Below are 288358 nucleotides of genomic sequence, written 5' to 3' on the forward strand. Positions count from 1 at the left end.
AGGGCAAATGTGCTTATGTCCCAAATTTCAAACTTTTAAGGAAAGATACTTCTACTTCTAAATACTAACAAGTATTAGCAAGTAATTTTACTCTCAAAGAAGCGTACCCTGTAGTGTGTCAGCCTCACTTTAAAGGACTGTTTAAGGACTTCCCTGGTGGCGCAGTGGTTGAGAATCCGCCTGCCAATGCAGGGGACACGGGTTTGAGCCCTGGTCCGGGAAGATCCCACATGCCGCGGAGCAACTAAGCCTGTGCACCACAACTACTTAGTCTGTGCTCTAGAGCCCGTGAGCCACAACTACTGAAGCCCGCATGCCGTAACTAGTGAAGCCCTTGCGCCTAGAGCCTGTGCTCTGCAACAAGAGAAGCCACCGCAGTGAGAAGCCCACGCACCGCAATGAAGAGTAGCCCCACTCGCCGCAACTGGTGAAAGCCCACGCGCAGCAATGAAGACCCAATGCGGCCAAGAATAAATAAATTAATTAAAAAAAAGAATATAATCTCAAAAATAAAATAAGATAAAAGACTGTTTAAATTCAGCTCGTATTCCCAGCATTGAAAGATAGACTGCCTCATGTAACCATAGAAATATGTTGATTCTGGGCTTTTCCTCAGACCTATAGTCTGTGAAGGGAGGACAAGTCCTCTGCATGTTTAAGGTGCCCCATGGGTGCTGATCCAGCCACCTATGGAGAATCTTTTTTTAAAAAAATTTTTTGGCCACACCACGCGGCATGTGGGATCTTAGTTCCCCAACCAGGGATCAAACCCACGCCCCCTGCATTGGAAGCGCGGAGTCTTAACCACTGGACCGCCAGGGAAGTCCTGGAGACTCTTTTTTTTAATGCTGATGATGGATCCACTCACGGAGTTGCCGATCAAGGTGCGGCAGGACATGTGTTTCTATAAAGAATCCCACAGGTTACATGAATGAACACAGAGGGTTGAGAACTTCTGCCCAACATTGTAAAGCAACTATACCCCAATAAAAATTAATTAAAAGAAAAAAGAGTTGATCAGAGAAAGGACAAAAATAGAAAGATCTGTTTCGATTTGCCAATGAATAACAATTGTGTGGAGAAGGAGAGGCAAGCGTATTAACCAGGTTTAGAGTAATTATTAGTGAAGGATAGAGGAAATCAGGTGAACAGAAGATCCTAGAAAAGGTTCACAGTGGTGTTTCAGTGACCTTAATTCTTAACCCTGGCTGCTCTTTAGAACCTTCCAGAAATAAGCTTTTGAAAATTACCAAAGCCTGGGCCCTACTCCAGGCCAAGTAAATCAGAATCTACGGGCTGGGGTGCTGATTTTCCCAGCTCCTGGGGCGACTTCTGCATGCTGCCAGTTTCAGCATCATTGCTGTGTGACACGCAAGAAGCCGTTTGAGTCACCTGCTATCGTTGACATCACAAGAGGGGCACGTTTGCCTCCAGACCCTTGGAGGCCAGTCTTTAGAGGAAATGAATGCTTGGCACTGTCCTCTTGTTCCACCGTGATTAGGACTCACTCTTTTATTTATAAAAGCAGTGGCCACCTGCTTTCTTGCCATAATTTGTAGCAGTATATCGCTTAGAGCAAAAGCCAGAAAGTTATATAACTTCTAATTTTGCTAGTTGAAATTTGGGGGGATGGAAGGTGGTATTCGTGGAATTGTGTGACCTGTTGCTTGGCAACTTTAAGAGAGTTCAGCTTCTGCATTCTGTGAACTGTCGGAGTCACAGAGTTTGGTGAGGCGGTTCAATTAGTTCTTGCTACAAAAAGGAAATTAATTCTTCCTTACGCAGAGGGCTTGAAAAGTCGTCCTTCCGAGCAGGCCATGCCACACTTCTTCTACTTGACTCCACAAATTCTTCTGCCCTTTAGCCCTCTTACTTCTCAAGAGTTTGATCTGATCCGACTGAAGGTTGGAGCATCTGGGCAGAATGAAACAAGGTGGTCAGATTCGTCTGTAACAACATATGCGGGCAGTTACCGGAAAAAGCAGCTGGATGATTCCACGTGCGGCCGACTTCAAGCAGGACAGCACTGGCCTGAGTGTAACCAGTAAGATTCCTTTGTGATTCACCCCTGGCGATGTCACTGTAACTGGATGAGAATGCTGTTAGAAGGAGGAGGGTATTGTCAACCCTGAGACACTTTGTAGACTTCCGCGCTGTATATTTTCCTGGGTAAATGTCAGGGGGAGGAAGAGCTAAATGTCAGTTACCAGCTGAAATTATGTTTGTATTCTCTATTTAGTACTCCTAAAATTATGCACAACTACCTTTACTCTTGAAAAGTTAAAATATGAGTATTCAGTTAAGATGTAGATATTTTGTCTTCTCTGCTCAGCAAAGAGGTGCTTTTGAGAATTTCACTTTGTTTCTTGTCTGGTTTTTCCACTTTGGGGAATTGAGAAATTCCCTGGGAGCAGGAGGAACGTCGACTAAATCCTCCTCTGCCCTCCACCATGAATTGTCTCTGGATGAATTCAAGTGTTGGGGGCCCGAAAGACATATTCTGAGTGTTTACTATAAACCAAGCCCTATGACAGGCCCACAGAAAACATTAATTTCAGTTTCATATGGTAACTGAAACCACAGAAATAAGTAACCAGCACAGGGGAAGGAGATTTTATCAGTGTCTGTGGCGGGGGGTGGGGGTGGGGGTGGGGCGGGGAGGGGTATTGTGTTTCTGGAAAGAGCTCAGTAAAGCAGCTTTCCTCTGAGCTGGTTTAGGAGGTGGGGAGAGAAGGGAGGGCTGCCTGGAGGAGAGAGTGCACAAAGGCAGCGAGCACTTAATCCCAGGTGTTATCTGAGAGCTGTGAGCAACTCAGTGAGTTTGAGACAGAAAGCATTAAGTGAGGATGTGGAAAAGATGAGGATTCGTAATGCAATATTTCCCTCTGTAGGTTGTCAAATATCTTGTCCAAATTCTGGAAATCTATTTGAAAATCAATTGGATTACTGGCTCCAACTTGAGATGTGAGGAATAATTCAAATAATACCCTAACAAATACTAGTTATTTTGCCTTCCAGGGCTTTCCAAATTATCACAACAATGCCTAAAGCCAAAATGTCTCAGAAGTACTTTGCAATTGGATGCCTCGTCTGGTGTATTCCAGTGAACTACACAGTCGCTGCATTTTTAATAGCTCTCGAGTATGTTGACACCTCAGTTAACTTTGGAAATCCCTTTGCTAATTCTGTGAATTTTGAGGCACCTCTAGGCCAGCAGGGGAATCTTCAAGGCAATGCTTGCTTCCCTATCTCAACCTTGGACTCTCTGAGGTATACAAACCCAGAAAATATGAAAACTGGGAGAGTTCTGACTGGGCCTTTCAGAAGAGTCCCAAATTCTTTGAAAAGCAATGATTTTCCCTTCTGCATTGGTACTTATAGAACAAATCCCTGAATGAAAAAGCAGCAGCATGTTGGATCATGCTTCTGAAATGAAGAGGCGCTGTGCCAGGGCTTACTAAAAGGCCACGGGACAAATAGGGAGCATTAGTTTGTTACAGCAGCAATAGAAAAGTACAGGCGGATCTTGGAGATATTGCAGTTTGGTCTAATAAAGTGAGTAACCCAATAAAGCAAGTCACACAAATTTTTTGGTTTCCCAGTACATATAAAAGTTATGTATACACTATATTGTTAAGTGGGCAATAGCATTATGTCTAAAAAACAATGTTCATGCCTTAATTTAAAAATACTTGGTTGCTAAAACCAATGCTAACCATCATCTGAGAACACAGGGTTGTCACAAACCTTCAATTTGTAAAACACACAGTATCTGCAAATCACAATAAAGCCAAGTCCAATAAAACAAGGTATGCCTATAACACAGGTAGAATGGAGAGCAGAAACATTTTTATAATAAAGGAAAGTAAAAATTTTTATGATGAAGGAGCACGATACAAAATTTTCATCAATGTTTAAAAACAGGAAATATAAAAGAAAATTAGTACTTACCAGACCAAATTTTCACTTAACCAGTGAAAACACTCAGAACAGTGGAGAAAGGTTGGTTTGCAATCCCAGGTAGATTAATTAATTTGAGCCAGATGCAATTTTTAAAATGAAATTTTAAAAGAATGCCACTTTGCTAAAATATGTCAAGTTTTTAAGAATAAAGACAATCAAAGATGTGTAAGATCTCCACACAGAAAACTATAAGACATTAGTGAGAGAAAATAAAGATCTAAGTCAATGGAGAGATAAACCATGTTCATGAATTAGAAGACTAAATATTATAAAAATATTATTTCTCCCCAAATTGATTTATGCAATTCCAATAGGTGTTTTTGTGGAACTTGACAAGATGATTCAAGGCCAGGGAATAGCCAGGACACTCTCAAAAAAGAACAAAGTAAGAGGGTTTGTTCTACAGATAACAAAATTTACTATAAAGCCGCAGTAATTAAGGCAGGATGGCATTGTGGCACAAAGATAACAAATAGACCAATGGAACGGAATAAAGAGCCCAGAAACAGAACCATGCATATATGGGCACTTATTTATGAGAAAGGTAGCAGAACAGTGGAGAAAGGTCGTGTTTGCAATCCCAGGTAGATTAATTCCAGATGAATTAGAGGCCTAAGTGTGAAAGGCAAAACAGCAAATCCATTAGATGACGACATAGAGAATATCTTGTTGATCTTGAGGTTGGCAAAGATTTCTTAAACAGACACGAAAAGCACTAACCACAAAGAAAAAGTGAAGTAAATGGGACTATCTTAAAATTAAGTAGTTCTCTTTAACAAAACACACCCTTACAAGTATGAAAAGGCGAGCTAAGGAGAGGAAGACAAGATTTTCAATTCAGTGACTGACCAAGGGCTCATAACTATGATACATATAAAAAACTCCTACAAATTAGTAGGAAAAAGACAATCCACTAGAAAAATGGAACAGAGACTTTGAAATGAAGTTCATAAACCAAGATATCCAAGTGACCAATAAACTTATCAAAAGGTCCTTAACCACATTAGTAATCAGGAAATGTAAATTAAAACCACAATGAGCTTACTCATGTCATCTTCCAGAAAGGTTAAAATTAAAAACACCATTAATACTAAGTGCTGGGGAGGGTGTAGAACAATGAGGTCTCTCATGTACATCTGGTGGGAATGTGCATTGAATTGTTTTCTTTAGAAAAACAGTTTGGTCTTGTTTTCTAAAGTTGATGCTATAAATTTCCTAGGACTTAGCAGTTCTAAGTATATACGCAGCTGAAATGCATTGTCACACGTGCACCAAGAGACATGTACAAGTATGTTCATAGCAGCATTTTTCGTAATAGCCAAAAAACTGAAAACAAGCCAAATGTACAATATGTACTATTCATCAGAATGCACAGAATGCATCAGAATGCACAGACAGTGCTGTGATCATACAATGCCAGTGTAAATGAACAAACTATGGTTACACCTTGTAATGACACAAACATTATATTGAGCATTTTGAGCCAGATGCAATACATATTGTATTATTCCATTTACGTAAAATTAAAAAAAAAAAAAACAGTCTAAGCCAAACTATAGTGTTGGGTATATCTGCCTGGGTAATAAAAAATATAAGGAGAAGCAAAGAAATTATTCCCATAGAAGTCAGGAAACTGGCCCACTGATTACCTGCCTCAGACCTTCTGCCCCAAACCTATTGGAAAAATAATTACTGGGGTTGGGCTTAGAAATGTACATTTAAAAATTAATACCCTGTAGTGATTCAAATGCTGCTGTAGGTTATGAGAAGAAAGATACAGGGTGGGCCACCAGCTGTCATCTCAGGAGTTATTAGGGCTAGTCTGTGGGCTGAATACATGTCCAGGAGCATTTTAGGACTCTTTAGGCTGAGATAATTCCCCTCTATCCTTACCTCACACACACATTCCAGGTCCCCGGAGCTCGGAGACCCTCCTCCCCCCAATCGGAGGCCCTGAAACAATGGCCACCATGTGTTGCCCTCTAGAAATTGATGACTGTGCTTCCCGCCAAGCCAACTGCTTGACTAAAACGAGTGTCATATCTGGATTCAGGGAAACTGAACTACAGATATGTTTTGAAAGATAGACACAGCATCTGTGAATCCCCAAGTTACCCCATTGCTACTAAGTTTTCCTGGGAAACCAACATAATTACCGTAATATTTCCTATTCCATTCATAGCACTTATCTTATTTTGAAAACAACTCTCTAGCGAAGGTCTCAGAAATCCTGTGAAAACAATTTTGAACTTAATGTTTGAGATTTTCATGTACAAAAGTTGAACATTTTACCCTTTTATGACAAATCAGGGACCAAACAAATTACTAAAGACAATGAGAAAGTCCAACTTGGGTTGATTTAATGAGATTTTACGGTTGGGAGAGTGGAAAGAGAGGAAGAGAAGAAGCATCGAAGTTTAAGAGATCAAATGAAAGGGTGAGTGAAAAGCCCTGTTAAGTCCATAGTCTGTGACTTATAAACCCATAAGCTTATAACTTGTACTTGCTCTCTTTAGGATGTCATTGCCAAACTGCTTTGCCCGCAGGGCTGGTCTCCAAGAGACCACAGATGTTAAAGCTAAGTGCAACGTGATCAGTTCTGAGCACAGCCCTTTGGCCAAGTTTGCTGTCTTGATAACTTTTATGTTCTTGATTGTCATCCAGATGGTTTTCATTTGCCTACTAAAGGCAAGGCGTCTCTAGCAAGCAAATGAGCATGTTCCACTCTGGATCTGTCGCTCTTAAAAATAACAGTTATTCCAGGGCAAAAAAACTTCCTCCTCCATGTTAGTCCCAGAATGTACCTTTTGCCAGAGCTTGGAGCTCTAGGTAATGGAATCTGAGCTTTACTGGGTACATCAAAGAACTGGGAAGAAAAACCAAACCATTATAAACCACCAGCTAGGAAACTCCATTTACTAATCCAAACCCACCTTCACCCCGTTTTAGTTAAATCAGGATAACACTAGCTGCTATAATAGATAAACCTCCACATTCCAGTTGCTTAACACATTAAAACACAGTTTTTTTCTTCATCTAAAGGCCCAGGAAGGTGTTTTGCAGACAGACATTCCACAGGGTGATCTAAGGACACAGACTTCCTTCATCTTGGGGTTCCACATCCCCTGGGGCCCCAGAGTCCTTTCTCTCCATCTGGCGGGAGGGGATAAAGGGTAGGGAAGGCACCCCTGCTTTTTCACCATTTCAGCCTGGACATGACTCGCATCTCATATGCTCACATTCCAGTGGGAGAAGCGGTCACAAGGCCCCACCTACATGCCAGAGAGTTTAGATTCCTGGGCTGGGTAGACTCTTCCCAGTAACAACTGCACACTGTGGAAGGGGACAGCTGGCCCTCCTGCCACACACTCTGATTTTGGGGGAAGAAACACAATAGGTTTTTCTCATATAATTTCCACCTCTCAGGGTTCAATCTTTGAAGGTTTAATAAGACTAAAAATTATCTCAAATTAGGATTTTTAAAGCACCTTATAAAATATTCTGTTAATACTTTTTGTTGTATTTGTTGTTCAATATGTACCCATGTGTTGTGGGAGGAGGGTGGATGGTGTCAGGACCATCCTGCAGCCTCATGGGGTTCTCCTAAATAATGGACCACCACTGTTCTGCTGGCTTTCCTCATAAAATTGAACTTTATGGGAATAGTGCATTTGAAATGGGTTTTATGTGTCCCTCTATGGTTTGTTGAGGCAAGAGACAGGACAGCTAACCATCTGTGCTATTGTTAAAGTCAGGAAAGACTTTCTTTCCCCGTTTGCAGTAATAAACATGAAACTGAAACACACTAAATAGCCCGGAGACAAGTCTGAACTAGGGTAGGGGAAATTAAATTACTTACCACTGTACCATAGGTATTGCTTTGTTTTCCTATATCTCCTCTCCTGTCTTTATGGTAAAATATTGGTAGAGGAAAGGTAGAAAGGACATAAACGTTGTATTCCTAATGATGACTTACTAATGGACCTCGCCCATGTTGCCTTTTTCACTTTCCTCAAAAGGTCATTTTAATCTAACTGATGACTACACTCTTCATTAAGAGGTGACAGTATGTCAGAGTAGAATTATTTAATTTGGCCAGAGGATAACTTCCCTTTGTGCTTCTTTTCAATGTCCATGTCTAATTTTTGGATGATCAACTTTGTGCTAGAAGCTTCTAATGAAGGGAATTAAAACGCGAAGCCAAGGATCAGATTGTCAGTACAAGCCCACTGGATAAATTTGCTCACCACTAGGGGACATTGGTCTGTTGACTGTCTCTTTGTAGAAATGTGTCCATTGGGACTTCCCTGGTGGCACAGTGGTTAAGAATCGCCTGCCAATGCAGGGGACACGGGTTCGAGCCCTGGTCCGGGAAGATCCCACATGCCGCGGAGCAACTAAGCCCATGCGCCACAACTACTGAGCCTGCGCTCTAGAGCCCGCGAGCCACGACTACTGAAGCCCGTGCACCTAGAGCCCGTGCTCCGCAACAAGAGAAGCAACCGCAATGAGAAGCCCGTGCACGGCAACCAAGAGTAGCCCCCGCTCGCCGCAACTGGAGAAAGCCCGCGTGCAGCAATGAAGACTCAACGCAGCCAAAAATAAATAAATAAATAAAATAAATAAATTTTTTAAAGAAAGAACGAAGAAGAATTGATAGCAGATGAGAGATGTCATTAAAATTTTTTTTAAAAAGTGTCCATTCGTAGATATGCAAATCAGACAGGCTGTTCTTAAGTGTGATTCACATCATCGGAGGAAAAACATTCTCAAATTCTTTTTCACTACTGTCTTTCAAAGAGTTCCGTCTCATTTGTTCTGCCTACGCTAAGGCGGGTTTTCCTTTTGCGTCACTGTTAATTTTCTTTCCAAATGATATGGTTGTGGCTTTTCCCTTCTTTGGCGCCTCATATGCTCATCTCTCATGTTCAAAGAACAAAGCAATCGCTAATAAAAACTAAAATCAAGGATCCTAAAACTGCAATACCACAGACAGAAACTGTTCAACAATTCAACTTTCTAAGACAGATTCTAGCAAGTTTTGTTTAATTAAAAAGCTTCTCTCCAGCAGAAGCAATTTATGAAGAGCAAGGTGGGATGCGGGGCAGCTGGGGTAGCTCTCACGGGCTGTTCCTTTCCCTCTTCTTGTTCTCTTAAGGCCAAGCCTGTGTCCCTCCAGGATGAGCCCAACTTACCCTTGCAAAAGGGTACACTGGGCTCTTTGATTCTTGTTCTTCCAGGAGACGTAGTATGTACTAGGGAAGAGGTTATCTATAGAATGACCACATCAAAGCCCAGATGTGACAGCATGTGTAAGATCTTCTTGGGATAGTCCGTAGCCACTCATAACAAATTCCAAGTCCCTAAAGCAGCTACCTGGAACTCTCTTTATGGTATATGGCCTTTTACAAGGATGACAGAATCCAGGAAAATATTTACAAGAACCAAATAATATTCTGAGAGGGCAACATGAATATGGATTGTCATGTTACTTCAAGAGTGTGTGTGTCCATTTTTAACATCTTCTTTTTCTCCTATTCTTTCACTCTCACTTTTATTCTCCTGCCAAGCCTTCTCCAAACCTCAAGAGACTTATAAACGTAAAAAGAACTCACCAGACCACCCATAAGTCATGTCTTTACACGGGGAGATCTTAAAGCATAAACAAGATGATGTCACTTCTCTGTTTCCTGTCACACTTGCAATAAAATCCTAATTCCTTACCAAGGCTGTAAGGTCTTGCACAAATGGGACCCTGCCTATCTGTCCAGTCTGATCACTCTGTTCCAGTTACATTGGCTTCTTTCACAAACTTGAAACTGCTAAGCCATTTCCCACTTCAGGACCTTTGCACATACATTCTCTTTGCTGGAATGCAATGATCTCAGCTCTGCTGAGCTGTATCCTTCAAGTTTGAATTTGAATGTCACCTCTTCAGAGAGGTTTTCCCCAGCCACTACATTTAAAGTCAGTTCTTCACACTCTTTCCATTTTTAATTTCCATCTTAGTTCCTAATTTGCCATGTATTATTGTATTCGTTTACTTGTTATCTCTTTCCTCTTCTAGAACATAAGCTTCATGAGTGAAGGAGCTTGTCTGTCTTGTTCATCTCTGTATCTCCAGCACCCAGGACAGGGCTCAGTACAAACCAGATGTCCTTCAACTGTATATTGAACAGTGGTTTTTATGGACCTTCCATGGTTGACTTTTTCTTTCCCACAATATATTTCCTTATAGAGGCAGTTTGTTACATAGAATTTGTCTTCCCAAAGGGAATTCATAAAGTACTTTCAAAAATTAGAATGTAGTTTTTACTGAAGCAACCTTTCAAAAACTTGTGTTTCCATGGCCCAGCAATCCCACTACTGGGCATATACCCTGAGAAAACCGTAATTCAAAAAGAGTCATGTACCAAAATGTTCATTGCAGCTCTATTTACAACAGCCAGAACATGGAAGCAACCTAAGTGTCCATCGACAGATGAATGGATAAAGAAGATGTGGCACATATATACAATGGAATATTACTCAGCCATAAAAAGAAACGAAATTGAGTTATTTGTAGTGAGGTGGATGGACCTAGAGTCTGTCATACAGAGTGAAGTAAGTCAGAAAGAGAAAAACAAATACCGTATGCTAACACATATACATGGAATCTAAAAAAAAAAAAAAAAAAAAAATTGGTTATGAAGAACCTAGGGGCAAGACCGGAATAAAGACACAGACCTACTAGAGAATGGACTTGAGGATACGGGGAGGGGGAAGGGTAAGCTGGGACAAAGTGAGGGGGTGGCATGGACATATATACACTACCAAATGTAAAATAGCTAGCTAGTGGGAAGCAGCCGCATAGCACAGGGAGATCAGCTTGGTGCTTTGTGACCACCTAGAGGGGTGGGATAGGGAGGGTCTGAGGGAGGGAGACGCAAGAGGGAAGAGATATGGGGATATACGTATATGTATAGCTGATTCACTTTGTTATAAAGCAGAAACTAACACACCATTGTAAAGCAATTATACTCCAATAAAGATGTTAAAAACAAAAACTTGTGTTTCCAATGGCAGGCTTTAAAATCCTGTGTAGTAGCACATAAAATTGTAATACTTTAAAAATTGAATGAGGGAATTCCCTGGTGCTCCAGCGGTTAGGACTCCGTGCTTTCACTGTCGAGGGCCCAGGTTCAATCCCTGGTCGGGGAGCTAGGATCCCGTAAGCCAAGCGTGGCTTAGCCAAAAAAAAACCCAAAAAATTGAATGGAAACTAGCATATGGCACTACGCTCCTCTACCCCCCACCCAGGCTCTGTAACAGGCTGAAGAAGGCACAAATCTGAAACACACACACGCAGTCGTGTAGACCAGTGACGGGGAACAGGATCTGGCATGAGTGGGAGAGAGGAAAGAGAGCGGGAGAAGAGCTGGTGCCTGCAGCGCCCGAGGCAGGGGAGTACCTTCCTCTTCTTCGTGCTGTGGGTGTCCTGTGGCTTCCAGGCTTTGTTCACCTTGTTTCCATAACGTCTCAGGGATGTGCCCCCTTGTGCTGCTCTGGGAGCATTTCCAAAGCTTTCTGCTTCTGGAGGCTGGGGCCCCAGAGTGAAGGTGGGGGCAGATGGGGTAGGGCATGCTTGAAGAGAGGGACTCTTCCTGCAGGTTTGCTGGTCGGCCTGGGGAAGGAGCAACAGGCCAGCCCCGGGACGGAACAGTGAAGGGGTAGATGGCCACCACACCAGGCAATCTGCCCCAGCTGTCCTGGGAGAGACTCGCAGCTCGTCATCCGGGCTCCTCCACACCCAGGCCAGCATCTCCCAGGCAGAGGCATCAGGAGGGCCGCCCCTCTCCAAGGCATCCTCTTTTCCAAAGGCCAGAATTGGGGCCAACAGGAAAGACTCACCTCCTCCGCCTCAGCTACCAGGAGAAACCCCCAAATGAAACGCCGCCAAACAGAAACCTTAATTCCTACCTATCTCCTCCTGCGTGTGAATTCACGCCATCTTGTGCCTGTCACCTGAGATGTTTATCCCTGAGGTTCCACACTTTGCACTCCTACCACCTGCACTGAGAATGTTCTAGCACTTTCTCCACCCATCCCATCCTCCCACACACACACCTGTTGTCTGATGGAGACTGATATGGCTTGTACCTGGACTCCTGGTGCAAGCCGTTCAGGTCCATTCTGCTGGGGGAGAAGAGGACTCCTCAGGCTTCGACATGAATATCCTCCCTGGCTGCTCCTAGGGCCACTCTTGTGTGCCTTCCATTGTTAACAAAGGCGAGCTGCCCCTGCAGGAGAGCAGAGGACCAGCAGGGCCGCCGGGCAGGCTGCTCCCTCACCTAATCCTTGCCCTCCTCCTCTTCTTCCCACTCCCACTGTGGAGCTCGACAGCACGGCTGCCCGAGGAAGGGAGCAAAGTGGCTTAGGACAAGCCTCACCCACCACGGGGCTCCCGAATTCACTCCTGGTGTGGGCTGTCACAGCAGAGGGACCTTCTAATGCCGGGATTTAGCTTGTTTTCTGGCTAATTTGTATGCCTGGGTGTGGGAAGCGCAGACATTTCTTTTAAACAACAGAAAGAGAAAAGCTTAGGTTGGCCACCCATAAATCTAGGCAGCCTGGGAAGCGGTTTGCCTGGGACTGAGGTCCTCACCACACTCAAAATGACAGATACGCCAGATGATGGCCAGCACACCCCAGAGATTCCCAGGATGGGCCCCCAGACCCAGGGAATACCAACGCCCCTTTCAGGAGTTGGGAATTTTGTTTTCCTCTATTTGAAATCAGGAAACAGTCTAATAAATGGTTAAATGTGTTTGTCAGAAAATATTCAAGTGTAAGGCAAGAGTTTCCAAATTCTCTGCAGAGACTGGACACAAGGGAACATTGGCAGCCGAGCCTGTTATTAAGAAGGTCACAAGATGCCATCTGTTACTGCGCATACTTTGCTGTTCAAGCAAAACATCGACTAGGAAGTGGCTGCGATTGCTTTTGCCCTTGAACTTAAAAGATAGCACGACAGTGGGCACTACAGTGATTTCAGGGGCTTGTGTGAACAAGCCATGGGTCTGCCTGCGGGACGGGCTGGAGCTATGTGGGGAGAAGATGGGAAGAAGACGTTGGTTTTAGGTCTGTCCTTGGTTACGGCTCCAATGTAATTTGGGACGCTGCTGCTTGGTTTTCTTAATCTTTTTCTGCTTGTTTTTTGCCATCTATAAAATATGATAATAGCACTTCCTTGCCTATAATTATGAAATTAAGGCAGATAAGTGAATGCCTTATTATACACAAAGGTTTTTAAAAATATTTATTTATTTATTCGGCTGCGCCAGGTCTTAGTTGTGGAGTGCAGGATCTTTAGTTGTGGCATGTGGGAACTAGTTCCCCGACCAGGGATCGAACTGGGCCCCCTGCATTGGGAGCGTGGAGTCCTAACAGCTGGACCACCAGGGAAGTCCTAATTTTTTTTTTTTTTTAATTTATAGAAAAGTTGAAGGAATTGTACAACCAATATTTGCCTACTCTCTGCCCAGATTCACCAATTGTTAAGATTTTGCCACATTTGTTAACGTAGAGCTTTATCTCAGTCTCTCCCTATTGATACTTGTATATAGTACTTCTTTGCTGAACTACTGAGAGTAAATTACAGGTGTAATAACAGTAGATCCTTAAATACTTCAGCATGTACTCCTAGGAATTAAGAATGTTCTTTTAGCAAAAAAAAAAAAATGTTCTCTTACATAACTGTAATACTATTATCACACGTAAGAAACTTAATACTGATAGAATAATTTTTACCTAATATACAGACCATTAAATACCTTATTCTTAAAAATCTGTCAGGAAAAGATTCACTCTGTCATCTATCCCAATGGTTAGCAATTCTCTCTTTGAAATACCTTATATTTTTGAGGCGCTTTGAAAAGCCTGATGAAAGCTCTGGGCCCTATCTTCAGAAAAACATCCATTGAGACACTTCTACAAGCCAACAATGCATACCTCTTGGGTCCCTCCAGGGTGTCCATGGACTCTTGGTTAAGTGTTGTTAATCTTTGATCTAAATTCTCCTCTTTTGTGTACATACAATTTAAGACCACAGTACTCCAAAAAGGTTAAAAACTATTTTTCTTCACTTTCCAACATTATGTTTTGTGTTCATGAAGCTTCATTTCAAGGAACTCAAAGTTTCAAGGACCTCAGGGATGGGTAGGTAGGAGATCATATGATCCCCTAATCTAAGATAAGAAAACGGAATCACAAATACAGCTGAGAGCGGTACAATGACAGATACCCAGTAGGTGGACTACATGATTAGAAGACCAAGAATATTTCCAAACTTGAGCTTCTCTGATTCTGAAAGAGTGGTGCTCGCAAACCCACACTTGCTTTTTTGATAATTCACTTTTAAAACCAAATACCTGTGGCATTCCATCAGGGTTGGCGCAAGATTTATGGACCTAATATGTAAGGCAGAATTTGTTGGCCGTTACTGACATTGTTAGTTTCATCAACAAAATTGCCCAATTTGGTTGCAATTCTAGGAGGAGGAAGTGGAAGCAGGGAGGTGGATACACAGTAGCAAATTAGGGTAATGTTAAATGTCCTTAATTAAAAGGCCAGCTGAAACTGCCAAGGTCAAGTTGCACTGTGGGCTCTATTTTGTCAATTGTTAACTTGCAAAGAAAAAAATCGTCAGCTGACCGAACTCCAACATATGGGAGCTTGCTGGTGTTCTTCTCCATAAACAGACTGAAGAAAATGAGAGATGTTTCTACCTCAGTTAGAAAAATGACCAAGTTTGTTAAGTGTGTATATCCCTCATGCAGTGGTCTAGCACAAATTCTAATGCCTGTTTTCCCCCTGTAATCCATCAAACGCCTCAAAATTACTTTCTATAAAACTTCTATATTATAAAATCATATAATTTAGTAATTAATGATTATCTCATATAATTCTTGAAAGGAAGGGTGACAAAAAACTGCTTAAAGCCTCTGGCAGGCCTATGGGATTTATAAAAGTCTTATAGAGCTTTGAAAGGCTAAGGATTTACAGCCAATGGAATAATCAGAGCTAATTATGCAGGGTAAACTTCTTATCCACATGCTTTAACTGCAGCTGTGAAAAAGTGAGTTTTTCTTGAATTCAGCTAAATAATTATTGAACTCTTTATTTGACTTTAGCTTAAGATAGCCTGTTTTATTTAAAGTTTATCAGCATAAAATAACACAAATAATGAGTATCTGCCAAATGGCTATTCCTCTCCCTTGACTCATCCCTGTTGACCAGGCCCCATCATTTTATGCCAAACCAGACCCTCTTTACCTTTTTAAATCAATTTTTATTTACTTTTAATCAAATTTAATTTTTTCATCTTATAGGAAATGTATAACTTATAATTTTTTCCTCATAACAATGGCTATAATCACAAAGACAAATGTTGGTAAGGATGTGGAGAAACCAGAACCCTCATTCATTGCTGGTGGGAATGTAAAGTAGCACAGCTGCCTTGGAAAACACCTTGACAGTTTCTTTAAAAGTTAAACATAAATTTACAATAGGATCTAACAATTCCACACCTAGGTACCCACTCAAGAGAAATGAAACAAATGTCTACACAAAGATTTGCATGTGAATGTTCACTGCAGTATTATCTATAGTAGCGAAAATCGGAAAGAACCCTTACATTCATTAGTTGGTGAACGGATAACAAAATCTGATATATTCATACAATGGAATACTACCCACCAATAAAAAGAACGAAATATGGAATGTGGATGAACCTCAATAAAGTTGTTAAAAAATACACTAGAGCTTCTTCAGACCTTGAGAAAAATGTATAGCTTTAGAATTTCAGCATAGTCTTGGTTCCCTCCGTTTCTAAGAGTATAAGCTGTGTATCATAGAAGAATGTTCCAGGCATAAATTTACCTTGACTTCTGGCTTCCAGTTCTGCATGTAAGGGGCTTGAAAGAGTCCACTCCATCCTAACAACGGGTAAAAAGCTGAAGAGAGTGAAAAATCAACAACTCTTCTTAGATCCATAAGAGAGGTGAGGACACAGGGCAAACCGACACCCCCAAGATTGAAGAGACAGGCAGGTGAATTCAGAGAGTCACAACTTACCAGAGCAGAGTCTCACAAGTGGAAGCCACTACAGGAACCAGTGCCAGGGTTGGAATACCTGAACAGTAATTGCTGACAAATTGCTGGAGGCTCAATGTAGACAAGTCTGAGAGTGAAAAATTCTAAAAGGACCCAGGCATAGGGCAACCCCTACAGTATTGTGAGATTTACCCCCAGGAACTTGACCAGGTACCCACAGTAAATATCAGAGAAAAATCCCCTTGTGCTTCCGGCAGGGGGAGGGGAAAAAGGAACCATTTTGAAATACTCCAGAGCACTATATTCTTCTTAACAAGGTCTACCCTCATGAGAAGCTAGTTAACCAGAGCCTAATCTGCCAGGGTATTATCATAGCCTAACTGACCTGGGAGAAGGGAAGTACCCAACTCCAGCTTACCCTAGCTTTCCATGTGGGAAAAGAAATACCCAACTCCAGTCCACTTTAGCCATTCTGTTCCACCTAAGCGGGGAGAAAAAAACTTGGAAAAACTTGTGAAGTTCACAGTCCAGAGGCACAGGCTCACTAAATGGCTGAGACCTAATCATAGGACTATAGAATGCTTCCCCTCCCCCTAGAACTTACTGCCACATTATTTAAGGTCCTATTTACAGCAATTCCTTTTACCTGGTACAACACATTCTGCTATCAAGAAAAAATTACAAGGCATGCTAAAAGGCAAAAACACATTTGATGTAACAGAGCAAGCATCAGAGCCAGACATGGCAGGATGTTGGAATTATCAGACCAGGAATTTAAAACAACTATGGTTAATATTCTAAGGGCTCTAATGGATAAAATAGATAGTATGCATGAACAGATGGGCAATATAAGCCTACGTGGAAATCCTAAGAAAGAACCAAAAAGAAATGCTGAGATCAAAAACAGTGTAACAGAAAGAAAGAATGCTTTTGTTGGGCTTATTAGAAAACTGGTCACAGCTGAGGAAAATATCTCTGTGCTTGAGGTTACCTCAATAGAAACCTCCAAAACGGAAAGGCAAGGAGAACAAAGACAGAACAGACAGAACAGACTGTGGGACAACTATAGAAGGTGTAATGGGCACACCAGAAAAAGAAATAGAAAAAATATATAAAACAATAATGACTGAGAATTTTCACAAATTAATGTTGGACACCAAACCACAGATCCAGGAAGCTCAGAGAACATCAAGAAGGATAAATGTAAAACAAACAAACAAACAAACTCTACATAGGCATATCATTTTCAAACTACAGAAAGTAAAAGTTAAAGAAAAAAATCCTGAAAGAAGCCACAGGGGAGAAACACCTTACCTATAAAGAAACAAGATAAGAATCATATCCAACTTCTTCTCAGAAACCATGCAAGCAAGAAGAGAGTAGAGTGAAATATTTAAAATGTTGACAGAAAAACCCCACTAACCTGGAATTCTATATCCTGTGAAAGTATCTTTGAAAAGTGAAGGAGAAAGAAATACTATCTCAGACAAACAAAAACTGAGGGAATTTTTTGCCAGTAGAACCACCTTGCAAGAAATGTTAAGTTCTTTAGAGAGAAGGAAATAATATAGGTCAGAAACTTGGATCTGCATTAAAAAAAGGAAAAGCATCGAAGAAGGAGTAAGTGAAGGTAAAATAAAAACTTTAATTTTTCTTATTAATTGATCTAACAGATAAGTTTGTTCAAAGATAATAGTAGTAACAATGTATCGAACAGATAAGTTTGTTCAACGATAATAGTAGTAACAATGTATTCAATTATGTATGCTTATGTATATGTATATGTCTTATGTATATCCTTATATATGTATGCTTATATATAAGTGAGGTGAATGACAGAAATAATACAGGAAACAGGAGGGAGGAAATAGGAATATTTTATTATTATAAGGTATACTCATGAAGTGCTATAGTGTTATTTGAAACTACACTTGGATTAGCTGTAAATGTATATTGAAAACTCTAGGGCAACCGCTAAAAAAGTAAAAAAAAAGAAGTAGAATTATTATACTAAGAAAGGAGCAAAATACAATCATATAAATGCTCATATAAAATGACAGAAGGCAGAAAAAGTGGAAGACAAAAATAGGAGTAAGGGCAACAAGTAGAAAACAATAACAAACATGGTAGATGTTAATCCAACTGTATCAATAGTCATTTTGAACATCAATGGTCTAAATACACTAATTGAAAGACAAGAGGTTATCAGTAGATCAAAAAACAAGACCCAATTATATGTTATCCACAAGAAACCCCCTTTAACTATAAAGACACATATAGATTGAAAGTAAATGGATGGATTACTTGATTTTCATCATATGTAAGTTTTAGAAATACCATACAAAGTTAAATGAAAATAAATGCTTACAAAAAAAGAAAATAAATGCTTACAATGCAAACTAAGTAACTGAGAAAGCTTTGAGATGCTTGGTAGTTTGAAAAATAAAAAAAAACACTTCAAATCATAATAATTGCTATAAAAAAAGTAAATAGATGGAGAAAAATATACTATGTTAATACCAATGAAACATAAAGCAGGAATAGCTCTATTAATTTCAGACACAGCAGACTCTGAAGCAAGGAAAATTATCAGGGATAAAGAAGGGCATTAAATAATAATAATGATAAAGGTGTCAATTCTCCAAGAAGACATAATAATCCTTAACATGTACGTACCGAACAACAGAGTATCAAACTATGTGAGGTGAAAACTGATAGAAAGGAGAAATAGATGAATCCACTATCATAGTTGGAGATTTCAACACCTCTCTATCAGAAATGGACAGATCTAGAAGGAGGAAAATGAGTAAGGACATAGTTGAACTCAACAACATATCAATCAATTGGATATAATCAACATCTATTAAATAACTTCATCCAACAACAGCAGAAAATACATTCTTCTCAAGCTCACATGGAACAGTCACCAAGATAGACCACATTCTGGGTCATAAAATACACCTTAACAAATTTAAAAGGATAGCAATCATAGAATGTCTGCTTTCAGACCACAGTAGAATTAAATTAGAAATCAATAGCATAAAGATAACTGGAAAATCCCCAAATACATGGAGATTAAACAATACATTTCTAAATAACACATGGGTCAAAGAGGAAAGGTCAAGAGAAATTTTAAAATATTTTGAACTAAACGAAAATGAAAACACAACTTATCAAAATTGGTGGAATGCAGTAAAAGCAGTGCTTCGAGGGAAATTTATAGCATTGAATGCATATATTAGAAAAGAACAAAGATCTAAAATCAATTTAGTTTCCACCTTAGGAATCTAGAAAAGGAAGAGCAAATTAAATCCATAGTAAGCAATAGAAAAGAAACAATACGTAGTAGAGTAGAAATCAATGAAATTGAAAACAGGAAATCAAGAGACAAAATAAAGGAAACAAAAAGCTGTTTCTTTGAAAAGATCAAGAAAATCAATAAGCCTCTAGCTGGGCTAACTAAGAAAAATGTAGAGAAAGGACATAAATTACTATCAGAAATAAATGAAAGAAGGGAAATCACTACAGAGTCCAAGGACATTAAAAGTATACTAAAGGAATACTATGACCAATTCCATGCTGGCAAATTTGATAACCAAGATGAAACGGACCAATTCCTTGAAGATAGAAGCTGCCAAAACTCACACAAGAAAAAAATACACAATCTGAATAGGCCTATATCTATTAAAGAAATTGAATTAGTAATTAATAACATTCCCAAGCAGAAAGCAATAGGCCCAGATGGGTTCACCAGTTAATTTTACCAAACACTTAAGGAAGAAATTATACTAATTCTCTACAATTTCTTTCAGAGGTTAAGAGGTTAGGGAATACTTCCTAATTCATTCTATGAGGCCAGCATTACCCTAATACCAAAGCCAGACAAAGATATTACAAGAGATATATAGATAAACATATCTCATGAACACAGATGCAAAAATCCTCAACTAAATATTAGCAAATAAAATCCAACAATGTATAAAAAGAATTATAACCACAACCAAGAGGTATTTATTCCAGGTATGCAAGGCTGGTTCAACATTCGCAAATCAATTAATATATCCATCACATCAATAAGCAAAAAACAAAAACAAAAACAAAAAAAACCCCACATGATCATGTCAATAGATGCAGAAAAAGCATTTGACAAAATTCAACACCCATTCATGATAGTAAACTAGGAAAAGTCTCAGTAAACTAGGAAAAGACGAGAACTTCCTCAACTTGATAAAGAAAATCTACAAAAAAAACCTATAGGTAACATCATATTTAACGACAAACTCAAAGCTTTCCCACTAAGATCAGGTACAAGGCAGGGATTCTCCTCTCACCACTCCTTTCAACATAATATTGAAAGTACTAGCTAATGCAATAAGACAAAAAAAGGAAATAAAAGGTATAGAGATTGAGAAGGAAGAAATAAAACTGTCTTTGTTCACATATGACACAATTTTCTATGTAGGAAATCCAAAAGAATTGACAAAAAAAGTCCTGGAAGTAACAAGTGATTATAGCAAGGTTGCAAAATACAAGGTTAATACACAAAAGTTGATTGCTTTCCTATATACCAGCAATGAACAAGTGAAATTTGAAATTAGATTCAGTGCAACCCCAATCAAAATCCCAGCAAGTTATTTTGTGGGTATCAACAAAGTGATTCTAAAATTTGTATAGGGAGGGATAGATAGGCAGAGCACAGAGGATTTTTAGGTCAGTGAAAATACTCTGTATGATACTATAACGATGGGTACATGCCATTATACATTTGTCCAAACCTATAGAATGTACAACATCAACAGTGAACTGTAATGGAAACTGTGAACTTTAGGTGATTATGATGTTACAATGTAGGTGTGTCAATTGTAACAATGGTTAACACTCTGGTGGGGGAATGTTGATAATGGGGAGGCTATGCATATGTGGGTGCAGGTGGTATATGGGAACTCTGTGTAACTTTCTCTCAATTTTTCTGTGGACCTAAGACTGCTCTAAAAAATTAAAATCTTTAAAAAAGTAGAGCATTTGAAAGGTTAACTTTTCTTTTTTATGGGGGAGAGGGGATATAAAGAATTATTTTGTAGCTGAATTAAAATTTAAGAAAATTAATGAAGACTGACACACAGTCCCTATTTTAGACTTACTTCAGGAAAACCTCATAGAGAAAGCCAAAGGACATATAAAACTGAATTATTCTGATAACACTTTTTTTATAGACTCAAATAATTTCAATGTCTTCTTAGCTATTATCAGTATGGTTTTCTTTTTAAAATAATATTGAAATATGTACCATAAAAAACAAACATTTTTACCCAGCCACCCCAGAAGCTCCAGAATGTTTACTATGACTTAACTTTTAGTTATAGCTTTGTCTTACCGCTTCTTTTCTGTTGGTCAAATTCTAAAGGGAAATAAGTGATGTGTATACAATTTGTTGGTATAGCCTAATTGGGAATGTAAGAAATTTTATTCTAGCACTGGGCTTGATCCTGGTTTTCCTTCTTCATTTGCACGCAGGACTATTCCTTCATATAACCAGTTCCTTTAAAAATTCATTTGATGTCAAGCATGGAGTGGTAAGTCCAACATTTCTCAGTGATCATTTACATGTAGAGCTTAAATGATTGCATACTGTATATTATTTATTAAAAAAAAAAAACTGGAGGGAGTTGGAGTTATTGTTTAATATATTCATTCATTAAACATTTATTCCTGAGTGCTTATTATGTGTGTAGCTTTCCTCTAGATGATGGAGAAACAGAGATAACCAATATTATAATTGTGAACTGATGATACTGTACTTCTTTTAATAGTCACCAACTTTTCCTCTTTCCCATGTGTGACAATAACGATACATACATTGACAGTTAAAAACAAAAACAGCTTTTCTCTGATTGAAAACTTTCAAATAATACGGAGAAATAGAGACAAAAGTAAAAGTCACCTGAAATCCTTCCCCTCTCCCCAGGGATAATCACCATTAACATTTTAGTGAACTTCCTTAGAAACGTCCCTCTATACTTATGCATACATAAAGATGCGCACAGGCATACACTTAGAATACATTGATGGGATCCGTTGTCCTCTGTAATCTGCTTTAACCACTTAATGTTTTCATGGACATCTTTAATGTTAACACAATCATTATTTTAATGGATACATAATATTCCATTGACTGGATGTATCAATTTAAAAATATGCCTTGTTGCTGGGCATTTAGGTTTTTTAAATTTGTAACTATTATAAATAATGCTGGGATCAGTAAATTTGAATGTAAATTTTTGCAATTGTACAATCATCATCTCAGAGTCCTTTCCCATAAGTAGAATTCTTAGGTTAGAAGGGATGCTTATCTTAAATTTTGATGTACAGCCAAATTGCCTTCCAGAAAATTGGGCTTATGAACTAGCAATCCACAAGAGTGCCTGTTTTCCTATATTTTCACTAACACTGGCTCTAAAAAATAATTTTGATATTTTCTAATTTGATAAAGATATTTCAATCTCCTTTTAACTTTCATTTCTTTGATTATCGGTGAGGTTGAGCATCTTCTGTTTACTAGTTATTCGTAGCTCTTTTGTGACTTATAGTCAATTCTCATTATTCAACGTAGTTATCTTTTCTAAAGTCTCCACTAACACTGAATTACTGAATACTGAACTATTATTGCTCCTAAGGGAAATGGAGGGTCAGGTTCCTGTGAGCCTCTGGTCATACGGTTTTCACCAACTGATCAATATGTAAATTTGTTTTATGCGTGTTTCTGTTTAACCATACCTTATTTAATATATATTGTTTTTTTTAAAATTAATTAATTAATTTATTTATGGCTGTGTTGTGTCTTCGTTTCTGTGCGAGGGCTTTCTCTAGTTGTGGCAAGCGGGGGCCACTCTTCATCGCGGTGCGCGGGCCTCTCACTGTCGCGGCCTCTCTTGTTGCGGAGCACAGGCTCCAGACGCGCAGGCTCAGTAATTGTGGCTCACGGGCCCAGTTGCTCCGCGGCATGTGGGATCTTCCCAGACCAGGGCTCGAACCCGTGTCCCAAGCATTGGCAGGCAGATTCTCAACCACTGCGCCACCAGGGAAGCCCTAATATATATTGTTGATCCATTAACGTTGAACTTAACAGCACTATAACTTGTACCTAAACAAAGCTTATCTAACAAACGTATTTTCTCTGTAAGGCACATGACAACCTTCCTGCACTTAGGAACCCTAGACAGCACATCAGCACTGCACCTGGGGGCCATTTTAAACAGTGAAGTCATTAACAAAAACCATGAGAATGCAGAACATGTGGCAGTAAATGGGCTGCAAAAAGGACACTTTGTTTACTGTGTGAGAGCTGAAGCAAGAAAGAGTGTGCTCTTGTTGTACCTCCATCGACACTGTGCAGGTCAGGTGACTCAAACTGTTTGCCACTTTGGGCATGTCCTTGAACAATCTCAAAAGTGCTGCGAGTATTGACTTTGGGGTTACATAAATATTTTAGCAAGCAGGCAAATTCTCAAATACGGAATCTATGAGCAACGAGAAGTGATTGTATTCACCTCCTTTGCCCATTTTTCTACCAGGGTGTTTAGCTTTTCTTATTGGCTTGTGTAAGCTATTTGCATATAAGGATAGCAATTTTATAAATATTTTCTCCAATTTTGTCTTTCTATCCTATTGCTAGTATCTGTTAGTATAGTGGCTGCTGACAGCAGTATCAAACGCCTTTTGAATGGGGAGGACAACACAGTGGAAACACAACAGTGGAAAAGGAATTTTATTAAGTTTCGATTGTGAAAGTGGTTGGTTTTATTTTTAATCTCTCTTTTTCACAGGCGCACCAAATTCTGTCTGGGGATTTTCCTCTAGCACCTCCAAGTTATGAAAGAACATGTAAGTCCAATCCAAAACTACCACTTTACATTCATGTTCTGCTTTTATTGTAATTATGATCTTTATCCGATATCTTCATCCACTCCAGAGTCTGAAGTCATTTAAGGCCTTTTGCATTTCTGCCTCCTTCCTCCCATCATGCACTGTGTTACGTCATTGCACGTACCTCTCCGAACCTAACTGTAAGGATGGTAGGATAAGAATCTTTTCACTCGTCACCCAACAGTGGATCCCTGGGAGAGTCAGTAATTTTGCACAGTGTAGCCGTGAGGGTGGAGGTGTGTGTATGTTTAGAATTGGTGTGAAGGTAATCCACAGTTTACAATAATGTGATAAACAGAAAAGACTATAGAAATAGACTATTCTGATAAGCAGTCTTCCCAAAAGCATCACGAACATTTCTTGTCTAGATCTCTACAGTTATTTTGGAAACAAGCCTCAAAGAGGCTTTTAGGGACTGGAATTTCTCTCATATGGTCCAAATTCTCCTCAGTGACATCAGGGATTTGCTGGATTCCATCTCTTGAGAAAAAGGCAATAAGTTCTCAGATTGTCCTCCCCTTCCGGGGACCCACCGTGGGTGCCCAGGGTCCTGGGCTCAGCTTTCTCATGTGCCCGTTCTGCTACCCAACACCTCCTGTTCCTGGTCCCCGTGACATGGCCCTCCAGAGCAGGGGCTTTGTCTTGCCTACTCAGACGTTCTCAAAACCCAGTAATTTTTAACAGGATGTGAAAATGGGATTCTTATATCTTAAGAGTTCTGGCAGAGACTTCTAGAGAAAGAAAGAATAAAAACTGGTTTCTACAAGCACCCTACTGACTTCACCTCATTTAATATAAAATTAACAACGATTTCTGCTATCCTATTACTTTTGCTTATTAAGATTTCTCTTTAAATTGACTTAAAACATGTGGCCTCACCCTAAGTAATTATATTTACAATACCATGGGCTTGGTATGCTAGTTATGTGCATTAGACAAAAAAACCTGGACTTCCCTGGTGGTCCAGTGGTTAAGACTCCAAGCTTCCACTGCAGGGGGCACGGGTTCGATCCCTGGTGGGGGAACTAAGATCCCGCTTGCTGCACCACGGTGAGGCCAAAAAAAAAAAACAAAAACAAAACCTGACCATTAAAATAAAAAATGTTACTCAAGCACCACCTAACATTATCATAAGAACCACCAGTATATATACATATCACTTTGGAAAACCCTAGTCTGTGGCACCAACTAGCTTATCTGATAAATTTAGTTAATGGGACAGGGTTGAACGGCCCACCTCCGTTCCCAGGTAGCTTATCTGTTTAATGGTGGCCTTCCAGAAAGTTACCAGATAACACTCCTAGCACGGGAGGGCAGGGCTGTGGCAGGCTGTGGAGGGAGTTATTCGGGGGCATTTGAAGCTGGGCAGTCCACTGAATGTTGTATTATGCGGGCAGCCAGGGACCTCTCTTCCCTGTAGGGTTGATGCCTGCTTCTAGGAAGGGTAGCTGATTTCCTGGAAGTATATTTACTGCTAGCTGGCCTCCTGGGAGTTGCCCGGGAGAATCATGAACTATTGTTAAATAAATAAATCCCTCTTGCTGCACAGAGTTGTACTGATGCCAAGCAATTCCGCTGCCAGTGTCCGCAGCTGTTCCGGGGAACAGTTGCCTGTCTCTTCGAGGTGCTTCCCCGACCCCCTCCCCTAAAGTGAATTTTCTATACTCACACTAGCTTCTTTTTAGTCAACAATTCCCGACAAATTAATGACATTACATCCTGCTCTTGTTTATATGGTGCAACAGGCTAAAAGTACAACACACACACACACACACACACACACACACAGGTACACCCCACGCAATTAATATGGGGTACTTGTTTGGGAAGCCTTGGGCCTAGAGTTCTGAGTAAAGAATAAATCACAACTTGTAATTTATAGGACAAGGCAAAAATCTTAATTAAAAAAAAATAGGCATTATATTTGGGGGAATGGGAACAAGCACTGAGATGTAAAATGTACACGTTCCTGCATCGGCAGCAAGTAGGGACTGAATGAGATTTTCAGCAATGAGTAAGGACTGAATGAAAATTTCAACCATCATTAACAGTATTCTCACTTTAAAAAGTATTTGCTTGGTGTCTAATGCTTTTGGTAACCATCTTCTGCATATTTATATTTCTGGGTCCTGTCTTCAAGAAGTTCATGATGTTAACACTGGAAAGCAGAGACATCCACTCCCAGGAATGTCTGGACTAAAGGGATGGTAGGGAAGACAGGGGAAAAAAATCTTACCGCTAAAGGATGATTTAAGGGGCAGTAGCGAAGCAGTGAATGGTTCGGTTATTGATTCCAAGAGTTCTTGCCTCTTTTTCCTCTCCTGCTTATTGATCTGGGCTTCCTGACACAGGCACGATACATGAAATAGGAAGGTTAAAGGAGGTGGAAGAAAATGCAGGAACAATCCCAATTCCTGCTCGTTACCGATGTCTTGGCAATTTAATTCCCAATTCTGTGCAAAAAAGTAACCTTAGCGGATGGGCGAGTGCTGACAACCAGGCCATTTTTTTTTCCAGCTTCGGGGACCATGTAATTCTACAAGCAAGACTAGCTCATCTGAAGACTCAGAAGCTGATCAATACTCCGTTTACAGTCTGGGAGGACCGTTCTCATCATTTAGCTGAGTCGGAAAACGAAGCCACAAAGCTGGAGGCCCCGAGCTTGCTTAATTAACGCCTTTGAGGTATGAGAGGGCCCGGGAAGACCCGGACCTGGGCAGGTTAGCTTTCTTGGGCACTTGCCGGGGCTTCAAACGCCTTCATCCCTCAGTTTGTTTTTTCTCTTAAATTGGAAGAGGGGACAAAAGTCATCGTTATAATCATTATTAAAATTTCCTTTAAAATAAATACTTGGAACCACACTTCTCTGCAAGAACCACAGAAATGGTGGTGTGGCCCCGACAGCTGTCGGCTCCAGCGTCCAACGAGCCAGTCCCTTCCGTCCGGGGGTCCCGGGCCGGGAAGGGCGCAGGGGCGTGAGAAAGACTCTTTTGTATTCAGAGCAATAGCCGGCAGAGCTGCAGCCTTGCACCGCCAGTTCTTCCTCCGCGCGAGGCGCCGCCGGGAAGCAAGCTGGAGAGGAGGGGCGGCCGGCGTCGCGGCGGGGGCGGAGCCTGGGGGCGGGGCGAGTCGCGGCCTTTCTCGCCTCGGCTCCCTTCGGAGGGGCCTCGAGCCTCCATAAGCCCCGCCCACGGCCCGCCCCGCCCACGGCCCGGCCCCTCCCCGCCGCCGTCTTCGTCTCCCGGCTCCTCCCGTCCGCTCCCCTCTGCCTCTCCGCAGGTCCTCCTCCTCCCTCCAAGATCCTCCTCCCCCCGCCGGATCTAGTGTCCGCCGCCTTCTCCTGCTCTTTCTCCTCCGGCTCTGCGACCCTCCTCCCCCTGCATTCCCACCGCCATCCTCCCACCCGCTGCCCCCGCCCGCGCCGAGCGCGCTGGAGGGAGGGCGCGGAGACCCTGCGTGCGGGAAGGCAACGCCGCTGTCCCGGCGCGAAGGGCCTCCGCGGCTGCTGTCCCACCGGGGGACGCCGAACCACGTGTGGTTACGGAAGTAGCTGCCTCCTGCTACACCTCTTCCTTCGCGCCCGCGCCCGGCTCTCTGCCCGGTGCCCCGTTTACTCCCATTTATCAAGCCGTCCTTCTCGGTATGATTTCTGTTAAATAGAAAAGGTAATTAAAAGTCGCACCACCACCCCTACATACCCGCCCCCTTCCCAAACCTCCTAGTGGTTATTCTTGTTCTTTAGCCCAAGTTAGGCTAAATACCTTCCCGGGAAACCATCTGGTCTGATACCCGGGATCCCTTCGTATGGTTTTTTTAAGGTCTCCAAACCGTGCTTTGGAATGCTGCCTTGGAGCCACTCAGAAACCTTCAGGGTTTTGCCCTGGCCAGCCTCGTGGAGAGGATCTCGGGCAGAGGGAGGTGACGGCCTCTGTTGAAGGTCTAAATACCTAACGGTCCTGGTCTTGTGCTGTAATTAATACGTTTTACTACTCCAAGAAAGCACGGTTCTCTATGTTAATAGGTATTATTCATTCTTTCTTTCAGTGTTTGTGTTTGGTTTTTTTTTTTCCGGAATGCAAAGCATAGCTTAATAGAATACTCTTTAAATTCTAAACCCCAGTGTGAACAGCTTTACAGATGCTTTTACAAAATAACCTGGCCACAGAAATTCAGTTTGGCCAGAAACATTTATACAGTTGGGTCTACACCTTCTCCCTTGCTGTCCCCCATTCCTCTGCCCCCTAAAGACAAAAAACAAATGTTAGCCTCTGGAAAAATATTCCCATACACATGGGTTGGGGTTTGTGGTCTAAGAAAAAAGGGAACAGATAGGTTCGTAGAATCATAGTGTTATAACTGGAAAGTTCCTTAGAATTCGTCAAAAAGAAGTCTGTCAGTTTATTGAGGAGACTCAGAAAGTGTAGGGGTTTACGGAAGTTCCCATGGTTTATGAGTAAAGGACTAACTGAGACCTGGGGCCTAATTTGGGGAGGAGAGTGACATCATGTGCTTTATCACATACAGAAAAATGATCAAATTCAGTTCAATTCTAGCACATTCCCTGTCTCTCTCTCTCTCTCCCTTGCCTTTTACTCTGCCCCTCACTCTCTGTCCTGCTCTGGGTCTTGCCTATTTGGGGAGTTACAGCCTCCTCTTCCTTCCCCTAACCTAGGCTTCACTCCCTTCTTTTTTTCTTTCCTTCCTATCCCCCCCACCCCACCCGAGCCCCGACCATGAGATTTTATTTGAATTTTTAAAATGAAACCAGGTGCTGCATAAAACAAAAGCAAAGTAATAGCAAGGAAAGACTATCCAACGCTTAAGGAATGTGCTGAGTTTTATGACTCAGGCTGTCCTGGCAAAGAGCTGCGACTTACACGGAGAGGTGGGTGGCACAGTGCGAGGACCATACATGGCAGCCCCAGCCTCCCCAGATAGGCATGGTCGAGGCGGCCTGTGACTCATCGCACAAAACCAAACACTCTTGTTCCTTGTGAAACAAGATTTCCCGAGACTAGAACCAAACGATCATCAAATTTTCCCAGAGAGGCCAGTTCAGGCTGACATAGCAGGGGCCACCCTGAGGTTTGGAGGGGAAGGGAGCCCGGGCAGAAGGCCAGCCCTGGGAAAGCAACTGGCTTGGTGGACTTGGGCTAGGGTTTTGGTACATTGAAGAGATGAGTAAACTGCAAAGTGACATGAAAATTAGCATGAACTGTTGTGGAGACAATGGCTCCGGAGCTCCAGGTGGCAGGATTGCCACAGTGCCTTGGAGGAGGGGAGAATGACAGCACTGCTGGGAGTCCAAGGGGGGTTTGCTCTTGGCGGTGGGTGTGAGGTGAAGAGAGCAGGAAAAGCGGGTCAGATGCTGGCAGGGTTTCTGGGGTGCCCTGCTTCATGCAATCAGGAGCAGATAAAAGCAGGAGTGGTGGACTTTACATGAACACTCCCAGACACCCAGACGCACATCCTCACGTTCTGAGAATGCTTCTCCAGTGAGCAGAGTAATGGGGTGAGGTGTACATTGTTTCTGTTACTAAGGCAGGCAGAGAGAGCTGAGAGCAATAAGGAGACGGTCTCACCTGGCAGAGGTGGTGGGAGGGGTCTGAACTTGGGTGACAAGTATCTTCTTGTGCTCCCTTCATTACACAGGCCTGGCCTGAAGGAGACCCATAGAGCTTCTTCTGGTTTCTGCCACCCTGTTGACGGCGGTCACTTTCTGAATGAGAATGAACCTTGGCTGGCATAAATGAGATCCCCAAGCAGCAGCCTCCTGGGAAGGAGCCTTATTTTTTTCCTTTTCTCCTTTCTTCTTTTTCTTTTCCTTTCCGTGGAATACCCGTTGAAAAGCTGCAGCGACTATTCCGTAATGGCAGGAAAAGCTCTGCTTAACTTTTTCATTAAAGTCTACTTACCTGGAAAAATAAAGTCTTTTAAGGACCATGACTACATAAATATTTATAGTGTGAACAGGCGTCACTCTGGTTCCGCAGGAGAATGGGCTCATTCAGTTTTATTTATGATATGACACTTGGGTGAGTGACATCCGTCATCTGGGTGGGCCCTACACTCTGTTCCACTGAAGCATGTTTCTGGAGTGATTATGTCTGCAAATATTTGCTGTATTTAGTCCCTCTCTTCCCCTAACCCACTCTTAGCCCTTTTAACTCCCCAAACCAGCAAAAAGCCAAGCTTATGGTCTAGGGAAGATTTGAACCCTAATGACAAGGCACAGGGGCTGTAGAAGCATTTGACGAGTTGGGAGGGAATTAGAGTGGGAAGGATGAGTTATTATAGCATCTCCACGCTAAGGTGGTTTATGGGGCCTGTGCCTAGCAGGTGAGGGCTGTCAGCTGGGCATGATGGGTTTTGACGGGGGATGGCCACAGCCCTGAGTGATGTATGCAGATAGATCCTTATGAAACTTTCCTTCGTAGGGAACTTTCTCTGGACGGGATCTCACAGGCCCTCAGATCCGTCACCGTGCACCCCAGGGCTGTGAGGGCAGGGGTTGGTGGGAGTTCTATGACCTCAGCTGCGTCAAGGTTTCTGGTGTAACCCAAGTCTGCTGCAGCTGGTCCCTGGCTGGGGGGCTGGAGCTGCCCTCCATCAGCTGTGGAGAAGGGAGGGCCCCCTCGGGCTTCTAGCTTTACAGCTGCACATGGCCGCACCTAGGCATTCCAGGCTGGACCTAGGGCTCAGTGCCTGCCTCTGATCAGCTTAGCCACCTATTGTTTATCCTGGGAAGGGCCAGATCTTGGCACAGGGGTCTGAAGTGTTGCCAGCATTTTATTTTTAGAGACAGGAAAATGTTTGCTTTTCGACAGCTGCTCTTTTTCTGGCACACACCAGGATGGCGTCAAAAAGTTCAAGCGAGAGATTCCAAGCCCTAAATTCATCGTGTGTGTCATCATAGGCAATAGCACCATAGACCTCTCAACAGAAGACTTTGTGGAGCCTAAGATCTTTTATTAGCCGGCCTCTTGCACAGAGTGGGTCCCTTTGGCTACATCCTGGCAGCGAGAGGTTTCCAGTCCCCAGCCCTCATAGCCTGAGCGTCTAACGAGTCCCTTTTCAGTGCATCAGCTGGTCTGAAATTTTATAGTTCTTAACTTCTGTTGAGCTCCTTCCCTACCAATTCATAATCTAGTCCAACTTGGTAGGCAGAGTAAGAAAAACAGTCTACTAAACCTGACATTCATCGCCCCTCCTCAGAGCCACTGTCATTGTCATCATGATGATTGGTGCAAGGCAGTCAGCTTCCATGGCAAGAAGAGAATTACCACCCTCAGGAAGGGCAATTCCAGGTTTTATTGGAATTATTATTTGTTCCAACATGGTCCCTCTTAAAACATATCTTTGTAGGTCCTGTGATTATGGCTACTGACAGTTTATCTGAAAGCATTTTGTAAACTGTAATGACATATTATACAAAGGTAAAATGGAATGGATATAAAAGTCAAGAATTAAGTTGTATTTCCTATTTTTCTTTCTCCCCAATCTTTTCAAAAGTTACTTTTTAATTACAAAAATAAAAAACAAATATATTCTCCTTTACCCCTTCATTATCATTTGGATTCATTTTTCTTCTGGCTGGAGTACATTCTCTGGTAGGTTTTCCTTTGTTCTTCTCCTTTCTCCACCAGAGAGTGTCTGTGGATAATAAATTTTCCTGAGAGTTTATTTTCATCTCTCTCCAGTGTTAGTTTGGCTTGTTACGGAACTCTAAGTCCAAATTCATTTTTCCTGAGCATTTCTAAGCTATTGTTCCATTATTTTCTAGAAACTTCTGTGGTTGATCTGACTCTCACTCCTTTGTAGACTCTTTTAGCACTGTCTTTTTCACCTTGATGTTCTGGAGTTTTATTATGATGTTTCTATGTGTAAGTTTATTTTTTTATTTTATTTTTTTTTTAAGATTTATTTATTGATTGATTGATTACTATGTTGGGTCTTCGTTTCTGTGCTAGGGCTTTCTCTAGTTGCGGCAAGCGGGGGCCACTCTTCATCGCAGTGCGCGGGCCTCTCACTATCGTGGCCTCTCTTGTTGCGGAGCACAGGCTCCAGACGCGCAGGCTCAGTAGTTGTGGCTCACGGGCCTAGTAGCTCCGTGGCATGTGGGATCTTCCCAGACCAGGGCTCGAACCCGTGTCCCCTGCATTAGCAGGCAGATTCTCAACCACTGCGCCACCAGGGAAGCCCTGTAAGTTTATTTTTTAAGTTTATCCTCCTTGATACTGATAGGCTCTTTCAATCTGAAGGCCCAAACCTTTAGTTCTAGGATGTGGGGTGGTGCGGAATAAACCGGGAAGGTTAAATTGATCTATATAAAAGTTCTGAGGAGGAGAGAGAAGTGACTGTGTGGCCTGAACTTTGGGCAGAACTTTAAGGGGTTCTAGAGAGAGTGAGAAGAGTAGGTTTGGAGGAGTTCATTGTCAGTGAGGTGAAGAAAATGTCCTAAGAAGATCTTTAAGATCTTTGGATATACATCAAGAATGTACTCCCTTCCTTGGTGTTTTATGGAGAGGCTAAGACTTGAATTGCTGTTAATTATATTTTTTTCTGTGGGACTGTTTTTCTGGGATTTGATGCTGAAACTGAACCATAAGACCACCTTGGGTTAATATGACTTATAGAAAAAATTATTATTTTTATAAATTTTTAAGCAAATATCTTTGTTTCATTCTGTCTCTCTCTCCCCTCTCTGACCTTCCCCCACCCCGTACATGCCACAGTTTCTTCTTTTATATAATGAGGAAATGAAATTAGATGCTCCAAATTCCTGCCATTTCTCTGTAACTCTCATTCTCTCTCTCTTACTCATGCTTCATCTACCTACCTAAATATTCCTTTTTATGACTAATAGCTTATAAGAAGCATAGGCAAATAGTTTGTTCTCTCATTCCTGTAATCTAATTTGTCACTATATGAGCTGTCCTGAATAGATCATAAATTTGGACAAAGATGGCAGAACAGTGACCAAACTTATAGCAGGTCAGGACCCTTGGCTTAAGTTCTGGTGTATGAAGCTCTGCCATCCCCCGCCTCACCCCCCCACCCCCAGAAGCTTACTATTCTAGCCTGAGGAATTCATTCTATAAATTCTCTCAGTCCACCCATTGGAGTTTGTATGTGGCATACAGGAGAGAGATTTAGGAAAGGCTCAACCCAGAGTATCTTTGAGCAAAGGAAAAGCAGAAGATGCAAACACAATTATTCTTCCTGAAACATAATCATTGGGTTGGTTTTTATTTATCATGTGCGTGTCTTACCTTTTGAAAAGGACTAAAGATGGTTATTAAACGTTTAAAAATATGAGGAATACAGGTGTTAACATTGAGGTTCCAAATTCTCCTAGGAGATTTGGATTGGATGGGGGCCATTTCTCCGACTTCTAATATACACACTAAAGTGTTTGATATGAAGAGACAGTAAGAGAAGAGAGTGTAGTCTGAATTACTCACTCTCCTAACTAAAGGGTAATTAGGGCTTGAGTAACCCCAACTACCATGTAGCCTCAAAACCCCTGACAGATACGGAGCTCCTCGTTGATAGATGCTGGCATTCTCACTAGCATTTGAGACAGGCCTAAGTAAGTAGGAATGGAGTATATCCTATTAATATCGTTTTGATGTGTCATGTGGCCCTTTTCAGATGACTCCATATGTAGCGATTGAACTTTGGTAGGTGGATGCCTGGTGTTCTTGGGTTAGGGCCAAGATGGGAATAAACTCTCAAGTACTGAAAGCCCATCAGGGTCGGCTCTGCTGACCCCCGTTATTCTAGACTGAGGAATTGTTCTTCAGAGATTCTCTAGGACTACCCATTGGACTTGATTTGTGACATAGAGGAGAGAGATTTGGGAAAGGTCCCAACACAGCACTGATATTCAACCAACAGTAGCACCTTGGAGCAAGTGAAGGCAGAAGATGTGAGCAAAATTAAGCTCAGAGTCTTCTGAGAATGTAGGGCAGGCAGATGAAAACGGTCCACGTGGATCCTCAAGGGAATCAGGCATTTCTTCAAGCTGCCATCAGCATTTCTTCTTTTCTGGAGTGCAGGGTTTCCTCCACTTTGTGTGTAAGCAGTTCTCCATCTGTCTCCAGAGAGGGGGATGTTTTCCAAATTATAGATATCCCCCTGCCTTCCTGCAAAAAAGTGACAGGGTTTTCCCTGGTGGCGCAGTGGTTGAGAATCTGCCTGCCGATGCAGGGGACACGGGTTCGAGCCCTGGTCTGGGAGGATCCCACATGCCACGGAGCAACTGGGCCCGTGAGCCACAACTACTGAGCCTGAGCGTCTGGAGCCCGTGCTCCGCAACAAGAGAGGCCGCGATAGTGAGAGGCCCGCGCACCGCGATGAAGAGTGGCCCCCGCTTGCCGCAACTAGAGGAAGCCCTCGCACAGAAACGAAGACCCAACACAACCAAAAGTAAAAAAAAAAAAAAAAAAAAAAGTGACAGTGTGAGGTTTTTAAAACTGTATTTTACCAAAAAGAACCATGCATTTACTTCGTATTTTCAGGATTCTGTATTTTCAATTTTTGGTTAATCTATAATTGTGTCTTCTCTTTCCTACATTTTCCTTCATCTTCCCTCCTACATTTATGTTAAACAATGAATGCTCTATACATTTGCAGGTATATACTCTTCTGGAATTTGGTACCCAAGAAGAGAATCCAATTTTAAGGGGAGAGATTCTGAAATAATCACTACCCCTTGTTTTGAACATTTAAGTTTTCATATAATAACATTTGTACAAGCTGGCCCACCTCTAGAGAAACATGTGATAAGTATCTAGCAGATGTCATTACTGCAAAGTACTCCCCTTTAAAAACCCTTCCATCTTCACTTCCTCTGGATTCACTGCTTTAATGGAAGAGCCCGCCAGGGTGACACATACACTCTGCTTGTCAAAGTGTGGTCTGAGAGGCATTGCCAGATGGTCTCCTTCAGAATAAACGCTTTCAATATGATAATATTTATATTTGTGTTTCTGGCATGAATTAATAATTTTCTCATGCTATTTAATAAGAAACAGATTATTTCACTTCCAGCTCATAAAACCCTGTACCCTTCTTTCCATTATGTCTGATGAGGGTTATTTTTTTCCTGTTGGCGAGTTGGCAGCAGGCACGGGGAGGATCGCTGAGTTGTAGCTCTTTTACCCCAGCTGAGTGGTGTGCATCCTAGAAGGGCTGGAGACCCACTGCTCTCCACAAAGGTGGGGTTTGCAACGCATCAGGAAATGACAGTCAGGGTAGCATGAGACAAGGGCTCCAACATAAACAATCACTTTTAAGCTTCAGGATTTACCCCTGAGGTCTAATCTTCTGGAATTTGGTGGCTGAGTCTGTCCTTTCTGGCCATATCCATCATGTGTTTTCTTTTCTTTTTTTTTTTTTTTTTAGCCGGGCTGCACTGCGTGTGGGATCTTAGTTCCCCGACCAGGATCAAACCTGTGCCCCCTGCAGTGGAAGCATGGAGTCTTAACCACTGGACCACCAGGGAAGTCCCTCCATCATGTCGTTTAAGAGACCTATCATATTCCTTTCTAAGCCTTCATCTTTTCACACTGGAATCCTTATTATTTTATCATTCTGGCCACAGTAGTGGCGGGGGTGGCTTTCCATCCCTTGACCATTTTTCTTTTTTTGCAATTCTCCAGACTCTTGTATTTAGGAGAAGTACTACTAAATTTTACCCATGCAGCCCGTTTCCTGCAGATGTCTTTGACTGACAGAAACTGGTCCAGGCCGATAGCAAGAGCTGGGATGGTATGAAGACAGACCACATGCACTTCACAGGATGAATTGTACCAAAAATGATGAGGAAAATTGGTTTGGAGCATGGCTGGGATTGTAAGGTTAGCAGCTTTCTCTTCTCTTCGAAGGACTGTGAAGTAGGGAATGGGACAGGTTAGATCTCCCTGAGAGGGAAGGGATGATTTGACATCTGTGGGCAAGTACGAGGCACGCATGATTTTTTTTTTTCTTTCACTACCAAACTTAATACAAGAGTAGACTTTTCTCCATGTCACCAGCTGCTCACCATCAATTCATTCTTTAACCTGTTGGAATTTGGCTCCCACCCCCAACCTGTCACTGACACTGCATCCTGAAAGATCACCAAGGACCAGCAAATCGGTAAAGGCTGTGCAATTCAACCTCAGCCTCCTCATCCTTCTGTGCAATTTCATGTAAGTGACCCTCTTCCCGCGGCTCCTACTAAGCGCTGTGCTCGGCCGTGACTTCTCTGATCGTTGCTCCTCAGTCTCCTGTGTGGCCTCCTCCTCCTGTAAAGTTGGTGTCTCCCAGGGTTCTGTCTTTGGTGCCTTTGTTGTTGTTGCTCTTGCCGCCATCGTGTTGTCACCCTTGCCGCTGGCTCCAAATACCACCTTTGTGTCTACAAGTCTGATCACGAACTTTCTTCTGATCTCTAGAATACTTTCTTCACAGGCTTTTCTACCCAAGACTGGTCCTATTCAGAGAGGAAATTATTGTGCAAGGATGCCGAGGACCTGCGCCAAGATGTGAAGAGGGGAAAAGACAGGAGAGATTCAGACAAGTCTTGGCAGATAAAATGAGCAGGAATTTGATGGATTAGCGTCCAAAGCAAGGGAGGAAGAGAAAGGCAGAGGAGAGACAGAAGGAGGCAAAGTTGACCCCAAGTTTTGGAGCTCAAGTAACTTGGAGGGTGGGTGTGCCCTTATTGGTCTAAAGAACACATGCTTAAGGGGCAGATTTAAGGGAGAACATGATGCCTTCAGTTCAGGATATTTGAACCTACCACGTCTCTCGGGTTCTTTTTTGTCTTTCGAGTCCTCCTTTTGCAGCGCTGCTAGAATTATCTTCCTAACACACAGGTCAGATCCTGCCATTCTCCTCCTCAAAATTTTTTCTTAGCTCTTATTAACTAGAGAGTCGTTTAGATGTTCAGGCTCCTTAACAAGGGATTCGAAGCCCTGCACAAGCTGGCTTTGTTTGGTTTCATTATAATCTTCTAGCACAACAGAACCCACCATGCAATTTCTCACCTTCTTGCTTTTCCTCAAGCTGTTCTCTCAATCTGGAATGCCCTCCCCACTTTTCCCGCCTCTGAGAATCCTACTCAGCCTTTAGATTACAGTTGGCATGCTCTGTCCCCCACAAAGCCTCCTGTCACCCTGGTTGGAAGTAGTCACTCTTTATTCAATATTTCTATAGCAATTTATGCGTATTTTTTCCTGGTATTATAATGCATTTGCTCAAAAGTGCATTTCTTCTATGCGTTGGTAAATGCCTCAAAGCTAGGGAATGCATCTTACTTACCTCTGTTTCTTACCAGCTGCCAGCACATGACTTTCCGCATATTGGTTGCTCACTAAATAATGAATGCAAAGGAGAGAAATTGGTCAAGGTTAGAGTGGAAGTGGAGTCTGGGGTTTGCAGGGAGAAGTGATTGGTTGGATAGGCTTGGGCTTGCTTTAGAACATGGCAACTGGGATGGAAACTCTGGGTTATGGAGAACAGGTGCAGAGAATAATAATGAGCGAGGCAGTGGATTATGGGTCATGTGAGGAACTCATATTTAAAGGCAGGATCCTGTGACACAAAATCACGCATAAACACAATTTAGCCTTCCTCACAGGCAGACACGCCAAATTGTAAAGTCCTTCATCAACGGGAAATTATTATTCTGCCCATTTAAAAAGACACATTGGCCTCTTTGCATAACCAAGACTCCTGCATATTCAGTGATTGCTGCCATGTCTATTGCCTGATGCCATAAAGAGATGGGACCTTGACCAATAGCATGGTGAGGACCCATTGCTATGCCCATTTATTTAATTGTAGAAAAGATGGGCAAGGGGATATTCTGATTAATGAGATTTCTTTGACCCTTAATTATTCTTTTCATATGTTACTCTTTCCTCAACCTGTATTTATTTTCAGCAGTACAAAGGAAAAATGAAAAATACTATCTTTTAATATTGTGAATTCCAGAATAATAAAATTCATGGTCTTCCTTCTGGATGCTCTCACACAAATGCAAATCTATAATGTTTATATCTGTATTGTGTATGTTCCCTATGCAGTCTGTCTATGTTCTACGTAAGCATGCTTAGCCCAATCTTCCATTAGTGAAAGGACTGCCAGTTGTGGGTTAGAGATGGAAAGAAACAGGTGAAATATCTGAACATTTCAATTTTCAGTCGGTTGTTTTCCATGAGGACAGATACCTCGTTGTTCAGCCCCAGGTTCCCGTGGGAGATACAAGTGCAAAGAAAATGCCAGGCAAATGTAACTTTTTTATTCCTAAATGAGTTCTGGCTGCCAACCCCTTTGCTGGACCTGCATTCACGAGAAGTTAGGACCTAGGAGAGCCACCAGGGTGCCTTTTGCTTGGGCTTAAGGTGGCCACCGAGTCTGGGGGATGGCCCCTCGCCGCTGGCCTCATTTTGGGCTCTCATGGGGCTTTCCCAGGTCAAGGAGGCTCGCTGAGGTGGGAGACAGCCCATGTCCCTGTCAAGTGATTTCCCCTTAATCAAGTCCTAGAAGGGCTCAATCTCGTTAGAGAAATCAAAAAGCAAACGCCAAAGGAGGGAGGACTCTAAACTGAGCCATACAGGTGAGAGGGCCTTTACCTGCTTCTCATGTGCCACCTCTTCCCTTCCATTGCACCATGACCCAACACTGCCTTGGCTCTGCCCAGCTCCCAGTGGAGGAAAGGAGAAGAGCTTCAAGCTAACCTAATAGGTTGGATGTGTAGCCAACGTTGGTTTAGAGGCTAAAGTGATGCCAACATTTAAGCCAAATATGACCATTTTACCAGATGCCTATTGTTCGGCATCTCACAAACTCACCTTATTACTCCAGCCTTTGCTGTAGCAACCGGCTACGGTCGGGTGTGATTGACAGCACCTTCCATCAGCTTCACCAAGCAGCTCTTGCTTTCTGCACCACTGGCTTCTTTGCCACCTCTGTGGCTGTCTGTGGGGACTTACTCAGCCACTCCAAATCATGGGCAAAGCTGGAAGTGCAAGGGAGTTAACACTCGCTGCGGCTACTCCGGCCCCTTCTCCCTTCTCTCCCCTGGGCTGTCAATTCTGAAATACATTTATTTACAAAGCTCCTCCTGAGGTTTCCCAGACGGACTGCATCCCAGTTGTTCACAATGGTGACTAACTCACCGATGTGCCCTGGGATTGGCTTTCCCCTCTTACTTGCTTGAATCTAGTTTCCCACCTTTATTTCTGGAATTTCTTTCCAAAATAAATGTCAGGGTTCAGCTTTTTAGTAGAACCCAGAAAAGAGAGAGAGAGGCTACAAATGCTGATTAAACTCATTGCATGGGGAATGTTCTAACAGGCATTCTATTTGAAGTGGGACATAAGGGGACAGGGGACTTGATGGTCTTTATTTTTTTTAAGATTTTTTTGATGTGGACCATTTTTAAAGTCTTTATTGAATTTGCTACAATATTGTTTCTGTTTTATGTTTTGGTTTTTTGGCCGCGAGGCATGTGAGATCTTAGCTCGAACCCGCACCCCCTGCATTGGAAAACTAAGACTTAACTACTGGACCGCCAGGGAAGTCCCTGATGGTCCTTTATAATACACACTGAGAAGTCTGTAGACCGCTAATTAGGAATTGCAGTTAAATAAAAATAAGAGAACACTGAAGCCAAGTGATGGCATCTCTTATCTAGAAATCTTTCAGACTGGAGAGACATCATTCTAGAATTCAGGCTGGAGGATGCCTAGATAAATTTCTCAGGCCCTAGCCCAGTGTTTACTCTTTTAGTTTTGCTTGTCTGATGATGGGGACAGATCGGATATTTCCTGTGTCTCTGTAAAACACATGGAGCCTTTCTATCCAATGGAAGAGCCTGGGAGCTTTGATAATGTGCTTAGAGTTCTTGGGCTGAGAGTCTTCCTCAAAAAGTGGCAAAATGAGAATAGTATCAATATATTCTTTCATTATGTTAAAACTAAAATGTCTTTCACTACCTGTTAAAAGAAACCATTTGCTCTTCCCCAGAAAACCATCTGAAACATGGTCGGCAGAGAGCTTAGCAGTCACAGCTGTACTGTGAGGAGGTTGGAAGCAGGTGATGGGAGAGGGAGGGGGCAGAGTTAGAGAGATGAAGATGGGCAGGGCAAAACCTTTCCATCCCCACCTGGCTACTCCCAACTCATCTCACCAGATTAAGTACCCATAGTTTGGTAAAATACGTTTAAGCCACCCTCAAGATGACTGTAGGCAATCCAAGCATGATGACTTAGTGTTTAATCAGAAGAGACACATTTTAGGCCTCCCAAACTCTGAAGTGGGCAAAAAAATATTTTTAGTCATTGTTTTCTCCCTTAAGTCTGTTGTGGCTTGAAAATGTTGAGGTGCCATTTTTTGCTCTAACTGCCCTGCGAGGATTCTGCTTTGTGACCACTTTTGCTTCAAAAGACTACTGACTTTTGCTTGTTTAGAAAGAGCAATGGAATCTTCGTATATTATGTGTCATCTGTTAGGGTGGAAGGGGTCTTAGAGACCATCTAGTTCAATCTTTCTTTTTATAAGGTGCGTTCGAGTCAGACTTCAAACTCAGGCGATCTAACTCCACAGGAATGTCTTTTGTGGTTGGATAAACATTATCTGTAATCCAGATCGTCTCACTAAATAGGGTAGAAAGCCACCTGTAGGGGCTGGTGTAGGGGAAAATAATTTAGAAGTATGAACTGAGATAGATTCTGTGTTCTAGTTCCATAATTCTATTGAAAACTGACAACGAATTAACTATACTTACCTTAACTCCATCAAAAAAGGAATTCTAAGGGGATACAGCAATTGATTTTCCTTTTCTCCTTTGCAGCTCCTACCAACATGAGCAGGATTGACATTTTCCTGTTTCACAGCTCCAACTATCAAGAAAGAATTATGAGTGGGAGAACTACTACCTCATAAAGAAGAGACCCTGATTGATAACCTCATATAATTCAGACCTTGGACGGGAGAAGAATGGGCCCCTAGGTCCCCAGAGCCACATTTTATTTACCCCAGGGCCTGCATTATGGACATTTGCTTTCTTAGTGAATTGTAATTACTTGCAAAATAAAGCTCACTTTGCGTGAGATTCTTGTTTTGAGACAGTTCTATAAGCAAAAGATTGTTGGCTGGGGTCTCTTGAACATCTCTGGTTGATGGCTCCTTGGAATGGAGTCCGAATCCCAAGCGTATTCTCAGATCCTGCGATTTTGCACACAGGTTCTAAGTCACCGTTGGGAAAGATTCCAGTTTTACATTCTCTGAGTGAGAAACTGATGAGGTTTTGTTTATTTTGCACGAGCCCCCTGACCGCTTATGTCCCACTTCAAACGGTTGAGATCACTCAGCTGCTGTCCCTTTCCATCCCTCCCTCCCCTTTTGTATGAGCTCCTCCCCAAGGACTGAAAGCTCCGAGGTGACTTGATTCTGTGTTTCGGCCACTAAGGAGACATGCCTTCCCCTGCAAATCCTTCATGAGCCCCACGTGACCTTTGGCAAGCGAGGGTTCTAATGTGACGCCCTGACTGTGGGTATGGAGGTACCGGTGCTCATCAAGCCTTGACATTTCTCCTTGTTCCCCCGTGACCAGCACTGCGGCTCTATGAAACGGTCAAGGATGGTTTCTGGTGTCCACCAAATGGGGCCAATCAGCCGTAGAGACGTTATAGAAAACATGGCCTTGAGTCTTCGCTTACAGTCTATTTATTTAACACGACAGTAGGAAAAGTATAGATGATCTGGTATTAAATTCAAACAGGGGCCGCATGACTGGCTTGGAGTCCACATGCAGCGCTCTCTGGGTGAGTGAAGGAGAGGAAGGATGAGGTGGGTCCTGCCATGCATGGGGCTCCCACCCCAGCCACTCCTCAACGTCACTGGGAGCCCATTAACAGAGGAAACAATTGCCAAACTGATGATTATTTTCTTTCTACTTCTGGCTTTTTTCAACCAAAGGGAAAACGTGAGGTAGGTGTGGAATCTAAGGGAAAAAAATACGTACACAAAATGAGATGCCATGCCTGCTGTAGTGCTAGCAAAAAGCCAAGAAGTCTGACTTACTTTAATATTTTCAATAAATACCAGCCATCCCCAAACAAACTGAGTATTTGAATCAAGTGAGAGAACTTGATTCAATCACTTAAACACAGTTCCTGGATGAACAAATGAAGGGGAGAATAGTGTCTGGCCATTTTCAAAGTGGGTTCTCCTACATTATCTCATTTTATAAAAGGTAAATTTGATCTTTTTAAATGTTAGAGTGAAGCAGTTCAAAATTTCTTCCAACAAGCCAAGGACGTTATACTTAGAAGCATGCAAATTGTGAACCAGGCAAAATATTCTCTTTTGCTGCTTTATATTTTTCATCAACCATCAAGGATTCATGGGGGAGTTCTCTAATGGACAGAACTTAAAAATGGATTTTTAAAAAAATTGTTTCAACGTATCAGTGTGCTTTCTCACTCTCTCTCTCTCTTTCTCTCTTTTGGGCTCAGTTTCTTTCTCTGGCACCTTCCTTTGAATGGGGAACCCTTACTTGCATTTGGATAGATTATTATTTAGCTTGCAAAGCATATCATTTCCCCCCTCATTACAGTCTCATAGTTGCCAGACTTCATTAAGACAAATGGAATTACTCATCTGCTTCTCCCCCCTATGGCTATGGGGTCAATAAAATGCTGTTAAGCAGGAGAGGGTAAGGCTGGTGAACACTTTTAAATGTCACTAAGTATTTTCAGGAAGGAGCCGGCCTGCAGCTGTACTGATTGATGGATACACTCTTGATCCTAATGGCCATGAATGATTTACATAGTAACAGTTTGCATTAGAACCATGGTTGTTCAAAACTTGCATTTTGCAGTAGTTATAACTAGTAGTGGACACTTCCTTAACTTATCTAAAATACACTGAAATGTGAAAATCAGAACAAAGCAAGACAAAACCGTGAGATTAACAAGTAGCCAAGGATGGCACCCAAGAAAGAAAAAGAAACAAGAGTATAGCCAACCTTTTTTTTTTTTTTAATTAGAGTATATTATACTTCCAAACTGGATACACTAGAAATTGGCAATGCAACATAAGATGCAAAGGAATATACCAGTTACTGTCAAAATGACCCTGTACAGCCTTGTAATGCAAAAAGCTTTATACAATACAAATTTTCAGTAATGTACATAAACCTTGACAGTATGATCATCTGAACATAGTATGAGGAGTTAAAAAAAGGAGAGAAGAAAGTGCTGAGAGCTCTAACTGCATTACTATATGGAAAAATAAGCTAGCTTTCATTGAAGAATGCATAGTGAAAACAGAATTGAAGTTAGTTGGCAGGTGACTATCTCAAAGACATTAGTGTTCTACACGGAAAGGATATCTATGGAATACATCCTTCCCTGAGTATCAAACTGCAAACCAAATTCAGGGGTACATATTACTTCGGTGGAGTCTGAAAAATGCTGTAGATTTTTCTTTATTAATAACAATAATAATAATATAAAAAGTCAAACAAACTCCAAACACACCTTTTCTCACTCAGAAAACTTTTATAATTTACCAGAAAGATGGATGACTCTTTCCAAAGTGCTAAAAAAGTTGCCCAATTACATTAAGCATGACTAAGTCATTCAAATACAAGTTCAGTGGCAAGCATCTGAGCGGTAATTGTCTCCTTCCAAAACCCTTCTTGATCTTGAAAGTTTCACCCTAGGACCTCGTATTGCACAAGTGGCATGCTGTAAAATCCGCAGTTTAAATTGTCAGGGCCACCCTTCAGGTTTTTAACCTGCTGGTGCTCACGTGGGATTCGCCCTTCTGCCAGCCTCTGTGGGATCACCATGGCCCTCTTTCCTGACATCACTGAACTTGTAGTTGTGAAAGCACATGATTAGCCAAGTGGCACATTCTCCATTATATGGGGAAAAAGACGTGACTTTAAAAAAACCAATCCACCCATAAGCCCAGTATTCTTGGAGTGTATTGTCCATAACTGTCTATAGTGTCTTTTACTGAGACATTGATATGGCGACGTTGAATGACGTTTCAAACGTGGCCAAGAACAGATGTCTCTGCTGGAAGATGACCCAGGGTGCGGGAGCTTCCTGCCCTAGCTGGCTCAGCTTCCCTGCCCCTGGAGACATCTCCTTAGTGTAAACAGGTTTGCCAGGGCTGGATGACTGGCAAGGGAAGTGTAGCACACCTGCTAGGTCTGGGGGAGGAAGGGTGGGTACAGGGGACGACCATGGTGTGGACAGAAGGTACAGACTTCTGGACTCCTGTAGAACGGTACCAATTTCAAGGGGAGCTTTCAGTGAAGCAAACTGACTAGAGGAAGAAAATTAGGGATGCTTTTATTTTCCCCCGGTGGAGTAGATGAAAAAAAAAATCCCAACCCTAGGATAACACATGATGGAAAACAGCAACGCAGTAAGAAAGCATTCCTCCTGTACACCAGTTCTTCAATAGATAAATAATATATAAACTTTTATATTCCAAACTTCTCATTATTATACAAAGCACATTTCTTTCTGCTCTTCAGCCTGTTTCATACTGGAAATTCTGTTGTCTTAAAAAATACAAGCCATTAACATGTTTAGCCAAAGATTCTTTTCCTTTTCTTCTTTTTAAATCACCCATTACTTTTTAAGAATAGCAAAGGGCTGTACAACAAATCCATATCTGCTTCTTGCTGCAATAAAGTGCTGCACATAAGTTGCCATTTTAATGACCACAAAATAAGAGCTTTAAATAAGTATAAAGTTAGCTTCCTAGCAGGTTATATCTACCAGGTGTTAACAAAATGGAATACAGAATTATTAATAACATGGAGAATACTGCTATAGCCTGACGACCTGCAAACACAATGGAAATGTCTCAGGGGCATAAACTGAACGGTAGGACTAAACAGCACCTTTCTGTTGGGTCGTTATATGTCAAAGAGGTTATGACAAATGTTTCAAACATACAGTCTACTCTTTCCATAAAAAAGGTACATTTTCTTCCTTTTATTTTACTTTTCTTTTTTGCAGATGAGAAACAAAAACTAGTGCAAGACCAAAAGCACTGTGCAAAACTGCCATTTCTTTTTTAGTCTGAGCATTTATACCCAGAATTTATCCAAACCCCTTTTAATCTCCTTGGCTGGATTTATCAACCATAAAATTTTTCACTCATACAATTTTTCTTTTCCTGCAAACAAATGGTAACCACTGACTTAATACATCACATACATATATATATATAATCTGCCCTTAAAAAAATGATGCACTGTGTGTGTGTACCATACACACTGCATACGTATGGACACACACACAAAACACACTTAAGTGTTGTGATGTTGGCTGCAGCGCTGCAAGCTATTTCTTCCAGATGGGGCTCTCAACTGCTCGCATCTTCATAACCAGAGATGCGAGCAAAAGGTCTCCAGGACTCCGTCGGAAATCTCAGGCAGCACTGAGATGTCTACCATTCCTTCATCGCCTAAGCACCAGGCCCTACCACTCTGTAGCCACAAAATAGAGAGGGAAAGGTAATGAAGGAGCTCGGGGAGCGACTGCCGTGGATGAACAACCCAGGAGGGCAAAGAACGTTCATCCCTGTGAAAGAAGCCAGTACGAAGAATGTGCAAATGTTATGGCACACGACACACGGCTGTCTCTTTCCAAATCCACAAACGCCCACACGCCCCATTCACCCAACAGAAAACAAAATGCACCGGTACAGAAGCTTACGAGTGCTGATTGCTATTAAGGACACTCTCTTTAGGGTTTAACAAGACGAATTTCCTTTCAAAGGACGGAGAAGGGCTGAGGGTGGGAGTGTGTGGCTGGGGAGGCATGCCTCTGAAGGTAGACGGATGCAGTAGGTCACCTCTCTGAAGATCGGATAAAGCAGCTTTCAGGTCAATGCAATAGGTATACACACAGAGCCAATTCTCTATTCCTCACTAAAGATATACAGTACACGTGGTCAGACCTGGGCGGGTCTGTAGGTTTTGCAGCAACGTACACCTGCTGGGGTTGTGTTTAAGTTCTGTGAGTTTTGTGTTTTTGTCTCTGTCTCTTGGTTTTTGGTACAGAGCCCGGCTGCCCTCAGACAGTCTCCGCTCTCTCTCTCAGTCCGAGATAGGCGAGGAAGGAGTGTTTGGGGGACGGGATGCTGGGCGGCGCAGTCTGAGGTCGGGGAGGGTGGAATGTGAGATCCAACTGGTTCTTGGGATATAACATGGTCAAGGGAATGAGATGGGCGAAATCCGAGTTCCGGTACTTGTCAAAGCGCAAAGGGGAGCCATTCAAGGGCAAGGCCTTGAGTGCCAGGTTGGGCTCGGAGCCGCCGCCGCCGCTGCCGCCGCCGACACCGCCGTGGGCGGCCGACAGGGCCACGGTCTGCAGAGCCTGGGAGGCGGACATGACCGACAGGGGAGACAGGAGGTGGCGGGCGCTGCCGACCACAAGGAGCGGGGCCCCGGGGCCGGCGGCTTCCTTGGGGGCCGGAGCCGGGCCCTTCTTGTCCTCCTCGGGGCTGTCCGCGCTCTGGTGCTTCTTGACGTGGCGGCTGAAGACGAAGGGGTGAGTGGTCTTGAACAGGCACTCTTCGCAGCTGAAGGTCTGGCGCGGGGCGTGCTTCAGCTTCTTGTGCAGGTTGAGATTGTCCTTGCGTTTGCAGCTGTAGCTGCACTGGTCACAGTGGAAGGGCCGCTCCCCGGTGTGCACGCGCACGTGCTCGATGAGCTTGTTGGCGGTCTTGGACAGGTAGCCGCACTGGTCGCACTTGTAGTGGTTGCCGAGGCGATGCTCGCGGGTGTGCGTCTCCAGCTCCAGCTGGTTGGCCTTCACCGTCTGGCAGATCCGGCACTTGTACTCCATCTTGTAGTGGGTCTTGAGGTGGCACTCCATGGCGGCGGGGCGGTTGGTGGAATAAATGCAGAATGGGCACCTGCGGGCGGGGAGCGGGGGGAGGGGGGGAAAGCAAGGACAGGGGCGGGTCAGCCACGCGGGCTCGGCGGCCGCCCGGCTGCTCCCCGCCTCACCAGCCTGCCCTCGGCCGCCCGCCCAGCTCCGAGGCCCGGCCTGCCCCCTGCCCAGCCCGGCCCTGCCGCCTCCTGCGGGGGGGGTGGGGTGGGGTGGGGAACGAGGACCCTCTTCTGGCTCTGCGGCGGACGGAGCCGTCCCTCGGCCTGCTCGGGGTCTCCTGGCTGCACCCGCGGACGCCGGCCCCCAGGAAGGGGAGCAGAGCCAGTGCGGGAGGGGGCGCCCGGCTAAGCGGTTCTCCCCTCCGTCCTCCCCGCCCGGCCCCTCGGAGCCCTCCCCGGCCCCCCCAGTGGCCTCGGCCGAGGGCTAACCCTCACGACCTCCCCTCGAGATGGGAGCAACACAAAGAATCGACTTTTCATGCACCACACCAAGCACACGCAGAAAGGCTAAGAGTTTTGAAGAACAGCTTATAGGGGGAGAGCTACCTCCAGCAAACAGAAAGTCGTAGGGGTCAGAATCGTGCTGATTAAAGGGTGGTTAGGACGAGAAGGCCTGGGTGTGTGTCTGCGTGTGGGAGTGTGTGTGTAGATGCAGAGACCTGTGCTCCTAAAACCTGTCTCCTACAGCCCTGGGGTCCCCATCAGGGAAGGGGGGGGGGAGGACCAGCAACGGGCTCGTCAGAAGGAAGCCCACCCACCAGCCCATCTAGGAATGAGGGAGGGGGGGAGGGAGGCGACTGCTCTCTGGAGCTTGAAGACATTATTAATGCATTATTAATGATTAGTGTTATTACGTCATGGAACTAATAATCATCCAAAGGGATCATAAATCCTCAGCGGGCAGGACCGTATCCCCCTTTTCTTCTGCATTCTCTGCAGAGCTCGGTAGAGTACTCAGCACATGGTGGGCACTGATTCATTACTGGACTGGTCTCTACAGGTAATTTAGGCAGAGTCTATCCAGAAGGGCCGGTTTCAGTCCCAGCTCTGCCGCCTTATCGGGCCGGCTGTGCCCTGGGACAAAGCCTGGGTCTCTCCATCCTAGGCAGTGAGGCTACGCTACCCCCAAGCCTCCCGGCTCTCCGGAGGGGCGAGGAGGACGGGGAGGGCAGGTTTACGGATTCTGCTGAGCTTCGCTCTGTAGAAGCTGCCGGGCTCGAGTCGGTGGCTGATATGATAGCTGTAGCGTGTGTGCTCTCTTTACCAAAAGAATGCAAATGCAAAAGTGGCTGCCTCGGCTCTGGCCTGGCACCTGCAGGGCAGGGCCTGGGAGTGAATCGTCCTCGGAGGGTTTGGAGAGGTTTTCAGCAGAGCCCAACACACCCAGTGCCCGTGCACTGCTCCTCAGCACCAAGCCCGCCGTTAGCCTCGGAACCTCAGCTCACAGAAGAGTGCACACGAGAGAAATATAAAGCCCATTCCCAGGTCAGGTGCACACACAACCCCTACGCCAAGCTGGGCCTTACCTAGAGGAGTCTGAAACTCACCACTGTCCTGAGCTACGGCAAAAGAAAAATAATAGTATAATCTTATTTGATCTGCATTATGAACAGGATATAGAGTACAAGCAGTCCCATCACAGAAAAGCAATTTAGACATCGGCAGTCTGTTTCACGTTAAGGACATTTCTGTGACCCACGGCTCAATCTTTCTTTCGCTGCTCAGGCAGAGTGCTAAGGGTTTTCCGTGCTCCCGTTATTTATCGTAAAGACACTCTCTCAGGCAAATTAATGCTCTGATACGGCAAAGGGAAAACAAAACAAAACAAAACAAAGATGCACTGTACAGCCAGAAGGCTTTAGCAATTTTTTCAAAGTATTCTTCTACTTGGTCATCCTAGAACATAAACTATTACATAGGGGACCATTAGCGCTGTACGGGAAGTGGGCTTTTACACCCACAAAAGCAACAGCGTTCACTCTGCATCCTCCCCAGTGGGTCGGAGGCTCGGGACTCCTTAGGTCCCCGAAGAAAGGGGGCCTGACTGGCAAAGCCACAACTGGCTGGGGCCGCAGGTAATGGGTGTGACTGGGCGTCTGGGCAGGGCAATGAGTGCTACTCCAACCACGGAAATACATGGCTTTTTTTTTTTTTTTTTTTTTTTTTAAACATGAGTACACAAATATCTAGAAAGGGACAGTGGGAATAAACCAAATCAAATTCCCAAATAAGCTCGTGCTAGGCATTTCCCATTTACTGGTGGTCGGGAATGATAATCGCCCCTCCCTCCATTCCATTTACCCACCCCTCCCCCTCCCCCCTAATCACCCCCAAGGGTGAAACAAAATGGGATCCAACGGTAGGTGTTGCTCCTCTGGGCAAGTTCTTGAGGAGGGTCCCCCTGACCAGGCAGGAGCCCGGGGAGTCCATCCTGCACGGAGCCCCCGACTCGACTCCCAGGCTCCTTCTGGGTCTCTCCACCCCTCACCCATTCAGGACAGTCATGCCACTTCTCTGGCAAGTTGTGAGTTTCAAAGATAAAAAAGGTTTACAAACAAAAGGTTTTTTTGTTCTTCTATTAAGTACAATGTCATTTTTCATTCTTTTAATAACATGATCATTTCAGCCAAACATGAATAATTATGCTTTGAAAGTGGTATGTCTTTCTGTGCCCAGTGACAGATGCTTTTTTCTCTTTACTAGACCGTGAGTGCCTCATGAACAGGGACTCTGATTTCAGAAGCACTGGGAAGATTAAACTCTGCTTGTGCTCGGACGTACGTTTCCCGAGGGTGGAAATTATGTTTTATTCCTTGTTTGCCCTTTAGCACCTATTATCAAGCCAGACACACAGTGCATTTGATAATAACGGATGGGTCTCTCTTCAGACCAGAGGGCTTGTTGCAAATATTGGTTAATGATGATGCTCATTGTCTAGGTCTCTGGGGATCTGTGAAGAACATGTGACCGGAAATGTCAGATCTCACGAAGGCTACACCAGGGAGATCCCAATTCCAGCTCCTGGGAAGGCATAAGGCATCTGTGCAGGAAGACACGAGGCACATGATCTTTGCATGAAAAATGGTGCCTCTTGCCTGTTCACACTGGCAAGGATCCGATATTTGGGGGTGGGTGTGTGTATGGGGTAGCTGTGGTGCTTATTTAAAAGACTTGCGGCAAATCATCTAAAAAATAGAGGGTGAAGTGCAGTGTCAGTGTAATGATTTACACCTGGGGACACTAACCCCCAAGTCCCTTAAAATCAAGTCTGAGCAAAACTCAAGCAGTGTAGGATGGGTCTACCCTTGCAGGCCTGTGCCGAGCTGCTTCAGCAAGTCGCCTCGTGAAATGTATTCTCCTGCTGATATCTGCCAACCTCTTGGGGGGCAGATCTAATTCCTATCCAGCTAAAGGCAGCAGAGGTGCCTAACGCCCCCCATGACAAGCCCCCCTTCTCCATGACCCCAAAACCTTCAGGGGAGGGGATGGGGTAGGGATGGGGAAAGGGTGTTTAATAAACAACACAGTAAAAGGTTCTGTACTTGCTTTCCTTACTTGAGCCCACCGGTGGGGACAGTGTGGCATTTCTTATGCTCCAGCAGCTGTTCGGGGGTCTTCATGAACTTGTGGCACACGTCACACTCAAACATCCGGGTGATGAGGTGGATCTGCAGATGGCGCTCAAACATGTTCTTCGTCTTGCAGACAAAGTTGCAAAAAACGCATTCGAACCCTGAAAGGACCGAGGCTGGGTGTACGGGTGCATGGGGCAGAGGGACAGGAGGGCAGGAGTAGGACAGAGACCCCCCACCCTCCAGCTGTACCCTTCCAGGCACTGTTCCCTGCATCTCCGGGCTAAAAGGAGTTAAACATACAGCTTCGGAATCAATGTCACACTCCCCATCTTTCCACCCCATATACAGATGCAAATCAAGCCAAAAAGCACACGTAAATTTTAGATGATACGTACTATACTGTTCCCAGGCCTAATATCTGTTTTCCAACATCACTTCTGTCAAGGGCTTATTCTCAAGACTGGGTCATCCCCGCCAGAGTGGGCAGGGTTGAGTAGATCAGCCCACCTCCTCCCTTACCTTTCTCTGGCTTTTCCTCACTATTCAGTGAGGACTGGCTCCCAGGCACGACAGAGATGACCAGCAGGTTGTTTCCGCTCTTGTTTTTCTGGGAGCTGTCTGAATCGTCTTTGCTGTTGGCTGAATCACTCAGAGCTGAGAGGGAGGATGAAGAGGGGCTGTTTGATTCACTGGGGGTCTTCCTGTCTTCCCCTGAAACATTAAAAAAACAAACAAACCCAGGTCTGTTATTTAGGAGATGAAAACCCTAGAATAATAGCAATTATGGGTGGGGGATTTGGGGCCTCATGTCTACATCATCATTCAGGGAGCACAAGCTGAGGTTTCCAGCTCTCCCAGCGCTGGATCCCAGGTCCCAGTCACCTATGGTGATGACACTAGTGGTTCTCGGGCCAAAAGTAGATATTCAATTGGCAAGTGTGTATTGGCGTCTCATAAGAATTAAAATAAAATGACAACAATAGCTAAGATGAATGTGTTACCAAGTTCTAGAAACTTTAGATGCGTTAAATGGGTTATCATGCTTTAAATGCGCTATCTCATTTTATCCTCTCAAAAATCCAACGAGGCATGACTATTATCACCCCCATTTTACAGACTAGGGAAGGGAGGCACAGCCAGGTTAACATGGCCTTGGTCACGTGGCTAGGAAGTGGTGGAGCAGAGATTTCACTTGATCAGGCTCTAATGTCCATACTCTTCATCAGGGCACAGGACTCTCCCTCAAAACCAGGAGTAAACAAGTCAAGAGGCCACTGAAATCTAGTGTCAGGAGACTTCTGCTACCATTCAAGATGGAGTGTCAGAGACGGGATTTACCATTGCTATTTATCAACTGACAAAAAGCAGACAAAATTTATCAAACAACAGTTTTCACAACATTGGACATGAGGCAATAAAGAGGAGTGACCCCTGAGAGAGAGGAAAGAAAACAGGCAGGCTCTAGGTTTGCCCTGCTTCCTGCCTTGAGAGACTTTCCTTTCCAGGCTGCAGTGCAGGGTTGGGGAATGGCCTGGCAGACTCACTGAGTTGAGGAGATAGAGCTGAGGGTCTGAGGAGATTAACATGGCTGGACTTTGCAGGACAGAACACCAGAGAGGAAAGAGCAGCACAGGAGAGGAACCTGGAGACCTGCAGAGGGTCCCTGAAGGACATTCAGCAGAGTAGGGGTCAGAGCATGTGTGTGAGGAAACCACCCAAAGTTAGAGGGAAAAAACCCATCTGAAAGGCTTAGAGAACAGCATCTGTTTCCACTGGCCAAATTAGAAAAACTCATAATTCCCAAGGCATTGAGTAGAAAACTGAGGAAGATCTTTGAGTAGTGGGTAATGATTAGCCCTCGATGGAGCACTGCTCCAGACCTGCCTAACAAATCATAAAAGCAAGACCCCAAAAAGATCAAAGTTGCCAAGTAATTAACTGAATTCTAAGACAAAGGTCAAGAATATTTATAGGAATATAAAATATATAGTGCCCAACAAGGTAACGACCACAATGTCTGATATGCAAACAAAGATTATCAGCATGCCAAGAAACAAGAAAACACAACCCAAAACGAAAAGAATAATCAGCCAATCAAAACTGACCCAGAACTGACAAAGCTGTTAGAATTTGCAGGCAAAGACATAAGAGCAGTTATTGTAACTGTATTCCACATGTTTGGAAAGTTAAGTAGAGACATGAAAGATATAAAAAGATCCAATCCAAATTTCTAGAGATGAAAGTTACAATGTCTGAGATGAAAAATGCACTGGGTGGGATTACCAGCAATTTAGACATGGCAGAAGAAAAGATTAGTGAACCTGAAGAAATAGCAATAGAAATGATCTGAAATGAAACACAGAGGAAAAAGAATCACAAAAATGAAAAGGGCATCAGTGAGCTATGGGACGCCTGCAGGTAGCTTGATAGAAGTTCAGTTGAAGTCCCTAATGGGGTAGGGAGGGCAGAAAAAATATGTGAAAAGGCCAAAATTTTCCCAAATTTGAGGAAAACCACAGACCCACAGATCCAAGAGACACAATGAACCCCAAAGGTAAAGAAATCTATACCAAGGGACATCATAATCAAAATGCTCAAAATGAGTGATAAAGAAAAATATCCTAAAAGCAGCCGGAGGGAAAAAGCTACATTACGTGCAGAGGAACAAAAGTAAGCATGACAGCAGATTTCTCACTGCGAGCAATGCAAGTGAGAAGTAGTGGAGTGACATCTTTATAAAGTACTGAAAGAAACAACTGTCAACCTGCAACTTTATACACAATGAAAATATATTTCAAAAATGAAGGCAAAAAAAAGTCAAAAGAATTCATCACCAGCAGACCCAAATTATAAGAAATGTTAAAAAAAAAATCTTCAGGCAGAAGGAAAACGACACCAAATATAAAAAAATGATCTACACAAAAAGAATGAAGAACACTGGAAATGATAACTGCATGGGTAGATAGATGAATTTTTCTTTCGATTTAAAATCTCTTTAAAATATAATAAAAGTAATTTTGTTTAAAAAATAATAACAAAGTATTATAAGGTTTATAATAGGTAAATGTATGACGACAATAACATAAAGGCTGGGAGAGAAGAAGTTATTGTGAGGTTCTTATACTACATATGAAGAGGTATAATATCACTTGAAGGTAAACTGTAATAAATAAAAATGGACATTATAAACCCTAAATAACTGGAGAGCTATCCATTGTAAATGTTCAAGAGACTCAATATTGTTAAGACATCAATTCTCCCCAAGCCAATTTAATGCAACCCCATAGTTTTAGGCTAGGGTTGAAAATATAGGGAGACTGTGCTTCCCTTCCCTTCAAATCAGCCAATTAAGTAATCTAGTGATTTTAAACTCTAGAAACAAAGTTCCTTTATTAGGAGATTAAAAATATAAATCATATTTTATATATAGGCATAAAAAAATCCAGAAGTAAACAAAGCTGTAATGGTGGCTACATCTAGCGTATGAAATGATCAGCCTTATGCTTGTTTTCTTTTATTTGGGTTTTCAACATTTTCTGGAGTGACCATAAATTACTTGTCTAATTAAAAAAAGTTTGTAAAATGAGGAAGGGAAAATATTTACTGGCTTACAATGTTTTCAAGTCCTGTTCCTGTCAGAGCTGCACTTATGCCCAGAGTACCCAACCCTTACTTCAGTTGACAATTTTAATTTTCCTTTTAATTTTACTTTTTGGGCATGCCCCACGGCATGGCATGCAGGATCCTAGCTCCCCAACCAGGGATTGAACCCACGCCCCCTGCATTGAAGCTCGGAGTCCCAACCACTGGACCGCCAGGGAAGTCCCAAGTTGACAATTTTTAAAATCTTGTTCCTTAGCAGAAGTGAACTTGGTTCCTGGACAGACAGTAGGTGACCTCACTTACTGACCCACGAGAACGGATGGAACATGCCTTTAGAATACATTCCTCCCTTGGTACAAGGAAAGCCAGCACCATGATTGCCAGTCTCTTATCTAAATATTGAACCAGTTCAGTCACATTTTGTAGACAAATAGAATATTTTCAGTGGGGGCCCTGAGTCCCTGACATTGCTTCAGCAAATCCATCCTCTAAGACTAGTCTTATCAACAGAATATTATGAGTGATTATTTTAAACTAGTTTTTAGAATTAAAACAGATAATTTTAATTACCATCTTTAAGAATAGCTTCAAGTACCCTCAGGCTTACGGCACTGGGGAGAGCTCCCTAAATTAATAAATGTATAAACATAGAGGTGCCACGGCAAACGCTCTGGGCTACAGCATGGGGAACAGCCCAGCCCACGCGCTCTGTAATCCCTCATCTACACAGCTTCCTCTCCCCTCAGTTCACATCTCCCCTCGCTGTGTCTGTAGGGAGTGAGCCAGGGCGCCCTTGTCAACCCAATCCAAGGCTCACTGCAATCCAAGCCATCACTGATCTTCAGCATCGCAAAGATTTTTGGTGAAGGACACCTGTGCACAGGTAATGCAACCTCAAACACTGGGACAGCCAACGGAAGAGAACGTGAACAACCTAAGTATTTCGTAATTTAAAATGACACAGATTGAGAGACTGAGACCAGAAAACAGTACCCACCCTCTTGCTGCCTCAATACGAACAACATTACATTTTTGGTATTCTTTTTTTTATTTTTGAAAAAGTAAGCATCTTTATTTTTAAATTGTTGTTGTTAACTGCATAGTGGTTAAGAATAAGCATTTAAGACAAATATCACGGGCTTCCCTGGTGGCGCAGTGGTTGAGAATCTGCCTGCCGATGCAGGGGACACGGGTTCGAGCCCTGGTCTGGGAAGATCCCACATGCCGCGAAGCAACTAGGCCCGTGAGCCACAACTACTGAGCCTGCGCGTCTGGAGCCTGCGCTCCGCAGCAAGAGAGGCCGCGATAGTGAGAGGCCCGCGCACCGCGATGAAGAGTGGCCCCCACTTGCTGCAACTAGAGAAAGCCCTCGCACAGAAACGAAGACCCAACACAGCCAAAAAAAAAAAAAAAAAAAAAATTAATTAATTAATTAAAAAAGAAAGACAAATATCACATGATATCACTTATATGTGGAATTTAAGAAAAAGGGTACAAATGAACTTCTTTACAAAACAGAAGTAGAGTCGAGTCACAGATGTAGAAAACAAACCTATGGTTACCAGGGGATAAGTCGGGCGAGGGATAAATTGGGAGATTGGGACTGACATATACACACTACTATATATAAAATAGATAACTAATAAAAACCTGCTGTATAGCACAGGGAACTCTACTCAATACTCTGTAATGACCTATATGGGAAAAGAATCTAAAAAAAGAGTGGATATATGTATATGTATAACTGATTCACTTTGCTGTACACCTGAAACTAACACAACATTGTAAATCAACTATACTCCGATAAAAAAATAAAGAAAAAAATAAAGAATAAGGACTTAAGATCCAGAATACCTGAGTTTGAATGCCATCTGTTCCACTCAGCAGCTGTATGAGCTGGGACAAGGTATGTACTTTGTGCCTCAATTACCTCATCTGAAAAATGGGAATAATATCAGCACCTGCCTCATATGTTTGTGGTGAGGCTCAGATGGGTTTTTATATGCAAAGCACTAAGAACAATGCCTGGCTCATGGTAAGCATTATTGAAGAATATATTATTATATTATAAAATATAACATATAATATTTACAAAATATAATAATAACGATAACGAACACTTTGTATTTTCCCATGCTGTTTTATATACCTGGCACACAGTTGGTGCTCAAAAAATTTATGAAAATAATTATGAATTAATAGTTTTAAATGATATTATTATATCCATGGGGTAAACTTATCCTACTCTACTTAAATATTTCCTTAAAACTGAATTTTAAGTTAAAATTAATATTCCACTGGCTGGTTTTTTTTTTTTTTTTTTTTTTCCTACAGATAAATTCCCAGAAGCAGGATTACTGGGTCACAGCGCATTACATTTTCAAGGCTCTTGGTATATACTAATTAGTTTTCAAAAGTTCTACCACTTTGCAAGGCCATGGCCACAGGAGGATCGGCAGCTTCTGGCAACAGTGGGTAACATTGCAAGACGTGCTCCTAACTTAATAGGTGAAAGATAAGCCACTTGTGAGTTTTAGTTTGACGGCTAGCGAGGTTGAACATTTTTCCTGATGTTAAGTCCTTAGCTTTTATTTCTTTTATTGTGAATTGACTGTTCATGTCCTTTGTGAATCCTTTAATTGGAGACCTAAAGTGTTTCTTACCAGTTTATATGAATTTTCCGTGTTGTAAATAGATAAGCATTTTGTCATTTTTACAGACACATTTTTTCAGACTGTGGGTTTTTCTTTTCCTTTTCCTTCTCTTTTGCTTTGCTTTTGCAAACAGGAGAAATTTTCCTGTGTCAAATCTCCTGATTCTTCTCCTTCGTGATTTCTTCTGTCACTTAAGCTTTTACAAATCCTTCTCACTCTGGAAGTTTGAAAAATATTCTATTTTCTTCAAGCCTTTCTAGGGGTGATTTGTTAACAGGGATTGGGTAAGTCATGTGGCACTTATTTTGGTGTCAATGTGACGTGACATACAGATGGTTGTATTTTCCAAATAGCTATTCAAATTCCTCAATGCCATTATTGCAACATTTAAAGACTGCAGCAAAATTTGCATTAAGGAAGCACCAGAGGGAATATTTTATCTTGCTGATGTTCACTGCAGGGACAAGGAGCCGTGGAGGAAGAGGGTAAGGGAGAGTCACTGAAGAAACACTAAACAGAGGAGAGTTCCTCAGATACCCGCTCAGCACGTCATTCACAAGGGTGCCTTGGGTAAGAGTAGCCAGTAACGGAGTATGAAGAAGGATGTGGATTCTGAGAGAGACTGAGTAAAAATCTGCTATTCATTAAAGCTCATCCCGTAGATCACAACTTTACTAGGTAACAAGAAAGCACTTCAGATCTCCTAGGGTACTGAAATAAAAGATGCCCATTCCTATGACAGGTAAATCAAATGAGGGAACAAGGCTCACAGAATTAGAGAATCTCAGGCCTGTCTGGCATCTCCTACTCATTAAAAAAACTCAGGGAACAGATGGAGGCCCAGAGAAGTTAAATGAGTCCTTATATTCCCAGAGCTATTTACAGTAACATGGGGTCTAGAGCCAGGATCTAGAATTCAACGTGTGCTCTCCTCCATCCCAAGTAACTTCTTCCACATAGAGTACAGGCAAACCTCGGAGACATTGATGGTTCGGTTCCAGACCACACCAATAGAGCAAATATTGCAATAATACAAGTCACATAATTTTTTTGGTGTCCCAGTGCATATAAAAGTTATGTTTACAGTATACTGTAGTGTATTAAGTGTGCAACAGAACTATGTCTAAAAAGACAATGTACATAACCTTAATTTCAAAAGACTTTATTGCTAAAAAATGCTAACCATCATTTGAGACTTCAGCAAGCCTTGATCTCTTTGCAATAGTAAAATCAAAGATCACTGATCAGAGACCACCATTAACAAATATAATAATAATGAAAAAGCTGGCAATATCGCAAGAATTGCCAAAATGGGACACAGAGACATGAAGTGTGCAAATGCTGTTGGAAAAATGGCACCATTAGACTTGCTCGACGCAGAGTTACCACAAACCTTCAATTTGTTAAAAAAAAAAAACCCCAAAAACCTGCGAAGCTAAATAAGGCAAAGTGCAGTAAAACGAGGTATGCCTGTATATACATAAGTTAGTAGACTCTAAGGTCAGGCAAGGGCCACGTTTCAGTAGTTTTCTTACTTGGCGTGCACATGTGTGTGTAGATGTGCTTGCACACTTATATTCATTCACTGGATGAAGGCTTACTCCCCACCTACACTGTGCAGCCACTGCTCCAGGTGCTGGAGACACAGCAGTGCCTTACATAAGCTCCTTATTCTCAGGAATATATATTGTTATCTATATTATACAGCATACATACTGCTTTATATCATAACTTTGCAATTACACAGCTTACTGATTACAGATGTAGACTGACATATTTTGGGTTAAATTCAAACACCTCAAAGCAGCAGCTAAATAAGAGAAACCCAAACTGTGGGGCCATAAGCTTATAACTGGGGGTCAGCAAACTATAACCCTTGGGCCAAACCTAGCCTTGAGTTTTTGTAAAGCAAGTTTTAGTGGAACACTGCCACGCCCACTCATTCGCACATCGCCTACGGCTACTTTCCATCCAATGGCAGAGTTGAATAGCAGTGACAGAATCTGTTGGCCTGAAAGCCTAAGACAGTTACTGCCTGGCCCTTACAAAAACCTTGCTAGCGCCCCTGGCTTATAAAATAGGATAGAACCTTATTGCCTAATAGCAGCAGCACTAAAGGCTTCTACTGCGTTACAAAAGAAACTTCTTTAATGCATTTCACTCTGGGCTCTCTGTGCTAACAAGCAAGAATGTTCTTCCCAGCTAGAACAAGGGTCCCACCATCTCAGAGGGAACAAGATCTTCACCGTGTTCCCTGTGGCAATTAGGAGGTCAGTGACCTTGCGTCAGTTGCTTGTGAATGTGAAGTTTCCAGTGATGACAATTAAGTGGTTCTAAGTCCAACATCTTTCCAGCCATTATGGTTTCTATAGTTTCCTTGAGGTGGGGTGGAGAGAGCTGTGGATAGGGGAGGGAGGAGAGAAGTTCTCAACTGGGTTTAGGCATACTTTGGGGTGGAGAGGGTTAGAAGAAAGGAAGTGTAACAGACAAGAGAAAAAAAAAAATCTGAAAGCCAGTGGAAATGGAAGAGAGGCTGGCCTTTCCCTCCACTGGCCACTCCAGAAATGCTGAATTTCATTTGTCTCAATGCGGGTTTCCCAGCTCACCCGCTGCCCACAGTACTAATATGGTTATGGTCAGACAACTGACTGTAAAAACGGCACCACCTCACTCAGCATAACGGTTCTCTGCAGACCTCCGAGTCATAGCTGCTCCGCTTACTGACAAAAGCAAGCTTTTATTGCTGCTGGCACCACGGAGCCAAAGCGGCCAGTAAAGCACAGAGAGATACTTCTCGGCCGTGCACATTGTCAGCTCAGCTGTCAGGGAAATTCCCCTTCCCGAATCCTTCAAGGGCCGAGGATGCAAGGGGCTGATCCACCGCCCAGGGCTGGCAGTCAGCAACATGAGCTCATGACTTGTAAGCAAAATGCAGGGGGAGCTCCTCTTTGTTGTCATTTAATGACGCCACGCTGGTGTCATTTGTAACCATTACTTGGGAGAGGACGATTGCGTGGTGAAGTCCAAATGTTAACATCATTAAATGGATGAAGTTAACCAGTATGGCCAGAGCTTTATAGGAGAGGAAAGTGCTGGCAAAGTCTTGGCCGCAGGCTAGAGAGCCACTGAGTTGTTTCAGGAGAAGCTGGCTTTCTTTGCCCCTGAACAGAGCTGCCATGCATCATTCTGGAGGGGGTCAGGGCTGCAGTTTCAGCGAAGAGGGGCAGAGCCTGCAGAACTAGGTGCACAGGGCTCTGGCCCCGCAAAACAGAAAGGGGCAGCCCTCTGCCAGGGTTGCCTGGGGCTGTCAGAACAGCAGGGTCACAGAGAGTGGGCTCTAGCATGAAAGTGTTCTGGTCTGAGTATCTGCAGTCACTTCCTGGTTGTAGACCTTGGAGAGAAGACCTGACCTCTGTTAAGCCTCAGTTTCTCACCTATATGGTATGCCCACGATGGTACTGACCCCAGAGGGTTGTTCTAAGACTTAAATGAGATCTGGGGCACAAAGGTGCAAGTCTGGGACGTCATAAAAGCTTCATGACTGTTACCTACGATGGTGATGACCAGGATGAGGAACAAGCAAACAGCCCTCGCCTCTCCACCGCACCTGAGCCGGTGAATCTGTCAGATTGGCGAGGCATAAGCCAGGCCAGGCAATGGCCTTGTGGATACAGAGGGATGCGGCTCTGCTACCCTGAGGAAGTCCCTCCTTCGGGAAGGAAGTGTCAGTGTCTCACGGCGATGAGGACGCCCATGCCAGGTGGGGCGGTGGGGGATGGAGGAGAGGCGGGTGAGAAGGGCAGACGGGGAGGGTCACCTGTGTGCTTGGTGCCGATGTGCGCCTTTATCTCCGTCTCCTCCATGGTGACGAAGTCGCAGGCCGTACAGCAGATGGAAAACATCCACTGCTCCTTGTCGACGTGGAGTGACATGTGGCTGACAAACTGGACGTTGAGCTCCGTCTCAAATCCGCACACGTGACAGCTGTACGGGACGAGAGAAGGGTGAGCTTCTCAAGGGAGGCTACCCGGTTGCACGCGGTACACTCCGAAATCTGGACCTTGACACGTGTTTTCCTCCCACCAAAAGGCTTTGCATTAGAAAATTCCTCCACTTTCTGGGACACCTCTGAAGTGGTCACTGTGCCAGACAGACTCAGAGCCAGCGTAATGTAACCATCCCATTCATGCTATAACTATGCTAAATAATCATAAAGTTAATTAAACATTACAGATTCCAGATGCTATACATTAACCTAACTGATTCCTTCTGGCAAAGAGATGGGGGGCAGCCTTGCCAAGATATCAGCAGAGCCGGTGCGCTGATAAACTCGGGCAGGATTCGACAGCAAGCCTGAAAACTCGGGATTTTATAGCAAACAAACCGAATATTGATTCACGGTTGAATGTGGAAGAGAAACATACCATTCCAGGTACTAAAGGATAGCACAGCCAGGGGAAAGTATGCAATACTTCCAGGGCTATTCCTTCAGGGTTCTCAGATTCATTTCTCCTTAGGATAATTCTCAGGAAGCAGCGAGGTGCTCAGTGACAAAGGTGGGAGCTTCCCAGCTGCCCAGACCTCACAGCTAATCACCCCTGAGCCCTGCCACTCTCCGGACTCCGCCCCACAAAGCCACCTCTAAGACCTCCTCCCTTTTAATTAACTCTCCCAGGGCCACCCAAGCCAGGAAGGAGTCAGTGCAACACAGGGTTCAATCCAAGCAAAGTCAATATTAAAAGGAAGCTCAGCCCTGTGACTGAGAAAAGACACTTTGTCGTGTGTGCCCTAGCAGATGGGCAGGGAGTGTTCAAGAAAGTCTGGGCAGCCTGGACCAGCAGGTTCCACGGGCGGCTCACCTGTAATAATAAGGGTGCTTCTTCCCATCACTGCCTTCAGAGGTGACGGCGCTGACGATGTCCTCGGTGTCCGTACTCACCAGCTTCACCGAATGGACGGTCAGGTGCTGGTTCAGGTTTGCACGGCACTTAGCAGCATAGGGGCACAAGTGGCATTTGTATTTTCTTTCCTCTGGGGGAGAAGGGACAGGAAAAAACCCAAACCACTCTCAGAAATGAAATCCCAACACCTTGCAAAAGACCACTTAAGGGTATCAAGGAAAGGAGGGTGGATTCAAATCTCATTTCCAATGGGGACAAAGGGAACACTTTGGAATTTTAAATATCTAAGAAGTCTTCACATGGCAGGTCGCTTCTGCTTTCAGACTTTCAAAGGTGAAAGAAAGTTCCGGGGCAACTGGACCATCTGCTTTTTCCTGGATACCTACAGGCCCCTCTTCCTGATAACATGAGCTCCATGCAGGCTACAAGAATATTTTGTGTGTGTGTGTGTGTGTGTCCAAGCCCCGACATGTGTCAGTCCAGGGTGGGTGCTGAGCTGAGGAAGGGGTTGTGGAACAGCCTTCCCAGGACTGGTGTGTAAGAGAAGCCCCATCATTTTTCCTAAGCTCCAGGCCTGAGTTAGCCAAGAAACAGACACTAATGAAATTAAAGGGACTCAGATGAAATAACTTAATTGGACATTTTCATGCTACATAAATAAAATAAAAAACTTTAGTTGATTTCTTAATAGAAACCCTTTCATAAAACTGACGATGTTTCAGGGCTGTTTCCAGAGTGGCGTTCTGAATTCATTTGATTAATTAAGGAAATTAAAGGAGCAGGCTTTGCTTTTAGGTACAGATCAAGGTAACAGATGGTAGCAGAGGAAGGAAAGAACAACTTCCTTTTCCGTCCTTAGTTCTGAATTTGTAACAGTGGGCTCGCCTTAAAGAAAATACCTGTCTTATCTACTTCACGGGAAAGAGCGTGGAAAAAAATTTGTCTGCAACAAAATGTTGCATCATTATTATAGGTGGTCCCCAGCATCTGAGGTGCTGGTGGCCCGGGCTTCGCGGGGCTGGGGAGGAGCCCTGCAGTACAGATAGAAGAGAGTCTTTTCTTTAGAATTTGTGCATTTGTATTAATAAGTGAGGTTGCTAAGTTTTGGTACTAAGCTTATGATTTCTTCATAAAGTGAACTGTTGAGCTTTCTATCATTTTTTATCATTTGCAAAAGTTTAATAATATCAGAATTTCCTAGTCTCAACCAGTTAAAAAGAACCCAGCTGGGAAAGTTTCTGGACCTGATGCTTTTATTAATAGTATCTCCACCATCTTTCCAAATTCCCCTTTGGTAACTGATTTACTTAAGTACCACCATCTCCCCCCGACCCAGCTTGGGTCAATTTTGGAAATTTTGCGTAAATTATCTATGTCTTCTAAAGTTTTCAGTTGTTTTTTTTTGCCATAGAGTTGCCTTTATTTTCCAATAATTCTTTAACAGCATCTGTATTAAGAATAAGGCTTCCCAACCTAAATGTCCATCAACAGGTGAATGGATAAAGAAGATGTGATACATATATACAATGGAATACTACTCAGCCATAAAAAAGAATGAAATCTTGCCATTTGCAGCCACATGGGTGGACTTGGAGGGCGTTATGATAAGTGAAATAAGTCAGACAGAGAAACACAAATACTGTATGATATCACTTATATGTGGACTCTAAAAAACACAACAAACTAGTGAATATATCAGAAAAGAAGCAGGCTCACAGATATCGAGAACAAACTAGTGGTTACCAGTGTGGGCGGGGAGGGGCAATATGGGGGGGAGGGGGAGGTGCAAGCTGCTGGGTGTAAGATGGGCTCAGGGATGTACTGTACAACATGGGAAATAGAGCCAATATTTGGTAATAACTGTAAATGGAAAGTAATCTTTAAACATTGTATAAAAAAAGAATTAGGCTTCCTTTTTCATTGCTAATTTTGAATATTTCTGCCTCCTTTTCCTTTCTTAATCAGACTTAAGGGATTTATCTATTTTATGGTCTTCTTCCTAGATTTTGTTCTTCTACTAATTCTTTAAGATGAGTGCTAAGTTCCTTTATTTTTGTTTTTCTTCCCTTCCAATTAAAATGTGTAAGTCTATAAATGTCCCGTGGACCAGAGCTGTAGCTATTCGTTCCAGGTTAAGGATGAATGTTCCCCTTTCATTCCTCCTAGATGTCTGGAATTTGTGATCCTTTCCTTTGGTCCAATTAGGTAGGACATTTTATGGATCCTTGGTTATTTTAAATTTCATTTAAGTATGCTCAGAGAATGTGGCTTATAGAACCTCTACTTTTTTTTAACATGTGAAAGTTTTCCTTGTGGTTAAGTATATGACTAAATTTTGTCTTTAGTGGTTTAATCGTTAAGATTAAAAATATTAAAAAAAAATATATATATATAAAGAGAAATTAATCTTGCCATACTACTACTGTCTTGCCTTTTTAAATTTTGTGTGAGATACAAAACTTTTATTTTCTTTGCCATTTTGTTTTGTGTTTCCTGTAAATAAGACACATTTGAACTTTTAACAAGGCTGATCTACAGTGTAAAGATTGAAATAGTTCATTTTTTTATTTTCCATCTTGCTTTTTGTTTGCTATTGATTTTACCTCACTTCTTATTGCCCTTGCTTATTATTGCTGCATTGATTAAGTTACTATTTATTCGGGTTTCCGCTTCCCAACACTCAGAATCAACCATATTTCTCCATTATTATATGTAAATAAAGACAGAGACTGTTTCTCCACCAAGGTGCTCTTTTCCCCTCCGCTTCCACCTACCGCAATGAGATGAATCCAATAAGATGGGGTGCAGCCCCATGCCCTGCACCCTCAAGGTGACAGCAATAAACTCCTTAGAGCTGAGAAATTTTACCTGAACACACCTAAAAATGTGTATCTTTTCTCATCAATCCTCCTTGAACTCAATGGATCCTTTCAATACAAATAAAAAACCCTTTCCAGAGCCTTATTTGAACATGCCAGGTAAAATGGCTTGAAAAGGTCCGGATAAAAACATTTCTACCACTTCCTGGTTTAATTCTCTTAGAGACACAGCTTCCTGATCATGGAGAAGCTGGTGGTCCAGGGAGGGAAGGCCTGGCAGGGAGACCCTGACTCACCTGTGTGCAGAGACAGATGTCGGGACAATGTCTGCTGTCGGCCAAATACTTTCCCACACACGTCACAGGGAAAAAGCTGGTCGTTGAATTTCCAAGAGGGCAACCCATTTCCTGCCTCGAGGACTATCTTTTCTGTTTCTGGGCCAAAAGAACAAAGCAGCATGAGGAATAAACAAGGCAACGTGAACACATTTCAGTTTAGTCAACATTCAGGACTTAAGCAAAGACTTCCTTCTGAAGAATGTGCTGGTAAACTGCAAGTATTGATAAGTCCAAGTAACCTCTGGTCTTCATGCTCAGCTCCTGTCTCTAAGAAGGCCATTCTTGAAAGCTGTGGTGGCACATGGATTCCAATTTTAGTCAAGTCTCCCGTGGTTTCTCTCCTTCCTCACTAAAGGTTAGTGGACCTAACCCTCCAGCAGGTTGACAGCTTGGTTTAGCACTGTGCTCGGTATACAGTTGGCACTCCATAAATAGGTGCTGAATGAGTGAATGGTTGAGTTGCATGTTAAAATTCCAGAAATGCAGACCCTCGCCACCAGACAGTAAATCAAGAAGGCCGAAGCTCAGATTCTGATGTAAAAATAGATGGTTCCATCTCTTGAAAAGAAATACACTTTCACTGCCCTTTATGAAAACAGGCTTTGCCCTGTATTCTGGGTTGTGCAGAATCCTTAATGAGGAACTTAATGTTACACAGACTCAGGGATGGCAACTGCGTACTGCTGGCTATGGTCTGAATGTGTGTATCCCCCCTGAATTCATGTATCGAGACCCTAGTGCTCAAGGCTGTGGTTTTTAGAGGTCGGATCTCTGCGAGGTGCTTAGGTCATGAGGGTGGATCCTCATGAGTGGAATTAGTGCCCTTAAAAAAGAGGCCTCACGGGGCTCCCTAGCCCCTTTGCCACCTGAGGACACAGCAAGACGTAGGCAGTTTGTGTCCTGGAAGAGGGCCCTCACCCGACCATGCTGGCACCCTGATCTGGGGCTTCCAGCCTCTAGAACTGTGGGCAATACATTTTTGTTGTTTACAAGCTACCCAGTCTGTGGTATTTTGTTACAGCAGCCTGAACGGACTCAGACACTACTCCACATAAAACTCCCTAATGCAAGAGTACACAACCAGAATTTCCCCAAAAGTCTCATCATATTAGGGAAAATGACGAGAACCACAAGGTCTTCTGTACCTAATTCGCAGCCATGAATGACCTAAGTGGGCGTTAATACCTTCTCCTGTCATCTTAAAAAGTTTTTATTTTCTTGTCATCATTCATTGAGTTACCTTTAATTTTCTCATCCGTATTTCTTCTCACTGAACTGTAATGGATTCTACAAACATTCCTTCTACAGTAAGGTAAGGAGAGAGATGACAGAGTAGCAAAAAGAGGGAAGGGGACACTTCCACGAGGACACTTGTCTGGACCACTAATAGGGCTTTTGGCCTCAACCCTGAAGAGCAAGACAAATAATTTACTGAGTCAATATCTTGTCCTTTACCTCAGTAAATTCTTGTGAATGTTCCTACAGCACGGTAGTGCTTTATAGAACCGGATACCACATGGAAAGAACTTTTCATAAAAACCAAGTAGATGAAAACATTCAGACCACTGGGCAGAGACAGCATCAGAACAAAGAACTTGATTTCACACAATTCGGTTAAAACTGCTTCCCATTTACAAATACAGGCTTCCACCTGGATCTGGGTGAGTCAACTGGATCAATTTTCATTTGAATTCAGACTTGCCAGATAGTGTGATCTCAGGAAAGAAGTAAATACGAATGTGTGTTTGGAATGGGGCGGGGGATTGATGGTGAAATTGCAAAAATGTTTGCTGTGAGGCACCTGCCAGCCATCCTAACACTGATAAGGCACATTTATTGATTTACCTGTGTTTGTTAAACGTAGCTTTTTGGGCCTCAGAGAGAAGAGCTAGTCTTCTTATTAGAGTAGGAATGCGTGACTACGAACCTCTTCAGGGGAAGGGGCGGAATTTTGGGGGAAGGAAGGTGAAAAGGGAGGTACAGGGCTCTGAGATGTGCGGACAGGAACCCCTCTCAGACGACCGCCCTTGAGTCCAAGCCATGGGCATTTCCACCGCATGGCGCGAGAGGGTATTTTAGCAGCTCCTTTGAAGTGTGTAATCAAAACAGTGCTTCAAAGGAGGATGATAGTAGTAATCATAAGGAGAGATCGAGAGGGTACAGGGTCTTCCAATACATTCACCACAAGAATGAACTAATTGGGTCACAGACTGAACAAGTAGTTGCAATTAAAAAGAAAGACGTCTCTTAATAATATTAGTCACACGCTTGAGACGTTGAAGCATCATGAAAAGTCCAATTCCCTCCACTGGCCTAGAAAATGGTTAGAACCATGAAGGCTGTGCTGCGGGCAAGCAGAAAGCCCACCTGCAGCCGTGGAGGCAGGAGAGGCACCACGGGGGCGGCCAGGCTTGGTCAGCCACACCCCTGGGGCCTGGACCCCAAGCCCTGTCCAAGGACCGGCTCCTTGCCCCGCTTGCTGTCTGCATTTGCTACGGCCGCCCGTTGTCATTTCACACGCAGGAGCAAGGCAACCTGGCCGTAGGAGCCTCTTCCCAGAACACGACCTTGAAATCACAGCGGGGTGAGGCTGCAGGTGGAGGTGCAGGGGCGAGAGGGGAATTATCACTTTGCCTAAACAAGTACTAAAGTAAAAGGCCTGCTCTCCTTTTCCCAGAGCTGAAATTGGAGCTCAGCAGATGCTACGTCCTCCCACATTTCCTGGAGATGGTGTCAGCCACATGCCATGGGAGAAAAACACAGAATTTTTTGATTCTTCCTGTCTCTGTGTATGTACCACCAAAAGCTGTCCATCTGGTTCCAGAGTGATATCTGAATGTGATGGACACCCAGCAAGGCCAGGCTTTAGAACCACCACAGCCTGCCTTCTGGAAGCCGGACTGGCCCCATCACCGTGGAGAGCTGCCAGCTGGGACACCGGCTCTCCAGGAAGCATTCTGGAAGACAGCAGCGCACTCTGTCTGCAGCTCTTGAGGATCGAAAGTTGCCAGAAACATTGAAAACTATTTAAATTGTGAACCTATTGATAAATGTTTATAAAAGCGGATGCGTAGGCCTGTACTGATCTCTACGCGTTAGCAATACAGACTAACCCTACATTAAGCAGATCACTGCATGGACAGTGGCGAGTGTCCCCAGGGTGTGCGTCTTAAAGCTCAATTCACAGTCACAGGTAATGTGCTCCATCGCCTTCTCGGAGGAACCAAACGAATTGGCCTGGTTACCTCTGCGGTCACATGCTACAGGTTTAACAAAAAGATATCACGATTTGATTTGTGTGCGTGTGGACACTGTGAAAGCTAAAATTGCCATATTTTAATGTAAAGTTTTCCTGTTCTTTGACTTTTGATAAACTTTGGAAACCAAAAAAAAAAAAAAAAAAAAAAAAAAAACCACAAAGACCTCAAAGATCTTTCTGGAATCCCACTGCCTTAACTGAGTCATCATCACTCACCAGGATTGTTGCAAAAGCCTCCTAAAGAGCCTCATGGGTACCATTCCAACAGCCCCTCTCTCCATTCCAACAGCCCCTCCTCATGGGTTCCAGAATGATCTTTCTGAGGCCCAGATCAGGTTATGTCTCGTCCTGTGTTCCAATGGCTTCCCCAGACCAAACTCCTGCGCATGGATCCTGAGGTCCTTCATACTCCGGCTCCAACCATCTCCCCCCTTCAGCTCCCCACTTCACCTCCCACCATCCAAGGGCTCCGTGGAGTGAGCGACTCACCTTTCCGGGAACAAGCTAGTGCCTTTGGAGACATCAGTGCTTTTGAACCAACTATGCCCCCCCCACAGCAGCTACTCCCCACCTTGGCACCTCTTTCTGCACCAAACTCCAGCTCATTTTCAAGCGCTATCTCAGACTGCATCTCCTCGGTAAAGCCTTCTCCACTTCCCCAGGTAACGAGTCATTTCCCCTTCTCTGTCCCAAAGCACTTTTATGAATACTCTATTGCGCCACTTTACCTGATATATTATTTGTTTACAAATCTTCTATATTATATGCATCTTTTTAATACAGAGTACCCAGCAAGTCCAACACGCGGCGGTGCTCAGTAACTATGTTCGCTGGCCTCCTCTCCCTGTTCGAAGGTGCGTCACTGAAGGAGGGGGTTCTGCAGGATTTATCTGTGCATCCTCGGCATGGGCACAGTGCCTGATACACAGCAGGTGGGTAGTAGATAGTTGTTGAAGAAATGAATGACTGAATGAAAGGATCCAAGTGGGGCAGGGAATAAACATTATTCTTATTTTATAGTGGGAAAGACTGAGCCCTGGAAATATCATTAGTTAAGGCTAATGGCCAATTCAGGGTGAAAAATAAGGCTACTTGCCTTCTGAATGGTGTCTTAACTCAACCCAAGAACCGTGATTGAATGATTTTATTAGTGGAAATGTTTGCAGTCCTGAGCCATATCCCCAAAGGTGCTCTGTCCTTACTTCTTCCCAATAACAAGCCACAGGACTATTCTCTTCAAGACAAATTCTCTGGCAGATGCTGTTTTTTGGTTAATCCAATAGTTATTCTCAACTTTCCTTCTCCCTTGTCTATTCCCACTGTACAGGCAGCTGGGGTGGTCATGTGCTAAAATTCTGGCCAATGAGAAGGCTTTTGCTTTCCTGACAAAGAGAAAGGTAGGCTTGGTGTTGGCCCTCTTCTCTCTTTTCCTTGCCTTGATCACAGAGGAAATGCCTGGGATTATGGAAACCATTTTGTGCATATGAGACCTGAGGATGAAAAGCAACCTGCCAAGGATGGAGGAAGGGAAAGATGGGAAAAGTCTGGGTCCTTGATGGCATCTTCCAGTAGCTGAAAAAATGGCAGAAACTACCGCTCTGGACTTACTTCTTATGTGAGGAAAATAAACCCCTGTTTGTTTCAGCCACTGTTAGTTGGGTTTTCTCTAACTTACGACGTTCTTAATTGAAACCCCTCCTATGGTTACTCTTGGTCTTGGGCCTTTGGAAGTTAGGTCTGGCCTTTGACAAGCTTTATTCCAAAACTCCTGCATCCTGTGAAGAACTCTCCATGTCCACTGTCAACAGCAATAAGTTTACAGCCATCTGAGCCCATTTCCATCTTAATTGTCTTCTTTTGTTCTGCTCAAAAAACTTTTTAAAAGTTTCTTTTAAATTATTAAGGAATATGCTTTTTAAAAACTTTTTATTGAAGCATAACACATCACAGAAAAATTCACATAACACTAACTGCTTTTCAATCAGTCCAAAGTCACGAAAAATTTTGGAATATAGGTATTATTTTTTAAAATTTGCTCTTCTTCATCTTTATTCCCATATCCTTTAATATTTGTTTCATTATCTTAAAAAGATGCAAATGATTTTCTTCATTTCTTTTATAGCAAATACTTATTATATATTTTTTATACAGTGTCTCAGAGGATTCTCTCTCCTACAAAGCATGTTATTTCCCTTTATCCTCTTATACTCTGATGCCTGAGATATCCATAAATTGTTCCCATAAATTCCTGGCTACTTGGTACTATTTCATTAGATGTTTTTCTCTCTACTTTTCCACTCACGGTCTTTGCTTTGACTGCCATTTGGGTCTTTGCCTCTTCCTTAAATACATTTTTGTTTTAAATGAAGTAAATAGGTGTGCAGGAGCAAGCACTTTTATCCCCTACAGTACAGTTGGGAATATGGGAACAGGGCATTTGGAGAGTCACCTCATCTTAGTGGTCCCAATGCAAGGCTCTTAGCTCCTCCCCTTTATGGTGAACTGAGGCCCCTCATTCATAATGGTGAGGCCCAATAGCCAAGAGACAGGATGCCAAACTCCTCCTCTTGTGACCTAGTCATCCAAGGGGAAAGGTCTCATTTCATGCACAGATCCTGGGAAGATGAAGCCCATCCATCAAGTATTTCTCCAAAAACTTCCATGAAAGAAACCCATCTGGTACATTTGCGGAGGGAGCTCCATCAAACTCTACGTGACAGAACACTGGATCCAGTAGAGGACTCAGCTTTTTTTGAATCCAACTCCTTCATTTCCATAAGGATGAAACCAAGGCATAAAATTCCAGGACCTCTTCCACCTCAGTGCACCCCACAACCTGTACAGGGTTGAATAATAGAATCAAGGTTTCCAGAGTCACTAAGGCTCCCTCCTTCCCCAAACCTTAGTTCAGGGAGGAACCTGAAGGATCGTCTTGTTCAATGTTCTCTTCCTACATATAAGGAAACCGAGACCCAGAGGACTGAATTGATTGCCCAGGTAACCTGGCTAGTGACGCTGGGAGAGGAGACAGCAGACCATGGGTCTCACTGAAGCTCCTCCAAGCCATATGGAATCACTGCCAAAGGTGACCACAAACAAGGAAGGGACTTTTCTTTCTTCTCTTGTGTTTTGGCCCTGAGTTTAATTTCTTGGTTACAAGTGGACATGTGTAGATTTAGCAACAGTTCACAGACACTAGGATTTCTTTCCGTCTCTCTTCTTGAAGGTGTCAGCCTAGAGTATTTCCAGCCACAGAGAAATTAGAAACTGTAATATGTCATGAAGTAGAATAAAGAAGGAACAAGAGGAAGGTCAAATGGGAAAATCCTAAAAGCCAAGCCCCTCTGAGGTAAACTAGTTATTACTATAGAAAGTTCCCTTGGGCCTTTCATTGACATTTGGGGAACATTTTTGTTAAACAAACAAACAAACAAACAAACAGAACCCCTCAAAGAACAAGAGGGGCAAAGGAAAGGACTTTACTTTGCTTCTTCCAGTTTTAACATCTTTTAGCTCCCTGACTGGTGTATCATCTGGCTTTGTCGCTGTGTTTTGCTGTGTGAGAAGATCCCTGTATCTCCTGCCAAAATAATCCTCTCAAAGAATCATCTCTCAACCTGACTTTGGCAAGAGAAATGTGGAGAGAGAAGGCTTTATTTGGTTAAAGCCATAAGCAAAAGATTGGCCAAAATGTGACCTCAACACATAAATAACTGTCCAGATTGACTAAATCTGCATCAGCTGCTCAATGAGGAAGAGGCTGTGGGGCCACATGGGTTTTCCATTATGACAGATGGTATTTTGAGTCTTTCTTTCTTTCATCATCAAGCCTGGAGAGTTTCGAGGCATATCGCAAATGAACTTCTGAAACCCTCAGCATTTAGAGTCAGTACTCTTCTATAGGGTTAAAACCTATCCAATCATTTCCAGGCAGGGCATGTGATTTTTCTGGTTAGTCCTTTCCCTGCTGGCTCTGTCCTTTGATTTCAGGGGCTTAAGACAAGCTGCCGCCCTCTGAGGGCTGCTTGTGAATTAAGGAGTCAGCTGTGGTTTAGGACTCTTTGGGGGTTAATATCTTTGCTCTAGTGTTTGCGGTTCTATATCTTTTACAAATTCCTTTTCTTTTTAAGGGTCACTTCAACTGAGGGTAATACGGCAGGTCCTAACACAGCTATTAGGTTCCCTATGACCACCTCTCTGCAGGTCTTAGTGCAACCAAATTCCCCTTTAAAGACCATTCCAAACACTCTCCCAAAATATGGGATTTTCTGCTGGTCAAGATGTCAGATCAAGGAACAGCTAAGATAGCAGAATTTAGTAAGAGTCAATCTGTGCTCAATTAAAAATAGTGGGTGAAGATTTTTAGTCATAAAAGAGTTCACAGCCTTGATCTTTTTTGGCCTCATTTCAGACTTTAATGCCTAACAAACTTAAGCATTAAAGTCCATGCATAGGCCCAAGAAGTATTTCTCCAAAAATTTTCATGAAATAAATCCATCTGGCAGAATTTGGGAGGAAACTCTATTAAACTCTACTTGACAGAACATTGGATCCAGGAGAGGACTCATCTTTCTTTAACCCTAACTGCTTCCCTTCCATGAAGATGAAACCAAGGCATAAAGTTCGAGGATCTCTCTCACCGCAATGCACCCCACAATTGAAAACTTACACAGGGTTGAGTAACAGAATCAGGGTCTCCAGAGTAACTGCATCTCCATCCGGCCCCAAATCTCACTTCAGGGAGGAACCTTAACAATTATCTTGTTCAATGTTCTCTTCTTATTCAATACATATAAGGAAACCAAGGTCCAGAGAATGGAAGTAACTGCCCCACAGTCTCACTCAAGCTCCTCTCAACCATAAGACTTATGCCAACATCTACAACCAACATGGGTTTGTGGAATTGGTTATTAGCAAACATCCTGGGATCAACTTAGAAAAGTCTTATGGCATTTTTTGCATAATTCTGGGCAAGAGTTAGCCTCAACAAATCCTTACTAACAGAGTTTTAATTTGGTAAAGAACCATAAGTGTTTTCTACACCTGCTTTTTTTCATTTAAAATCAATAGAAGAAAACAGAACCTGGATTCCTCTGGTAATGGAAAATGGCTAGGACTTGGTAGCCCTAATTCCAGTGAGGCTGATCACATGAGCATCTTAGGGAACTTCTCTAAGCATCCAAACAGAGAGAGTCACTGGCAGAATTTAGCCAGTAGATGTCTGTCATCTCTGTATAACTTCAACTTAACAAGAAATCCATTGGGAATTTGGATGTTGCTTCTATATTTTCCCTCTACTTGTATTTCCAAGATCAGTGGACCTTCAATAAATGCTTACTAAATAAATGAGACAGTCACATCACCAAGATCATGACTGGTGAACTAAATGGCAACCCAATTTTACATTGCAACAGGGAAGCAAACTGACAATACTGATTCAGGAGTGACATCTACGAGGCTTTGGTTATTATCTTGCCACTTACATAGACCAGTAACCACTTCTCTTCTTAATGATGATGGTAAGATTTAAAGTCTTAGCAAATGCCCTCAGAATGTCCCAATGTTGAGAACATTTATAAATCTTTGTTAGAAAATCATTAGGCCTGGGAGCTGTGTCATTCTTATGTCTTTGTGGCAGACACTGCTGATTACTTACTCAATATCCAACAGAGCGACAACTTTTTTCTTTAGGGTAGCACTGTGCCTTGTTAAAAATCATGCACTTCCCTTCCCAACTTCCACTGTGGAAGTTTAGGGCCTTGCCTTGAAACATAGTTCTGGCCAATGAGATTCACCCCATTTGGGCAGCATATCTCCATTATGCAAAACAATATCAGAGTTTCTTAAAGGTATATTAAGGATTTAAGTTTAATTAGGTCCCATTTGTTTATTTTTGTTTTAATTTTCATTATTTTAGGAGGTGGGTCAAAAAAGATGTTGCTATGATTTATGTCAAAGAGTGTTCAGCCTATGTTTTCCTCTAAGAGTTTTATAGTGTCTGGTCTTACATTTAGGTCTTTAATCCATTTTGAATTTATTTTTGTGTATGGTGTTAGGGAGTGTTCTAATTTCATTCTTTTACATGTAGCTGTCCAGTTTTCCCCAGCGCCACTTATTGAAGAGGCTGTCTTTGCTCCATTGTATATTCTGGCCTCCTTTGTCATACATTAGGTGACCATAGGTGTGTGGGTTTATCTCTGGGCTTTCTATCCTGTTCCACTGATCTATATTTATGTTTTTGTGCCAGTACCATACTGTCTGGATTACTGTAGCTTTGTAGTATAGTCTGAAGTCAGGGAGGCCTGATTCCTCCAGCTCCTTTTTTTTTTTTTTCTTTCTCAAGATTGCTTTTGCTATTCGAGGTCTTTTGTGTTTCCATACAAACTGTAAAATTTTTTGTTCTAGTTTTGTGAAAAATGCCACTGGTAATTTGATACAGATTGCACTGAATCTGTAGATTGCTTTGGGTAGTATAGTCATTTTCACAATATTGATTCTTCCAATCCAAGTACATAGTGTATCTCTCCACCTGTTTGTGTCATCTTTGATTTCTTTCGTCAGTATCTTATAGTCTTCTGCATACAGGTCTTTTGCCTCCTTAGGTAGGTTTATTCCTAGGTATTTTATTCTTTTTGTTGCAATGGTAAATGGGATTGTTTCCTTAATTTCTCTTTCTGATCTTTCATTGTTAGTGTATAGGAATGCAAGAGATTTCTGTGTATTAATTTTGTATCCTGCAAGTTTACCAAATTCATAAATTAGCTCTAGTAGTTTTCTGGTGGCATCTTTAGGATTTTCTATGTATAGCATCATGTCATCTGCAAACAGTGACAGTTTTACTTCTTCTTTGCCAATTTGGATTCCATTTAGACAATCCTCAGAATGGGAGAAAATATTTGCAAACGAAGCAACTGACAAAGGATTAATCTCCAAAATATACAAGCAGCTCATACAGCTCAATATCAAAACAACAAACAATCCAATCAAAAAATGGGCAGAAGACCTAAATAGACATTTCTCCAAAGAAGACATACAGATGGCCAACAAACACATGAAAAGATGCTCAACCTCACTAATTATTAAAGAAATGCAAATCAAAACTACAATGAGGTACCACCTCACACCAGTCAGAATGGCCATCATCAAAAAATCTACAAACAATAAATGCTGGAGAGGGTGTGGAGAAAAGGGAACCCTCTTGCACTGTTGGTGGGAATGTAAATTGATACAGCCACTATGGAGAACAGTATGGAGGTTCCTTAAAAAACTAAAAATAGAACTACCATATGACCCAGCAATCCCACTACTGGTCATATACCCTGAGAAAACCATAATTCAAAAAAACACATGCACCCCAATGTTCATTGCAGCACTATTTACAATAGCCAGGACATGGAAGCAACCTAAATGTCCATCAACAGAGGAACGGATAAAGAAGATGTGGTACATATATACAATGGAATATTACTCAGCCATAAAAAGGAATGAAATTATGTCATTTGTAGAGACATGGATGGACCTAGGGAGTGTCATACAGACTGAACTAAGTCAGAAAGAGAAAAGCAAGTATCGTATAATAACGTATATATGTGGAATCTAGAAAAATGGTATAGATGATTTTATTTGCAAAGCAGAAATAGAGACAAAGACATAGAGGACAAATGTATGGATACCAAGGGGGAAAGGGCTGGGGAGGGAGGAATTGGGTGACTGGGATTGACACATATACATTATTGATACTATATATAAAATAGACAACTGATGGGAACATACTGTATAGCACAGGGAACTCTACCTAATGCACTGTGGTAACCTAAATGGGAGGGACGTTCAGAAGGGAGGGGATATCTGTATATGCATGGCTGATTCATTTTGTTGTGCAGTGGAGGCTAACACAACATTGTAAAGCAACCATACTCCAATAAAAATTAATTTTAAAAAGTATATTAAGGAGATAATGCATAATTAAAACCATACGCTACAGATACAGAGGATTTACCATTGTGCCAGGCACTCTATTATTCATGTACACATATTATATTGAGACGTATAACGGCACTGTGGTTAGGTACTATTGTTACCATTCCCATTTTACAAAAAAAGACGTATCAGGCTCAGGGAGGCTGAACAATGAATTCAAGGTCATGCAACTGGTAAGTGACAGTCTATCCCAAACCCAAGTCTGACTTCAAAGCCCAAACACTTAACCATTCGTTACATGATACTACTGTACAAGATTAAAGAAGAAAATCCAAGGGTTCTGATTTATCTCACCAAAGACAAATTTATCTGCTACAATCTCGATTTGTTCCAATTTAAATTTTCCTATATTCACCAGCCATGAAGAAGAAGCATCCGTGATTGCATAAATTTAAAGGAGGCTTTACTAGGGCAACCCAAATTCTTACCCCAGGACCTAGATGGAGAGAGAATGGTGGAATTCGGAGCCCGCCGACTCCCTTTTCTTGCCTGATTCCTCTCGGGTCTCCTCCCAGGTCTTTACTGCTGATGGGTTGCTGGATATCAAAAATCTGAGCACCAATTATGTAAATTTTAATTAAATCCTTTCAGGTCAGCTTTCATTGGTCCCAGAATAAGCCCCTCTAATGACTTTTCTTTCAACTTTTCCCAGCAAAGTAAAAGAACAGGCATTCAAGTGTGGAGCTACCCCATGACTGTAATTAGGTGATGATGAATCTTTAAATCAAAAAAATTTTCTTCTATAAATTATTATAAAGTATGGGCACATATGAAAACACCTTGAGGGAAAACACTACCACTGCTTGGGCAAATGGGAGAATTCTCTCTTTTTCCTCTTGTAAATTGCTGAACTCGGTGCTCCATATTTATTTATTGAATAGAGGAGGGAATGAATAAACTAAAAGCAAATCACCATTGTTAAAAAATTTAAACTTTATAAAATATTCTAGACTGTGAAAATTCAGACTTTCTAAACTAACTTCTAAAATACTAAAAATTTTAATGTTCATTTACTTCTAATATTATATGATGTGCTATGCACCACACCTATAGAGTATTTTTAAAATATTTAATATGTTTCTTTTTAAATTCAAGTCACAGTCATTTCCAAATATTATTCAAGTAAGCCCCTAGGGATTCTGTAGTTCCCTTCACTGCATTGGAATCCACTGGTATTCTCAATTATTCTAGTTCTCTTTTCTTATGGACAAGCCTTGATCATATCATCCATTCCTTTAAAGATTTCTAAATTTCCTTAAAGCCCTTATCAGCTCCCAGACACTGCAGTATTCTTGACTGACTACATCCAGTTTCAAATTTTCAGTCTTCTCTCTCTGCTTCCTAATCTATTGAATTCTGTATTAACAGAAAATATAACTCTTCCAGTTTGCCTTTCTCTTGACCTTGGGTTTTAGCACATTATAAAATTTGCAATAGTTGATGGTAGATTTAACATTTGAAGGCAACATTCATCACAAATATTTTTCTCCTGGACCCAGAAATACTATCTATTTGATTAAGCAGAGCTGTATGTTTTTATATGATGAAGATTTCTGCTTGTTGGTTTCTTTAATTATTTTTCCCCAGGTAGGGCACACCAACATGGGTTTGGGACATACCTTGTTAATATTTTCCTGTGAAAGTGTGTCTGAATGATTGGCAACACTGATAATTTGTTAACAACAATAATAAGTAACACAGCTGGCAAACATTTTATTTTTTAAATAAATAAAACAGGCCATCTCCACAATAATATTATTGTCAATTATTTGAATATCCATGTACTTTCTTTAACGGGGGAGAAAACTGTGGATTTAGATGTAGCTGAAAGAGGAATTATACATACAACTAGTTAAGATTTACTTAGCACTTATGTTGTTCCAGGCACTGTGGCTAAATCCTTTACTTATATTATATCATTTAATCCTCAAAGCAACACATTAAGGTTGGTCTCATTGTTATCCTCATTGTACCGATGAGAAAAATCAGTGCTCGAGACGCTTAAGGAATCAGTCTGTTCTCACACAGCTGGTAAGAGGTGGAGCTGAGATCTGAACCCAGGATCCCCAACCTGGAAGAATATGCACCCTGGCTTTCCTCATACTGCACGTAACACTTGGTGTGTCCATGGGATGCGTCACCCCTTTTTTGTGAAGGATCTTTAATCTCTGTGTCGAAGTAGAAAAAGGCTGATAGCGGATTTTGGACTGGGTCCTAAGGAGACCAAAGTTGTGTGTTTAATTTTTTTCTTTCCTAGGTGGCAAGTGTCGCTACATTTTATAGTTTCAGATGAAAGTACAACCTTATCAGCTGCCTTAAACACACATGTCCCTGTTAAAGAACAGAATGTAGCTACAGCATGGAAGGTTTAATATAAGTTTAATCCTACTCCAAACACATATCCTATGGACAAGGAGTCTGAAGAATTGAACTTGAATATGAAAGTTAAGGCATTACTATTATCAATATAACTAAATGAAAACTCGAAACCACTTCTATTTAATCATTTAAGGTTAGAGCAAGAAGAGGATTTTCAGCTTACAAACCAAAAATGCAAATATCCAGTAGCCTAAGGATATGGTAAGGAACAGAAAATACTCAGTGATACAACTCCAAAGTAGCTGAGCGAGAGGAGAAATCTAAAAAAAAAAAAAAGATGTTTTCCTTCCATTTCAATTTTCAAACTGAAAAGGAAATCAAATAAATTAAATACAAAAATATCAATGCAATATTTTGGTTACAAATCAAAATAGAGAAAGATCAAATAATAAATTTGGAAGTGTGGAGGCACAACCTTAGTCCATAGTGGAAATGCAATATATTTTAACTATATGTCCTGTATTACTGTAGGCTGTATGTATGTATCTTTCTCATATATTCTGACTTGGTCATCTGTTTTTTTATTCTTTAATTTTATTTTTTTTTATTTGGCCGTGCCACATGACATGTGGGATCTTAGTTCCCCGACCAGGGCTTGAACCTGCGCCCCCTGCATTGGAAGCGTGGAGTCTTAATCACTGGACCTCCGGGGAAGTCCCTGACTTGGTCATCTTTGAAAGCATCTCTTCCTAGCGTCTCGTTTTACATAGATCTTAAATGTAATAGACAATCAATAAATATTGGTTGATTTGATTAAAATTTCACTAATTATAGGCAAAGGAGAGAAAAGCATTGATGCACGATATATGTAAATTAATGTAAACCACTTGCAAATAGATAAGGCTGAGAAGTCCTAGCCTGTCCCATGTTGCACCACTTCCTACCCCATAACAGAAAGTTACTACCTCAAACTATGATGATGGAGGTTCAACATTCTTTGGAAACTTCGCCTCAGAATAATCTTGGCCTCACCTTCTGTGAACCAGGGAGAACTGGGAGAAGGCTTCTATTACTGCTTCTAATTTATAGAGAACCTGAGGTGTGGGCCAGCTAATTGCCTGCCTCGAGTCATACAGTAAAATCCAGATTGGGAGTGAACCAGTCTTGGCTCAGTGCCCTCCTTACCTCCTCCCCCTGCCTCCCCACAGGCTGAAGTTCAGGTTCTTAATCACACTACCTACCAATGGCTTTGCATAACTAATCAGTCTTCAACCCGTACACTGTCCTATAGAACACGTACTACAGTGGAGAACAGATGTCACCATGATAATCTCATTTTCTATTTCCCAGTTTTGGCATACGCACATTTGTAACGTTCATGTTGCATGAACAAAGATTCTTGCATTTAATCTTAATATGGGAACTCACAAATGCTCCTCCTATCGGAATGCCGCCATATTCTGATTTCAACAGTGTACGAGCATATGATTTGCCGCAAGGTCCTGTCGGTGTTGTCTGAGATGAAAATGTGGTCACAGTCTAATCTCACAGGAGATAATGTCAGGTGAAACTCCTAGAGATCTACATTTCTCATTTAAAAAGCGTACACATACCCAAAACCCGTACAGGCCAATGGGAAAGCTCTTTACCTGTCAAGAGCCAATTCACAGAACTATTTCTACTGTTAAGGAAACCAGTAATATCTCCAGGAGAACAGAGCACTGAAAAACATCAAATCCCAAATACTGGTCTGGCAGGTAACCATGGGTAAAAAGCGAGTTTCCAAAGGCTTTCAAATGGAATGGCACACCTCTTTCCTCTTCCAAAGTGAAGGTTTAGCCAAAATGGCAAACTCTGATACCTACACTAAGCCTACTAACCATCCGTGCCTGACAAATGATGTCAGAATCACTGCTTATGGGGAGTGACTGCATCTGCTTCCCTCTCTGTGTTATTTATAGATAACATAACCATATTACTTAGGCACCAGGATAATCAGAAGTATGCCCTTTTAACCCAATAATTTTTGCCCTAATTGATGGAATGTGGAAGAGCTAAATCTGATTTGACTAGGTTCACGTGTGGGGGGGCAATGGGAACGATTGAAAGAAGGGAAGTGGAAGCAACTGTCATTCTTCTGAAATTCTTTGCTCTATCTGCTCAGCTAGAGTAGGGTGTCTTACACCACTGACTCCTCAACTAAGGCTTCTAATTCCCCTTCAGTTTAATTTGGAGCCAGTCAGCTAACAAAGCATATACAAATATGTAAAAGAGAGTTGGTTGTTGATTCTGGGCACCCACATATTGGGCCCACATGCTTAAATGATCATGTCTCTATGTGGAGATAAAATGGCCTGCTGAATGCAGTAATAAACTCCAGTGTGAACCACCCTTTGGGGCCTCAGTGTCTACCCTGTCAAAAGGATCCTCTATATCCAATGTCCTCTTTATCTTGTTAAATCAAGAAGGATGTAACCGTTTGATTCCACAGGGTAGAAAATCTTGCCATTTGCAACCATGCAGGGAAGAGACTCTTACTTCATTTCCCTACTTCAATTATCAGCTTGAAAGGAGGTTCTTTATCCTTTCAAGTGGAGGGCTGTTCAAGAATAAACGTTCCAAAAATAAATATGGATACACGCAGATATACAGATACATTTTCACTTGTCTGTGCATACAGTATCTCTGGAGGGATGCCCGTGGAACTGGTAACACTGGTTGAGTGGCAGAGAAGGGGGAAGGAGGGGGAGGAGAGGGAGAGGGGCAGGATCAGGGAGTAGTGAAGTGGTGGTGGGGAGAAGGGTGGGGGGAATACCTTATTTCATCACTTGCAAATCGAATTTCTAACCAACTATGAACATTTAATATCATGTCTCCGTTTACCCTCTTAGCACCTGTGCAGGAAATATGGCGGCAGCACCAATAATAAAATTTACTACTGAGAGCTAACAATGCATCAGGCGCTCTGTAAAGTACCTGAAGTAAATTATATCATTGGCTCCTCCCAACAGCCTCTGTGGTAGGTTCTGTCCCCTTTTCACAGATACTGAACCAAACCACGCATACTGGGGGTGTCCTCCCAAGTCAGAGCAAGGTCAAAAGGCAGGAAACGTGTAATGTTTTATCAAGAATTTTGGTCTCTTAGGGGCAGTGGCCCTGAGTCACACAATTCTGGGACCACATTTGCAATAATTATTAATCAATGGAATCCTTGTATAATATCTCAAAACAAAAACCAAAGGTCTTGAAGAGTCTCCCGCAAACAAACCATATCTGGCTCAAGCCACGGTGTGCTGGATACGATCTCTGTACTGGATAACAGAGACCCTAGAGAACAAAGTACAGATCTTGCTCTTAAAGGTAAACTCTTTGCCTTTAGGTAAAATTATTGTGGAAAGCTTCACATTTGACCTTTACAGACACTCCGTCTACTGCTTTGATATAATAATAGCCAGAGGATTATCTTTTTATCAAGTTACAACTGTTCACCTGGTGACTCACATGAGTCTTATGCTTCGTTCAAGTTGGCCAAGGAGAGGTTTGTGAAGTCCTTGAACTTTAAGAGATTCACAACGGCTACCGCCGCCCCAAAATGCTGCATCACAGGAAAAGTTCTTTGTCCCCTTTTTCTCTGGAGCTTGTTCACCAGTAAGGCTATTAGCCCTCATTCTCACAAGTTCCTTCTATGCCTTTCTGTTTCCTGTATTCATTTATTTTAAAAAGAAAGAGAAAAAGAGTGGAATCCTTCTGTTTGGAGGAACCCGCACTCTAGGGCTCGCTTCCTTAAGTCCTGAATAGTTTTTTAAAGCATTATACTGTAATATGCTGAGTTTTAAGAGACCAAAACTTCTATGGCAGAAATGGAAATGATTTATTCTGGAAATCGTCGTTGTATTTTATTTTTAGGGTTGGACATCATTAGCTGTTGTATATTCACATTGTTAAACCCACATGCCCTCTGAGTGCTTAAAGTTGTAGCCTTCCTAGTAAATATTTTGATACAGGTCAGTCTAAATAACTTCCATTTCAGACTTCCCTGGTGGCGCAGTGGGTAAGAATCCACCTGCCAATGCAGGGGACACGGGTTTGAGCCCAGGTCCGGGAAAATCCCACATGCCGCAGAGCAACTAAGCCCGTGCGCCACAGCTACTGAGCCTGTGCTCTAGAGCCCACGAACCACAACTACTGAGCCCAAGCACCTAGAGCCCGTGCTCTGCAACAAGAGAAGCCACCGCAATGAAAAGCCCGTGCACCGCAACGAAGGGCAGCTCCTGCTCGCTGCAACTAGAGAAAGCCCGCGCACAGCAACGAAGACCCAACTCAGCCAGAAAACAAACAAAAAAACTGAAAAACCGTAAAAAATAAATAACTTCCATTTCCATGTGATTGGGTGAAATTGTTTTCTTTACCATTTTCTGTTGATAAAATAATAAGAATTGCTATAATGAGTCACCATCATTCTTCCTCACTGAATTTAAGAGTAAATGGATGTAGAATCATCCATTAAATTTTATGTTGTAAGGACCAAAGGGACTTTGAGAAGAAAATCAAGACAAATGTTTGTGTACTGGAGTATGGCTGCCCCCACTAACTTTATATTCACATCAGAGTATGTTATAGCCTACAGAAAATACACCCTGCATTCCATAAACAATATACATGATTTGCATTTCTATTACTTCATATAGAGGTAAAATACTAATCTGCTTTCAAAATTTATACTAGTAAAAAGTAGGAAATGACCTAACAAAGAACATGTGTGTTTTAGGGGCCAAACTATATTATCACCTGCAGAGGATTTTCTCTAATACACACACAGATATGTATGTACATTCATCAGCTTTAAAAATGTTCTAACCTTAATTTTAGTGATCTGCTCAGAATTCAGGGATGGATATCTGCTATACGATGTTGAAATATGAAATAGTGTAGAAAGCATGATAATTACTGCCATTTGTAGATCTTCTGAATTGCAATGTTTTTGCTGTGAGTTCTGAAATTCCTTTACTGAAGAGCAAAGAATTATCTCGAGTTTAATGAAATTGATTGGATCAGAGCAGAAATCTCTGACATCTGCAGAGAAATCAACAGGTAGTTGACAAAGCAGCCAGAACATTAGTTGTCTACTCTGAATTTCTAGCTTGTCCACCAATGTGACTCTGATGTAAAGTGCTGGCAATCCACTAGTTCATGAGTTGGCTCAAGCCCACATCAATCCTGGTTGAGCTTTATTTTCATTCCAAATCAAATCCCACATTTTGATAACTTTATTGGGGGTGGGAGCTACGACTCAAAATTAGGTCAAGGCAACAAATCTCTATTAGGATTTTAAAACCAAATGAAATTGACAGACACGTATGTGTTTACTAAGTTAAGGTTCAAGTCGGCAGATAGGAAATCAGCTAGTCGGGCGCAGGAATCCACCACAATGATAACAATGTGTAGAACTCTTAGTAGGTCACTCTGATGGGCACTGGTCTGAGTGCCTTATGTGTATGACTTCACTAAACCTCACCCCAAGCCTATGAGTTAGGTATTATTACCATCAACAATTTACAAAGGAGGAAATCCAGGCACAAAGAGTGGAAGGAAGCTTGCTAAAATCGACTCAGCTGGCAAGTGGCGGAGCTAAGATTTGAACCGTGGCAGTTCAGCTCCTGAGCTCGTACTGCCCTACATGTGATTGAGGATTAATGTAACAGAGTGAAATAACAAGCCATTGTAGACATCATCACAGTCTGTGCCCTCTACCCTCACCAAAGGCCAACTGGAATCATTAAGCAGTCTTTGGGTTCCTTGACCTTGAATTAACCGAAGACAAGATATCTGAAGCAGAGGTTGCAAGCTGTCTTCCCACATGCATGCTTTTCTTCTTCCTTTAATAAAGGAAGCCCTGAGGTTTTGCTGGGCACATGTCTGCCCAACAAAAAACTTTGTCAGTCTCCCTAACAGCTACATGTAGCCATGTGACTAAGTTCTAGACAGTGAGATGAGCAGAAGTGACGTGCACAACCTCTAAGTCATGCCCTTAAAAGGAGGGCCATGCCCTTGACTTTCTTCTTGCCTTCCTGCTGTTTAGGATGTGGGCATGATGGTGGGAGATGGAGCAGCCATCCTAGGCGGTGAAATGGGAGCTATATACCAAGGTTGGCAGAACAAGATAGAAGGAACCTGGCCACCCTGGGACCACCACAGCAGCCCCAGATTGCTCACACTCTGGCTGACATATCAGAGAGAAATAAACTTCTACCTTATTTAAGCCACTGTTACTTTGGCCTTTTTTACAGCCATCAAAACTTTATCCTAACTGATACATGTAATTTTTTTTATCATTTAAAGTAGGCTCAGGTACTTCATAGGGAATAGGACTCCCGCTCCATAATGCATATCCTCCATTTCCTGAGATTTTAAGAATTCGTGAGCAAGGTTCTGTTCACGTTTGATGGTTGTTCCTGGCCACTGTTATAATGAAAGAGTGTCACCGTTGCCCAATTGTCTATTATGAAACAAGTGCAAGTGTTAATAGAGCTATTAAACAACGAAACCTTAGCTTAGAAACTTGAAAAATTTCCAGAAGTCTGTGTTTATACACAGTTGAAGCAATACCACTTAATTTGTATATCCGGTCTATGACTTTTAGTTTTCAACAGGCCCTTTAGGTACACCTGCCGACACCTAAGGTGGGGTTTCTCAACCTCAGCACTACTGACATCTGGCCCAGATAATACTTCGTTGATGGGCCTGTTCTGTGCATTGCAGGATATTTGCTGGCATCCCTGGCTTCTAGCTAATAGGTGCCAATAGTACCTGCCCCCTGGTCATGGCAATTAAAAATATCACCAGACACTGCTAAATGTCTCCTGGGGGGACAAATCAACCCCAGTTGAGAACAGTAGATCTCATCCAGCCTAGGTTGCAGATTTTGAGAAAGCAGACTATGACTTTAAATTCTAGCTGGGACACAGACAGGTAGGTCCTTAATATACCTTCAATGATAGTGGTACCCTGGTGATTACCAGGGGCAAGAAGCATGAGCTGATTCTTAATTTTTGAATTAAGAAGTTCACTGAGCTTTCGATAAGAAAATTCACAAGGCAGTAAAAAAAAGTCATAGGCATAATTCCAATCACATTTAACTATTAGTCCAACTTCCTCTCTCCAAGGTTAAGATGGAAATAATTGCCTATGTGAAGTAAAAAAAAAAAAAAAATCCTCCATGTCTGAATGGGATTCTTTTGTAGAAACTCTAATGACAGAAGAAAATTTGACCCTTTCAGAATGGAGAACATTGTCCTATTAAACTTCCAATTCCTTGAGCCTTTCTATGTTGCTGGCACCATATTTTTCAGACATTTGGACACTGTATATGTGTAATAAGTGAGAATTATTTGCAGGTATCTTCAAATACGTAAGCTTTTTTAGCCCTACCAGTCAAGTTCTTCTACCTTGATAGCCTTCGCAATACTTCACATACATATGGATCTATTTTTTATTTTATTTTATTTTTCATTGAAGTAGAGTTGATTTACAATGTTGTATTAGTTTCAGGTGTACAGCAAAGTGATTCAGTTATACATATTTGTATCTATTCTTTTTCAGATTTTTTTCCCTAATAGGTTATTACAAAATATTGAGTATAGTTCCCTGTGCTATACAGTAGGTGACAAATAGAAACTTTTCTATGTTCCACAGAATCAGCTCATTCCAAGCAAATAATATCTTCAAAATCTCTTTCCTATTAGAGAGAGTGAGGAAGAAGTATACTGTAAAAAGATACATCAGGCCCGTCACCTGTCCTGAGATGGGGTTTCGGGGGTGAGGTGAGGAAAAGGCTGTCACCTTACATTTCTTTCAGATCACCGCACTCATTAGGAAGATCCCCAGCACCTTTGGCATAACTAATGATTGTCAGGGCGTGGGAAGCCAATCAACTTGATGTTCATTATCATCAACAGAGCAGAAGTAATACCCCAAGGGTGGGATGAAATTTCATTGTTTTAATTGAGAGAATTCTCTCTTTGCTGATTCCTGGAGTGGGTGGAATCCAAGACATATCTTTTTCTCCGTTTCAAAACTCATGCTTTAAAAAGCTTAGCTGATTACTGTAATCCATTATTTCCAGCAACCGGAAAAACTCCATTATTTCAATCTGAGCCTTTTACCATTCATGGGGGAGGCGGAGGAGTGGGGGAAGGCAGGAAGGGTGATCTGCTATTCATAGGAAATTATTTTTAAAAATGGGAACTAAAGGCAACATACTGCGGAGAGGGGGTCATTCAGCCCCTGTCTAACACACTGAATAAGAATCAAGGGTGGACACTGTCATAGCTACTTACATGCAAGAAGGTGCAAAACCAAAGACTGGTTTCAGATACTAAGGACTCAATTCAATTAATGGCTAAATGCAGAATTCAAATTTTTTCTTCTATCCTTTTCCTCCCACTTAAGTTCACTTTGCCATTATTTTAAAATTTTGAAAAGCAATCTAGAGACATTTGTTCTTCAATGAGATTCACTCACATGCAAAACATCATTACTTTCCCGTTCCTACTGAGATACAAAGACCAATAGTACCAGACCACTCTGGGAAAGGTTTGGTTCCTCTTCTGTTTTGTTTATTTTTAGTACAGTGGGGCACAGCTTCAAAGGTCTGGTTCAGGAGTGATCCAATCATCTCAATAGGATGGGAGTTTGGATCTGCAAACTGTTTGGCACAAACCAGCTTGTTGAGTCAAGACTGAAGGAGTTGGGACTTCCCTGGTGGTCCAGTGGTTAAGAGTCAGTCTTGCAATGCAGAGGACGCCGGTTCGATCCCTGGTCGGGGAACTAAGATCCCACGTGCCACGGGGCAGCTGAGCCCATGTGCCACAACTAGAGAGAAGCCTGAGCACGGCAACAAAGAGCCCCATGTGCCACAACTAGAGAGAAGCCTGAGCACGGCAACAAAGAGCCCGCGTGCCTCAACTAAGACCCAAGGCAGCCAAAAAAAAACAAGACCAAAGGAGGTGGCACCTAGTTGGTCCTTCTTGAGTTTGCCAGAAGGGAACTCAAAGGAGGAGAACACTCCTTATCGGTTAGCCCAGTGATGATAAAATTGCTGGGTGTGACCCACCAGCAGATCATGAAATGAACTGGGCTCAAGCAGCCCTTTTTTTAAAAAAAAAAGGTGAAATAAAGTAGGATAGACTAGAAAATACCAGACATGGTACATAGTGAAGATTGTGTCGTTTACCTATCTTAATCGATCAACCAACCTATCTCTATATATTTTACACTGTCATTTAACACACACATATACATACACATTTATAAACACATGAAACTTACTCTGGGTTTTTGTCCAAAAGTTTGAAGGCCACCAACTCAGTACATGTTTCCACCTATTTTGTTATGATCAAGCATTTTACGAGCCTAAGTCTATTAAAAGCAATACATAACATAGCCGCACGTATCTTTTTCCTTGTGCATATTCAAAATTCTTTCTTTAAAAATCTCTTTAATCCCATCAACCTGAGCAATGGGAAAACAAAACAAAAAAGAGTCCAAGCTGGTTACCACCTTCAAGAGGGTAAGATAATCACTTCTTTGCTAGCGGTGTATTGGGATCACTCTCGTTCTTCAATTGCACAAATAAAGGTAGTCCTGTAGGAATTCAGCTGTTTGCAAAAGGATTTAGAAAGCGTCATGGATCTAATCTGAGAGGAGTTGATAGCATCGTCTTGAGAATGTCAACCTCACAATCTGACCTATGAGACTTCTCTGTCCTCCTTCCGAGTAGAGAGAAGTTTTTCCAGTTGATCAAAGGAATCCTTATGAATCAGTGTATATGACTCCCCAAGACTCCAAGACTGTAATAGAGACAGCAATATCATTTAGCTTGAGCCAGTAATGATTTCCCAAAGGTCGAACTGCAGGTTTATCCCAGCTCCCCAGTAAAATGAAAATGACTTAAATGTATTCAGTGTGCTAAACACACAGGAACATCCTGGTTGGGTTACTGATGCACACACACAAAAAATCCAGTTTCTCAAAATGGATGCAGTTTTTCTCAAATTCATTTCCCTTTGTTATTACTTGTTCTAACATATGGTGTGCTACCCTGAAAAGGGGCCGCCATCGCTAGGGAACAATGAGTCAATTAAGAACTTCCTAACTATGAAATCTCTTAAGTGGACATTTCTATTTAAAATAGCAAAGCCCTTAAGTCAGATGGAGAAAGACAAATACGGTATGATATCACTTATATGTAGAATCTAAAGAATACAACAAACAGTGAATATAACAAAAAAGAAGCAGACTCACAGACATAGAGAACAAACTAGTGGTTGCCAGTGTGTGTGTGGAGGGGCAACATAGGAGTGGAAATTAAGAGGTACAAACTACTAAGTATAAAATAAGCTATAAGGATGTACTGTACAACATGGGGAATATAGCCAATATTTTATGATAACTATAAATGGAGTATAATCTTTAAAGATTGTGGATCACTGTATTGTACACCTGTAACTTACATAATATTGTACAGCAACTATACTTCAATAAAAAAACAATGTTTTAAAAAAGTAAAATAGCAAAGCCCTTTTAGAGATTTTGGCCAGTTTCTTCCCACATGCCAAAAGAAAATGAACACACACACATTCATGCGTGTAAACAGATGTAAACGGACCGCTTGTAAAGGTTTCTCTTGTCTCCACCCTCAACCCTTCCCCCAGTGAATTTTGAAGCCTGCATCACCGTGGAGGAAACTGTAATTCAGTCTCACCCTCCAGCTCAGTATTAAGTAGTCAACCTCACAGCTTGCCAGCAAGAAGTGGACTGCTTTTTTTTTATCACTGAATCTTATTACCTCATTCCCTATCCCAGCAAACTGCCTCTGAACGACTTGGCTGAAAAATTGTATGGTAACAGGTCTAGTCTAGAGAATCATCTACTCTATTCTGGTGGTTGGAAAGCACTTAAAACAAAACTTTAGCCAAACAATGTATTTGTATGACGCAAGTCTCAAAAAGTCCAGCAAGAATCTCCATTTCCTCAGATATTACAGATGACAAATAACATATTGTTAAAAAGGGATTTCAACATCTGAGGATTGCTGGAGAGAGGTGGGAAGAGGCACATATTTAACTCGAACCTGAGTTTTTGATGGTTTAGTACTTGGTAGTGTTTCTGAGAAATTTCCTTATTATGTGCTGTTTCCTTGAATGGGGAAAGGCACCCTCCCCGCTCCACACACACACCAAAAGAGTCATATTACGTACTAGCAAATATGAGCTCTTCTGCTTGTCAGTAATGTATGTAGGTAACAAACATTTAGGATTTCTGTTGTAAATAACGGATGTTATTGTCTTACACAATATAATTTGGTATAACGTTTGTAAAGAGCCATCATTAGTGGTTTTATGACTGTAAATCACCTCTCCAATGGCAGAACTGGCAAGACACACATATACAATAGCCTCTAGGCATGCTTTGTGAGCATCTGTTTGAGTAATTTGCAGTTTTTATTGGTGACTTCACAGTTCCCTGCCATAGCTCTTTAGAAATAATGCTGGAGCAATTCTTGGTGAAGCTAAATTCCCCTTACTTATGAAGGCATTCTCTTTTCTACAATGAATTCTAAATAATGGATTTGTCTTGTCATTTTTAAAAATAATTCTGATTTCAAATTCTGTGAGTTTCCAAGCGTTTTTTTATTGAGTTTTGTAGACTTTTTTCCATAAATATTCAGTTAACTATCTAGAGAGTCATTTTAACTGATTAAGAAAAAACCCAAAACATTCAACTAAACATAATAAAATAAAAATATTTTGGGCTTCCCTGGTGGCGCAGTGGTTGAGAATCTGCCTGCCAATGCAGGGGACACGGGCTCGAGCCCTGGTCTGGGAAGATCCCACATGCCGCGGAGCAACTGGGCCCGTGAGCCACAACTACTGAGCCTGTGCGTCTGGAGCCTGTGCTCCGCAACAAGAGAGGCCGCGACAGTGAGAGGCCCGTGCACCGCGATGAAGAGGGACCCCCGCTCGCCGCAACTAGAGAAAGCCTTCGCACAGAAACGAAGACCCAACACAGCCAAAAATAAATAAATAAATTTATAAAAAATATATACATATATTTTTTGATTTTTTAATTAAAAATTTTTTTTAGTTTTAACAAATTTTATTTTTTATTGCAGTATAGTTGATTTACCATATCATGTTAGTTTCAGGTGAACAGCACAGTGATTCAGTTTTATACACACACACACACACACACACACACAAATATATATTCTTTTTCAGATTCTTTTCCTTTATAGGTTATTGCAAAATACTGAGTATAGTTCCCTGTGCCATACAATCCCTCTTTCATAGCTTAATAGTAAGAAAAATGAAATGAGATAAACATTGGGCAATACTCACGACCAATAATTAATTATGACAGGGATTGCACAAATTCCATCCACTATAAAAAGAATACCCAGCAAATTAAATTAACTTTCTCTGCCTCTCTTATCTTTATTCAGGGCCTCTCTGTTTCCATTAAGCCTTTCAGGGGACCTTATTAAGGCTTTAAAGATTAAACAAGAAGTCAGATTAACTTTTTAAAATGGAAGTGAGATTCTGTCATTTCTCTGCTCCAAACATTCCAGTGGTTCCTTGGATACTTGCAGGAAAGCCCAAGCCCTTGCTAGTCTCCTCGAGCCTCTGTAAGTGCTTCTCCCTCCCTCTCCTCCAGCCAGCCACTCTTCCTGCTGCCACTTCCCCAAGCCAAGCCCATCCTCCCCTCTGGGCCTTGTAGTAACTGCTCCCTTTACCCAGAACTGCACCTTCTCAGGGAGAACTTTCTCTGACCGTCCTACCTTCGATGGTCCCTTTCCAACCCCCCTTACATAGCTTAGTTTTTTCATGTTATTAAATAATATAGAAATAAAATTATATATTCCATAAAAATATATATTATATACTTCCACAATGTTATTATATATGTGTGTGTATATATTATATACACACTGTATAATTATTTGTATATTATGTGTCTCTATCGCTAGCACGTAAGCCCCATAAGGACAAGGACTTTGTTCTGTTCACTGTTGTTCCCCAGACCTAAAAGGTACTCAGTGTATCATAGCTGCTTCATAAGTGTTTGTTGAATGAATACATAAACTTTCTTTTTACCCCAGGGGTACATACACCTCATAATAGCTTCTCAGACTGCTCATCAAATACTTAATGCTACTCAGATCCTTTTATATTTAATCCCCATTTCATAGCATCTCAATGTCCTCTGACGCTAATGGAGAAGAATGAAAATTATCTAAGGGGCAGTGAATCTGTAGCCACGAAGATCGTTTTTCTAATTGACCTCCTCTGTTAGGAAACTAAACAGATGCAACAAAAATGTGAATGCTCATTTTACTTCTTGATAAAACTACTGAAAACATTCTCCATCAGCAGCTATTATTTTGTTAATTATACCTAAGTGAATGATATTTATGAGACCAATAGTGCAATGCAACAGTACAAAGGGCTGTTCCATTAAACACCGTTTTCAACAACCCAGTTAAATAAGATGGTGTGCACTTCTTCTCCAACAGCTGGTGCCCTAAGATAAATTTAATTCATTAATCTCCCTTGTAAGGTTGAAAATAAGGAACCATCCTCAAACTTCAATCATTCCTCAAGTGAACTTAGTAAGTAGCCAAACTGAAATATGTACTTAAAAGACTACTGTCACATTTGTATCTCATATGAGGATTTCACAGCTCTTTGTTAATAACTTACAGGATACGTAACTTAAAATTTTTGAAACAACTCTACCAATATTTATTCATTGTAACACAAGATGTTTGGGAGCCTTGGACAAAGGCCCATCTTGTGCGTGACCATGAGAATGACTATAGTGCAACTCACAGCATCATGACTCTTATCTTTCTCCCTTAACAAACTTACTCCCTCTAATATATTTGATTTTTTCTTTATAAGTGTTCCATGCTCATTATAGAAAACTAGAAGAACACAGACAAGTGGGGGGAAAAAAAACCCCCAAACCACAACGACAGTTCCCATCGTTACCCAAAGACAACTGCTATGAACATTTTGGTGAACTTTCATTTTATTCCTTTTTCATGTCCAAATGCCTTTAAAAAAAGACATTAATTACTATGAAAGGCTTGTAATCCAAGGCAAGTCTTAGTATGACACCAGTGATGATATTTTTAAAATACCACATTTTCGAGTGATAAAAGTAACAGTTGGGAGATAGACCGGAGTGCTTTAAAAATTAACATTTTTCATAAAAATGAAAAACAATTTGGCCAAAAATAGTGTCAAAAATAACTTTCACATACCGAAAGCATGCCTACATGTTAAAAGCATTTGCAAGAGTACGCATTTTTTTTTTTTCCTGAGTAAAATTTTCCCCTGCTTTTCTTTTGGCAAGTACGTACACAGTACATACAAAATTAGTGAGCAAAAAAAGTAATTTGTATGAGTCATCTTGCCTTTAAGACAAAATAGTTACCTAAAATCCGCATAACCCATTAATTCCTGCCTCCATACTCTAGCAAAGATTGACAGCCAGAGTTTGGACCTAATCTTATTTATTTATTTATTTATTTGTATATCATTCTACCTCTGGGTTATCTGACTCCCTAATTATTCTGTTTCCCGTTCCTATAATAGAGCTGATTTCCCTGATAACCTCACCACTGCCTTTCCTGGGACCTACCCATTCACGAATCTTTCAACTGAACATCCCAGAGTCTAATTCTATTCAAGTTAAAAGAGAAGCAACTGATCTGAGTGACTCATTCCTGGATACTTAAGGCAGGGACCTAGAATTTGCAGATGGATGAGTCATTTTGACTGGAAAGCCCTGCATGGGAAGAAGGTACCCAAGGGTGAATGTAACAGAGGATGAGGAAATTGTGAAGGCAGTAGTTGCCAATCAGCGCAAGACATGTGAATGGTTGGTATCCCTTAGTCTGAAGTGCTTTGATACCTTAAGATAGGTTCTACGTTCCAAACATCCCTTACAAGACTTTTTCCAACATTTTCATCTCTTGCAGCTGAAAATATCTCCATTCACTTTTGTAGGTCTACCATTTTTTCTGGGGTCACATCTGGACATGGTTCTGTTGAAGTTGATCTCCTTGTCCAAAGCTCCAGGCATTAACCTCATGATAAAAACTTCCAAGTGGTGTCAAGCATTCAGTACCAGAACAAACAAGATAGCTTCACCTTTGTTCAAATGATGTGTCTGATGATAAAAATAATGCATGTTTATGGTAAAAATGGAAGTCCATAAAATATAAGTAAAAGTCACTTGAAATCCTAATTACCCTGAGATAACAGTTAACATTTCTATCCTTCCTGATTTTCCCCCTGTATGCACACATTTTTACAAACCATGGCGTCACACCATTCATGCAGATTTGTAACCTGATTTATATTCTCATGAACTGTATGAAACACTCATTTAACTCTGGCATCTAGCTGGGGGAGTTCACCAAGGGAAGATGGCTAAGAATCATTGCTTTATCCATATTTTTAGTAGTTCACTTAATTTAGAGATTATTCATTAGGGCTCCAAGTCATCATATGTGTAAATGATGGATTCTAAAAAAAAAAAAAATTGATTTGAACACATAGGGATCTCACTTTACTTTTGCTAACTTTAAAAAATTATAAAAGTGTAATAGAGAATTCAATGTGTGTTTGACAGTGTATTTAGTACTTCCTATAAATTAGATAGTGGAGAATTCTACAATAAGTTAGTACTGCAGTTGTTGCCGCTAATTTTTTCAAAGCTAACTAGCTTGGTTATGCTTAATTTGTTTTATTCTTTAGTCTATGGGTATAGTGAATTATATTAATTGATCTTCAAATGTTAAACCAACCTTGCATTCCTGGAATAAATCCCACTTGGTCATTATATATTGTCCTTTTTATGTATCACTAGATTTGATTTGTTAATATTTTATTAAATATTTTTCATCTATTTTCATGAGAAAAAAAAACCCTTCAGTTAGCTGGATAAATATATCAGTTTTTCTGGAAATGTTGATATTTCTTTTTCCTTAATAAAGAATTCATAGTTAAAAAAAAATTATAAAAGTGTAAATTAATGGTAAAAAAATAGAACAAAGGATATAAACTGAAAAATGAAAGAATGCCTCTCACTTACTATCCCTCTTCTCTCAATCCCAGTCTTTTTCACTTCTCGTGCTAATCACTGTTCAGAGTTTATCTGTGGGGAAATTACCTCCACACATGCAAGCATTTTGTGCACACATAAAACGTACCACCTCTTTAAAAATATATAAGTGGGATCATGTCACACATATTGTCTGTAGCCAGCTTTTTGTCTTTTAAAAATCTAACAATATATCTTAGACATCTTTTCATATAAATTCTAAAAGATCTCCTTTATCCTTTTTTAATAGCTCTGGAATTTTCCATCGAATGTCCTATGGTTCATTTCGCCAGTTCCCTACCTATGAACATTTCATTTGTTTTCATATATTTATGCGGAGAGCACAGCCTTGTCCATACACCTTAGTGTTACTTGCTCAAGTTTATTGGTAGATTAAATTCCTAGAATGGGACATGAAGGTTAAAGTTCACAAAATAACAGGGAGCACTGTGTTTCTCTGTAACTTAGAGAATTCATTTCTTATTGACATCTTTAGTAGAATATTTAACGTAGGTCTTGCCTCATGTAAACCCCACAATGGCTCACAATAGAAAAAGAGAAGGAAAAGATGGGGATGAGATAGAGTGCCCTGGAGAAGACAGGTAGCTGAGGGCAGAAATGGCTGTGTATGTGTGGGAATCTCCAACTCCAGGGGGCTCATCTCAGTTGATTCTTGCAGAGGTGAGGAGAAAGGTGTAAGAGTAGGGAGGGGTGTAGCCTGACAGCTGTAGAAAACGTTTCTCTCTTCAGGTGTAAGAAACAATTGAGGAAGTGTCAGAAAATCTGGGGGACATTTCCCAAGCAAGAGGAAAAAGCCATGTATCATTTTTTAATAATTTGCAAGAAAAAAAAATTCCCTTTCATGGGCTGCCCAAATTCCAGAGAGCTTCAGGCCTGAATTCAAATCTTTCTCACACAGTTTCCCCTTAGTATGAATGAGAGACTCTTATGTGAACTTTTGCCCTATTTGGATCAAAATATAACACTGTCTCTCAATAAAATAATTTACTTTAAAAGAGAAGCTCATCTCATAAAGCGGTTGGCTCACGGATGGGAAAACAATTCTATCTGAAATAATTCCAAACTTTTTAATATGAGACTAATGACACAGGGAATTTTATGCCTGGGAAGTTTTATTATTATGCATGAAAATCAGTATTGGGTTTTCACATTAATTCCAGTGTTAACCTTTTACCTCAAACCATCTAGTCTTCTTGGACCTCCATCTTCCACTCTCTGCCCTCAGAAATGCTGCTCTAGACTTTCTTTTGTGGCAGTTAGATCTATATCTAAGGTGAAAAAAATGAACACAATAGCCCTGCAATCTTTCTCCTGTCAAGCTTAACCGTTTAATTCTAAAAGAGAATTATGTCATGGCAGTTACCCACATTAGCTAGGGAGACCAACTATATTTGAAAAAAGCTTTATTGCACACCTTACATTTATAAAGAGGTCCATTTTAACCTACAGTCAAAATCGGATCTGTGTCATAATCAAAGTCTCATCAGATCTCTCTTAGAACATTTAACACTAGCTCTACAAACAACATAGTTTTTCAACAATATGCTTTCATCCAAGATTGATGAGCGATTACACTTGGTGGTGGCTTCTGGGAGATACCATGGTCAACAAGTCAGCTTATGCCCACCAAGGAGTTTACAGCTAAGGGAGAAGGCTGATGCTTAAATAAACAGGAAATTCTAAATACCCAAGGAGATCAAAGGAAGCGGCACCTAATCCAGTTTTGGAGTGGAAGGGGAATGCAGAGGCTATTAAAAAAACAAACAAACAAACCTATAGGGAGAGACTGCAGGTGTCAGTTAAACTTTATCCTGAGGGCAATGGGAAGCCACTAGGGCTGAGACTGAAATGAGGAGATATGCCTTCTAGAAAGATTATGGCTGCAGGATGGGAAGACGGGACCATCAGGGGTGACACTGGAGACAGGAGGACCTGAGAGAGACCACTGTTGTAACCCAGAGGACTAATGATGGAGACTCGAACAAGCTTATTGGCAGCTGGGAAAGAAAGGAAAACATGCATTTAGGAGAGAGGTAGGAGGAAAAATCATGCAGGGTAACTGGTTGGAAGTGGAAGGTGGGAAAGAGGCAGTAACGGAAAACGATGCAGCAAATACTGTCATTCCTGCCCCCTCTCCCGCCATCACCTTGCCTTTATCACTTCAGCACCTGCCTTCCCACTGCCAGCACGTGCCTACATTTGCCAAGGGCTTCCTCTGGCCCCGGGAGTCTGCTTTGACCACCTGTGTAGGAAGACCAGGGTGTTGGGGAATTGACTCTCCTGGGAGCAGCTTGAATCTCGCCTCTCTCAGTCCCTCCGGTAGAAAACTCTGAGGTGTGTGTCCTCCATGGCTTCCCAGAGTCCCCCAGTGACATTAATCTCCAATTGTCTACACAGGTAACCTGTTTGAGAAGGAACCTTCTGTTGGCTGCCTGCCTTTCCCTGGCCCGCTTTCCCGTCCCTCTCCCAAGCTTTCCTGGTCTTGCTTCCTACAAAGCTCCTTGCACAAATCCTTGTCTTGGGATCTGTTTGTGGAGGGACGCAAACAAGTGGTATTGAACCTTATGATTTGTGCCATGGGAGGTGATGATGTTACTCAACAAGCTAGGAAAAAAAGATAGAGCAGAGGGTTTTCATCAGTTTTCATTATTTGGGGAGGGGAGGGATGGAGACAGCAGGGGTGGGGCGTGGGGTGGGGAATACGTTTAGTTTGGGACCTGTTGAATTCAGAGGACTTGCGAGACCCCCGTGCGGGACGTCTCAGTAGAACTCCAGAGGAGGACGTGGGGAACCAGGGATCTCATGAAGCCAGTGCAAAGACTGCCCATACTTTTGCACTTCTAGTTCACACCTTCCTTTTCTGGATGATAGACGGAGAAGAGAAATGGTAAGGACTTTGCTACAGGAAACACACTGCATGAGGGAGAACAGCCCCCAACTGAAGCCCCTGACCGTCATTCCAACAACCACATGGAGGAAGGGCTGTGGTGTGACGTGGGCCAGGGGTGTCTCTCTCACCGCAGAGAGGTCCCCGTTTGGCCTATATATGGGAATACAGAATGGATCCGTTTGAATGAAAAATAGATGGTCTAGTTTGCAAGCGGAACGGCTTTTCTTTTTTTCTACACTGGTTACCGGAGGGCAGTTGCTGCCCTGCAAAGGAATAAACACAAAGAAGAAATTGCATGAAATGAGAATATGTATTTTTGATAGCAAAGGAATGGAAGAGCATATTGTATATACAGAAAAGGCCTTGTAGATTGAATTAGCTGGTCCCAAACTGAAGCCAGGGTCACCACATGGCAATTTTCAAACAAATACTCTCCATCGTCCATTACACATACTCAAGAATTTGACCTTTTATACCACTATTCATTCTCCAGGCATCTCAGTAGTTTTTGCAAAAGTAAAAATACAACCACGGGCACTGCAGAGGCCTTATAAATGGCATGCAGAAAATTTTGTGTTCTGCTCACAGGAAGATATCAAGCCAGGGCCGAAATGGTCACAGCCTCAGGGACCTAACCTGAGAAACACCTGAGAAACAAAGTCTTCAAACTGGATTTTTTCTTTTCCAGTATATTTTATTACAAGATATTGAATATAGTTCCCTGTGCTATAAAGTAAGTCCTTGTTGTTTATCTATTTTATATATAGTAGTGTGTATCTGCTAATCCCAAACTCCTAATTCCAAGCCCCCTTCCCCTTTCGTAACCACAAGTATGTTTACTTAGCCATACAAAAAAATGAAATAATGCCATTGGCAGCAACATGGATGGACCTAGAGAGTATCATACTAAATGAAGTAACTCATTCAGAGAAAGATGAATATCGTATATCACTTATACATGGGATCTAAAATATGACACAAATGGACTAATGTACATAACAAAAAACTGGTTTTTTAAATAAAACTAATTTATTTTATTTATTTATTTTTGGCTGCATTGGGTCTTCATTGCTGTGCGCGGGCTTTCTCTAGTTGCGGCGAGCGGGGGCTACTCTTTGTTGCGGTGCGCGGGCTTCTCATTGTGGTGGCTTCTCTTGTTGCGGAGCACAGGCTCTAGGCTCGCAGGCTCAGTAATTGTGGCTTGCGGGCTCTAGAGTGCAGGCTCAGTAGTTGTGGTGCACGGGCTTAGTTGCTCCACGGCATGTGGGATCTTCCCGGACCAGGGCTCGAACCCATGTCCCCTGCACTGGCAGGTGGATTCTTAACCACTGTGCCAGCAGGGAAGCCCAAAAAACTGGGTTTTTAAAAGGGCTTTTGGATGTCACCATTTCCCGCAAAGTACAAACACGAAAGTGTTGATGATTATCTTCAATACCAAGCGACTCAACCCCGGTGCTATCTGGGCATAGATAAAGGGACTTAGCCCAGTGACCACAGTTTTGTCCCCTGTCTTTGTGGCTTTCCATAGATAGCTCAGGTGAGGCATCTAAACTGGAGATAAATTTCTCCTTTGGAAAGGTTACCACAATTAAACCCCTTCAGTATGTGAACACCACAACCGCTGGTCTGCAGAGACCTGATTAGTCACATTTTTGAGAAGGACTAACTTGGACACGAAGACCTTTCTCTTCAAAGAATTTTTAATGGAGTCAACAGCTCCCCTTTGGAATTCACCTACACTCTGACTGAGACCAAACTAGGCTGGTGAGGGACAAATGGAGCTAGTTGCGAGCACATCATTTTTAGCCTCAAATAACATTATCTGGATCAGGAAGCTCTGTAACAACAAAACCTTCTCCCTCTAGTAAGCAGCTGGACGGACTACATAGCGCATCTTTCGTAAGTACATCAGAGAAATGCTGTAAGCAGTGCAGAATACTTTCCCAATTTGAAACAGAACGGGAATCAGAGATATCAACCTATATGTCACTTAATTCGGGGCAAGTTTGTGCTACAAATGGAAATGTTCCTGTAAACTAAAAATTGTCTACTTGAAAGACAGCTGGCATTGTCATCACTTTCATAGTCTCTGAAGTGCAGATGCACTCGTATTGATGGCCTGGAGGTGGCCACGTGGCATCAAGACCCACCTATTTGTGAATAAGACAATTAGCCTTAACACAGCTGGATGAATTTTCACAAAATTACCCATGCATATAATCAGCAGCCAGATCAAGAAATGAAACGGTCCATCTTCCCAGATGCCCTTCTTGTGCCTGCTTCTCAGTCACTACCATCCCCAATACTGTCCTTCAAGGATTATGTCCCTTCCCCAACTCTTAGTGGGTGTGGTAGAATTTCTAGTAGACTAAACTGATGTTCCCCATACCAGCATATAGTTTTGGCTCCACAAGGAAAATAAAGAAACTTGAGTTGAGGTCACAGTACCACTACAGATGGCAGTTTTTGAAAAAGAGGGGATGTGGAAGAAGCTTGAAGCTCTTCTATTCTCTTTCTACTGGAAGCTTAGCTAGGGCTAAACCCGGGCTCTCCTGATTCCCAGTGGAGAACTTTTCCTTTTGCATTGCTCATCAGATCACCACTCACTTCAGTGTTATGTGTCTTATTTAACCAGGAGGTTTTAACCAGGTTCATGAAACTTATTTCTACAGCTCAGACACTCCATTAAAGGTTACTGAAAAGAAACATTGTTTCTTTAAAGTTTCTTGACTGAAAGAAACATTCCAAGTGACTATGATTACTAGATATCAAAGCATTAAGGGAAGAAAGAAAAGAATTAAAAGGGAAGAGGACAAAATTAGCATTATATTAATAAACAGTACATTCTTATCTTGTCACTGCTTTGAAATATCTTATTTAAAGGACTACTTTTTATTCCTAACTAAAAGAAGGCCATCCATCAGTACTACTTCAGATGTCAACTGGGAGTACATATGGGCAAACACTGGAGAGATGTGCTTCTTTGCTCACTGCTGGTGACACATTACCTGACTTAGGAGGCAGTGTGACAGGGCAGAAAGAGAGAAAATGCACTGCGGAGTTCTGGGTTTGAATTCACGGGCTGCCACTCACCAACTGGATGATTCTGAACAAGTTATTACAGGCATATCTTGCTTTATTGTGCTTCGCAGATATTGCTTTTTTTTTTTTTAACAAATCGAAGGTTTGTGGCAACTATGCATTGTCAGATGATGGCTAGCATTTTTTAGCAATAAAGTATCTCTTAACTAAGGTATGTATGTTGTTTTTTAGACATGATGCTTAATAGACTACAGTATGGTGTAAACATAACTTTTATATGTACCGGGAAACCAAAAAATTTGTGTGACTCACTTTATGGTAATATTGGCTTTATTGTGGTGGCCTGGAACTGAACCCACAATATCTCTGAACCCATGAAACCCGTAATGTCTCCACAAAAGGTACAAACTTCCAGTTATAAGATAAATAAATTCTGGGGATGAAATGTACTGCACGGTGACTGTAGTTAACAATACCACATTGCAGGTTTGAAAGTTGCTAAGAGAATAGATCTTAAAGGTTCTCACAAGAAAAAAAGTTTGTAACAATGTGAGGTGATGGATTTTAACTAGACTTATTGCAGTGATCATTCTGCAACATATGTATATCAAATCATTAGGTTGTACATCTTAAACGAATACAATGTTGTATGTCAATTATATCTCAATGAAACTGGAAAAAGGGTATTAAATCTCTCTGAACCTCCATTTAGTCACCTGTAAACTGAGCATAATTCCTATGTCTCAATGGGTTGTTTTCAAAATTAAATGAGATGACACAGATCCCGGGCCTGACAATTTAGCAGGTCCTTGATAACTATTAACTTCCTCCTCTGTACAGCATGGATCTGTTTAATCAAAAAGGAGCTTAAGCCACAAAATGATACACACCAAACAACACCCAACGTTCCACTGTTTATCCATGACTTAGTCTGAATTTTAAAAGAATCTGCTGTGTTTGAAAAAGGATTGAAGAAAACACTTTGCTGTAATCCAGGAAAGCTTGGTATGTCTCTCTCTCGAGATATGAGTCGGGACGTCTTAGCATAAACAAAGGTGACATGCACATCTTTTAAACCCACTGCCTGAGAGAGGTCATTCCTATCTGGGCAGCTGCACGGCAGGCCAAGAGTTAGTCACTGGTGGTACTCTAATGCAAGGCACCATTAATTTAGATCTCAGAAAAGTGTATATGACATGGTACAACTTGTATTAGAGTGATGGGCAGAACGGAGAGAGGAAAATGGATCAAGAATTGGCCTGGGGACAAGGCAGACCATTCTAAACGTGCCTTTTTATTTAACATCAAACCTGATTGGCATAGCAAGTGTTGAACTAAATTTTGCCCATGTTCTTTACTTCTTGTTTGGATGTTATGAACAATAACAACAAAAAGAGTTTCTTTTTTTAAAGGGAATTTAGCAAATAATGGGCGAAGGGATTTACAAATACAATTGCTGATATGTTTTACATTGTCTGACTCTAAGCTCCATCTGAAATAACAAACAGAAGCATCTGACTCCAAACACAGTGAAAGAGTTCCACGGAGACCTGCATTTTCCTTCACACCCGCTCTGCTTGTGTTTTTGTTTTTTTGACTTAATACGGAGCAAACATACTGTGACTTCAAAATCATAATAAAACAGAACTGAAGCTCCACATTGCTTAAAAGCAGTGCCGAGATGTAAATCCTTCTCTTAATAGCCTTTGCTTCGGAAAGACGACGGGAAAACAGAAATAGCTGCAGGTACATGGCAATGGGTCTACTCCTTGCACAGAACTGCCCTTCTTGCCCTGAAAAACACCTAACTTCAGAATCTTTCCTCTATTAGTGTAAATCTTTTACAAACTGAGACAACTATAAATTAGACAAAGTACATTAAATTACACAGAGTCTGTAATTTTATCTCCCCCATAATAGGAAATCTCTTTTATTTCTTTTGTACAATCCCCACCAGCCACGGCACTAGCCAGGGTGCACTCAGTCACCTATTCACGGCCTTCAGGTTATTTTGTCCTCACATCCCTCCAGCAGACAATGACAGCAGCTTTTAACTCATTGTTTTATTAAGGATTCCTGGTGTTACCTCCGCCTAAGACATTCACAGCAAGTAAAAATGTTAGGTCTTGGCTCGTGAGCATTTTTTGGTTCACAGGAAAGTCAGTCTAGAAATAGTGGCAACAACCGGGTCCAGGACACTGCGAAGCTCTGTGTTTATTCTGTTTCTCTGGGATGGTGGCAGCTGTGTGTCTTAGAGACCATCTGCCGAAGGCAAATGCCTAGTTAACAGTGCTATTCTCAATTTTTCCATGATCCGTGGTGCTACCACCTCTCCCCATTTTGCTCTCTCCCACACCGCTTGCTTCGTGCTCCGCAGGCCTGAAACACAATCACAACCCACTGCGTGCATCGCTTTGGCCTGGAGCTGCCAGGCCTTCAACGACACTCTCACGTGGTACACTCCCCTGCCCCGTGGTCTCACTCCAAAGGCGAATGGGAGAGAATTTCATCCCACTGATAGAGGTATATAAATATATACCAATATATATCGTTTAATTAATGCTGTGGGTTTTCAGCATTTGCAAGGGCCTTCTTGGATTGGAACTAGGCACATTAAACCTCATTAATTATGGTCTCCACTAGTTGGGACTCTGAGATCATTCTCCAGGCTGACATTTATCTCTGCATGATGTGTGGCAAGAAGAAGTTTGCTAAGTAAATAAAGAATGGAAATAATATTTTAATGGTGACGTTTAAATTACCCAAGAGAAGATGTCTAAGGGTGCTGAGGCTTTTATTTATATACTCACAACAAATGATTTTCTGCCTAGTCACTAAAGCCAGCTATCTCCTTCCTGGCTTCCCCATTTCTACACAGCCGCCATAGGTCCCTCATTCAACCTGCTGATAACAAAGCTAACCAAACTAGTCAACTAGCCCATTTCCTGCCTGTCCTATCCCCGTCCTCCCTTTCTCGAATCCAGGCCCTCATTAACAACGCTGCCGTAAGTACTAGAGCGCCTTCATCGGACAACTCGTTCTTGCCACATCGTCAGTGATTCCGAAATCTGCTGCCCACTTGGTCTTCTGAAATCTTCTATAGGAATTTATGATTCTTATACCCTAGAATCTTAAGATCTTTAACTGTGGCTTCAAAATTTCTTTGTTCCCAGCACTGCATTTAGCAGAGTCCTGGAACAGACGTAGGTCCACCATATCTATCTAAGTCCCCAGGGGCCTGATGTATTTTGGGATTCATACTTTTTCCGATTTCAGATGATAATATGGTGCGTAAGATATTATTTTATGTAACACTCCGTTGGGCCTTCATAATCAAGCACATTGATATTTCTGCAACAAAAATGTATGGATTTCATCCTTGGCATAATACATAAAGGCTATAAACAGCCTCCCATTAGGTTTTGCCACCAAACAACTTATTCAAAAAATTATGGATTTCAGAATTGTGGGTAAGGGATTGGGGAGCTTGAGTAGGTAGTACACAACAGCCATTTATCACTGTCCAGATGTCAAACACATGTTTTCTTGAAAAGTCTCCATACTGCAATCTTTTGTTAGTTCAGATTGGTCTTCTCCACAATTCGTCCAAATTATCAAGGTTTTCCTTACAAAATACATCTTCGGATTACAAGAACTTTGTGATCACCAGGTTGTCCTTACCACTTTTAATTTTTCTAATTTTAACTCCATTTCTAAAGCATTTTTACCTTGCTTGCTTTAAATAGGCCCTTTTTAGTTGTCTATTTTGGCAAAATTTAAATACAGTCATTTTGCCTATCCTCTGCCTAAAGAAAGGCTTTTTCAAGAACAGAGACTGATTATCCCTCAAGAATGGTGGATTTACATTAAAAAAAATCCCAGTTATGCTGACTTCTCCCCCCAAAATAAGAGTTAACTTTTTAAGGGTGAGTTTATCTAATTTGTAATAAAAGTCTGTCAAGCGAATCATAGGAAGTTCCCCAGCCGACAACACAACACACATAGTTAAACATATTACTTTTTGAGGGCGAGCTGTAACTTGACCAATAAACCCTTCTTAGAATATAGCCAAGCCACACATTAAGCCAGCAATGCAGGGTTTGTATATACATCATGGGATGCTGGCTGTATGGGTCACAGCATTCTGACAGGCAATTACTAGGCAGTTATTTTGACATTAGAAAGTCACAATCCATCAACTTGACAGCAGGGTGATAATTTGGGGAACAGGGAGATGGTTATTCAAAAAGACACTGTGGGCAGTAAACAGTAGTTCAAATAGCCCCTGTTTGAGAATGAAGGCATCAACTAACCAGAATTTCTTTCCACCTCTCGAACCAGGTATTATGTAATGTGTTTTTGCGTAAGCATGTTATTTATGGGGTTTGAATAGAAAAGCCCTGCCAGGCTAACAAGGCTGCAGGTCCCTGGACTCTATAGAGATGAGGAGAAATGGATCTGCCATCACAAGACTAAAGAACGACAAGGAGTGCCCTTTTCCCCACTGTTTGTCACGGACCACTTCCAACGACCTGTGATATCCACAAGCCAGTATCTCAGAAGATGCTTCTTGGCTCTTTCCGAGTCGCAAAACACTCAGCCCTGCAGCCATTTGCACCTGTGACACGGGCTCCTTGCGTGTGAGGGGGACACCGGACTTTATTCTCGCGGGAATTCCTGGCCAACAACCCTGCTGTGAGCCCCTCGTGCACACATGTGGCCTTGGTCTCTCCTGGACACATGAATGGGTGTGGAGGCCACCAAGAGCTTCTGAAATTCTCTCAGTGACTGGGAGCTGAAAGTTTCCAGGCAGCTGGACTGGTGGTACTGGGGTGGGGGAGGGGTGGGAAGGGAGGAGGGACTCCAGGGCACGGGTTCTCAAATGTTCTCATTTCCTGACAACTCTGAGAATGCACACGTTAAGTCCTGAGGGATGGCCATGCTGTTGGTAAAGGGACAGCAAGCACATCTTTCTTTTTGCTCGGGAAGGGAGCAATGAAAAAGGAAGCGTGGATAGGAAATTGTGCATTGATGCTGAGGTGGCAAAAGGGAGCGGTAGATGGATCTATGCGGATCCTCTCAGAACAGAGGCGAAATCTGGGTGGCAAGACTGTCTTAACAAGCTGTGTTGCTGCCATGGAAACCGAAGTGGTCTTTGTGGTGGCCTACACCCCCCCAGGGTCATGATCGTCCCGGTCCGCGACTAGCTGTCTTGCCACTGTCCTCCTCCATCTTCCTGGCTGCCTGCCTAAAATACTGACAACGTGGAAAGCAAATTATTTCCAGGTTATACTTCGCTATTTCAAAGGAATTCACTCTACGAATGAAACATCAGCGGGTAAAGAACAATAAGCTCCTGCAGCAAAGAAGAAGAGCTTTCTTACTGTCTGTTTTTTCTGTTAACAAACTTTTGTGGCTATTTAAATTTTCTCTCTCCTCAAAAACCTAGCTTCAGATGAGTAACTTCAGCCTATAAACTGAACGAACGTATCTGAGAATCCACGCATTTCAGAAAAGTAATTTTTAAGCAACCATTAGTAGAAGCAAAATCGACAATGTTTCCATACCTGGAGCTGATATTCTTCCGTGAAGCACAGATTCACTGGGCAGCAGGTCTTTTGAATTGGAGGTGAATGGTGATTGTCTAAATGTATCTTCTGAAAAGAAAGGGCTGGGGGTGGGGAAGGAGGAGGGAAGTTTAGTAAATCAAAGTTATTTAAGATACCCAGAGCATCTGGCCCCAAATACATACGTATACACAAACAACATGTGGCATAACGTATTTTTTAAATGCTGTTTAGAGACTATAAGATTGTGCTTAAAATGGAGAAAGAGAGACTATATTACATCAGACAAGTGCCATCTGCACATTCTGCCTATTGGTTGTATACTTAAGGTGAACAGATGAAACATCTTTGATACATTGTTAAACCCACTATCAGGACAGCTGAGCAGTAAATTTTACTTTTGCACTGTATGATCTGGGAGCGAGTTGTGCCTGAATGAAGACCAAGCACATGAGTCAGATCAGAAAAGCCTGTTTTGGAGGTCTTTCCAGAATGGTGACAGGTTTGCCCCAGCTCGCCCACATTTTGTCACCTGACCCCTCAGGGACCAATGGCACCCCTCGGAAGGGCAGATGGCTGGAGTCAGGGTCCGCCGAGCCGATGGAGACAACTCGCTGGTCCCCACAGGAACTGAGTCTGCATCCTACAACTGTCTTGGTTTGGAAGGAGTTAAAGCCAGCTGATGGGGCTGCCAGAAGAGACCCCGGGGAGCACTTTCATTTTTCAAGAAACTGAGGCTTTGACTTGAGTGATTCTAAGCTCCCCTAGTGACTCAGCGAGAACTAGACACCCAGGCAGGGTTTTCCCCTTATACCACAGCCATAGTGAACACAAACACTTTGGCTGCTTTTAATCAGAGGATTTTAACCCAGTCATAGGCTCCATTTCCCATGCCTCTAAAGTAAACTATATTGCGATCACGTGTGAGAATACTGGAATACACAACAGAGGCCAACATGGAGCACGGGAAGCCCTATTACTGTACAACAGAGCAAATTTCACTCGGTGCACAGGTGATGGAAGGTTCATAGGCGCCAGCAGCGCAGCCCAGAGCTAGCAGGAAGCCACCAGCACGCTGAGGCTGGAGAGACAAAAGGCAGAGGTAAATGGAGCCCAGGGAACGGAGGTCACCTGGTGGAAGCTGGAGGCAAGGTGAGCCTGCCCAGCAGGGAGCTGGGACCACAGAGGTGCAACCGCAGCAGGAGGCAGACAGGGAGGGCAGGGAGGGAGGGAAATACCCCGCCTCTTTCTTAAGCCCCACCCCCACCACATCAAAGGCTCTGATTGGCTGAACCTTCCCGGAAGTCAGAGATGTACAGCCTGCCGGATCGGCTCCTGCAAAACTGCAGACGAGGGGAAGGAACATATCTGGGGTCACGCAAGCCTAGGACTCCTATGACTGGTGCTGCTTTTCTAAACATGCCAAAAGGCTACGGCTTACTGTTATTAAATATTAAAAAGGAAAGATTAAGATAAAAATGGAAGACATATCCATCTTTTAAAAATAAAACACACAGTTAACAGTATAGTTTCACATGACTCTTAGGCTAGATTTGATGCAACTTTGTGTGGCATGCTTTTCTTTTTGTATTGTTTCTGATAATAAAATTTTAATCATTACCCTTTCCTCAGACTGTTTTATCTCTCTTTTTTTTTTCACACACACACTGTATTTTATTTTTACAAGAGATAAACTGACACCAAGCATTGTAAATAGATAACCACAACAAAAGCAACAATGATTGCAATTACCAAACATGAAACACACTCATGCTATGTCATAATATTGACATTCAGTCCAGTAATCCTCCACTGTAACAGCTCCTTTACTTTGTAGTGAAAATTGATTTGTATATTTTTTGCCTCTGAGTCCTTGTGGGATTTTTTTTTTTTATTCAAACAGAATGTCACAAAAATTATAATCATCCTCATCAGTTCACTCAGTCCCATGTAATTAATTTTTTTTTATCTTGATCTTTTGTTAGCACTTTAATGAATTCATCAGTTTTCCATTAGAGTTCTGAAAATGTGTGGCATGCTTTTTATTTGTATCTTAAACATAAAACAATTTAAATAGGCTTAAAAAGTGAACTGGCTATAGGCTAGTCAGTGATAGGGAGTGGGGAGACTTGTTATTTTGTGCCAAACTCAAAACCTGCAAGTGATACAAAACTCGTGAAAGGATAAGGCAAGGCAGCATGGAGGCTAAGAGAGTGCACTTGAGAGTGGGCAGTTCTAAGTCCAAACTCCAGCTCCACCACTTACGGCTGTGTGACCTTGCACAAATCGCTTAACTTTTCTGAGCCTTCGTTTCTTGTCTATAAAATGGGACGTTAATAGCATCTATACCCACTCTAGGAGGACTGAGCAAGATGGTTCATGGAATGTGCTTTTCACAGTGTCTGGCAAATAGTAAGTGCTCAATCAGCGTAAGCTGTTTTTATCTGTATCTCTGCCTAGCTCAAAAGGGAGCATAAATTAATCAACCCTTCCTCACAAGTCGACAAAAAGAATAGAGTTTCCTTGCATAAAATGCATGAAGAAAAGGTCACTCTGATATTGAAGGGTCCGTTGACCGCTGGAGAGATTCGGTTAATTTCTAACTCTTCCACAAAGAAAACTGTTTAGAATCAAAGAACTTCTAAGGAGGTAGAGCCCTTGGAGGATTGTTGGTCAGACCCAGAGTGTGAGACTTCTCGAATCCCACCTCCTCAGCTCTGAAGCATCTATACAAGGTGACAGTGACATCCTTGTGTTTGAGTGGACACTTCACATGGGAACCACCACCGGCTGGCCCAAGGGCACAGGGTAAACGTCAGGCAATGGGCCTTCGGTTACCCTGGAATGACGCTAGAATCTGAGAGTTCAGGAAGCTCATGGAACTGTTTGGTCTGAAATGTGGAGACTTCCTTTGGGGACACCCAGATCCCCTAGAGAGGCCCCCTAAGGTATCTAGGAATATCACCCTTCTTGCCACAGAGAAAGGTGTGCACTGCCCTCTTTCCCTCAGTTTTGCAGTAACTGCAATTTAGTGAGTGTCTGGGCATGCCAGGCACTGGGAACATAACATCAGCGAAACTGGCTACGGCTGCAACTGTTAAGAGGGCTCAAAGACCTGCGTGGCTACCACGACTAGACTAACGCTGTGGAAGGGAGGGGCGCGGGGTGGCAGTGCGGGCCCGGCCAGGAGCGGGTCTCCTGCAGAAGCCACAGCTGAGCTGCGACCTCAATGGACAGCAGGGTTGTCAGGGTTCCCAGTGGCTGGGGGAAGTGTCCCCTGCACAGTGAGAGATCACAGCCAGTCTGCGGAGCGGGGTGAAGCCGGAGCGCCGGGCAGGGTGGGCACACCGAGTGCAGGGATCCCGGCTTTGTCCTAACAGTCCTGGAAAGCCCGGCGGTGTGTTCAGTAAGGCGGGGACGCAGTACGATTGCAGTTTCAGGAAGCTCCGCCAGGTGGGTTGGAGAACCCAAGGCAGGCGGCCAGAGCAGCAGTCCATATGGGACATGGTGACTCTGGTGGCCAACACTGCAAAGTGGCAGTGACACAGGCAGATTGAAAAATAGCTTAAGAAACAGGGCAGGTAAAGACCACAGGTACTTTTCCAACCAACCCGAAGGTTTCCAGGTGGAGCAGGCAGAGGCGGCCACGCTACGTGCTGGGAAGCGCATCCTAGGTTTTGCTAGCTCTGCATCGTCACGTGTTCTCTTCAACAGATTTTCACGCACATGCGGAGTGAAGCCCTATTACCATCTAGCCGCTCAGAAGAAACGGAGGCAATCGCTGAGGGAAACAACATTGCAAATAACTTTCTACCCTGGAGGCCAGCTTTATCCTGTATAGAAAAGAAAAGATTTCTCCTGAAGAAGTGGAGAATTAGAAGGGGATGAGGCTGGATACTAGAAAAGCACAAAAGGACTGGCAATGTTAGGGGCAAAGAGTCAATGGAGAAACTTTGACAAGTCAAGGCAGCTTAAGACTGGTGTAAGGTCTTATCTATAAAGAGAAGATACTACGTTAACAGAGCATGTCTCAGACCAGACACCCCGCTGCAATGCTCCGCATTTGGATCCATTCACGCTGGGAAGTGAGAGTGCAGTGGTTTAGCACTGAGTTTGGAATCAGAAGGATCTGAGTCTGAATTCCATATTGGCCACTTGATGGTGAAGTGATCTTTGTCAACAACCTCCCTAGCCTGTTTCATCATTGGAAAAGAGCTTTTAAAATACCATCTTTATAGGGCAGCTGTGAAGGGTTAAATAAGATATTTCATGTTAAAGTTCTTAGTACATCGTACATGCTCAATAAAAATGGCAACTAACACGTGTATTGCTTACTAAGTATCTGGCACTGCTCTAAAGGGCTTTGTGTATATTAACTTCATTGAATCCTCACAAGGACCCTCTATAGGGTGTCGACGATTACTATTATCATCCATATTTTACAGATGAAGAGACTCAGGTACAGAGAAGTTAAGTAGTTGTCCGTGCCCGTGGGCTGAGACAGGATTTGAACCCAGGCCTGTTGGCATCGCATTTTGCACCCTTGCCCATTAAACTAAGCTACACTGCCTTTTGCTTGGTCTCTTAACATCTAGGGAACGCATGGACAATACAAAGTCATGGATCCTTCTTGGAACTGACAGAACAAAAGGAAGAGACAGTGGAAGAAGGGAGGGAAGGGGGGTGGGAGTACTGTTTCAGTACGCAGGATCCTAGGTCACCAAAGAAAGGCTTTTTCAATTGAGAAATAGAACATGTGAAAAATGATTTGGTTATCTTTAACTTTCTGCCTGTGTTCTGAGAACAGAAGATGCTGTACTTATACCTTAGCACCAAGCAAGGTCATTCTCAGAATGTGGAGATGGTCATCCTTAGGCCCCTTTTCTTTTCCTGTGCCTCACAGGGTCTGTAAAGTGCAGAAGCCCATCTGCTCTCAGAGGACGTCCAGCTCTGTGGTGAACAAACCGGCCCCTCGTTCAGGCCACAGGGACTGTGGGTGACGGGAGAGGGTGGCAGGCAGAGAGGGGAGGCCCTGGAGGTACCCGATACAGGATGAACCAGGTCTGCACTTTTCAGGGAGGAAAAGAGTCAATGAACTGCAGGTTTTACGATGTACTAGACTCTGAAGCGTGTGTGTACCATCCTTCAACTGCTTAGGTCGTTACCAATTCTTCCAGGAAAAAAGGAGCAAGCTTGCAAATACCGCGTGGTTCGTGCTTCCTGACTCAATTTAGGCATTTTAGTGTGAAAAGGCCCCTCCACCGGAAAGAGAGCCTAGGAAGTGGAAAACGCAAAATCCGTCCAGAAAATGATTTATTTCTAGTTCACATTTTTTGGTAAAAAGTTGGTAGAGAAGCAGGTTGACTAATAGCTAATGGCGGAAGGGACCGTCACTTATTCTCATTTAACAAAATCACCACCTACCACAGTGGCTCCCCTTTGGTCCTGCACAATGACAGGCCACCTGAACACTAGCTAACTCGTATAAATACTCGATAAATACTCAGACACAGCATCTGGAAGATGTTGGTGTAGACTTAGAACTGCCAAACGCCCCCATTACTTTTCCTGCCTTTTGTTACTTGGAAAAGACAGAACGTTTATTTATTCGAGTTTCTTTTCTGAATAAAAATGAAACGGACAATGAATGCGTATTTTGATTTTTCTCCTGCAGAAAATCTAAGGGTTAAAATAGGAAGGGGCCCTGGTGTCACGGTGACTGGACAATTCCAGGCATTAGATGGCATGGGCTGTGAGGTCAACAGCTCAGGGCTGCAGAAAGAAAAGATTTACAATAAATAATAAAAGAGTCCATAAAAGATTATGGCTCTAAATAGGGATACGTTTTGCTAACTGCTGACTGCGGCACAAATATTTCCACCTTTAACATCTGAGTGCCGACAGGAGTTCGGCTTCGTGCAAAACAGAAGGCCCATCTACTTACAAACCATCCCCCCCGGGGTGCCACCACTGAAACCGACACGTTAAGGGAATTCTTGTTTTGATGGCAATAGCAAAGCAGAACAAAACAAAAAAGGAAAAGAATAAGGTGGATATAGTATGTAAGAGAAAGTTAAGAAAAAATACTTTATGCTTAGTAGTGGCACTATAATTTAAAAGGAACACCAGAGAAGAAGTCATTTTTTTTCCTTCTAAAAGACAATAACTTTTAGGACTGAACTTGGGGATGGCAAATAGAAAAGAAAGATTAAATAAGAAAAAAAGATTTTGCTCTGCAATGAATCTGTCCTCAGACTCTAGAAAGATCTACATATTTCAGGGTAGAATGAAATTCTGTTAAATGTAAGCGTTTCGGGCAAATCATCCTGAAGTGATATTCTGACTTCAATCCGCACATAGACAAAATTTTCTTTAATCAATAAAAAAGATGGTGTTTTTTCAAGTAAAAGTACTTAATTATTTATTCAGCTATGTATCATATAACATAACAGGGCTTCTGGATTTTTTTCTAAGAGCTGATTAAATATGTCCAAAAGAATGTTGGTTAATTTTTATTTCATTTTGTTTTATTTTAAGGAAATTTTAAGACCAAATTATCTGACTTAGATATTTCGGAGAAGCTATATATTGCGGAAGGAGAGCCAGAGTCCCCTTCTGGGGTGGGAAAGTTCTGTGGAAGCCAATGTTTTCCCTCTGCAGCCGCTACCTGCCTCCCAGCAGACCCCAGCCCCTGGGCCACCTCACCAGATGGCCATCTGTCTGTCCTGGTAACAGGGCTGCCTCAATCTCTACTTAGCCCCAGCTCTCAAGTCAGGACACTGAAATACTTCTTTTCTGTATGGATGTATCAGGTTAATTTTTTTAAGAACTGAAATTCCATACATTTATCAACAACCATTGTACTGATATTTTTAAAACTCTGACCTCTGAATCACTTAGACCCAGGAGTGACACACTGCATTAACATTTTGAAATAAGCAGGAGGCGCTAGTCAAGAAAACAATCCTCTATGCCTCCAAAAGCCTCAAGCAGAGACAGGCGACAGACTGAATTCTTCCAAGAATAAATCTCACTCTAGTCCCAAGACTTTCTGACTACACAGAATACGAATGTTGCAGATTGAAATGGATACAGGTAACTTCCACATGGGATCTCCAGGTATACATCTTGCAACCAAAGGAAATGAGAACAAACCGGAAACATTGTCCTTGAACAAAACTACACCTTGCTAACAATAACAGGTTATAGTCTTTGACACAGAACACAAAGCGTTGTGGTTTCCTTTTTTTTAAAGCTTTTCAAACATATCCAGATAGGATTATTCGAAAATAAGGAAGAGGGGAAATATTTGGATTAGTTATAACTATCTTCTCAAAATTTCTTCAAGTACTTTAAGGTCAGCAGAAACTTTCTGAGAAGCTGTACTAGCTTGCATGAAAATACGCTCACAACTCAACAACAAACACATTGCCACGCTTTATTTTTAGATATTCTATTTGTAAAAAAGATCAAATAACATTATTTCAAGTTAATTTTCATGATTAATGCAATTTTCTTTAGGTAGCGCTTATTTTTTTCTCAAATGTTACTGTCCTTGGGTATTTGCTAATAATTTATAATAGAATAATGGATGCTCAATATTTCTTTTGTATATATTTACATATCTGTATGTTTTGAAACATATTGATAAATCATTGTATTTGAAATATATTAACTGCTTAGTTCTACCAATTTTTGGAAAAGGATTTTTGAGCTCTCTTTGCAACCCGGGTAAGGTCTTTTTGCTCCAGTATAGCCTTCTCTATATGTCACTGCAGACAGCAGGCGGTCATCCTACCTGCCCGCTTGGGCCCTCATTTCATTTTGGATGAGACCGGGTAGCTGCTGCTTCTGAAATGGGCCCAGATATCAACATTTTAGATATAAAAGTCGGTGCCAGTTTCCCTGTTAACTTTCTTGCAGTCAGTTAAAGAGGTAATCTATAATGAAAGAAAACACAGCTTTAATGGCGCTCATGTATACTGTCCCTCCCGAGGACCCCTACTCTTGAATGATTTTATTTACTTACTTATTTTAATAAAAGCACCCTGGGTGGCAGCTCAGGGGATGTGGCGGTGGGGCAGAGTGCTTGAGATTAAGAACAACTGCAAGTCCCTGACCTGAGGACAGCCCTGAGGATGTGAAACAGCAAGTTCCCTATTCAAGCTTAAAAGGGACACAACAGAGAAGCCCTCTTATGACCCCAGTGGGCTAGGCCTGGAAACCCAGTCATCCATCACGTTGGGCACACACATTTTCAAAGAAAGAAGGACTGTAGTGAGGAAAGCTTGAATGAATCGTTATACACTGGCAAGCTTCAGCCGGGGCATTTATCTACAAATTGAGACTTGGCATTGCAGATTCAGTGGGTTTCTAAATGGGGCTTGTGGGCAGATGGAGAAGCAAGGTCACTCCATCATTCGGCTACACGTATAGGCACCAGATTTTCTTTAATTTTTGGAGGTCATAAGAAAGCCAAGATGTGCTTTCTTCTCCTCCTCATTGACACGGCTGTACACTTGGTTGGTGCTGATCAGCTAGAACCTTCTTAGCAGTTAAAAACCAATCGAATGTGTTGTTAATTTGTAAGGTGTACAATGGTATTGCAGAAAATGTCCTTATTTTTTAAGAGATATATATATCAAAGAATGTGGGAGTGAATGTCATGTCAGGGATGTGATCTAAAATATAAGGAAGAAAAGATTGGTGAAATAAGTGTAGCAAACATTTGTTCAATCTGGGTGGTGGGGATATGGTGGTTTATTGCATTATTCCTTTCATTTTGTTTTAAATAAATATAATAAATAAAAAATATTAAATAAAATAATAAAAAAATCAATATCAACAATCAAACAAAAAGTTCAACCCAGACAAACCACCAGACAGAATAATAAGTGACAATAAAAGAAATACAAAAGAACAAATAAAAATGTCTCTTCATGAACAAAATGCTTGATATCACCAGGAATCAATAAATGAAAAGGTTTTAACTATAAGATATACTTTTTAACCTCCCAATCGGTAAAAAAAAAAAAAAAATTTTTTAATGATAAAGCACAGAGACCTTTAAAATATTCTCTCATTAGCTTCTGGTAAAATTGTAGATTCAACCTTTTTGAAAGTCAATTAGACAATTCATAGCAAAAGCCTGAAACCTGTGAATGCTTTCTCGAGTCAGTTCATCCCAGAATTAGCAACAACTTGGGAAAACAAAACCAAACCAAACCCTTGATATCCAAGAATAAGAGAAGTATTAAATAAATTATGACATGCAAATATTAAAAGAATAATATTGGGTTATGTTTACTGACATGGAAAGAAATTCTTAATATATTACTAGGTAAAAGAGAAGATTATAAAACTGTATATATAGTAGGATCCAGTTTTGATGGGAAAGTATACATCTCTAAATAGATAAAAATTCAGCCAGGATACACACCACCAACTTAGCAGTGGTTGCTTCTAGGTAGCAGGATTGATTATAAGCGGGTATTTTTTCTTCTTTATGTTCTCCTATATTCTCTGAAAATAAAAGTTATTTTTTAAACTTAAAACAAATGATTAAGATTTACAGTTCAGGATCCTTTATTTTTAAAGAGACTCTTAGTCTTTTAAAGAGTAGTCTGAGGGGTGATATAATTGAAGGCAGTTGTAAAAGACACAGGCGGGGGCAACTGTATCTAAATTCTGATCCCATTCATATCAGTCAACTTCAGTTGCAGAAGGCTGAGAGCCACGGAAGAAAAAGGCTGTTTAAAATACTGTAGAAGAAAAGTAGAACATTTTCGGGAGAATTCATTTTGGTAATGTTTTTAAATTTTCTTCTCTGAAAAAGTACAGATGCCTTCTATTTAGGGCTGTCCTAGAGGCGGGCCAATCCGTACAACCTAACACCACGTTTTCAAGGAACAATTCCTGTTGCTGCGGCTTGAGCATTCATCCACCGCGGAGCCAGGAAACTTCTCAGGACAAGGCGCACAATGCCAGGCCTTGTCGAGGGCGGCTGCGGCCGGGAGGCCAGACCTCGGGGAGCCGGAGCCAGGCGCAGCAGCGGAAGTGAACCTGCACGTCAGGAGCCGTGAAATGTCAGCCCGTGGAGGGACCTGGATCTCCCGCAGGAATCTGACTTTATACATAAACAAGGACAATGGGCTTCTGCCGAGGCGAGCAGAGCACAGATGAACTCAGTCTTCTCTGCAGCGATGCGAGACCCTTTGTCCCGTGGAAGTTGAAGGTAACCCCAGTGAAATGTGGATGGGCCCTGGCCTGCTGCGTCATCCACCAGGGCCTTCCCCCCTAAACAGAGGTCAACCCTGGAATATTGGCGATATTTCTAGTAACAACCATGGAGACACCCTTGAGAGAAAATCCCGGATTAGAAGAAGCTGGCATCTGAGCCACATGTCACATGTCACCTGTGCATGATCTGTCTACTTACAGAGGCTTACACATTTATACCTCGTTCCTGACTGTTCTGAGCTGTGCAAACAGATGGAACACAGTTGTAAGCCAGTAGAAATAAAGGTGGGAGAACCCGTGGAAATGAAGAAAAGAAAGGCACAGCCCTCTTCAGATCCTTGAAAAGAAGATTTAAACTCTTCACAGTGACACCGTATTAAAGAGTTCTGGAAGCACAGTGTCTCAACTATAACCGTTCAATGTAGAGGTCATGGGTGGGAGGAAAAATGGCAGAGCGTGATACCTACAGGACAATGGCGTATAGAAATAGAGAAAAGTACTGAGGAAGGTTTGGTGCGATAAGAAGGAAGAAAACTCAAATGAGAGCAATGCACAAAGGTAGTTTGAGGCTATATGTATCTAAAAAAAAAAAAAAAAAAAAAAAAGATCCACTGTTTAAAGGATGAGTTTTAACTTCTTTGAAAAAATGAAAACTCAAAGATAAGTTGAGAAGGATGGACTGCCAGTGAAAAACTCTCCAGTCAACACTTGTGTCAGGGCAGCTACATACAGTGGTGCAGGCTGTGCACTGCACAAAGGTACCTTACTGGGTGGGTGGAGGGGGTGGGTACTTAACATCACAGACAACAAAGATTTACATATTTATTATGACAGTGTTCCAGTAGATGGCAGTGTCTTGAGCAAAGGCGCTTTATAAACTTTTCAATGGCCCAACAACCAGCTATGACTTCACCAAAAAAGCATTGAATGTCCTAACTGGAGGGATTCCACGAAATTAGTAGCAATTTCCATTTTTTAGAAACAAAATTCTGTGCCTTTAATTTTAACGTTAGAAAATATAAAGGGTAAAGAGACTATAGGGAGAGCTACTCAAAAATCACCAATTTAATTTGCTCTGTTTCCTGTTTATTTTCTTAATTGCTTCCAGCTAATCCAGAGTTCTTTATGTGTAATCTTTTACTTCTTAAGGTAATGGAGCATTGTTCTCTTATGCCTTCTAAAAATTGAAAAGGGGAAATTGCACAAATTGAAGCAGCACATCACGCTCTGACAAATTTGTGCAATTTCTATTACTGACTCATAAATATTTAAGGACAGGCATCCAAACAATCACACAGGAAAATTCTATATTGAACACTTCCAAGTACATATATCTTTTAGTAAACACTGTAAGTGCCGTTATCTAAATCACAGAAAAATAGCCCGCATTTCAAATTCTGATAATTGGGCAAATTAAATGTTGGTCGGCACAGCATGATATGACTCTACCTTTCTGATTTTCCCACTTCTGCTTTTTGTCTAGTAATGGAGAAAAAAACAATTCAGGTAAATACTTCCTTGCTTTTGGAATAGAGCAAGCCAGGTGTGAGAAGTTTTTCTTATAGGCCTGCAATCTTATAGCCCCATGGACGCTGAATTATTAATGGGGAAGAGAGAGAACAAATAACCAAGAGAGGGTTCTTGGCAGCCATTGTTTGAAGTTCATGGTGTTACACAACATCGAGCATGTCCAATTCACCTGCCAGGAGCTATCTGATTCTTACTCTAGGGTTCCATTTTCCTATTTCGATCTTATCCAGCATCTGGCTGGGTGATGGTCCATGTCAGAAGATGTAGATCTTCTTTTTATTCCATTAAACTTTGGGATCTGGTTATGATATCATGCCTCATATATTTTCATCTACAAATGATCATATTAGCTGGTTATCTGCTCCCAGCAGAACCTAGGGTTGTGCTGGGAAAGGAAATCGAAACACCAAGATTGCGTTAGTCTCTTAAGCATTCAGTCCTTCTGTTCTCATGGGTCTGGGCGGACCTTCTCCCCATCTCATTTGTCAGGTAGAATGGCATTAAGAATGCCACAGGCTATCTCAAAGGGGACGCACAGACTTCTTTACACTTAGGTTGAATTTTCTAGACTCTAAGGTTAAACAGGCAGAAGAACTGCTGTTTAGCATTTACAGTGAAGCTCCAACTGAAGGACCGATTCAATGGAGGTGCTCCTAGGAGGGCACAGACAAGGGTGGAAGGAAGGGTAGGGTCAAGGCATTGGTGAGCAGGACCAGATGATCCAATCATCCCGGCTGCTAAGTAGATTGATTTCTCTGCCTGGCCACATGGGATACCCTGGTGGATGGTTTTCTCCTTTACTTTTGGGAAGATGATCCTAATTGAAGCAGCTGAGTCTAAGTTCTTAGGATAATTTTTTAAAAAGGCGTTCTCAAACCAGTTCTTCAAATGATGTCTAGGATTTGCTTCAAAATAATCTACGGGGAAGAAGAACAAAAGGAAGGGATGGATGAAACATGAATTGGTCATGAATTGATAATTATTTAAACTCGATCATGGGTACATTCTCTGTTCTTGTATCTTTGAAATTTTCCATTGTAAGAGTTTTTGAAAAATGAGGTCAAGAGCCAATGATCCAGAAACTTGCTAGTTATCAGTTTCAACCCTTAGCTTTACCTGGAACTTCTTTTAAAAAGTGGCTAACAAGGAATGCTGTCCAACATCATTTTCTCTTTCCATGTCTCCCCATCTTATAATCGAGGAATTAACAAACAGCAGAATGGCCAATGGACAGCTGTGACGAGGGAGGATTGGATGAGGAGAGAGGTGCAGTCATCAGCCCTTATGGGATGGGGAGTTACCTGTATGCACATCCACGGGCTTCCTGTTGCCTTGGTGCCCGGGCATGGAAACCTGCACCCCCATATCTCATTGGTAAGCACACATCGGAACTGCCAGAGACAAGAGTGTTTCACACTTGGGTTGCTACACTTTTTCTTCATTCTTGTGTTTGGCATGAGAGTCAAGATTAATAATGATTAACAACAGTGGGGAAAGTTGTGGGTTGATAAAGGACAGAGAGAGAATCGGAGAGAATCAGTTTCTTTTTTCAGCATTGCACATCTCTTTCCTCCTCTGGTTCCCCTGGATCTCCAGATCCCAGATGCAGATCTCACTGAGTGGAAGGGCTCAGGCACCCGTCAGCATTTGGATGTGCCTGATCTCAATACCTCGCTGAGGCCGGCGTCCAAGGCTGCCCTTCACAAGTCAACTATCTTAAATGTGCCCAGCAACTCTGAAACATGGACAATTCCGAACTTTGATTCCCATCATGAGCCATCGCTCTGGACAGTCAGCTTCTTCCAGGAAATCAAACGTGGGAAATCTGATAACTAACCAAACATCCCACTAAGTACTTAAAAAATCTGGAGGTATGGGAAGTTGGAGCCTCGATGTAAATCTTTCTGGAAAGTATCACAGATCATACCTTAAAACATAACCCCATTAGCTGACCTTGTGCAGACCTCTTCCAAAAGTAAGAGTTTCTTCCAAAACGGGAATCAAAAAAGAAGAGAGTTGGCGTTTTTTCCCCCTTATTTCTGCTATCGGTTAACTCAGGTTAAAGAGGATTTCTTGGCACAAGGCAGCTTGATTCTATTCCACCTGAAGTAATGAGGTGAGAAGGTAAAAAGAGATCTCTTTGAGGAGAGGCTAATTGGGCAAGTTGCCTACTCAAAGGAAAAATAAAAACACACCAAGGATTTTGTAGAAGAACAAGAAACCAAGAAACCTATAACACTGATGTCTGAACACCACATTGTAGGGGTGGGGAAGCTCATAGGAAGCACCTCTTGTTTTGCTTTGGGCAAAAGATCTGATTTGGATTTCTTCTTACGCATAATCTCCCAGCAACAGGAGAATTTAAGGATTGCTCCGTTTTTTGCCAAATGGCTAAAAAAACCCCTCTCTTCTATCCTGTAATTATGCTTCAGCTCCAGCCAAGGCTAGGAGGTATTGTACATTTCACTTGTTTGGGGCTAGTTCAAACCTCCACTTACCTCTTCCCAGAGAACACCCGGAAAGCATAATAACAGGCTCTCGCAGCATACCTTTCTGCTAGGTAAATATTATCATGTAATCTTAAAGAGCCCGCAGAAAACCTCCATAGGAGATGGGGCTGGGGTCCTGCCCAGATCCCCTTTACCGCACTGGTACACTCACCCCGCATCGCCAGGGGTGTCGGCTGCTTGTAGTGAGAAATGCCCTCACCGTTGGAGCCCCCCTCACCTGGCAGGCTACACATCCCCTGATGAAGTTAGTGGATAATGAGGGGGGACCAAGAGCTGGCCCCCTTACCTCAAGGCAGGATTTCCTCTGTGGTGCAATTCATGCTCCAGAATTCTCTGCGGGAGACAACTGGCCCTAGAATCCTTGCTCAGCTCCCCTTCCTTCTCCCGCCCCATCGCATCCCTGCAGGTCCCTCTGACAGCACGCCCTCAATAACACACCCGCACAGGGATCCCTGTCTAGGGCTCTGCTTCTAGGGAACCTGAGCTGTGACACTTCAGGAAGCCTAGGGAAGCAAATTAAAATTGACACCTCTTATTTTTAATCTGCCGTCTTTCGATGTCTACCAATCTGGCCCATTTCATGTGTTTAGACTCACGAACATAAGCATAGATACCAAAAAAAAAAAAAATAGCCTTAGGATTACATGGAGAAGGCAGGCTGGAATCTATAGTAGTTCACATCTCCTATTTGGGCATCCAACTGAACAGACAAAATCCCCTCTCCATCCCCCAGACCCATTTCCCAACACAACGCACAGACCAGATGGAAAGACTCATTTCCCATCGGCGTACTTATACACGGAGGCAAGCCTAACACCATGCTTGGGTTAGAGGCAGGTTCTGTCCCTAATACTATATAAACCCTGTGCGAAGCAAGCTGACTCTGTTTTAATTACTGTTTAATACTTGATAGTCCCAAATTCCGATTCACAGAGTTAAAAAGAAGAAAAAACTCGCGTTAAGGTTCAAATGAACACCGTTCATGTGCCTGGTGATGGTCCGAGGTCGACTCATATCACATCCAAAGGAAAAACACTGTTGATCTTCCGTCGCAAGAATTAAATCACAAAACCAATCAACGGCTCCCAGGAGGAAGACTCTAAGTTTGCTCAGGAAAGTAAAGTTCCTTGACTTAAAGCCTGCCAAGGGGGAGCCTGCCTCTCCCCCAAGCTCCCTTTCCACAGAGGTGGGTCTGCACTTGTTGGCACCTGCCTGCAACAGTTCAGGTCTGGGTGATTATGAGCCTCAGGATGGGCAGCCCACCCTGCCTGACCCACCCTGATGGGCAGCGCACCCTGGCTGACCTTCTCTTCAACTGCCTTTGGCAAATGGAAAGCTTCCTTAACCTACAGTTGTTAGTGATGTCAGTTTTCCTGCAATTTCTGAAAGCATTGTCTTTCTTCTGCTTTTTACATTTTTGCCCTCCTAACAATGCAGTGAGTTAAAAAGCTGGGATGTCCCTGGTGACAAGTTATCAGTCCACAGCTGCAAAGCTACTTAGGAACGCAGTTCAACCTCAGTCTACCAACAGACTGAGGCTTTCCTAAGATACAGACCCAGCTCCCAAATACAGCCCCGCCACCCACTTCAACTCTCCAGTCAGGAAACTTCTGCCAAGAGGATAATATTATCTACTTCGCACAATCATTGTAAGGAATAAAAAATAATAGCATAAGGAAAACTCTCCAGCAAAGTGACACATTTAGATGTTTAGTAACTATGAATGGCCTTCCCCCTTGGTGTCCTTTGCGTTTTGTGTTGTTTCCACCAACCAAAGTTCAAACACAAAATGATGATAAAGGGGTGACTTTTGAACCCAGTGGGAGAGAACGGTTGGAGGAATGTTGCTCAAACTGTGACGTGGGCTTGATGGCCCCCAGAGGGTGTGTTCCGAGGGGACTCCGCAGTGGCCTACCTGGTGGTCGTCCGGATGGTGTTTTCTTTCGTGTGAGTGTGTTCTTTGCTCACCTTCTCTGTAAAGAGAAAGGATGAAACAGACATCTCTTAGGTTGCTCTGACTCGATTTGTGTGTTTAAGGCTGAAGCAGAAACATCCTCTTTCTCTGTTGTGGTTTTCTTTTGGTTTCTTTTTTAAACATTCAAACCCTTCCTGTCTTATTGGTAAAGACAGGCAACAGAAGCATGTCGATAGCATCTACCAAAATAGTTTACTAAAAACCAATCAAAGGGAAAGAGTTACTAACAAAGTACAAATGTGTTGTCTGATTTTCATCAGGCCTCAGTGAGTACATGTACACACACACACACGCACACACACACACACACACAGATGTGCATGAAGATAGTTCTTTCTATTATATTTTTCCCCAGCTGAAAATGTCTGCTTTTCTCTGATTCAGCATGAAAACTGCAGTTGTTGCAACCGTTCTGCTTCTGACTGGGATGACAACCTTTTAAGCATTCCGTACTGTCAGGCCCCTTTGTGAGACGGGATATAAAAACAAACGTAAGACCTCTGGGTGCGAGAGTCATCGAGTGCACATTCTGATAAATGTCACAGGGGACAAAAAATATCATTAGACAAGAGGAGGTAAACTCTCCCTTACTCTGTCTTGAGGTCTGAATCTACCAGCTGTCAGAAATTATTTAATTAGCTTTCAGGAACACAAAAGTTGACCTCTGGTCTTCCCCATCCAGTTCAAATGTGAGGATTCTGCCCTGACTGTCACAGCTCTCGGTGGCTTCTTTTAAGTCTCCAGAGGAAACCTGGCCACCTCTACAAGGGTTTCAGATTTCAACAGCAGGGCAAGTGAAAAACTCCTAATCTTACGGATTTGGGGGAAAATTTTAAACAAAGATTTACGCTGCCCCGTGCTTTTTAACACTAGTCTGAAGCTGCCGTGTGCATATTTGTGTGGACAATTCCTTTCTGTCCGTTCATCAGTGACAATGAGGGTGAATTTGGATTCACAGGCAGTGTTCTTTCAGAGAGCAGGAAATCGGGGCTAAATGACTTGCTTGAGGTCACCCAGGCAGTCAGTGACAGCGCCAGGGTGAGAACTCTCAGACACAAAGTTTTTAGCTGATAGTAGACCATGATAAGGTACTGCTAGAGACAGAGACTTTTTGAAAAGAACCACACTGGCCTCACTTTTGCAAATTTGAACTGCTAAATCATTTTCAAAGTTATATTGTTTTTAGAGATGCTTTTAGCCTGTTTTTTTTTTTTTTTTTTTTTTTTAAAGAAAAGCATCTTGCCTGTTTGGAGTTTTTTTGGAACTTGCAAAGATCTATGTGGCCTATTCAGTTTACTGACTTAACTGTTTCCACCTCTCTGAGCTCTGCACAAACAGAGTCCTTGTTTGAGAACTCCGAGCCTGCCATTTTCGGCACCGACTGATAACTTCACAGCTATGGGGGCGTGTCATGAGGCCAATGAGGAGGTGAGCTATCACGATGCCTTGCAGATTCTAGCTTCTTTCCTCTTTTCCGGTATTTTTCTTAGGGGAGAAAAGTCGATACTTAAATAATGACGCATTTAATGGGTGTTTGAAATCTGTTAGCCATAACAAAACAGAGTTTATCAAATATTAGTGACAAACTCTACTGATGCCTGAATTTCAGTATGTAAGCCAATGCTTGACCAAGGACAAAGTATCTGTATTTCTATATAAGTCTGAATCTTATAGGAGTCTCTTTCATCCATCTCAATCACATTCAAGCAATAACAGCACATTAAATTTGATAAGGACAAAGACCATGCAGCTTGAATGAGGTGATAAAGAGAACAGCTTAGGTTCTAGGACCCTCCCCTATTCTATCAAGACACTTAGCTGAGCTAGAATAGGTGATTCCTTAGCTTTGTAATAGGTGATCACTTAGCTGATTCCTAAACTTTGACTTCTGAGTATTTGAAGTAGAAAAAGTTGGTTTACAGGAAATGTTCTACTGTGTTATAGCTGGAAAAGAGTCCTCACAGTTTCAGCTTTTGCTTTCCCCTTTTCTTGATTTTTTTGTTTTTTGGCAAGACACCGTAAAATCTCGTTAATTCCGACCACACTAATTTGGAATTCACAGTAACTCAGTCACTGTTGGAGTAAATTGAAGTTTATCTTTTGCACATTAGGAAAAAAAAAAAAAAAAAAAAAAGGCTGTTAATCAGATCAACTGCCTAAACAAAATTAGAGTTGAGACCTTTAGTCCAGGCAACAGGGATCATTTGCACGGAGTTGAATAGAGTTCTAATTTCAAATGATTCTTAACTATTTACTAAAGAAAGTTTGGCAGGAGTTCTACCTGGCAGCATTTGATGAACTCTTCGTTTGAGAGGTGGTATACACGTTAAAGTAACAAAATGGATTTCTGTCTAAAAAAATCCTATAATGCAGGTGTTTTTACTTCGTTAGAGTGGCTTTCACTCCAATTAGTCCCCATTATTGACATTTTTTTTTTTTTCCTCGAGGAAACGTACCTGACAGTTGAAAAAGAAGCTCGGACGCCATCTTCACAGAGATGTCTTGACTGAAGAGGTTTCTCTCTGGGGGCACTCTGCCTTCTGGCATCTTCTGTAAGGGTTCAGTTTTCTCTCGCCCAATTAAAGTGCTATAGCCAACACTGCGGCTGGGTGATACTGAGGCCTGCGGGTCCTGGATGTCCACCTCCATGGGTTCCTCTTTAATCTTCACCATCTGAGTGTCCTTGTAGCTTTCCGCTGCAAACAGGTGAATGAAGAACAAAAGCGCCAGAGTTTCTTAATTCTGAACCAAACCCAGTTTCTAATCACAGAGAGAACTTGTGTCAGGGAGCAGTTTAGAAGACGGTGCCGTGGCACACTGGAACACAGTTTGAAAAACTTCTACTTTAATCCATCTGGTTTCCAGAAAAGGAAGGAACCTGAAGCTCGGAGAAATCAGGCGACTTGCTCAAAGCCACACAAATGGCAGCAGAACCAGGCCTATGGCTCCAGATCTAGAACCAGGTTTCTTGACCAAAGTCTCCCGATCACTCCCACACACTCCTTCCTCTCTGCCATGATGCTTCCAGGACTTACAGAGAACACAGCAAATACCTGTCCTTGTTTTATAATGTACTCAATTTCAGTGAATCAATTAAGAGCAAGCATATTCATACTAAGATTTCCTCCCTCTATTTTGAAAGCTCTGATCAATGTTTTTTTCTTTCTCTTCTAGGGCACCTAAATTAATAAAGGATAAATAGGGTTGATTCAACTGAGACATTTACACCTTGCTGGGAGCTAGTAATCCTCAAGACCACCTAGGATGTTAATTGCAGCCCAAGGATTAACACTTACAAAAACAGCAATCTTACAAGTTATAATAACATTTCACCTTACTGACTGCTCTGGATTTAGGTGTGGCTATTGAACGTTTGGTCTTTAGTTTGAAACATACATTTACTTTGCAAGGCTGGAGTGTCTTTATGTTCACATGTTCCTTAGAGCTAATGAGAGAACATCTTGGAAACAAGGTGGGACAGTTAGCCCAGCCATTAATTTGGGTCACTTTAAAATAAGGCCACACTTTCAAATTGGTAAGCATTTATTAGTTATTACTGTGTCCTCAGCATTCTGGAAAACACAAAAACCAAAAAGGATTCGATAGATAGATAGATAGATAGATAGATAGGGTAGTGGGTTGAATCGTGGCCCCCCAAAAAGATATGACTATGTCATAACCCCAGGAACTTGTGAATGTGACCTTATATGGAGAAAAGGTATTTGTAGATGTGATTAAGTTAAGGATCTCAAGATTAGATGATCCTGGACTATCCAGGTAGGCCCTAAATCCAATGACAAGTGTCCATATAATAGACAGAAGAGGACAAGACACAGACACAGTGGAAAAGGCCATGTGAGGTAAGAGACAGTGCTGTAAGACTGACTGTCTGTGTCTCCCCTCCAAATTATTATGCTGAAACCTAATCACCAATGTGACGATATTTGGAAGTGGGGCCTTTGGGAGGTGACTAGGTCATGAGGGAGGAGTCCTCAAGAATGGGGGTTAATGCCCTTATAAAGAAGACCCCAGACAGCTCCCTCGCCCCTTCCTGCACGTGAGGACACAGTGCAGAGATGCCTGACAATGAACCAGGAAGAGGGCTCTCACCTGACTGTGCTGGCACCCTGACCCTCGACTTCCAGATGCCAGAACTGTGAGAAATACCTCTCTGTTGTTTACAAGCTACCCAGTCTATGATGTTCTGTTACAGCAGCCGGAACGGACTAAGACAGACTGGAGTTTTGCTGCCACAAGCTAAGGATTGCCTGGTGTCACCAGAAACCGGAAGGAGTAAGGAAAGATTCTCCCCTAGAACCTTCAGATTTCAGACTTCTGGCCCCCATTTCTGTTGTTTTAAGCTACAAAGTTTGTGGTAATTTGTGATGGATGGATGGATAGGTAGACAGATAAAACTATAAGAGGCAACATAAAGCAGGTGCTGATCTTGGGACAGTTAGGAGATATGACAGGGGAAATCTCATTGCTATAAGCTGGGTAGTCAGAGAAAGCTACGCTCTCCTTGCCAAGTATGAGACAGGTGAAAGTCAGGTACATGCATACTTTATTGATTTGCAATAAAGAAGACAGTGGAGTACTTTTAATTAAATGATTAAAATTAATATGGTGCTATCCATAAGATCTCATGTAAGAAGTGTGCTAATCGTGCTTTTTTTCTTCCTGACATATTACACATGCTTCTCAGAGAAAACGACTTGTTTTTTTGTCAGCAACTAAACTTCAGGCAACTGTTATATTTAATTTAGATCCTTTCCCCCTCCCTGTATTCCTGCCAAGCTGTTTTTTTCTTTTTTCTCTGCATGTCTGTGAAGCTCATAAAAACCAAGTCCATTGATTCAATCATGCTAAAAAAAAAAAAAAAAAAAAAAAAAAGAAGAATATAAAGCTTTCCAAGTTACACGCCTGAGTCTCTGTCTTTATTTCTAGTCCCTGATTCTTTCTTGAGTATTGAAGACACCCCCTGTCCACTTAGGGATTTGGGGACCTGACAGCCATACTGACCTTCCCTTAGATCACCCATAGGTGCAGTCACCACACACAGTGCCCTCTTTGTGTCCCCTCAAAACTACTTAGGATTTGGAAAATAAACAGTGGGGTCAGTGTCACAGGTACATAATGATGTCTCTGAACCTTGCAAGTCATTCCAAGGCCTGAAGACAAACACAAAGGGATACTAGAGAGAGATTCATTTTGTTAAAAAAATAAAAATCTCAACAACATAAAAAGAACAAAGCTAGAAAGGAGCTCCATTATTTATCTCCCCCAAGCCCCCTTTCCCCCAGCTCTGCCCCTGGATTAAAAACCACCTGGCTATTTGTGCCACTGGATTTAATGAAATCAGTTTTTAAAAGCTACTTGGGATAATTTCAAGTATGATTTTCCATGAAGTGCTTTCTGCTCTTCCTTATGACAACTCTTGACTTTTCAACAATGCACAAAACACTGATCACTGAGTGTGAAGTAAGTCAGAAAGAGAAAAACAAATACCGCATGCTAACACATATATATGGAATCTAAAAAAAAAAAAAATAGTTCTGAAGAACCTAGGGGCACGACAGTAATAAAGATGCAGACGTAGAGAATGGACTTGAGGATACGGGGAGGGGGAAGGGTAAGCTGGGATGAAGTGAGAGAGTGTCATGGACATATATACACTACCAAATGTAAAATAGATAGCTAGTGGGAAGCAGCCGCACAGCACGGGGAGATCAGCTCGGTGCTTTGTGACCACCTAGAGGGGTGGGATAGGGAGGGTGGGTGGGAGACGCAAGAGGGAGGAGATATGGGGATATATGTATATGTATAGCTGATTCAGTTTGTTATACAGCAGAAACTAACACACCACTGTAAAGCAATTATACTCCAATAAGGATGTTTAAAAAACCCCAAAAAACCTTTAGCATTTGTAATCTACCCGATAGACTCCAGACTCACCGAGAAGACTTTTCAAACTGACATCTCAATGGGCAAGTGAGACATCGTTCAATAAATATTTTTATAGTCCTTGCTCTTGTATGCAATAGCATCATTGCCAAGTGTTTTCTTGCCTTTTTTTAAAAAGCAGGTTTCTCAACCTCAGCCCTATGGACATTTGAAGGCAGATACTTTGCTGTGGGAGGCTGTGCTGTGCACTGCAGGGTGTTTAGCGCATCTCTGGTCTCTACTCTCTACATACGAGGAGTGCCAGCCCCCTAGCTGTGACAACTACAGGCAACTCCAGACATCGCCAGTGTCCTCTGGAGGGCAAAACCATAGCTGTAAAGTTTCTGCCACACTCTTGTTTTCACCCCTTCTCCTCTCCCCACCCCCATTTAATCAGCACCCAAGGCAAAGCAGAAAGAAGCAACTCCTCCTAAGTTCCAGCTTGGTTGATCACCATCTCAGGCCTGCTGGCCGGGAAGGATGCAGGAGGCAGCTGACTTGGGAACAGAGTTTCTGCTACAGATCCCACTTGGTCCCCAGGCCAGCTCGCTCCCTGTTGCCTGGGGCGTCCTAACATAGCAACGGTTGAATACCTCACTCCACTCACTCTTAGCTTTGACTCCCACGCCACAAATATTAATTCGACTCCAGTGGGCTCTACTGCTACTTCAAGAGAGAACCTGGCACATGGGAAGAGATGAGACAGGGTTAACAGTGCCTGATGCCTGGGAGGGGGTGTAGGGGACTGTTTACTGCAACGCTTATTTATATTCTGTAATTTGTCTGTGATTAATATGGATATCTTGTTATTCACCTAAATTTTTTTTAAAACGGAAAACAATTACATACACCCATAAAAAGATGCTATTTCCTCTTTAGAAGTGTACAGAACAGCGTGCATGTCTGGTAGCATCGGAAGAGTTGGTTCGTGGCTCCAACAAGCCCTATTCAAACTCTGCTTGGCAACAGAAGGGAAAAAAAGCAACAGGAATGCCATTATACTGTTTTCTTTCCTGCCTTCATAAGCACAATATATATTCGCTATCAAACTGGATTATTTCATTCATCAATCACTCGGCCATTCTGTAATCTTTTTTCTTTTTTTTCTTTTTATAACATTTTTATTGGAGTATAATTGCTTTACAATGGTGTGTTAGTTTCTGCTGTATAACAAAGTGAATCAGCTATACATATACATATATCCCCATATCTCCTCCCTCTTGCGTCTCCCTCCCACCCTCCCTATCCCACTCCTCTAGGTGGTCACAAAGCACCGAGCTGATCTCCCTGTGCTATGCAGCTGCTTCCCACTAGCTATCTATTTTACATTTGGTAGTGTATATATGTCCATGACACTCTCTCACTTCGTCCCAGCTTACCCTTCACCCTCCCTGTGTCCTCAGGTCCATTCTCTATGTCTGTGTCTTTATTCCTGTCCTGCCCCTAGGTGTAATCTTTTATCAATGTCTACTATGTACTCAGAACTATGATAGATGATTCATGGGATTCAGAGACAAATAAGACAAGGTTTTTGCCCTCAAGCAGTTTAAATTCAAATGGACGGATGATCAGACAAGTATCAACAGCCCTCTCATACAAGAAGTGAAATTAAAACACAGTGTGGGAAAAGGAGTCGAGGAAGACCACGAACCAAAGTACAAAGGTGGAATTGTACTCGACTGGGGGCGCCCAGGGAATAAATATCACACTGTCCGTTCGGCTGGAGCACCAACGTTGAGAGGTGGAACTGGCTCCTTGGGTAAGCAGGACTCATGCGGTGTCAACGTAAAAGCAACTCTAGCTTTGTCTGCCGTTGTCTCTTTAAACCTGCTTGGTAGGAAAATGTTCCTCGCCTGGTCCTGGGTGAAATCTCAGTCAGGCCCATAACCCGATAATTCTTAGGTAATACAAAGCCTTACAGCCCTTTAAACAGCAAAAGAACGGTCTTGATTCAGAATCCAGAAGGCCCAACCCCACAGGTTAAGCCACAGTTCAGCCTTTCCGTGAAGGTGATCCCGGCTCCTCCCTGGAAGGGCCCACAGGTCGCCTGTGACTGGGGGGAAATGGTGGGGTCCGCTCCCTCTCCCTGTCTTCTCACATTCTCCCCAGCACTCTAGCTGCCCTTCATGATCCTACAACTAGAGATGGAGGAGGGAAGGAGGAGAGGGGAGGGGAGGCAAAGCTCTTCCCTCGCTGACCTGATCTAGAATGGTTTTACCCTCTTTAGGCAAGCAGACACTTCTCTCACGGGATTCTCCCATCGGGTCTTCGGAGACCTTTAACTTGGCAGTGATCTCTCCCTGAGCTTTCTTCATCTGGCTGACCGGCCTCTAGCCTGGGCTCACTGATTTCCTCCACCGCTTGTGGGGATCCACCTGTGGGTCTCCATCTCAAGGCGGGCAAGGGTACCATCAACTCTCTAGGCAGCCCGCCCGGACAGCATTTAAGACAACACCCCTGTTGACCCTCCTGTGGGAATCCGGTCCACACCGGGGCCTCCTTATTTGATTAGACAAAAAAGGGTGAGTTCAGGCCCCATGCAGCCCAGCAGCCGCTCTCTTCCACTCAGACACCAAGGCAATTTGCCCTCTAGATTCCCCAGGCTGACGTCAGGCACCAGGCCACCAGGCTCCCAACTGAGGAGAACATGGGACAAACTTCCCGGATGACGTCCCTCAAGCCGTGCTCTCTAGATTTGGGATGAGAGACTGGTACCCCTTCCTCCATCCCCAGTACCCTGCAGTGGGGGAATCACAGCCCAGTTCTCTCCAAAATCCCCTCGCCCAATCTTCAATAACCTCTCACTTTTATACTCTCTCCATTTGACCACGAGGTCCAAGAGGTGTGTGTGTGTGTGTTCAAATATACATAACATAAGATGTATCTTTTTAACCATTTTTAAGCACACTGTTCAGTGGCATTAAATACATTCACATTGTTGTGCAGCCATCACCATCATCCTTCTCCAGAAGTTTTCATCTTCCCCAACTGAAACTTTACCCATTAAACACTAACTCCCCATTTCCCCCTTCCCTCAGCCTCTGGCAACCATCATTCTACTTTCTGACTCTAGGCCAGGAGTTTTCGTATTTTTTAAAAAATTCTTCATGCTGTAACCTTGGTGCCGAAGCCAGATCTTCCATTTAACATACTGTTTAACAAAGAGCGTCAGATTATATTCCAGAGAAATTACACTGGAGAGGTAGGTAAGGGCAGAATATGGAAACTAAGATGCTGGGTCCGGAAGCCTGTCCTGAATGGGGAGCCGGCGAGGAGGCAGCCTTTGGGGGGGTTTGCTTGGAGAAGCAGCATGATCAGATTACATTTCAGAAGGGCAATCTGGCAGGGGCACTCGTACGGGATGAAGGGACAGGAGGAAATGGAAACAGGGCCGTTGATGGGGACTTGTAGTAATCCAAGCAACGAGATGATGAGAGCCTGAACTAAAGGTCATGAGGGTAGAAAAGACTCACAAGAGATCCCAGAGGCTGAATGCAGAGGCACTGGTGGTGGACCGAATAAGAGTCTGAATCAAGAATGAAGAGACCAATGTGAGAGTAATTGTGAAGAAACCTTGCATATGGTCTGGACAAGGGAGAGGTGAGATTAAAAGAAAATAACAATTCTCTGACTTTTAAAGGCCTCTGAGATTTGGAAAATGCTATCAATAAGAGTAGAAAAACGAAAAGTTCCGTCGGGGAGAAACATGAAGGAAGATTTTCATACCTATTTTGGCTAAGTATCTGTAATTCCTGCAGGAGGTAGAGGTCGTGATGGCTTAGAGGCAGTAAGAGAAGAATCACTAGTGAAAGACAGATTGGAAGTCATCTGGATCCAAGGGACTGGGTGAGATCAGCAAGGGAGGTCGAGTAGAGAGCGGTGGATGGGGAGGAAATGTTACCATCTACTCCTACAGAAGAGGAAGAAGAAAAGAAGCAAGGAGAGGAACTTCCCCGGTGGCACAGTGGTTAAGAATCCGCCTGCCAATGCAGGGGACACGGGTTCGAGCCCTGGTCCGGGAAGATCCCACATGTCGCAGAGCAACTAAGCCCGTGTACCACAACTACTGAGCTTGTGCTCTAGAGCCCGCGAGCCACAACTACTGAGCCTGTGTGCCACAACTACTGAGCCCACGCACTTAGAGCCCGTGCTCCACAACAAGAGAAGCCACCGCAATGAGAAGCCCGTGCACCGCAACGAAGAGTAGCCCCCGCTTGCCGCAACTAGAGAAAAGCCTGCGCACAGCAACGAAGACCCAACGCAGCCAAAAAAGAAAAAAAAATTTTTTTTAAATTAAAAAGAAGCGAGAAGAGGTGGAGAGCGAGTGGTCCAGCATAGCAGCCATGTGCATAGAAAGCCAGAGGGAAGCGGGGTGAGGGCAGAGGCACCACCCACTCCCGCCCCTGGGCTCCTGCACCCGTACAGTGATTCCTTAGTTTCTGCCCTATATAAAAGCCCCAGCCCCACTCTCCCTGCAATACTGAACTAAGCCAGCTGCCCGAATACGCCCGGCCATTCCTCATCTTATTCCCTCTTAAATACCCTGATAATTCCCTACACAGATTTCAAAATAACTTAGACGTCTCCTCTCTGAGCAGCCTTCCTTTATTTTCATCAGATGGCACCTTTCCCTCCTCGGTCCTACCTCTAGATTGCTCAGATCTTGCCAACATTGTACTGCGCTGCGGTTATTGTCTACAGATTTCATTTCCCCTGTGGACTGAATGCTCAGTGACAGCCTGGCTCTGATTCATCTTTCATCCCCAGACTTTGCACATTTGATGCGATTAATAGCTGTTTGTCACATGCATCACCTGAGGCAGAACACACAGTAGGTGTGCAATGCTCCTCTCCCTTCCCTGACTGCCGGAGACACTCTGTCTGCAGCAGACACTCACGTATGCTATGAACTTGAAACAAAATACGAAAGGGTGCAGCACTGGCAGTGGCACTGAAATAAAAAACAAAAATTGGCCATTCTCTCTCTGGACTGCCATCATGATCCTGAGCTAGTGTTTTTGAATAACAAGAAGCTTAAAAGAGCCTCTAGAAGCAATGCCAACGATGCCATCTGGAAACAATTCACTTTCTAGAGTGATACCCCTGTCAATCAGATAAATTAAAAATCTTTTATCTCCAACTTGCCATCCTCAAAGATACAAAGTTCTGGGTTGGGCACAAAAACATGGTCCAGGTAAAAAAAAAAAAAAGATTCCTGGAGGTGTCGGGTTCATTACTTAACACTTTGTGAACGACAATGCAGGTCAAAAGACCAAGTAAAGGGAAACAGATGACCAGGAACAAGAAAAGAGACTGCATGGTAACATCACGCCATGGCAGTGCTTGGCTCACCGCTGGAATCTGATGAAGGCGAGCTGCTGTCTCCCTTTGCTTTCTCTTACTTAACTTTGTCCTTGCCAAAATCAGCTACTCAATATTCTGTAATGGGAGAATTCAATATTCTATATGGGAAAAGCATCTGAAAGACAACGCATATATGTATATGTATAACTGAATCACTTTGCTGTACACATGAAACCAACAGAACATTGTAGATCAACTATACTCCAATATGAAATAAAAATGAAATTAAAAAAATAAATACCCTTAAGAAAAAAGACGGAATGAAGAGTTGGGCTGGGTTTCCTGGGTGGCACAGGGAGAAGACCGAGCCCCAGCCCTGCTCGAGCAGAAATGGAAATGTTATTTCCCAGACGTCTCATGCTCTGCGTCATGCTTTGCATTCTCAGAGAGCAGCAGGTGGGAGGGAAAGAGCCCCTGGGCAGCCACGCCCTCACCCTATAACTGGGGCTGCGTCCCCAGTGCAATGCACATGAACACAGTTCCGTTCTTGTTACGAAAATTAAGAACCTGATGCATAGATGCTGAGTGTGATCCTTCCTTCCCTCTCTCGTCTCCTGCCCTGTCTCTCTCCAGGAGCCATCACACGGGACAGAAGGACATGCACACTGAGACAGGTCTTAAGTTCTTTAAAGGACTAGATTGGTACATGCTTCTCCATGGGAAGTTATATATTAAACTTCATTTGTCCGAATGGATAAAGAAGATGTGGTACATATATACAATGGAATACTACTCAGCCATAAAAAAGAATGGATTAATGCCATTTGCAGCAACACGGATGCAACTAGAGATCATCATACTAAGTGAAGTAAGTCAGAAAGAGAAAGACAAACACCATATGATATCACTTATCTGTGAAATCTAAAATATGACACAAATGAACCTATCTGTTCACAAAGGAACAGAAACAGAATAACGGGCGTAGAGAACAGACTTGTGGTTGCCGGGGGAGGGGGCTGAGGAATGGAGCAGGAGGCTGGGGTTAGCAGATGCAAACTATTATATATAGATGGATAAACAGCAAAGTCCTACTGTATAGCACAGGGAACTATATTCAGTATCCTATGATAAACCATAATGGAAAAGAATATAGAAAAAAGAATGTATATGTATGTATAACTGAATCACTTTGCTGTACGACAGTAATTAACACACCATTGTAAATCAACTATACTTCAATTAAAAAAAATGAACTTCATTTGTCTCTACAGTGGTCCTTGGTGAGGTAAAAGCTCTCCAGTCCTGCTCTGAGGAAGGAAACCCATGCCTGGGGCTTATCCACAGCAGCTGCCACATCCCAGGAGAGGCAACACAGGCTCCTACTGTCCCTATTGGACACATCGGTCATCTGTTCCTGGGGAAAAAGAGAAGAAACGCTCTCCACGAAAGAAAACAGAGGTGCAGCAGTTTTTCTCTAGTTTTCCTAATACACAAGAACTTTCAAGAACAGCATTCCACTGCCTCCTCTTGGAACAGCAGAATGGGAGGCTTATTCTCCGGAATGAATAAAATGCATGGTCTCTGGACTTGAGGGTAACAGGCACAGCTGAGGGCACGGCTACTAAATGGTGTGAGGTAGGGAATTGAATTTTTCCCCCTCAATTAAAAAAAAAAAAGGAAAAAACAGTATTTTTCAACAGAAGAACCTCACAATGACCTCCAGTACACACACACACACACACACACACACACACACACACACACACACATTTCACCCAGAACTGCACCGAAGGAACTGAGCAAATCATGAGATCAAGCCATTATCTATGAGGAAAACACGCAAAGCTCTACACAAACTTAAATAACTCATTAGATAATTAATTGATGAATTAAATCAGACCATCTTTCCCAGGTGGTGAAACCAATCTGCACAGTAATCTAAACATTAGGAGAATCTTGTTTAAAATGGTGGAATGAGGGGTCTAGGTTTTTTGTATGCTCCTTCCTTCTTCTATCTCTCTCACACACACACACACACACACACACACACGCACACACACGCACACGCCCCACATTTTTTATTCCTATAACAATTTCAAAGATATTTTATCAGAATTGGCCCTTTGAATTGGATCAGCAAAACCATAAGAGAACTTGCATTTCCCCTCTTTATCAGTACACTACCTGGCAACTTAGGAAGGAGAATTAACAAATGTCTGAAGAGTGAGCTCTGCACACTAGAATTCACAGTTAAGTGGACAGGGGGTAAGCAGGAGGTCAACTCAGAAAGACAAAATAAGGAGCACCCAGTGTTCCATTTTATTAGTTGTTCTGTGTCTGCAAGGAAAAATATGCCCTAAAACAGGCAAACAAACAAAAAAAACAACAGAACTCAAACTTTAAAGATCATAAAGAGTCAGTGAGACCTGGAAGTTCACTTTCAGGGGTCCAAGAAACGTATCATTTTCCATCAGAGCAAAGCACTTGAAGTTTATTCTTCTGAGCATTTTTCAATTAGTCTTCGCCTCCCTGACATCAGCAAGCAACGTAAGAAGTCCACGTCTGAGAAACCTCAGCTGGGCATTTGCCAGTGTTTTCAGACTGGCCATAAAACGGGACCCAGAGCTGCAGCACAAGTTCTGGAATTGATTCAGGGTATGACACTGCCCAGGGTTACACTACACAGGGTAGTTTAGGAAGGTCCCTCAGACTGGCCATGGGGGAGGTGATCACTAGGCAGAATACGTCCATCACACATAACAAATGCTGCCTTCAATTTCACTTTTGTGCCAAGGACAAGAATTAAAATCCTTGAGTCACTGGGGGCTCCAGGAGATCAGCTTCTCCAACCATCAGACGACGTGGAGGGGTCCAGCCATTATCTGTTGAACTCTGAGTGTCCCGGTGTTAAAGTAAAACCTCTCCCAACCGTCTTGTTTTCTTTTCATTTGATGATTTCATGAGGAATTAGCTAAAGATGTGCATTTAAACTGTATGTCTGCCATTTGGTAACGTTCCAAATGATCTCATTTTTAAAAAATTAACCTATTTTTCATCTAACGTCCAGAATATACTCTTCTTGTCTCACATTAAAAAAAGAAAAAAAGAAAGAAAAAGGGTCAATTAAAGTATCTGATCTAAGCCTAAAGCGATTTAACATCATTGTCCTTTGCCATTTAATAAATCTAAGTCCTGTCCACCTCATCTGTTGTGATTAATAGGCCTTTATATATCTTTCTATGAACCTGAATGCAGGAAGGGTGGGGGGGGGTGGGGGTGTGCATGTAGATTTTGAACAGAACTCCTGAAAGATTCAGCAGAATTCCTGCTGACATAAAAAAATGACCCAAAAGCAAGATCCATCTCTGTCCAGTGATGGGTTGGCCATTGCTTGACGCTCAGGGAGGAAGAGGGAGTCTTTAATGCCCAAGGAGAGGAAGGAGCAAATGAAGAGTTTTATTTCAATAACTGAGAGTCTTACCAAACTTTTAAATATTTTCCACTAACAGATGGTAAAAGGGCTTTAGTATATGCAGACAAGTTTAAAATGCTTTTCTTAGGTGGTGCTAAATATTACTGAATCGTGTCCCAAGGATATCTCTGTTGAGAAGCCCTGACTGCTTTTCTTCCATCGGTCAATGTTTCCAGCAGGCAGGGAAGGGCTGGTAAGATGGTGCAGAAAGCAGAACACTGCATAATAACAGAGAGCGGAACACAGGCACGACCCAGAGTGAGCATGGGCGGCGGTGGATGGGGTGGGAAGAGAATGCAGCCTCAGGCAGGAAAGGACACTGTTTAGTTCACCTTGGTGTCCCTAGTGCCCAAAATGGGGCTTAGAAAATAGTAGGGCTCAATAAATAGTGCTGAATGGATGAGAACATGGACGAAAACAACAACAACAAAAAGAAACACCATAAAGAAGAAAAGGAGAGCTATGATGAGAAGTAGAGAAGAGCTACGGTACAGAGTTCATTTAACCCCCTTTACAAACTTTTGCCAAACATCAAAGCCCTCATGGCCAATGATACATGAGCCTCTGCTTACGGTGGGGCAACATCCTTGGTACCATGCCTGTGGGAAACCTTGGAGTGGGGACCAGACCATGTGACAGTGGGAAACGTTCCCTCTGGGCTCTAATTCCTCATACTTCTTGGAGACATGGAGTGCACGGATAGTCTCCGAATGCATTTTAGCTGGGTTTCAACCTTCTTTTCCAAATGTTTTAAAAATCAAAGCTACTTGCAAGTAACGTAAGTGACTCATCTTAATGTCCCTTCCTCTCTCTGTCCCTGTGTCCTCTCTAGCACAGGTGGTAAAGAGTGACAAACAGTCAACCAGGAGCAGGGGGACGAGGAGGCGGGACCCCTAACTGAGAAGTAGGCCCTCAGGCTTGATCTCTCCCTGTTACACATGGGGTGAGGACTTCAGCCTTGGGCATCTCCAAGAAAGCTGAGGAGTCACATAGGAAAATCTTTCTAATATGAACAACGTTTTGTAGGAGAAACTATGTTATACAGTATTAGGGTGGAATAAACATACACCGTACAATGTATAAAAGAGATAACCAGCGAGGACTTACTGTATAGCACAGGGAACTTTACTCAATATCTTGCAATGATCTATAATGGAAAAGAATCTAAAGAAGAATAGATGTACATATACATATGTATAACCGAATCACTTTGCTGTACACCTGAAACTAACACAACATTGTAAATCAACTATACTTCAATAAAATGTTTTGTTTTGAAAAAAAAATTTTTAAATAAAGAGAAATAAAAAAATAAAGTTTTTTTTTTAAGAATTAATTTTATTTATTTATTTATTTTTGGCTGCATTGGGTCTTCGTTGCTGCACGTGGGCTTTCTGTAGTTGCGGCGAGAGGGGGCTACTCTTCGTTGCGGTGTTTGGGGGCTTCTCTTGCTGCAGAGCATGGGCTCTAGGTGCGCGGGCTTCAGTAGCTGTGGCACAGAGGCTCAGCAGTTGTGGCACATGGGCTTAGTTGCTCTGAGGCATGTGGGATCTTCCCGGACCAGGGATAGAACCCACGCACGTCCCCTGCATTGGTAGGCAGATTCTTAACCACTGTGCCACCAGGAAAGTCCCAGAAATAAAGGTTTTAATACAAGTGATTGAAAGGAGACAACCATCTGTCTCGATTAAATTATCCCGAGTCCCCAGTTTTCTTCTTTATTCTACAGCTTTCAAAAAATAAGTGCAGAAGAAAATTATCTACATAACACACAATAGGTTGGCTATATAAGCACTGATGAATCCCAAGTGAAGATTTCTGCCACTATTTAAAGGTGGAGTGAGGCACAATGATTCTGCTTCCAAGGTAAGTAAGTCCCACAAATCACTGCCATTTCACCTTTAGTCCCATTAATCCTTCAGCTCTGCTAAGGGTCTCTCTCCCTCTCGACCAGAGGGCTATTAAATATACCTTTGGCAACAGGGACGTGGACCACAGGAAGCCTCCAGAAAGGCTGTCCCCCTGACTGCTCCGACTCCGAAACAGTAGGAAGAGTTTTGGTAGCGACAGGAGAGAAGCATGCGTTTGTGTGTGTGTGTGTGTGTGTGTGTGTGTGTGTGTGTTTAGGTGGGTTTACGGGGCTAAGGTTGGCAGTCAGAGGAAGTAAGGAAACAAGTTCGTGATGTATTCTTTAAACAGTGATCCTCACCACTTGATTCTGGACAAAAGATAAGAGATGGTGGGTCACGTGTATATTCTAACATTGCCCCCCACTTCTCCAGCTGTGGAGATAAGTGATACAAGCATGTGGAAGCCATGAGAAACCAGGAAATGTGCTCAAATCCAGCTGCTATCCCATATTTAGAAAACAGGAAGTAAATCAACTCAGAGCACGAACTCAAGATGGCCTAAATATGGGGAAAATGTATACATGGGTGGAGTAAATAGAAGACTTATTAGGAAGAAGACCAAGAATGTCATAGGTTCTCACACTTTGATAATGAGAAAATACCACTCTTCAAGCCTTCATCTTCCTATAAGAGTAACATAAGCCAAAAGGGAGAAGTAGTTCTCTTCAGGAAAGTTTTCCATTCTTGGGCTAATATAGACACTCCCCGGCCCAATGGAAATGGGCTCCATCAGTCTCACCCTGTGTGTATCTTCCGGTGCTCAATGTGGCTGATGGGCCTGAGAACCACCACCCAGTTGAGCCCCTGCCCAGTGGGACGGTGGGATGTGGCCACTCAGCATCACACACAGGATTCCCTTCTCCAGAGGTAGGGCTGTGATACCAGCCTGTAGCCAGATGGGCACAGAAGCCATGGAGTTTAATTATACATGCAAATGTTCCCCTTCTTTGACATGGATAAGGTAAAGGTTAAGGGTTAATACGGCAATGAGAAGAAAAACCATCGTGGAATGAGAATGTTTCAGACCTCTCCCTGAGGAAAATAATGACCGTGCTCTCCCTCACAAGACCGTAACTGTGGTAATATACAGCCAAAGAGTCTGAGGGGAGGAGCCATAAAAAGCGAAGAGTGGTGTAAGAGATTGTAATGCAGTGACAAGATGCACAGCTTCTACCTGGCAGGGAAATTGATCCTCTGAGAGAAAAATGGAACAGAATGTTTGACTGGTTACACAAATATTTGCATTCACACTGCCATCGGCTCCCTCAGAAAATAAAGCTTCTTGTTAAGAGCTGTCACCATCAAATAGTACTTCCTAATGGCCTCTCTGTGCTACTGTTTGTGTCATGTGTAATGTCTGTAGAAATGTTTTTTTTATTTCTATCAGAAAACAGAAAATGACACAGGAATACAGGAGACGGGCACGCTAGGCCGACTGCGATCACATCTCCTAGGCGTCATTCTCAGTTATTTTGCTCAGTATTGTAAAGGATCTGGAACCCCTTCACCACGCCCAACCCCACCTTGCACCCCTTGCCTTACAGCCTTCCATCCCCCGGTCCAGCCAAACAGAAACGGCATCTGTAATGAATGTGGAGCCTATGAAATTCCCTTCTGAGCTTTTGCCTGGTTTCTGAAACACAGGCCAATACAAATTTTTGTAGCTATATTAACATATGTGCCCTGCACCGGGGAGATGATAGTAAAACAAGAGCCCTTCTGAGGCCCAGGCCTCAGTGTGGGAGGTGAAGGAAGCCGGGTCAAGAAAGCAAAAGGGTGGCCAAAGGGTGAGGGCTCTAAGGGGAAAAGGAGGCACAGAGGCACTGGCCAGGGGTGTGAGCCCAGAGACCTCCCCCGGGAGGTGCGGGAAGCAGAAGCCACCACTCAGGTATATGGGCTCGGGGATTTGGAAGCTGTGTGTGGAATCCCAAGATAAATAGAAGGACGCTTACTAGTCAAAGGGTGAAGGTAACACCAGTTGTGGTGGGAGCTTCTGTTGGAAGCAAGTCCCCTCTTCTTGCTGGGAAGAGAATGGCTCTTCCAGAGCTGCATACAGCTATTTCCCACTCTGTCCTGTCTAAACAACCAGATAAATAACACCAAGGTATGCCCTCTGAGCTTAACAAAATCTAGACCTTCAGGAAAGGAATTCTCTGGATATATACACAGGTTACATTTTTATCTTATTAAAGTGATCTACTCTCTGTTTATATAAGAGTTTCTGCACTCCAAACATCTGCAATTCTCACTGAGTTTTCAAGTGCTAAAAAAAGAGTCTAATTGCTTATTCATGATTTAACTCCCCCAGTTATGGGTTTCTGTGTATGTGTGTGTGTGTGTGTGTGTGTGTGTGTGTGTGTGTGTACACACACACACGTATATCCTGAGAGTAGCTTAGGATATATATGGCAATGACAAAGTGATCTCCTCATTAGTTGTAAGACCACTGTTGGTGATATTCATTAAAAGTCATTTAAAAAGTTGACATAAGAATATCCTTTGCCATCAGCTGAAGTACAGAATAATGCTATAGCAAAAACAGAAATCAGGGAGGTCAAGTTAGGTTTCATAGGCTTTATAGCTGAAAACTAAATATGGTGCTAATATACATAAAGACAGGCTTTCATGTTAATATTAAACAAGTCTTCATTTTTTACCCAATTTTTGGAATTATGGAAATGTGATAATTCCCTAATTATCACAAGCAACAAAAGAAAAGAGAGATAAATTGGATTATAATTAAAATCTTTTGCGCTGCAAATAATACCATCAAGAAAGTGAAAAGACAATCAGCAGAATGAGAGAAAGTATAATATTTGCAAATCATACATCCTATAAGAGACTTACATCCGGAATATATAAGGAACTTTTACAACTCAAAAGTAAAAAGACAAATAACTCAATTAAAAAGTTGGAAAAGAACTTGAGTAAACATCTCTCCAGGAAAGATATACAAATGGCCAATAAGCACATGAAAATATGCTCACCATTATTAGTCATCAGGGAAATGCAAATCAAAATCACAATGAGATACTAGCTCACACCCAGCATGATGGCTATAATAAAAAAGACAGACAATAACAACTTTTGGCAAGGATGTGGAAGAATTCAAACTCCCATCCATTGCTGTGGGGATATAAAATGGTGCAGCTGCTTTGCGAAACAGCTTGGCAGTTCCTCAAAATGTTAAACGTAGAGTTACCATTTGACCCAGGAATTCCACTTTGAGGTATATACCCAAGAGAAACAAAACATATGTCTACACAAAAACTTCACATGTTCTTATCAGCAAAAGTTGGGCAACAACCCGAATGTTCAACAATGGATGAATGGATAAACAAAATGTGGTATATCCATTTTATACCATGTATAAAATTAGTATTGCATTATTGGTATATCCATTCCAATAATATCCGATGGAATATTATTCAGCCATAAAAAGGAATAAAGTGCTGATGCATGTTACAACATAGATGAGCTTTGAAAACATTACGCTAAGTGGAAGAAGACACTTCTTGGGTAATTACATTCATGTGGAATGTCCACAATACGAAAATCTATTGAGAGGCAGTAGATTAGGAGCTGGGAGAGTATTTGGTGGAGATGGGAGGTAAAGAGTGAGTGCTAATGGGTATAAAGTTTCTTTTTGGGGGGGATGAAAATGTTCTGTAATTAGACGTGGTGATGGTTGCACAACTCTGTCAATATACTAAAAACCACCGAGCTGTACACTTTAAATAGGTAAATTTTATGGTATGTGAATTATATCTCAATAAAGATGTTGAGAAAGTGGGATGGTATTTTTAAAAGCAGTCTAGAAGTCCCCTCTGAGACATAACAATCTAAAATATATATATATATACATACATACATACATATATATATATATATATGTATATATATATATATATGTATGTATGTATATATATATAATTAGAAAAGTAGAGTACCGGGTTCAGTAGGTTTCTCTAGGTGCTCAAAAAAAGCTGAAGTGAAAAAAAGCATTTTTCAAGTGCAGACTGATTAGACTAGGCCATTCTGACATTTTCATGCTTTCAAATTCCTCAGCACCACCTATTTGACAACAGGATAAATAGACAGCATTAATAAAATAAATAAAATACTTTTTTTACTGATGCTTCTAAATTACTCTTTAACTCTTTTATAGTTGGCTAACATGTCCACCTGTTCACTTTAGGAGTGTGCTCTACTTTCCACTGTAAGCAAGGAGAATCACAGGAACTAGGTAAAACTAGGCCTCCCAGGTTCTTTCCACCATTCAATTAAATAACCCGTAAGTTTGAAGGAGGGAAACGAGAGATGATATTAATATAAACTGAAGACACCTATCTTCCATCCTTGCAGATAACTACTGAAGTCATAGCTTATAAAGTTTGATAGGGGCTTCCCTGGTAGCGCAGTGGTTGAGAATCTGCCTGCCAATGCAGGGGACACGGGTTCGAGCCCTGGTTTGGGAAGATCCCACATGCCGCGGAGCAACTGGGCCCGTGAGCCACAACTGCTGAGCCTGCGCGTCTGGAGCCTGTGCTCCGCAACAAGAGAGGCCGCGATAGTGAGAGGCCCGCGCACCGCGATGAAGAGTGGCCCCCGCTCGCCGCAACTAGAGAAAGCCCTCGCACAGAAACGAAGACCCAACACAGCCATAAATAAATAAAAATTAAAAAAATAAAAAAGTTTGATAGACTACGATTTTCCAAGGGAGAAATATCAAATAGAACAGTGAATAGTTTTTGCCCTGAGAACTTATTTAGCTAAAATCCCTACTTTATCTCAAGGAATTCTTTAGAACAGCAGAGTCTCCAACGTGACCTTGGATTTGTTGGAGCTGAGGGTGGGGAGCTTTTCCCTCCTAAAGGAATGCACACGTTGCCCAGGAATAATCCTGAAATTTAACAGCAAAGCACATGGGAAAAAAGCAGCATTATCTGAGGCTAACAACCAACGCTATCTTGATTTATTAGGTACACGTACCCTTCTAAAAAAGGTTCCCAGATACCATTACTTCCTAATAAATGAAAAAGAATCTCCACTGAAGACAGATGATTCTTTTTAAAAGGCAAAATGTGCATTTAAGAGAGCTTTCTTCTCTGTCAGTTTCAACCCAAGGCACTCTTTTTTTGGATCGACCGAACTTATTTCTCTAATTAACCATTTCCTCAGCACAGTGCTTCCCAAAACTTAGCTTTCAGAATCACTTGTAGGGCTTATAAAGAACTCGAGAGTTTCAGCTGGGTCCACAGTAGAGCTCAAGAATTTGCATTTCTATCACTTCTCTATCTTCTCCAACTCATGCTGATTCTGCTGGTTTGGGGACCACACTTAGAAGCAGGGCCTCGGCACATACAGAGTTGCTGCTGGGTAGGCTGGGTCCTGGCTGGGCAGTCTTCTCCACCAGAAAGGAAAGGCAAGCATCACCCGAAGGCCAAAACACATTTACATTCAATATTTAATTAACAGCAATGCCCATAATCTGCTCCTTGAACTTTCGGGGTTCAGACATATTGCTTATCTTCCTGGTCTCACACTACCCTCACTCTTGCCCATCCAAGGTGCGTTTCTGGGGATTCTTCTCCTCCCAGCAATCCTACATGACAGCAGCCATGTCTGCTCAACAGGCCCTTATTCCTAGATACAGCAGAAGTTTCCACTGGTGGGCCCCAATCGGAGCTGAGGCAATCAGCTGGAATTTGGGATGGGGACTAAGACATTTCTGTTTAGGGACTTCCTTGGCGGTCCAGTGGTTAAGATTTCGCCTTCCAATGCAGGGGGTGCAGGTCTGATCCCTGTTCAGGGAGCTAAGATCCCACATGCCTCGCGGCCAAAAAAAAGCAAAACATAAAACAGAAGCAGTATTGTAACAAATTCAATAACGACTTTAAAAACGGTCCACATCAAAAAAATCTTTAAAAAAAAGAAGAGAAATTTCTGTTTAGCTGCTCTTTTGAACAAGCTGATGGCAATTGTCATGTTTCACCATGTGGGCTGGATATCAGAAAAAGTCCATCTGTATGAGCAGAGAAGCAGGGATGGGCGGGGACCTCCTGGGCTCCATACGGTCTTCCAGTCTCTGGCTTCAGGGGACGCCTGACACCCTGCTGCATCCCTACCTTTGGGTTCATTCCAGAAGTCAACCCCAAACCTGCACCTTCCATTAAATTCCTCTTTCCTGCCTAAACCAGCTGAAGAGGATTTGTTACTTACAACCCAAAGGGCCCCAATTAAAACTGTTCACAAAGTCAATCTCTGGGTACCTTTCCTCTCTGCTTCAGTTCACCTCGGAGATTGAATTCACCTTAAAACTTCATCCTAGCCAAGTTACCTGCTTCTAAATATCTCTGCACTAAAGCCCTTTCTTACGTAGGTGATTCCCTGAACCCTACGTCACTATGTATTTCAAATCCAGGACCTGCCTGGATTCCTCTACAAGAGGCAATTATAATTTATATTTCTCTCCAAGACTAGGTGGGGATAAATGAATATAAATCAGAAATGAATATAAATCGATGCAGTTTCCCTCTTCGAGCACAGAAAAAGGAAAACCAACAGACGTATTTTGAATCAAGGTCTAACGTGAGGTTTTATTTACCATGTTAGATCAATTTAAATGTTTAATTTTTCATTAATGTTTCTGAATAGCTCCAGCTTTCCAGCTACTTCTTTTTTGTGGGATTCATATTTTTAAATGGCATTCTTATCTACTACTTCTTGGTTCAATTATACATGTGGTACATTTTATATATGCACGACCAAGGTAGAAGAGGGCATTTCTTTGTTTCTTTGAGCGTAGCTACTTCTCTTTTTTTCTTTATTGAGGTATAGTTGATTTACAATATAGCTACTTCTCTTAAAGCACAACAGAGACAGAGCAGATGAAACTTTGGGTCACTTAGAGCATTACATCACATCTGTGATAACACATCTGTTCTCTAAGTTTTCAGAGTCACTAGACGTTGCAAAACCAGAGATTAAGACTGACTTGATTCTCTTAGTCTGTCTGATGTAACCTAGCCTCTCTATTGGACTTCAGGATTTTGGCCTCCTTAAATCAAGACTTCTGGGAATTATCTTTGGCAAATATACACTTAGCAGAAAAGTCTGATTATCTCGGCTTTCTCATGTCACGTAACAACAAGTAGTCCCAGACACCCAGTGGTTTCCTTAGAGCGGGTTGCTTTCTTTATGGTAATCAATTTACTTGGTCCAGCTGTCAGGCACTTGACTGCCCAATTGACAACTGGAAATGGGAAGGAAGAAAACTCAGATTTTCCTAAACACACAGTTAATGAAAAATTTCACCTGGTTGTTAACGCATCTGTGTTTTCCCCATAAAACATACATGTTAATTTGGAAAACAATATGCCTACAGAGGTTTCTCCACCTAGGAAAGTTTCACATGATATTTGACCTGGCCATGTGCCCAACATCCATCGTGAAGGAGTTAACATAAATTAATTTAAAACCGGAAAGGAGGCAGCCAAATGGTTGACTAGTTTCGTCTTGCTAATTCGAGGAAAAGACCGAAAGGGCCTAAACTACGACAGTCGTAGCATTGAATCTCAAGGAAATAAGTAAGAGAGATGAAAAATCCTCTGATTCCACATGGTAGCTATTCTTTGGGTCAAAACTGAAAGAAGGAAAAAAAAATGTATGATAATGCATGGGACGTACTTTTCTCACCTAACTCTTCCTAAACATATGGATTTTCCCCAGCGGGACAGAAGACCATAAATGAAAATTAGCAAGGCAGGGACTCCCACCCACAGGAATACCTGCATCAAGGCTTTGGGGTATTAGACGAGGAGCAGCCCTGACTACCTGCACAGATGCTTTGAGAAAACGCATGACTACTCTTGTCTATACCAGGAAATAGCATGGAAAGGAGGGCCTGAAGACACTGACAGGTCCTTTCCTCAGATGGCTTTCAGGGCGTAAACACTGAAATTGTTAAAATTATAACTTGAGGAAAGACAGCATAGGCGGTTTTTTCCTAACATCTTCCTTCTTCCAAGAGCACCGAGCCATCCGTGATTAGAAACCCTAATATCCACTTTAAACCTAATAAAGGGTGAGTCCTCTTTACCTTGTGGCTTCGGAATGAAAAGACATTTGTGTTTTTTTTAAGTCACATTCCTATTTTTAGGGCTGACTTGGAAACTTCTTCGCAGTTTAGTGACCACAGTCTGCTAGACTGTAGATGTATGAAGTTCCAAGTGCAAAGCACTGATTGAATGAATTCCATTGCCCTGGATGACTTCTGACTAGACCACAAGCATCTAGAAGGTAGAGTCTGTGAAGCATATTTCTTTGACCTAAGTCAAAGCATACAGAATACTGGAAAATTTTTTCAGGGCAAAACAATAATTATCTTAGTCTTCAAACAAGTTTTCATTTCCACAGCATGAAGCAGGGCAGATGCCCTGTGGAAACATGACTATGTCATCCATTCAACTGTTATCTTTTTTGTTTTGTTTTTGTTTTTTGTTTTTTTTAATTTTTGGTCACGCCACACACCTTGCAGACTCTTAGTTCCCTGACCAGGGATGGAACCCGTGCCCTCGGCAGTGAAAGCGTGGAGTCCTAACCACCGGACGACCAGGGGATTCCAGATTCAACTACTGTCGAACCCCACAGCACGTGTACTCACTAACACCCCACATAAACATTTAGAAGAGCCATTGCTGACCACAAATGTCATTAAATGTGCATGGCTGCCTAGCTATATGCTATTTCGGGAATCTCTTATTACCTAGGAAATGATTTCATACTTCATTGTCTCAAACTGCATCATCCAAAAGGACTAAGATAAAATGTTTTCCTTAGAGAACATCTTTCCTGAAATCTCATTATTGCATATTATCTTTTGGTGCCACCCTAGCTTCCTCTGCTCTCAGTGCTGGCTGCACAGTAAACTCTGAAATAGAAATATTGCACACTGGAATCTTACCACCAGGAGGGGATAGGAGTCACTGTTGGAAGAGCGTGAAAATCTATGTTATGGGAGAAGCATTAGAGAGCTGTGTGACCTCTCTGAATTGACTGGAAAACTAAGAGACAGATTACTGCATGTCACCAAGACCTTTTGACACAGGAGGGAGGGTTCAAAGTATGTGGGCTCGAACATCATTTTTTTAAACTTGCAGCTTTTAGCGATTAGCACAATCTTGCTAGAACTCCCATTTACATAGGAGAAGCTGCGTTATCACTGAGAAGTTTAGAAAAATGGGGCGACCAGGTAATAACTGTATTATGCTTTATCTGTAACAAATCATGTCCCCCGGAAGTTCCAGTATGTTTTAAATTAACATCAAAGGAAAGAATTCTTAACCCCACCAAATGGCAAATACAGGAATTTCAACTGTTCTAATACAACAACCCTAAGTAAATAATTATTAATTTCTTACTTTCCAACGTACTGGTCAACCAGAAACACAGAATTGCTGGTGAAATTACACTGGGAAGGGGTCTCCGTAATACATATCTTGCTTTCATCCTCCAAGCACACCAAGTTACAAAACTGAAAACAGTGTTTGATTCATATTAGTATTTTGAGTAGAGTCTCTAAAAATTATTTTTAAGCAGCAGCGAACTAAGGATGGGATATGACTTGGTAAGTACTATTGTTTACATAACTTTTCTTTCCATGTTCTTAAAGTCATACCTTTGAATTTTAAAACACACTAAATTTCTATCTGTTCTGAAGGGCATGGGGCAGATAGGAGACTGGGTGGGAAAAAATCCAAAACACATGAATTTCAAATTATAACCCATTTTGCCAACATTTGATAGGCTGAAATGACATTTAGATACTAATAAAAATTATTTGTTTGCCTTAAGAACTTAGATTAATCACTGTAACATTCCATTATGAGATTTTCTATTTATAAAATCTTATTGCTACTCTACTGGTAATCACTTCAAGTGCCATTTTTTTTTAAATTTATTAATTTATTATTTATTTTTGGCTGCGTTGGGTCTTTGTTGCTGCGCACAGGCTTTCTCTAGTTTCAGCAAGCTGGGGCTACTCTTTGTTGCGGTGTGCGGGCTTCTCATTGTGGTGGCTTCTCTTGTTGCAGAACACGGGCTCTAGGCACGCGAGCTTCCGTAGTTGTGGCACGTGGGCTCAGTAGTTGTGGCTCACGGGCTCTAGAGCACAGGTTCAGAAGTTGTGGCGCACGAGCTTAGTTGCTCTGCGGCATGTGGGATCTTCCCGGACCAGGGCTCGAACCCGTGTCCCCTGCCTTGGCAGACGGATTCTTAACCACTGCGCCACCAGGGAAGCCCTCAAGTGCCATCATAATGGTTTATTAAGTTCAGAAAAATATTTTTAATGGTTCTTAAAGAATATAGTACAAAAACACCAAACAGTGCAAGGTCCTCTATTAGGAAAGAATAGCTATTCTGATCAATTAACAGAAGTGCTTTGAATGTCATTAGAACCCATTTAAAATTATGACCTACAGCATCTTAGAAAACAGCACTGTTTTCCAACAATTTGCAGGCATAATCAGGAAAGGGGGAGTGTATTTAATAAGACAGGTACACGGCTGACATCCGCAAACAGACTCACACACAACACAGGAATTTTAGCCAAGTAATCCAATCATTCCTGAATTCACCGCAATAATGTGATATTGCCGCCATCAGGCTAATTATAACCCTGGCAGGAAGCAGCCCAGGTGGCTTGCAAGTGATGGTATCAGAATGTGAATATTTTAGAAGAAATCAAGTACCTGATAGTTTCATGAGAAGTTCAGATGCTGCTTTGACTGACATATCCCGCCTTAGTACGTTGCCCTTTGCTTCCTGGGGCTTAAGTGTGTCCTCAGAGATGCTCGAGGCTGGCACTTCAGACTCGGGGCTGAACACATAGTTGGACCGAGGCAACGTGGCACTTAGAGCCTCCTCTTCCTTAGGTTCCTCTTTCACTTTAAAATTAAGACTCATGGGCTCCTTCTGATTTGCAGCTGTCAAAAGAAGAAAAGGATTACACACATATACATGTATGAAAGGCCAGTCCCACTCTTAGCTGTTCCCAACTTAATGAAGTATGCAATGCATGATCACATCGTGCTAACACAGGAGGGACCACAACCCGATCAAAATAGGCTGAGCCCTGAGCACAAAAATGCAAGTCACTCCATGAGCGTAGGACTTAGAAGAGTGCGGGCTTCAGAAGAGTGCGGGCTTCTGAATCTTTGGAACCTATCGTATTTTAGGAAGCGCTGCCTCTACAAAGTGTTTGGGCATTTTCTCTTTGGTTTTCAGTGTCTTCTTTCCTGTATATGCTGCTGCCTCTCTGACCTATTAGCACTCTCCCTACCTAATCCTATTACAGAATAATGCTTTCAGACAGTTATTCTGCCATAAAATATTGAATATAAACATGAGTCAGAGGCAAAAACCAAAGCAAAAACCTAGAATGCGGTGGTCAGGTGAGGATGGAGAATTTGCCAAAGAGAAAAGCTCAGAATGGAGATATAACACTTTTGCCTTATTATAAGCTGATGCCACTGTCCCACAAACAGTGGGGCATGCACTTGGCATTGTCTTTCTGGTCAATATCTGTAGCCCAAGTTATCTTCGAGTCCACAATGGGCATTTTTAAGAGAAAAAAATTTTATTTTGGAATAATTTTAGATTTGCAGAGAAGTTGCAAAGAGGGGTCAAAGACTTCCCCTACATCCTTCACTCAGTGTTCCCTAAAGTTAACATCTTACGTAACACCATGGAGCATTTGTCAGAACGAAGAAATTCACATTACTATGATCTAAGATCCAGATTTTATTCAGATTTCACCAGTTTTTCCACTAATGTCCTTTTTCCATTTCTAGCATGGTTGGCTGGTGTGGAGTGTGTGGTCAGGGCAGAGCTAACTGGCCTATTATGGGATAGATTCTGTGGCTTGGCTACACCTTACCAGGCCTTCACCCACTGAGCTACATACTATGTCCTGGTCTTTCTTGGGAAAAACCAAGGAGGAAGACTAGCAGCCTCTTTTACCACTTGTCACTTTCACAGCCATCTTGCTCCACTTTAAAGGGCCACATAGTAGGACATTTAAGTTGGTTAATTTAGGTGTGCTGGTATTTTAAGAAATAAGATCTCATCCTAATATAGAGTTCTTAGAAATGCTTCTTAGAATGAGCCTTGGGCTTCTCTGGTGGTGCAGTGGTTAAGAATCCGCCTGCCAATGTAGGGGACAAGGGTTTGAGCCCTGGTCCAGGAAGATCCCACATGCCACGGAGCAACTAAGCCCGTGCGCCACAACTACTGAGCCTGTGCTCTAGAGCCCGTGAGCCACAACTACTGAGCCCGCATGCCACAACTACTGAAGCCGTGTGCCTAGAGCCCGCGAGCCACAACTACTGAGCCCTCATGCCGCAACTACTGAAGCCCGCACGTCTAGAGCCCGTGCTCCGCAACAAGAGAAGCCACCGCAATGAGAAGCCCGCGCACCTCAATGAAGAGTAGCCCCCGCTTGCCGCAACTAGAGAAAAGCCCGCGTGCAGCAACAGAGACCCAGTGCAGCCAAAAATAAACAAATAAAAATAAATAAATAAATTTATAAAAAAAAAAAGAATGAGACTTAAGCCCACTCCTGCTTAACAACAACAACAACAAAAAGGATGAAAATAAATACCCAAAGGGCACGCCTATCACCCCTGCCCACCATCTACCTCCAGCCAATACACAGACACAAAGTCCTTTCTTTATACCTCATGCCCTTCTAAGAATATCCCTGCTGGAGTCACAAGTTCACACAGACCAGCATATTTGGGAACTGGACCCCAGGGGGCTAAAGTGACACTTGGAAGTTTTACTACCAGAAAGATGAGGAGCTAAGACAAGAAGCCAGGTGCACGGGCTGCCCACCCTGTGTCCCCTGCCTAGCTCCACTACACCACTCCTCCATCTCTGGTCCCTGTGTTATAACAACACCTGAATGTAACTTGACCTTCAAGTCTTTGCTAAAATACCACCTTCTCAATGAAGACCGCGACCACCCTGATCAAAACTGTGATGCCCACCCCATAGTACCCGCAGTCCCCCAAACTCTCTTACCCTACTCTAATTTTCCTTTTTTTTTTTTTAATATTTATTCATTTATTTATTTGGCTGCGTTGGGTCTTTGTTGCGGCATGTGGGGTCTTTCGTTGCCGCACGCAGGCTCTCTAGATGTGGCACATGGGCTCCTGAGCACGTGGGCTCAGTAGTTGTGGTGCGCGTCTTAGCTGCCCTGCGACATGTGGGATCTCAGTTCCCCGACCACGGATCGAACCCGTGTCCCTTGCATTGGAAGGTGGATTCTTAACCACTGGACCACCAGGGAAGTCTTCCCCCACCTTTTTTTTTTTTTCAATAAATTTTTTTAAAGTCTTTATTGAATTTGTTACAATATTGCTTCTGTTTTATGTTTTGGTTTTTTGGCCACGAGGCATGTGGGATCTTAGCTCCCCGACCAGGGATTGAACCTGCATCCCCTGCATTGGAAGGCAAAGTCTTAACCACTGGACCGCCAGGGAAGTCCTTAATTTTCCTTTTTATCCAAAATACTTATCACCAGACAACATCTTGTTATGGATTGAATTGTGTATGCCCCACCTCCCCAAATACAAATGTTGAAGCCCTAACCCTCACTGCGACTGTATTTGGAGATAGGGAGATAATTAGGTTAAACAAGGCCATCAGGGTGTGGCCCTAATCCAATATGACTTGTGTCCTGAGAATAGGAGAGACACGGAGGATGTGCACACACGGAGGAAAGACCATGTGGGGACAGAGCAAGAAGGCAGCCACCTTCAAGCCAAGGAGAGGCCTCAGGAGAAACCAAACCTGTCAGCACCTTGATCTTGGACCTCCAGCCTCCAGAAGGGTGAGAAATACATTTCTATTGTTTAAGCCACCCAGTCTATGGTATTTCGCTATGGCAGCCCTAAAGACTAATCCATACTACATAATTTTCTTATTTATTATGTTAACAATTTATGGTCTATTCCTTCAACTCAAAGGTAGGCTTCATGAAGGCAATAATCTTTGTTTTAACGCTGATGTATCTCGAGTGCCTAGAACGGGGCCTGGCACACAGCAGGAGCTCAACATATATTTGTTGAATAAATATAATATGTTGGTCACAAATCAGTGACATCTGTTGGCATTCCATTATTACCTGTGGTAAACAAAAGTTACAAATCCCAAAATATTCCACCAAAGGCAATCGGAAGTGCTTTCCTCAAGTCTGATCATGAGACTGGGGATAAGACCTTCCAGATAAAGTTAAAAGCTCTGCTACTACCCCACAGCTCTTACTGAGGTGTCTCTGAATGATCACTTGGACTCTGGCATTACTAAAGGAGGAACCCAGAAAAATCTCAAGGAAAGTGCTGAAAATCTAGCCCTCTGGGGACAGTGCCATTGGCATCTGAGCCCAAGGGAACAAAGACAGTCTCTAGAGCAATCTTCAAGCATGTATTTTGGACCTCTACAGAAGGTAGTTCCTCAGAGGATTCTGTTTATCTAGCACATTTCTCCCCTTTCAACCACTTCCAGCAGGAGGGCGTGGTTGCTGGCTACCTCCTAAAGCTTCTCTCACCCTAAGCCTTTCTTCCAGAATCCTTCATAAAACCCTTTCCAAGAGCATCCTAAGTTAGTCACGATACAGTAGTTAAATGGTGTGCTGTCGGGGACTTCCCTGGTGGTCCAGTGGTAAAGAATCCACCATCCAGGTTTCCCTGGTGGCGCAGTGGTTGAGAATCTGCCTGCCAATGCAGGAGACACGGGTTCAAGCCCTGGTCTGGGAAGATCCCACATGCCACGGAGCAACTAGGCCTGTGAGCCACAACTACTGAGCCTGCGCATCTGGAGCCTGTGCTCCGCAACAAGAGAGGCCGTGATAGTGAGAGGCCCGCGCACCACGATGAAGAGTGGCCCCCGCTCGCCGCAACTAGAGAAAGCCCTCGCACAGAAACGAAGACCCAACATAGCCATAAATAAATAAATAAATAAATAAATAAGCTCATTTGTATCGTTTAAAAAAAAGAATCCGCCTTCCAATGCATGGACACAGGTTCCATCCCTGGTCGAGGAACTAAGATCCCACATGCCGCGGGGCAACTAGGCTCGTGTACCACAACTACTGAGCTCGTGTGCCTCAACTAGAGAGCCTGCATGCCACAAACTACAGAGCCCACGCTCTCTGGAACCCATGCGCCATAACTAGAGAGAGAAAACCTGCACACCACAACTAGAGAGAAGGCTGTGCGCCGCAACGAAAGATCCTGCATGCTGCAACTAAGACCCGACACAGCCAAAAAAATAAAGAAAATTTAAAAAAATAATAATAATAAAAAATAAATGGTGTGCTGTCTATTAAGTCTGTAACTTTGATTCTTTGGGTAGGAACAATATAAAGTGAATGGTTATATATTTTTAAAAATGCTTCAGGCTTCCATCTTTTAGTTTTGAAACTTTAAAAAATTCTAAGTGAGCCTAGGAAAGAGATAAGAAACTACTGAGGCCCTAGAAGCAAATCCCAACTGCTGGAGAGGGCAACCATGAAGCCAATGCTCTCTGAAGACCTAAGTAGCTTTTGGGAGCATTAGTCAGAATATGTGCTACATAAGACTTAAGAAAAAAAAAAGAAGGTATTTGGCAATATTAGTACAACCCAGATTTAACAGAACTGTAATAAGACACTTTAAAAAAATAATAGGCAGGCTGTATGTTGCTGTTTTATAAATTTGCAAGGTACTTCATACCTGGTTTTCATTCTGACAATGTCAAGAATGGCATAAAACTAGTAATGTGCTAGGGAAATGTAAATATGGCTAATGACATATCAAAAAATATGTGGGAAACACTCATTTGTCCAAGTTTTAGTTTCCCAAACATTTGGATCTAAATAGATGATGTAAAAATAGCAATATGAAGGCTACCCTGCTTTTTTTTCAATTACCAGAAATATTTACACTGAGAATAGTGCATAAAGCCCTATATTTTAAAATTAATATGACTGCATAATTGCCATCATTTTTTTATTATCTTAATTAAAAAAATGTTCTTTCTACAGGGGAAGGTGAAACTAAAGATGTTTTCTCTTTGGGGAAATTGCTAAGAGAATAGCAGTAATTTAAGACTCACTGCCTAGTCTTTACTTCATTCTTACCACTAACAAGAAGATGGGTGCACATATGGAACTCAATTTGTAAAGGACTTTCACAGCAACTACCTTGACTTCCGTTTATGTATCGTCAAGCTTCCAGACACTCCACTTAACGCAGTGAGGAAGCCCCACTAACCAAGAGGTCCCTTCTCTCACTGTTCAAACACTTTGCGACCTGAGAAAATTATGATTAAAAATTATGTACATCTGTAAGTTCATGTGCTCGATGGAGTTGGGCTGCCATTGAAAGGAAGCAAATCAGCTTTTTCTAAATCAGGATTTAGAAAGGATTCAAGACAAAGGCTAATATGGGAAAGGAATGGGAAAGCCACTGGGATAAAATGATTCCAAGCTTCTAATTCTAATAGGCCAGCATTAATGAGTTGTAAAAGGAACCCGTCTTTCCGGCGAGGTGTCCTCAGTACACTTCGAGATTCTGTCTAAGCCCCTCTCATCCCCACCCCCAGGACAATGCTGTATAACTTCCTGAAAGACCATTATTTGTTTCAGTAATGCACACAACTAGCATTTGAATAGTTATACAGGAATTGATCCTTCCATCAACCACAAGAGACAGGCATCGTTACCACTTTCATCTTGCAGGTGAAGGAACTAAGGTCCCAAGAGGTTAACAGACTGACTTCTCCAAATCAGAGACACTAGACTTCAGGGCTTCTGGCTGAAAATGCGCCCAGGCGCTCTCCTTTCTCTCCAAGATAGTCCAAGCGCCTTTAAGAAGGAAACTAACTCAAGCAGTTGCACTGTGGCCTCTGGGCAGAAGTGATACGGTGTGAACTAAGCATTGTGAACGAGAAATGAGGAAGGGTGGCGTGTAAGCTGAAGGAAAGGCATGTTTTCTGGTGGGGAAGAATTTTATGAAGATCTAAGAGGGTGGAAGAGGAAGAAGGGACGGCAACATGACTGTTACTGCTCTGTTTTGTCCGTTTCCTCTGGTGAAGGAAAACGACACTTTCCTTGAGTTTAATAAGACCCAGCTCTCTTTCAGTTCAGACTCTGGCAATTTTGTGACTGCTGAACTGGTACATGAAAAAGCTAGGCCATTGAGAATTTTACTTACTAGCTCCCCCTAAAGCAGAGCCAAAGACCCTTGGACCTGGAAGGGACCGCAGATCTGGTGGTTTTCAAACAGTGTCCCAAGGAACCAACCCTAGGATAAGCTTCTGGGGTTCCAATAAATGTCGGTTTCCAATGTAAGCTTTTAAGATTATTGAAACTAATTTAAAATTTAATTTTAAAATGTGGACCCTCAGCTCTGTTATATATAAAATGTCAAGTCACTGGAGACCACTGATAGGTTAACTTGAGTTAACAAGTTAATTCAGTTTTGTGTATCACTTGTGATGCAGTTCTCCCTGCCTCTTAGGAGTGGCAGAGTTCTAGTAATATGTCATAAATAAGGAAGTGCTTGGCTATACACTAATCTTTCCAAAAATTCAGGCCTGTGCATGTAAAACTGTACAATTATGGTACGACTAGAGTCTCTAGGTATGCCTCAAATCAGGCTTTCTCAACCTCAGCACCACTGACATTCTGGGCTGGGTAATTTGCTGTGGGTGACAGTCCTGCAAACAGTAGGATGTTTAGCAGCACCCCTGGTCTCTACGTACTAGATGCCAGTAGCACTTCCCAGTCGTGAAAACAAAAATTTCTCTAGACATTGCCTTACTCTCCCCTGAGCATGCCTCTGGTTGAGGACCACTGCCTTAAATTAGGTGCCAGGGTAGTTTCAAGTGTATCTGCTTTGGTGAAGCTTCTGATCATGGCTAACAGCCAGACAGAAATATGTAGATATACACATATTTGGTTCTGTCATTTATAGAGCACTTAATATGGGCCAGGGAGTATGCTGTTTCCTTGGATTAATTTATCTGATCCTCTCAACGACCCTCTGAAGTAGTTACTACCATTATCTCCATCTTGTAGATGAAGAATCTGAGACGAGCGAGATTAAATAAACTTCCAAATAATGGTCTGAGTAATAACCAAGTAGCTAAAATAGAATTATCGATGGCTGTAGTACATGCTGAAAGTTTGGGGTGCTTCTTGTCTGCCCTTTATCGTGATAAGGAATAAGGGCAATTGCTAAATGTTGTCAGCTTTGAAGCAAAAACTTTTTATTATTGTACTCTTCTTTCAAGCAGCTGAATACATTTAATTAAAGAGATCCTGAGATTACAAGGTGAATTGTTAAAAATCTTATCTCATTTGCCACAATGTCGCTGTGTAAATGGTATTTCTTGAAGCTGCAATCAGCAAAATAAATTTAGAAATACACTAGATGCTTATACTGCTGTAAGACCTCATCTTAACATAACACTAATTTCACGTGTGTGGGATTATCACTTAGCAACTATTTTCGAATTGCTGGACTTTGAAAATAAATAAATATAATACATGAGAACCTAAAAAATAAAGTTAAATTTAAAAATACATTAAACTACATATTCTTTGTGTTTTATATATTGAGTCTGCCCTTAAGATTTTGTTTGGAAAAAAATGGGTTTAATGTTTAAAAACAAACAAACAAAATGAAAACCATTACTGCTTTCCACTCCCTTACTTTACAATAAGAAAACAGAGTCTCAGAGAATGATATGACCTTTTTAAAACCACACAGCTCATTCATGAAAGAATCAGAATCAGAGCTCAACTCTCCAGATCACATATCAGGGCTGTTATAACTACCCAAGTTCCCTTGTAAGTGTAAGGATGTAAGGATGTATGATCTGTCTGGGCACCTGGGATTTTTTGACAACTTGATACACTTTGGGTGAGAAGAAAATAAATTGCCTTCGGAAATCATAAGGAAAGCCGAGATTTCATTAAATAATAATTAAAACAGTGAAGCATATTATATTCAAATAGAATGTTTATTTAAAACATTAGCTAAATATTTTCAAATCTTGCTCTCTCATAAGGTAAACTACTTAATTGGCCTTAAGTCATTTTATATTTAGTGTTTAGCGGAGTTTTAACCATCTTATATTTCTCATTATATTTCATTATATCTTTCATCCCCACCTGAGCTAATCCTCGGTCACACTTCAGCGTCTATGTCTGCGGACCAGGGCCGCGCAGGTCCCCTGTGACAGCTACTGAGATTATAGACATAGCGACAAAGGGAAAACAAAAGAGCCTTTGGAGCAGGGTCAAGGGTAATAACAATAGGCAGCGCCACAGAACTTTAAAATAAATAAATAAGGCTTTTCTCCGTGAACGAAACTACTACAAGCCACACATAATGAGCGAGAGCAGCTATCTGCAGGAATCCACTTAACAGACAGGATATCTCCCTTGTCAAAAGCAGGAAGGACCAGTCCTGGAAAACCGATCAAGCCTCTAGCCGGGAGTAGATGGGAGAGAAAACTGCATTTTAAATTCACGCTATTAACACATCCAAAGAATGAACTGTAGGAACAGCCGTGGAGTGATTTGCATGTAAGAACAGCTTGAGGTGACTTGAGACTGGAAAAAAAGAAAACCTAAAGATTGGATCATATATTTCCAACACTCTTCAGGGAAGTCGGTGACCATCTGCCCCAAATGACATCTGCTCTTGATTGTTACACTTGTCATTTTAAATTACTATACTGACATTCTGGTTCATACATTGGTATTTTAAGGTTTTTTTGTCTTTGTGGAACACCCAGTGAGTCTGAAGAACTCTGGGCGCTGGGAGACTGCAAAATGGTCATCAGGATCCCTTCTGCCTGAAAACCCACCCCTTTTGCCACGTGACTCCGCAGATCTTGCCATCAGGAGGTGGAGCAGATTATCCCGCCCTCTGAATCTGGGTTGGAGTGGCTGGCTTCGGTCACTGGAAGGTGGTGGGAGTGACGCTGGGACAGCTTTGAGCCCAGCCTCCAGAGACCTGGAGAACTTCTGCTCTCTCCTTTGGAAGCCAGCCCAGCTGCCATGTGGGGGAGCCCAGGCTAACACACTGAAGGATGGGACACCCTGGGGGACAGAGAGAAGCCCTCCCAGCTGGGGCTCACCTAGACCAGCCATGCCCTGGCAACCTGGCAAGGTCCTGCAGATGGATGAGTCAGCCCAGACGAGACCAGAAAAAGCACACCGGTCAGCCATGCCCAACTGCCAATCCCCAAACTCGTAAGCTAAGTAAATGGCTATTGTGTTGAGCTGCTAAACTGTGGACCAGTTTGTTACTTAACTCCCTGTGTGACCGACTCCGGTTCCTAGATTTGGCCCCAGAAGCTGAGGTCCCGGCCAACACCAAGGTGCTCACACCCTTAGAGGCTCCCTTTGAACAGCCTGCTTTCTTCCCATGGACCGCCTCTTTCTTCCATACTCTTTATGGCACTACGGAGCTGGTTGTGAATTTGTAAATCTTTTTTAAGTGAAGCAATACCACAACCTCTGAAAACCTGACTCCCAGAATATATATGACTAATGGAATACCTTTCTTATCATCTACCACGGAATACATTGTGGATGATACAAAGATAAAGACATTATAAAGGAAACATCATCCCCTGCCGCTGCCTCTCCCCACCCCTTAGCAATCTGAAATATAGTTGAAGAGGCAAGACTAAGACACAAGCAGTAATACAAGTATCAACTTGGATGTTAAGATTCTAAGTATCACTGGAGCGGGGAGTAGGGGTGGATATCACAGCAATAAAGCGCAATGTTGCTAGAAATTCTCTACAAAGATACAGAACCACTGGGGGTCAGAGGTGCATTAAACTAGTTATTTTGTGGGGTTTTTTGGGCCACACCGCACAGCATGAGGGATCTTAGTCCCCCGACCAGAGATCGAACCTGTGCCCTCTGCAGCGGAAGCGCAGGGTCCTAACCACTGGACCGCCAGGGAAGTCCCTAGTTATTTTGGTTTTAATAACGTTATTAATTCTTTTTAGAACCCCCCTCCCCCATTTTACCTAACAGGAGGAAGATTTATGGAACTCCATGTTTCCAATGACCGGACTCCTGGAACATGAGGGAAGGCAGGTAAATGGAAATGGGGGGCAGAGGGAGTGTCTACCAGCTGGTGAAGACTCAGCATTTTTCTTGAGAGGAGTAGGGATACCATTATTCAGGAGAAAGAAGCCAGGCAGGGGCACAACCTGACGCCAGAGGTATCAGAAGAGTCCATTAACGCCTTGGAGGCCTGGCGGCGGGGAGGGAGGGTCCTGGGGCGGAGGAAGCATCCGGGAGGGAGCTGGTGGGCCAGGAAAGGCCTCCCTCGAGGGATGGATTGTGGGTGTATTTTGAAGACACAAAAAAATTTAACCAGATTAGTGACTGAATTAGCATGCATTAAAAACGATGTCATGGTTTGAAGCCAAGGAAAATAAACAGTGAAGCAGACTGAGGTCAAAAGACATTTCACTCGATTGAGAAAAAAAAAAAAAAAAATTAGGTAATAGCTCATTAAGTGGTCAGGAGCCAAGCTTCACAGTTAGGCAGTGCTGAATCTCTGCTCTATCCCTCGGTCGCCAAAACCTACTAAGCCTCAGCTTGCTCATCTATAAAACAGGTTTAACATTAACAGGGTGGTTGGGAAGGTTAACTGAGAAATTACATCAAGTTGTTGGCACCGCCCCTGGCTCACTGGAAACCCATCTGATTAGTAATAAGCCTCAGGATAACAATAGTAGAAGTTGTAACAATAGTAACAACAGTAGTGAGTGGAAGAAAATGTACTTCTGAGGCAAGGAAGAAAATGACCTGGATTCAGTTTTGCAGAAACATAGAGTTTGATCAATTTTCCCAAGAGTCTATCAAGATAAACAACTACTCTGCGGACAGTTCTGGAATGAGATGAACTCTATCCAGCACAGTGAGGAAAGAAACGTCTGGATTCCAGCGGCAACCCTTCTACACTACTGACTTCCGGTCTTGGTTTCCTCAACTACATGCTTGTTACGAGCCATTGAAGACACACTGTAACTGGCTTTACTGTTACTACTCCATCTGCACTAAACAATGCCTGAAAAGCCTAAAAGTATTAGTACAACTTCCGGTGGCATCGAACATACGACATTCAGAGAATGGCTCCCTTGCTGGGAACTCTGACTCTACAAAGACAAGGGCAGAGAACAGAGCCAACTTCCAGTTTCACCACTTCCTTACTTTGTGATTTGGGGGAGGGGATGCTGGAGCCCGGCTGCCTGGATTAGAATCCCATTCCCACCACTTATTAGCTGTGTAAACGTGGGCAAGTTTCTTAACCTCTCTGTTTCTCAGTTTTCATCTGTACAATGGGAATACCAACAGTATCTTCCTCTAGGGTTGTTATAAAGTTCAAACGGGTTAAACGGCAAGGAGCAGGCACTATGTAAGTGATTGCTAAGGAAAAATCATAAACAGTGAAAGTCAGTGTCACAAAGTCTCCATCCCTGGAGGCCTGAGCACGTGTGTAACTCCAGGTCCCACTTTCTTGTTACGCCACCTGTTCCCTTCTGTGACTCAGATCAGCCCTCATCTCGTGGAGCAGCAAGTCACTGAAAAACAGGAAAGCGTCACACTCTCCCTCTCACGTGAATCACCCACCAGGTTCGGTAAAATCCAGGATTTCAATAGGACATTCGGGCCGCCTGCACATATGAGGGCCCACAATGTGGCTTCTGACACCAGGAATTTTAGTCAAGTGATCAGTGAGTGCCCATCATGAGGAAAGCCAGGCAGGGTTAAAAAAAGGGCCAAACTGAAGATGCAAAGGAAGACTGCCAAAAGTAAACCCACTGGGGAAGGCACACTTAGGCGTGGGGAGAGCCCCAGCTAATGGCACTGAAGCCTGAGGGCGTGAATGGCAGAAGGCAGGCACTTCCTTGGTAGAAGGATGCTAAGATGTTTGACAGAAAGCCAATCAGAGCCACCAGGTAATAAGGATGCCTAGTTAATGGGCATCTCCCGGCCCCGTCCTTCTTCAGCAGCACCAACAAAGGTATCACAGGATAAGGAGCTGCCCTTTACAGACAAACTGTATTGTAACTACAGATGCATAACATTATGGGAAAGAGATGGAGGTGGCGGAACAAAGGCCCATGGGAAACCGCAAGATACAACACAAACGTTCACCAGCTGCCCTTCGTTTATTCAAGAAAACCTTTGCCATTTTACCACTGAGCTCCTAACACATTCGAAACAGTTCAGCATGGACCCATTTGCAAGTCATTGTTTTCCGAAGTCCACCTCTCATGGTTAAGATGTTTCGGCCCGAATTTTATGAAATTAATAGAATGTGGGAGACAGGATAAATTTTTCTGGCCAGTTTCCAAACTAAAAATAGTTGAAATGACTTGTATCTTTTATTTTCAAAAAACCAAGTACAAAAAGATAAAAAGATATTCCCAGCCAACAACTGAGATGCCAAGTTTCTGTCAACTGCTTGGTTCTAATTTGGAGAGTTAGATTTAAATGTGATATCTTGAAAAGTGTAGTTTTCAGAAAGAGAAATGATGTAAGGCCACAGCAGGCAACTTTTAATCAGGCGTCTAATGATGATATTCCCAGTTCCTAGATGTTCTAGATGAGTCTCGAGACTTTCTAATTCTAACTGGAGAATATCAAGATGCTTCTTTTAATTCTCCTGTCATGTGGCTCCACAAGGGAAAACATGGGGCTCAATGACCATGACTCACACAGGCCTCCAGTTCCTGTTAACCTTGACCTATAGTGAATGCCTCAGATCCATCCCAAACCACCAGGCCCTTTTCATGGTCTTGGATAGAAAGTGAGGGAAGAGAGCTGCACTGAAAAACTATAGGTGTACTGAAAAAAAAACAAACAAAAAAACAGGTACCAAGTTTATCTTCCACATCAGTGGTCCTTAGTCCTGGCTGCATTTTAGAATCGTTTGAGGATTTTAAAGAAAACACCAATGTCTAGGGACTCCCCTGGTGGTCCAGTGGTTAAGACTTTCACTGCCGGTGGCGCAGGTTCAATCCCCGGTTGGGGAACTAAGATCCTGCATGCCACGCAGTGTGGCCAAAAAAAAAAAAAAAAGAAAAAGAAAACACCAACGTCTAGGTCTAGGTCCTATCCTAGACCAACTAAATCATAATTTCTGGCAGTGGGGCTGGACCCTGGCATTTAAAAAAAAAAACAAAACTCCCCAGGTAAGTCTAATGTCAGTCAAGGTGAGAACTGCTACTGGATAACGGAAAGAAGGCACAGAACAGTAGGAATTTAATCTCCTCTCCCCTGCACAGCCCCAGTCATGCGGCTACTGAATCCCTTGCCCTGACGTGCGACAGTCTGCATCTGCCTTTTGGCTCCCAAGAAAGATCTATGCAAATATGCAGGGCTGCAGCCCTCAAAGGCCTGCCTCCTAGGCTGAAACTTGGAGCAGAGTTTGCAAAATTCTCTTTTCCATCAGCCTAGAAAGCCAGCAGCAGGGGCTGTCCCATCCTCTTCCCTGAATCAATTACGGTGCTGAGCCTGGAAAGCCTTGGTCCTAGGGAACAAGGTTAATCTTGAAGGATGAAGGAATGTTAAGTGTGGGCTCAGGCAGAAGAAGAGTAGACGGTTCGGGGAAGGGGTTTGATTTCACAATCACAGACACTAGGAAACCTCAAAACGGGGGTAGGGAGGGAAGGATTTAGAGTCCCTTTAAGAGAGGATTCCAGGGCTTCCCTGGTGGCGCAGCGGTTAAGAATCTGCCTGCCAATGCAGGGACACGGGTTCGAGCCCTCTGCTGGGAAGATCCCACATGCCGTGGAGCAACTAAGCCCGTGCGCCACAGCTACTGAGCCTGCGCTCTAGACCCCGCTCGCCACAACTCCTGAAGCCTAGACCCCGCTCGCCACAACTCCTGAAGCCCGCACACCTAGAGCCCGTGCTCTGCAGCAAGAGAAGCCACCGCAATGAGAAGCCCGTGCACCGCAACGAAGATTAGCCCCCGCTCGCCGCCGCAACTAGAGAAAGTCTGCGCACAGCAACGAAGACCCAACGCAGCCATAAATAAATAAAATAAATTTTTTTAAAAAAGTAAGCATGCTTTACACATTTATAAGGTTTAAAAAAAAAAAAGAGGATTCCACCAGTGATTTTTAATCCAGTGGGAGCAAGAAAGACTCCCCTTAATCACCAAGCAAGAAAGAATCAAGTGTGTTCCATCTCTCTTTTGGAAACAAGAAGGTACGGACACGCTTGAATTTGCCACTGTGCTCCGGTTCTGCAGACTGTGATGTGGCTGGCACAGAGACTCCCAGCCCCGGTGTCCACAAACAGCTGCACCCTAGAGTCCCAGCAGGTGCACACACAGAGCCCAGCTCAAAAATTCATGGCAAGAACAATGGCGCCGTTATGATGCCTAGGGACAAGGCCTGATGCTAACCCGACATCTGATAAGGGAAAGAGCTAGAAACTCAGGCACAGCTCCCCGGGATCTGGCCTTTTGGTTCCGGGATCACAGTCACAGACACAGACAGTTAGAACACCACAATGATGGGAGCTATCAATTCCAGAGCCTGACCAACCAGAGAGCGAGTGGAAGAAAAATAAATAAATAATCCCCCCCCACCCCCGCCCGCCGCCACCTCCAGAAAATGTATTCCTTTCCTTTTCCCGTGGGCTGCGTTGCCACTGTCACCAAGTTTACATTTACATCCAAATATGCGCACACACAAAAAAATTACCAATGCATCTCACTCCCCGGTGACTTTGTAACAGGTTGCTAGGTAACAGTGCACACAAGTCAGGTTTCAGGACCTCTAGTAAGCCACCATAAAATAGCTGCACGGGCCTTTTGCATAAACAGCGTGCATTTGTTATCTGTTTTCTTATGCCAAGTGATCAGTCAGTAAATACTGCGACTGCCAAACCCGTAAACAAGTCCCCATCAATAGCCAACTGAGAAAACAGATCACAGTATAAGGCCTGGGTGCACAGTTTTTCACCCCAACCTACCGACTGGCATCTCCTCTTGTGTTTTTCCTGTTTGCAAGCCTGGCTCCCAGAAGCCACAGGCCTTATCTTGTGCTCCCTGAGACTGGGTCTGGGGCTAATAATTACAGCCTGATGCTGGGCACTCACAGCTGAGCTCAGCAGGAATTGTGTACCATCAAACCTTCCTCCAACCCCCTCACCTTCCTTAGGATTAAAAACTTTCCGGAGTCCTGGAGTAAAGGGAGTACCCTCTTCCTAAGAGTTACTAACCCCATACTGAGTTTCCCCTGTCTGCTAAGTAAGGAAATGTCCCCGTTTCTAAGCTATGCTAAGTGAATATGCCATTGCATTCCTTGGGAAAGTGCTAGAAGAGCCCAGAAAAGGAGCCCCTTTTGCTATGACATTGGTGGGAGAGACCATCAAAGAAGAACCAGAGATCTCCGAGAAGTGAAAACTAAAGGATCAGTGGCAAAAGGAAAACCAGAAGCCTGAATTTCCCCCACATTTTCAAAAATGTTTAAATACAAAAAGCAGAGTCTCAAAGAGCACACGTCCCCCTAGGTTGGGATGGAAGAGGAGAAGACAAGGGAAGAGCGTTCTTCACTGCCACGGTTGAATTCCTGACACCGGATCATTTCCGGTGTAGGATGAGCTCACTCATCTTGCAGGGTGGGATGCCTCCCTTTAACATTTCCATCCCAGTTCTTTCTGCGATGCCTCATTTCCATCCCCTGCCTTTCCTCATTTCTTCCAACCAGCGTCGTGCACTCCTGAGGGGCAAAGACCTGGGGTGATGGGGACATTCCAGAAGACCTGACTGAAGTGTCACTGAGCAAAGGGACTTCAGAGTGAAGCAGAACCTCTAATTCACCTGGCGATGACATTTAGTGAAATGTGACTCACAGCCCATTTAAAGGAAGGTGGTGACCAATTATTCTCCATTTAAAAGGGTATTGTCAATCTCCAAAGAGCTGAAATGGCATTTGGAAATCATCGTGGGGACTGCCATCTTCACTGAAAGATAGAACCAATTCTCAGCCGACCTTTCCCCACCCTCCACATCTCTTTTAAAATTTAAAATCAGACATTAAAAAATATAATGAGTAGCAGCACAGACCCACAACATGTTTTCTCATTCCAAAACGTCAGGAAAAACAGCGCTCCCTCAGCATCTCTACACCCCCCATTCAACTCCACAACTTAAAGAAATTGAGGGAAAAAAAAGAAAAAAAACTAAAAGAAACATCATGCATAACTTGATGGTGAAAGTGATATCAATTAGTAATAAGTTTTTAAAACCTACTCCGTCTTTTTTCTAAAAGGCACTGGGGCAGTTGCAAAAGAATGTTTAAAAAAACTTTTTTTTAAAATTACACTTTACATGAGGTACCTGGAGTAGTTATGTTCATAGAGACAGAAAATAGAATAATGGTTACCAGGGGCAGAGGGGAGGGTGGAATGGGGAATTCTTGGTTAATGGGTACAAGGTTTCAGTTTGGGAGGATGAAAAAGTTCCAGAGATGGATGGTGGTGATGATTACACAACAGTGTGAATGTACTTAATGCCAAAGAACTGTATACTTAAAAATGGTTAAAATGGTAAATTTCATGTTAGGTATATTTTACCACAATAAAAAAAACTTTCCATTAGAAAAAACAAAATTTAAAGATAATTGTATCATTTGCTCAAATTTGAAAACTCTATAATTGCTGATAGTAGTCTCTGTATACATGTCCTTTAAACATCTTTTAAACCAAGGCAATAAAGAACTTGAATAACACAAAGCAAAATGACCCATACAAGCACTTTAAAGAACCCAACGGAGAGGCAAGTTAAATAGGGCTCAAGGTCACACGAAGAACTGTCGCCAACCTGGCTCACGCTGTGACCTGTCCCCCACAGCAAGAACTCATAAAGGGGGAAAACCGGAAGGAAATCAACAACCCCTGTTGTTTTTAGACCCAAACCACAGCCATGCCTACTTCCAAAGGACTGCAAAAAACAAGTCTCAAGGAGAAAATGTATGAGAGCGCGGACAACTGGAATCTCAAGCGATCTTGAAATCACTTAGTCCTACCAGCTCATTTTGTAGATGAGAACACTGGTAGAGAGACAGAGAAGAGAGAGAGAGAGAGAGAGAGAGAGAGAGAGAGAGAGGGGACAACCCTCTTCAAGTACCTGACAGCTTCATGAGAAAATCAGACGCCATCTTTACAGAGATGTCCTGGCTGAACAATGCGGACGCACTGTTGGCTGCATAATCGGAGGGCTCTCTCAGCTTCGTGTGGTTGGCCGGCCTGTCGGTAGCATTCAGAGTAAAGGAGGTTGGCAGGCCATTATCTTCCTTGGGCTCCTCCTTCACCAGCAAAGGCGAGACGCCAGCCCCACCCTGGCTAGTCCTCTCTGGAGTGCTGGACTTCATCATGGTCCCCACTAGCTCTGTCCCTCCTCCTTCCCTTTGCTGCCCCAGGCAGGTACTGTCACTGAGGTGGGGAGATCCCTTGACATCGGGGTCTGGGATCTCCTCCTTCACCTTGGCTTCTGTCCTCAGGAAGTGCTGGTGGCAACGCATGTGGAGTTTCAGGCTGAAGTGACGGGAGGAAGTGAAAGGGCAGAGCTGGCACTGAAAGGTCTCTCCCCGGTCCTGGTGCTGATGAACCTGGCGGAGAAGCAAGAAGAGTGAGCTAGCCACCGTGTGCCGATGGAAGACGCCCTGTTGTACATCCACGCTACTCAGCGACAATTTCCTCACGGTACAGAGGGCTGGCCCGGGGAATCTCAGCACTAGAGGAGCACTTCATTACGTGCTTCAGGTCGTGAGGGCCATCCCTAAACATAAAGCAGGTCCACGCAGGTTAAGAATCCATTAGTAAAGCCGTACTCACAACGGAGGATGCTGTCTGCCAGTGGAGGCCGTCTGGGGTAGAATCCTCCTAATATTCTAGTCATCCCATCTCGGCTGATGTCTTCAGAGAAAACGTTATAAACCCAGCACAATTTGAACTTATATAATTACTAGCTGGGGGTCAATAGAGGTAACCCGTCAAGTAATATAAATACACTGCAGGGACCCAATTATTACCACCCAGAGAATTAGTTATGTTTTGCAAACATAATTTCCATTTCCAAAAATGCCTCTCTAGGTAATTAAGAATGTGGCAAATAATGCCTCCAGGGTATTCCCGTTTCATAGACAGAGAAACTGAGACCCCGAAGCACGTGGCTAGAGCAACATGACATATAAAGGAAGCAGAGGGGGACAAAAACCAGCGGCTGATGCCCACCAAGCTGTCTCAGCAAGATGAAACCAGTGTTTGCAAACGTGGTTCTGTCTGCAGTGAAAGAATGCAGACTTTTAAAGACAGTTCCAGCCTTGCCTGCACAGTACCTGTAAAAATGGCTGGAAACTTTTTTTACTTCCTGTCACAATCAAATTCAGTGCTTGAAAAAGTGAGGAAATCATTGCATTGGCCCGAGCCAGGCTTGGAGCTGGCAGGTGCTCGTAAGCTTGTAACTTCCCCATTCATCTCTGCCAATAATGTACTTCAGTGCTGACCTGCTCCACCCTGCTATTTCAGGACTGGCCCTCCCTTGAGTAGAAACTGCCAATGGTGGAGATTTGGGCCAAAAGATTTGGGGAGTTGTGTGATTTTGGACAAACGAGTGATTGGAATTCAAAACCCAAGTCAAACCGACCTCTCATCTTTGAGTGGTGATCTAGGCAGGATTTGAACCCAGGTCTAAGGAAGGTTAAAGGTTAAAGATTCCTTAATCCACTGGGCCACCTGGCCCCTCTGCGCGGGCTTCCTTTCCAAGAGTGCAAGTTTTACTACAGCCGTTTATGCATTCTGAGTGCAATCCAAAAGCATTATTCACCAGCCAAAACATACTTTTAAATAATGTGGAGTGACCAACAAAAGCAAAGAAATTAAAAGTTAATGGTGAGATCCTGTCGCTACAGCACCCCACTGTGGCTTTTTGAAAAAAACGACAGAAGAGACTCTGGGTCCCCCAAAGCCTGAATTTCTCCACAGAAATAACCGTATACACTTACATTCAGTTACAGCAAAGCCTTGCTCATTAAAAGGCTTCCCCTCTGCCACCTCGGGAGGGGCTGGAATTGGGGGGACACACACTCTTTGTCACCAGCTGTTAACTGTCTCTGTTCTTTCACAACAAAGGGACCTCACTCTGGAGCAGAGCGATTCATTTACTTTCTCACTCACAGAATCGGGAAGATTCCCCACCCTCTCCTCCAACCAGTACACACAGGAGCAAGCACCTTGGGGGCCTCAGGCCACAGCCCCAGGGGACCCTGACAGGTGCCAGCCACAGCTCGCCCCGGAACCAGGTGGCAAAGGTCATGAGGCTGAAAGCTTCCGTCGTCCCTGGGAGCAGTGCGGTGGGGCAGATTCCATTTCAGGAGTGTCCTGACATCTATTGCCCCAGGACAGGACAGGAGCTAATCCAAGAACAGAAGCTCCGGAAGCAGCTTCTGGAAAAAGGAAAAGGACAGAGCCCAGGTTCTAAAATCAAACAGGGAGCCCTGGATTCAAAAGCGTCTGTGCCCAAGTCCTGTATGCGGCTCTCCTCTTCCACCCGATCCTGGCCTGGCTATATTTAGTGGCAGAAAAATGAGTGACCGTTGAAAAGAAAAACAGTGGATGAAGCGTTGACGGTCACACTTAGAATTTTATTAGAGCTAGACCTTCCCGGAGGGGCAAGAGCTCGCATTTGACCTTGGAGGGAAGGCTCTCCCCTGCTCTCCCGACAGAAAAGCTCTTTCCGGGATCATCTGTTCTCTCTTTAGCCCGACATCGGCTTAAAAACCCTTCTTGGTCGGCTACCGTCAAGAAACACTTGACTAAAGCGTGTCATTCTTTCCAGGTCACATAGACACCTGCTTTCTGCTGGTCATCCTTCACAGAGAGAGCATGTCACCATCCCAAGAGGTGGGAAGTATAAGGGCTGTTGCATCACTGGGTCCACCTCCTGGAAGCAGCTGGACAAACACGAGGACACTTCGGGAAGCATCTCCTCCACCTCACTGAGGGGACCAGGCAGACCGGGGCGGGGGCTTACCTAGGAGTCAGCTCCTTAGCTGGCAGGCCTGAGACTAGAGAAAGTCGGCGCCCTGACCCTTGCCTACTTCTTGCCGTTTCTTCACCCACGTTCCCGATCTCAGCCCTCCTCACCTTCTCTGTTCAATTTTAGCTTATGAATTCCGCATTTAATTCCTGTATGCTCGCTCATCCAGGAAAGTTGTAAAAGACTTAATGGAAATCTAAGATAACCCCGAGGAAGCCGGAGGCATTTACAAGCTCCTTCCGCAGCAAGCCATAAAAACATTTGCATGATATATGAAGGAGGAAAGGCAGGCTTTCAGAAAATTGTACAGTGCCTGAACCCAGTAAGTACTGTAGTTGTTGAACAAATAAAGTAGAATCCCATTTTTCCTTAAGTAGCTTTATGTAATCAATATAGAAGGATACAGATTAGGATGATAATGGTTATTTCTGCGTGATGGGATTAAGGGCCAGTTTCAGATTCTTTTTATCAGTTTTTCTAAATTCTCAACACTAAAGCTATGTCATGAAGAGAGAAAAGCAATAAAATTTAGAGTAATTCTTTCGTGCCATGTCATCGATTTATTTCTAAATGTAAATATATATTCAGATGGCTTTTGGATAATAATTACTACAGTAGCTGCATTTATTGAGTGTTTCTCCATGCTGGGCATCATATTGAGTGCTTTATATCTGTTATCTCATTTAACCCTTATAACAAGTCCGTGAGATAGATCGTGTGATTATTATCTCCACGAGCGGAAACGGAGCCTTGGAGAGGTTAAATGATTCACCCAAAGCTCCACAGCTACTGAAAGTCACGGAACCGAGATTCTAACTGAGGTTTTTTTTTTTTTTTTTTTTTTTACCACGCAGTTTGAGATCTTAATCTATAGGCTATATGGCCCCTACTTCTGAGGTAGGGCTTGTTTTAGAAAATCTATCCATCTTGTAGCCTCTGGCGCACAGAGCAAAGAATATTCATTCCTAAGGCCACAGCCATTACATTTCTCTGTAGACTATGTTTTCAAAATCTACCAAAACGAAAGTATGCCTCATCAAAATTAAATCATGAATTCTTTGATCAAAGCAAAAAACACGGGCCCATAAGTGAGGTGGAGAACAGAAAAGAAAGCGGACACCATCTGATGAAATTAAACTTGCATAAGCCCCTCTCACACTCCCCTCCTCAAAATCTCAACAGGTTGGGACACCATGAGTTTGAATAAAGTAGTCATTTCACACCACTGCTTTATTGTACTGGTTATTGATTTGTTCTGAAAGCATTCTAAGACCCCACGACCCACAGATCCCTGGCTGCTCTCATCTACAACGCTGTCATGGCCGACGGTCTGTATCATCAAGGCACCCAACTCATCTCCCTGTAGTTTCAGGGTCAGCAGTTCCTGCTATTGAAAACCCAGCTTTTTTTTTTTCCCCCATGGGTTTATAAATAGGTTGTTTTAAGTGACCCTGAGCTGAAAACAGGCTTACAAGGTGTCAGGCCAGATGCAAGTTTTCTGCTCACTGAAGCTTTAAATTTGCCAGACCTGATTTCCAAACACAGAGTAGGAGACGGTAACAAAAACAAATTTTAGTTTTAAAGGCATTTCTTTGGAAGGCTCATCCTGCTAATGAAATCCACTTTGCAGGTGTAAAATACAAGATTTTACGCTGGGAAAGAGTTGACAGAGGATGAGGAGGATGCAAGTAAAACACTGAGTCGGCTCAGTAAAATTCAACCAACCAGAACCCCTGGTTAAATGGATTCTGAAAATGAAGGGCCTGCTACTCCCTGGAGACAAAGGCAAATGGTAGAAAACAAATTATATCATGGCTTTAATTTTTTTTTTTAATTTTCCAAGCAATTTCCTAAAGTCAGTAGAGGTTCTGTCTGATCATACCCTTTTAGATCAACAACTCTAAACAGTGATTACTGATCTATTCAGAAGGATAAGACTGCAATATTTTGAAAAAAGCAAATACCTCAATTATGTACACATGCTCTACTTCTTATGGCAGGAAAGTAAACACTTTATAAATAATGTCAACAGTGAGACAATATTGCAAACATCAGTGAAAATGATGGTTATTATTATTAAGGTGTTCAACAATAGCTATTGAAATTAAATAACTACCATTGAACATTTCTGTGTCAGATACTTTGCTATTACCTCCTTAAATATTAATGATATCCCTTCCAGACGAACATAATCATTCCCATTTAACAGATGAGAAAATTAAGTCTAAAGACTCATTTGCTCACCACTTCGCTAGTAAGTTATACAATAAGATTTAAAGGCAAACCTGTCAAATTCAGAAGCCATGCTTTTTTGATCTCTTGGGTTTCCTCTTTGCATTCCTTAGCATTAATAGGGTCTGCTAAAAAGTTTCCCCCCAGCTCACATAAGAGTGACACATAGTCTAGTCAATTCCCTATATGCTCATTACAGGCGCAAGCCCCCCAGTCGCTCCTAATAGGACACTGAAAACAATGTCTTTAGATGTTTGCTAAGTGTGATCCCGGGAATTATGACGGCTCAAACACTGTCAGCCTCAAGGGGACTCAGTCTTGTCAGGAGTGGCCCCCAAGCCTCCCACAGGGTGAAAGTTAGAGCCCACGTGTCTTTCAACGTCCTCACGCTCCCTATAAGATGTCTCTGGGTGTGCCTCTGGGTGTGTAAGCTGGACGGCAAAGCAACAGCAGAAGAGGGCATTCCCTCCAGGAAGGGGGGCAGGTCCAGCAGTCCTTCCTGAACCCATCTTTCCCTGCTTCTTGCTCTCCCCTAACTTTTCCTCCTAGTGCCCCAAAATGCATCACCGTGCAAGGCCAGGTTAGGCTGTTGCTTCCCAATAGGAAAGGATGGTTCTACACTACGTATATTATTTGGATACTGAAGCTGCTCTCTGCTTTAAGTTCTGGGTTGTCGAATGGACTTGAAGACGCTTATAATGAAATCCTTTACAAGATCCTTTTCAATGTGCTTCATTTGCATTGCAATCTACCTTTCAGCACTGAGCTCTGGGCATGGATCTGTGCAACGGCCCTGGCTGTGCCTGCCTCTCCGTGAGGCCCATCCGCAGGTGGCTTACCTTCATGTGGGATTTGAGATTGTCCTTGCGAGCACACCGGAATGGACAGAGCGGACACTGATGACTTTTTAAACCTGTGTGAATCACCATGTGCCGCTTCCAGTAACTCTTCCTTTTTATAACCAAACCACATATGGGGCACTGGAAAGGCTTTCCGCTTTCCTCTTCTGAGGCTTGGAAGAAGGAGAAAGACAGGAAAATTAAGGAAAACAAAAAGGCACATTGCGTCCAGCGCTAATTCACATGCATTGCTCTATAAAGAACACTAACAAGGAACTGGGGGGCTTCAGGGGGTTTTTTGTTTGGTTTTGGGTTTTTTTGGTTTTGGTTTTTTGGGTTTTGGGGTTTTGTGGGGTTTTTGGGGGTTTTTTTGTTTGTTTGTTTTTGCTTCGTTTTGTTTTGGTTTTTGTCATTCCAAGACTTTATATCCATGAGGAAGCTATATTACTGCTTTTCTTCAGGTAGAAACCCACGTTTATCTCATTACTTCCATCTGGGCTCCATTTTTCAGAATCTGATCATCCTGCCTTGGGAAAGCCCTGCTTCCAGAGACCACCCCACACTTCGGAGGGCATCTGTCCCAGCCCAGCCCAGAGAAACCTGACTTCAGAGCCTTTGTTTCCTGAAGGAAACTGCCGGACTCGAGTTCACATCTGAATTCCTGAACTTGGAAAAGGGTAAGAAATAAAGACAAGTCAAATGGGACCGAGAAAAACACCACAGTGAAAACCAAACAGCCATCATAAACCTCACAAGCCCAACTCCAGTGGAGACAAATTTCAGGCTCCTACTGCTGACTTGTTCAGTTTCGGCTTCAGCAGATGCTGCTGCCAGTTTGGCCATCATGGGGTCTTAAGGTCAGGGGTTGCCACCCTCTTGCTTCTGTCCCTCTGGTGGCCACTGAGATGCACTGCCCTCCTCTGCACGGCGACTGGGCCCCACTACTCACTTTGGGAAGAGCTACAGCCGGGTAGCTGCAAATGCTTCCATTTTTCAGGAAAGCCAACAAACCAACTACTTCCTCCAAGGAAAGCTGAGATCACTCTCTCCTCCACCAGCCCCAAAGGGGAGGGTGTCTATTGTGACACTGTGTTGCTACACATCTGGTCTATCAACTTATACTGCTCAGGGCCACACTAGCCTCTGCGATTTAGGGATAGAGGAACTAAAAACGAGTAGAGTTAAGGACTCAGACTGTCTGTTCTTAATCATGAGGGATCAGGAACATTTCCAAACTGATTCAATAAGTTGTAATACGCTCATGAAATAAAATATGAGAAACCATTTTTAAAAATGAACTAGACCTATAGATGCTAATATAGAAACATGTCCAAGATATTAGAGTTGGTGGATAAAGCAAGAATTGAAACTATGTGTCTAGGGAGATTCTATTTTTATTTTCTAAGAAATAGGAATCAATTGCTTCTCAGACCATTAGGTGAAAGGTTGGTAGGGGACTTTCTAAAGGATGACTCAAGCTGACAACACCTAAAACCATTAATCTCAACATCACTAAAAATGGGACAGACATTGTGTGCCCTCTGATAATCCATCTATGAAATATTCTTACAAAATATTTAATCAAGCTTCTAGATAACTGGTAAATTTACTGGAAATACAGGTTGTTTTTTAGAAATGTTAAACACACCAAGAGGGATGGAATCAGCCAAATTCAGAATTTGGGACATTCTGTAGGACAGATGACCCAGTTTCTTCAACAAGTAACTGGCATTTTAAGAAGGGAAGAGGTTATAGATGAAAAGACACTTAAGAGACATATAAAGCAAACGCAAGGTGTGAAGCTTATTTTGCTCCTGATTTGAACAAAGCAATTATAAAAAGACCCTTTTGAGATAATTAAGAAAATACTGATTATAGCCTAGGTGTTCCATAATACCATGTAGCAATCGTTGATCCTGTTAAATGTTGTAATAGTTATCGAGGCTATTTGTTTTTAAAGTCCTTATATATATGTAAATATTTACAAGCAAATGAATATGAGGTCTGGGATTTGCTTTTAAATACTTGAGCAAAAAAAGTAAAAAAAAGAGGGGAATAGGAAGAATGGGATGAATAAATGAAACAAAAAAATGATATCTTATTTTAAAAATATGATATTTTATTTGTATGAGAATTGTCTAGAAGCGTACCCAGGAAAACATTAAGCAGTTCATTTTAAAGGACTGTGGATTAAAGGGAAGGGGTCATGGAGGGAAACTTTTGTTTTCATTGTATATTCCTCTGTACCATTGGAATTTTTTAATATACGCATTACTTTCATAATTTTAAAAGGAAATATTCCCAAGTGTAAACTTTAAAATGATAATATTATGTATTCATGGAGTCAACTGAATCTCCACATGCAAAGAGCCACTTAAAATGGATGGAATCAGAAGAGTTCTGGAATAAAGTCGGGGCACGCCAAAGATGCCGTTTTTACAGGTGTAAGCAATATTGGTTAGCTCAACCAAGCACCTGGAAAAAGAATCCTCTATCTGAAAATATACCCTTCAAGCCTGGAAATTCTCCTTGTGATGTGTTCCATCACAAGTATTTCCTTTTTTTGACTGGGGGATGGGGTGAGGACTGAGGATTTCCTTTTGCTCTAGGAAAAGCACACTTTGCAGAGGCCTATAAACACGCTTTTTATAAACCCACGCGAGCTTTCCTGCTGCGTCTCGTTGTTGATTGCCTCTGCTGACCTCTCCTGACCTATCCCTAATTCGGCCTCTCACTTTCTATCCTGCATTGTCACTCCCTCCACTCTGATACCCTGATCACAAAGATGACATGCTGAACAACAGATTTGAGAGAAAAGACCGAATCAGGCCCCTAGGTGAGATTAGTGTCATAAGCCAGAGGGGGGGAAAATGATGATGTCTACTTGGGGTTGTAAGAACATCAAAGTAGTAAGAAAGAGATACACAAAGAGGCTTCCACTAATTCCCATCTTCAGGAAGTACTTCCTACCGTCTAAACCCTAAACGGCCTAATTTTACACGATTGTCTGGGAGAGGAGAGAAAAACTGAGATGTCCTCCACTGACCTGAGATTTCCTGGCACATCATAGGAAGGCCATCGAAGGGCATTTACTGACAAGAGGAACACTGCTGGCTTCCCCCAGAGAACTTGCTTTGCCTAATGTGATCAACAGGCTTCCTATTTTTTACTGACGCCCTCCCAGCCCCTACCCTAATCACCTACTCTACATGGCAAATAGATCACAGACTACACTACATTGAACCCTGCATATTCATATTTCATATAAATGTATTTTATTGGGGAGCTATGCTTCCTGAGCTTTAATTAATATCAAAATATACATGCATGGTGCACAAATTAGTGTATCCTTGGATTGACCGGGAAAAAAGAATTCAAATACTCATACTGAAGAGAAACTAACAGCAAGATATGTGGTCAAATAGCTACACTCCTGTATCGATTTGACATTTTTAACTGATCGCTGCAGGAAAGGAAGACAGAAGCCAGTGATAAAAGTAACCAGAACACAAAGATCGAGTTTAAAAATTGGCCAGTAATTTCCCCTGGTAATATCTGCATTTTTATTTATTAAAAAAATTCATATTTTAGTAGGATGCCCTCCACACGTATACGATGTTGTTAACTACTTTAGAGAAAGGAGGAAGTAAGGATGGACTCTATTTTGTATGCCAAAATATTTTCAAGGAACTGACAGCTGTAAATTTCACTCAGATTTCGAGCCTAAGGAAATACGACCACTTCCTCAGAATGAACCACACATTCTCGAGGCAACAGGATTGAAGTGTTCATAATTTTACCTAGTTTACAACTGTCCGATGAACAACCTCCCCCAGATACACCACTAGTTAGTACCACTGCAAACAAAACTAAATTCCACCAAATGCTGCTAGACCTGGTGGGATGGATAGCTGCTAATTTGCTCCCTTGGAGAAAACATTTTCTCTTTATAAGCAATAATATTACTGGAATAAAAAGCAATACTAAATGTGTGTAAAAGGCCTGTCATGCAGTAAATGGAGGCTATCTGTAGTAGCTATGGTAAGAATAGTAGTGACAATAAACTCTTCCCTCCAAAGCAGAACACTTACCACCAGAGCAGGTGTAAATTTTTTTTAAATTAATTAATTAATTAATTTATTTTTGGCTGCCCTGGGTCTTTGTTGCTGTGTGCGGGCTTTCTCTAGTTGCGGCAAGCGGGGGCTACTCTTTGTTGCAGTGAGCGGGCTTCTCAATGCGGTGGCTTCTCTTGCTGCAGAGCACGGGCTCTAGGGCTCACGGGCTTCGGTAGTTGTGGCACAAGGGCTCAGTAGTTGTGGCTCGCGTGCTCTAGAGCGCAGGCTCAGTAGTTGTGGCGCACGGGCTTAGTTGCTCCGCGGCATGTGGGATCTTCCCGGACCAGGGCTCGAACCCGTGTCCCCTGCATTGGCAGGTGGATTCTTAACCACTGCGCCACCAGGGAAGCCCCCAAGCAGATGTAACTTTAAACAATTGACATCACATAAGAAATATGTAGCTCAGGGCTTGGCCCAACATGGCAGATTATTCCCGGAGCCAAGAGGAAATAAAATTCAGCAGCAATACACTGTGCTGTTCAGGTAGGTCCAGCTCAGCCCGTGCAGAACTCTGATGGCCAAATTCAGCTCAGCAGGGGAAACAGAAAGATGGAAAAGATGGAAGGAGAAAAGAAGAAGAGAGTGGAGGCAGGAACTGGCTAGGGCAGAAAGGGCTGGAAGTCCTTACCTAGTGTCTCTAGCATCCAAAACAATGCCGGGGACCAAGCACAATTCAGTCATTGTGTGTTGGACCATAATGAACTTAAGTGGAAAGGGCTGGGTCAAGAGAGTATCAAAAAATGAAACATGGGCTGGAAATGGAAGAAAAATGTCCAGGAAGCTGCCAGTAAGTCCCAGCGGAAGTATGTTAACCCAAGAGCGCATGCTTTTCACAGAGTATGCCAATACACATCTTGAAAGAATGAGTATATAAACCATGATGATCACATACTTATAGAGATGTTCACATACTCATAGCTCACTTATTTTCAAAATGAATTTTGGAGCAACTAATGTTAAAAATGCATGCAGTGTGACTACCTCATTAATAAAGTACAATGATATATGTCATCTATTTACAATGGACAGGATCTGTCCAAGGCAGAGAGACAATCTTGCAGAAGGTTTGATAGGGAATTTTAAGAAGCAACATATTTAATTCAAAAACAGAAAAAGTTTTATTTTGAGTTGATAGACAAATAAAGAAAGCAAAAGCAAGGAATTTTAAAGCGCGAAACAATCTGGGAGGATAAATTCCGACCAGTTCAGTGTACAGTTGAGGAAACTGAACTGAGATTTATGCTTATTATGGTCCTTCTGCTTGTTAGTGGAAGGGTGGGGATGACAGCCAATCTCTTCATGTCCGGTTGGTGCTCTGCCCTATTGTCTATACATAAAAACTTCATTGGGTTAAAAAAAAAAAAAAATCATGGAGGGTTTTAACTAAATCGCTGTAACTCAAGGTAGGTCATTTTTGCAACAAATGTAATTGTTTTGTAGGCTTTGAAATCAAACTTTGCCTTGTTATATCCTAAGCGGCAAGATAATTTGCAAGTGGGTCGTTTCTGCAAACAGACCTTTCCATACACATCGAAGGAGTTTAAGACGCCAGGTGGCCCTGGGTATGTTTAATCCCTGCACCATCCGTCCCCCCTCTAGGCCCACTAACCTACTAGTGCGTATCTCTGTAGGATGAGCCATCATCCTCCTTCCTAACAATATACATGGATTTAACATCTTTCCATGGAATTTCTTGGGCATGTCTCTCAACTCCTATTTCAGGGAAACAAAACCTATGTTGGCAATGGATGTCACTGGGTCTTTCTGCTGTTACTGACATCAAGATAATCGATGCATATTTTAACAACTGGTAAGCATTCAGTAAAACTAAGAGAGAAGTCTGATATCTAGAAGCAGTCTAAGTTTAAATCACTGGGGAAATATAATTGAGATCGGTGACAGATAGTTCTGAATCTTGATTAAAAAGTGAATTTTCTAAGGAAGTCCCTCTATGCGATCATCCCCAGATTACGGCTCTAATAACGATGGACCTAAGGGGAGTATCAGAAGAGGTGACCTGACTTTCTGGACTTTCTCTGCTTTTGCAATAATGTTAATAACATCTCATAAACAGGAATAAAAACATCAGCCAGAAAACTGTATCTATTGACCCAGGAAATATTCTTAGTTCTCAGCTATATGAGACCAGCTTGCTTCTAAGCATATTTAAATTTTACTCAGGAAAATAAGATGCTTTGGAGACACTCTCTCGGAAACTCGCCTAGTGATTTTTTTTAACCAGGAGCCTGGCATCCTGGGAATCTTGTTGGCCTTCTACAAGAAACTTTGTCTTTAAAATAAAAGACATTTATTTTGTTCTGAGCTGCAACAGAACAGTAGTTTCAAAGAGAATTGAGTCAATGTGTGACATTTATCTTTAGAGTAAATGGACATGATCTTCTCTCTATCATGTCCCCTTTCAGAGGAGCAGTGTGGCATGTGCCGGGGCGCAGGGTCACATGAAAGAAACCTCCTCCTCCAGTGTCACCTCTCCTTGCAGGGGGAACGGCTATGGAGTGGTGGACTCTTTAAGGAATTAAATACACCATGACCTGGCAACAACCGAATCCTGTTCAAATAAGACAAATAAGGGCAGACCTAAAAGACACTTTTTTTTTCCATGGTTTGGACTTCCCGTGACCTAAAGAAGGTCAAAGAAATGCTAGTGTCTAAATGACTCAAGACAGGACTGGCTTTTCTAGCACATCTCCCTTTGTAACTCCAGAATCAACTTTATATGCCCTTTTTGCAACATTTTGAGAAACAGCTTTAAAATGTAAAGCCCCCCTTGAAATCGGAATGGTGCGTAACTTATTTCTGTGGATTTTTTTTTTTTTTTTTTGGTTATTATTTGTTTATTTAAGTAGTAGGCAACAGAAACCCTTTCCCTGCTGTGAGAAGTCGTTCCACCTACCTATTTTGAATTAAAGTAAGATTTCTTTCTAAAGTAAAGGAAAAAAATAATCACGAGAACTGTTTAGAAGCGTGGGTGACAGCTCTCATTGCATTCCCATAATGCTTTTTAGGTAAAGTCAAGTCACATCCAAATCCAGCCCCCAGGTGGCCCTGAAACCAACAGTACCGTGTGGAGAAAGGGAGAGGAGGGGGCAGACGGAGAAGACCCACCTTCCCTTCCACTCCTCAGATTCGAAAACCAGTGATTCAAGTAACACCAGCCAAATTATCTCTCCATGGTACAAAGTAAATAACAAAATCAGATATTCTATCAACTTCTTAACCCATAATCCAGTTAGGATGCTGGGAAGTAATGACATTCACTTTAAGTGAAAAGTGCACAGAGGCACCCCCTCTCCTATTTCCAATCCATGCAGTAAGGAACAGAACTTGTCCACCGACCTAAATGTCCATCAACTGATGAATGGATAACGAAGATGTGGTATATATATATACACACACACACACACATACATATACACACACACACAATGTAATATTACTCAGCCATTAAAAAGAATGAAATAATGCCATTGGCAGCAACATGGATGGACCTAGAGATTATCATACTAGGTGAAGTAAGTCAGACAGAAAGACAAATATCATATGGTATCGCTTATATGTGGAATCTAACTTATTTACAAAACAAATAGACTCACAGACATAGAAAACAAACTTACGGCTTCCAAAGGGGAAAGGAAGGGAGGGATTAATTAGGAGTAAAGGATTTATAGATACACATCACTATATATAAAATAGATAAACAACAAGGATTTACCGTATAGCACAGGGAACTATATTCAACATCTTGTAATAACCTATAATGGAAAAGAATCTGAAGCTGTACACCTGAAACTAACACAATATTGTAAATCAACTATGGTTTAATAAATAAAAGTTCTAAAGAAACAGAACTTGAATTTAGGATGCGCCCACATGGACACACAGGGGATCATTTCAAGAGCCCTCGTGTTTCTCTTTGCAGCGATCTTTTCTCTTGCGTGAGTTTTACCAAATGAATTTTTTTTTTTTTAATACAATCACTCAGTCAATGGAGCTGCTTTGCCAAGTCTTGCACTGTGAACAGAGGCATGTGCCAAACAGGGGGCACAGGTCCCTGTCCATCAGCAAAAGGGGTGGCAGAGCCCCATTCTGAGAAGTTATTTTCTCTCCTCTTTCAGTTGGAACATGTTCATTGATTCAAATATTAAGTGTTTCAGCAACAGAATGGATTCAGTAAAGAAAAAAGAAAAAATCAATTTCTTATAGATCTCCATATTCAATTCTGCTGAGAAGCCTGTGGAGGTATGGGCACGGATTAAGTGCATTTAAACCAAAAAGGGAGCACATCTCATCCCTGGAGTGTAGATCCTGCAACAAAACAGGCAAACAGTCTATCGCCCACCCTGGAAGCTCGTGACCTCTCTCTCCTCTTCACGTGCATCTAGTCACTTGAGTGAAAAGATCACACTTCATAACTATTGCTGGTTACACCCAAGACACTTGAAAATTACAAAGCCATTAGAGTCTGCCGTCAGGAGAGAGTTTTATCAGTTCCCTCTTTCCAAGCCTTTAGCCATCTAAAGTTTATTACTAATTTTGTGTAAGCTTTTCCAAGTAACTAATGTCCAGGTGAATTTACAGGAGAAACATCATTAATACAGTTATTTAATAACCAGATGGAGAATACTTATAAAGTGACATTTTACATAGATAGCCATACCTCTCTTTCTGCTGCTACCCCTAAATGAAATTTCTATAAACCAGGAGTGATTTATTCCCTTGCAAAATTACCCCACTCCCTCTGCTTGTCTCCCGTTTCCTAATTTTAGCCATTTCTCTCTTTATTTCCCCAGATGGCGAGTGAGAAGTGAAGAGTAGGGAAACTCAGAATTGATCAACATTCCAGGATTTTATTGACACTTCAGAAACCCTGGAGTGAGCAGTTTGGATCACTTAAAGAGTCATAAAAGTTCCACATATCCATTTTCCTAGTTCTGTTCTGCTGTTTACACAAGTTTTCAAGTAATTATAATGAGTGCATATAGCTCACTCAGCAATTTAAATGGAAATTTGTCATAAATGCATCAAACTGATGTTAGCTGTGATTGTTCAGTCAATTATTTGCCATTCTAAGCCCCTGTCATCAACATGGCTGCAAATAATCAAAAGTTGGCTAGACGCACACAATGGCAGCGTTTCTACTGATGAGGACACACATGGCCCACTTCCTGTTCCAGTCTGGCAGGATATCCTCAAGAGACATCCGAAACTCCATATATCCATCTCTGGGACCCTGCATTTACCAAGGGCATAATTTAGAAACAAACCAGTACAAGAAATGGTGTTTCCACTGTGAGGACTCAAGTGACTAAATTTCTCCCTCGGATGAATAACTGTGAATGTCAAGGCTCTATAAAGCGGCCACTTCTCCTTTGGAAAGACCGTCTCCACAAGAAAAACCCATGATTCACATTTTCCACATGCACATTCCTTCAGAATCTGATTGGACTGGAATAAAATAAAGCATTTGCAGGAAATGCTTTGATTACATCTGAATGACAATACTCTTCAGAGTTCTTGTGTGACAAGAAATTATGGAAGAACAATATAAGTCAAGGCTTACGTTCCACCAAAAATTAATATAAATGCTAACAGGAAAGTATACAGTGTGGTACATTAGGGCAGAATAGCTACTGCTGATACAAAAGTCCATTTGTCATGGAGGCGGTAGGACGGTAAGCTCTCTCTTGTCAACTGTTTCAAAAGCAGTGAGTTTTTCTTCTCCCCTCTGTTCAGTGATGCCATGCTCTCCATGACAAAGGTGCTTTGATCTTCCCCTATTAAATATATCTTGTGTGGACCTAGCCGGAACTTGCTAAGAAAAAAAAAAAAAAATCATTTCTATGCAATGGAGGAGTACTGTATGTCTCTAAGAGTATTCATTACCTTTCAAAACTAAAGCTATTGGTGAAGTTTTTTGTGTCACACATACATGAAAGAACCCCCTAGGCTGCTTACTTAAAATATTTTGTCATGCTCCTGCTTTTTTATTCCTGCCTCAGATCAGATGGGGAACCCAAGCGAAGAAGGCAATGAATTAGACGTTGCAAATGACAGGTAAAAAAAAAAAAAAGACTTACAAGATGATGGAAATGAAAGCATCCATACCTGAGTTGGAGGGTTTAGACACTCTTCCCTTAGGAACTGGGAGTAACAATAATTCCAAGGATTGTGGCGGAGGTGGCGGAGGTGGCGGCGGGGTCACTTTGTCTTGCTTCTTCTCTGAAGGCGGTGGCGGGAGAGGGTCCTCAGGCACCAGTGATGACTTCTCAGCCAGAAGGGTCCCGGCAGCCCTTGCTGCGACCTCTTTCAGAAGGGCCGCCGAGGAGGTCATGGAAGCCAGGGAAAGGAAAGAGCTGGCCGGGGGCGGGTGTTCCTGGCCAGGAGTCAAGCTTCTCTCGCTGACTTTCTTGGATAAAGCTGCCAAGGTAGAGCTGGCAGACTGGGAGCTGAAAGGGGAGGAAAAGGACTCAAATCGCGTGGTCTCCTCCGTCCTGGTCAGCGATTTGTCCTGCAGAACAGCATTGGCTGCAGCTTTCAGTTTGAGGATGGCTGAATCCGGGGACAAGCCGCAGGTGGTGGTTGAGTTTGGCAACCACTTACCTTGATTCCATAGGAAACGGTTACTTGGAGTGTATTGGTCATTCTGTTCCTGCTTCTCAGCCAGCTTCCTGGCCAGCACGCTGAGCTGCTGGGCATGGTGGGACGGTGGGGAAAAGGAGAGGTTCGAGCCGACGTTGACTGGGGACTCCACCCTGCCGTTGGCCGTGGCCGTGGCATCGAGTTTGAGGGACCCGGCCTCTAGCAGCCGCCTCAAGTTGCTGCTCAAGGGCTTGGTGGAGCCTGCGGGATCATCATCACACAAAGAAGACACGCCGGGGGAGAGGTGATCTGGACACTGCAGTGGGTCTCGCAGGACCTCACCGTCAAGTGCCACCAGCTCCAACGTGTGACTGCTGGGGGTCCCGCTTCCCAAGGAGGTGTCGGGGGAAGTGGACTGCTCCTGGATCCGGTCCTCCAGGGACAGCTTATAGTTCTCCTGGACTTCTCCATAGGATGCTTCCGACGGCGTCTCTGAAGAGTTCCCATACCAGTGTTCTCCTTCACTGAGTTCTCCCTCCGCCTCGTCCTGCCTACTAATATCTGGGGGAATTAAGAAGATCAGGTTTACTCCCAAAGCGAGCAACAAGCAAGCCTGAAGACACTCAAATGGAGTCATGGACATGCTTCCTCTGCCCTTCCACCCAAGAACCACACGAAAGACAGACACAACTTTAGAGCACGTCAGGTGCTGGGTCAGACCGTCTCAGCCTAAGCCTGCAAGGATACCGAACAGGCCAAGGTAAAAACACACCCACCTTCTACACGTGTTCATCGTTCTCATAATTATTCCAGATAAAGTGAAATGGAAAAGGAGGAAAGAGAAAAATGGATCTGGTAAAGAAGAAACAGCTACTTTCAATGATGGGGGAAATGGGAAAGCTTGTACCCTGGTGAAAAATCCCAGCATGACATCTTTAGGGTCGTGTGGGAATGAAAGAGGCAGACTGGCAGAAGGGAAAACACAGTGTGATGAGACCCAAGGCAGTGGGAAGCCGCTTCTCCACTTTCTAACTCCACAACCTCAGACGCGTCACTTAGCTGGCTTGATATAGTAAAATGCAATTAACTTTAAGTTGATCAAATCATGTAAATAAAAACCTGCCTATTAGCTATTATACCAACTTCACATAGTTGCTCTGAAGCCTTCATCATAATAAACATGTGACCATGTTTTGAAAACAGTCAAGTACTATATAAAAATGAGATCTCATTAGCAAACACTATTCACATTCCTGATTTCTTAAAGGGACAATCTCTCCCTGATTTCTTAAAGGGACAACGCATGCTGCTTGTTTGAGATTCCAACCCCCGACTCGCCTGCCCTCTCAACACGGGCAGTGATTACTAATTTGTTCCCTCACTCCACCCAGAGTCCCCTTTCGTTATTTTTCTATCCATTAGTTTATCTGTCCACTCTTACTGCTCTCACTGGCCCCCGGCACCGGTCAGTTGGGACTCTTTGCCGTTCCAGGAGCACAAGTGGGCTCCGCCACTTTTCTACCTTTGCTCAAAATATTCCCTTGATCTGGAATGTCTTTCCCTAGAAAACCCGACGGTCCAACTCTGCCCATCCTTCAACAGCCAGCTCAAAGGATTCTTCCTCATGATTCTGCCTAGAACTCTCAGTCAGAATTAATCTCTCTTTCTCATTCATTCACTCACTCGTTCAACAAATAATGAGGGAGCGCCTGCTGCATGTCAGGCGTTGTTCTAGATTGCTCTAGACTGAACAACGTTGAACAAAACAAAGATCCTGCCTTCTTGGAGCTTACATTCCAGTGGAGAAAGACAGATGTTAAACAAAATGAATAAATGAGTAAATCCTCCAGTAAGCCAGAGGGTGGTAAGTGTTATGGGAAAAGATACAGAGCAGGGCAAGGAGGATTGGAAGTAAGGCGTAGGAGGTGAGTTGTCATGTTAAATAAGGTAGCTGGGTGAGGCTTCACTGAGGTGGTGACATTTGAGCAAAGACTTGAAAGATGCCAGCAGCTGGTCAGGCAGCCATCTCTGGGAGAGGGGCCCAGGCAGATCAGAGGGGGTCACTGTCAACGCCCTGATGTGGGAACTTGCCTGGCATGTGCATGGACCAGCAAGGAAGCCAGAGTGGGGAGAGTGGAGTGAGTGAGTGAGTGTCAGAGCAGTAGGAGAGAAAGAGAAATAACGAACGAGAGAGAGAAAGAGAGAGAGAGAGAGAGAGAGAGAGAGAGAGGGAGAGAGAGAGAGGGAGAATGTGTAAGTTATAAAGGAGGGAGGCCATGCCTATCAGTAGGACATTGTAAACTATTGAAAGGTCTTTTGCATCTGGTGCAACTGGCAACCACTGGAGGGGGAGGGGCAGGGCAGTGACATGATGTGACTCAGGTTTTCAAAGGTTTGTTCTGGCCGTGTGTGGAAAAGAGAACGCAGGTACAAGGTGGGAACAGGGAGGCCAGCTCAAGGTGATTGCAGGTGGGGAGAAGTAGCTGGATTCTGTGCATATTTGGAATGCAGACCCAACATTCCCATTTTTTAAATATTGGTATTATATTACTCTAAATGAACTGTCTGCTACGGACTTAACTTCTAAAAAATTAAGTGGTGGTGTTCCTTGAAGGCAGGGATTTTCTTATTATGTACAGATCCCACATATGCCTAGCACAATGCCTGGTCCCTAGCAGAGTTCTGTGAAGGTTTAGGGACTGAGCCAAAATCCCCCACTGTGCCAAGTTTTGCTGTATAACATGCTGTTTCCTTTCCCAATAGAAATAGCTGCAAGTAGTAATGTACGAACTACAAGCTAATACACTGATCTTCCCCTGCTCTTTAGAGGAGAAATGTCACAAATGACAAATTCTCTTTCACTAAGTTAAAGTTCTGCAACTCCTTCCTGAGATTCCTTATTAAGTTATCAAGAAAATATAAAATATCAAATGGAATTTGCTGGAAAAAAGCAGACAGAATTGAGTTTTCTCTGTTAAGAACAGTCTGGCTCCTTGTGATTTGCCACATTTCCTTCTTCCCATTTGATTTCAATATTTTTCATCTTTCCTGAAATCGGCGGAACCCAGAACTACCCATCTCCCCAGCGGCTTCTTGTAGGGATGCTTTTACCAAACACCAAGCAGTCAACATCCATTTCAACAATAGGGCTAATTTTACGTTCCTTTGGCAAAGCCCCTGTCTTGATTTCAGATTAAATACCTCATCCTTCGGAAAAATCACATGGGAATGATCTTATAAATAGTAAGAGAAGTAAAAGATTTAAAAATCACTCCAGTAAGAATAGTTGAAGATCTTGTTCAAGGATCTCTCCTTTGATCTTTATTAGCACTCACTAAATGAACTAACATAGGAAAATGTATGTTTCAAAAGGAAATACTTGTAGATTATGTTTTTGTCAAACTAGAGTAGCTCGAGATAGTCAAGATTGGTCTAGAACCTTGTAGTATGAGGCAATTAACAAGGTACATAAAATCAGGGTTTTGAGAACCACAAAGAATTACAACCACAAACGTGTCCAGTCTTGTCATTTTACTGAGACTATTAAATACTGTAAAGGTTACCTGATTGCATCAAAGGCACACAGCTAACCTACTGCTAACACTGGAAACCAAAACCCAAATCTCTCAACACCTGGCCTAAGGTTCCTTTTCAAAGCCCCTGCCAGATGCCCTCTGAATAGCAACTTCTAGAAAGCTCTGAGCAGCTGTCCTCTCACCCCTAGCCAGCTATCCTTCCACCCTCTGGAAACAGAAATCAGCAAGAGAATTCTCAGTGATAAGGACAGTATTCACTCTTTATTTTAAGGTAAACCATTAAGAGGTAAGTATCCATTATTCCTATACTCTGATCTCTCCATTCCCTCTCTGCCTCTTCTCTGTTGCTGTCGTCAAAAATTGATATTGAACGCCTGAAGAATTCAACACATCTATTGGCAAAGCCCCAAAGGCAAAGTTTAATTTCCTGCCCCCTCCAGACCCTAAGTGAGCAAGAATATTCCCCCTCCAAATGTGCTGAAGCCGGTGAGTGGGTCCAAAACTGAAGAATTCAGGCTCTAATCCCATCAAGCACTGATAAGGAGATCCAAACGTTCAAGAGTGTTAAAAAAACAACAAGGACTTACTGTATAGCACAGGGAACTCTGCTCAATGTTATGTGGCAGCCTGGATGGGAGGGGAGTTTGGGGGAGAATGGATACATGTATATGTATGGCTGAGTCGCTTTGCTGTGCGCCTGAAACTATCACAGCATTGTTAATCAGCTTTACTCCAACATAAAATAAAAAGTTAAAAAAAAAAAGAGTGATACAAACAGTTGATATCCACTTTTAAAGCAACTTCCTCAACCTCACCAAAACACAGCCGAGAACAAGCAAACAATCAAACAAAACATTTCTTAAACAGACCAATTTACGTCCTTTAAAACCCCGAGATATTTCTTAACCATCCATTTCTCCCTGCTTTGCAGACACGCTCACTGAGATACATACACTCTCTTGTGCAGTGCAAGGAAACTCGGCTACCTAAAGAATATTTTTTAAACTCGTAATATTCTATTAATCACTTTTCCAAAAATGCTGCTCCTGAAATCGAGGTTTGTCAAGTAATAAACCAGCAAATAATTGTAAGGCATGACCTAGAAGGAGGCAGACCAGAAACCCGAGGAGAAACATCTCCGAAATTATTCTGTCATCACCTGAGGTCAAGTAAAAGGTGGAAGATGCACGCAGAGAAATGAGTGCAAGAGAAGTTGGGACCTGCAGAGGTTTAGAGAAAAGTCCCGACAGGCTTCGACAAATAGGCTTTCAGTTCATAAAACGGCGGCAACAAGGATTTTCTCGCACAAATATTAATTTTGTTTCCCTTCTGCTGGGCTGTTGTTTTATTTTCACATTCAGTTTCATTCTTCCTGGTCCAGTTGCGGGGAGCTCCGCTTCAGCGGGGTCTGCAGCGCCACCCGCCAGCCACACCACCCCCCCACCCCGCCCCCCGCGCCTTTCACACCGCATGATGAGAAAAGGTTCTCTCACCGGGATGCTCGAATAGCATTCCTGCATTCTAGGGGATTAATCTGCCGGACATCACGAACTTCAGAACAAGTGAGGCTTGACTTTTGACGCTCTTTCCCAACCTGAGGCTCCCCCCACGCACACACCCCATCCCCCAGCCCCACCCGGGGCTGCGAGGCTGTTCTGTTTCCTGGTCTGTCACCGGCAGGGAACAGTGGCACGTAATCACAGGGCAGCGCACAGGCCACTGTCCTGCAGACGCTCCCCGCTCATCCAGCCTCCACCGTGGATCTCACAGCTCTCCTGACAGGCTCCTGGGGAAGCCTCAGAGCTGCCCGTGTAAATAACTCCCTCCTAGATCCATTATTTTTAACCTCCAGAACAGGAAGCTATTTCCATTGCTAATTTTACGACAACCTATGTCTCTGACAGCCAGGTTCACACTCATTCCTGTCAATTTTACGCAACAGTCTGTTTTGGTGTGTTTCCCTTTAAATCAGAAACTCGAAGAATTAAGAATAGAAACGGTGCAATTACAGAATGAGAATATGCTGAATACATTTTGTTTCCATGTGGCAAAGACTTCTCCTTTGGGGAAAACAAAACCAAATTTCACTACCTAACACATTTATTTACAATTCAGTCCTCAAGCAGAGAAACTGGGTAACTTGAGAGCCACAACTCTCGCTGCATTTTTTTCAACTCACTTCCCTGTCAGTTTGACAGTTTTAATCAGATGCATTTCATTGGACTGATATTCAACTCAGAAGGTCCTCGTTCAGAAAGATCGGGAGGAGAGAGAAAAAAATATATAAGGAGTCACCTATTACTTTTCACGCCTTTTGGCTGAGGTGAAAGCGAGTGGAGGTGGAAGCCGAAAAGCCTCACTTCTAAGTCTACCCACAAACCATTCCCACCAGTCGGGCCACATGAATCTCACCAGCAGGTATTGAAGAGAACCAGGATTAAGCTCTCAGGACTCGCCTGGTTGGAGCTGACTCATGGTCAGGCCTCTGGCAGCCAACACCCTCTTCTTGTGACCACAGGTGTATTCACCTGGTCCCTAACCTTCTGGCTCATTTTCATCTACAAATCTTCCATGTTTTCACTTTCCACCTAATACACATCCATAGCTAAAGGCCACACGTCACTATCAGTATTATCAGTTATACCTGGGATACAAACCTTAACTCATACAACAGACTTTTCCTTGCAACTGTATACAAAAGCAGTTTGCAAAGTTTATGGAGCCATGTACAAAAGTTATTCGTAAAACCAATGCTGATAATTGGTTTAATTCAACATTTACTGAGCATTTACCATGTTCGGGGAACTGTTCTCTGCAACAGGGCGCCTCGGGGATGCAACAATTTCTAGGCCAACAGTTTATAATCAACAGGGAAGCCAGGAATGCGCAATCCTATGAAACACAATGACTAGTACCATCAAGCAAGAGTCGTGTGTGCGTAAGAGAGCAAATCATTCCAATTGCGCAGGTGGCTTTGGAAATGGACCTCGGAGGATGAAGAGGATTTCAACAGACGGCACTGGAAATTCACTCATAAGAGGGCTTGCTCCTCTGTGAGCTATCAAACAGGAAACAGCCCAGTTGTGGAGTAAGCTAATATTCTGGTGACCAATGTTAGATAAACGCACCTAAGGAAAATGTTTCCAGATTCTTCACATTTTAAAAACTCACCGTCTATTGATTTGTTAAGGGCAGATTTGACCAACTGCCTTACCCTACTCACTACTTTGCGGGTTTTTTTGATTTATTTATTTACTTACCTACTTATAATTTATTTATTTTTGGCTGTATTGGGTCTTCGTTGCCAGATGTGGGTTTTCTCTAGCTGTGGCAAGCAGGGGCTACTCTTTGCAGTGCACTGGCTTCTCATTGCGGTGGCTTCTCTCATTGCGGAGCACAGGCTCTAGAGCGCAGGCTCAGTAGTTGTGGCACGCGGGCTCAGTAGTTGTGGCTCACGGGCTCAGTAGTTGTGGCTCACGGGCTCTAGAGCGCAGGCTCTGTAGCTGTGGCGCACGGGCTTAGTTGCTCCGCGGCATGTGGGATCTGCCCGGACTGGGGATCGAACCCGAGTCCCCTGCATTGGCAGGCGGATTCTTAACCACTGCACCACCAGGGAAGTCCCCACTACTTTTGAAATCAAACCGTTAGGTTATACATTCCTGGGGCAGGACCGTGAGTCAAGTCACTTTTGTATTTCCCCTCGAAGCCCTGCCCATAGTAGGGGTAGGTAGTAGGGCTTCTGTGGTTGTAAATGACAACCAGGACTGCAGGAAGCCGTAGGTGATGTTCTTGGTCCCTACATCACTGAGAGGGACACAGTGTTGCTAGCGTCAGAGAGGGTGTGGAAAGCACCATAGGGATCCCTCTCATTTGCCTCTAGTCTCTTCTCGGAGGTTAACATCTCCTCTCGGACCACCTTTCCCAGGAGGCTAAAAACCTGGCCGCGCAGGTTCTGGGTTCTCACTCTCAATGACGTACCATGGGAGAAAGGTCCTTCCTCCTCTGATTGACTGCTGCAGGTCACGTGCCACTCCCTGGACCTATCGCTGAAGCTAGAGGGCAGGCTTAACAATGGCTCAATGTGGGTCACAGAAGAAAGGAGAGGAAAGAGGCACCAGGAGGACAAAAGCAATGACCTCTCTAATGTTTCATAAAGGTTTAGTATGCTGCACATCAGGCGGTTCGGAACCCATTTTGTGATTCTGAGCGTAAAACATATCCTCGTTTAGGCCGATTTACTTGCCAATTTTTCAGTTGTCCCTTTGTAGGCTGAAAGCCTCAGCACATCCCCCCACACCGGTTCTGCCCTCAGCGAAGAGACCTTTCAGGGGTTCGGGGCTCCAAGTCCACAGTCCGAGTGACAGGCATGGGCAGGTAATCGGCTCTGCAGGACCAAGCCGCGGAGACCGCAGTTCCAGAACACCGATGCCCGGTGGCACCCATCCGCTGTCAGCGTGGCCAAGAAGAAAATGTAAGAATTGCTAGTTATTTTAAACTGCCAGGGTGGAGAAGACAACCAGATCCCTGTCACCAGTCCAACTGGGGAAAAGGTGCCGTGAGGGCATGGGGAAATGAGAGGAAGTCTGGAGAGGATAAGAGTCCGCAGACTGAGATAGCAGGGCGGGCTCCTGGGTCAAAATGAGCATTTTGCACACAGCAGTGTTTGCAAATTCTTGTTGGAAGTGTCCACGAGGAAAACAAAGGTATCACAAATTAACACATCGCTCCTTATCTTCAGAGTGAGTTCCAAACAGTATCTAAGCCAGTTTCAATATTCTCATATAAAGTTGCCAGATCTTCCAGTGACCGAGGAACTACCCAAGCTCCTCCGTCAAACGGCTCATCTCAACGTGAATGGCAACTCCTCCATCCCTGCAACTGCTTAGACCAAAATGCCACAGCCAGTCTCCTCTATCCTCTTTCTCTCACCACCACCCCCCATCTAATTCATCTGTGGATTCTGTTGGTTCTACTTTCAACATACATCCCAAGTTTTGCCACTTTTCACCATTACTACAACTCCCACCCTCGTATACAGCACTGCACCCTTTGCCTGGACCATGGCAGTAGCCTTTTTTTTTTTTTTCCTTTATACGTCTTTATTGGAGTATAATTGCTTTACAATGTTGTGTTAGTTTTTGCTGTATAACAAAGTGAATCAGCTATATGTATCCATATATCCCCATATCCCCTCCCTCTTGAGCATCCCTCCCACCCTCCCTATCCCACCCCTCTAAGTGGTCACAAAGCACTGAGCTGATCTCCCTGTGCTATGCGGCTGCTTCCCACTAGCTATCTATTTTACATTTGGTAGTGTATATATGTCAGTGCTACTCTCTCACTACGTCCTAGCCTCCCCTTCCCCCGTGTCCTCAAGTCCATTCTCAACGTCTGCATCTTTATCCCTGCCCTACCACTAGGTTCATCAGTACCATTTTTCTAGATTCCATGTATATGCTTTAGCATTCAGTATTTGTTTTTCTCTTTCTGACTTACTTCACTCTGTATGACAGACTCTAGGTCCATCTACCTCACTACAGATAACTCAATTTCGTTTCTTTTTATGGCTGAGTAATCTTCCATTGTATATACGTGCCACATCTTCTTTATCCATTCGTCTGTCGATGGACATTTAGGTTGCTTCCATGTCCTGGCTATTGTAAATAGTGCTGCAATGAACATTGCGGTACATGTATCCTTTTGGATTATGGTTTTCTCAGGGTATATGCCCAGTAGTGGGATTGCTGGGTCGTATGGTAGTTCTACTTTTAGTTTTTTAAGGAACCTCCATACTGTCCCTGTTCTCCGTAGTGGCTGTATCAATTTACATTCCCACCAGCAGTGCAGGAGGGTTCCCTGTTTGCCACACCCTCTCCAGTATTTATTGTTTCTGGATTTTTTGATGATGGCCATTCTGACCAGTATGAGGTGATACCTCATTGTGGTTCTGATTTGCATTTCTCTAATGATTAGTGACTTTGAGCATATTTTCACATGTTTGTTGGCCATCCGTATGTCTTCTTTGGAGAAATGTCTATTTAGGTCTTCCTCCCATTTTTGGATTGGGTTGTTTGTTTTTTTGATATTGAGCTGCATGAGCTGCTTGTATATTTTGGAGATTGGCAGTAGCCTTCTGACTGGTTGCCTTACTTCCAATTCTTGCCCCACTATTCTTAGCCAGCAGCCAGAGTAAGCTTTTAAAAATATCTCCAACTCCACTACTCCATCCACAAAGCCTCCACAATGGCCTCTCACATTTCTCAGAATAAAATCCAAAACCCTTACCTTGACCTCAAGGCCCTACATAATCTGTATCCCTCTGGCTTCATCTGCTACCACTCTGCCTTGTTAATAAAGTAGGCTCCTGCCTCAGGGCCTTTGCACTTGCTATTCCCGTTGCTTGAAAGCTTTTTCCCCCAAAAAGAGCCACATGGCTGATTCCCTTACTTCCTCAGGTCTCCCCTCAAACATAACTCTTTATTAGAATAGAAGCTCCATAAGAGAGAAAGCTTTGTTTTGCTTGCTGCTGTATCCTCAGCACTTAGAATGGTACTCACCGGAGCACACACTCAAATATTTGCCACATGTATGAATGAGAAAGAAGAATGGGCTTGGGACTTCCCTGGTGGTGCAGTGGTTAAGAATCCGCCTGCCAACGCAGGGGACACAGGTTCGAACCCTGGTCTGGGAAGATCCCACATGCCGCAGAGCAACTAAGCCCGTTCGCCACAACTACTGAGCCTGTGCTCTAGAGCCTGTGAGCCACAACTACTGAAGCCTGCGTGCCTAGAGCCCGTGCTCCGCAGCAAGAGAAGCCACCGCAATGAGAAGCCCGCGCACCACAACGAAGACTAGCCCCCCGCTCGCCACAACTAGAGAAAGCCCGTGCGCAGCAACGAAGACCCAACGCAGCCAAAAATAAATAAATAAATATTTTAAAAAAGAAGGGAGAATGGGTTTAACAATCAGAAAGGTAGCCCTTGTCTGTACTGGAAATGAGAACTGTTTTCCAAATTACAAATGACAATTCTATTTTTCTCATGTGAGTCAAACACAGAATAGGGAAAAGAGCCCGTTTTGCAAACTTTTCCACCAGAGCCTCCCTGGTGGCCAAGAAAAGACAACAGCAGCTTAGGGAAACGTGGGACTGAAGCTGATGCCCCCTCCAGGAAGCCCCACATTTCTTTGAGTTTTAGCTTAACGTTTCAAGTGAATTCTGCACTCTATACTATAGCTGTGCTTGTCCTTACTTAACAATATGGGGGTATTTCTCACAAACCATCCAGAGACATTTATTCTCCTGGAAAGTGCACCATGTCCCTCTGGATACCCACCTGCTTTGGAGAAACATGTACCCTATTCGGAGAAGCAAGAATGTATGAAAAGTATGTAGCACAGTGTCAAGAGCTCAGTAAGGGGCGGCTGTCAGTGTTACTATTATCACTATCAGAAAACAGCACTCGTCCTGGTACGCCCCACTTCAGAGAGCAAAGCAGAAGCCCAGAAGGTAACTTCCCAGGAGGATACAATGGATCCGTAGGATATCAAGAACTACAACTCTATTTGTTGAAACTGAATTTTGTTATAGGTATTATTTTAGAGATGGAAAAGCCTTGGAGATGAGTTCATAGCTCTAGCCTCTAGGCAGAGGCCTAGAGAGAGCTGGTGATTTGCCCGAGGTCCCATATTGATTCACAAAAAAAGACGGGACTTGAGCTCAGATGTCCCAATGCAGAGGTCAGTGCTTCTACTACTAAATCACTAAGTGATCATCGCTGAGTGAATGAATGAATCCTAGAATGAGGCCTGGAACACTGCAGGTTCCCAATAAACATTTGTTGAACAAGTAAACAATCATGTATAAAGCACTGGAAATGTACCTGTTTCTATATTGGGTGTTTTAATATTCACCAGCAAATTTGATCCTCACAATAATTTTACGTGGTAGACTGTACTCTCTTCGCTTTACAGACCAGGAAACCAAGTTTCCAAAAGGCTTACTTAATATACACACTTAGTGACAAAGCGAGGTTCAAACTCATACCTTCGGAATATGAGTAACTTGACAAAAAAGTAATATTTCAGGTAACCAAAAAGTACCAAAGTACCTTGATGTAGTCAGCATATTTTTATTTTGTTTTGATGGGATTTAAAAATGCATACATACTCAAACAGGATGTGTGAAACATAATTACTATGTTTGTAACATGATTATTATGTTCTGAGATGTGTCTCAGAAACTCCTGGGACTTTTCAGCAGCTTGCCCCCATATTAAATAGCCCCAAGCAATGGTATTTTAAGTTACTATTCCTACTTTAATAGTCTTTTGACTTCTTCATTTTTTTTTTCTATTATGCCCTACACAGAGCCCCTTCCTTCTAAATTTGAAGCTTTTTTGTCTGCCATAACTGAAAAAACAATCACCAGGCTTATTAAAACTGTGCAAACTAAAGATGAAAACCAAGTGTCATAGGTTGAATTGTGTCCCCTCAAAAGATGCTGAAGTCCAACCCCCAGTACCTGTGAACGTCATCGATTTTAGAAATCAGATCTTTGTAGGCGATCAAGTTGAGATGAGGTCATTAGGGTGGGCCCTAATCCAATATGACTGGTGTCCTTATAAAAAGGGGAAATTTGCACACAGAGACAGACAGGCCATGTGAAGACTGTAGTTGTGCTGCCACAAGTCAAGAAACTACCAGAAGCTGGGAGAGAGACCCACAACAGATACTTCCCTAGCACCTTCAGAAGGAACATGGCCCTGCTGACGCCCTGATCTTGGACTTTTGGCCTCCAGAACAGTGAGACAATACATTACTTTCGTTTGACCTGCTTTTGAATCATGGGAATACAATATCTATTTGCTTTGTTTGTATTAAATTATTGCATATAATTGTCATAGGATCTTATCGATTAAGAATAATTATTAAAAGAGATTTTTTTCTGTCATTTAAGCCATCCAATTGGTGGTACTTTGTAATGGCAGCGCTAGAAAACAAATACACTTAAGTTTGAATGAAGGCCTGAGACTTTTTTCTGGGGTTGTTCACCTCTGGATTCTAAACCATAGCCTCAACTGGTACTGTAGTTTTTGTATAAGCTGGGTTTATTGCACAAAACTGACCACTCTGCCACTCAGTGTGAAGTCACCTGAGGCTGCAGAGATTACAGACTAAAAGGTTATTTTTGCTTCTCTCTAAACTTTAGCCAAATTTCTGTCAAATGTAAGATTTTGAAAAAGACATTAAGCAAGAGAAGTCTTTTATTATTAGAGCAACTTAGAAATCTCCAAACAAATCTATCTATCTATCTATCTATCTATCTATCTATCTATCTATCTATCTATCTATCTATCTATCTATGTGTGTATATATGTACTCATCACCACATATGTTGTAGCAAATTAAAAAGGAGGGGATACTTGAAAATATAGTATGAACCCACTGGCCAGAAGGCCAATCGAGAGACCAAAACAGGATTGGTTAGTCCACAGATTGATTCCTTGATGCTTAACCCTTTCAGGCACCTCCATGTTACAAAAAGCATATAGAATTTGTCCCCTCAAGCAATCAGAAGTAAATTTACCATGGCTACCATGGTGTTACCAGACAAATTGTCTGCTAAGGCTGATAAATAGGTTGATTATCTGCTTCCTTGACTTTTATTTCCTCTTGTATAAATGTTTTCGTCCCAACATTACCAATACCTGTTCTAAGATGAACGATAAATTACCAAACTACTGAAATCACCAGGAAATTCTTAATAGATCAAAAAAGAACTTAACAACAACAAAAAGCCGTAATAACATAATAATGCACTCTGTAGTCTAAGAACAGCCCTCTATAGAGAGATAAATGGCTACTTAGTAAAATCTTAGCTTATACATAAAATGATACATTTCTTTGTGGGCACATTTACCAAGTGTTGACAGCAGGCACCTTGGAATGAAACATATCACAGTCACAATTGTTCTGACTGCCAACAGAAAAGTTCACACAGTAAGCCCTTTATTGACTAAAAATATATGTATATCCAGAAGGAAAAGAGCCTTAGGGGATAAGAGATTTAGCAAGGGAGAGGAAATTGCTTTTTATTTAGTGATTAAATACACATAAAACAAAAGCTGCAGAGGAAGCAGCTCCTAGCTCCCACATACTCACAAAAGGAGATGGTGCACTGGAATTGTGTGAGAATGTTTCTTTGGGTTATGCATGAGAATCCATGACACCAAAGAACACCACTTACAAGGACAACCCTAACTCAAAGTCAACTTTAAACACTGATTTAGGCCAACAATTTTAACCTTTACTGGAACCAGGCTTTGTGCCAGGGCTGCTATCTAGTGGTCAAATGTTCTCTAATTTGTTCCCTCCCTTTCTTTTCCCTGCCCACCTTCTGGCACACACATACGAAGTCAACGATAGAAGGCCAAAAGACAGTGGATACAACAAAATCTACAAGCAACCAACAAACCAGGGCAATTCCAAGGGCCAGAATACCCTGGAGCTGGATTAACAGTCCCTTAACAACCCGGAGTCCACCGGTTTTGTCCACTTAATTCTCTTTGAAGAATTCCAGGGGTGATTTCCTTTCTTCCTGGACTTCCCTCAGGCATGCCCACTTGGGGTTTCACTAAGAAAACTTTGCTAAGTCTTTCACCTGAAAGAAACCTGGCACTGTTTTCTAGTTGTCTGTCACCAGGAGCAATGCTCCAGAGAAGAAAACATTCATTCCACTTCCCAACAAAGCTCAGTCCTTCTGGAAATGCATCAAGTGATAAGGCTGAGGTCAGGGAATATGTCTACTGTTGCTTCAGATGAAGGTTCAACCCCAAGGTATATGCTCAACAACAGCAAACAATTCCTCTGACGCACAGATGTATGGCCCCAAAGTGAGCCTGGCCATTTCCCAGGAGTGACCTCTTACATTATTTGTATGTCAGCTCCTCTCGTTGTTAACCTTTTGGGAGTCTGTAAAATGCCCCAATTCTCTGTTTGAATAACCACACCACTTCTTTTTCATCTTATAGAACTTAGAACTCTCTGCAGCCCTCTGGCTGCAATATTCTCCCACATGTTATAAGAACTTAAGTTACCTAGCTTATCCTCCACCAATAACTGGTATTTGAAAAGGAGGATGAAAAGCTATAGGGCCATTTAAAGCTTTCATTTGAAAAGCTTTTTGATATAAATATTCCCAACTACTCAGGCTTTGTTTTCAATCTACATGGTTTGAAGCTACTTAGAAGAAAGCCAAATTCTTTTGGTATTTCCACACTAACGTCAATAGTAGTGAATCCTGTAAAGCAGGGTCAGCAATCTTTTTCTGTGAAAGGCCAGACAGTAAATATTTCAGGCTTTGTGGTGCACATACGGTCTCTGTCCCATATTCTTTGTTTTTTTGTTTTTGTTGCCATTGCTTATTTGTTTTAAACGACGCTTTAAAATGTAAAACCATTCTTAGCTCAAGGGGCTGCACCGAAACAGGCAGAAAAGTAGGTAATTTTTCTTTATAATCAAAGCAGAATGGTGCTTAAAACAATACTGGAAATTCGGACAGATGGCAACAAGTTTCATCACCATCTTCTTAAGCCAGCCACTTCTGTGCGTCACTAAGGACCCTGGTGCCTCGGTTTCTTCACCTATAAGGGGGTTTAGAATAGATCAGGGATTTATAAACCACACCCTCAAAAACCCTAGGACTCCAGGGAAGGGCCTGGTTGTATGGATCCATTTACCTTGCACCTCAGCATACGGCTAACCTGCAGCCCAACTTTGATCTTATCTATACACGAGCGCTCTCCTTAAAGACAAGGGTTCACTAATTTTTTTTTTCTTTTTAGTTTTAAAAACGCTGCATTAGATGATCTCGGGGATCTTCCTGGTGTGCGTCCTCCATGAGGATTGGATAATTGGATAATCGATCCTTTTCCAATCATTGTATTGAGAAGTGGCAGGTAGATAGGAGATGATTTTTTTTTTTAATGTCTTTTTTGGAGTATAATTGCTCTACAGTGGCGTGTTAGTTTCTGCTTTATTACAAAGTGAATCAGCCATACATATACATATATCACCATATCTCCTCCCTCTTGCGTCTCCCTCCCACCCTCCCTATCCCACCCCTCTAGGTGGTCACAAAGCACCGAGCTGATCTCCCTGTGCTATGCGGCTGCTTCGCACTAGCTATCGATTTTACATTTGGAAGTGTTATATATGTCCATGCCACTCTCTCACTTCGTCCCAGCTTACCCTTCACCCTCCCCGTGTCCTCAAGTCCATTCTCTACGTCTGCATCTTTATTCCTGTCCTGCCCCTAGGTTCTTCAGAACCATGGGGTTTTTTTTTTTTTGTTTGTTTTTTTTAGATTCCATATATATGTGTTAGCACACAGTATTTGTTTTTCTCTTTCTGACTTACTTCACTCTGTATGACAGACTCTAGGTCTATACACCTCACTACAAATAACTCAATTTCGTTTCGTTTTATGGCTGAGTAATATTCCATTGTATATATGTGCCACATCTTCTTTATCCATTCATCTGTTGATGGACACTTTAGGTTGCTTCTATGTCCTGGCTATTGTAAATAGAGCTGCAATGAACATTGTGGTACATGACTCTTTTTGAATTATGGTTTTCTCGGGGTATATGCCCAGTAGTGGGATTGCTGGGTCGTATGGTAGTTCTATTTTTAGTTTTCTAAGGAACCTCCATACTGTTCTTCATAGTGGCTGTATCAATTTACATTCCCACCAACAGTGCAAGAGGGTTCCCTTTTCTCCACACCCTCTCCAGCATTTACTCTTTGTAAATTTTTTGATGATGGCCATTCTGACCAGTGTGAGGTGATACCTCATTGTGGCTTTGATTTGCATTTCTCTAATGATTAGTGATGTTGAGCATCCTTTCATGTGTTTGTTGGCGATCTGTATATCTTCTTTGGAGAAATGTCTATTTAAGTCTTCTGCCCATTTTGGATTGGGTTGTTTGTTTTTTTGATACTGAGCTTCATGAGCTATTTGTATATTTTGGAGATTAATCCTTTGTCAGTTGCTTCATTTGCAAATATTTTCTCCCATTCTGAAGGTTGTCTTTTCGTCTTATGGTTTCCTCTGCTGTGCAAAAGCTTTTAAGTTTCATTAGGTCCCATTTGTTTATTTTTGTTTTTATTTCCATTTCTCTAGGAGGTGGGTAAAAAAAGGATCTTGCTGTGATTTATGTCATAGAGTGTTCTGCCTATGTTTTCCTCTAAGAGTTTTATCGCCTTACATTTAGGTCTTTAATCCATTTTGAGTTTATTTTTGTGTATGGTGATAGGGAGTGTTCTAATTTCATTCTTTTACATGTAGCTGTCCAGTTTTCCCAGCACCACTTATTGAAGAGGCTGTCTTTTCTCCATTGTATATTCTTGCCTCCTTTATCAAAAATAAGGTGACCATATGTGCATGGGTTTACCTCTGGGCTTTCTATCCTGTTCCATTGATCTATATTTCTGTTTTTGTGCCAGTACCATACTGTCTTGATTACTGTAGCTTTGTAGTCTAGTGTGAAGTCCAGGCACGCACCTGATTCCACCAGCTCCGTTTTTCTTTCTCAAGAATGCTTTGGCTATTCGGGATCTTTTGTGTCTCCATACAAATTGTGAAATTTTTTGTTCTCGTTCTGTGAAACATGCCAGTGGTAGTTTGATAGGGATTGCATTGAATCTGCAGATTCCCTTGGGTAGTAGAGTCATTTTCACAATGTTGATTCTTCCAATCCAAGAACATGGTATATCTCTCCATCTGTTTGTATCATCTTTAATTTTTTTCATCAGCGTCTTATAGTTTTCTGCATACAGGTCTTTTGTCTCCTTAGGTAGGTTTATTCCTAGGTGTTTTATTCTTTTTGTTGCAGTGGTAAATGGGAGTGTTTCCTTAATTTCTCTTTCAGATATTTCATCATTAGTGTATAAGAATGCAAGAGATTTCTGTGCATTAATTTTGTATCCTGCTACTTTACCAAATTCATGATAGGAAATGATTTAAAATCCTATATTGAAGTATTTAAAGGAAGAGCAACAAAAACAATAAAGAGATCTTATTCTAAGGGGCCAGATGTGCTTATTTAGATTTGTGGAAATCCACCAGATAGCCATATCAGAGGGTTCCCAAATCCCACACAGGCCAATGAGAGTTCACTCTTGCATCTCTCTGCTTAGGGCTCTGGGAAAAAGCAGGATGGTTTAGCAGTGGACAGAGCACTGAGCTCAGATCTGGAGACCTGGGTTCCAGCCTGAATTTGGAACTTACCAGGTATATAACTCCTGATGTTTATTTAACAAAAACTGGAGAGCCTACTAAATACCAATCCATAGACTGGATGTTATGACCACAGAGGTGAACCAGACAATTGTGGGACACTCCCTCCCACTACTCAGATCACTTGTCTGTGTAAAGTAGAGTAATAACACCTGCTCCCTCTCTCAGGCCCCATGGTCCTGCAGAGATGGCAAGGCTTGTGCAAACCGCCAAGCACAGACAACACTGAACTAGAAAACTACAGATTCTCCTCCTTTTAAGTACATAACATATATGCAACTTCAAGAATTCACCCAGTTGATAAAAAGAGGTGACAATAGGTTTTGCCTAACCAAAAAACCACAACATTTCTAGAACATGAAGCAGCATGGCAAAACAGAAAGGGCACAAGCCTTGGCACCAGAAAATGCCACTCGAATCCCACTCTGCCTCCTACTAGACCCTACCAACATCTACAGGCTCACTGTCTCATGTGTAGAACAGGATATTAATACCTGCAATTTCATAGGGTCATTGTCAAGGTAAATCAGAATTATGTAAGTAAAGTATTTGGCATATAGAGTTAGCACGTAGTGAATATAGTTTTCCCCTTCCCTCCCTCCCAGGCACCTAGAAATCTCAGATGAGAGAACAGGGTATTTTAAATAGTAGAGCTTACCTCAAAATTGTTGCTATTGCTACCCAGCTCTATATCATAATCACCTCAACCAAAAAGAGCAGGAAACTTCTGGTTGTTATAAGCATGGAATCCAGATGTAGAATATGCCCCGTCATCAGGAAAATCTTACAGTCTTGGCACAGTTTGAGGACAGAGACGGAAAGCAGCAGCCAATAACAGAGGGGAGACTCTACAGTCTGGAATGCCACAAACTTCCAACCACAAAAGTGCTCTCTGGCACTGAGATTGTGGTATCCCCCTGTGGTGCAGGCCATGGCCCCTGTTCTTGTCGGCAAGTCTCCTCCGGAAGCACATGACTTTCTCCAGTCATTGCTAGGCCTCATCCATGGGAAGGTTCGTGGCACTGTTCATCACCTCCACCCAGCCCAGTTAAACAATTCAGGCAAGTCGTTTTCTCATTTCTGAGAGAGGAAGATAGCAGGAGATAGTCCCCCAAGTCCTTTCTACCCCTATAACCCTTTGATTCTGTGGCCCATTCTTAACTTCTCCATTCGTTCATTCAACAATGTTGATGGAACACCTCCTATGTCTTGGATTCTGTGACCCACTCTTTCGTTCATTCATGCATTCATTCACTCATTCATATATTCAATAATGTATATAGAACACCTCCTATCTTTGATTCTGTGACCTGTTCTTAACCTCTCCTTTCATTCACTTATTCAACAATATTCACTGACCACTTACTATATACCAAGTACTGTTATGTGCAAGAATGTACAAAAATGAGTAAGAAATAATCCATGCCCCAAGCCTACAGTCAATAAGGACATAGACGAATAAGCAATTATAATGTAGCCTGGGAGGTATGATGAGAGATCCATGGGAAACATGGGAGGGGATGCCTAATATGCCTAATTCTGGCCGGGAGGTGGGACAATGACGGGGGGAGGGGAGGCAGGGAAGGTTTCTCAGAGGACTGAGTGTTGAAGGATAAGAGGAAGGTTATCAGGCCAATCAGATGGGTTGAAGACATCCCAGAAGTAGGGAAAAGCATATGCCAAGGTAAGGAGACATAAGCGCGGCGGTCTGCAAAACAGATCACTCGATACGATTGAAATGAGGGACACACAGGAGGGCAGAAGAAAGGGGGCTCAAAAGATGAAGCATCTTCTATACTTTGCTAAGAATAGCAAACTTTATCCTTTCCGGGAATGCCTGAAAGATCCTAAATAAGGATTATCTGGATCACATGAGTCTTTTAGAAAGTCTACAGTGTCAAGACTGGATTATCCAGAGGCTGGGGTGGGGGAAGAGGAGATGAGACTGAGGCCGAAGAAAGATGTTCAGTCTTATGGGAGAAAATAACAAATATAAATGAAAGCAGTGGTGGGGAGGGTGCGTGATGGACGCTAGAGATATGCTGGAAGTAGAATCAAAAGACTTGGTGGTCCATTTGATGTGGGAGGAAAGGAAATGGGTCACATGGAGGATTTCACCCAGGTTTCTGTCTCGGGTCAGGGGGTTCATGAATGGTGGGGACAGCGGCCCAGAAAGGGATCACAGGAAGACCAGAAATCCTTCCAGCTCCCCGGGCCTGAGAGCCTCGGGCATCTCCGTGTGCAACAATACACTCTCCACGATAAATCGTGCTGGACCCGTGGTATCCACGGGAGTTCTCCTTCTCTAAGGGGGTACCAGGGAGTCACAGGATGAACATGGAGCATGGTCATAGATCAACGTTGTGACACATGTATCTGTGGGGGAGAAAAGTAATTTAACTGCTAAGTTTATTTAAAACATTATTTTAAAACAATATATGTTATAGAGCAAAATGCCTGGCTTCATCCAAATTTGCAGATGGAACAAAAGACTTCGAAGATGCTTCAAAGAAACCTCCTAGAGGCTGAGAACCCTTGTGAGAGAAGGGTCCCCTGCCCTTGGGGTTCTTCAGTGCAAAGAGCCACAAAGTGCTGCATTGTAACATGATCAAGCAAAGCTGAGGAAGCACAAACACCAAGACTCGGCATTTCCGTTCCCTTGCGGGCACCTCAGAGAGGTGGTTCTCAAAGCGTGGTCTGTGGACCCCCCAGGTGTCTCTGAGACCCTTTCAGGGATCCCCACGATCAAAACTGTTTTCATGGCAATACTAAGATATTATCTGCCCTTCTCACTCTGTTAACATTTGCGCTGATGACACGAAAGCAATGGTGGGTAAGATGCTGGCACCTTAGCTCGAATAGAGGCAGTGGCACCAAAGCATCCTAATAACCACTGCACTCTTCACCACCACACACTCACAGGAAACACACACACACACACACACACACACACAACAGCCCTGCCAGTTTCACTTAAGAATGTCTTTGGTGGGGGACTTCCCTGGCGATCCAGTGGTTAAGACTCTGCGCTTCCAATGAAGGGGGTGTGGGTTCGATCCCTGGCCAGGGAACTAGGATCTCACAAGCCGTGCAGCGTGGTCAAAAAGAAAAAAAATTATATCTATAAAAAAAAGAATATCTCTGATGAAGCAGCAGTAGAAATTATTGATTTTATTAAAGATTGACCCTTGAGTAAACTTCTTAAAAATATTAAATGTAATGAAATGTGTGCATAAAGCACTTCTGCCATGACTGAAGTACGATGGCTGTATCTAGGAAAAGTACGTGTGTGATTGAGTTGGGAGCAGAACCAGCAACGTTTTTCATGGACTATCACTTCTAATTGAAAGAATAACTGACAAACTTTGGTCATTCAAATTTGGGTATTTGGCAGACAATTTCTTGGAAGTGAATGAAGTCAGGTTGATACTTTAAGGAAAAGCTGACAGCATTTGTAGACAACGATAAAATTCAAGCTTTCAAGCAAGAATGAAAATTTTGGAAAACCCGTACCCTACACTGTGACCTTGACAGTTTTCCAACACAGACTTTTCAAATAAGACCAGTGTTGACATTAATAACTTTTTTTATACTGTAGAATGAAATGTTGCAACATTTGGTATATCTACAGAACTTAGCGAAACAATACTTTCCAAATAACTCATGTGTGATGGTACATCCATGATGAGCCATTCAAACTGCAATACAGACCAGTAGGTTTTAATGAAACTGAATACAAAAAATTCATGGAAATGGTTTCAGATTCCACATTACAATGAACTAGGCCAAGGGATAGCTTTAAGAAGCTCCCTCTTTTTGAGTCTTGGCAAAGTACCAAAGAATAGCCGTAATTATCTGAAAAGGCCATTACATATCTGTGTGAAGCCAGATTTTCTTCCTATATTCCATCCAAAACAACATGCTGCAATTGACTGAATGCAGCAGTAGATATGATAATCTTGTATTGTCAGACATGAAAGAGATTTGTAAAATTATGAAATAATCCCACTCTTCTCACAAAATTTTTTTGGAAAAAGGTATTTTTCATAAAAATATCCTATTTATAATGAACAGATAACGGGTTATAACCATTATTTTTAACAATAAAAATATTTAATGGCTCAATTTTAATCTCTGTTATGCTATATAGAGACGGATACAATGCAAATACACAAAAGCTCTTCGACGTCCTCAATAACTTTTGGGAGGCCCCAAGACCCAAATACTTGAGAACCAGTGCCTTCTTAGAGAAATTTTCACTCAGGCCAAAGAGATATGTACTTGCACGTTCACAGGACCACTGTTCTCACAGCAAAAAGTAGAAACAAACCACACACGCTGTGGTATGTTTCTACAGTACAATACTAGGAAGCAGTGAAAGTGAATGCACCACAGCTAAATGCATCAACATGAATACATCGCACAAAGGTAACAGCTGGATGAAAATCCAAGGTGCCGAATGCATGCTATTTGCCACCTTTTTAATACTTTTACATTTTTATAAATTTCAAAGACAAGCAAAACTAAATATGGTAAAGCTATAGAGAAAAAGCAAGGGGAATGATCAACAGAAAATTTAGGAAAATGGGAACAGGTAGCAGGAGAAGAGTACAGGAGAAATTTGCTAGCGTTGAAATCTGTTAGATTGGGCAGTAGGTTTATTAATGTTCATTTAACCATAATGCTTCATTATATATGCATGAATGTTAGAGATACTGTTTTTTGTAAATGGCACATACTTTGCAACCTCCAAAGGGAGACACTGCATTAGAGCTTTCTTTGCCAAAGGAAACCAAAGAGGTATGGAAGGGGTGGTTGGAGGAGGGGCAGGGACTAAGCCCTGGCTGAGGGTCTGCAGCACGGGCCCCAGAGAAACCCATCACTGGGGCAGGTCTCTTCTCGGACGCTTTCAGCGTTCACAGCCACTGCCATCCATCTACTTTGGTTTTTCAACAGCCCTCCCTACTTAAAAAGGCCATTTCTTCCTTCAGGCCATCATCCTCCAACTCCATCTACAGCACAGTGAAAAAACTATCAAATTTCACAGTTGATTTTGTGCTGTATCCAAAACACTAAACTTAACCAGCATAATCTCTTATCACCTGGGCCAGCTCCTACTACATTTTTCCTACTTCCTATCCTTACATCACCAATATGCCCGCTCTGGTTCAACGAAGTTCCTTAGTGTCTCCTGCCTACTTTTGGTTTATTTCAACCTCTTTTGGATAATGCTATTTCTTCTGCTTGGAACGTTCTTCTCTCGTCTCAAGATCTAAATCCATCACATCCTTGAGGATGCTTTAGGTACCAATCCTCTCCAAGAATCTTCTATCCATCACTCTTCCTCTGAGTTTCCTCAAACATTTACACACCTAATTCATATATTATTGTCTTGCACCTGTTGGCATATTGATTTGCACTTATCCTCTGTGATTGTTTTGTGTCAACATTTGAAAGAACTGTCAGCACAGACTGCGTTCTATATAACTTTTATGAGCCAGGTAAATGCTCAAAACTTTTTCTTAATGAATGAACACCAAGCAGGGGCTCCAACTCTCAGCTGATCAAATCCTCACTGCTCTAATGTGTGTTGACATCCAGGTATCCTTATTCCCAAAAGGCTTTCAATTCACTATACTGAAAGATGTTTTCTCCCCGCTGTAGGAACAGATTTCCTGTTTTATAAGAGAAACCAAGCAAAGAAGCATTTGCTCGATAGAATTCTCAACATTTCTGCACCCCATCTCACCCCCTCTTTACTTGAAGTCCTTAAAAAAATCACCCTTGACAGGTGGTGGAACCAGCTTCTTGGTAAACACAAGATCTTCTGTTTCATTTGGGGGCAGTTTTATTTATTCAACAGGCCCTTATCTTAAGAAACCAAAGTTATCTTCCCTATAACTTCTACCCTGTGGGTCCTAGTGTCTGTTTTCTGCTCAGCATGTCAGAAATCTACGAAAATACTTTTCAAGCTGAGTTTTAGTTATTTGTTTCCATCTCCTTCTCTGCCTGCTTGGCTCTGAGATCCTTGTGAGCCGGGACCATGTTCTATTCAGCTCCACAGATCCTTAATCCCTGGCACAGAAGCACTCAGTTACTGCTGCCTGAATGAATGAATGAATGAATGAATGGATGGATGGATGAATCAAGTATCAGTTAGCAGACGCAAGGTGAGAATTTAGGATGAATGACAATTCAGAGTAAGTTTACTCCCCTTTTCACTTGACAGAACTTCATATATTTGAATGTAGCTACCATGCACAATTTTTATCCACCCTCACATTTTTCTTCGAATTAAGTACTCCCAATTGCCTCAGTAGTTAATTCCTCACATGATGATTTCAAGAGCCTACAACGTTCTAGTTGCCTCCCTTCTGGTGAGTAGTTTATCAATGTCCCCCTTTAAATCAGGGCACTCAATCTGGAATTCACTATTATGCATGTGATCTAATCAGTTCACAAAGCCAATGTTATCACCCTTGTCCTGAATTCAGTACTTACATTAATTTAGCCAACTCTGCTGAAATGCATCCATTTTTCAAATGATGGCTGAATTTTAAATATTGCTTGCTGATTAATAGCAGTTATCTCTGGGGGTGTAAGTTGGGAAACGAGACTTTCACATCTTACTATAAATATTCCTACATTGCTTTAATTATTTATACTAAACATGCACTCTTTTTGTCATTAAAAGCCAATATAGATTTTGAAGAATAAATTAATAAACAGTTAGTATCTGTGATTTCCATGGTTCCAGTCTCATGGAGTACACAAATCATATTTAAAATACGTGTGCTCTCTACTATGTATAAAATAGATGACTAATAAGAACCTACTCTATAGCACAGGGAACTCTACTCAATGCTCTGTGGTGACCTAAATGGGAAGGAAACCCAATAAAAGAAGGGATATATGTATACGTATAGCTGATGCACTTTGCTGTACAGCAGAAACTAACACAACATTGTAAAGCAACTATACTCCAATAAAAATTAATAAAAAAAGAAAGGAAAAAAAATAAAATAAAATACATGTATTCCTTTCTTCTCTTTTGTATACATTTCTCATCTATCAACATGTATTTGAGTAGCCACTGGTACACAGCACTTCTAACTGTGATCTAGTCATCCAGCCAACCCAAACCCTACTTCTAGATTATGAAATTCCTCTCTTTCTATAAATGTCAGAAAGCAGCTCACTATAATTTGATTTCCCTCTTTCTTAAGGTCAGATTAAAACCCAGTAAGTTATTATTGGAGGTTTGCTTTCCCCTAGAAGGGAGAAATCATATAGCACATTTCCGGAATATTTCCTGAAGCATAGGCTGTCCCACACTTTGTTTCCTTCCAAATACAGCTGTGTTTCATGATCCAGAGAGGATTGTTGGGTTAACAAGTAGGGCCAAACAAGCACAGAATAGAAAACAACTCACTATTCTAGGCCATTACATGAAGGCAGTGTTTTCCATATGGAGCACATAATTCAGACCCCAGAAAGTACATCACTGCATGTGACTCTATTCTATGACGCATGACCCTCTGCTTAGTCTAAGGTCAAAATAAATCTTTGAGGAAAGAAATACGATTGGTGGCACAAGTTTTTGTGAATCACAGGGCAACGTATGTGTTCCATCAGCACCTAGAGGGCCTCCTGCAGTGGAGGGTCTGAGAAGAGGTGCAGGTGGTGAAGGCATATCCTTCAAGCTTGAGACCCCGTGAAGGTTTCACAGACCTCAGAGCAGCTCTGAGCCCAGAGACCCGCCCTTCACAGGGCTCCAGCCTTTTATAGTACTCGCTCCGGTGACCTCTCAAGCTAGTTTCTTCCTCCCTGTGGCCCAGTTTCCATGTCTGTCCAATTGGTAAGAGGAAGGGCTCTTCCCTGCCTGCCTCACAGGCAGATGGTATCGACGAAAACGTTTTGTGGACAGTAAGCATTCTATAAAGAGAAGGTGTGGTTAATGTACTGTTATCCATTTTACAAGACGGCACTCCGCAAGTACAGAGAGGTCAAGTGACTCACCCAAGGTCACAACGCTAGTGAGAAACCCTGGTGCTTGTGGTGGGAGAAGGTGACAGAGAAGACTGGAATCTGTGTCTCCCGCTTAGTACAGGTCCTTCCCTGAACCTCTGGTTTCTGATCTGGAGGAGTTGGAGTCAATTACTCAGATCCATGAGCTATTTTTAAAGGTTTTAAGAGTTTAACAGATTCTCACCAATAAGCTGCCCAGACTCAAAATCATGCCTTTATTTTTGGCTGACATGGCATCAGCCCAGAGTGGGAGTTCTGGTTAGTTCAAGGGTCCTCAACTCTTGCTATTCATTTGTATCACCTGGGGAGCTTTTAAAGGATGTCCATGCCCAGACTCCACTCTGGGCCAATTAAATTTAAATCTCGGGGGGGTGTTTGCATTTTTAAAATCTCCCAGGTGATTATAATGGGCTACCAGGGTAGAGAACCACCGGGTTGGCTGATGATGATCTGAAACTGATAGGCAACAACAGTTGTCATTGACTGATTACACAGCACAGTTAAAGCAATCGTACTGAGATCCTTAGTTGAAAGAAATTCACAAAAAAAAAAGAAAGAAATTCACACCTCGAGTGTCTTAATGTGGCCAGCATTTATTGTGCACATACTACGTGCCAGACACGAATCAAAATATCTACATGGATGAACTCACTTTGTCCCCATAGGACCTACAACGTTTTCCCAGTTTACAGATGAGAAAACAGGCAAAGTGCAGAAACTTGCCAAGGTCACAGCCAAAATGTGGGACAGCCAGGATGGAACTCACGCATCTAGTACCAGGATCTTAATCCCGACCCTAGACAGAGTCCTGATACTTCCATAGAATGTGGTTTATCGTACCCTAGCTTCAGTGATGAATTAAAAGATTACAGAATATCGGGGAATATAGAACAGTTTCTAATCCAAACTCCGGCCTGTGGGGGCCGGGAGATAAGACACTTCAGGGGGGTGGGCAGATGTACATGCAGACGGGGACACGGCAGCCCAGGGGCAGGAACTGTGGCAGACTGGCGAGCACATGCCAGGGAAGGGAGACAGCCGCCACCGACTGCAGCAGATTGCTGCCATGTGGGGAGGTGGCCTGGTGCTGCTTGCTCGTCCAAGTTTTCAGAAGAAGCTGGAAATCTGGATTTGTATGTGAAACCGACCATTTCCAAATGCTGTCTCGAGTTTTTAAACATACTGTATGGGGCAAAACATATCAGTAGGCCACTAGCTTGTGACTTCTAATATCATCCATAAGACACACACAACACACACATACAGCACACACATACCCCAATCCTTCTTCTAAAATTCTTGAAAAATAGATACATGTATATGTATAACGGAATCACTTTGCTGTACACCTGAACCTAACACAACATTGTTAATCAACTATGCTCCAATATAAAATTAAAATTTAAAAAAAAACCCTAAATCATCTAATGTTCTCTTGGTTTGGTCCCCTGCAATTAGAAACAGCAGACCCTGTCTTTCCTTCTTTCTGCACAAAATTTGAACTATTACCTATGTAACACATGGAAAACCCAATAGAAATTTCCCCTGGGTAATTTTAATCAGTGGATTGACTGGTAAATTAATGAATAAATAAACTTTTATTAAACACTTATTTTCTCATTTGAATCTCAGTGTAAGTCTGGGACTGTGGATTTACTATCATCACTTTACAGTAAAACCCAGTCAAAATTCATATGCTTATTACACAATTTAGATATAATTCAGGTCAAATCATACACACAGAGGAACTTGTTCCTCTAGTAAAAGCCTAAAGTAATATTGTTGGCCTATGAAACAAGTACTTGTCAAGCCCTATTATACAGCCTTATAAAAGAATTTTACCATATCCTATTATTTACTCTATGAGATACATGGAAAAGTTTTAAAAATAATAATAAACACAGACATCACCAAAAAGTTCTGAGTCAGATATGCCTATAGTGTAATCACACACTAAGCAAATGGAAACATTTCATATACTTCATAATAGCTAATCTTTCTTGAGCTCTTTCTACAAAGCAGCCACTAATTAGGTATGGCTTTGTGTGTGTACATAATATTGACAGTTATATAGGTATTCAATTAATCCGTACAATATCCGTATGATATAGGGACTGTTATCACTATTGAAAGATGAGGAAACCAGAGAACAGGGAAGTTAAGTAATTTGCCCAAGGTCACACAGCTAGTTAGTGTCAGAGCTCAGATCTAAACAGCTTGGCACCAGAGCCTGTACACTGGACCACTACTCTATGACCTTAAAAAGCATGTACGGTCTCCGTTTTTTACTTAAGATGTACGGTATACAGTAGACATAGTGAAAAGAGGGCAAAAATCACATGATATTTTCTCTCTTGTTACAAAACAACAACAAAAACTTTAAAAAATACACCACCAAAGGAAACCATAAGCAAGACAAAAAGACGACCCTCAGAAAGGGAGAAAATATTTGCAAATAAAGCAACGGACAAAGGATTAATCTCCAAAATTTACAAGCAGCTCATGCAGCTCAATATCAAAAAAACAAACAACCCAATCCAAAAATGGGCCGAAGATCTAAATAGACATTTCTCCAAAGAAGATATACAGATTGCCAACAAACACATGAAAGAATGCTCAACATCACTAATCATTAGAGAAATGCAAATCAAAACTACAATGAGGTATCACCTCACACCAGTCAGAATGGCCATCATCAAAAATCTACAAACGATAGATGTTGGAGAGGGTGTGGAGAAAAGGGAACCCTCATACACTCTTGGTGGGAATGTAAATTGATACAGCCACTATGGAGAACAGTATGGAGGTTCCTTAAAAAACTAAAAATAGAACTACCATACGATCCAGCAATCCCACTACTGGGCATATACCCTGAGAAAACCATAATTCAAAAAGATACATGTACCACAATGTTCACTGCAGCACTATTTACAATAGCCAAGACATGGAAGCAACCTAAATGTCCCACGATAGATGAATGGATAAAGAAGATGTGGTACATATATACAATGGAATATTACTCAGCCATAAAAAGGAACGAAATTGGGTCGTTTGTACAGATGTGGGTGGACCTAGAGTCTGTCATACAGAGTGAAGTAAGGCAGAAAGAGAAAAACAAATATCATATATTAACGCATATATGTGGAATCTAGGAAAATGGTACAGATGAACCTATTTGTAGGGCAGGAACAGAGACACAGACGTAGAGAACGGACATGTGGACACAGAGGGGGGAAGGGGAGGGTGGGACGAATTGGGAGATTAGGAATGACATATATACACTACCATGCGTAAAATAGATAGCTAGTTGGAACATGCTATAAAGCACAGGAAGCTCAGCCCAGTGTTCTGTGACAACCTAGATGGATGGGATGGGGGGTGGGTAGGAGGGAGGTCCAAAAGGGAGGGGATATAGGTATACATATAACTGATTCACTTTACTGTACAGCAGAAACTAACACAAAATTGTAAAGCAATTATACTCCGATAATAATAAAAATAAGTAAGTAAATAAATAAATAAAATATACCACCAGACAACCCAAGACACTGGCACTATGTAACTTTAGAAAAATCTATCACCCTCCTCAAGTACAGTAGCTTGTTTCGAAAGCACAGATAAGCAGGCTGCTGATGATCAATCATGGAAAAGACCATTTTCCCTGGGCTTCTCCATTCCCCTTTGAAAGCCAACCTCTTCAGAGCACTTAAAACAATTCATCCAGAGATGCACATTTCTCTCAGCCCTCATCTTTTCCCCTTCACAACTCACTTCTAATGGGGCTCTAACCACTTTTCTGACCCATGGAGAAATTACAGGAAAGAGGGAAAGAGAGAGAGAGGGATTATTTTGGGGTTGGCTTTTTCAGGCCCAAGCCTCAGAGAAGGTCCATGCATTCCTTCCTTGCTGGGAGATAGAACTTGGCTGAATTTGGAATTTCTTAAAAACAGAAGCAAGAGTACCTAAGCCTTAGTCATTTAAGAACTCGAGAGAGTTTCAGTGGTAGAGGTTTTTTTAACAAGAAGGGAATGGAAGGCTGGAAACAATATCCTTTTTAGGCACACAGAATCTGCTGCATTTACTATAACTCTGGGTCAGTCTGTGAAAAACAGAGTGGCGAAAGGCCTCATGCTGATTTCAGACCGTGGGCGTGTATCACTGTACATTTTATAAAATTAGCTACAGTGCAGCTTCTGTGTATGTGTGTGTGTGTGTCTGTGTGTGTGTGTGTGTGTGTGTGTACACAGGCAGTGAGGCTGACTTTTATAAAATAAACAGCAATATGCACCCATGCAGCTAAAGATTAGTATCAAGCCAAAGTCTGATTTTAATTTATGAAACTACTTTGTAACTACAGCGATTCTATCCCAAGGTGGGTCCTTGGGGAATGATAAAGCCATCTGAGAGGTCCCTGCTTCAGCATCTAGACATATATACTATACTCTAATATCATAAAAATGTAATGTACAGACGGAGGATAGAAATACAAAACTTGCTCCTAAACAGAAGGGGGAAAGCAGCTAGAAACTTCAGCCCACTAAATCTCTTAGCTATTTCTGAGGTTTGTGCTTTGCACATCAGTTTCTTATAAAATATGACAAAAGACATTTCAGCTACCATAAACCATAAAGTATTTTGTACACATGGTCCTAGATGGTATGCGTTAACTGAGCTACACCTAGAAAGTAGGAAATAGAAAAGAAACAGGATACAGCGTCTTCACTGACAATCTGCATCTCTAAAATGTGATTCTAGAGTGCCTTTACTGAGGCCAAAGCAGTAACGAAATCTGATGGAAAAAAAAAACAAAAAACAAAAAAACCCCACATGTCTTACCATCACCAGGCCTGGTCTGGATTTCTTTCGGATAAGAGGAAAATCAAAATCTACGCCGTCACCACAAAGCTCGTGGTCCTGTAAAAACCTTCTGCTAGAAAGCCTTTCACGCCCCCAAAAGTCCTATTTTGTAGGTCATACTCTCATTATCTTGTTCTGCGATCAGTCTGATTAAATTATAGAAAATTACTAACACATCACTCAGGATAGAGAGATGAGCTCCAGCCTGTTGTGTTTGTTTTTCGGTCCTCCTGTCCTAATACTCCAGCAGATATTTAAAAAGGAAGAGTGGAGGAGAGACAAGGCAACTTCAAACGAGGAAAGCGAAAGGATATATTAACCTCCTCCCAGGACTAAGCTGCCCTCAGCTTTCACAGAGGGCATGACTGACCAGTCACGGAAACCAAGAGAACTTTTTCCACTCTGACAATCTGGGCTCCACCATCATTTCCTTCGCACCTTATCATCTTTTGAGTCCAAAGACACCACTTTGCACGAAGTGACCAGGGTTAGTGCTACCGGATGAGTTTTTCTCTTTGGGGAAACGAAATCATTCAGACACAATCTGAACTCCTGGGATTACTAAACAAACCGCTTTACCTACACATTTCGAATCTGGTCTTTCCTACAAGGACATCTTGACATTAATTAATTAATCCTTGTATTTTAAACCAACTTGTGACCCCAGGAGAAGCCTGCCTGGTTACTCCATCAGTACAACAAGATCCCTTGGCTGTTTCCACAGCCTTTGTCCATCTAATTTGATAAGCCTCGCGAGATCAAGACTTTCCACACCTCCCTAGGAACTCTCCTAACAGGCCATTCAAAGACTCTAAAAACTCAAATGCACAGCAAGCTCTAACACTGGCCAAAAGCTGTCCAATTTATACTTCCCCAACGTGATTTATTAACACTTGGTGCAGGAGACTTGTCAATTCACACCAGCTGTGTCATCCCCAGAGCGAGATGGCAACACGTAGACAAATTAAAAATCAATTTTTTTTATTAGAAACTATTTTGCAGCATTAGAAGGAATGCAATTTTGAGCTATCTTCCTTATTTTAACAGCAAAGCTCAGTGGACCCTACTTACTGTATTAGGAATACATGGATTTCTTTAAGGAGAACAGATAGGCATTTTCGCCCAGCATCAAGCAAGCCTGCTTTGTGGTACCCCAGAATCATCCGAAGTGAAATAGTTTTCTATTTCAGATTTTAAAAATTTCCCCATGGTCCCTGTCCTAGTCAGGAGGTACTGTCTGTTCACTGAAAAAATTTAATAAGAATAAGTAAGGGAAAGAGTTCAATCTTCTACCTTCTGTCTTTCAACAGACATATAAAGACCTGTAAAAATATAAAAATAAGGGATCCTGTTGCTTTTCAGTCATTTTGTTTCCCAATTTTACTAGAAAGCAAGAAAGAATTTTTAAAGTTTTGTTCATGATGAACACAATAACCTGGTCTTGACCCACAACTGAGTAAACAGTGAAAATACTGGAATAACAAAACAACTGTTTTATGAACTTTTCCTTTGTGGTCCCCCTCGGGAATAGGCATCGGACAGCTTTCCAATGATAAACAGAAGAGAATCTAAACTCATACCCGTTTAGGGGTAAGTTGAAGCTAATGAGGAAATCTTAAAAGTGCTGATGGCACCGATGGTCAAAGGTTTTACAGATGCAGCAAACACACCCCTTTCCCTCTCCAGTTTGTGATCCCAAATGGAATGATGTTCACAAAGGGCTGAGCCCCAGGCCTGGCAAACAGTCACGGTATCAGTTTCCCTCTCTTCCTCTTTCTCAGGCTGACAAACATTTTTAAACTCTGCAGTTCGGGATTCTGCTAAAGATAAGCACATGGTATAGCTCCAAGGACCTCTAGGACATTTTTTTGGAACATGGTATTGGACCCTGTTAATGGAAAGAACTTTTGTAAAAGAGCCATCAACTGCAGCAGAGTCGTATTTAAATCCCAAAATGATAATTACTGCTCTAGGCCAAGAAATAAAGGCTTTATTTTGAATAATAATTTTGAAATCCACTTCTCAAAAATAGTTTAGGTTTAACACCCTTGGTTGGGGGTCACCTCTGAAAGCTAGTGCAGCTCGCCTTTTTGATTTGCAGCCAATAGGATCACCATTCAATTCTATAGGACAGTCCATTTGTTTTTCTGCATATGTATGAGGCCCACATAACAAAAACAAACACACACACACACACACACACACACACTTACTTCAGAGGCCCAGGAGGAAAGGACTGTGTAGAATTTTAAATCAGAAATCTAACGCTTAGGTTAGTAGTGTCAGGTTATAGGCTCGCCCATCCCCAAAGCTAATTCGGTACTGAACAGTCCCATGGGTGTCTAGTTGAACAGAAGGAGCTAGGAAACCTTAGCAGAACGAAGCTCAGCCTGGGGAATTGCTGGGACTCCGTGCCAGGGGCTGAGGCTCACCCCAGACTTGGTATCAGATAATACCAAGTGCTAGTCTGGATTTCCAGGACTAATCTACTGGAGGGTGGAACTTCCAGGTTCCCTGGTGTCTGTGCTATAGGGTGGGAGGACTGTGGGCTTTGGAGATTCCCCACTGTGGCTGGCTAGTATCATATTTAATAACACATAGAAAGAGTTTATTAGCAGCAATGGTTTATGGGGGGAAGGGTACACAGGCAAGGGGGGGGGACCTAAGAGGAAGTGGAAAGCATCTTAAATTTTCTAGAGATGCAGTTATCACAAGTTTCTTTTCTTGTATTCTAATTTGAACTTCTTAAATGTGTTTACAGGTTCTCTAAATTCTAAAAACGTCACATCAATAGTGGCTTTTAAGCACTTGTATTTACTCAGAAGGCTTTTCGGTTTCAAAAGCAATCCTCCCCATCTCATCCCCCCTCTGACCTTTCCCACCCTGAAAACCACTCATATCACTCCTTTCTTTTATGGAGAAATGTTAAGTGAGCCCCTATATAACTTCTTAAAAACTCAGGATGACAGTCTATTAGAGCAATCAACTCCCAACTCTCTATATTTTAACTTTGATACAAAACGGTTCTCCAGGGAAAGAAAAATCCGGCTGCCCCCCACACACAAATAAACAAACAAATAAACAAAGAACTTAGCATTAAAACTGGAATTTAGGGCTACAATTATATTCTACATTAAATACAAATTAACACTAATTTGACCAAAGTCCACCCCACTGCAAGTTCTTTCAAGACTCACTCAGCACTTAGCAAGCCTTGGGTTTCTGTGTCTGAATTGCAAAATACACCATTTGCCCAGAAATTGCTCTTAGCTCAAATGCAAACTGCTCACAAAACATGTGTAAACCATGCTTAAAACAGGCAGCACACATCCACAAAAGTCCATTCAAACCAAAGGTAAGTGGAGAAAGCTTCGCAAATTAGGCTTCTCTTTAAAAACTGGAGGGACTTTTACGGTGCTTCCAAAAGGTAATTGCTTTTTACTTCAGTAAAAGTGGCTTTATGTGACTGAGAGAAGGAGTTGATTTTTTCTTTCTTTCTTTCTTTTTTTTTTTAACTTGAGTGGATAACAGTATTCAATTAGAGAACAGGGTGGGAGAGCCCACTCTCAAAATACAACTTAATCACCAGGCCCCAGCGCACTGGAGAGGCCCACCAAAACACACGAGCTAAAATGGAGCCTGAATTTCCTCTCAGACGGAGAGGGTAGTCGCACGAGGTCAGGGTCAAGGTCACCAGCAGGGCAGGCTGCAGCTGCCCGACTGCACTACCCACAAGGGGAGGGAAGGCGTTCCATCTCCGTCACAACCGAGCAGATAAATCCCTTCTCCCCTCCTACCCTCCCTCTCACCCCGCCAAGATTTTTTTTTTAAGAAGAAAGGAAAATGACCAAATAACCTCACCGCCCTGGTTTTCGCACACAAGCTCATCAGCGCCCAAAGTTGCCATCTAAGGGCAAGTTCGCAGAGAACACTGAAGCCCATTTTGTCCGAGCAGGGCAAGCCTCCCCCGACGCCCCCCCAGGATTCCTGCCTCCTCTCCCTGCCCCCAAACGCCCCCGAAAAGAGCTGGGAACTGCGGCCGGCCGGCCATGTGCACGCACACACTTCCACCAACTGCTGCGAGTTTTCTGTGAATCGCAGCGCGGAGCCTCCCAACTCGCCCTCCCCGACTCCGCCGCCTTCTCCTTCCTCGCACAAAATTTCCCTACACACCCAGCCGCCTGCGAATGATTTTATGTGCATATATATTACATATGTGATATTATCCTCAGAACCTCTAGCGGGCAGGCGAAGAAAGGACTGCACAGGGGCATTTTTTTTTTTTTTTTTTAAAGGAAGGGGAAAAAAAGCACAACCCAAGCCCTGTGCGTCGACTCCTGCGTACCGGGAAGGGGAAAGAAAGAGGAATGTTTGCGGAGCGGGCTGCCTGCGAGTGCCCTTGCTCGCCACTTCGGCCGCGGCCCGGGTGACACGGAGGCACGGGGGCGCCCGGCCCGAGCTACCCGCGCCCCCTGCCCGTCCCCCGGGCAGGCACCGCCGCGGAGATTTCGCGAGGGGGAGATCGATCGCGCTGCCTGTCTGCAGCGGAAACGCACACGCTCACACACAACCCCAGCCCGAGACACCATAACCTTAACCCTTCCCCCACCCTCCGTGAACTTCAGGTGACCGACCACGTCGGCCTGACACCCGGGCGGGCGGGCGCTCCGGCTCCGCTCCCGCCCCCAGCCCGGGTTTTGCAGGATCGGGCTCCAAGCAGCGCCAAACCGCCGGGAGAGAGGAGCAGTGCGGGGGGAGAGAAGAGAAATTGACCCTCCGTCTCCCCCGACCCCTCCCTCCGGCGCCTCCGGCGTCCCCTCCTCCCCGTCACCCCGCCCCACGCCTTCTCCCCTGCCCCCTCCTCCCTGCATTCAAGGAGCCGGGCGGCCCCGGGGGATATTTTTAGTTGCTTCTTTCTCCTTCACTTTTAGCTTTAGCAGCATCTCGGAACACCCAAAGCGGAGAAAGATTGGGGTGGGGGGGGGGGGTGTGAGCTGGAGAGGGAGTGGGGGAAAAGTTAAGAGTCTCGCAAAGAAAAGCCGGAGGGAGGGCGGAGAGGGACCAGGGGCGCGGGTGGAGGAGGGGAAGGGGACCGGGCCGTGCCGGCGGTGTGTGTCTCCAGTTGGTGTGTGGCTGCAGCCGGGGAGGGCTGTGATGCACTTTAGTCCTGGACTCTGCTCAGGCTCGCCGGGGAGGGGGGTCTGAGAGCCCGAGTCTCGCCCGGCTCCGTCTGCTCCGACTGACCCCGCATTTTATTGCGGCCAGGAGCCCTGCTCCTCCCTCCCCTCGGCTCTGCAGGGACCTCGCGCGCCGCGAGCCGCCCTGCCTCCTGCCTCCGCCTCGGCGCAGCTCCCGCACCCCACATCCGCCCGCCGCTGCCGGGCCTCGCCCCCAGCCCGGCCGCCCCGCGCCCCCCGCGCCCCGGCGCGCCCCCTCGCCCCGGCGCCCCGGGAGCAGCCGCCCGGCGGCGCGTGTGTACCCGTGTGTTTGTGTGCGGTGCCCCCACACCCTCCCAGCCGCTCCCGCCTCGCCCGCCCCCGACTCCCCTCCTCCGCCGCCGCCTCCTCCACCTCCGCCTCCTGCTCCTGCCGCCGCCGCTGCCGCCGGCGGCTCCGGGCCCGACCAGCCCCGGCGCAACCTTTAGCCGGAGACGGACCTCTCCCTGGATCCCGTACTCGGCAGGCGGCCGCGCGCCCTCGCCCCGACACCCCCAAACGCCATGTCACGGCCCCCAGCCCTCCGCGCGCCCCGACCCCCGCACCCTCAGGCACCGGGATCCGCAAGGAATTTCTTGTTTAAAAAGATTCCAACCTCTCCCACCTCCCCTCCACCCCCGATTAAAAAAACCCCGGCATCCACACTACTCCCCTCCTCCCTTCTTTTGCCCCCTCCCCCCAGCAACCCGGAGTGAGGAGGGGGAGGGGGAGGGAAAAGGGAAAAAAGCCCGATCTCAAGGAAAAAAAAGGGGGGGGGGGTGAGAGAAAGAAAGAAAAAGAGAGAGAGAATAGAAAGGGCACGGGGCTGATCATCACCAACATGGCTGCCTCAGCATAGACCTAAACGAGGAGTAACCCGGGCTGTGTCTTTGTCAGTTTCACCTCTGTAACCCTAAACTAATGCAGAAAACAACGGAGGAGGCTGCGGAGGGGAAAGAGGAGAGGGAGGGCGAGAAAATGGCACGAGAGGAGGTGGAGAAGGGATGACTTACGTGAGGGAAGGCGCTTGGGCTGCTCCTGCTTCCTCCTGGGCATTTTCCCCCTTTTCTCACATTCTCCTCCTTGGTTAATGTGAGATCAAATAAACCCCCGTGGGGGCAGAGAGGCAGACACTGGCAGGAGAGGGGAGGTAGTTGGGGGGCGCGCGGGCGGGCAGGGGGAAACCCCTTCTCTCCGGTGTGTGCAATGGGTTGAAGCTTGTTTCCTGGAGCCAGAAGAGGGGTTTTCTTCTTTTCTTTCCTTTCTTTTTTTTTTTTTTTTTCCTTTTTTTTTTTTTTTTTAATTTTTTGGTCGTGCACCTGGCTTGTCCCCGAGCGTAATATTCTTCAATGGAAACGGATCTAATAGGTGTGAGTGTGTGTGTGTCCTATGCTCGCGTGTGTGATGGGAGGTATAAATAAATGAGTGCCGGTGCGTCGGTGTCTATGGCCGCGCTCTGTGTCTCCGAGCCCCTAACACTAATGTCGGGATCAAAGGGCAGCGGCGGCGGCAGCACAGCTCACAGCTCGCTCTCTTGCTCTCTCTCTCTCTCTCTCTCTCGCTCTCTTTCTCGCTCTCTCTCTCTCTCCTCTCGCGCTCTCTCTCTCTCTCTCTCTCTGTCACACACACACAGAGGCACAGACTGAAGGAAAGAGCGAGAGCTAGACACACACACACACACACACACTCACACACACACACACACAGAGCAAAGAGGAAGGTGCCCTAAGGCTCCCAGGGCGGACTCAGGCTGGGATTTGCAACCGCTCTGTCTGGAAAGAATGGGGGGCGCGCGTGCGGGGGTGGGATGGACTTCTTCAAATTTATCCCGCTATTCGCCAGATCTAGGGGGAAAAAAAGTTTTTCCCACTCTTGAAACAACGATTATTTCATTATTCTTACTGATTTTTCGAGAGAAAATAGGTTTCTCTCTTAACTTTCTTTTGTTGATTAAACTACATAAATTCTTCAGGGTTTTGGCACTCAGAGAATTACTCTCTCACCCATTCACCTTAAGTCTGTGGAGGTGACAGTCTCCCACGCACTCTCCAAAAACATTACAATAAAAATAACAAAAAATAAAATAAAATAAAATAACATATGGTGAAATCAATAACTAGGTTGATGGAATAAGTGCCCCGTTTTGGAGTGTCCAGTGGAGTTAAAACTGGAAAAGGCTGCCTAAATGAAAATTACAGCTCCTTGACAAAGGGGGAAAAATAAGATTAGGTCACCCCTGATGGTCGATTTAACTGCTACATGATACTCCTACAGCAATCTTGACTTCTGAAATTTACTTTTTTCCCTGCTTTAATGCAGGTATGTGAAGCTTACCCTGAAGCAATTCCAGTTTGCATTGTGAGCTCAATATAGCGGTTTTCATTAACTGATACATACTTTCATTACTTTACAAATCACACATCTTTCTTCAAAGAGAGACATAAAGGGGAAAAATAGAAAAGGACGGGTCTCACTTCAGCACAAAAGGTACTTGGTGAAAGAGGACTGTTCTCTTTGTGACTTGCAGTCATTTGGATAAAAGTTCACTCAGAGGTTGTTAATGATTTAAACTCCAAAACCTGCTACTATAATTGAAGTAAAAAACAGTCTGAAGAAGAGTTGTTTCATAAAACTCTCTTTGTAAGGGAAAACTTTGAACTTAGCCGAATACATTATATGTCGTGAGTCAGATGTAGCTAAAAAATAAAAAAGGTGCATTATTTAACTACATCTTCCCTTTTTAGCTTTTTCAAACCTCTGACTCATCATCTTATTATGTTAAATATTTTCTTACAAATTTTAAAATAGACTTTTTCATCAAAGAAGGTGGAGGCACGGCAAAGATACAGAACATTAAAATGACACTCCATACGCTTACACGGGTAGCTAATGCCTCTTTGAGGTTCTGACTGAATTCTCACAACTGGAGTGGTGTTCAAGACAGTCATGGGAGTTAAATCCCTACACACCCCCTTCAAAAATAACAATAAGCTTTCACATTGCACACTTTCATTGGAGAAGCTTAAAGAGTGTTATATCTCCCAAAAGATGTTTTTCATTGATAGTGAAATCTCAGGATGAAACCCTCTCTGCCACCTCCCCCGAAAGATCTAGCTTCCCAGTGACAGGTAATGCTATCTGACGCAGGTTTTGAAACACCTGCTTGGATTCAATCTAAAACCAAACAGAGAGCAGTCAAGTTTGAAACGGAACATCACGTTTAAACCAACTCTTCCTTGAATATTGTCTTAAGTAAACTGGTAGTTAAGTTTCCCAGAGTTCCAATTTGAAATAGAACTATCTTCCAACTCAGATCAAATTCAACTGGTGCCATGATTTTGACTACTGTCAGTAGCATTGGACGTGAAGTTAGTATATGAATGATAAATCAGAGCCTACCGTTCTAAACAGAGTCATTGCCCTGAGTGTGTAGCATCTTTAAACCTAACACAAGGTCAACAGAACGGCCACAACACTTCACCATCGCTCCCTCAGAGCCTTTAGCTGGGATATGGGGGACTATTACTCTGCACAGATACACCACTACCTTTTCCTGAATTGCTGACTCTTTCCAGTGCTTAGTACACTATAATTGAAAACACACTTTAAGCCTTTCTTCAAAGTAGAGTACGTTTCCTGCAACCTTTTAAAGGCACGCAGGCAAATGCTGTCAACGTTTAATTATATAGGTGTTCTATCAACAGCCAAAAGCATTTTTAATTGAATTTGTTCATACCTCTACCTCTTTCCAAAAATTATTTGAGGTAGTACACAACAATAGGAAATGGAAATAAGGACAGAACAACTTCTGTTTCAATCTCAGCTTAGTAACTCTCTCTGCTACAAAGCACTCTTCAAGGGCACTGGCATCTCACCCTCAATGCCTAGATGTTTAGGGAACACAAGCTAATTTTAATGTTAGACGAACCTAAAATATTAGGAAGGTAAATAGCTGGAGGTTGCTACAATGGATTTCAAAATCGAGTGGATAAATGATTTGGGGAACGCGTGCCTTTTGGATGCACGTACCCATGGACTTGGATTACTGTTGACCGTAGTCATTATTTTGGAATATTCTATTTGATTCACCCCCATGGCCCAAGCTTTTGAAAGCATATTTTATCTTAATAATTATAGTACTCTCTCCACCTCCATCTCCGTCACCTCTCAAATGTAAGATTAAGATAGATTTTCTTAAAATTATATACTCTAAGACAACGTGTCATAAACCCTCACTCTCACAGGAGTAATTCTATCCTTTCCCAAGTACTACTAAGGGTGGTAGGGGAGCACCGCCCCCCCTAGAATCGTGTGGGCTCTAGAGGGGTCCTTGAGGTCAAAACTCTTTTCAAAATATTATTTGCTCTTTTATCTGTGTTGACACTGCACTGATGATTAAAAGCAATGGGAATAAAATGGTGGCAACTTAGCCGCTCAGATCAAGGCAATGGCACCAAAAAAGTATTAGTAGTCATTCTCATCTTCGCTTAAAGAAACAAAGAAAGGTTCATTTAAAGATGTCCTTGATGGAGCAGTAAAAATTATTAATTTTATTAAATCTCGACCCTTGAGTGCAAGACTTTTAAATATTCTTTGTGGCAAAATGTTAGGTACATAGAAAGTACTTCTGCTGCATACTGAAGTACATTGTTATCTCAAGGAAAATCGCTCGTGAGATGGTTTGATATAGCTGCTTTTTCCATGGAATATTATTTTTACTTGAAAGAAAGACTGACACGCAAACTATGATTATTCAGACTTGGGTATTTCTCCAAAAATGAATGAAGTGAGCCTGTAACTTCAAAGAAAACAATTCGTGGTATTTTTTGGCAATGATAATATTTGTAGTTAGAAGTGAAAATTAGAATTTTAGATAACTTGTATCCATCACTGTGACTTTAACAGCTTCCTGATACTTACATATGTTTCTGATGAGATTCATAGTGATATTAATGAATGTGACTTTTTGATATTGTGCCAACGTTTTGGAAGAACTGTGGAGCTCAATATTTTCCAAATGACCAATACATGATGTTACAAGATCATGCTGTAGTAAAGATCTACTTAAAGTACAAGATAAACCAGTGGATTTTAATGTAAGAGTGTAAAAAGTCATTGACGTGGTCTCAAATTCCACACTGTCCGTAACTTTTAAGAAATTAGCACTCACCAAGTTTTGGTGGTATGTCAAAGAAAAATATCTACAATTATCTGAAAAGGCTACTAAAATGTTCCTCCCTTCTTCCAGCTACATATCTGTGTGAGGCTTGATTTTCTTTATGTATGTCTTTAACCAAAGCAACGTATCACAACAGATTGAAAGCAGAAGCAGGTATGAGAATCCAGCTTGTCTTCTAGTAAGCCAGACATTGTAGAGATTTGCAGAAATGTAACCCAATGCCACTCTTTTCACTAAATTTTTTGTTTAGAAAAATATAATTATTTTTCATAAAAATGTGTTAACTTGTATTCATTATTGTTATTTATATAGGAATTAATAAATAAATATTTTAGAAATTCCACAGTTGTAATGTGTAATGTAGTAAATATCAAGTCATAACCCACATAAACAAAAGTTCTTTGGGGACCTCAATAATTTTAAGAGTATAAGGAGTCCTGATTCCAAAAAGCTTGAGAACCACTGCCCTAGAAATCAATTGAGGTACAATTAAAGAGAAAAAAGAACTTCTGTGGGTGTTTTACTAGTCTCGAAATCCAATTGTAAATATTGGTACACTTCTCAAAAAATGAAGCCCACTTATCTCCAGGAACTGAGAGTTGGTTTTGTGTGTCCCAAGATTGGCTTCTTTGATGAGATTCCTTATGAGATGCAGAGAGGATGTATTACTCAGGGTTCTTCAGAGAAATAAATATTATTCATTCATTCATTCATTCATTTATTTACTTATTTACTATAAGGATTGGCTCATGAGAGTATGGAGGCCAAGAAGTCCCATGACCTGCCACCTGTCAGACAGAGAACCAGGAAAGCCAAGAGTGTAGTTCAGTCCAAGTCAAAAGGCCTGAGAATTGGTGGGGGTTGGGGGCCAATGGCGTAAGTCCTGGTCTGAGTCCAGAAGCCCGAGAACCAGGAGCTCCAGTGTCCAAGGTCAGGAGAAGAGGAGAGTTCAAGGAGAGACAGTGAATTTGCCCTTCGTCCACCTTTTTGTTCTATTCGGGCCCTCTGTGGATTGGACAATGCCCACCTTCACTGGTGAGAACAGTCTTCTCTACTCAGCCTATGGATTCAGATGCTCATCTCTTCTGGAAACACCCTTACAAACACACCCAGAAATAATACCAGCTATCTGGGTATCCCTTAGCCCAGTCATACTGACACATAAAGTGAGCTGTCACAGAGGGCAAGTAGTATATTCACCAAGGACTGTTGGTACAGGCTGTCCAGCCATGTGGAGAGGCTAGTTCCTCTGAACAGAGGGCCCAACCCTCTTCTGACCTCAGACCCCTTAGAACAATAAGACCAGCTCTCTCTCTTCCCCAGGGCCTGAGCTATTAGCCTCAAGAGTTAAAACAGGGACGCTCTTAACCCCCAAAGCCCTCCACATCTGACATTTTAAATAATGAGTGCCTGTCCCAAGGCAGAGATATGGGTCTGGCATCTCTCCTGGCCTGGACCTCACGTGTTGTAAATCAGTATCTGGTGACGATGACCAGCCATCATGTACGGAGGGGGGGAGGCTTTTGCTGTCATGTGTACATGTGTTCTTAGGAGGCCAGGGCCTGGCTGGGATCGGCAAGTTTTGTCACAACTTGGATTAACCATGCTTTCAAAAGTTGTGGATGGACAAGCTTGTGACCTGACAGAGAACCTGGTGAAGGTAACGTTTCTGGGCATTTTGGAGGTCTTCCATCCAAACTCTTGTGCTTGGGATCTTTCCCTTAAATTTCTCCCCCATAGTTCTTCATCTCAACACCATCTCGGAGCACAAGTGGTATTTAGATTTGGTAAGTTCCTGATCTCCAATCTCTATGATCTGTTTCCCTACCTTCCTGTCAGCTGTAATGATTGGATCACTCAGTCCCTCCTTATTTATTCCAAACTCGAACCCCAACTGAGTCTTAAGCTCCTGTCTCCCAAGCCTCATTTGCTGGGATTCTTAACATCTCTATCAATGTAGCTTCCCTGGGCCTTGTTTTTTTATCTACATGGATGAAAAACTCCCCTAAGCAGCTGCTCCCACTTTCATGCATTTTTCCAGCTGATTTGTCTGGTCTCTTAATGTACTTCTTTGCTGCCTGACCCAGTCACCCTCTGACCTGCCTCAAATCATACCGCTCTCTTCTTGCAAGACCCCTCATGCCTTGTGGCTTCTCTCACGGCCCCTCTTTGGCTCTGATTCAGTGTCTCTACAATGTCTGTCTTTCCCTTTGTTGATTCTACTCCCCATCTTCTTCTCCCACTATGGGACACCCACCCGGGGTATCCTGGTAAGGTTGTTTATCCAACTCACAGGTTAAGCAACTCCCTCTTTAGACTATAGTGTTGTGTGGCTGTAAAAATAACCAAAAACAGAATGATAACACAGCCCAATTCATGACTACTGGTGATCAGCAAATAAAATGGGAACAGAAACCAATCAAAAAGCTTTCTGTGGATTTCCCTATACTCTTTCCTCCATGATTCCTATCTCTGTGGTCTGTAGTCACACCGATCTGCCTCCATCCATTTTTTTTTTTTTTTTGCCAGACTTTATGTAGTTAGGTATCTCATTAGAGGAAAGACCAAGTTACCCTGAGCTCCAACTGTGTCTTCATGGTTATTGAGCAGTTGGCTATGCCTTTTCATTGGATTACAAGTCCTTTTATATAAAACAGCAAATGATAATGCCATGGGAATTAGCTATTATATGCTCCCCCTCTTACATCACTTAATCTTGTACTTTAATATTTTTAATAAAGAGGGAAAAATAGAGCTTCAAATCAGAATCACAGAACTTTATGGCTAGAAGGTACCTTGCAGATCACTTGGTTTAGCCCTGTATTTCACAGACGAAAAACTAGAGGGACTGAGACGTTGGGCGATTCTTCTAGCTGAGTCTCACTAGTGACTGTCTGCTATTCCAGAAAATTAGAGCTCAAACATAGGATAATGTGAAGGCATATTTGTTCATCCTATTGGATTTAAGTAAACCTACCAGAACTTAGAAGCGTTTGATTTAGTAACATACAAAATGAGAGAACTGAGTGCCTTTAAATATTGGACCTGGAAAACTCAGCATAGGTTTGATATTATTTTACTAGCTTCTGGAAGGTTCTTTTAAATATGAATAAAGGGTAGTTATGGGGTCTACAAGAAACTTTTTTAAATTACAAAGAAAAATTCACAAATCGTAGAGATAGACTCCGTTGAGAATATACTGTTGATAAAAAAATTGGAAATCTTCAAAATAAAAGCAGAGGAGAGGAAGTATTACACTTCTAAGCAGAAACATTACAGACATTTCAAAATCAAATGTTTATACCTTCATGAAAAGAGTGCTTATGAAGCCCAACTTCAGATCCCATTCCAATGTTAGCCCGTGGTACACTTGGCCTTGGCTAATTGTCTTACAGAAGTCTTTCAGTGAGGGTCATAGGTATTTTGGAAGGAGGTCAGTGTACCGGTGCAAATCTATTACCCTAAAAGCAGAAAGCATGAGTCACCAACCCAGCACCCTAACGGCCGGTCAAAGGGTCACTTTCACGTTGGAAGAACAGGTTCTCTTACAGCAGCAGTTTCTGAAACCTCATCCCCCCTCCACGTTGCATTCAAGAACAATGGGGAAAGTGGAACTTCAGGACCAAAAAAAATACCTACTAATTGCTCAAAACAGCAGGAAGAAACAGAAAGCCTAAACCACAATACACACACTTGTCCTGGCATCTGAAGCCCAACTGGTTCAGCAAGTGTCCTCTCAGTAAACAGACTCTGGTGAATGGATTAACAAGTTCGTGTGGAGTTACACTCTGACGGAGGAGCTGCACCGGGACATTGTATTGTGGGAAAGCCAGGGACTCAGGGAACTGGCTGCCATACGGCTCCTGGCAAAGATGTCCTTAAAAACAGACTACAGGCATCGCAGGAATTACTGAATTTCCAAAGGTCATGCTTCTAGAAATTTGCACCCCAGGAGGTGCAAGCTCTGTTTGTGCCAGGTTGTTTGTTGTTTTAGAGAAAGGTTAGGTTGTTGATGGCCTTTTTTTTTTTTTGTAGGGTGTCCATGAGAAGATTTGTTTTGCCTTTTGCATAATGTAAATGTTTTCTCCAGCAGTATTTCTGTCTGAGATCAACACAGTGACATACGGCGAGGAGAAGGATATACAATATCAAGGGCTGTGTAATTCGTCTTCACATCAACTCTTTGACCCACTTCTTTTTCCACTTAATGGCTGGGGAAACTGAGGCACACCCAGTTAAGACTCTGCTCAAGGCCCCTTTCACCTGCGGTTATGGACATTATAATTTGATGGCTAGTGTTCTCCTTCAGCCCCAGTTATCTCCCTCCATCAATCCAGCAGAAACCCGAGGAACAGATGGGTCAGGCCTCATGCCCTAGAGGCCAAGGGACTCCGGCTTTTTTTTTTTTTTAATTGAAGTATAATTGATTTACGATGTTGTGTTAATTTCTGCTGTACAGCAAAGTGACTCAGTTATACATATATATACATTCTTTTTTATATTCTTTTCCATTATGGTTTATCCTAGGATATTGAATATAGTTCCCTGTGCTCTACAGGAGGACCTTGTTGTCCATCCATTCTATACGTAAGAGACTCTGGCTTTTTGTCTAGGAGAGAAGGGGCAAAACAGATGCCCTGGTAGTCTCTCCAGGAAATGTTGCTTCCGGTTTCCTGACAGACAAGTATGAGCTCCCACGTAGACATCCATTGTTACATTATTAAAGAGAGCAAAGTCACCTCTGCAAGTAACCAGAACGGAGACAAGCAGAAATGGATGTGGACTTCACTGTGCCTTGTTGAGGTCACATTGCTCTGGCTCTTCCACCTTTGCCTCCTCCATTCTCCTCCCTCCCCGCCCTATTCTGAGCCTTAGGAACTGACCTCTAGTGACTGCATCAGCCAAGCTCTCTGGCTGGCTTGATGTACAGCTGGGCCAGCCAACAGGAGGTACTTGTGGGAGGGAAAAGAGTAGGAGGGCAGAGGGGTAGGGATATTTCTTCGTTCCCCCTCCCTGCTTTGATGCCTTGTCTCTGGCTGTGACGCTGTCCCTCCGTGAATACAGCTTCTGAGCACAGCTCAGACATCACCGGACTTGGGATACACTATTTCCTCCCCTTGTTTTTTCAGCCTTAGACGTGGTAATGGCCTTCCATCATTGCCAGTCTCCGGATGCCTCATCAGCCCTCATTTATTCCCATGACCTCACCCACACCCCAATAAGTAGTCCCTTGGTTAAAGGCTCTTCATTTGAATCATCTGAGGTGAATTTTGTTCACGGCCTGAACATAGACTGATCCAAGCTCCTTTCATTCATTCGCCAAATATCTAATGAGTGCTTCTCTGTGCCAGACACTGCACAAGCCACTGGGAATGCCATAGTGAGCAAACAGAGATATTATCCTTGACAGCGTAGAGTTTGCAGAACTCCAGGGCTTATTTTAGTTAACACTTCTTTGTTATTTCCCATGAAACTAGGAGGAGTTTTTTTTTTCCTTTAAAGTATAGAAATTCTCCAGGCCAGCCAAGAACTCTGAGAACAGGGAACGAAGCTACGTGAGAGGTAATAATAAGCCTTGACCCAATATTAGGCACATAATTAGCAAATGCTATGGACTGAATTTTGTCTGCCCGAAGTTCCTATGTTGAAGCCCTAACCCCCAATGTGATGATATTGGGAGATGGTGCCTTTAGAAGGTAATTAGATTTATATAAGTTCAGGAGGGTGGGGTACTCATGATGGGATTAGTGCCCTTATAAGAAGAGACACCAAAAAGCTCTCATTTTCTCTCTTTGTCTCTCTCTCTCTCTCTCTCCTTCTCAGGAAAGGCCATGTGAGGACACAGCAAGATGACAGCCATCTGCAAGCCAGGAAGAGAGTCCTCACCAGAACCTGAACATGCTGGCATCCTCATCTCAGAATTCCCAGCCTCCAGAACTGTGAGAAAATAAATTATTGTTGAAGCCACCCGGTCTATGGTATGTTTTTATGGCCACCTCAGCTGACTAATATAGTAGATGGAAAAAAAAAAAAGAAAGCAAGCAGAATCAGTTGCCCAAAGGAGAGTCTTTGGCCCTCACGATCTAGGACCATCTCAGTTCCACTCTGAATAAATTTGGGGTGACCTAAACAAAACTGCCAAGTGGGTGATGTTTTTCTCCAGGACCCATTCCTTACACCTTCTGTCTTTTCTCCTACCCCCACTTCCACATATTTGGTGCCCGTTTACCCTCTCAGCAGTGCTGCTCCCTTTAGCGCCCAGGAATACCTATCGCACTGCCCACCAAACCTACCCTCTACTTTTTTTTTTTTTGGCCACCCAATGAGCATTCCGAATCTTAGTTCCCTGACCAGGGATTGAACCCGTGCCCCCTGCAGTGGAAGCACAGAGTCCTAACCACTGGACTACCGGAGAAGTCCCAAAACCTACCCTCTCCTGACAGGTGGAGCCCATAGTCTTTCTTCATTCAAAATATACCTGCTCCTTTTTTCTCCCACCTCCCAAGGTGCCTTCATGTTTTTATTCCCCCCAAAATGATAGCCAGTGGAATACTGAGAGCTGTTCATTTTTTTCTTTTTTACTGTCTGCATTATTAAAATATATTGTCATAATTAAAGATTCTTTTGAATTTAAAATTTAAACATTTTGAACAGTTAAGTATATTACCCACTCTATGCCAGTGTCTTCAGCAGTACAAATAGCTTTTACTTGTGTTTTTTCCAATAGGGATACGCATAAAGTAGCCTGAAAGTACAAGATATCACAGAATAAACATGTCTGTCTTTCTGGAATGCTCCTTTCACTCAAATATTTGTTGGCAGAGAGTTATGTAATTTAACTTTTAAATAATTTAAAACAAACTTTTATTAAGATATATCTGGATATACCAGGTGCCTTGGTTTTTCTCCTGGAAAGTGGGGGTAACGACAGCATTGTCCTTACCCTAGGACATTGGCTTGGGATTTAAATGAATCCAGTGTGTGAAGCCCTAAGCACAGTAACTGTTCCTGATGGCACAGACTATGCTATGAGGTCCAAACTCTAAGTGCACTTTAAGTGAAAATGCAAGGTCTCAAAGAAATTTTTCCCGGAAACCTCTTCAGGCTCTATCCCTAGATTCCCGGAGGATGAGTTTTCATTTTCTTTGGCTACTAGAGGAAAAGTTTGAATATATTACCTCTGCTTTCTAGACTCCCCATGCTTTATCCCAGAGCAGCAACTTTAATAGCAGGAATTTTAGGCACTGTGGCATTCATTCAGTTATAAATTTCACGTATAAAACATTTATTGAGGTTTTCAATAAAAGATTTGATTTGTTTTAAACCAACCTATTCTCCCTCTTCCGCCCCCATCATTGTGCCCGAAACAAAATAAATGACCCAGTATTATTTGGCATTCAACTGACATAAATCATAACCCACATTGGATTACTTACAAGTCTATGTTATAGACCTATGGAAAAAGTATAGTTCTGAATGAGGACTACCCTTTCCCTTTTAACACTTCTCTTTGTCTAAAACAGGTAGGCAAACAAAATCTAAAAATATAATATCAAAAATAAAATTTACTTTATAAACCTGGACTTTCTCTGAATTCAGAGAAGGAATGTTATACCAGAAAACCTTCCCAAACCCAAACAAAACAAAGCCCACATATACAAAGTTTGATAATGTTTAACCAAGTCTTAGGTTGGAATCTTATTCTTGAAAGAACTAAGGTCACAAGACAAGTCCAGTCTCCATGTGCTTTGAATGAATGAATGCTTTTAATTATACACTATTTCAAGTACCTGTCACTCTGTTAGTTACTCTGTTCGACAAAGCATTCAACTCGCCACAAAACATATGCAATAATTAATAATAATAACATTGAATGCAGAGTAATGGCTAATATCATCCTGGGCCACCTATGCTTTGGGTATACAGTGTGATAAAGGAACCGTGGTCCCTGCTGTCATGAAACAAATATAATGACAAGTTACCGTCCTTTTAGTAAAAAGGCTCTAATGGTAACACCTTAGGTTTTAATCCAGTTACTTTTGTTTAAAAATCAACAAAACAAAATAATTGAATGTATGAACCTCAGGAAAAATGATAAATGTGATAAAATCTCTTATTCCAGATGCTTTGGTCAAAGAGCTTGTATCTTATTGAAAGTTCTTTAAGTACATAAATCACCTAAATTCACAGTTCATTTATAATTGAGAGGTTGTCTAAATGAACAGCAGGGGCTGGGGGTGGGGAGCGGGTAGCACACAGTTGAACAGAGCAGTGAGGCCACCTCCTGTTTCTCTACTCCAGGGACTGTGGACCCTTTCTCACATGTCTTCCCATCTTTTAAGAGAAGCAGGAAATCTAAATTTTGTTGTGAAATCTCTAAGCAGTGGGACATATATGCCAAACAAATTACATCATACATTGTTCTTATCTTATGTACATCAGACCAAAAAATAAATAAGGCCCTCAAATACCATGGTGGATCACAGATTTATAGACTCTCCACATGGGGAGTGGGTTAGCACTTACCTAGCCTAACTTCTGATTTGATCATCCCAAATAATAAGGAAGACTCTATCTAACTGGACAAAACTTACTGTGAGATAGTTCTTTTGTAGAGTCAGTCAAAATCTAGCATTTCCCTCACACTCATTAGGGTGGTTATTATCAAACAAACAAAATAATAGGTAATGGTGAGGAAGTGGAGAAATTGGAACTCTGGTGTGAACGTGCAGTCACTGTGGAAAACAATATGGCGGTTCCTCAAATAATTAAATATAGAATTGGCATTTGATCCAGCAATCCCACTCCTGGGTACATACACTGAACAACTGAAAGCAGAGACTCAGATATTTGTACACACAGGTTCATAGCAACATTATTCACAGTGGCCAAAAAGTGGAAACAATCCAAATTTGCACTGATGGTTAAATGGTGGTGTATACATACAAATGGCATATTACTCAGCCTTAAAAAGGAAGGACACTCTGACACATGCTACAACATGGAAGAACCTTAAAGACATTTATGCTAAGTGAAATAAGCCTGACACAAAGGGGTAGTAAATATCGTATGCTTCTCCTCATATGGGATTCCTAGAGTAATCAAATTCTTAGATACAGAAAACAGAATAGTGAATGCCAGGGACTGTGGGGAGGATAGAACGGGGAGTTATTGTTTCGTGGGTACAGCCTTTCAATTTGGGAGGATGAAAAATTTCTGCAGATGGATCAAGGACAATATGTACAACAACGTGAATGTACTTAATGCCACTGAACTGTACACCTAAAATCGGTTCAGATGGTAAATTTTATGTTGTATACATTCTACTACAGTAAAAAATGTGAAAAGAAACCTAGCATTTCCACTCTCTGTTCTTTCTTCTGCCCTCTGAAGCCATACTGCACAGGTCTGCCCTTTTACATGACTATTCTCCAAATATTGGCAGAGAGCTGCCCTGGTACTTCCCAGATTCCCTTTTTACATCTTTGCTACTTTCCCCTGGAGCCCTTCCAGTCTCTCTGGGCCCTGCACCCAGGCCAGAACGTAGTGGGTGTGTAAAAGGTGGAGAGGGGAGGGGATGGGGGGGCAGGAAGATTACCACCCCTGATCTATTGCAGTCTCTGGGAGGCTGCCTCTGATTACATGACTCAAGTGTTTTAGGTTTTATTTCATTTTCTTTTGGGCCTCGGAAGTTGGCTCACTTATTTGCAAATGCTGGCTAACCTCGAAGGGAAGAAGCAGAGAAAAGGAGACATCCAGGACTGTTATTCCCTGATCAGACATTTTCAAAGCCCGTGTATAAGCAATACTTTAATTTCTTTCTGAATTCTGGAACTGCAGCTTGGATGGATTTGCATTTCCACTGTAAATTAACCTGCAGTTGAAAAAGACCCCCAAGGGGGCTTTCTGGGTCATCCGTGGACTTTGCTTTCTAGAAGCTGTGTCCGTCAGCAACCAGATGAGTCTCCAAGAGGAGAGACACTGAAAGATGCCAAAACAAAACTTTTTTTCCCCTTACACCTTGCCATCCCCTTTCCTGGCACATTCACTACTGAAAGATAAAGGCAGTCTTGCAAGTTTAAAAGTTGAAATTTCCAACAGGGCTCCTCCTCCCCTTCGGTCTCAATAAAACCAATTGTCATCCTTCCTGTAAAACCCTCCCTAACCCTAGGATACAGCGACTTTTAAAATATTATTTCTAATTTGCTATTTGCCCATCCAGGAGAATGTAATAAAAAGTGACTTTCTAAAGACGCTCTGACAAAATCCGTGAGCCCTTTTGACCTCACAGACTTTAAGGCGTCCCAATGTATTTCCTTCTAAGAAGAAAGGCGGAAAAAAGGCTTCCTCGCTCACACAGCCCGCTTTGCAAAGGACCTTGAAAGGTCTGGGGGATGCTGGGAGTTCCCAGCTGGCCAGGCTCAGGCTCCGGTTCCACTAGGTCATTTTCAATGTGAGTGTGCACACGAGAGAAGGGAGGTGACCTCAATTGTCTCAACAGGATGTAGGACAGCACAGGGGCGAGGCAGCAAGTGGCCCAGGCCTTCGCTATGAGGAGCTTTAAATATCACTGGTATTAGTAAATGAGCAGCTACAAGCAGTGTCATAAACTTTATGGGTTCACAACACACTGTGACAAATCCTTCTTGAAATATTGGTTGTGGCTGAGAGATTCCTGAATGTGCTGGGTACGGACACAAGGCAGACGAGCCAGCAAGAAAGGTCATTTGTCTCTCAGCCAAAGTCCATCCCTGGGTGGAGGCATTATTACTTCTTATTATTCACTATAATCACAGCAAGACACGTCTTTATGGCATTTGAATATCACAAAGTACTTCAACGTCATTCTAAGTTATTCTACCCCACAATGAAGCCGGTACAAGGGCAGAAGGAAAATACCAAGCTTAGATGCAGCAGAGGGTGATCTCAAGATGCAGGTGGAGTTGGTAGCCCATAAGAAGTTGGTGAAAAGTTAAAAAGTCAATGGGAGCAGCTTGCTTGAAATGGCCAGAAATGTTCAATGTTGCAATTGCAGACTTCAACAAAGTGTCAAAAATTCTGAGCGCTGGAGTTTTTGCTTTGCCTCTCCTTTCCCTTTTAGCCATTCACTCTGCAACTCCCAACTTCAAGCCAGGACTCGAAACTCTCCCTGCCTGTTGACCTAACCTACCTCTCTGAACTCAATTCTGGTTCCCCTCCCTCCACTCAGACATGTCTAGTCACATAGTCTTGCTTCTCTTCCAACAAGCCCAGCTGTTTCCTTCTTCAGGGCCCAAGGTTGCATCATGACTTTTGTGGGCACGTTCTTCCATTAAAAAACATTCAGATTATATTTTATGACTGCGTTGGCAGAAGGATGAATGTATAATGTTATACATTAAAATAGTTCCTTTGATCTGAAAGTTTATTTTTTCCTTCTGATTTTAAAAGGAATTAAGACATTTTCACGGGCCCCTAAAAGTATTGTGTCCCTGTGTCTACTGGGTCTGATGGAGAAGTCATCCTTGTCAAGGTCTTTGCATTTGCTGTTCCCTCTGATTGAAATGCTGTTCCCCCGGATAATCACACAGCATATAACCTCAACTACATTCATGTTTCTGCAAAAATGACATTTTTTCAGAGACACTTTCTCTCATCCCCTCATCTAACACAGACCCCACACCTCAACTCCTGCCCATCATCTCCATCCTTCAACTCTGCTCTACTTTTCTTATAAGCAGCTGACATCATATTAGATATTTATTTATGTTTTACTTGTTTGTGGTCTGTATCTCCCACTAGAATGTAAGTTGTGTGACACTAGGTATTCTGTTCCCAGGGCCCAGCACCGTGCCAGGCACACAGCCAATGCTCATAAATGTTTGCCCATGTTGAATGAATTTGTGCTTTCTTGATTCCAAATACTTCATCGTCCAAGACAGAAAGAAAATTAAAAGTGAGCATGAAAGAAGAAGGAAAAGGCTTTCTTGATCAAATATCCAACCTTACAGAAGATCTTAGAAAAGCTGGACACATGCTGGGAGCGCCCAGCTCTTCCAACCAGGCCCTCTGCTCTGGGCTCTCCATCACCTTGTACATTTCCCTCTCCCGATCACACCACCTTGTTCTGTAATTATGCATGGTTGCTGAAGCTGAGGTTTTCATCCCTCATGCCGCCTCCTCCTCCTCCTTCTCCCCTTCTTCTTCTTCTTCCTCTTCCTCCTCCTCCTCTTCTCCTTCTCCTTCTCCTTCTTCTTCTTCTTCTTCTTCTCCTTCTTCTTCTTCTCCTTCTTCTCCTTCTTCTCCCCCTCCTCCTCATTCTTCTTTTTCTTCTTCCTCTTCTTCTTCTTTTCTTCTTCCTCTTCCTCTTCCCCTTCTCCTCCTTCTCCTCCTCCTCCTTCAATTGCATTTTATTGTGGTAAAAATACTTAACATGAGATCTACCCTCAATGAATTTTTAAGTGTCTAATACAGTATTATTAACTATAAGTACAATGTTGTACAGCAGGTTTCTAGAAGTTACTCATCTTTCTCAACTGAAAATTTATGCCCATGGGTTAGTCATTCCCCATTTCTGTCCTTCCTCCACTCCCAGATTCTAGCAACCACCATTCTACCATCTATACAGTTGCCTATTTTAGATACCTCATATAAGTAGAATCATGCAATATTTGTCCTTCTGTGACTGGCTTATTTCACTCAGCATAATAACCTCAAGGTTCATCTGTGTTGTTGTGTTGTTGCATATTGCAGAATTTCCTTCTCTCTGTTTTTTTTTTTTTTTTTTTTGGCCACACCATTTGGTTTGTGGGATCTTAGTTCCCCGACCAGGGATTGAACCCAGCCACGGCAGTGAAAGCGCAGTCCTAACCACTGGACCGCCAGGGAATTCCCCAGAATTTCTTTCTTTTTTTAAGACTGAATAATATTCCACTGCATGTGTATACACACTTGCTTTATCCATTCATCTGTTGATGGGCATTTAGTTTGCTCCCATGTCTTGGCTATTATGAATCACGCTGCAATGAACATGAGTGTGCACAAATACTTCTCTGAGATAGTATTTTCAATTCTTTTGGATATATACCTCGAAGTGGGGTTGCTGGATCGTATGGTAGTTCTACTTGTAATTTTGTGAGGAAATGCCATACTATTTGCCATTGTGGCAACACCATTTTGCAATCCCACCACCAGCTTTCAGGGGTTCCAATTTCTCTACATCCTTGCCAACACTTGTCATCTTTTGCTTTTTTTTGAAAATAGCCATCCTGAAAGGTGTGAGATGATAGCTCATGGTGGTTTGGATTTGCATTTCCCAGATAATTAGTGACATTGAGAGTCCTTACATGTATCTGTTGGCCATTTTTATGTCTTTTTGGAGAAGTGTCTATTTAAGTATTTAGTTTATTTTTTATCTGGGCTATTGGTTTTTTTGCTCCTGAGTTGTAGGAATTCTTTATATATTTTGGACATTAATCCCTTTCGGACAGTTAGAAAATATTTTCTCCCATTCCGTCGGTTGCTTTTTCACTTCGTTGCTTGCTCCCTTTGCTGTGCACCTCATGACTTCTAAGAACAAGTGCTGAGCACTCAATAAATTGTTGCTGAATTAAAAGTGAATGAACACGAAGGAGAGAAAGTTACAGGAGAGTCTGTAAAAGTGTAAAGAGCTTATGCTTTATGCTTATGCTTATGCTGTAACATTAGATTGCACAGAATTAACGAAGACGGCTTCAACAAAATGGGGACATTTGTTGGCGGATGCGAGAACCATTTAGTGTGCAAAAAAAGCGAGCTTATAAATATCACAGATATCTAGAAACAGGTCTCTGGAATGATGCTCAGAGTAGCAGGTATGACTCTTTTGGTTGCAAAATTCTCTCTTAAGGAGAAAGGAGACTTAGTGGTTCTTTGAAAAGTCCGAGGATAAGTTTACTTCAGGCTTCCTGGATTCTGAGCTCTGCCAGCTCGCTGGGCTGTGCTGCTGTCTTTTCCCAGCCCCTCCTCCTACTGGAGTGGTTTCATGGCAGCCTCCACATTGTAGTAAAATGGAGGCATTGCTCCAACCTTTTTGTCCTCTCAAATCCAGCATGGGAAGTAAGAGGGGCTCTTTCTCAGAAGTTATCCCCGAGGTCTCATTGTATTTCATTGCCTTTGGTTTGGCCATTTACTTACCTTTGGCCTTGGAGGAGTGTGCCGGTGCTCGTAGGCCTGGGTCACCTCGTGGAGTGACCCGTGGTGTGGGGGAGGGTGGTAGGCGTGCCCCTGGAGCCACAGGGAGCAGGGATGAGTGCACTGGGGCTCCCCAAACCACAGTTACAGGAAGTAGGGTGTATGGACGCTGAGTGGCCAGAAAACAAACGTCCACTACTCTTGGCTCCAGAAAGAAAGTGTAATGGCTTGGTTTGGCATCAAAGGTCAGGACTTGAACTAAGAAGTTGCAGGGAAGTATTCGAAGTACTGGAATCCCCAGGGACAATGAGAAAAGATCATTAGCAATTATGGAGGAAAAGTAGATTCTCTTCCTCACAATTCCTGTGCCCTGTTATGTAAGCAATTCCTATGATCTAAGGAGTGAAGAGGTAGAGGTTCATTTTACTAAAACATTAAACACACACACACACACACACACACACATGCACACACAAGACATTAATTTTGTTTTAACCCGGCTTCGACCTTGAGACTTGGGTGTGGGTGTGGATGGGGAGTGAATTACCTTTCTTCATGGAAGGGAAGGAATCTGTCCCCGGGGAAAGCTGCTGTATAGACGGAGTAGGTGGTTTTTCTACAGCTGCTTCTGACTGGATTATCTTAAGTAAGTCATTTCCATGCCTCAGAGAAGTTGGGTCAATGCCAGATAACTTTCTGCCTAGGCTTAAGTGTTAGGCAAGAGAGTTCGGTAGATGTCTTATTTCATTTTATTTTATTTATTTTTTTGAAATTGAAATATAGTTGTTCCAGGTGTACAGCAAAGTGATTCAGTTTTATCTATCTATCTATATATGTTTTTTTCAGATTCTTTTGCTTTATAGGTTATTATAAGATATTGAATACAGTTCCCTGTGCTATACCATAGGACCTTATTGTTTATCTATTTTATATATAGTAGCGTGTATATGTTAATCCTAAACTCCTAATTTATCCCTCCCTCCCTTTCCCCTTTGGTAACCAGAAGTTTGTTTTGTATGTCTGTGGGTCTATTTCTGTTTTATATATAAGGTCATTTGTATCATTTTTTTTAGATTCCACATGTAAGTGATAGCATATGATATTTGTCTTTCTCTGTCTGACTTACTTCACTTAGTATGATAATCTCTAAATCCATCTGTGTTGCTGCAAATGGCATATTTCATTCCTTTTTATGGCTGAGTAATATTCCATTGTATATATGTATCACATCTTCCTTATCCATTCAGACGTCTTATTTTATTATGTCTTATTTAATAAAGAGAGGAGACAGATGCTCACCTAGGCCCCCTCGTAGCCACAGCCCACTCACACGAGAAAACCTGCTTTCTTCCAGTTTTATGGTGTTGGAGCCAGAGGGGCAAGAATGTTCATGTTTCCGGGAAGTATGTTGGATCATAGGCTGCACAGAATTGAGAGGTCCACTCACCTCTCTGCCCACTCCAAGGCAGAAGGCCACTGAAGACCAGATTGAGCAGACAGACGTGCCCGTGTTCTTCTCTTCAACACTGTGAATGGTTGTTCCCACTGAGTAACAAGTTCTACTGAACCATAATTGGTGTATTTTGCCTCTTAGGAGGAGAAAGAAAAACACAAAACAAAATAAATAAGAAAATATTTAATTCAATTCAGATTGCAACCACCCTATTTCCTTGCCATCCTCTTTTTTTCCTAATGAAAAAGAAAAGTGTACTTTCCGTTCCAAAGTTAAAATATTGTAAAAGCAGCAAAAACTACAAATCAGTAAGTGTGTTCCTTTTAGAGAGTGGGGTGGGGGGAGGTGCCAGGTTAGGAGCTGTGCTTTCTGCTGACCTATGTTATAGAGTAAGAGAGCTGAGTGTGTGTAAAATACTTGGTAATCCTTGGGCTCAGGTGTGTAACCAAAACAAACAAACAAACGAACCCGTAAACCTCTGAAATAACACTGTGTTTGTTTTGTTTTGGCCAACAAAAATGTCGCAGAATGTCTTACTTCTTATACCTCCTTCTTTTATTTAAAAGAGGAGAGCGAGTGAGCATGGCTGCACCACGCGGCATGCAGGATCTTCGTTCCCTGACCAGGGATTGAACCTGTGCCCCCTACAGTGGAAGCTGAGAGTCCTAACTACAGGACCGCCAGGGAAGTCCCCCAGGATGTAAAATCTTGACACCAATCTGGATTGGATAACATCCACCATCTCTCCCCCCTTGAGTGGATGAATGCCAGCAAGAGAAATAGTTCCATCTTACTTGCTAATGTTCAACTTCTTCCCTCCTGGTATCCCTCTTATACCGCCCTAGACAATACTCTCCCTGCAAATCTATTCCCACCTCCATTAGCAGGATTTCAGTACTACTGTTTACCCAACGGCATCTTTCCGCCATCTGCCTTTTGCCATGGGGAATCCCTCTATTTTGTTTACATTTTTAATTTGGTCCCTTATTCATCAATGCAACCGAAACCTGGATTTCTGTCGTGATGCAATTCTCTTACTAAATTTCCCCGGCTGAAGCCACTCTTCTTGCTCATGGGCTGAGAAGAGGGGATCCCCTCCCTGAACTCTGCTAATTGCACTCAGTTCCACTGCTTTCTCTTCTGAAGTCTACCATTCACTTATGCCAGCCTCTCTCCATCCTTTCCGCCATCATGTCTCATCTAAAGAAAGCTTCCTTCTTCCCCAGTGACTTCAGATCTGTGTTCCATGGAATGCCAACATCCATTGGTATTCTGGTATTCCCGTTAATGAAGACAAAACCCTCAGGCTCTTGACCTCTTAGGCTCTGGGGATGATAATCTCCACTCAGCCACTGATGTGGCCTAACCTTAACCTTGGACTTCATTGTCATGTAGGATGTTCTTTTCTAAGCCTTCAGGATAGCTAGCCTCCAAAAATGGCTCCCAATAAGTTTCTCTTCCCCGTAGGTTCAGGCTGCCTTACACATCAAGAAGTATAATTTATTTCTCCTTCCCTGGAATCTGAGGTGGCATTGAAACTTATTTTGGTAAATAGAGTGTGGCAGAGGAGACATTGGAATCTTCTAAACCCAGGCCTTAAGACAACTGGCAGCTATTACTTCCTCCCTTCAAGGAATCAGCGAGAAGTCTGATTACTCTGAGACAACCATGTTGTGAGGGAGCTCAAGCTAGCTATGTGAGAGCCCACATGGAGAGAGAGAGGCTGGGCCAGTCCCCAGCTGTTCCAGCCATCCCAGCTGAGGCTCCAGACATGTTGGTGAAGAAACCACCGTGGACACTTTCCCAACCCAAATTGCGGAAGCGTGAGAAATGATATATTGTTATGGTTTAACGCCACTAAAGTGGGGGATGTGCTAAAAAAACAAAATTCAATGGAGTAAATTTTAAGGATTGAATTGGGTTTTTTTGCACAATTCATGACTTGGGCAGCATCCCATCTAGCAAGTAGAGGGGAGCTCCAAAGGGTTACAGAAAAGGAGAGGTTTTTAAAGGCAACACAAAGAAGTCCTAAACAAAAAAGATAATTTCAGGCTTAGGTAACTTACCTACAAGGAACAGAAGGGGTCTACGTGGCAGATGACCTCATCGTCCTTTGGGGGCTGGAGAATGCCCACGTGACAGATTACTTCATTGGTGCTGACCAGAAAATTCCTGACTGAGCAGTAAGACTGCATTTCTGGGGGGAGGTTGAAGTTTCAGTTAGGTTAGGTATGAAGCCCCAGTTTGGTGGCATGACCGAGCATAACTGACTCCATTTTGGGCCTTTGGTTTTCTTTTTAAGGAGTGATTTGTTATGTAGCAATAGACAACCCACACCATCTTGAGTTGTGAAATTTCTCTCTAGTCATATTCTAACCCCCCAACTCTCCCTCAGTTTCATCCCTACTGAACATCTCAACTGCCAGTCCTTAGAGGGATCTTCAGAGGTTACAGCCCATCAGCCTGCTACCATATGCAACCAGGATCCCTCAAATATGGTCATGTTTTAGAGCCCTTTTCTCTACAAAATACCCTTCCTGAAACTCTATGACACTGTTGTGGTTCCAACTTATCTCTCCTTTTCCCTTATCTACACATTTCTTGAAAGAGTTGTCTGTTTCCTGACATTATTTCCTCATTACCTACTCCCTTTTTGTTTCAATCTTTCAAAAATACTTACTGAGCACCTACTACACACACTCTTTTAGAGATATAACAGCGAATAAAATAGATAGTATCTCTGCACAGCCCTTATGAAGATTACATTCCTGAAGAGGGAGTCACAAGGAGACAGAAAATAACAACAATGAAAAAAATAAAACTTATAATGACAGGTGGTGACTTGCGCTTTGGAAAAAACAGCAGAGTTAAGGCAGAGAGGTCAGGAGTTTGCCTCTGTGAGCCCTGAGTCTGTCTCCTCAGCTCAGTGTTTTGCTTGGGTTTCCCGCCAGAACCAGTGTCCAGTAAATATCTCCAGGCAGAAAGCTCGGGCTCCATTGGGCTTACTCCTCCTAGAGATGACAGTTGCCCAGTGTCCAGCTGATGTTGATTCATATGTTTCGTACAGTTTGCTAGTCGTTTATGGTGGGAGGGCTAGTCTGGTGACCAGTTACTCCTTCATGATCAAAAGTGGAAGTCTTCTGGCTTAAATTTTAGAGGATGGCTCTGGCTGTTGTCCTCACTACCTGCTATTTTCTGCCCTGGCTGTGCTAGTTGAATTACTTTCTCATCAGCTCTAGCCACCAAATCCAGTGGGGTCCTCTTAGGCCTCATCCTTTCATTAGCGTTTGATTCTACTGGTCACCCTCTCCTTCCTGAAATCCTCTTTTCTTGTGGCTGTCGTAATGCTCAGAGTTATTTTTGTTTTGGCTTTTGTTTTTACAATCACACTCCACGTCACGTGCTCATTTGACTACATACCAACTTCCCCCCTTGACTGCAAGCCCCTTGCAGCAGAGACACAGAATGTTCATTTTTGTGTACCAGGGCTAGGGTAGTGCTGTTGACTCCAGCAGGGCTCTCAAGGAATGTTTATTGAGTGAATCTGAAACATAGTCATAAAAGACAGTGTATAAGAAACACCATCGGTCTGAGGGGCACAGAGGTGGTTAGAGCTTTCTCAGAGTGACTAACCTTCCCTGTAGGCCCAAGTGTCAAACTCTCAGTGCTAAAACTGGGAGAGGCCTGGGTAAACCAGGGTGATGGGTCATCCTAGGTCAACCTTGTCAAGTCATGGCATGTGGAAAATGGTTATCTTTTTAAAGCATCCTGGAGTTGATGGGTGAGACCAGCCTTGGCAGGAGATGGCCTGGGAGCTCTCAGCTTCTCAGTCCTGCAGGGCCCCTGGGAGGGTCACAGGGATTTACCAGCTGAGCAAGGAACGCGTGTGTGCCCTCAACAGGCGGATAGCCCTGCTAATGGCAATTCCAAGGAGGAGGCGGCCGGCTGGCAGGATGGGGCTGAAATTGGAAGGCTTCCATTAGAGTCCTTACTGAGCCACTCATCACTTGTGAGCGTGGGCGAGTCCCCTCACCTCTCAGGGATTTAAAAATGGGAAAACAATAATACCTATTTTTTTAGATTGTGAGGATTCAAAGGAATTTATGTACACAAGAGCATTTTGTATACTAAAAATTCCATACCGATGTTATTTCTTATTGTTGCTTCTATTACAGAATATGAATTTCTAGAGGGAAAGGAGCTAGTGGAAAGGACAGAACCACAGAGGAAGTCTTCAGGATCAAGGGAGACGGGTGAGGCTGGAACACAGGAAAGGGCACCATCTTTCCTGAGATAGGGGGAAAAAAGAAGAGATGAAAACATACTGAGTTCGGGCATGTTAATGGGGGGCCGTTTAAATCTAACCACTCTGAACTTCTCAGGAAAGTTAAAAAAGTGTTGTTTGTTCAAACTTAGGTGACACTGGGAACTGAAGGCCCTTTAAGAGGGTTTGCAAGGACTTCTTTTTTTTTCCGGACGCAAGGCATGTGGGATCCTAGTTCACCAGCCAGGGATCGAACCCATGTCCCCGGTAATGGAAGCACAGAATCTTAACCACTGGACCACCAGGGAAGTCCCCTGGAGTGACTTCATTTTACTAACCCATGTGTGATGGTGGGTGGCAGAGGAGGGAACTGGGGCTGTTTGTGGGGTAGGTAGAAAAGGGAGACCCCCGCAGGCCTTCACATGTGGGCGGAGCAGGGAGCAGAGTCTGGGAAGAAAAGCCATTGACTGAATATAATCATCTTATTTTCTCTACTTTCTTTCATTTCCTCAACTTTCTCATGTCCCTTCTTTTTCCCTCCACTGACCATAACAGAGGCAGTTTTAAAGACGTTAGTCTTATGACTTGTATTTATTGAACTCACTATTACTTTAAAAGCTTGGAAGTTGAATGCTTTGTCTTCCTCTCTCTCAGAAGAAGAAATGAATAGTGGTAGTGTTTTCATTTCCATGCAGCCAGTAATGATTTTTTTAGTGGATCCTTTATTACTCTTGTAGGGAAAAAAAAAAATCTCCCCACCCTAAGACTATTCCTATAATGGTTAAAATATGTGGCATTAATGGCTCTTCTCTAGTATTCATTTACCACATGGAGTGCCATTTTCAACTTTTATTTCCTGTGCAGCATTCTTTCTGGAGAGGCAAAAATCTCTCTTTTGACCATCTTTCCCTTGATGCTAAGGACACACAATGGTTAGATCCTCCCAAAGGTCATCTGTCTTGTAGTCTGTCCTGCAGCCGGTGCTGTCCTAGGAAGAGGAGGGTTTAGGTTCAACAGCTGTGAAGCGCCACTGTCCCAACTCTGAGTACGCTTTGAGTGGTTGTGATGATTCTCATAAATAATAGATTTCCTAAAACTATTGCTTTGGTCCTCATGCTGTAATTTCATTTGTCCCTATTCTCATGACCATGACTGCACCATTTATTTGTTAGGAATACCTTCAAACAAGCACACTTTCTCGTACGATTTCTGGAACAATCAGGACCACATCGCTATCTTTGGCCTCCAACAAGCAAAGGATTAACCCTCTGCCATCTCTCTGTTTATTGAAGTCTGAGCCAAGAGATCATTTCTGAAGTTGAGTTTACTTATTTGGCTTTGATGTTTGAAGTTAATTTATGACATGGCCCAACTAACTTATCTCCTTACCAGCCCACAGTGGTTTAATTTTGCAAAGTGGCAAGGGAATAGTATGTAAGTATAGAATGGTCTTAGGCTTTCAGGTGCTATGTTTATCTTTCTTCCTATGGCTTTAAATGTCAACCATCAAGTCAATAAGCCACTATTTGGCATTATTATTCAATATGCAAATGTGTCTTCAACCAAATGGGCATTTCTGATGGCCGTAGATTACATCAAGCTACTGGGTTATTTGTTGAATTCCACATTTACACAGGAAGTCAGTTCAAGACATTAATTGTATGGAGTTTCAAAATATCCAAACTCAGATATTTGCATAAGTCTATTCAGTTTAATCCATGATTCTCTATCAAGATCATATTCCATAGGAATCTCATTTGGTATCAAAATGAATGACTGTCAGAAAGTTAGACTAAACTTTTCTCATGGCAGTGCATTTAGTCTACCATAATACAGACAGCTTTAAAACTTTCTCCTAAGAATCTGAAGATTCATAAAAAAAATTTGTAACAACTTTGCCTCCTCTTCCCATCATTATTCGGTGCAATCTTCCAATGTCCAAATGAGCCTCCTGCTTTTGTGGAGCAATTGGAAGTCCTATTTGCGGTTTTGCTCTCCATCCCAATTCCTGCCATCAGCCTGGGTTACGTCATTGTCCAGGAGAGGATCCATTAAACACCCTACCTCACAGCTCCTTAATCTCTTGTAGGCCAGTGACCTTGGTCTCTCTCTCCCCAAATCTTTACCAAGACCATCCTCTGGACTTCGTTAGCGTCAAGAATCACCCCACCTCTGAAACGCCACTGTTCTCTTTTTAGACTACAATCTCCTATTCTTTCAGCTCTAGTTCTCATTCTATACCTTGCAAGGCTCTTTTCTCAGTCTAACTCACTAATGCCACTTTCTCTGTTTCTTACCATGCTACTGAAAAAAGAGGATATTGATTGTAAAATACATCATCATTTTACAACCACTAGGGGAAATAACGATGCCAATTAAACAACAGCACAGTGATTTCTTATGGCTTAGAACATTTTTTAATATTTATTGGAAGAGCTTTTCTAGACTTAGGCATAGTTTTTATTATGTATCACTCTCGTGCATGTATTAGTAAGGGAACTTGACTACAATAGTGTCTGAATTTTCTGAATCACTTTTCAAAGCAGAGTCATTGATACCTATGGTTTGTCACACAAAATCTTCCTCTGTGTTATCCCCAGCATTGGTGATGTAGCAATTTTTAAGAGAGAGAGAGTGCCACTATTGTCTCTGTATTTTTTTCCAAGACAATGACAGCCACTCTGCAAGTTTCGATGCTGACATATTATTGATCTTACCAGAAAGTATCCATGGAAAGTTTTTTGACAACTCTAAGGGCTTGTATTTCTTCCTCAAATGGTCTTCAAATGATTTGTTGACTGAAATGTCAAGGGGATGCCATGTCCAGTCATGATACCAGAAATAACAATCATATCACTACACTTTGTAGCAAGCTTCTCTTTAACTGTTAATATACAAGTCCATGAAATGCATCAAAAGCTAATTATTGGGTGGGTTATGTGAGGTTCATGGAGGGCTATTCTAGATGACATTTAGTGATTTCTACTTCTTTCTTTCCCTGTGCTCTGGGGGGAAATCTCTTTTGGCCCAGGGAAATCCCCTTCCCTTAACTTTGAGAGGACCTCTTCTGTCTGTGAATTCCTTTCCCCTTTAAGCTAAGCCTATATTTTACATTCCTCTTTTTCTTTCTCTTCCCTTCCACTCTGTTCCTTTCTTTTCTATGCTCTTCTTTTCTCTTCCTTTGTTTTCCTGAACAATTTGGTCCTAAAGCTGTTAGGTGGGGCAGAACAAGGTAGGTGTCTGAACCTAAGGTAGCGGGCGGGGAGGGTGGGGTGTGCCCCAGAATGGGCTACAGGAGCCTGAGCAGGGTTCTCATGGGGGCAGCCTGCAGCCAGTGTCATAGGCTGAGCGAGGTGAGGAGGACACCCGTGCAGGGGAGGGGACAACAGGAGAGCTGGGGTTTGGGTTACACATGGTAGACTGACCAAAGGTAACCAGAGAGCCAGGTTTTTTACTATGGGATAATGGACTTACAGATGTGGAAAAGGAGAAAATTAGAAGGAACCCAGTGCCATTACACTGGAATCAGCAGTATCAGTATGTGTCAGAAAATGTGAATAGATTAACAAAGTAGAGATACAAGGAATTCCCTGGTGGTCCAGTGGTTAGGACTCGGAACTTTCACTGCCGTGGCGTGGGTTCAATCCCTGGTCGGGGAACTAAGATCCCACAAGTCACGCGGTGAGTCCAAAAATGAATAAAATAAAATAAAATAAAAAATGAAAAGTAGAGATACAAATGTGTGTGAGAACCTATATATGTTTGTGTGTGTGTGTGTAGATGGATATGCACAATGCACAAATATATTCCCTAGTTCTGTACACTGAGAGGGCCTAGAACACTCCAATAATTGAGCACATCTAGCTCCCAGGATGTAGCTTCTAAATATTATTCTCCACAGAAAGGGACCAAGGATCCTTAGAGAAATGACTGATTTCAGAGCTGGTAGGGAAAGTACAAGATGAGCCTGGGATATCTTAATTTATGCCAGAAAGCAAGGAAGTGTTTCAAGAATGACACATCCTTGTCCAAAAGACACAGAAATTAGCCTGAAGGGGCTGCCGCTGGCCAAATCTGGGATGGCTTAAGTGTATCCATAAATAATAACAGTAATGGATTATAACCAACTGAGTAAAGAAATCATGAATCCATTCTGATATAAACTAATGAATGAAGAAATTGAAAGTTTGATGAGAAATAGCAAATGTACTTATTCATTACATAGGGGAAAAGAGTAACTGTAAAGTGAAGAAAACTGGCAGATGCCACCTTAATCAAGCGATCAAAGCAAACATCACCAGTAATGGGATAAACTGAAATCATGTACCACCTGATAAGATGCAATAAGAAGAACATAACATCACAGTGATTTTCCTGCCAAAGACGCATAACCTGAATCTAATCACGGGGGAATAACAGACAAACCCAAATTGTGGGACATACAACAGAATAAGTAACCTGGAATCTTCAAAAGAGTCAAGGACAAGAAGGCCAGGAAAGAAGGAGGCACGGTTCCAGGCTGGAGGATGCCTGACAACTAAATGTAGCCCAGGATTCTGGACAGGATTCTTTTGCTAAAAACGATTGACGGGACATTTGGCAAAACTGGACTGAGAGTGGAGGACTAGATGGTAGTAATCTCGCAAGTTAATCTCCTAATTTTGTGGTGATCCTCTGCTTATGTGGGAGAATGTTCCTGTTTGTAGGCAATACGTACTAAAGAATTATGTATTCTTTACATAAGGTGATGGGACATCAGATCAGCAACTTAGACATAATTAGTAGGGTTAAAGGGGTAAAAGGTTTTTTTTTCATTTGTACTGTAATTACAGCTTTTCTGTATGTTTGGGATGTTTCAAAATTAAAACAATAAAGAGAGAGAAAGAAAAATATTGCCACCAGCTTCAACCCCAGTTATTTAAAATTGCGTTTATCTCAAATAGAAATGACCACTCTTCCAGTTTGTTCCTCTCCTCAATTCTCAATTTTGGTTATGGGTATTTTTACCTAAGCATTTACTAAAGCTGGAAACCTTGGAATCATTCCTAATATCTCCTTCTCTCTCACTCCCACATCCAAGCTTTATCTCTTCTGCCTCGGAAATATCCCTCAATTTGAACTGATCTTTTCCACCCCCATCGCCGCTGCCTTGACCTCTTTCACGTGTCCCTGACATCACTCACCAGTCTTCCTGCTTCCAGCGTCTCTCTTCCACAGCCCTGCTGGCAATTATCTTACTAAAAGGGAATCTTTTCATGTCATCCCAGTGCTTAGAGACATAATCTGGCTGGCAAGGGCTTTCAGGATAAAACCTAACATTAGTAGAGTAGTTTTCCAAGCCTTTGTCAGTCCCAACCAACCACAGCCATCTTCTCTCCCGTCCCTCCTGAAACACTGCCGCCAGCTACCCATACTTCTGTACCTCCTCTAGACATACCTGCCCTTCCTTGACTTTGTGTTTTTATGGATGTTGTCCCACTCCCTAAAATGTTTCCTGTGCTACCTTTAAAGTAGGGGACATAAATTGGAAGGCCCACACACTGAATCTGGCCCCCAGAATATTTTGTCTGTCTCCCCGCTAAAAGGGGGAACGTGCACCCATTAGGTGGGGAACTTCGTCTGCAGCTCATCACGAAGCCATCCACGTGGACTTCACACCTTCATCTGAGTTGGATCTGTCAACACTCATCTCTTTTGAAGCCCTTCCTGACTTCTCCCCCTTCAAGCCTCCGTTCATCACCCGAACATAGCACAAATCACGTCATCCTGAGGTTTCTGCTGCATGTCGCTCAATTCCGTGGGCATCTCAGCAAGAACTGTGGCACCAACCTAACTTCTACGGAGGGAAGTCTAGACAGATATTGGGAAACACTAGATAGGGATTCAGAAGTGATTGGCTCCTTACGTGGAACATTGCTGAACTCCAAAGGTATAATATGGAGCCCTCATTTTCATAGGATCCCAGATCATACATCTTTTTAGAGGAAACTTCCAGAGGGAAGACTACTTTTTGAAAATTTCTTTCATCTTCTTTGGGAAAGTGGTGATCCTAAACATTTGGCCTGGATGGCAGATTTTATCTAATTATGCCTTTTGGTGAGCTGTGAAGCAGAATGTGAGCTTTTTCTTAATTTTGGTGTTGGCAGATTCCATTTCTGTTTCAGGTCTGCCGGCCTTTGGACAGAGAGAAAGCAGATGAAGAAGCATTATCTCTGTATATGATTATCTCCTTCTGGCGGGGCAGCAAACATATTTCTGTTACAATAATTAAAAAGCCTTCTGGTTATCTGAGTTAATATCAAACTTTGGCTCCCATAGAAATGAGCAAAAGGATTTGCATGATTCCACCAATCCTATGTGAATGTTTATTTTTTGCTAATTTTTTTGGATTTGCATTATGTTCTCTCACAACGCATTTTTAGAGGGTTTGAGAAATTAAGAAGTACAACAAGCAGACGGATAGAAATGCAGAAACAACGAAAGTACCCACCAGGTGTATTCCCTGGATGCATTCATAGTTCTGTTTGCTCCCATCAGAAATTAGAACTCACAAAAGCCAGCCACCAGCACAGGGATGGCAAACAGATGCCAGACACACGTGGTTCCCTTTAAGAACCGTCTTCTGTGGGGTGTTCTCCGTGCTTCTGACAGTCCTCTCTGTGTGTCCAATTCTCAGATTCCTTAGACGAAAGCAGGCTCTTTTCCTTCCTGCAGTGGGCAAGAGGGAGATGGGCTGAAAAGAGGGAGGGGGCGTGAGAGGCTGCGGCTTTTGTAGTCATCGGGGAGTGACACTCAATTCCTAAATCAGATCCCTTGTCCATCTACGGAGAAAGCCATAAGTTGCTAAGTCAGATTCTGGGGATGGTCAAAGTTAGCAAACTCTGTTTCTTCATTTTATTGTTTCCTATTGGATAGAGTTGGTAGAAAGTTTCAATTTCTCGAAATCTAGAAACAGGGTTTAAAAAAATTCATTATGTAATTAGGGATGGTGGTGTTAATCCCTAACTATGTTTCAGATGGGACAATCTGTATATAGACTTTTTGGTGATGAGTGGGCTTACTGGTTTAAAAATGTTGAACTCAGAAACATATAATAAGCCTTGTCTCCTAATTTGTTTTTTTTAAATTACCCAACAATTTGAATTTGTGATATATATACACAAAGTCTACATGTCTAGATGTCTAGATGTCTCTGCCTAGACCCATATATTAGGACTCTTTTACCCTGTGAACATGGGGGTAAATAGCATGCCTCTGGCCAACCTATCTGGTTGCCTTCATCCATGTTCTATAGCCTCCAGTTCTGAGATGTCATCACATGCAAGATGTACCATCAATCTAGTAACTTTTCAAGAGGAAACACCCCCATTACATTTAATATGCATTGGATTTTATGATAAATCCTTGTTTTAGAAATTTTGTTAAGTTGCAGGGAGAAGGAAGGAGAAATGCGTCTTAAAATGGGGGTAGAAAAATCAATACTCGGAGAGAGTTTGTTCTTACCAAATTGGTTCAACTACAAAATAGCATAAATTTTAAGGACATGGAAAGATCTCCTAGAACCCGGTGGCAGGAAGTACAGGAAGACTTCATAAGAACGAGGCAGTCACTGGGCAGTAAGACTCAAGTGCTGGTGAGATCTTCTCTCTGCATGTCTCTCTAGTTCATCTTTCTGCCGACCTTCCCATTCACCACTCCGAATTTCGGCCCGCCCATCATTTCAGCTTTGACTTTTCATGGTGCCAAATTTGGACTCCATCTGACTGATTCCTCCTGCTCAGAGACTTATTCTTAAAGTGTTCCAGTATTTCATAGGAGGAATCAGATTAGCTCAGCTTGGGTTAGGTATTCTCTCTTTGTCCAATCAGGTTTGGCCATGGAGTTGGGGTCACCTGATAAAAACAGGAGCACATAGACTCACTTCATCAAGGTATGGGTGGATCTAGGATCTCTAAATATGGGAGGGGATATAATGATTATCATTGCATGAAAATCATGGATGTGTAGGGAAATTTTCAAATCCATAGATTTTGGAGTTAAATGAAAGGTGGTCATAAGCACCTTGGCTTCCATGTAAAAATAACCAAAACAGTTCTGTTTACTGCTCACCTAACTAGGGCCTATTGTTTTAAAATGTGAAGCTCCAGCCTCTAGGCTATAAGCTAGATCCTCTGATATCTAAGATGTCAGATATTTAAAGCTACAGGACACTGGGTTTATATAATATACAATTTGTGTGACACACTCTCTTTACTTAAGTTTTTAATTTTAATGCAAAACATAAAGTGAAACAGGAATTTTCTTCCAGTGCTTGTGGGAGTGCCAATTGTTTGAATCCTTTTAGAAAGCAATTTGGAAATGTGTATGTATCAAGAACCTTAATGGTCCATAACTTCATTTTGAATTTAATTTGAGTCTTCTTTGAGCTGGTTACACAGTTGGTACTCAGTGAAAGCTTGTTGAGAAATTACACTTGGCCCTCTGTATCCACGGATTCAACCAACCAGGGATTAAAAATATTTGAAAAAAATTCTGGAATGTTCCAAAAAGCAAAACTTGAATTTGCTGTGTGGACACTATTTACATTGTATTGGGTATTATAAGTAACCTAGAGATGATTTAAAGTATACAGGAGGATGTGTATAGGTTATGTGCAAATACTATCTAACATTTTTATAAAAGAAATGAGTGTCTGTGGGTTTTGGTATCCGGGGGGTTCCTGGAACCAATCCCCCTCAGATACTGAGGGACGACTGTTGTTTACATTTTATACATCGTATCCTTTCACGCTTTTCTGTTTAACTGGCCTTACTGTGTAAGGCATATTGAGCTTACGTTTGTTTTAATGAATAAAACAACATTTGCGAGAGCAGGATAAATGTGTGCATGCAGTTTGGGCAACTGAATCTAGATTGCATGAAAATGGAGCTCTGTGCTCAAGTTGGCCTGTGAATACAGGTGTCCAATGTGAGGTTTAGGATGTGATGATTGAAGGCAAACTTGGGGAAAGGGCATTGATGAGAGGTTGAGATTTTATTATGTCCACTCTTGAGTGAAATTTCATCATCCCAGAGTTTTCTTGGTCTGGCTCAACTCGCTTTCACGGGCAGCCAGAACTCAGCACCTTACCCACCGTGCAAAAGGCCCGTGTCTTTCCTTCGACACTGGCTCTTTGTCAGCAGTTGGAGAGAAGGCTGTGGAGTAGACTATTCCTTCAACGCTATAGGCTTAAGCACTCCTCTCCTGTTCTACTCTTGCTCCTACATATTTTATGGTATTCCACCTACACCAACTTGTTTCTGTGGGATTTTCACTTACAAAGTCTTCCAAGAATGAGATCATGTGTTTGTCCTTCTGGGTTAATATGGTAGATCTTTTTTTTTCTTCCAGTTCTACTGAGATAAAATTGACATGTAACATTGATTCCTTTTAGGTGTACGACGTGATGATTTGATATATGCATATACTGCAAAATGATCATCACCGTAAGTTTAGTTACCATCCATCACCATACATAGTTACAATTTTTTTTTCTCGTGATAAGAACTTTTGACATTTACTCTCAGCAACTTTCAAATGTACAATACAGTATTGTAAACTATAGTCACCATGCTGTGCATTATATCCCAAGAACTTATTTATCTTATAACTAGAAGATAGATCTTATAGATCTTATAGAAGACAGATCTAGTTATCTTGTAACTAGATCAGGTCTTATGACCTGATTCTCGGCATCCATTTACAGAATTGCACAAAGGTGGTCCCTGATTTTGGAGAGGATTTGTCATCATACATTCCTGTGCACCCAGCAAGGTGTAGATCATTCCTTGTTTACTTTAGGACTGTTGTTCCCAAGGCAGCAGTGGAGATTGGTGAATGCCAAGATTCTGCTTCCTCATTGCAGACAAGTTCGGCCAGATGCCATCTTTACATGTGGTTTGCCAGAAGTGAGACAAATCTAACTTGAAATCCCCATCCTTCTGGGTATGCAGACATACAAATGCATGATAATAACATTTTCTGTTTGACATATTAAATTTAGATGTTTTTAAAATAATGTGGAAAGTCATCACTGAGTAGAAGAACTCAGTATGTGACCGTGAAATTCTTAAAATAACTTAAAAATTCAGTATTAACTGACTCAGATTTTTGATTAGGTTTCTGAGATTCCAAAGAAATCTTTAACAAGATCTGTCATGAGAAATGCCAGCTGCCTTTGGCAGGTTTGCATGATCTATACTAAATAATACTTTGCTAAAGGCCACTAGAGATCCCATACATGTACTTCTTTTCTCATCAAGATTCCCATGTCTTTATGTTACAAAAAAAGCCAGTTAGATTGGGGGACTGAGGAGAATTTGTGAAGAGGAGTAAGGAAAAGAAGACAATGATTTTATCTACAATGGTTTTGAAATAAATGTTCCAAGAAGACCCCTGCCAAACATCAGCATAAAGGTGAGTTGGTGTAGTTCAATTTATACTCAGTGTTTAAAGTGTAATTCTAACCCCTTTCCTGCTAAAATTTGTATTTTCTAAGAATTGATGATAGAGTGACAAGATGACCCTTCTGGTCTCCAGTTAGTTCTAGGCCTTAGTGTACAGAGCCCTTTTCTCCCAAGGCCAAGGGGTAATTTCAAGTTTAACTCCCCATTCCAGACACTTTAGGGCTCCAGGAAGCCTTGGCCTTGTGTCCCTTTGTCCTTGAGTTCCCACAGAACGGCAGGCAGATCTGCCTACTGGGTCACGATGCAGAATGTTAGCCTGCCAGAAAGGCAGGGAGACTTCCATTAAGATTTCTATCACCCACCTGTTTTTGTTGTCAACTCCTAAGTTCAGCAACAAAGGGGAACTTTCACTCCGTCCCTGCACCGCATTCCTTCCTGGAAGTGAGAAAGCCGTTGGCATTAGGACAAGAGGAGCCCGGCTTCCCTTGTGTCTCGTGATCACTAAAGGTATAGCCGGTGACCAGAGAGCTTTCCCTGGGAATCACTCTGAGGCACTGAGGCAGATTTGAAGCTAGTCCCTTACTGTTCAAGGTCAGGAGAATAGCAATAGCTGACATCAATGCCAGCTGCACGTGTGAAGTACCCTCAACCCCACATTCTGCATTAATAGTCATATAGAAACAAGTCAGAATCTCAAATTTGGTATGCCATATTTTTCAATCCTGCTCAAGTAAATAGTTTTGGAGAAGGTAAACATTTCACTCTTCCTGCCAAGGTTAAGGCATTTCAGTTTCTCCTTTCTGGTGGATACAGCAAGAGACAAAGGAAGTGCCGGTATTCAGCCTGGACTGTTGTTAAACATCTATACTTAATGTCATTACTCTGTCACCAGGCAAAGTTGTAACAGAGAACATTGGATTTTTATCTTAACTGCTTGGTAAGCTACATAAATACTTATAATCCAAATAAAGATATATTAATGTATACAGCTAAAGAGGGGGGTTTTGGGTTTATGTTGATTTTGTTTACTTCTTTGACTTCAACCATTTTTCATATATAACATTTTATACGTGGATATAAAGCCACCTATTTTTGTATGTGAAAGTGTTTATTCTCTGGAAAATTTTAAATGGATGCTTTCCTGAGTTTTATGTTTTTTAGCAGTTTTTCTTTTTAAGTTTTCTATTTTATTCAGCAGAGGAGAATTCAACAAGGTTCTGCAAAGCATTGTTTAACTTGCAATTGGCTGTGATTACATTTACAATGCTTACTTTCTCTTCAGTTAAATGCATTAAATACTATTGTTTCAATGGCCCTTGCTGTGTCAAACTGTTATTTCTGGCATTTCAATATAAGCATGAGGTCAGGAAGAATAGAGAACACCAAATAAATGTCTCAGCAGGAATTCCAGCTTCCTTTCTCCTATATGTTCAGACTTCTGATTTCCAGGAGGAAAAAAGGAAATCTTATAGGCAGATAAAATTTCTGAATTCTTCTATCATTTCTGCTCATGGCTTTAATAACACTAAATGCGGGTTTCCCTGGTGGCGCAGTGGTTGAGAATCTGCCTGCCAATTCAGGGGACACGGATTCGAGCCCTGGTCTGGGAAGATCCCACATGCCGCGGAGCAACTAGGCCCGTGAGTCACAATTACTGAGCCTGCGCGTCTGGAGCCTGTGCTCCGCAACAAGAGAGGCCGCGATAGTGAGAGGCCCGCGCACCGCGATGAAGAGTGGCCCCCACTTGCCGCAACTAGAGAAAGCCCTCACACAGAAACGAAGACCCAACACGGTCATAAATAAATAAATAAATAAATAAATAAATAAATAAATAAACCCAAAGTTTAAAAACAAAAACAAAAAAGAAACACTAAATGTATGGTATTCTATGCCATAGCGGATAGTTTTGTATAGTAGAGGCTAACTATAATTCTTCTTGGCTTATACAGAGCCAAATAAAAATTCGAAAATAAAATGTATTTTAAGTCCTCAACTCATACTCTCTCTGAATCCTTTCTTATGTAATTCTCCTACAGGAAAACCTATCACCACGCCATCTCATTTCCAGAGCTCCCATCGACTGGTGCTTTCCAAACTCTGATGTATGAATGTCTTTAAAAATGTTTAATCTTCGTCATGCGTAGAACAATGTGGAGCAGTCTGACATTGTTTGTCTTTGTGTGTTTGAAAAAATGCAAAAATAAATTGTTTGTATGGTGCTGAAAATGGAGGTTGGGATTAAATTGACCTCAGGTTAATGATAGGATGAAGATCAACTGTCAAGTACCAAAAAAACTCTATAGCCTTGGCAATAATTAATGTTGAACAATGATTGGAGTTCAGATTATTGTAATGAGAGATGATATGCTGTTCTGACTGTCCAGAGGTCAATGTTACTTGATTTCCTATGGTTAGGGGTAAATAAGGAGGACTTTCTAGTAAAAACAATGTAACTGGATACAATGAGCCTGCAGTGACCCAAGGTTCATGGGAGATATTGTTAGTATGTATAAAGAGTTTATAAAATATGTAGCAACCAATATTTTATGGAATTTGGTGCCTGATGGGGTGCAGAGCTAGGGAGGTGTTTATCTAACTGTAGGAAACAGACCAAGACTACAGTTTCCAGAGTCCACATGTGTTGGCTATTATCCCGTAATTCTAATGAATCTTTTCTTGAATCCTTCATTTTCTGAATGGCACCATTCTTCCCATCATATGTCATCAGTTGTCCTTGCTCTGATAATGTGTTACATCACTATATCATTAAAGCAACAGATGTATTAGAGTAATACATTATCAGAACAAAGCACTCTGGTGGTGATGTATTTCACAAAAGATGGCTCCATCTTGGGCAGAACAGGTCCGGAAGCAGAGTCAGTTCAACAAGACAGAGATGAGTCCATGGCACATGTTCGTTGGCACCTAACACTCAGCTCCAGTTGTATGTTGTGACCCGAGTATAACGCTCATTCTTATTTCTGTTGGCCCATTGACTCTTCATCAAAATCCTTAGGTATGGTGAGTCTCGTTTCTGAAAAACAGAGTGGAGTGAAAGTCTTCTGTGAGAGCGGATTGTTTATAGGCAATGGATTGTCTACACAGAATGGCAGCTGTATTTGCTTTCCCTGCCACCTCACGATAAGCATCATTTTCCTTCAACACTTTATCAAGTCCTTTAACCAGGACAGGTGCTTTCAAAATCAAACATTTGGTCTACAAGTAAAGAGAACAAGTTTACAAGATGCTCAATATCTCCAGAAAAACTAAAATAGAAAAAAAAAGGTAAAGAGAGAAAACCAATACACTTCATCTAAGATGGGCATATGTGAATTCTGCCACAACTGACCAGAGAAATGGTACCCACATGGGAGCAAATATGGAGAACTTCAATACTTGCTTAGTGCGCTTTTAGATAAAGATGGATTTTTCTTTAATAGTTTGTCTTTCATCATCTTCATTCTCTCAATAATTGGTTTAGGAACTCAGGATATGGGGCGGGTTGGACCAGAAAGGCATTCCAATCACATTTGGTATGTTGACATGTTTACAGGCAGATAGGGCCATGGCTGGTGCCACCATCAGTGCTGGGATTTTTATGGCAAAACCCCACTTGCATTATTGCTGTCATGGTGCAGAGATCAGATTTTTTTGTTCGCTGTTACCCTTTGCAGCTACTAGGCTTGACTTGCAAAAAGTTCAAGGAAAGGAACAGAATATGTATAATACCTCAGAGGCATACTGGCTAGAAGCTGCAACTGATGGGAAGATTTCCATTATTCAGGGTGTGGGTGATGGGGGGGGCGGGTAATACTCTCTAGGTACTGATTTCTTCCACCTGAGTGAGCCTGAGAGAAAGGGTTATTCATTTAAATTCTTTCCCTTTCAGAATCCTCTCAGGGCTGTGAGATTCTCCATCCCCTCACTCCCCCCCACCATTCCAGGAGAAAGCAGTAATCACCTCCTACTAAGAGCCTGCGGCAGCAGTCAACACCTTGAGAAAACAGCCGCAATTTAGAGAATGGCATCTCATAAGGGGTTTCCTTTGGCACTTGAAGGAAGGATTTGGGAGTGTCCAAAGTGGGAATATATGTACTTGCTAATGTGATTTTACGGTAATTGTTGTGCCTCTTTGTCACATGACTTTTTTAGCCCCTTAGTGTGAGATGTTTGTTAACTGGGCATTTTCTGAATGGATGACTTAGATGAACAGATGGATCAATCCCTTAATGGCTTGACTGTCTCTTGATAGATTACCAGACATCCCAGGAGAGAGGAGTAGAGGGAGAGAGCTATTGTTTTACTAATTCTAGTTCCTTGCCTGGAAGTTACAGAGCAAAATACACATGAGTTACATGCTTGAAAGAGAAAGAACTTTGAGTAGGATTCATTGCAAAATGCCAACCTTAAATAGAAGACACAGAAACAGGCTTGTGAGAAGAGACAATTATCTCCCACATGAACTTGGGTTCCATTGTGTGTGTATTTGCAGTGACCTTGCCACTGTCACTTAGTACTGGATGATATGAGAAATAACTGAGTTCCATTTTTTACATTTCAACAGAATAGACTCAGTCCCCACAAGGGGACTGATACATCCAGTCTCTGAGGCACCATAGATTAATTCATTGATTTTAAGTATTTTACAAAATGTACCCATCAAAAGGCTAGAAGCATATATCCATCAATTAAAAATTAAACAATCAAGGCAAAACGATACACATACACATATGAACTCAACCATGCCATCCATTACTATGAATAAGCCATCAACAGGAGACCAAGGAAAGACAAATAACTTACATCAGGCCTGCAAGTGAAATACATTTATCAGCCCACTTAATAAATGCTTTTTGACATTTAAGAGCCTGCTTCTATGTGGTCCTGTACCAAGAGAGATTTACGCATACATACTGTGTACATTCTCAGAACTTATAGTCTAAGAAATAACCGAGCAGAGTCCACTGAGGGCTCCGTGGCATCCTCTACTAATAGGAAGTTATTTTAAAATATAACAAATTAATATGGTTGCCTTTTGGGGTTTTCTTACATCATAATCTGAATTTGGAAGATAGATGAATGAGAAGATAGATGAATTAGAAGGCTCACATCAAATGAGTATGCAGTGACTCATAGATATTTCTAAGGGGAATGCAAATTGTTTCCAACTTCTAGGGCAATTTGGCAATGCATATTTAAAGCCTTGAAATTTTTCATTCTCATTGGCCCAGAAATCCTACTTGCAGTAATTTATTTTAAAGAAATAATCATGGAGTTTGTAAAGAGTTAGCAACAAGAATATTCATTTCAGCATTGTTCACAACAGCCACCATTTGTGAACAGTCTAAATGTTCAAAAATATAGGATTCTTTCAATCTATTATGGGATACTCATATAGTCAAAGCCTATCAAGTTCCTAACAAAATAATGAAGAACGATTAATGACATTATAAGATGAAAAAAGTATGTTGCAGAACAATATTACTGAATCATCACTTTGTGGTTAAAAAAATTACACATACAAATTTACATACATACTCTGACTTCTGTGTTCATGTAGACAGCACAAGACTGCAAGGAAACACAACCAAACATTAATAATGACTATCTCTGTGTGGTGAAATTGTTGATGAATTTCATTTTATTTTTGCCTACTTCTTGTATTATCTTCATTTCTAAATTGAACTATTTAAAACTAATAAAAATGTACTAAGGTAGGTGAAAACAGTGTCAGTATGGCTGGGGAGGGGAGTGCCAAGGAGAAAAAGTTGGAGATGGAGATAGAAGCTAGAAGAGCCTTGAAGGCTAAGCTAAGAAGCAAGACATTTTCTCCATATACAGGGCATTTTATTGAAGTTACGTAAAATTGAACAAGTGCTATGTAAAACACTGGCAGTCTCACTTTATGTTCAAAACTGAAGATAATTGGAATCTCCCTCTCCCCCCATTAAAAACCTTCATCAAGAATCACACACTATCAGCACAGGGAACTCTACTCAATACTCTGTAATGGCCTATGTGGGAAAAGAATATAAAAAAAAAAAAAGAAGAGTGGATATATATATATATACCTGATTCACTTCGCTGTACACCTGAAACTAACACAACATTGTAAATCAACTATACTCCAATAAAAATGAAAAAAAAATTTTTTTCTCACCTGTAAAATGTGGATAATAAAGTCTTGAGAGTTTCATGAGATAATCAAGTAGTTGAAAAAGTATCTCAATAAATGAGAATATTATTTATTTTCCTCAAAAGAAAAACAAAAAACAAACAAAAAAGAATCGCACACTATCAGTGCTGGCAGGCTGAGCAGTCGGGAAGCTGTGTTCGCTCTGTGGTCATGGGGCAGCAAGCACCTTAACTGTCATCCTTTCTAAGTGCCCGCTGAACCACAGCCTTTACCTGCATGCCAAAGTCTGTGAGAGACCTGATGGCTTCTCCTCTGTTATTTTAACATTTACTGCCATTATAATTTAAAATTTTCTTTATATCCAACCTATAATCCTGTAACAAGGTCACCCAAGTGTTCATTAAGTGGTAGAGTTGTAAAACACTCAGGAGAGTCGGGGACTTTGGTACAGAACTTGGATGTGCCTAAATCTCCATTGAGAAGGCCAGACAACTCTCATGATGCTCTGTGCTGTTAATTTAAGAGAGAGCACTTCAAAATATTAGAGAAAATACAGGGAAAATAAAAAGCAGTCTTAAAGCAAATATACATTACCACGTTTGCAGATTTATGCACTTCAAGATTCATCCCCCTCTTGCATGCACTTTATATTCAGTCCTGTGGGAAAAGCAGGCTTGAATTATGTAAGTTTTGAATTATATGAGGTCTCCAGGAATACATTCTTTGCATAAAATGTAACCATCTTGCACAGTGGGGATGGGGTAGGTTGAGGGTGGTGGCGGCAGAACGGAAGGCAGAGGGGATGCTGAAAAGAGGGTGACAGGAGTATAGGGATTTAGAAGCTCAGAGGGGGAATTGGAGGGAAGAGAAGATGGGGGCTGGGAGACAACTGGGAAGGGGCAAGAAGGAATGAAAAGTGACTCAAACAAGGCACTGGAGGAATCGATTTACATGCATCACGTGGCTTAACTTTCACAACCATGAGATGTTATTTCTTCTTGACAAGAGAGAAAAACAAATGGAGACCCCAAAGAGGCTTGCATGGAAAGACTCCTTAATTTATTCATCAATTTCTTTTTCATTCTTTAATTCTATTATTGTCATTGTTGTTCTTATCTCACAGCTTGTGGGATCTTAGTTCCCTGAACAGGGATATGGAACCTGGGCCCTCGGCAGTGAGAGTGTGGAGTCCTAACCACTGGACCGCCAGGAAATTCCCTCTTTTCATTCTTTTGAATGCTCTAAAATGAAAATTTTGATTATAAAAGTAACGGATGCTTAAAAAAAGTTTAAATATTGAGGAAGTATTTAAAATAAAAAGTGGAAGTCCACCATCCAACAACTTCCTCGCCTCCCACAATTCAATTCTGCTCCTTAGAGAGAACTGCTATTAATGGTTGAGTTATGACCTTCTAGACATTTTTACACATGCAAAAGGATCGTTCTATACCAACTGTCTGAAACCTGCTCCCCCCACCCATCTAATCATAAGCTGTGTATACTGAGATATGAACCACCTTACCCTTTTTTTTTTTAAATTAATAAACTTTGTCTTTCAGACGAGTTTTTGGGTCACAGCAGAATTGAGCAGAAAGTACAGCTAGTTCCCATATGGCCCCCAGCCCCACACATGTACAACTTCCTTGACTATCCACATCTTGAAGCACAGTGGTCCACGTGTTACAATCCACGAACCTACACTGACACATCATTATCACCTAAAGTCCACAGTGTATATTAAGGTTCACTCTTAGTATTGTACCTTCTGTGAGTTTGGACAAATGCATAATGACATGTATCCACCATTATATGTTATACAGAATAGATTCACTGCTCTAAAACTTCTCTGTACTCTGCCTATTCATCACTCCCTTCCCCCAGCCCTTGGCAACCTCTGATCTTTTTGCTGTCTCCATAGATTTGTCTTTTCCAGAATGTCATGTAGCTGGAATCACACAGGTTACAGGTTTCCCTTGTATCCGAAAGTAGTTCCTACGAAGCCTTTGGTAAGCTGAAATTGTGTAAAGCGAAAAAGCATTTACCTTTAGGACACATCTTGCTAATGGATGCACGAAATAAATTGAGATGAAGCACAGATGCCCACAGACACAGTTCAAAGCAATGGCGGCTTGTTACTGAGTTGCTGAGTGTGGTTCCTGGGAAGGAACTTGTTTGCTACAAAACAAACGCAGAACGCTATTTTCGCTTTTCACCTTTCTTCATAAAAGTGAAAATCCTCTTCGGATTTCTTTCTGTTAGTGAAAACAGGTACTAATGCAGGTATTTCATAAAAATGAAGTATCATACAGGCAACTTTCAAAAATGAAGGAGACCTGTACAGCCTTTTCAGATTGGCTTCTTTCATTTAGCAATATACATTTAGGGTTCCTCCATGTCTTTTCATGGCCTGATAGCTCATTTCTTTTTAGCATTGAATAATATTCCACTGTCCGGAGGTACCACAGTTTATTTATCCATTCATCTACTCCAGGGCCTCTTGCTTGCTTCCACGTTTTGGCAATTGGGAATAAAGCCGTGGAGACTTCCGGTTTCCGGTTCCACCTGTAAGGAGCTTGGAAGTTGCCACTCCAAGCCAACAACAAGTAAAAAGCTGAACAGACTACAAAATCAGCAATTCTTCTTGGATCCGCTAGCGAGGGGAGGGCGCAGAGCAAACTGCTGCCCGCAAGACTGGAGAGTCAGGCGAATACAGGAAGTCGTAGCGTACTGGAGCAGAGACTCCCAATGAACTATGCGCCATGGGTCGGAAAACCTGAATTGTAACTGACAAACAGTTGGAAGTTCAGAAGTTAAAAACTCCGGGGGCACCCTTTCATGAGGAGGCTCCCACAATATGCTGAGTTATATCTCCAGGAACTTGACCAGATTTCCACAATAAATATCAGAGAAAAATCTCCTCATGCTTCTTGCAAAGGGAGGGGGGAAAGGAACCATGTTGAAATAATGCCAGAGTGCTCTGTTCTTCTTAACAAGACCTGCCCTCGGGAGAATCTGGTTAACCAGAGCCTAATCGCCTGGGGTATCATCAAAGCGGAACTGACCTGAGGAAGGGACATACCCCAGTCAAACCCACTCTAGCCATCCTGACACACCTAAGGGGGGAGAAAAAACTGAGACATACTTGTGAAGTGCACAGTCCAGAGGCACAGGCTCACTAAAAGACTAAAATCTAATCAAAGGACTATGGAATGCTTCTATATGTATCTTTATATTTCACGTGGGTTTCTTGTAGACCACATAGAGTTGGGTCTCGCTTTTTGATCTGCTCTGATAGTTTCTGTCTTTCAATTGGTGCATTTAGACTACTGACATTCAAAGTGATTATTTATAAAGTTGGATTAATAGCTATCATATTGTTACTGTTTTCTGTTTATTACACTTGTTCTTTGTTCTATTTTTGTTTTCCATACTTTTTCTGCCTTTCGTAGTTTTTTTTTTTTTTTTCACTTTTTAATAGTTATTTATTTATTTATTTATTTGGCTGTGCCGGGCCTTAGTTGCGGCACTCGGGATCTTTAGCTGCAGCATGTGAACTCTTAGTTGCAGCATGCTTGCCGGATCTAGTTCCCCAACCAGACCGACCAGGGATTCAACCCAGGCCCCCTGCATTGGGAGCTTGGAGTCTTACCCACTGGACCACCAGGGAAGTCCCTGCCTTTTGTGGTTTTAATTGAGCATTTTATATGATTCTGTTTCTTTCATTTCTTAGCATATTAATTGTACTCCCTTTTTAAGAAACTTTTTTAGTGGTTGCCTTAGAGTTTGCAATGCACATTAATAACTCATTCAAATCCACTTTCAAATAACATTATACCACTTCATGAGTCATGTAAGTACCTTATAGTAACAAAATAATCCTGATTCCTCCCTCTTGTCCCTTGTATCATTTCTGTCATTCATTCACTTCTATATAAGCATACATAAGCACATATATATGTAAGACATATACATAAACATACATAATCAAATATATAGTTGCTATTATTATTTTGAACAAACTCTTATCTGCTAAATCAGGGGTCCCCAACCCCCGGGCTGTGGACCGCTACCTGTCCGTGGCCTGTTAGGAACCGGGCCGCACAGCAGGAGGTGAGCAGCGGGCGAGCGAGCGAAGCTTCATCTGCCGCTCCCCATCGCTCCCAATCACTCGCTCGCATTACTGCCTGAACCGTGTCCCCACCCCACCCCCGCATCCCGCGTGAAACCGGTCCCTGGTGTCAAAAGGTTGGGGACCGTTGTGTTAGATCAATTAAAATTAAGAAAAACAAAAGTTTTATTTTACCTTCACTTATTTATTCTCTGATGCTCTTCTTTTCCTTATTTAGACCCAAGTTTCTGACCTATGTCATTTTCCTTCTGTCTGAAGAACTTTTAACATTTATTGCAAGGCAGGTCTACTTGCGACAAGTTCTCTCAATTTCTGTTTGTCTGAGAAAGTCTTTCTTCCTCCCTCACTTTTCAAGGATAATTTTACAAGGTATAGAATTCTAGGTTGGTGGATTTTTTCTCTCAACACTTTATTTTCCTCACCTCCTTTTTTGTTTGCATGTCTTTTGAACAGAAGTTGGATGTAATTTTTATCTTTGCTTCTCTATAAGTAAGGTCCTTTTCCCCCTCTCTGGCCTCTTTCGAGGTTTTTTTCTTTATCTTTGATTTTCTGCAGTTGGAATATGATATGCCTAGGTGTGTTTCTTTTTTGTTTATTTTGGTTTTGTTTTCTGTTTGCCATATATTCTTCTTGGTGTTCTGTAAGCATCTTGGATCATGGTTTGGGGTCTGACATTAATTTGGAGAAAATTCTCAGTCATTATTGCTTCAGTGATTTGTAAGGGCCTAATTCCCATTTTAAATTCCTTCTGTTTAACACATCTGGGTAGTTTCTGTTTCTAGCAACGGATCCTACTAATTCCAAAACCTATAAAGTATTACCTGGTAATACAGGATAGGGTGTCTGGTTCCAGCTCCCCAGGAACAATTATTTAGTGAGATAAGGATCCATGAGCAAGTGATTTACTAAGGAAGTTCTTCCAGGAAAGACTAGTAAAGGTATGGGAGAAGCAGACAGGGGAGGGAAAGATGCCAAGCAAGCATGGGAACTCAGTAAAGACTGGCAGAGGGTGGTTTCCACCCAATCCCACTGGGGAAGTTATGCTGAGTGTAGGGTAAGTGATACCTCAGAGTTGTCTTGCCCCTGAGTAAGGGAGATGGGTCTCTTATTCCCACCACTGTCAGTCATTGGTTAAGAGCTGCCCCAGGGGTTGGGAGTTTTCAGGCATTTCCAGTTCTCTCTACTTGTAGGCAATGTGGTTCCAGTAGCAATGCTAATCCTCCAAAGAAAAACCACTGGTGCTGGCTGTTGAACGTGACAGCACATCAAAGACAAGAAGGGTGTACAAACATGGTAAGAAGGGGACTGAGAGGGTCTGGGCAGTGCCCAGGGCTGCACTGGGCTTGATGCTAGTCTGGGGCTGAGATTTTGGAGCATGGGCAATCGTCGGGTATAGCTGGTTCCCTTTTATCTTAGTACAGTTTAGGGGTTAATCATAAAAACAAAATTGATGCCAAGGGGACAACATGAGCCACAAAAACAAGAAACTTGACTCAATCTTTACTTTTTAATTAGTTAGGATTTCCTCAGCCATCGAGGTTTGTTTGTCTTCTGTTTTGGTCTCATGAACCATTAACACGTATTGGGCATCTGCTTTTATCAAGGCACTTTTAGGTGCTAGGGATACAAAAAGATGTCGAACCCAAGCTCACTGGCAAGGCCCACAGAAGTCATCATGCTTCAGCCCTGCCTTCTCCCACTGTTCCCCATTTCCCTGTTCACATCCGGGCTGCAGTCGCATGAACTTGTGTAAACAGTTAGAATACGTTGCTTTTTTTCCCCAACTCTATGACTTCTCACCTGTCATTTCTTTAGATTGAATACCCTTCCTTGTCCATTTTGCAGTTTCTTACATTCACTAGGATCCAGCTTATGGCAGTTGCTTGGAATGGACCCAACCACATTCCCAGGCCCTCCTCCCTTGTTCATTTCCCTTCTAAAGGAGAGAGATGGTCTCTTCCACAGCCTCCTTGGTTGCCATGGTTGACCATGTACTCAGTCCTGGCCAATGAAGCAAAGGGGAAATCTACAACCACTTGGGACTCTTGGGAAAGTTTCTGCTTTCTAATAAAAGGGACAAGCACAAGAGTAGAGCTGCTGGGGCTGCCTCTTCCTCTTTCTTCCTGTCTTGAACATGGGTGGACCCAATGCTGGAGCTATTAAAGTCATTTTGTGTCATGAGAAAACAAGCATGAGGGCAGGCAGAGCCGATAGATAGAAAGAGCCTGGGATCATAATGGCAACCAGGATCTCCCAAGCTACAACCAATAACCACACATCTCTGAGTTTCTTGATATATATATTAGACTTCTATTTGTTTAAGCTAAGGGTTGGCAAATTATGGCCCTGGATCTGATTGCCTGTTTTTTTCTATTATTTGAAGCCAAAGAATTCTTAATTGAAACATGACTGAAGGATCACCTCTTCTGGGGTCTTCTTCTGCTCCTCCATGCTATTAATGCATTGTGTGTCTTTATAAATTATTTTATTGTTCTTATCCCATGGAGCTGGAATAGCTGCCTAATTCCCTCTCCTCTAGGCTTTGGACCTATGACGGGGAGAGCCCGTGTGTTATTCATCCTACATATTTAACATCATTCCAGCCCCATGCTCCATTCTCAGAAAATGATTGTTGAATGAAGGAAAGACATAGTGTCCCCTCTGTGGTGTACGCTGAGGGCTGCCTCCCCAACAGCCAAGTCATCACGTGGCTGCAGTGTTCTTTCCAACATGCTCGATGCCTAGTTTGGTCACTCTCCCTCCTCCTTCATTCCCCAAAGCACCATGACCATCAGGCTGTAGGGTAGAGCCACTCACAGTGAGAGTTTGATGGTAAGGGATGAAGACTTTTAGCACAGCTCAGAACAGGAGCCAACTTCAAATGAAGTTCCATATCAGACATCATTGTCTGAAGCTCTTCAGTGACTGTGCCATTGGGGAACCTCACACTGGTTGTCTTTCCTTTCTCGCTGTCTTTCTCTTGCCCTGGAGACCTCCTCTTTTTCTCTCCCCTTTCCCCCATTCTAGAGCTTGCTACCTAAATATATTAACCAACTTAACACTCAAGGGCTTTCCAAGTGGCCTGGACTTACTTTTGGTTATCAATGGTATCTGGCTAAGCAAAAATGTCCTCTATCTCTGATGACATTCAGCACAAGTTCTGAAATTCATTTTTCTTCTACTTCCTTCAATTTCTTGGGCAGGGTTTCCTGCACCCTATAATCTGTGCACTAGGGGGTGGAAAGTAGGTGGAGTGGTTCTTATTCTTGTGACAGTGGGGTAAAAAATGAGATGATTTATTCTAGAAAGGAGAAAGCTAAGAAACAATTTAATAGGCTTCAAGTAAAAATTTTATTAGTATCTTGAGAGAGGAGAGTTGTAGCTCTGATCATCTCAAATTTATGAACAACATTGAAATGCATATGTTTGCACACTTGATTTAGCTAATTTTATAATGAGTTGGCATTCACCTGCTTTTTGAGAGTATACTAGCTGAGTCAGAAGAGGAGATGATGCTATGGTAATGTGTAGCATGGAGGGGGAAATTTACCTAGGATTTTTTTTTTTAATGCCACAAAGTGGATAATTAAGAGCTAACTCTCCACAAAAAGATATTATATAAGCATTCTTCAACCCCAGGAAAGAGAGAAGTGGGATGGGAGAGGGGGAGAGGAGCGGAGGGAAAACACAGAGGGCAGGAGCTAGCTGTTCTATCTCTTTATGCTTGTGGAGCTAGAATTTCCTGCTGTCTCTGCTGAGGGTCTCTCCTGTCCCATTAAACAAGAGTCACAAGGTCTTTCCATGCCAGCTTGTGATGGCTTAGTTCCCTGCTGAAACTATGTACCCAGAAAGTGGTAGCACAGTCTAGATATACATAGCCTACTTCAGCCAAGGCCATTGATCCTTGGAAAAGCTTCCACTGTGCTTCTGAGGACTAATCAGAGACCAAGTTATCTTGTGCTCAACTTTCCCCTTACTTCCTCCTCAGTGTTGTTTTCCTGAGGATGGCACAGAATGAATGCACAACCAGAGGAGGAGGAAAAGGAAGACGCTCTACTGTCCCACAAGAGGAATAGCAGTGACAAAAATCTTGGGTTGCAGGGATACTCATTACAGCATACTCACTACCTCCACCCCATGTGTCTGCCTGGTTTATGAATGATCCAGGCTCCACCCAAAGCTCAGCTTAGCATGGTCCTGAACTTGACTCCATCCAAGACAGTAGGTTTTCTAGATTCTAAAGAATTAAAGAGAAAAAAATGAAGGTTTCTTTGAGGGAAGGGAGGCAAGGGGATTAGGTAGATGGGTGCAGAGGAGGGAGTGTGGGAACCACATGATGCACTGTGATAAAGGCTATCATCAAGGTCCTAGCTTTGGTTAATGGTGGTGGGCTCCTAGGTGCTTATGATATTGTTAAAAATAATTATTTAACCAAATAAGCAAAAGCAGGTTATGCATGACCTCCAAGGATGACAGTGTCATGAATCAAGGGTTATGATCAATCTGATGCTGAGTTCCCGAGAATGAAAGGGGAAAAAGATAGATACTGGTTTTCTCTCATGGCACCATTCCTGGCCCATAGTTTAAAACTTCAAATTATTATTTAAAAACAAACAAACAAAAACTTCAAATTATTGAAAGGGATTTAGGAGGGACAGGGGCACTGTTGATTGTGGTAGGGGATCTCATAATGAGTTCTATGGATATGCATACAGCGCAATCCCACTCAATCCTGGCAGAGCCCATGGATTTGGTATGAGAGCCATTTCACAGATGAGAGAACCGGAGCTCAGGGAGATTACACGGTGTGCTTGAGGTTGCAGCAGTTAGGAAATGGTGTTATCGGGTTTGGAACCAGGGTCTGACTCCCAGACCCTGAGCTTTCCCTCCGCTCTACCACACAGCAGGCCAGGGGACCGTGGAGAGTGGGGCTGGGTACCCGCTCTCCAGTGGGTCCCAGCCTGGTGCCAGGTTTCTGGACGGTTTTTGTACTTTGATAATGATCTCTTAATAGGGTGAAGCACAGTAACAATAATCCCACTCCATGCTGTGGACTGGCTCAACATACCCAGTTTCCCAGAAATTGTTTTTTTGAATACTTAAACTGCCTTTCCTGGGAACCACATTTTATAAGTTTCTAATATTTAATAATATTAAAATCATGCTACATTATCATCCGTTAACCAAAATGTCAAAAAACAACAACAACAGAAAAACCCTAGCAAAGCCTCAGAGTAGGCAGAAGTCACTCTTAGGACCTGCAAGGAGAAAATATGGTGACAAACAAGGCTGGGTACACGACACAAGTCATGGGACATCTATGCACAGGACTCACAACGATGTCTTAAAATAGCCAGTCTTGAGTCCTTAGTGGGTTTTGAAATCAACCTAGTAGGTCTCAGTCAGTATTTTTTTTTTTTTAAAGAAAAAGAATAGAATAGAAAATAGAATTAATCTGTATAGTAAGGGTAAGTATTGTTTTATAAGGGTTTTGTTTCGGTCATATAGGTGTGTGTGTGCTTTTGCATGTGTGCACACATGTGCATGTATATGCATGGGGTGGTGGATTTCTTACTGGGGGTGGAGGTCAAAGAAGACCCTTCTGTGTGAACCCCTCAGAGCATTAATGAATGCCTCTGAGGGGTTAACGAGAAGGTAGCTGAGAATGTACCCTGATCTTGTGAGTGCACAGGGAACGTGAACAGGTTCGTATGCAGGATGTATATCCATGACCTGTGTTTTGCAGGGTTAGAATTAGATATTGAGGCGAGTCATGAATGCAGGCCACTCTAAAGCAGATGGCACCTGGGAGAATTTAGAACTCACATAGTCAGCGAGAGAGTTGGGCTGGACATAGCCATTTGGACCAAGTAATTGCATGAGTTATAAGAGGCTAGAGAATTGCAGGTCCTTAGAAATATTGTGGCTTCATTGCTACCTTACTGCCTACAGATAACGTTGGGAAAGAACGTCTCCTATTATGAGAAGGAATGCCTCCTGCTTATTATGGACAGTAGTTATTTACTACTCCTTTTAAGTGTATAGTGTATACTGGTTTCAGGATGCCTGAAGATACCAAAATCCATGGAGGCTCAAGTCCCTTATAGAAAATGGTGTAGTATTTGCATATAACTTACACACATCTTCCCATATACTTTATTTTCTAAAAATTTTTATTTATTTATTTTTGGCTGTGTTCGGTCTTCATTGCTGCACGCGGGCTTTCTCTGGTTGCGGCGAGTGGGGGCTACTCTTCGTCGCGGTGCGCAGGCTTCTCACTGCGGTGGCTTCTCTTGCGGTATGTGGGATCTTCCCAGACCAGGGCTAGAACCCGTGTCCCCTGCATTGGCAGGCGGATTCTTAACCACTGCGCCACCAGGGAAGCCCTTCCCATACACTTTAAATCATCTCTAAATTACTTATAATACCTCATACAATGTAAGTGCTGTGTGAATAGTTTTTAAGTACAATGTAAATGCTAGGTAAATAGTTGCCATCATGTGGCAAATTCAAGTTTTGCTCTTTGAAATTTTCTGGAATTTTTTTTTTTCAGTATTTTTGGTCTGAGCTTGGTTGAATCCATTGATGTGGAACCCGCAGATATGGAGGGCTGACTGTAATTCAAGACATGTATAGTTATCTCTAAAATGCAAACAATAACAGCAATAACTCCCATATTTATTGTCTACCTGGTGTCAGGCACCCTCTTAGGTGCTCTGTCTGCATTATCTTCCCTCCTCTCAGAGTCTTTACAAGGTTATTCTTGTAGAAGTTTTACGTATAAAGGGACAGCAGCTATTGGTGCTTCCAAGGATTAACAGGAAGCTGGTTGCCATGCACAAGCTCACAGGATGCCATTAATTTGGTGGCAGGTACCCATTCCTCAGCTCTGCAGGCTCAGATGCCCACTTTTGTCAGCAACCTGAGAGTCGGTCTCTCAGACACAGGTCATGCCATCTAAAGCTCCCAGAGGCGTGGACAACCAGAATGTCTGTTGATTAACTTAAGATGAGAATAACTGTGCCACAGCCTGGACCACTGAAGCAAGCATAAGCATAAGTATAAACATGGGAACTCAAAACCCAATTGAAGCTTGCTTGGTGAACCTGGAATTAGAAAAGGGGACAGGGTCTGTATAGCACAGGGAACTCTGCTCAATATCATGGAACTACCTAAATGGGAAAAGAATTTGAAAAAGAATAGATACATGTGTATGTATAACTGAATCACTTTGCTGTACACCTGAAACTAACACAACATTATTAAGCAACTATACTCTGATATAAAACAAAAAGTTTAAGAAGTAAAAATAAAAATTAAACAAAAACAAGCAAAATAAATAGCAAAAAAAAAGAAAAAGAAAAAAAAAAAAGAAACAGAAAAGGGGACGGGGTAGGGGTGGGAGGTGGTGACTACCAAGGATTGAATGTTATCAGGTCAGAATGGTCTGAAGCATCTCTTGGAGGTGAGGGTTGCCAGTCCTCACCCTGCACTCATGTAGGGGTCTCAGTGAGAGGAAGAGGCCCAGGGAATGTTTAGGGATCAAAGCAGTGCCTGTCTCTTGAAGCCCCCAGGCTCCAACTCACCCAAACTGGCAGGGCCAAACTGACTTACCCCTCCATCACCCGCCCTGTGCCCCCAGATGCATCCCAAGAAGCTAGGGCAAGAAAAGGCTGAAGGCAGCCTAGTGAAGACGTGAGGCTCATGGGCCGAGGCTCACGGGCCCCAGGGCTGGGCAGGCTGATCAAAGAGAGCAAAAGAGTCCGAGGGGCAGGAGCTGTGCCCTGACTCCGTGACCCCGCCCCCTGGCACACGAGGCCAGGAGTTGATAGGCTGTCCTGAGTCTGGGTAACTCCTCCTTCTTTGGGGAGAAAAGAATAAAAGGGTGGAGAGAGTGAGAGCAACTGTTCTCTGCAATAGTCTGCAAGTTGGATGGGTGATCATCTATGCGCATCAGATGGCAATACAGGAAGGGCAATAACATTCATAGCCCCAGATGGGCAAGCCCAAGGCCTGGACTGCCTCTTTCCCTCGAGTTATTCTTAGATGGATGCTGTGAGCTTGGGGTCCCATGAAGGCAGGTCAAGTCAGATCTGTTAACTGTCCTCAGCACAGTGCTTAGCAAACTCTCAGAAGGCAAACAGAGCGCATGAATTTGCCTCTCTGCTCTCTCCTTTTCCTTCTCCCATAGTATCCAACATGACTTCAAATTGACCGCTATTCCGTTAGCTGTGTTAATATCTTCCATTAAGTTACTATGATCAACGCGATGACGTTGCACATCTCTGCTCCATACAATATATATTGATTTTTTTAAAACTGAAGTATAGTTGATTTACAATGTTGTGTTAATTACTGCTGTACAGCAAAGTGATTCAGTTATACACACACACACACACATATATACCTTCTTTTAAAAATTCTTTTCCATTATGGTTTATCCCAGGATATTGAATATAGTTCCCTGTGCTCTACAGTAGTTCATTTTGTTGTTTACCTCTTGGAAAACAATCTCATTTTCCTTCATTGCTGATACCAATTTCTTTAGGGGGACGTTTCCCTGCAGCTGGCAAGTGCTTACCATCTCTGGCCCATGCTATAGGCACCTAAGGGCAGAGGCAAAGTTAAGATCCAAGGACACAGGGAAGAAAAAAATCACTGGATGTACTGTTTCAGCCACCCCTGTTAGATATTTGTGTTTCAAGAGAACGCATCAGAGAAACCGAAGTCTTCACAAAACTGCATTTTCTCTTCTTCACAAAACTGCATTTTCTCTGCCACCTGCAGTAGTCAACTTGCCCAAGAGAGGAAACTGTTTCCAATTTACACTTGGTAAAGGGCACCTTCTGGAAAATTTCCTTTGAGGCCCAGAATGTAATCTTACCTAGAGGTTAATACTTTTATTGCGGCTACTCCTTAGCCTGAGTAAGAGAGCAACGCTTCCTCCGCCACCCCTTTCGTAATGTCGGTGAAAAGAGACTCTGGTGGGTTTGTTGCAGACGCAGCCCTGTGGATCCGGTGCAGTTACATCTGCTGCCTGAAAGCAAAGATGCCAGTTCCAGCTACTTCAGCCCCAAACCACCAGATCCGGTCACCAAGGAGATGAGCGGGCCAAACGCGGATGTCTCTTTGCCTTTTTCTTCCACTTCCTGTTCTTCCACTGCTTCCATTGCCTTCACACAAGTAACCCGGGCTGTCGGCTTCCTTTTCTCTTCTCTTTTCAAGTTCTCAAATGACAGGATAACTTTCAAAGCCTTTGTTTCTCTCCTCATTCCATCCACGTCCCCTCAGCTACTCAAATGCACAAAATTCACCATCCAGCTAAGGAGAGAGTGCAATTTTCAGGGTCAAGAATGTAGACCCGGAAGCCAGACTTCCTGAAGCTGAATCCTAGCTACCTCAGAGAGTTATTTAATCTCTTGGTGCCTCAGTTTTCACATCTGTAAAGTGGCCCCATAGGGTTATTATGTGAATCAAATGAGTTAGTATGTGAAAAGTGTTTAGAAATGTTGCTTAACACATACAAGAATGTTTGCTGGGGGAAAAAATAAACAAAACCGGGAGGGAGGTGAAGAATGAATAGGAAAATGAAAATAGGTCTTAGAACACGAACAATATTCCACACCCTGTTCCTTTGATTGAGGACAGGGGATACCCTTACACTTAACCCTGTATCTGTTCTTTTTATGAAAGCTGAATTTAGTCCAAAAGTATTTGCTCATTTTCTTTTTTTAATTTGCTCATATTTGCTACCATTTTCTTTTGCCAGAATGACAAATCTGGCCTGTTTTGTGAAGAGATACCTCTGGCCAGTTTTTTAATGGTGTTAATATTAATGACTATTTTTTATGTCCATGTGATATGTAACCTAAATGACTGCATTATATAATTCATGTCCCAGGTATGGGGAGAAAAATGCCAGGATATTATGGGGAAGAAAGAAGTAAACATCACTAACCCACCAGTAAAATCCCCCTCCTCCCATATCCACTCCTTAATTACAGAACTGTATTTATGTACATATTTAGATAATTACATGTTTACATGTCTTGTCTCCCCTAGATCACAAGCTGGTGTCTGTTCCATGTTATGTAGTCTCAGTGCTCAGAACAGCGCTATATTTACCTGTGGGTGTATAAGTACAATTTGCTGACAAACTGAGGTTGTTGGTACAGATCAATACAAATATACCATACATTAAGCAAGTCCATCAAATGTAAGAGTTTTTTTTGTTTTTGTTTTTTTTTTAAATTTATTTATTTATTTATTCTTGGCTGTGTTGGGTTTTCGTTTCTCTGCGAGGGCTTTCTCTAGTTGTGGCAAGCGGGGGCCACTCTTCATCGCAGTGCGCGGGCCTTTCACTGTCGCGGCCTCTCTTGTTGCAGAGCACAGGCTCCAGACATGCAGGCTCAGTAGTTGTGGCTCACGGGCGTAGTTGCTCCGCGGCATGTGGGATCTTCCCAGACCAGGGCGCAAACCCGTGTCCCCCGCACCGGCAGGCAGACTCCCAACCACTGCGCCACCAGGGAAGCCCTATGAGTTTTAAATGATAAAAATGAAAGGAAAGAATTAAAATGAGAGTGGTTTGCATTTTTCTAATCACATTTTCTTCAGAAAAATCTAAGAGGCGAGCTTAAACATACTTTTGTTCTCATATGCACACAGAAGGGATATATATATATATATATATATATATATATATATATATATATATGCATATATATTCATGGTGTATGTATGTGAGTCATATATACATGTGTGAGAGAGATAAATGTATATGTATGTGTATATGTATACTTATACACACATACACACACACATATAGTTACATACACACACCTACCTAATGTGTGAATTAAGCTATTGAGTCGGTTCACCCACAAGGAGAAAATCATGATAGCCAAAATTACCTTAGAAAATTGCATGTATATATCACTTGGGGCTCCATCCTTGGAAGATTAAGAAAAAGAAGGGTTAGCTTCATTTGTTTCTATTTACGTTTTCTTTGTGACCTTGCTATCTTTGGAGCCCCGGAGTCTAGAGTCTCATGTGAAAGTGGGGTCCATGTAATGGGGTCCAAAAAATAATTTTTCTTTTTTTTGTGCACTGAGATTTATGAGCAGTCAATGCTTTTGTTTTTTATTTATGTAATTTTTTTTTGAAAAGTAAATGCTTTTAAATGCAACTTCATAGTATAGATATGTGTATGTGTGTGTGTATACATATATATATACATATATGTGTGTATACATATACATATATGTGTGTGTGCACATATATATATACATATGTGTGTAGTATATTATACTTTAAACTTTCATTTTTATTAATTCATTTCATTCTTACAATAAACGTGTAAGACAAAGTTTCCATTTACAGATCAGGGAGCTAAGAACGCTGAAGGGATTTGCTCACAGCTGGTAGGTAGTGGAGCCCTAGGTTGGAACAGGAGAAAGCTTACATGTTGATGCTTCTCCACTAACACTACCTCCCGAAAGCTCATGAAATCATGATAATGAAGGAGATTTTGAAACTATGGATCTATAACATCTTTTTATAGCATCATGTGGTCACAAGACCGGAAGGCCCTTAATTAAATCCTATTTACAGAGGGGAAAACTGAAGCTCAGATATGCCAAGAGACTTAGCCCAGGTCATCCCTTGTTGATGGAAGGACTAAGAGAGCAAGTCTGCCTTTCTACTCCCAGCCTTTTCTCCACCCCACTTCCTTTGCCTCAACCAAGGGGCTAGATCTCAGAATGCAACAAGACAAAGCCTTCCATGATCAATAGTAAGACTGTAATGTTAAGAAGGAATATTAACAACTCCTTGGAAAATGACAAAGAACATGCATAGCTAATTTATGAAGGAAGGTACATATATATTTTTTAAAAGCTTGACTTACCTTGTAAACTAAGAAATGTAACTTAAAAGAAAAACCATTTTGACCCAGTTGGCGAAGCCTTTTTTAAATGCTAATACTCATTGTTTTGAGGGATGGGATCTCACTGTGACAGACATTCTCTTAGCTGGTGGATGTAAACCATTTCAGTCTTTCAAGAAAGCAACTGAGTACTGTGTATCTAGAACCTTAAACATGTTCGAGGCTTTAGGTCTAGCAATCCAAATCCTAGGAAAATTTTCCAAAGATAATCAGATATGTGGCCAAAGGATGTTACTCACAGCATTATTTATAATAATGAAAAATTGATAATTGTGTATATTCTCAAGTAGAATGGTTTAACAAACTAGTGTAAATTCATGTGATGTGATACTATGCAGCTGTTAAAATCATTGTTTTGAATATTATTTGATAATTTGGAAAAGTTTATGCTATGTTAAGTGAAAAAGAGAACCCAAAACTGTATATAATCTGATTCCTATTTTATTATCAAAAGTGTATTGAGAAAAGGGCTGGAAGGAAAGCAATTGGAGGTTAACATTTCTGGATGGTGAGCCTTGAGACATGCTCTGCACATAGTAAGGTATGCAATTTTGTATATGTGTTACTCGAATAAGCAATTGAATGAATTGTGGGATTATGGGTAATTTAAATTTTATTCTCCATAGTTTTTGGAGTTTTCCTGATTTTATAAAATGAGAATGCATTCTTTTTATTATTATAAAAATGTATCATTATAGAAAGCTTGTGCTGTGTTGACACTGAACAAGACAGGAAAAACTAATTTTTTTGTTCAGGATCCTTCATTTTTATTGTTTTCCAAAAATTCAGAATATGAGGACTCAACATTGGCTCGGTGCCCTTTTCATGGAGAGGCTGGATGGATCCCTTTAAAAATTAGTTTGCTCTCCATTTTTACCTAGTGATCCTGGTTGATATAATTTCTTCATTCAAGACTGTCTGAAGACAAATATCATATGGTATCACATATGTGGAATCTACAAAATAATACAAATGAATCCATATACAAAACAGAGACAAAGTCACAGACATAGAAAACAAATTTATGGTTACCAATGGGGCAAGGGAGGGGGGAGGATAAATTAAGAGTATGGGATTAATGAATGTAAACTACTAGACATAAAATAGCTAAGCAACAAGGATTTACTGTATAGCACAGGCAACCACATTAAATGTCTTATAATGGAAAATAATCTGAAAAAAATTAACTGAATCACTTTGCTGTATACCTGAAGCTAACACAATACTGTAAATCAACCGTACTTCAATTTAAAAAAGACCATCTGCTGAAGAGCATCTTTGTATTAGTCAGGGATCCCCAGAGAAATAGAACCAATAGGAGATGATATAGCTATAGGTATAGATGATACAGATATAGAGGTTTTTTTATTTTTAATTTTTTACACAATTTTTAAAGGTTACTTTCCACTTACAGTTATTACAAAATATTGGCTCTATTCCTTGTGCTGTACAATACATCCCTGAGCCCATCTTACACCCCAAAGTTTGTGCCTCCTACTCCCCCTCCCCTCTATTTTCCCTCCCCCATCCCCTCCCAGTGGTAACCACTAGTTTGTTCTCTAGAAGATACAGAGATTTATAATGAGGGATTGGCTCACATGATTATGGAGGCTGAGAAGTCCCACGATCTGCTGTCTGCAAGCTGGAGGCTTAGGGAAACCAGGGGTGTAGTTCCAGTTCAAGCCCTGTGGCCCAAGATTGAGAGCAGGGAGCCGGGGTGGACGTGGAGGTGATGGCATGTCCCAGGCTGAGTCTGAAGATCTGACAATTAGGAGCACTGATGTCAGAGGGCAGAAGATGGATATCCCAGCTCAAGCCAAGAGAGCAAATTTGCCCTTCTTCTGCCTTTTGTTCTATTCAGGCCCTCATCAGATCAGATGAGGCCCACACACATTGTTGAGGGCAATTTTCTATACTCAAGTCTCCTGACTCAAATGCTAATCTCTTCTGGAAACACCCTCATGACACACTCAGAAATAACATCTTAACAGCTATCTGGGCATCCCTTGGCCTGGTCCAGTTGACGTGTAAAATGAACCGTCCCAGCCCTCAGAATTGAAATCATTATAAAAGGCTCTTTCCAATTTTTCAGAGATTTTTGTTTTGTGGCATAACTTTTAGACATACTCAAGGCTTGTATCATTTCCACAGGAACAGAGACATGTATATTCCAGAGGGCAGAAGGTACTTGGGGCTATGACTGTGCTATGGGGTCTCTATATATACCAACTCTCTTGCATGGAAATAGGACTTTTGATCTCAGGCTCATTAGTATCATACATTAACCAAGTGATTTTCTATGTGCTAACGGTCACAGTGGGAACTCAGTGTAGGGCTATGGATGGCTCAGCTCAATCTATTTCTTGTTTCTAAAAAACAATTCTAATCTTGAACCCTAGAGCTGGAAGGCAGTTGGGTTATATTCATACAAGGGCAGCCCAATGTCCTTCCATGTTATCAATTCTTTAGAAAGTAAAAAATAAGTCACTGTGCGTCATTACCAAGCATGGGCAAATTGGGGCAGAAGTCATAAAAGAACATATCTCTTTAGTGAGACCCATCTCCTACTTATTTTTTATACTTTAGTAATTTTTCATAATCTTTCAGAATTTAGTAGGGCAGAAATGGCCCCCCCAAATTACTAGCAGATTATCACTGACTTTCTTGCAAAGGCAAATGGAGAATTTTAAATTTTTACTAGATCTGGGGTTTCAAATTGGGAAATTACTGAGGAACCAAGGGGAACGTATGGACCTGTTCCAAGCAGAGAGATCATATTAAAATAATTTTGACATTAAAAAAAAGAGAGAATCAGTTACACGACTAAATCAGATACATGGCTGAAGTCAAATAAGACATTCTCATGTCAGCACATAAAGCAAGATTCCACTTAGTTCCTACTGTCAGGGAGTCAGTCCATTAGAACTTATTGCATATTTTATAAGTAATCGAGCTATTAAGATTATTTTGAACAGTGAGGTTATCTGCCGTTGGCAGGTTATTTAAAAATCTCTCTATATAAATTAGCTAAATATGATACTGAGTTTGTTTTCTACGACCATATATGTAGGAGTCAAGCTGAGAACAATATAGAACATTGTGCTTGACCCAGTCATTTAAGATGGAAACACGTGGGACTTCCCCGGCCGTTCAGTGGTTAAGACTCTGCGCTTCCACTGCAGGGGCAAGGGTTCCATCCCTGGTTGGGGAACTAAGATCTCCCATGCCGCACGCCTGTGGCCAAAGAAAAAGGAAACACATGAGAATGAGTTAGGCATCTCCAAGCCACAAACACTAGCTAAATATATTGCTCCTTTATTTCTGATCAGAAATGAGCTGTCTTTTGCATAAACGGTTACCCGTACTATCAGAGGATGAAAACGTTCCCTCTAATGGAAAGAGTACTCACTCTGGGCAAGTCTCAGCAATGAGTGGTTTATCTCAATGACTTGTCAAATAATGAAATTGTCCACTGTGATCATCAGTCCTAAAGGCCTTCTAGACACTTACTCATTCTCTTTTAACTTCCAAATAAATTTTTGATGAGCATCTCCTAGGTGCTAAGTGCTAGAGGAGATAAATAATTAAGCCATGACTCAAACCCTAATTCTGTCCACAGTGTGCTTTCCCTCAAGTCTATAGGAGGACCACACATTCACTCAAGTAATTATAATCCAAGAAGAAAGTGTTCAGTGTAATTAGTAGAAGACAAAGCACAGTTACCTTTGAGTTACAGCTGTGGGAGTTTAAAGGAAGGAGAGATCATATTTTTACCGGGTTAAAGCATTACGTTATCCAGGAAGATTACCAAAGTGACGAGGATTAGATTATTTTATTGGTAAATTACTACAATCCTCGATCATCTTCAGCAATGATTTCTAAACATTTTTGATTGTACAGGCCACTAGTAAGTAACATTTTGAGTAGAAACTCTCAAGGATGTCTATTTATATTTTGTTCTATACACATATTGCTGTATTTATATATGATGCACATCATAACATACACAAAATAGATGTTTTCAAAGGATGATCTAAGTTGGAAATTAACAATATTTGAAAATATTTATTCATTTTTATTCGTGACATGAATTTTTTTCTTGAAAATGCTATTTTTAATCAGTGCAATGTGTTTGAATACGCTTCATTATTTTTGAAAATTGTGGTTTGACATTTTGTGATACAGCAATTCAAAGGTCTCCTTCTAAGTTCAGTTTGTTTTCTCATTGGTTTTAATGGCTGTCACAGTTGAAAAAGACATTTCACAGATGCAATATAAGCTCGATAGATACACCTAAAGTGAAATTTAGGTGCATGATGGTAGATATCCTTCCATATTTCTGGTAGTCTTCTGGATATTTTCAGTTTGGTGGGAACCACTTCTTGTTTGGTCCAATCAGATCGTCCTTATTTTTCCTGTGTCATGTAGCTGAAGAAACCTTGTTTTAGGACCACAAATGTCAGCTCTGCCATTATCTGGTTTGATTTTGCCTTAGTCGGATCTTCAATCAGAAGAGTTTTTTTCTTTCCCCTGTAATCTTTTAAAGTTTTTTGTATATTTTGTGAGGCTAGTTTACATAAAATTAGATACTATAATCTATAAATCCACTTAACTGGGGTAAATAAATGTCCATGTGTTGCCAGACACCGGAAGCAGTGGGATGCCACAGTCAGTGCCCACGAGCTGTGAAGCCCCTACTCTTCCACAGACATGTCCCCTCCTGTGAGTGAGGTCTGACCATCAGACATCTCTACCTAGTGTCATTGCCTCTGTCAGTCCATGTATTGAAAATTCGTAACTCATATTTCCCTTTTTGGTAGGGGCCATGTTGCATGGCACGGCATGCGGGATCTTAGTTCCCCGACGAGGGATTGAACCCTTCCCCCCTGCAGTGGAAGCACAGAGTCCTAACCACTGGACGGCTAGGGAATTCCCTCCCTTGTTTTTAAGATACTCGATTTTAAAGTGTTCTAACATGTTCTTCTCGCAATGCAATGACTGCTCTGAGAATCCTGTGGGGGCACCCCACTTTGGAGAACTTCCAACTATTAGGCTCTCCGCTCCACAACAGAGGCAGGCGACAGGTGGTCTAGACACCCAGGATGGAGCCCCAAAGTGGTGCTCTTTCGCTGGTCAATGAAATTCCAGGTGTTTACAAAGCCAGATAACCATTATGTTGCAACTATACCACTTGTTTTTGCTTTGGGGACCCTTTGGATGAAATAAGCCGATTGACTCTGTCCTAATCTCCAAGTCTCTTGAAGTCTTAAACCTGTGTGGGTAGATTCATTAGACTGATGGATGACAGCCCTGCTCCCCCCTCACATCAACCGTGCAACCCAGAACATGAGGCTCCTATTTGTTCATCAGCAGCATTGGGAGCTTGATAAACAGTTTTAATACTAAATGCCAAATATCTGTGTTTGTAGATCTATCAGACAGATGGTCTATGTTGTTCTTTTCTTACTTCTCAGACTCAAAATGAAATACTGCCCTCTCTAGGATGTCACTTACTCTGCCCCCGTGGCTCAGTCTCTGGGGGCCTGAGACCTGGTCCCTTCCTGCTTCTTCAGAGGCTGGACAGCCTATGCCTTTTGCTATGTAATACTTGTCTCTGATCAGTCCCTGGACTCGAGCTGTGTCCCCCCCACCCCAGCCCTCTTAACTCCATCAGGTAGTTTTTGTTTGGCCTGAGAATGTTTGTATGAAACCCAGTTCAAATTCAGTTAGATAAGTTGTTTGGTATCCTGCAAATGGGCACGACACCTAGATCCATGGTTATTAGCTTTTTTGGGTCATCAACTCCTTTGAGGAGGTATGCAGCATTTAACCAGAAAAAATGCTCGAACACAAACATTTTGCATAAAAATTTCAAAGAGGGGTACTTTATATCCCTTCTGAAGTTCATCTCAAACTAGGACTGTTTTTAAAAGTAAATTTACTGAGGCACTTCCCTGGTGGTCCAGTGGTTAAGACTTCGCCTTCCAATGCAGGGGTCGATCCCTGGTCGGGGAGCTAAGATCCCACACGCCTTGTGGCCAAAAAACCAAAACATAAAACAGAAGCAGTATTGTAACAAATTCAATAAAGTCTTTAAAAATGGTCCACATCAAAAAAAGCTTAAAAAAAAACTTTATTAAAAAAAAAAGGTAAATTTACTGAGTTGATGTCCTACAAACCAATTCAGAGTTGAACTAATTTTTTTAGGTTTAAAATTTTTTATTGCCGTTTTTTCCAATGGGTTAGCTTTAAACAGTTATAAAATGTTTATGGTATGTCTATTTATATTGCCTTGAATGGTTAAGTACTGTTCATTATGGCATAATGTTTCTGCTTAAAGACATAGTTACAAAAGTCCCTGCTTTATAATTTGGTTGTCACTGAAGTCTGTACACAGGCTGCTAATTGTTTACCCAAAATTGATCTCTCCCCTTTTTCTTCACTAAGAGAACCCTGATTTTGTTGAGGATGTCAATGTAACCAGCTGAAACCCTACATTTTCCAACCTTCCTTATGGACAGAGGTGGCCACGTGACTAGATTATTGCCAATGCCAATTTAAAGAATGTTCCTTAAGAGGGGCTGACTCAGCTGGAATGTGAGGCACTTTTGCCTCCACCTCCCACTTTATTCTTTCTTTTTCTTGCCAAGAATACAGATGTCATGGCTGGAGCTCCTGTAGCCATTTTATAGCCATGAGGCAACTTTGGGAGTGAAAGCCGTGTTCTCTGCAAATGGCAGAACAAGAGACTGAGAAGGAGACAGAGAAACTTATAACCCTGAAGCCTCTAACTAGCACTGGGCCTCCTTCCTTTGGACCTCTAGTCTTCAAGTTACATGAGAGAAAAAGAAACCCTGACCTTCATCCAATAAATAAATAAATAGGTACGTGTACACACACACACACACACACACACACACATCCATGCAACTTAACACATTCTTTGACTAATACAAGCCTCATACATATGCACACACTTTTTTAAAGTCTATGAATGTTAAGTAGAAAATTCTTTTTCCTTAAAAAAACTGATAATTTCAGCAAATTCAGCAAAGTCTTTTGAAAATGAGTTATTTGTAATGACCTGTTTGTAAAGTATCATCAAAAGACATATATTAGTGGTTAACATACAAATGATATTCTTGCAAAAGTTCCCAGTTTACAAGTATTAATGTCCTTTGATGTCTCCTCTCACTTCCCTCTCCCCCAAGACCTTCTTCCCCAGAATAACCACTTGCATCAGTTTCCTGCTGCTGCTGTAACAAATTACCACATACATAGTGGCTTAAAAAAATCCCCCATGAATTTATTATCTTAACAGTTCTGGAGGTTGGAAATCCAAACTGGGTCTTGCTGGGTGAAAATCAAGGTGCTGCAGGGGCTGAGTTCTATTCTGGAGGTTCCAGGGGAAAATGCATTTCCTTGCCTCTTGCAGCCTCTAGGACTGCCTGAATCCTTGGCTCCTGACTTCCTCCCCTCTCCACAGCCAGCAATGGCTGGTCCAGCCTTTCTCACACCTCATTACTCTGACACTGACTCTCCTGCCTCCCTCTGTCACTTATAAGGCACTTGTGATTTTATTGGGACCACCTGGATAATCCAGGATCATCCTCCCATTGCAGATCCTTAATTTAATCATATCTGCATAGTTCCTTTTGTCATGTAAGGTAGTATATTCACAGGTTCTGGGGATTAAAATGTGGACACACTTGAGGGACAGTTACTCTGCTTACCACGCCACTATTACAAGCTTGGTGCGTATGCATGAAGACTTTCTGGTAACATGTTCAGTTATATTTGTATTTTAAATAGTTTATCAAAATGACATTCCATGCTATTCTGAAACTTGCTCGTTTTCACTTAGCGACATGTAACGTACAACCTTCCACGCTGGGATAGATAGATCCAGTAAGGAAATGTTTTAAAGAAAAGCCTACTTCTGGAATTTTGAGGGTTTTTTTTTTTTTTTTCTGCTGAAAAAATGAAAAGAAGGAAAAAAGAAGATTCTAGGCATCCCTCCTAAGGCTAACTGAAATGAAAAATGTTAGTGAGAATTTCACGAGAAACATTCTCATCTATTTACATATTACAGGTGAATGTGATATTTCACAAAGCAATTAATATCCAATTGTGTTCAGTTTAGCTCTGTTGAAATGTTGCAAGCTGCCCACAGTGGGCATTTCTGGTTATTTAACTGCTTGGCACTCCTTCCTCTTGACAATAGCATCTGAATTCCCTTGGAAAATTACCACTTCCCAATGGATAAAGTTTGTTGGGATTAAAATAGGTGCCCACCTCTTAGCCAAGGGTGGCCACATGACCCAAGTTAGGCCAATCAAATATTCCCTCTGCAAAATCCAAATTTTGATCAGAGTGTTATGGACTAAATGTTTGTGTGCCCCCCCCGCCCCTACTAAATTCGTATGTTGGAGCCCTAACCCTTAATGCGATGTTATTTGAAGATGGGGCCTTTGGGAGGTAATTAGGATTAGATAAGGTCATGAGGACCAAGTTCTTATGATGGAATTAGTGACTTTATAAAAAGAGGAAGAGAGAGAGATTCCCCCCTGCCCTGTGCCCACATACCAAGGAAAGACCATGTGAGGACACAGTGAGAAGGTGGCCATCTGCAAACCAGGACGAGAGCCCTCACCAGGACCTCAACATGCCAGCACCTTGACCTTGGACTTCCAGTCTCCAGAGCTGTGAGAAATAAATTCCTTGTTTAAACTACCCAGTCTATGGTATTTTGTTATGGCGGCCCGAGCAACCTACAACAATTAAGAGTGACAATTAAACTGAAAATGGCTGACTCTCATGCATCATCATAGCAACTCTAAAAAGATTAAAAGCAGGGGTAGTACTCAGTGAAATAGAAAACAAAACCCCTAAAAACAACATTGAAGAAGGTCTGCAGAATTGTATCCAAAAAATGTTAGGAATTGTCAGTCCTGTAATGTAGTCCTGTAATAAGAGCTATTTGGTGAGCTCTCTTGCTTTTATCCTTGGGGTTAAAAGGTCAGGATAGTCCTAGGTATGGCCTGAGAACACTGAGCTTTCGTAATGTGACAATTTAAGGAGATGTGTTCGCTATTGCCCCAAGAGGTGGCGTCCACCTACCTCTGTAATCTGCAGCCAGGACAGCAGCGTTGAACAGCTTTAGTCAATATCTAAGCTAGGGGTGGGGAGAGCAACAGGTAAGAAAAATCCCAGTAAGGAAGCATCCAGGCCTGAGAAATCACTGACTGAGAAATCAAAACGGAGAAGTAGTAGAATGCTTTGCCTAATTAGGCAGTGATTTTATAACTATTTGATCAAATAAACAAAAGTAAATGCCAGACATTCATCAGAGCTCTTGGTTGTAAATACCAGAAACTCACTTGATTTACCTTGAGCACAAAAGAGGAATAATGGGAAAGATATTAGGGGAGCTCTCAGAATAGAGGGAAAAGGGGGATGGCCAAACCCCGGAAGGCAGTGGAGGCCAGAAGAGGGCAGTGGGGACCTCAAACATTGGAACCAAGGACTTGAAACTTTGTATCACCTGTCTCTGCAACTTGACTTCATTCTTACTGACCAGCTTTCTCCATGTGGTGGAGCTCCATGGCTCTTTCAGGCATCGTCACTAGAAGAGAAAGGACTCTCTCTCCACCCCTATCTCTTCTTGGAAAACCCTGGAGAAGACCTCTAATTGGTTTCACTTCCATAGCCTCTTTGAGCCACCATGAAAGACAGTGGATAATACATGAAGATTAACCACATTCCTGCCACTATGTCAGGAACAGAAAATCGGGGCTCTGCAATTAGAAGGTCCCACATGGTTGAAATAGAGAAACAATTCTTCCAAAAAGTGGGGGAGTTGTCACCAGAAGAAGCAATAAGTAGTACTAGGTAGACAAAAACAATAGAGGTTCAGGGAAGCCTGGATGGGGGCAATTTGCCAAAGACACAATTTGGGTATTCCATATGCCTATGCGAAGAATGAATCTGAATATCATTTGGTTTCAGAAACTAACATTCCATCGAAAGTGAAGACAAATAAAATGGGATTTATTCAATAAGTTATTTGTATAGTTTAAAATGAGCAGATATTGTTTATTCCTGACGTCTGACCACTCTCTGGCTTTCTTAGGACAACACTGACATTTTCTTGCTCTCTGTGAATGTGGAGGTCTTTCTAAATTTGGCTTAGCAATGTCACTTCTGGAGGGTTTCATACTATGTGCAGGAGATAAAGGAAAAACTACTGTACACTCGCCCCCAACACAGATTTCTTAGTAAGCTACGTTCTAGGGGAAATACTGCATGTGTTACCAAAGTTAAAATGTATGAGTCTGTAGAGCTACCCTTTGAAAATGTGTAAAGTGCGAAGACGTGTGTGTGTGTGTGTGTGTGTGTATGCATGTATATGAAAACTCTTCTGTAAAGTGAAAGATAAATGTGCCCTGAGTAACCTAATAGCTCAAACAACTTTTAAAGTAAAAAAGAATACCTATTAAATTTGAATTGTGATGTTTATTTCTCCTGCAAAATGTTGATTTCATTAATCGTAGTAGTTGGCCAGTGATAGCAATTTCAAAATAATCCCTTGATAGTTGACAGCCCTGCCAACTCTTTTCATAGTTATTAAAATATTCTTCTTCTTATGGTATAAGTATGTATTACTGCATATTTTTTCAAAGTTCAATTTCCTCATTCTTTATAAACTAGTGAAAATAACGTACTTTAAAAACTGTTCTTCACATTTTTACCATTACTACAAATATGTATCACTTAGGCCTATCAACTAAAATGGCATTCTTTTTCTCAATAAAATTTTTTCATAGCAAATAACAAATAAGTACAGGTAGACAAACTTATAATGAAATCTCACCATCTTTGTTT

At 42.3% G+C, this 288358-nt stretch overlaps 2 protein-coding genes across 6 annotated transcripts; one reads left to right on the forward strand and one right to left on the reverse strand.

Moving 5' to 3' along the window:
- Positions 1-1817: 1817 nt before the first annotated feature.
- Positions 1818-26604, forward strand: C4H4orf51 (chromosome 4 C4orf51 homolog). Its single transcript, XM_068541958.1, has 4 exons — positions 1818-2044; positions 6480-6539; positions 21569-21629; positions 26497-26604. The coding sequence occupies exons 1-4, from the start codon at positions 1818-1820 to the stop codon at positions 26602-26604; spliced, it is 456 nt and encodes a 151-aa protein (XP_068398059.1).
- Positions 26605-43033: 16429 nt separating this feature from the next.
- ZNF827 (zinc finger protein 827) lies at positions 43034-221375 on the reverse strand. Of its 5 annotated transcripts, none has more exons than XM_068542577.1 (15): positions 220787-221375; positions 183385-184419; positions 173144-173316; positions 167163-167643; positions 149679-149912; positions 124755-124994; positions 122239-122296; positions 106045-106148; positions 64752-64889; positions 61595-61766; positions 60553-60719; positions 50998-51189; positions 50459-50636; positions 48430-48462; positions 46839-46926 (listed from the first exon to the last, which is right to left on the reverse strand). In XM_068542577.1, exons 1-14 carry the CDS (start codon positions 220827-220829, stop codon positions 48447-48449), a joined length of 3231 nt encoding a protein of 1076 aa, XP_068398678.1. In that variant the 5' UTR covers positions 220830-221375; the 3' UTR covers positions 46839-46926; positions 48430-48446. The 5 variants fall into 5 exon arrangements, with proteins under 5 accessions (XP_068398677.1, XP_068398678.1, XP_068398680.1 ...); XM_068542578.1 differs by having other exon boundaries at positions 46872-46926; positions 50450-50636; XM_068542576.1 differs by lacking the exon at positions 48430-48462 and having other exon boundaries at positions 43034-46926.
- Between the last annotated feature and the right edge of the window lie 66983 nt (positions 221376-288358).

The sequence above is a fragment of the Eschrichtius robustus genome, chromosome 4 (genome assembly GCF_028021215.1).
Source record: "Eschrichtius robustus isolate mEscRob2 chromosome 4, mEscRob2.pri, whole genome shotgun sequence".
NCBI classification, from domain to species: Eukaryota; Metazoa; Chordata; class Mammalia; order Artiodactyla; family Eschrichtiidae; genus Eschrichtius; species Eschrichtius robustus.

Coding starts and splice junctions, on each gene's coding strand:
- C4H4orf51 (XM_068541958.1), top strand. CDS start 1,818: ATGCCACACTTCTTCTACTTGACTCCACAAATTCTTCTGCCCTTTAGC. Junction 6,540..21,568: donor CAAGAGACCACAGATGTTAA/AGCTAAGTGCAA, acceptor TCATTTGCACGC/AGGACTATTCCTTCATATAA. Junction 21,630..26,496: donor TTGATGTCAAGCATGGAGTG/GTAAGTCCAACA, acceptor TTTTTTTTCCAG/CTTCGGGGACCATGTAATTC.
- ZNF827 (XM_068542576.1), bottom strand. CDS start 220,829: ATGCCCAGGAGGAAGCAGGAGCAGCCCAAGCGCCTTCCCTCAC. Junction 184,420..220,786: donor GCCCAAGCGCCTTCCCTCAC/GTAAGTCATCCC, acceptor TAATTCCCCCAG/ATATTAGTAGGCAGGACGAG. Junction 149,913..167,162: donor TTTTCTCATGAAGCTGTCAG/GTACTTGAAGAG, acceptor TTCTTTTGACAG/CTGCAAATCAGAAGGAGCCC.